The 288358-nt window shown below is 43.3% G+C and overlaps 4 protein-coding genes, 2 long non-coding RNA genes, 2 pseudogenes and 2 gene segments (V, D, J or C); 2 read left to right on the top strand and 8 right to left on the bottom strand.

Moving 5' to 3' along the window:
- Window positions 1–9280: 9280 nt before the first annotated feature.
- On the bottom strand, window positions 9281–10759 carry LOC124015698 (immediate early response gene 2 protein-like). Its single transcript, XM_046331102.1, has one exon. The coding sequence runs from the start codon at window positions 10596–10598 to the stop codon at window positions 10029–10031; it is 570 nt and encodes a 189-aa protein (XP_046187058.1). The 5' UTR covers window positions 10599–10759; the 3' UTR covers window positions 9281–10028.
- A 3394-nt stretch (window positions 10760–14153) lies between these two features.
- Window positions 14154–33502, bottom strand: LOC124015466 (nucleus accumbens-associated protein 1-like). Of its 2 annotated transcripts, none has more exons than XM_046330663.1 (8): window positions 33321–33502; window positions 25484–25636; window positions 24858–25115; window positions 21677–22298; window positions 21334–21504; window positions 19588–19693; window positions 17031–17128; window positions 14154–16847 (listed from the first exon to the last, which is right to left on the bottom strand). In XM_046330663.1, exons 2-8 carry the CDS (start codon window positions 25607–25609, stop codon window positions 16555–16557), a joined length of 1674 nt encoding a protein of 557 aa, XP_046186619.1. In that variant the 5' UTR covers window positions 25610–25636; window positions 33321–33502; the 3' UTR covers window positions 14154–16554. The 2 variants fall into 2 exon arrangements, with proteins under 2 accessions (XP_046186619.1, XP_046186620.1); XM_046330664.1 differs by lacking the exon at window positions 33321–33502 and adding an exon at window positions 32145–32786.
- Window positions 33503–58918: 25416 nt separating this feature from the next.
- On the bottom strand, window positions 58919–172065 carry LOC124016020. 5 transcript variants are annotated; one of them, XM_046331539.1, is made up of 14 exons: window positions 171972–172065; window positions 171576–171881; window positions 170775–170782; window positions 85513–85558; window positions 84040–84336; window positions 77085–77423; window positions 76660–76959; window positions 74042–74356; window positions 73586–73882; window positions 73162–73461; window positions 67456–67770; window positions 67000–67296; window positions 66576–66875; window positions 58919–59524 (listed from the first exon to the last, which is right to left on the bottom strand). In XM_046331539.1, exons 1-14 carry the CDS (start codon window positions 172015–172017, stop codon window positions 59061–59063), a joined length of 3630 nt encoding a protein of 1209 aa, XP_046187495.1. In that variant the 5' UTR covers window positions 172018–172065; the 3' UTR covers window positions 58919–59060. The 5 variants fall into 5 exon arrangements, with proteins under 5 accessions (XP_046187495.1, XP_046187494.1, XP_046187496.1 ...); XM_046331538.1 differs by lacking the exon at window positions 170775–170782 and adding an exon at window positions 150171–150179 and having other exon boundaries at window positions 85513–85563; XM_046331540.1 differs by lacking the exon at window positions 170775–170782 and having other exon boundaries at window positions 85513–85564; window positions 171577–171881.
- LOC124016023 lies at window positions 141734–142280 on the top strand. The segment is given in 2 exon segments: window positions 141734–141849; window positions 141946–142280. Coding segments are annotated over 2 exon segments (366 nt in total).
- A 33166-nt stretch (window positions 172066–205231) lies between the features above and the next one.
- LOC124016021 lies at window positions 205232–209713 on the bottom strand. The segment is given in 6 exon segments: window positions 205232–205999; window positions 206847–207161; window positions 207675–207992; window positions 208117–208401; window positions 208591–208890; window positions 209139–209713. Coding segments are annotated over 6 exon segments (1497 nt in total).
- Window positions 209714–244994: 35281 nt separating this feature from the next.
- On the bottom strand, window positions 244995–249575 carry LOC124015396 (annotated as a pseudogene).
- Window positions 249576–251545: 1970 nt separating this feature from the next.
- On the bottom strand, window positions 251546–255777 carry LOC124016025. 2 transcript variants are annotated; one of them, XR_006835292.1, is made up of 3 exons: window positions 255092–255777; window positions 251800–251900; window positions 251546–251686 (listed from the first exon to the last, which is right to left on the bottom strand). It is a non-coding gene; the product is annotated as an uncharacterized LOC124016025 (long non-coding RNA). The 2 variants fall into 2 exon arrangements; XR_006835291.1 differs by having other exon boundaries at window positions 255181–255776.
- Window positions 255778–257884: 2107 nt separating this feature from the next.
- On the bottom strand, window positions 257885–264043 carry LOC124015395 (annotated as a pseudogene).
- Window positions 264044–265539: 1496 nt separating this feature from the next.
- On the bottom strand, window positions 265540–266266 carry LOC124016024. Its single transcript, XR_006835290.1, has 2 exons — window positions 266148–266266; window positions 265540–265831 (listed from the first exon to the last, which is right to left on the bottom strand). It is a non-coding gene; the product is annotated as an uncharacterized LOC124016024 (long non-coding RNA).
- A 9323-nt stretch (window positions 266267–275589) lies between these two features.
- LOC124016019 (aldehyde dehydrogenase family 3 member B1-like) lies at window positions 275590–281237 on the top strand. Its single transcript, XM_046331537.1, has 10 exons — window positions 275590–275896; window positions 276806–276969; window positions 278595–278708; window positions 278857–278977; window positions 279201–279286; window positions 279445–279526; window positions 279727–280119; window positions 280327–280493; window positions 280678–280777; window positions 280879–281237. The coding sequence occupies exons 2-10, from the start codon at window positions 276808–276810 to the stop codon at window positions 281076–281078; spliced, it is 1425 nt and encodes a 474-aa protein (XP_046187493.1). The 5' UTR covers window positions 275590–275896; window positions 276806–276807; the 3' UTR covers window positions 281079–281237.
- Window positions 281238–288358: the final 7121 nt, after the last annotated feature.

Genomic DNA, 288358 nt, shown 5'->3' with positions numbered 1-288358 from the left:
TATATACAGCAAATTCCGGTACAGAGTCCATATGCAGGCTATATGCAGCAGATTCCGGTACAGAGTCAATATGGAGGCTATATACAGCAGGTTCCGGTACAGAATCTATTTGGAGGCTATATGCAGCAGCAGATTCCGGTACAGAGTCAATATGGAGGCTATATACAGCAGGTTCCGGTACAGAGTCAATATGGAGGCTATATACAACAGGTTCCGGTACGGAATAAATATGGAGGCTATATACAGCAGGTTCCGGTATAGAGTCTATATGGAGGCTATATACAGCAGACTCCGGTATAGAGTCAATATGGAAGCTATATACAACAGGTTCCGGTACAGAGTCTATATGGAGGCTATAGAACGCAGGTTCCGGTACAGAGTCAATATGGAGGCTGTATGCAGCAAATTTCGGTACAGAGTCAATATGGAGGCTATATACAGCAGGTTCCGGTACAGAGTCAATATGGAGGCTATATGCAGCAGATTCCGGTACAGAGTAAATATGCAGGCTATATACAGCAGGTTCTGGTACAGAGTCAATATGCGGGGGCACCGGTTAGTCGAGGTAATTGAGGTAATATGTACATGTAGGTGGAGGTAAAGTGACAATGCATGGATAGTAAACAGAGAGTAGCAGCAGCGTGAAAATGGGGCGTGGGGTGGGGACAATGCAAATAGTCCGGGTAGCCATTTGATTAACTGTTCAAGGGTCTTATGGCTTGGGGGTAGAAGCTGTTGAGAAGCCTTTTTGACCTAGACTTGGCGCTTCGGTACTGCTTGCCATGCAGTAGCAGAAAGACAGTTTATTACTAGGGTGGCTGGAGTCTTTGGCAATTGTTGGGCCTTCCTCTGACACCGCCTGGTGTAGAGGTCCTGGATGGCAGGAAGCTTGGCCCGAGTGATGTTGACGGAGGCCGAGCTGTTGGCATACCAGGAGGTGATGCAACCAGTTAGGATGCTCTCGATGGTGCAGCTTTTGAGGATCTGAGGACCCATGTCAAATCTTTTCAGTCTCCTGAGGGGGAATAGGCATTGTCCTGCCCTCTTCACGACTGTCTTGGTGTGTTTGGACCATGATAGTTTGTTGATGTGGACACTAAGGAACTTGAAGCTCTCAACCTGCTCCACTACAGCCCCGTCGATGAAAATGGGGGCGTGTTCGGTCCTCTTTTTTCTGTGGTCCACAATCATCTACTTTGTCTTGATCACATTGAGGGAGAGGTTGTTATCCTGGCAGCATATTGCCAGGTCTCTGACCTCCCTATTGGCTGTCTCGTCGTTGTCAGTGATCAGGCCTACCCCTGTTGTGTCATCAGCAAACTTAATGATGGTGTTGGAGACATGCTTGGCCATGCAGTCATGGGTAAACAGTAAGAAACAGGAAGGGACTGAGCACGCACCCCTGAGGGGCCCCTGTGCTGAGGATCAGCATTGCAGATGTGTTGCTACCTACTTTACCACCTGAGGGAGGCCTGTCAAGAAGTCCAGGATGCAGTTACAGAGGGAGGTGTAGTCCAAGGGTCCTTAGCTTAGTGATGAGCTTAGAGGGTACTATGGTGTTGAACGCTGAGCTGTAGTCAATGAATAGCATCCTCACGTAGGTCTTCCTTTGTCCAGGTGGGAAAGGGCAATGTACAGTTCAATAGAGATTGCATCATCTGTGGATCTGGTGGGGCAGTATCCATATTGGAGTGGGTCTAGGGTTTCTGTGATAATGGTGTTGATGTGAGCCATGACCAGCCTTTCAAAGCACTTCATAGCTACAGGCGTGAGTGCTACGGGTCGGTAGTCATTTAGGCAGGTTATCTTGATGTTCTTGGGCACAGGGACTATGGTGGACTGCTTGAAACATGTTGGTATTACAGACTCGGTCAGGGACAGGTTGAAAATGTTGATGAAGACACTTGCCAGATGGTCAGCACATGCTCAGAGTACATGTCCTAGAAATCCATCTGGCTATGTGGCCTTGTGAATATTGACCTGTTTAAAGGTCTTACTCACATCGGCGGCTACGGAGAGCGTGATCACACAGTCGTCCAAAACAGCTGATGCTCTCATGCATGTTTCAGTGTTGCTTGCCTCGAGTGGGCACAGAAGTTATTTCGCTCACCTGGTAGGCTTGTGTCACTGGGCAGCTTGCGGCTGTGCTTCCCTTTGTAGTCCCTAATAGTTTGCAAGCACTGCCACATCCGATGAGCATCAGAGTCGGTGTAGTATGATTCAATCTTAGTCCTGTATTGACGCTTTGCCTGTTTGATGTTTCGTCGGGCTGCATAGACGGATTTCTTATTAACGTCCGTGTTTGAAAGTGGCATCTCTATCGTTTTGCTCATTGCGAATTTTGCCTGTAACCCATGGTATGTACGTATGGTCACTGTGGGGACGACGTCATCGATGTACTTATTGATGAAGCCAATGACTGATGTGGTGTACTCCTCAATGCCATTAGAAGAATCCCGGAACATATTCCAGTCTGTACTAGCAAAACAGTCCTGTAGCTTAGCATCTGCGTCCTCTGACCACTTCCTTATTGAGCGAGTCACTGGTATTTCCTGCTTTACTTTTTGCTTGTAAGCAGGAATCAGGAGGATAGAGTTATTGTCAGATTTGCTAAATGGAGGGCGTGTGTGTAGTAAAGGTGGTACAGAGTCGTCGTCGTCGTCGTCGTCGTCGTCGTCCCCCCCCCCCCCTGGTTGCAACATGCTGTTGGCAAAGAGGTAAAACGCATTCAAATGCATTAAAGTCCCCGGCCACAAGGATTGCCACCTCTGGATGAGAATTTTTCTGTAATCTTACGGCCCTATACAGCTCGTTGAGTGCCATCTTAGTGCCAGCATTAGTTTGGGGTGGTAAATAGACAGCTACGGAAAATATAGATGAAAACCCCCTTGGTAAATAGTGTGGTCTACAGCTTATCATGAGATATTCTATCTCAGGTGAGCAAAACCTTGAGACTTCCTTAACATTAGATTTTGTACACCAGCTGTAATTTACAAATAGACACAAACCGCCACCCCCTGTCTTACCGGAGACAGCTTTTCTATCTTGCTGATGGACCAAAAACCCCACCAGCTGTATGTTATCCATGTCGTCGTTTAGCCACGACTCGGTGAAAAACATAGGATATTACAGTTTTTAATGTCCCGTTGGTCGGATATCCTTGATCGGAGCTCATCCATTTACCTATCCAATGATTGCACATTGGCTAATAGGACAGATGGTAGAGGGGGTTAACTCACTCGCCTACGAATTTTCAGAAGGCTTTTTTCCTCACGCAAATGATGGGGATTTGGTCCGTTCCAGACAAAGCAGTATATCGTTCCGTCGGACTGGTTAAAGAAAAAAATGTTTTCCAGTTCGAGGTGAGTAATCGCTGTTCTGATTTTCAGAAGTTATTTTTGGTCATAAGTGATGGTAGCAGCAACATTATGTACAAAAAGATAAAAAATAAGTTACAAACAAACAAAATAGCACAGTTGGTTAGGAGCACGTAAAATGGCACCCATCCCCTCTGGCGCCATTCTCTAAGGTGCAGGGTTGAGTAACCGGGTCTCCCATACGGACTTGGGAGAGGTGAAGGTTGAGAGCCATGCTTCCCCTGAAACAAGACCCCTCCAAGCCGCACTGCTTCTTGACACACTGCTCGCTTAACCCAGAAGCCATCCGCACCAATGTGTAGAAAGAAACACCTTACAGTTGGCGACCGAAGTCAACGTGCATGCACCCGGCCGCCACAAGGAGTCGCTAGAGCGTGATGGGACAAGGACATCCCAGCTGGCCAAACCCTTCCCTAACCCAGATGACGCTTGGCCAATTGTGCACTGCCACATTGGTCTCCCGGTCCCGGCTGTCTGAGACAGAGCCCGGGATTGAACCCGGATCTGGAGTGATGCATCTAGACCGTTGTGCTACTCGGGAGGTGGGGTCGTTTATATCCTTGATTATTTTTTTGGCCTTCCTGTGATATTGGGTGCTGCAGGTAAGGTAATGTGCCCCCGGTGATGTGTTGGGCAGACAGCACCACCCTCTGGAGAGCACTGCGGTTGCGGGCGGTGCAGTTGACGTACCAAGCGGTGACACAGCCCGACAGGATGCTTTCAATTGTGCATCTGTAAAGGTTTGTGAGGGTCTTAGGGGCCAAAGCAAATTTCTTCAGCCTCCTGAGGTTGAAGAGGCGCTGTTGCGCCTACTTCACCACACTGTCTATGTGTGTGAACCATTTCAGATTGTCAGTGATGTGTACACCGAGGAACTTGAAGCTTTCCATCTTCTCCACTGCGGTCTAGTCAATGTGGATAGGGGCGTGCTCCCTCTGCTGTTTCCTGAACTCCATGATCAGCTCCTTCGTTTTCTTGACATTGAGGGAGAGGTTATTTTCCTGGCACCACTCCGCCAGGGCCCTCACCTCCTCCCTGTAGGCTGTCTCGTCATTGTTGGTAATCAGGCCTAATACTGTTGTGTCGTCTGCACACTTGATGATTGAGTTGGAGGCGTGCATGGCCATGCAGTAATGGGTTGACAGAGAGTACAGGAGGGGGCTGAGCATGCACCCTTATGGGGCCCCTGTGTTGAGGATCAGCGAAGTGGAGGTGCTATTTCCTATCTTCAACACCTGGGGGGGGGTTCGTCAGGAAGTCCAGGACCCAGTTGCACAGGGCGGCATTTTGACCCAGGGGCCTGAGCTTAATGATGAGCTTGGAGGATACTATGGTGTTTGAGGCTGAACTATAGTCAATGAACAGTATTCTTACATAGGTATTCCTCTTGTCCAGATGGGATAGGGCAGTGTGCAGAGTGATGGCAATTGCATCGTCTGTGGATCTATTGGGGCGGTAAGAAAATTTAAGTTGGTCTAGGGTGTCAGGTAAGGTTGAGGTGATATGATCCTTGATAAGCCTCGGGGCGGCAGCGTAGCCTAGTGGTTAGAGCGTTGGACTAGGAACCGGAAGGGTTCAAACCCCCGAGCTGACAAGGTACAAATCTGTCGTTCTGCCCCTGAACAGGCAATTAACCCACTGTTCCCAGGCCGTCATTGAAAATAAGAATGTGTTCTTAACTGACTTGCCTGGTTAAATAAAGGTTAAAAAAAAAAAAAAAAAAAGCAGTTCATGATGGCAGAGGTGAGTGGTGCGGGGCGATAGTCATTTAGTTCAGTTACCTTTCCTATTAAATTCTCAGTAGTTGGTATTCAGACTGTGTAACGGACTTTGCAGGTGTGGTTCCCTTGACTACATTTAATTCAACCTCTGAAAACCCTCCCACTTACTTGCAAACAGATTTTCTTGTGGAGGTTTCATTCAATAGTGTTTTCAGTACATTTATCTTAAGCCATCCCTTTAAATACGGTGCACCTTTAATTTGAATTTTGTCAACTGACTCAACTAGAATACATTGAGAATAGAATACAATGGGTTCAGAATATAGGGATCAATGAAATAAACCCTCCAAATACTCTATATGCATATTTGACTCTGTTTCAGCAACTGGTAGATTTCAAAATACTCTAATCTTGTAGATTATTTAGGACATTTTTGGGATTAGGAGAGCCTTTACACATAAAATATATTGATTAATCAAAATAGATTGGTTTGATTCATCCTGAAAGTTGTCATATCCAGGTTCAAACCATGAGATATTGGAAGGTGGAAACAAGTGTACAATAAGGGTTGAACAATAGTCCTGTAATCCTCACGAATCATGGAACTGTATATGGAATGATGTGAAATGTAAACTACAAATTGAAGAAAACAAACACTAAAGTGACAGTTATACATTTATGTGGGTATTACTGAAAGTGACTCCCGACCGTGGCTAATATCTAACATGATTCGAATTGTCAAATAAAACAGAGAAAAGCCTAGGCATATAATTAAAACATTCTATAGCACATACATCTACTCGGTTGGTCCAGCCCTACAGAAGCCTATAGTTTGTGTCTCCAAATTTCGTCAATGCAAATTATGTGGGCACAAAATTAAAACATATATTTTTTCATAATGTCACAGGGGCAACAATGCATGTAGTGTTGATATGATTTTCAGTTTGCTTCCATATTACTGGTTTCACATTTGCCTCCAGGGATCATAAAGAAAAATAATCCAAAACAGTTGCTTTTTTTAATTGCAATCCCTTCTCTAAACGGATGACTCCTTTAACTAGCTCTTATCAACAGCTAAGACACTGCATTTGTAATGTATTTAGAACCATCCCTTCTCCAAACGGATGACTCCTTTAACTAGCTCTTATCAACAGCTAAGACACTGCATTTGTAATGTATTTAGAACCATCCCTTCTCTAAACGGATGACTCCTTTAACTAGCTCTTATCAACAGCTAAGACACTGCATTTGTAATGTATTTAGAACCATCCCTTCTCCAAACGGATGACTCCTTTAACTAGCTCTTATCAACAGCTAAGACACTGCATTTGTAATGTATTTAGAACCATCCCTTCTCCAAACGGATGACTCCTTTAACTAGCTCTTATCAACAGCTAAGACACTGCATTTGTAATGTATTTAGAACCATCCCTTCTCCAAACGGATGACTCCTTTAACTAGCTCTTATCAACAGCTAAGACACTGCATTTGTAATGTATTTAGAACCATCCCTTCTCCAAACGGATGACTCCTTTAACTAGCTCTTATCAACAGCTAAGACACTGCATTTGTAATGTATTTAGAACCATCCCTTCTCCAAACGGATGACTCCTGTAACTAGCTCTTATCAACAGCTAAGACACTGCATTTGTAATGTATTTAGAACCATCCCTTCTCCAAACGGATGACTCCTTTAACTAGCTCTTATCAACAGCTAAGACACTGCATTTGTAATGTATTTAGAACCATCCCTTCTCCAAACGGATGACTCCTTTAACTAGCTCTTATCAACAGCTATGACACTGCATTTGTAATGTATTCAGACCCACCCCTTTTCCCACGTTTTCCCCCTCATCAATTTACACACAATACCCCATAATGACAAAGCAAAAACAGGTTTTTAGAAAGGTGTGCAAATTATTATTACAAATAAGAAACATAAATAACTTATTTACATACAGTACCATTCAAACGTTTGGACACACCTATTTATTTGAAGGTTTTTCTTAATTTTTACTAATTACTACATTGTAAAATAATAGTAAAGACAATCAACACTATGAAATAACACATGGAAACATGTAGTAAGCAAAAAAGTGTAAAATCTAAATATATTTCAAATTTTAGATTCTTCAAAGTAGCCACCCTTTTCCTTGATGACAGCTTTGTACACTCTAGGCATTCTCTCAACCAACTTCATGAGAAATGTTTTCCCGACAGTCTTGAAGGAGTTCTCACATACAGTTGAAGTGGGAAGTTTACATACACCTTAACCAAATACATTTAAACTCATTTTTTCACAATTCCTGACATTTAATCCTATAGAAATTCCCTGTCTTAGGTCAGTTAGGATCACCACTTTATTTTAAGAATGTGAAATGTAAGAAGAATAGTAGAGAGAGTGATTTATTTCAGCTTTGATTTATTTATTCACATTCCCAGTGGGTCAGAATTTTACATGCATTCAATTAGTATTTGGTAGCATTGCCTTTTAAATTATTTAACTTGGGTCAAAAGTTTTGGGTAGCCTTCCACAAGCTTCGCACAATAAGTTGGGTGAATTTTGGCCCAATCCTCCTGACAGAGCTGGTGTAACTGAGTCAGGTTTGTAGGCCTCCTTGCTCGCACATGCTTTTTCAGTTCTGCCCACAAATTTCCTATAGATTTGAGGTCAGGGCTTTGTGCTGGCCACTCCAATACCGTGACTTTGTTGTCCTTAAGCCATTTTGCCACAACTTTGGAAGTATGTTTGGGGTCATTGTCCAACTGGAAGACCCATTTGCAACCAAGCTTTAACTTTCCGACTGATGTCTTGAGATGTTGCTTCAACATATCCACATAATTTTCCTCCCTCAGTCCCTCCTGCAGCAAAGCACCTCCACAACATGATGCTGCCACACCTGTGCTTCACGTTGGGGATGGTGTTCTTCGGCTTGCAAGCCTCCCCTTTTCCTCCAAACATTACAATGGTCATTATGGCCAAACAGTTCTATTTTTGTTTCATCAGACCAGAGGACATTTCTCCAAAAATTACAATATTTGTCCCCATGTGCAGTTGCAAACCGTAGTCTGGCTTTTTTATGGCAGTTTTGGAGCAGTGGCTTCTTTCTTGCTGGGCGGCCTTTCAGGTTATGTTGATATTGGACTTGTTTTACTGTGGTTATATATACTTTTGTATCTATTTCCTCCAGCATCTTCACAAGGTCATTTCCTGTTGTTCTGGGATTGAGGGGATCTCTAGGAGACGCGTCTCCTTCCTGAGCGTCATGACGGCTGCTTGGTCCCATGGTGTTTATACTTTCTTACTATTGACAGACTGGAATTGTGATACAGTGAATAAGTTAAATAATCTGTCTGTAAACAATTGTTGGAAAAATGACCTGTGTCATGCACAAAGTAGATGTCCTAACCGACTTGCCAAAACTATAGTTAACAAGAAAATTGTGGAGTGGTCAAAAAATGAGTTTTAATGACCCCAACCTAAGTGTATGTAAACTTCTGACTTCAACTGTATGCTGAGCACTTGTTGGCTGCTTTTCCTTCACAAAGAAGGTAGAGGTTTTTACACTTGGAACCGGCAGGTTTGCTCGACCTTATTTATGGTTTCCTCGCACATACATGTGGTGGAAATTAGGGATTAGTGAAGGTCATTATACAGCATATCTGCAAACACACCTCCACCAGACCTTAATTTCTTACATCTCCATCCAGAACGAATTGCAGGTGCTATTCTCATTCAATTCAAGGTCAGAATAAGGAGAGAGAGAGAGAGAATAGCTATGACACAGCGTGCTTCCGACTCATCACACCCATTGCTGTTTCCTCCCCACACGCTCCATGGGGCAATATTCTTACTTCCCTTGTTTCTTTAGTCACGCGGACACCACACCCATATCCGCCCAACCACTGGGTACAGATGTCAGCTTAACGTTCATTTTTTATTTACGTTTGGTTGAGTTGTCAACTAACGTGAATTCAACAAAAATGTGACCATGTCATCAGGATTTAAGTTAAACGTTGTGTATAAAAAAATCCAATCAGTCTTCCACGTTAAAACAGATTTTTGGGGGGTTGAAATGGAGTGGAAACAACGTTGATTCAACCAGTGTGTGCCCAGTGAGCACCCATATCATGATGAAGTTTCCACAAGACTACAACAAGTTAAAAGGAAACAAGAAAAGGTTGAAGCTCATTATAAAACGTTTTAATAAATAAAACTGAGGTAGTGTCATTGGAATGGTTTGTTTCACAGTTTTGGTTACCAGTGTCGATACAATTCATTTTGGTTCCTATGGAAGAAAAGTTCCACAAAAGTTCCAATTAACGTACAATTTCAAATTAACAAAATATACATGTGAATGTATCATACGGTAGAACATTCAGAACATTTAATGGATCAATTTATGTAATAGGTCAAATGTTTGGATTACTCGGACCCACAGCAGTGATTAATAGCAATAGGTTGGTCTAGTATTTCCAGGATCATGGCGCACGTGTAGGCTATAAAAGTCCTTGTAACCAGCACTATTCAGTCGGTTTAGGCTTGTGCTGTGTATAGTATTCAGTCCTTTTCGACCAGGCCCAGCCCTAGAAAGTATTAGACCAAACAATGTTCTTCCATCTCCCTCTTTTGGCGCACAGCCAGCAGGGAAAGTCACAGCGGGAGAGCATGAACTCTTTTACCGTAACAAATCAGCCACCTCTTTCACAAAACAAGCTCCAATTTTCGGAGAAATCTCCACTGAGTTCCCGTGACAGCCCCGTTTCCAACATTAGAGACAACAGCGTTCTATAGTGTCTGAACGCATATGCGGCCTCCTGTCTCTCTACCCGGCTCATACCCGGATAGTTTGCCCATAACGCATTCCTCCTGCTCCGTCACAAAATTGTATTTATGAACCCAAATCAAAGCAAACTCTTCATTGTCCCTTCAAAACGCTGCAATTGCTCTTAACATGGGCACCAGTGTAGCCAAGGAGTCCCCACCGACACGGTGGCAGTTCACAGAGCTCGGTATGACGGTATTTCTCCCTTGCTCCATTTTCGCTTTCTTGCAGGGGAGGAAGTCGGGCTCCGTGGCCGCCTTGCCCAGTCTCTTCCTGGCGTTACGGTCAGGCCTCGACGGGCCCCGGTTCTCCTTGTCTTCTCTACCTGCTGTTACACTGCAGTGCAGCGGGTGTGAGATCGTTTCGTCCTCGGAGGATACTGCAATCTCCTGGGGCTGGGGGGTCGCGGGTAGTCCAGACAGAGACGAGGAAACCTCCCTCTCCAAACGATCTCCAGTTGTTTCCGCCATCGGCGACTCTTGCTGGATCGGCTCTGCTGCTTTCGTGGTTTCACAACTGGCCTGCGATGCGTGGTAGATATCCCGGGCGGACTGCATTAAGAGCGTGAGCAGCAGGCTCCGGTGGAGACGGTGGCCCCCGCGCTGGGCGCGCGAGCTGTATAGCTTGCCTAGAGCGTGGACCATAATCCTCTTGGCCTCAGCGCTGACCTCCATGTTGTCGCTTATTATTGATTTTAAGACGTTTAGAGACTCTTTAATTTGATTGCCTCAACTTTGGACCTTCCTTTACCGCTAGGGCCTAGATTCTCCAAACTTCACAGACACGAACGTGCCTGTACAGCCGCTTTATTATATCCTCGCTGACGTCAGTGGCTCGCTGTCATCCGAGAGGTGTAAATTCTTCCCTGAGCTCCTCCTATGCCAAAAGCCCCACAAGAGCTGCGGATAACATGTAGTAGCCTCCTACACTATATTTAGACTACTATTTATGATCAGACACATGTGTAGGTTGTGTTGAGGCTGTGTTTATTTGTATGAGGCTGTGTTTATTTGTACCACATTTGTTTGCATAATTGTGTAATTTGAACAACCGAATATGAATGCAAATCTGACTACTGTCAACAGGTCACTGTACACTAGGCTAATGAAAAAACAGAAACTGAGAAACCCATGAAATTCATAAAATATCAGTGCCATTTAGTTGTTGCATTGTCTTACCATCACTAGGCTGTGTGTGGCATCTATTATTAAGTGGAAGGGCATTGCATTTCGTTTTCTTGTGTAAGTGGACTGCTGCTTTCTTGAACATGTCTCTCTTGCAAAATAGATTAGCCTCTAGGCTAATTAAAGGTTAAAAAATGTTTAAATGCATTTGAGACTGTTCCAACTTTTTAAATGAATCCTTTGAACAAAAAATGATATGGCTAAAAGAATAACAGCCATGCCTCAATGGCCTTATATTTAGCTACTGGTATCAGGTCAAGACCACCAATCAAAGACAATCAAAGACATTATATAATGATTTTCTTCTTGGAAAGGCTATGTTGATAAATTACACTTGAATCTTCATGTTTTTCTTGCTTCACATTACTAGAACATTACTCCCACGGAGGCTGTTTTTCAGAGGGGTTATCAACAGATGCCCAAAAAAGTACATCCGACGGGTAACCGAGGCGAGCGCACTGCCGTGGAAAACCCATGACGCCTAGGAGACCCTCGCTTCCATTGGCCATATAAAGTGCGAACCATTAGGGATTGCGTCAGAACACATCTCCTTATTTGGTGTTGTCAAGACTGTACGCTCTGCTTCCCTGAGCCCAAATATGGGCATCGGGAGCGCGCTTAATCCAGTGGTGGCGCGTTTTGGGGTCAATTGAACTCATCTATTTTGGGATGCACATCTGGCAGCAATGATGCTGCTGGAAATCTGACATTGATGAAAGGAACAAGCAAGCCATGCACGTGCTCAGTGCTAATCAAACTATCAGTCAACTGTCTCTGGATTGGCAAAGAAAACTTTCTCCCCCAGCAAGCTTTCATTCATTTCACAACTTGTTCTCAACCTGGTTAAATAAAAGGTGAAATATATATTTTTTTGCGTGACTTTTACATGGTTTCTTCAAGATCTAATACTTTATATTACATGAAAGGTAAACCAAACACTGAAATATAATGGTGCAGTTTCATATTTGTTCATCCATGACAATGACAGACCTATGCCTTGTTCTATTAATACAGAAAGACTTGTTCTATTAATACAGAAAGACTTGTTCTATTAATACAGAAAGACTCATTCAGACTGTGTTATTGTAATTTAGAGACTCTTTTGTATTCCATCAATCCAAAATCACACCTCTAGTATTTCCTGTCCTATCCTCCATCTGGACTCTTTGGTTCAATATGTCCCTGGCCAATATAAGTTGTATGCATCATTTCTAAGTCAAGGTCCAAATGGAACCAAGAAGCATTCATTTGATGAGCTGTGATTTGATTCACTTACTATGCACTCCCTTGCCCACATTCCATTTGGTGCTCTCACTTTAAAATTGTCCATATTCATTATTGCCAAAATCACCACAATAGAGTGAACAGACCTTTGATCATGTCTAATTACAGCAGGGAGCAAACCTATAATTTACAAGTCAATCTTGTCAGTGGTACAAATATTTGGGGAAAAAGGAGCAAGGTCACAAATCATTTGTTACAAACCTTTTATTAAGATAGTTTTTTTTAAATCCATGTTGACATTTATCTTCGTGATTTTTCTTTACAGTAGTTAATGTGCAATTACCTTGAATAATATTGGGTCACAGTTAAGGGGTTTCACAAAGTCATTGGCACTTGGAAAACAATGAGAACAGAATGAGCACTGGCGCTACAGGGTCACAGAGGGCAAGGAGCAGGGGCAGAAACATTGGGGATGCTACTGCACTGGTTTCAATAAGCCGTTTGTGGGTATATACCTCATGCCGAGAGTGCACGACTAACAATTAAACTTTAGTGCCTCTATGTATAATATACAGTATATATCTATACATATATTCATATTTATATATGTATATGTGAAAAAAGGTCCTTCTCCAAGCCTATATACACCACACTGGATACTGTCTTTGTTTGTCCATCCTCTTGAGATGTGTGTGTTGGGGGAGGAGGGACATCTACCTGTAGGGATGGAGGATGGATCAGCTTGAACTGTCCTGTCCCACACAAACAAACATTCCTTTCTGTTCCTTTAGTCTTGTGCTTCAAAGCTGAGAGAAGTAACCCTCTCCAAAACACACAAAACTGAACTTTGATCACTTAGTAACCAACTCAGTCATTGACTATGGTCTGTGGGGGAAATACTGTCATCTGGTGGTAGCTCCAGTACCACATGTGAACAGCAGGATGGTGAATAAGACTGGATCTGACCTTGTCCATAATATCATGGGATCTGTTCAGCAGGGTGAAATCAGACCCTGGTGTATAGGTTCAATAACAGGTGCAAAGTTTGTAATTCAGACCTCTATAGCACCACACACCCACTACTACCCACCCATCTCCCCAAAAAGCATTCCCCCCAATAGACAAGAGACAGTACAGTGCCCTAGTCTTCCCATCACCCCTCCTGGAAGAACCTCTCATGGAACCCTCATCACAAACAAACAATGAAAAAAATATACAGTTCTCTGTCTAGCTATCGGTGCTCTGTCTAGCTATCGGTGCTCTGTCTAGCTATCGGTGCTCTGTCTAGCTATCGGTGCTCTGTCTAGCTATCGGTGCTCTGTCTAGCTATCGGTGCTCTGTCTAGCTATCGGTGCTCTGTCTAGCTATCGGTGCTCTGTCTAGCTATCGTACAGTTATCTTTCTTTCCTTTTCAATTCTAGCTATCGTACAGTTATCTTTCTTTCCTTTTCAATTTTTTCTTCAGCAAGAAGTAGGTAAATCATTCACCACCTTCAATTAGTAGCATTTCTTTAAGGTCTTTACAGTACACGTTTCTTTAAAGAAAAAAAGAAAACATTAGCAATACAAGAAAAAAAAAAAAAAAAAACATACTAAAAATTAACATTCTGATGGACAGTCTACAGCCATGACACCTCTCTCCCTCCCTTCAGTCACACCAACTCAGTAGCACATTAGGCCAGTACTTTAAGACCAAAGCAACCATCATCCTCCTCCTCTGACCAGTAGGCCAAATGCATGCTGGGAGCTCACACACACACCAGTCTCCATGACGTCTCGACAACACGCAAGACCAAGTAAAAAATAAAAAATATATTTAAAAAAAAGTCCTCTTTCATCGCTTCCACACTGTTACACAATCACCCGGTTACAATCACCCTACATAGGAAATCGCTAGACGAACGTAGAAAGAAAGTCAACTCAATGGTCCCAATATTTACAACTGGAGTCATCCCAGTGCATCCCACATCCACAGATCTGAGACGCAGGCTATGTTCCAATACTCTCTAAATGCACCCTTCCTTTAGTCCCGTCCCTGAAGTGCTTACATCAAGGAAAGGGAGGAAGGATGCCACTTAAAAGTATTTGAACAAGGCCATGCCTTTGCATGACCCTTGGATTGATTCTCCACAACACACATCAAAACCTTTTATCAAAGGTGCAGGAAACATGGGTTCATCCCATTTAAAAAGGTGCTTCACCTCCCCTTTAACATATCCACCATTGTCCATCTTGGATTTACCAAGCGTGAGAGAAACAACAGCAATCAGGACAGAAATGTCATGCATAGAGTGGACCTGCTTCTCTGCCGTATGGAGAAAAGTGAATTGTGTCCGCTCTATACATCACTTTTCTATCTGAAGGTGTCTCACATCTTTAGGATTGCAAAGGTGTATGGAAGATGGTGTAGGTCATCGTTCACAAAGACAAGTGTCCCAGCAGAGGGAGTCTTAAACCAATCCAAAAGACTACCAGGTGGAGGACACTCACACACACCCACCTAAAGCGCACTCACACATACGCACATCCACGTAAAGCGCACTCACACACATCAATCGCACAGGAACAAAATATACTTTTCAGTCACATTCAAGAAATGAACAAATGCTTGCTCTCGCACATATATGAGACTGTTTAAAACACACCAACCTACTCCACAGGAATGCCAATCCCCCTGACCTCACCCCATCTCTCTTTGGAACACGTGTGTGTGTGTGTTACAACTCTGTCTCAAGCTGAACGACCTGCCCCCTTTTAAACCCCATTCTACTCCCTCCTTCCCAACATCAACATAAGCAGGACCCACCCCTGCATATCCATGTTGATTAAAAAAGGCACATTCCATTATTCCAAATGTTTTCCGGTCATTGAATCACCACCTCATGAGGTGTAATGATGTCAGTAGTCTGCTTCGGAGCCAGTCACTAACCAACAGAGGAGGGGTTAGCTAGCTAGCACGATAGTTGCAGCAGTCCACCAGTTGATTCAAGCTGTGCATTTTTACATTTAGCCGTGATTTCCGAGTAAGCAGTTTAGCTAGCATAGTAACGTTGCTAGCAAGCATAACATAGTCAGTCATCGTTGTGAACAGCCAATTAGGTAGGCTTCCTTGACAATTTCCATAGAGAAAAAGGACAAGAATAAGATAATAAGCTATATTGGATTGCCACAGGTAGAAAGTGCCCAGTTCTGTCTTAAAAACAGATTTTTCAGTTCAATAGTTTGTCAAAACAAAAAACTCAAAAGGCCCTACGTTAAGATTTTTCTGGCCACTTGATCAATACCATATTTTTTATGCAAAAATAGCACTTTTATTTATTTGCTTTTAAATCTTATTTTTCGGAGCAGGACTTTCTTTGCAAAAACAGCTGTTCAAAATACAATAAAACAACAGATTTAAAACCAATCCCTCTCTTTCTCTCTGTACACAACAGCAGTTGTATAAATACGTATTCAAAAAAATATGACCGTCTTTTTCTGTTCCCCTTGGATTTCTTTACAATTACAGGTTGTACACCTGTAGTCATCATCTCTGGATCCATGTTACAAACAGAGAAACGAGCTGTGATCAGAAAAGCTACAAGAAGAGAGATAGTACATTAAAACTGAGGGCATAATCATTTTGTTCTGGTCACAGAAGGGTGTGGGGTTGGTGGGTTAGGGGTCTTTCTATCGCTCCCTCTCTCCCCTTTTCTCTTTCTCTCATTCTAGAGGGAAACTACAGTCTCTCTCATATCCATAGAGTAGTTATCTTTCTGTCGGTTTCTTTTTCCTCAAGAGGTTGGGATACAATCCTTCAGACTGACATTGTGCAATGCTGCTGACATCTACATTCAAAACCAGGGGAATGTGTTTTGATATGGAGAGGCAGGAATTTGGTTAATAAAACAAAACAATTAAATTTAAAAAAATACTGCATCCCCACAAACCCATCACCCTTTCTCTACCCCATACTATTATACAGCAGAAACCATATTGGAAGTTACGATTGCTTGGACTCTTGCTTTCAAAATTAAAGCATTACTTCCTGGTTAACATCCTGGTAACAACCCCTGTTTCCCCTAGCAACGTTTCAGAGTCACATGTCGGAGGTGGAGGATGAAAAGGCCAAAGGGTCAGGGGGATGGGCCACACCACCAGAGGAGAAGAAAGGAGTACAGGGAAATATAGGTATTCATCATCATCATCGTCTTCTAAACACTTCTGTACTCCACCTCCCCATCTAAAACAAAGTGCCTCCGTCGCTTCCCACCCCCTGCAGCGACTCGCCAGACGAGCCACCCGTCTCGGCACCCTCCAGGGTGTTGGGTTCAAAGGTTGGCTCCGCCCCTAGGGCGTCGGCCTCCATCTTGGCGTCGGGGAGGAAGGCGGAGTATGCGTCGCCCTCGGCCATGAGCAGCTTCAGCTTGGGGATCCAGCTCTTGCGGACGACGCGGCGGGCGTTGGTGCACATGTCCGCCGCGATGGCGTTCATCTCGCTCTCCTTGAAGCTCGTGGCGAAGTTCTGGCTGTAGACTGATGGAGGGAGGAGAGAGAACGAGAGGGGAGGAAGGAATGAGGGAGGGAAGGAGGGGGATAGAGAGAGAATAAGAGAGAAAAGAGGAAAAGACCAGAGAGTTAGGATTGATGAGCCCAATCATAAATCAGCCGTTCATTTGTACTAACAAAAAGGCACTTGTGTTTAAGTGAAACACTCACATTTGACTGCGTGCAACACTCTGTTGTCCAGGGGCTTGCGGCTGGGGTCGTTAGTGGAGGAGCGGATTCCTGTTCCACAGCTGTTAGCCAGAGTATTCCTGACAGAGAGAGAGTATAATGATACCTTTATAAACATACAGACATCCATCAACTGTTAACACAAACACACACACACACACACACACACACACACACACACACACACACACACACACACACACACACACACACACACACACACACACACACACACACACACACACACACACACACACACACACACACACACACACACACGTCAGACGTATAAACACCCACACACACACTCGTCAGACGTATAAACACACACACACACACTCGTCAGACGTATAAACACACACACACACACTCGTCAGACGTATAAACACACACACACACACACACACACACACACACACACACAGACGTATAAACACACACACACACACACGTCAGACGTATAAACACACACACACACACGTCAGACGTATAAACACACACACACACGTCAGACGTATAAACACACACACACACACGTCAGACGTATAAACACACACACACACACACGTCAGACGTATAAACACACACACACACACACACACTCGTCAGACGTATAAACACACACACACACACACTCGTCAGACGTATAAACACACACACACACACACACACTCGTCAGACGTATAAACACACACACACACACACACACTCGTCAGACGTATAAACACACACACACACACACACTCGTCAGACGTATAAACACACACACACACACACTCGTCAGACGTATAAACACACACACACACACACACTCGTCAGACGTATAAACACACACACACACACACACTCGTCATAAACACACACACACACACACTCGTCCAGACGTAAACACACACACACACACTCGTCAGACGTATAAACACCCACACACTCGTCAGACGTATAAACACCCACACACTCGTCAGACGTATAAACACCCACACACACGTCAGACGTATAAACACCCACCCACACGTCAGACGTATAAACACCCACCCACACGTATCAGACGTATAAACACACAACACCCACCCACACGTCAGACGTATAAACACCCACCCACACGTCAGACGTATAAACACCCACCCACACGTCAGACGTATAAACACCCACCCACACGTCAGACGTATAAACACCCACCCACACGTCAGACGTATAAACACCCACCCACACGTCAGACGTATAAACACCCACCCACACGTCAGACGTATAAACACCCACCCACACGTCAGACGTATAAACACCCACCCACACGTCAGACGTATAAACACCCACCCACACGTCAGACGTATAAACACACCCACCCACACGTCAGACGTATAAACACACCCACCCACACGTCAGACGTATAAACACACCCACCCACACGTCAGACGTATAAACACACCCACCCACACGTCAGACGTATAAACACACCCACCCACACGTCAGACGTATAAACACACCCACCCACACGTCAGACGTATAAACACCCACCCACACGTCAGACGTATAAACACCCACCCACACGTCAGACGTATAAACACCCACCCACACGTCAGACGTATAAACACCCACCCACACGTCAGACGTATAAACACACCCACCCACACGTCAGACGTATAAACACACCCACCCACACGTCAGACGTATAAACACACACACCCACACGTCAGACGTATAAACACCCACCCACACGTCAGACGTATAAACACCCACCCACACGTCAGACGTATAAACACCCACACACTCGTCAGACGTATAAACACCCACACACTCGTCAGACGTATAAACACACACACTTGTCAGACGTATAGACACACACACACACACTTGTCAGACGTATAGACACACACACACACTTGTCAGACGTATAGACACACACACACACTTGTCAGACGTATAAACACCCACCCACACGTCAGACGTATAAACACCCACCCACACGTCAGACGTATAAACACCCACACACGTCAGACGTATAAACACCCACACACACGTCAGACGTATAAACACCCACCCACACGTCAGACGTATAAACACCCACCCACACGTCAGACGTATAGACACCCACACACACGTCAGACGTATAAACACCCACACACACGTCAGACGTATAAACACCCACCCACACTTGTCAGACGTATAGACACCCACCCACACTTGTCAGACGTATAAACACCCACACACACGTCAGACGTATAAACACCCACACACACGTCAGACGTATAAACACCCACACACTTGTCAGACGTATAAACACCCACACACTTGTCAGACGTATAGACACCCACCCACACGTCAGACGTATAAACACCCACACACTTGTCAGACGTATAAACACCCACACACTTGTCAGACGTATAAACACCCACACACTTGTCAGACGTATAGACACCCACCCACACGTCAGACGTATAAACACCCACCCACACGTCAGACGTATAAACACCCACACACGTCAGACGTATAAACACCCACACACACGTCAGACGTCTGAGAGAGAGAAAGACACACTAACCTGTCGAAGAAGGCAGCCAGCAGCCTCCTGAGCAACACCTTGTGCCTGGTCCCTGCACTCACATGACAGTTCATCAGCTGGGCTCGAGATATGAACACACACGTACCTGCAGACACACACATTAGTGAGAATCATCAACAAAAACAAAACACACAGAACAGTGTCACCATGGACTACTCCAGACACTAACCCTATTGAAATTCTACACACACAAACTTGGATATACCCCTCATACACCATCTGTAAAACACACACAGACACGTCCTGTTTACACACACAATATCAAAGAACACACACACTGAAACATAGACCCAAACACCCATCCTGGGTCTGACTCGGCATAATAAACAAACAAGCAGCAGGCCAAACAGATGGGAATACTTGACTGTAGTCCACATGTAGACCGACAGTGTACTCTCGTGGACTCTAACCACGTGTATGTGACAAATACAATTTGATTTGAGGACAAGGTGGCAGTGGAACGTAACATAGGCTCCTAGAGAGGCCTCGACGTGGCTGATATTAACCACACTGACACATGCCTCATCTCTTACATACAGTCACCTCACAGTAAGGACCACTCTCAGTGTAGTGCAGAACCAGGCCACATCCCATTTCACTAGTCATGTAAGGACCACTCTCAGTGTAGTGCAGAACCAGGCCACATCCCATTTCACTAGTAATGTAAGGACCACTCTCAGTGTAGTGCAGAACCAGGCCACGTCCCATTTCACTAGTCATGTAAGGACCACTCTCAGTGTAGTGCAGAACCAGGCCACGTCCCATTTCACTAGTCATGTAAGGACCACTCTCAGTGTAGTGCAGAACCAGGCCACGTCCCATTTCACTAGTCATGTAAGGACCACTCTGTGTACTGCAGAACCAGGCCACGTCCCATTTCACTAGTCATGTAAGGACAACTACTACAGTAGACTATAGTATACACTAAGAGTACCAAACATTATGAACACCTTCCCGAATATGGAGTTGCAACCCCCTTTTGCTCAATTTGTCGGGACAAGGGGTCAAACGTGTTCCACAGGGATGCTATCCCATGTTGACTCCAATGCTTCTCAGTTGAGTCACGTTGGGTGGTGGACCATTCTCGATAGGAAACTGTTGAGCGTGAAAAACCAAGCGGCGTTGCAGTTCTTGACCCAAACTGGTGCCCCTGGCACCTACTACCATACCCTGTTCAAAGGCACTTAAATATTTTGTCTTGCCCATTCATGCTCTGAATGGCTCACATACACAATCTATGTCTCAAGGCTTAAAAATACTTGTTCAACCCGTCTCCACCCCTTCATCTACACTGATTGAAGTGGATTTAACAAGGGACATCAATAAGGGATCATAGCTGGTCAGTCTGTCATTGAAAGAGCAGGTGTTCTTAACGTTTTCTACACTCAGGGTATAAGCGGTGTACTATCTTCATTTGATCACTCTGTTTTTGCAGAGAAGATGCAAACTAGTGTATTCAAGGTTTAAAAAGGCTTCCATTTTAACATTTCAGACTTGATTCACCCTAACCAAAAATCTATCAACCCCTACAACATGTCCATTCATTATAATCCTCATAATAATTCACATTTCCTGTTGCTGCAGGATTAGTTTCCTGCTGTTCAAATTAAAAGATAGCACATCTTTAACAAGGCCACATTCCACTTCGGTCCCTAGACCCTTCTCTGACCCTTCTCCAGTTCTGAAATGACAGAATGGATCCACACACACATAACACACACTGACCTGAGACAAGCTCTAGTTTCTCTGCGGGGTCCCCCTCCTCGTATAGTTTGGGGTGGCAGCGGTTGCCTATCTGTGTGATGAGCTCAGCGGGGAGAGACGACAGGTCCTGGCGACCCCGCATACGACCCCGGGTCTCTGAGTGGTCCGGCAGGGCCTCCACACGCTCACCAGCTACCAGAGGGAGAAAGACGTGTTAGATCTGCCTGGTCTGACCTTTATATACACACACACACAGGTACCTGCGGCGCCCACGTTGAGCATGCTGTACATGTTACAGATCTGTCTGGTCTGACCTTTACACACACACACACACACGCACACACACACACACACACGTCGGTACCTGCGGCGCCCACGTTGAGCATGCTGTACATGGTGTACATGTTACAGATCTGCCTGTACTGCTCCTCTGTCTGCTCCTCTGTCACCTCCTCCTCTTCCTCCTCGTCATGGTAACTGATAGGTGAGTCACTGGTGTAGGCGCTCATCGTGCCCGGGCTGGCGCCCTCCGATGCCACGTTGCCCATGGAGACCACACTCCCGTTGGACCCGCTGCCGTGACCCCCGACCCCTGATCCTATCCCCGCCCCGCTGGCCCCCATCCCCATGGCCAGTGCCAGCGCCCCCGAGCTCTGGATGGCACTCCCTCGCACGGACTCCTGGGAAAAGCGGGCGGCCTTCCTGGATCCGCCTCCACCTGAGCCCCCTCCACCCCCGTCTCGGCTGCTGCCGCCCTCCCACAAGCGCTTGGCCACAGGGGTGCACACCACCGAGTAGGGCGAGGCTTCTGATTGGTTGCCCTGCTGCTCTGTCTTCACCCGCGCTACGAGGGGGAGGGGGGTAAGGCAGGAGGCGGGGCGACTGCCAGTCCCCGCGGCAACAGTTTGAGTGACGGGGCTCTGGGGTTCGGAGGGCGGGGCCTCCTCGGCTTGCAGGCCCTGGGAGTCACAGCTGGGCGAGGAAACCTGGAGGAGGAATATGGAGAGAATAGATTTATCAATAGTTTATTATGGAAATATAAATATACTGTATATGCAAATACTTGCAATGATTGTGATAAGTGGTTGTTCACTCTCAGTTGAGTGTACTGTCGCTCTGGAAACACCTGGTACAGTTCTGCTAAACACATTCAAAATCTATCAAGGTTTCTGAACATGTGGCGCTGGACACTTGATCAGCAACATTTTAATTTATCGGACATTTGAGAAAATTTACCGGACACATTTGCATTTGGTGCATAGCGTGATTAGGGCGTCCACCCACGGGGCTCAGAACGACAGCAATCACATTTAGAATACGGTCATTCATATTCACAGAACATGCAAGTCGAGGATGCAACGATGTGCGGTCCTTCTGATGTGCACTTCAAACACATTTACTTTTCCTCCGCCAACAAGATGAGTAACCAACAGCAAAATCACTAGCCGGTGTCAATCTACTTTAGTAGAAATGTTTAGGCTACCTATTCTATTGGTCAGCTTGTTGAGAATAAATAGCCTATTTCAAAACAGACTCTGGGCCAGTTGTGGGCCGATAGAGCCCAAATTCATCAGTAGGCCTAAGCTACATAAAACGCAATGAGTCTGAGGCAACAGATCACAACGTTTAGCTTAAAATGTCGATAAACTATTATTTTGTCACATTATAAGCGCAGTACTATGCACAAGGCAGTAGGCTATGCACGAATGTTCGTTCCATAACGCAATTAGCAGGAAAACACCATTATCAAAAGGGCACTACACATGCGAGCGGTTTCATGTAACAGATGAAAATATCCATTATAAATTTGGAACGAGAGGAGATCTAATAGGCTACTTTGAAGCAACGTAAAAGACATGCCGTAATGTGTATTAAAACATTCAGGTTTCAAAAAATTAAGTATATGTTTTCAAAATGCATACTGCCTCCAGCTCATTGCAAAGTGGTGTGTGACGCGCTGATGAAGCCTGCCTTCTGTTGCCGTTTGACACAGCGTTCAAATCAACTGAGAAATCTCTGACTTCAGTGCGTTCAAGACAACTGGGAACTGGGAAAAAAACAAGCTCTGACTGGGAAAAAAACAAGCTCTGACTGGGAGAAAAAACAAGCTCTGACTGGGGAAAAAACAAGCTCTGACTGAGGGAAAAAACAAGCTCTGACTGAGGGAAAAAACAAGCTCTGACTGAGGGAAAAAACAAGCTCTGACTGAGGGAAAAAACAAGCTCTGACTGAGGGAAAAAACAAGCTCTGACTGGGGGAAAAAACAAGCTCTGACTGAGGGAAAAAACAAGCTCTGACTGGGGGAAAAAACAAGCTCTGACTGGGGGAAAAAACAAGCTCTGGCTGAGGAAAAAACAAGCTCTGGCTGAGGAAAAAACAAGCTCTGGCTGAGGAAAAAACAAGCTCTGGCTGAGGAAAAAACAAGCTCTGGCTGAGGAAAAAACAAGCTCTGGCTGAGGAAAAAACAAGCTCTGACTGAGGAAAAAACAAGCTCTGACTGAGGAAAAAACAAGCTCTGACTGAGGAAAAAACAAGCTCTGACTGAGGAAAAAACAAGCTCTGACTGAGGAAAAAACAAGCTCTGACTGAGGAAAAAACAAGCTCTGACTGAGGAAAAAACAAGCTCTGACTGAGGAAAAACAAGCTCTGACTGAGGAAAAACAAGCTCTGACTGAGGAAAAACAAGCTCTGACTGAGGAAAAACAAGCTCTGACTGAGGAAAAACAAGCTCTGACTGAGGAAAAACAAGCTCTGACTGAGGAAAAACAAGCTCTGACTGAGAAAAAACAAGCTCTGACTGGGAAAAAAGTTTTAAACAGTCACCCAACTCGGAATTCCAACTCAGGAAATCAGGCCTCTTTCCAGAGCTCCGACGTAATAATTTGACCTCGTATTTTAAGATACTGTACATACAAATATACTGTACACACGTACCAATTTACTTCCACTAAATTATGCAGATTACCTAAATTATGCAGATTACCGATAAGCATGACCAGTCAAATGTATTTCCATCAATAAATAGCCTAAAAAGCATTATTTCGCAATTGGATTTTCTCTTCTCCCTAGCAGTTGGCCGACGCAAATGTTATTTATCTGCATTATTTTTTTTATACGGACAAAAGCAATCTATTATAGGCTAACAGAAACCCTGGTATGTATGTGTGTATTATTCTAAGACCTCTGAATAAAGAGCACAGCATAACGGCACAACCTGTGGTCACGGTGTGTGATTGTGATGCAGGACAAGGCTCCCCTTTGAAGGAGGCCTCCTATCCTTAAAGGAAAACTCCACCCAAAAACAATATTTTGGTCAAATGTTTTGCAGCCGGTATCACATGATGCAAAATGCATCATAAAGTCTGTATTTCTGTATTTTTAAAGTTATATATCTTGAAAAGTTGATTGCTGACATGCAAAACATTTTGGGACTATATCAACAATGGACTAATGAAACAAATACCAAAATATTGTTTTTGGGTGGAGTTTTCCTTTAAACATGCTTGGGTTGTTAAAAAGGCTATATAAAACCCATGTATTATTACCTTGAGGAAGAACTCTGTGCCCTTCTCCATGATCTGCTGGATCTGCAGGAAGCCTGCGGTGTACATGAGGAGGAACTGGTCTCCCACTGTCATGCTGAGGCGGCCTGTGTAGCAGAAGGCCAGGATCTGCTGGAAGCTCTGGGGCTGGACGGCCGGGGGGAGCTCCACCACTGTGGGGGTCTTGGAGCCGCTGCCTCCCCCAGTGCTGAACAGGTCCCGGAAGTAAGAGCTGCTGGCCGCAAGCACGGCACGGTGAGCCTGGAGGAGAAGGAGGGAGGAGTAAGAAGATTCTATAGAGCTATATAAGGAATGTTTCCTTTGTTTGAACGATGCATTTATTTTAAAACTGTGTGGATGATCTTTTGGGAGGTGCAAAATGTCATGATTCTGATCATTCAGATTCTGATTCAGTGATTCGATTTTCTCTGTTATTTTTCTAACATCAATAAATGTTGACCAATAATGGCAAGTCATGAAGGGCAACGGGATAATAAAGTCATAAAAATCAATCCGTTACCGCCGGGATAGACCGATAGATAAATAATGGGTCTTGCACATCAGAACACTAAAAAACTAAATGTACATTATAGTACACAATCTACGTAATTCACACAGTAATATCCCACCTTGAAGGCGTGTCCCTTGACGACCACGGAGACATCGCAGTAGAGCCCCTGGAGACGCTGCTCGTTCAGACACTCCAGGACGTTGTTGCCAAAGTTAGGAATCGCCATCTGAAGGGTCTGGGCCATGGTGCGCTACGCACACCACCACAGGGTCTGGAGGGAGAGAGAGATATCAGAAACATATTTTAAAAGAGCCAATTAAATCAGTTCCCTTTTGCATGAGGCTGACCCGTTTGTCCCCAACCTAATGAAGCAACAAACAGTAATGCCCTGTACTTAACCTATATCATGGATTCCGGCACCATTGGTACAATGAACAACAATATAAATGTAACATGTAAAGTGTTGGTCCCATGTTTCATGAGCTGAAATAAAAGATCCCAGGAATGTTCCATACTTACAAAGAGCTTATTTCTCTCAAATGTTGTGCATAATTTTTGTATGTCTCTTAGTGGGAATTTCTCCTTTGCCAAGATAATCCATTCACCTGACAGGTGTGGCATATCAAGAAGCTGATTAAACAGCATGACCATTACACAATTGCACCTTGTGCTGGGGACAATAAAAGGCCATTTAAAATGTGCAGTTTTGTCACACAACACAATGCCACAGATGTCTCAAGTTTGGAGGGAGTGGGAAATTGGCATGTTGAATACAGGAATGTCGACCAGAGCTGTTGCCAGATAATTGAATGTTAATTTCTCTACCATAAGCGGTCTCCAACGTCCTTTCAGAGAATTTAGCAGTACGTCCAACCAGCCTTACAACCGCAGACCACATGTAACCATGCCAGCCCAGGACCTCCACATCTGGCTTCTTTACCTGCGGGATTGTCTGAGACCAGCCACCTGGACAGCTGATGAAACTGAGGAGTCTTTCTGTGTGTAATAAAGCCATTTTGTGGGGAAAAACTGATTGGCTGGGCCTGGCTCCCCAGTGGGTGGGCCAATGCCCTCCAAGGCGCACCCATGGTTGCACCTCTGCCCAGTCATGTGAAATCCATAGATTAGGACCTAATGAATTTATTTCAATTGACTGATTTCCTTATATAAACTGTAACTCTGTAAAATCTTTGAAATTGTTGAGCTCATATTTTTGTTCACTATAACAAGTAACATGGTACTAGTGGTGCATGTTACAATCAATGAGAAACCACTAAGAAGGAGGGCCTAATTATCAAGTAATTTAACTACTATTACCATATCATTTCTAAGGACACCAGGTAAATAGAGGGCTGTAAAATAAAGCCCAACCATAGCACCCATCATACGGAGAGGAAATCCTATCAGCTCATCAGTGGCCTTAACACTAACAGACAGCACCCTCCAATGGACAAAACATGTTTAGTGATGATACCCATTTGGAAGCAACTGAAGTGAACCTAACACATTCATTCAGACAAAGTAAACCATTTTACAGTGTGTTTTGAGCAGAAAGGAGACCCTTAAAATAATATTTCAAAAGCCTACTTTTCCATATGTAGCAAATGTCAATGCCCATACACACATACACACGTCTTATTCTGAAAAGTGAAAGCATATCACTTCTATCTGCTATTTATATAGGCCTAAAACTGTCTAAAACCAATTCAGAGATGTTATTTGATTGTAAAATGTGGGTTTACATCTGTGTAAATATCCTACTCCTACAGTACTACAATGTGTGTTTACATCTGTGTAAATATCCTACTCCTACAGTACTACAATGTGTGTTTACATCTGTGTAAATATCCTACTCCTACAGTACTACAATGTGTGTTTACATCTGTGTAAATATCCTACTCCTACAGTACTACAATGTGTGTTTACATCTGTGTAAATATCCTACTCCTACAGTACTACAATGTGTGTTTACATCTGTGTAAATATCCTACTCCTACAGTACTACAATGTGTGTTTACATCTGTGTAAATATCCTACTCCTACAGTACTACAATGTGTGTTTACATCTGTGTAAATATCCTACTCCTACAGTACTACAATGTGTGTTTACATCTGTGTAAATATCCTACTCCTACAGTACTACAATGTGTGTTTACATCTGTGTAAATATCCTACTCCTACAGTACTACAATGTGGGTTTGTTTGAATTGCACATAACCTATTCTCTCAAGCATACAACAACCTGCAGCCCTCTAATATTTCATAGGCCTATGCTCTAAAGTCAATAGAAATGAAAGGTCTGTCATTCCTCTCGACAACATCATATAGAATGGTGTGTGTGTGGATGAAGAGGAGGAGACAGACAGTGAGCAACTCTGAACTATTAAGATGCACCCTTAAAAGGTTCAGTGTAAGCGCCTCCTCTCCCCTCCCACTATCTCTGAAGCTCAGCACAGACATCCACCTCAGCTTACCCCATAACAACCATAAACAGCACAGACATCCACCTCAGCTTACCCCATAACAACCATAAACAGCACAGACATCCACCTCAGCTTACCCCATAACAACCATAAACAGCACAGACAGCTTACCCCATAACAACCATAAACAGCACAGACATCCACCTCAGCTTACCCCATAACAACCATAAACAGCACAACAACCATAAACAGCACAGACATCCACCTCAGCTAACCCCATAACAACCATAAACAGCACAGACATCCACCTCAGCTTACCCCATAACAACCATAAACAGCACAGACATCCACCTCAGCTTACCCCATAACAACCATAAACAGCACAGACAGCTTACCCCATAACAACCATAAACAGCACAGACATCCACCTCAGCTAACCCCAAAACAACCATAAACAGCACAGACATCCACCTCAGCTAACCCCATAACAACCATAAACAGCACAGACAGCTAACCCCATAACAACCATAAACAGCACAGACAGCTTACCCCATAACAACCATAAACAGCACAGACATCCACCTCAGCTAACCCCATAACAACCATAAACAGCACCGACAGCTTACCCCATAACAACCATAAACAGCACAGACATCCACCTCAGCTTACCCCATAACAACCATAAACAGCACAGACATCCACCTCAGCTAACCCCATAACAACCATAAACAGCACAGACATCCACCTCAGCTAACCCCATAACAACCATAAACAGACATCCACAGCTAACCCCATAACAACCATAAACAGCTAACCCCATAACAACCATAAACAGCACAGACAGCTTACCCCATAACAACCATAAACAGCACAGACATCCACCTCAGCTAACCCCATAACAACCATAAACAGCACATAACAACCATAAACAGCACAGCTTACCCCATAACAACCATAAACAGCACAGACATCCACCTCAGCTTACCCCATAACAACCATAAACAGCACAGACATCCACCTCAGCTAACCCCATAACAACCATAAACAGCACAGACATCCACCTCAGCTTACCCCATAACAACCATAAACAGCACAGACATCCACCTCAGCTAACCCCATAACAACCATAAACAGCACAGACATCCACCTCAGCTAACCCCAAAACAACCATAAACAGCACAGACATCCACCTCAGCTAACCCCATAACAACCATAAACAGCACAGACATCCACCTCAGCTAACCCCATAACAACCATAAACAGCACAGACATCCACCTCAGCTAACCCCAAAAAAACCATACCCCATAACAACCATAAACAGCACAGACATCCACCTCAGCTAACCCCAAAACAACCATAAACAGCACAGACATCCACCTCAGCTTACCCCATAACAACCATAAACAGCACAGACATCCACCTCAGCTAACCCCATAACAACCATAAACAGCACAGACAGCTTACCCCATAACAACCATAAACAGCACAGACAGCTTACCCCATAACAACCATAAACAGCACAGACATCCACCTCAGCTAACCCCAAAACAACCATAAACAGCACAGACATCCACCTCAGCTAACCCCATAACAACCATAAACAGCCCAGACATCCACCTCAGCTTACCCCATAACAACCATAAACAGCACAGACAGCTTACCCCATAACAACCATAAACAGCCCAGACATCCACCTCAGCTTACCCCATAACAACCATAAACAGCCCAGACATCCACCTCAGCTAACCCCAAAACAACCATAAACAGCACAGACATCCACCTCAGCTAACCCCATAACAACCATAAACAGCACAGACAGCTTACCCCATAACAACCATAAACAGCACAGACAGCTTACCCCATAACAACCATAAACAGCACAGACAGCTTACCCCATAACAACCATAAACAGCACAGACATCCACCTCAGCTAACACCAAAACAACCATAAACAGCACAGACATCCACCTCAGCTAACCCCATAACAACCATAAACAGCCCAGACATCCACCTCAGCTTACCCCATAACAACCATAAACAGCACAGACATCCACCTCAGCTAACCCCAAAACAACCATAAACAGCACAGACATCCACCTCAGCTAACCCCATAACAACCATAAACAGCACAGACAGCTAACCCCATAACAACCATAAACAGCACAGACATCCACCTCAGCTTACCCCATAACAACCATAAACAGCACAGACATCCACCTCAGCTTACCCCATAACAACCATAAACAGCACAGACATCCACCTCAGCTAACCCCAAAACAACCATAAACAGCCCAGACATCCACCTCAGCTAACCCCACCTCAACTCCAACCCCATAACAACCATAAACAGCACAGACATCAAAACACCATAAACAGCACAGACATCCACCTTACCCCATAACAACCATAAACAGCACAGACATCCACCATAAACAGCACAGACAGCTTACCCCATAACAACCATAAACAGCACAGACATCCACCTCAGCTAACCCCATAACAACCATAAACAGCACAGACATCCACCTCAGCTAACCCCAAAACAACCATAAACAGCACAGACATCCACCTCAGCTAACCCCATAACAACCATAAACAGCACAGACATCCACCTCAGCTAACCCCATAACAACCATAAACAGCACAGACAGCTTACCCCATAACAACCATAAACAGCACAGACATCCACCTCAGCTAACCCCATAACAACCATAAACAGCCCAGACATCCACCTCAGCTTACCCCATAACAACCATAAACAGCACAGACATCCACCCCAGCTAACAACCATAAACAGCCCAGACATCCACCTCAGCTTACCCCATAACAACCATAAACAGCCCAGACATCCACCTCAGCTTACCCCATAACAACCATAAACAGCCCAGACATCCACCTCAGCTAACCCCATAACAACCATAAACAGCCCAGACATCCACCTCAGCTTACCCCATAACACGGGCAGGGGGCCACCCATACTAAATGTGTCACTGTCACTAGTCACTTTTCATAAAAGCATCCGATTCGCTAACTGATGCTATAGGCTATTATTGCATCCATTACACATGCATGTTCTAGCATGCATCTATGCACCCACACGCAGTCACACGCAGTCACCTGCTTATAGACTACACACACACACACACACACACACACACACACACACACACACACACACACACACACACACACACACACACACACCATTGACGGGGTGGATACTATGTGGCAGCATTAACAGACCGTTAGAATCTTCTCACCTAGTGAAACACAAGATTCACAAGAAGTCTGACTAACATATTAAAGGTGAAGTAAGTAGCCCAACATATAAGCCTGGCTTTGGGATCCAGCCAGCCACACTGGTAAAAGAAACACCGTCTTTGTCTCTATCCCTCTCTCTTAGGCCCTCTCGCAAAAACACAGATGTGCACTCACACACACCAACGCAAACAAACACACACACATTCACACACACACACTAAACAATACTGCTTGTTCACAGTTTGGCAGGACACACACACAGAATAGAATAAAGCCTGGGTGTGTTTGTGGAGTTTGCACTGAGAGAGCGACCAAGGAGGGTAGGAGAGGGGCCTGAACAAGGGCTGTGCCCAGCAAAGGGCTCATGTCAGGCACAGCAGCCAGGTTAGAGGGCAGAGGAGGAGAAGTCCAGTTCACCCTCACACTCATACCAGGCAGTGGAGTCAGTCACAGAACTAGGTCACACAGTGTCAACATAAGTGCCAGTCTTTTCACAGGAGCCTCAAGAATGTTTTGCAAGCATTTAAAATGCAGCCACAGCTTATGTGATGTTGTGATGGACCAAGGGCCGACGTATTTGTGATCTTATAGAAAGTAAAAAATATTTTCCAGTTTATCCACACTCCTAGACGATAGTCTGAAAACACCAACTGCTAAATTAATTTAGATTGCCTTACTTGTAAACAAGTTCTCATTTACAATTGCGAACTGGCCAAGATAAAGCAAAGCAATTCGACAGATACTCCATGTGTAACTCTGTGTCGTTGTAAAACAAACATACAGTCAATAATACAGTATAAACAAGTATATATACAATGTGAGCAAATGAGGTGAGAAAGGAGGTAAAGGCAAAAAAAAAGGCCATGGTGGCAAAGTAAATACAATATAGCAAGTAAAACACTGGAATGTTGCCAACACACAATGCAACTATCAATTCAATGTTTACTTTTCTTATTGAAGGGCTACTGACCATCATTGAAATGCATTTTTCGTCGTTTCAATGAATTCGAGTAGCATGCAAATTGATCACATCGAAAACTGTTCCCGAACCACATTCATTAAATACCAATTAAATTAAACAGTTCAAAGCAAACCTCTTAAGTGATAGCTAGCTGTTACTAGCTATAAATTGTATCTCCAGCGAGTTGCGTTTTGACCAGGATACAAGATCAAACCGCGGCGATAGCTGTCTGTGTACGGAGGTGACCGCCGCGCCGTGTGCCAGTCCGCCCGCTCGGAGTGCTCCACTGGCACGGGCCGGGGGGCGACAGAGAATGGCAGTGACTGCAGCAACACGCGATCCAGGAGCGCCACGGCGTTTGCCAGCTGTCAAAAAAAGTATACGGATATAATAACGAACTTTAATCAGTTTGAAAAGGTCCACATCTTTCGCTTTTAGTCCCGTCTTTCATTGCAATATACGCATCCCATCCGCAGGCCTGTGAATCGGGTGCCTGTCAGGACTAGCTAAGCTAGCTAAACTAGCAAGCTAACATAGCACTGCTAAAATATTTTGGGTTCGCCCCAGCGCACCATCCACCTCATGCACTCAGACAACCGCACAGTATCCGCTGCTTCCGCGATTACCCACGAATTAAAAACAACAGATTGTCACAAACTCTATCGATGAGGTTGACAGTTGTCCCACGGTGTCAGCTATCGATTCCAAATCCTATTTATTTAAATATTTTGGGGATGGGGAAATAACTCCCACTGCTATACTCCATTTTACCGACATCAACAGGTCATCTCAGGACACGCAGCAGCTGAGGGCGAGCCAGACGGAACCAGGGCGGCACAGAACAGGGGTGTTTCAAGTCGGTAGACAAGACATATATTTAACCACTTCTCACCAATGTAATAGATGATCAAAATATTTGTCTCTGAAACTTACAATTATTTTAATCGTTTAGCTCACGTAAATTCTTACAATTGACGGTACATAAAAATATGTAATCGTGCACTGTAAAAAGTTTTCAATCATATGCCGAGGAGAAAGTAGCCACAAAGGCATGTGGGGCTCGGAAGTCACAAACCGGTGAGGTGTTTAAAGTTTGTGATGGAGCCATCTTCTTACCAACCCATCCCCCATCGCACACCTTTCCCAAAACAATAGTTTTACCCCCACGAAACATTCCGAACCCATCTGATATCTGCCCCAAACCGCGGTGCCAACTAGGGACACAGGTCTAGCCCCGGTGTCGTAGCCCACCGCCCCAGCATCCTCGTACGACCCCAACAGACATCCTCATTCTCCAGCAGATACTCACCCCTTAGCTGGGAAACTGATCCAAAGCGTTTCAATGGAGGATTCGATAGCCCTCTCCCCGCAATATCTTGCTACAGGCAGCCATTCGTTGTGAGCAATGGCGAGACGCCGATCGCAGAACTATCGAGGGCGGAACAGTGTCCCAGGGGATTGCGGAGCTCCGAGTCACGGATCGCGCAGAACAGAAAGACAAGCATGACGCGCTCATCATTCAATCGCATGATCGTCTCAAGCACAGCCTCAATTTGGAGAGACCTATCCCACGGCGTGATGTGTTTGCGCATTGGCACAGCAGCGTGCAGAAACCGCCTCTCTCCCTTCTCCCTGTGCTGTGTGTGAGATAGAAATGGGAAAGTAAGTTGTGTGTGTGCGTGCGCTTGTGTCTAGACTACATTAATTTAGGTGAACCCAGTGCGTGCAAATAATAAATAATCATGCCTGCAAATAACGGGTACGGGGAATCAAATAAAAACACATTTTGCTTAGAGAGAGATGGAGCCTTGAGTTCTACAATTGCATGGCTGAGTTGGACCTGCTCTATAGCCTATGTGGGCTATTTCATGGGGAATATATGTGTTTTTTTTTGTAATAGTTGTATATTCAGGCCACCTACACTTTAAAAAGTCACTGGCTAACTCATTAATGAAAATGAGTAGTGGCTACTCAAACATCTCCAACCCTCAGTAGAGCTCAAATCATAAAAGTGGTACTAAATCGTGTGTCAATAAGATTTCATATAATTTCATGTTTTTGAGTACTGTTAACAAATATTAACTTAGTAAATAACTGTATTTATTTGTGTTCAGCTAATGTAAAGTTAATGATTGTTTAATATTTTAAAGTCAATTGAACATTTCTTAAATAAGTTAATCTTACTTGATTCTATTATGTTTTGCTTCTTTACTTAAATGATAAGAGGCTGCCAGCCCTCTTTTAAGGTCCTAACTACAGAATAGTGTCTATTCCAGATGCGTAGTCAAAATAAGAATACTGTCGAAAAAATAAATAAATGTCTTCAAATATCAAAGTAGTAGTCAGACACGTAGATATTTTAGTAAAAAACACTTGATTTATCTGTGTTTTGCTGATATAGAATTATTACGTTTTTGCAAGTTATGTTTTTTGTTGTTGAATTTCGGATACTTTTACACAATGTTGTATGCATGTTTGAAGAAAGAAAAGTATAGTAATGAAGGTAAATAATTAAGTAGAAGCAACCCTGCATGTTTATGTTCAGTACATCAAATAATGTTCAGGTAACTTCAATCGTTGTATTTCAGAATACATAACACAATTTAGTGTTAAAAAGTAAATAGAACACAAAACAGTTAAGTATTTAGAACTTAAAAAGAACCATATGGTTGGTGATGTCACTTTATTACTTTAAGTCTTGAACACTGTAATACTTTGGGTTACTCGAATGGTTCTAGGCAATGGGTTTCCTCCAAAAAATGTAGTTAGCTGAACTAATGACTTTTTACAGTGTGGGACATATGCTTCAGCCTATACCAGCATTTCCCAAACTCGGTCTTCGGGACCCCAAGGGGTGCATGTTTTGGTTTTTGCTCTAACACTACACAGCTGATGCAAATGATCAAAGCTTGATGATTTGTTGATTATTGGAATCAGATGTGTAGTGCTAGGGCAAAAACCAAAACGTGCACCCCTCGGGGTCCCCAGGACCAAGTTTGGGAAACCATGGCCTATACTGTTACCTGTCATCTCCCCCATCCTGATCAATAGAGCACTACAGACCTTATACAATGTAAATGTTTTTACTAATATGGAAGCCATCAGTATGAAGGGTGTAATGTGAAAAATGATTCACAGCACCAGATATATCTCAGAGTGAGTTTGCTTCCATTTTCACATGTAGTCCTATGTATTTTCAGGTCTGTATTAACATACAGCTCCAAAACGCATTTATATATGCATTCATACATGTTTGTACGTCTGCACACACATATATATTCATCATTATGTTCATGCATACATATTTTCATACACATATACGAGCATGGAAGCACACCCTGCAGATAGGCCTACAGTCATCATACATAAACTCAGCAAAAAAAGAAACGTCCTCTCACAGTCAACTGTGTTTATTTTCAGCAAACTTAACATGTGTAAATATTTGTATGAACATAACAAGATTCAACAACTGAGACATAAACTGAACAAGTTTCACAGACATGTGACTAACAGAAATGGAATAAGGGGGGGTCAAAATCAAATGTAACAGTCAGTATCTGGTGTGGCCACCATCTGCAATATGTACTGCAGTGCATCTCCTCCTCATGGACTGCACCAGATTTGCCAGTTCTTGCTGTGAGATGTTACTCCACTTTTCCACCAAGGCACCTGCAAGTTCCCAAACATTTCTGGGGGGAATGGTCCTAGCCCTCACCCTCCGATCCAACAGGTCCCAGATGTGCTCAATGGGATTGAGATCCGGGCTCTTCGCTGGCCATGGCAGAACACTGACATTCCTGTCTTGTAGGAAATCACGCACCGAACGAGCAGTATGGCTGGTGGCATTGTCATGCTGGAGTGTTATCTCAGGAGGAGCCTGCAGGAAGGGTACCACATGAGAAAGGAGGATGTTTTCATTGTAATGCACAGCGTTGAGATTGCCTGCAATGACAACAAGCTCAAGTCCGATGATGCTGTGACACACAGCCCCAGACCATGACGGACCCTCCACCTCCAAATCGATCCCGCTCCAGAGTACAGGCTTCGGTGTAACGCTTATTCCTTCGGCGATAAATGCAAATCCGACCAACACCCCTGGTGAGACAAAACCGCGATTCAACAGTGAAGCACTTTCTGACAGTCCGGTCTGGTCCAGCGACAGTGGGTTTGTGCCCGTAGGCGACGTTGTTGCCGGTGATGTCTGGTGAGGACCTGCCTTACAACAGGCCTAGAAGCCCTCAGTCCAGCCTCTCTCAGCCTATTGCGGACAGTATGAGCACTGATGTAGGGATTGTGTAGGGATTGTGTTCCTGGTGTAACTTGGGCAGTTGTTGTTGCCATCCTGTACCTGTCCCACAGGTGTGATGTTCGGATGTACCGATCCTGTGCAGGTGTTATTACACGTGGACTGCCACTGCGAGGACGATCAGCTGTCCGCCCTGTCTCCCTGTAGCGCTGTCTTAGTACGGACATTGCAATTTATTGCCCTGGCCACATCTGCAGTCCTCACGCCTCCTTACAGCATGCCTAAGGCACGTTCACACAGATGAGCAGGGACCCTGGGCATCTTTCTTTTGGTGTTTTTCAGAGTCAGTAGAAAGGCCTCTTTAGTGTCTTAAGTTTTCATAACTGTGACCTTATTTGCCTACCGTCTGTAAGCTGTTAGTGTCTTAACGACCGTTCCACAAGTGCATGTTCATTAATTGTTTATGGTTCATTGAACCAGCATTGGAAAGTGTTTAAACCCTTTACAATGGCGATCTGTGGAGATAGTTTGATATTTACAAATTATCTTTGAAAGACAGGGTCCTTTTTTTTGGTGAGTTTATTTCATGTGCGAATACACAACACATGAATAACATGGAAGTCTGCATTTAATGCATTTATTAATAGATTACTGAGATGAGTGACTCCATGCGGGAATTTAAGGACGAGACAATACAAGTATAATGCATGACAGTGAATGGACATGGCCAAATACTATATGCCATCAATCTGGATATAGCCTACTGTAAACATTGTCATGGAAATTCTACAGAGGCACACTGGAAGTCAATCTTTAATGAATCATTCTTTACTATCAGCGTGCTGGAGAGGTTCCAACCAACTCAATGCACCAAGTACACATGTCAATCAGGTGCTCTACTAGGGCAGTCCAGTTAGTTCTCTTATATACAGACAAGTTATATTTGAATGATTTAGCTTATTCATCATTCATAATTAATTAATCATTAACATTTGCTTCATTTATGTGACCGTCATATACTGGGTCATGCACGTGACAGACCAATACCTCACGAGGCTTCTTCTCTCTAAGCTGAGACCTTGAAACTGAGATATCTTTTGTTCTCAAAACAAGAGTCTGGGCGTACTAACAAATTGCAGATACTGAGAGTGAGGATTCGTTCAATCAATCACTTGCATGAACACAGAAATTGATTATTAGAAAAGCACAAACATAGAACACGGAAATGGGTTAACCTCTTTCAGCTAGGGGGCACTATTTTTATGTTTGGAAAAATAACGTTGCCAAGGTAAACAGACTATTTCTCAGGCCCAGATGCTAGAATATGCATATAATTGACGGATTAGGATAGAAAACACTCTAAAGTTTCCAAAACTGTCAAAATATTGTCTGTGAGTATAACAGAACTGATTTTGCAGGCAAAAACCTGAGGAAATCCAACCCGGAAGTGCCTTTTATTTGGAAAAATCCCTGTTCCATTGCTTCCCCATCCTCCATTTAAAGGGGTAATAACCAGATTCCTTTTCCAATGGCTTCCTCAGGCTGTGACCAGGCTTTAGACATAGTTTCAAGCTTTTATTTTGAAAAATGAGCGAGATTTATCAAAACGCGTCAGGTGTCCTTTGATTAGTTTATGCGCCCGAGAGGTATAGCTCGACATTTTCTTTCTCTGTAGTATTGAATAGTTTACTGTCCGGTTGAAATATTATTGATTATGTAAACAACCTGAGGATTGATTATAAAAAATGTTTGACATGTTTCTACGAACATTACGGATACTTTTTGGAATTTTCATCTACCCTCGTCTGCCCTTCAGGACCGGCACGAACCTGTGGTTTCTGAACATAATGCGCAAACCAAATGGAGGTTTTTGGTTATAAAAATAATCTTTATCGAACAAAAAATAACATTTATTGTGTAACTGGGAGTCTTGTGAGTGCAAACATCTGAAGATCATCAAAGGTAAGAGATTCATTTTATTGCTTTTCTGACTTTCGTGACCAGGCTAATTTGCGGCTAGCTGTTCTTACTGTTTTGACTAGTGATTGATAAACTCAAACGCTTGGATTGCTTTCGCTGTAAAGCATATTCTCAAAATCTGACACGATAGGTGGATTATCAACAAGCTAAGCTGTGTTTTGGTATATTTCACTTGTGATTTCATGATTATAAATATATATTTTATTTTTATTTTTTATTTGGTGCTCTGCAATTCAGCGGTTGTTAACGAAAATGATCCCACTAAAGGAATCCGTGCGTCAAGAAGTTAATAGAAAAGCACAAACATACATTTTTTTCAAATCACGTTCCCTCCTTGAATCACTCAATATGTGATAATTATCATTACAAATGAAGCATTATATTATAGCTTCTATCAAAAGGTCTATTAAAGTAAGGGAAATCAACACATAAAACCAGACATTTCATAATTTCAAACCCTTCATTCTGGGTTGTACAATCCTTTTTGTAAAACCAGGATTTATTAAACTCTACGGGATCAGTGTCCCCCCATGGGACGGTTGAGCTAACATAGGCTAATGTGATTAGCATGAAGTTGTAAGTAAAAAAATAAATCCCTGGACATAGACATATCTGATATTGGCAGAAAGCTTAAAGTATTGTTAATCTAACTGCACTCTCCAATTTACAGTAGCTATTACAGTAAAATAATATCACGCTATTGTTTGAGGAGAGTACACAATTTTGATCATATAAATATATTAATAAACTATTTAGGCACATTTGGGCAGTCTTGATACAACATTTTGAACAGAAATGCAGTGGTTCATTTGATCAGTCTCAAACTTTGCACATACACTGATGCCATCTAGTGAACATAATTTAAATTGCACCTGGGCTGGAGTAATACATCATGGCCTTTCTTTTGCTTTTCAAAGATGGTACAAAAAAATACAAAAGAACGGTTGGTTTTTCTCTTACCAGATCTATTGTGTTATATTCTACTACATTCCTTCCACATTTCCATAAACTTCATAGAGTTTCCTTTCAAATTGTACCAATAATATGCATATACTTTATTCAGGGCCTGAGCTACAGGCAGTTAGATGTGGGTATGTCATTTTAGGCAAAAATTGAGGTTAAACAACAGGACTACCTACACCTGTTGTTTTCGGCGCACGTGACAAATAAACTTTGATTTCATTTGAATACATTTCATATTTTGAATAGTTTATGTCCCAGGGACAGTTAGTACAGACCTGTGTGTCAATGCAACAGGCCAAAAAGATTAAGATTACAGAGAGGAGCTTTGAGATGGTTTACTTCAGAAGGTGTCTTTCCAGCTTTACGGGACATCGTATCATCTGATGTGTCTGAAGTATAGTTCTGTATACGGATGGGTTTATCAAAACTTCCTGCCCAAAATGCAGTCATCTTGATTAAGATTAAGAATTTTTATGACTGGTTAAGATCTGCAAACTAAGAACAGGTTTATTTTCTTTCTTCTAGGACTTCCAGTTTTTTTTAAACATGTTTATCAATGACTCTGTATCTCTCCTTTTGAAATGCTTTCTGAGGCAGCTTGTCATGCCCTGACCTTAGAGAGCCGTTTTATTTTTTCTATTTGGTTTGTTCAGGGTGTGATTTGGGGTGGGCATTCTATGTTGTTTGTTTCTATGTTTTGGCCGGGTATGGTTCTCAAATCAGGGACAGCTGTCTATCGTTGTCTCTGATTGGGAATCATACTTAGGCAGCCTTTTTTCCTTTTGGTGGTTGTGGGAAGTTGTCTTCGTTTATGCATGTATAGCCTTACGGAGCTTCACGTTGTCACGAATACCACCGAAGGTGGCTCCCCTTCCTGCTCGGGTGGCGCTCGGCGGTCGTCGTCGTCGCAGGTCTATTAGCTGCCACCGATCCCTTTTTCATTTGTTTTTGTCTTATTGTTTTCACCTGTTCCTTGTTGGGGTTTTGAGATGGGTGTTATTTAAGTTAGTTTTGCCCGCTGGTGTTTGTGCGGGCTTGTTGGTTTGTTACGTTTGGTGATGTATCGTGTTTGTTTTGGGTTTTCGCTGTCCAGTGTTTGTAAATAGGTTTTGGGTTTGTTTAGCGCCAGTGTTTTAGGGCATTCACCCATGTTTGGACCTGTTACGTTTTGAAGGACATTAAAGTGTTTTCCCCGTTCACTTCGCTCTCTGCATTTGACTCCTCACTCATTACTCACCCGACGTTACACACGTTCGTTTTGTTGGCGACATTTTTCAAAAATATACGCTCACCACGCTGCACCTTGGTCCATTCCATACGACGAGTGTGACACAGGTGCCTTGGGAGTTAGTATAAAGGTTCGTGAAGTTGGCTGTTGAAGGAGGCCCAAATTAAGTAAGGCTTGGCTATTTTATTTGTTTGTACCTGTTATGAATGTTTTTTAATAGTGTAAAATACTGATTTATTGTTTGGGTCTTTCGATTTTGGTTTGAGTGGGTTTTTCACAGGTTAGAAATTATGCACCTTAAAGGGCACACAAATGAAATGTTCTGAAAAGTTTTGGTTGCACACATGTAAATTCTCTTGATAAGAAATGTCATTTAAAACCCAATGTAAACCTGATACACAAAATGTTTGACATTTTGTCACGCCTTGGTCATTGTATTTTGTGTTTTTGTTATATGTTTGGGTAGGCCAGGGTGTGACATAGGTTTATATGTTGTGTTTCGTATTGGGGTTTGTATTATTTGGGATCGCGGCTGATTAGGGGTGTGGTATAGGCTTGGCTGCCTGAGGCGATTCTCAATTAGAGTCAGGTGCTTTTCGTTGTCTCTGATTGGGAACCGTATTTAGGCAGCCTGAGTTTCGCTTTGTTTTTCGTGGGTGTTTGTTCCTGTCTCTGTGTTGTAGTCACCAGATAGGCTGTAATTAGTTTCACGTTCCGTTCTGTTGTTTTTGTAGTTAGTATCAGTTATTTCATGTACCGCGTTTTCTTTCATTAAAGTCATGAGTAACCAACACACTGCATTTCGGTCCGACTCTCTTTCTTCAACAGACGAACGTTGTTACACATTTTTAAATATCTTTAAATCATTTTGGACTTTCTGGTGAGGCCTGATCATCCTCACTAAAAAGACTAGAGACATTGGTTGAGATTTAAATGGGCTATGTAAACACTAATAATTAGAAGAAGTTTATAATTTATCAATAGTCCTATGTGTGATTTGAACCGCGAGAAGGACAGAGAGGGAGAGTGCTGGCCCTGACTGAGGGACACCTGTCTCTAGTCTATTTGACTATTTATTGAATTACCTTATGGGATACAGTGAAGTTAAGATGGGAGTCATCAAGGGTTGTAATTCTAATTGTATTTGTTATTTTGATTATTTGTTATTTTTTTATTTTTTTCATCCACTTTGAACATCCTTTCATCTGCACAGATGTGAAATACCTATTGCTTCCACATATCTTGTGTGCTCAGATCTGTTCAGGTTATTAATGACAAATCAGTATTTCAATGCATTTCTAGTCTAAAGTGATATTCATTTCGCAGTGTGCAGACCTCCACAATCAACCTGAGAGAGAATAAAGTAGACGGCACACGTCAAACGTATGATTTATGATCCTATGTCAGGATGACGTGTGCACGCCCATATTTGGGCATCCGGTCAGGACATCCGGTTCCTGTTCTCACGCCTTAGAGGGAGTGTGAAATTATGTATGTGATCACGTGCTCTAGGGAGTGCCGATATTTGGGCATCCGGTCAGGGTGTGCTAATTTATGCATATATTGTATTTATTCCTTTGAAGTAGTCATGATGATTGATGTGTAGGGACCTGGTTGAACTGGGGGGGTCTGTGTTTGAACATTTGAAAGAGAAGGGCCCCACACCCCCTATTTTATTGCCCTTATGGTTGTTATCTATGAAGCAGGAATGTCTGGGAGGGTGATTGTGTGTGTATGTCTCTGCCTGGGGTGTTAGAAACAAGGTCTCTTCGCATTGTGTACATTTCAAGCTTTCAACAACAATAAAACAGCCATCTAAATAATGTTTCTTGGCCTAACACACTGTTGAGTTTCCTATTTAGTTGTCTCTATATGTACATGCGCCGAGCTCCAGGTGGCTCCAGCCTATGGATGTTCGGTGCATGTACACCGGCGGGGATCAAAAGTGTATAATCTACGCACATGTTTATTGACTTTTAAAAGACCACAGTAACATGACAGATATAGTGGAGATGCAACAACAATCTGCTAGTGGATATTCAATGTACAACAGTAGTCTTTGGTAACAAGCAATACGTGTTAAATATGTGTCACAGTCAATCATGACAGCCTCTTTATGAAAGGCCTTTACTTATGACTTAAACAGATTCATTTTCTACCCATTTTATTAATGAGGACCTACATGCCAGACGGATTACCTACCAGGAAGTCATCAAATGAACTTTGTCGGACATTCGGTTTCCATTTTACAAAAATAATAAGATTTAGGACATTTTTCCGCTGTCCCGGAAATTCCCACAAGAGGGCATAAGCAATCATATTGCTATTGGACAAAACATCACGATTCACGACGGGGCCTTATCTCGAAAACTGAAAATATTTAGAAGCCGAAACTCGGTGAGCGTAGGGGCGGCATAATGGGCAGTTGGCCCCAAACAAGATGGCGTCTAGGCCTCAACGTTTTTTTGAGTTATGGCCATTTATCTGGGATTAAAGGTCCAAAATGAAAATAGAGAAATTATTTTTCCACTTCACGTCAAAGTCAAGGAGCCTCCGGTGTCAATAAAAAAAGAACCAGCCATTTATCTATCGTCATTTAAGAGAAATTGTACAAGGACACCTTGGTGATGTTCACGGATAGGTTTTTTTTTTCAACGGTTACAGATCCAGTTGCAGGGTGTTCTTACGAATCTTTTTAAAGTGTGCTGCGGAGCTCTGCGAGATTTCTGTGATTTTCTATGATTTTCTGAAATAACACACACTCACTAAACCCTCCGTAAATAACTCAGTTCTTAACGTAAAGACTTAAAACTCAGGATTCTGTAAAGGCATACCCCAATCATGATATGAGTTTATTTATAGCTTCCTGTGCCAACCGGAAGTGCCTTAAATGGTGTCACAGTGGCAGTTTCCAAAGGTTAAAAAAGGTCAGATCTTTTCAAAACTTCATATGTGTGATTAGGCAACCCCCATAAACTGTAAGTCAGTCATTTCTCCCAACAGATGTCAAAGAAAAGCTCTCTCTCACACACACACACACAAAAACACACACACAACAAGGATGGAGTGACAAAGTGCGGTGCTTAAAGACACACAAAGCCTAAAAAGTGGGTTTGGTGTCAATTGGTATCAGTTTGGTGTCAGAATGACATCTAATTGACTGATGGACACTGACTTGCTAGTTGACTTTTGTACATTAGCAATATGTTTAAACGGAGAGGGACCATCACCAAAATGGCATTCTGAAATCAACACAAAAAATGGCATCACCATAGTCTCCAGACTGTGCCGAGTTCAACGAGATGCCCCGCTTGACCGTAGCTCGCTCTGAGTGCAGTGACCTTGAAAAAAAGCAGAACCAAAATGAAGCCTGGCCCTCAATGTCATTTGCTTTTGGGTGACAGTGAGAGAACCGTTAGGGTGAGAAGCACAATTCAACCTCAGGTACGTTCCTAAGGTCTTCCCGATCCGTGCAAGCCTAACCTTGACCGTGTAGCATTAATTCTTAATAGTTAAAAGAAGGTGTTTACTTCAAAGAGTTTGCATTGACTTCTCTCCCCATAGGAATACATTGCCTGCACCTCTAAATTCAACCTGAAGCCTATGTGGGTTATGAATGCCTTATGAACCTGTCTTCAATGACAGTCCATCAGACCACTATGAGGTCTACCTGTGCCAATTCTAAGCTTCCTGAAGCAACCGGAAGTGGTTGAAATCACCTTATCAGTGTTGATCCATACACAGCCTGCAGTTTGATAGACATAGTGCATTCAACCCTGTGTAGATCAGTCAATTCTTAACTTAAAGACTTAAAACTCAGGATTCTGTAAGTGGCTATGTCAATCAAGACATGTGTTTACTTATAGCCTCCTGTGCCAACCGGAAGTGCCTTTAATTGTGTCACACTGTCTGTTTTGAACGGTTAAAAAAGTCACATCTTTCCAAAACGTCATATGTGTGACTAGGTAAACCTCATGAACTGTAAATCAGTCATTTCTCCCAACAGATGTCAAAGAAAAGCTGTAACACACACACACAGCAAGGATAGAGTTAAAAAGTGCGGTGCTCAAAAACACAGAGAGCAGGCAATGGCATAAACATAATCTCTAGGCCGTGCCGAGTTCAACGAGATATCCCGCTTGACCGTAGCTCGCTCGGTCTGAGCGCAGCGACCATGAGAAAAGTAGGCCCAAAATTAAGCCTGCCCCACCACGTCATTTGCTTTTGGGTGACAGTGAGAGAACCTTTAGGGTGAGAAGCACAATTCGACCTCAGGTATGTTCCTAAGGTCCTTCCGATCCGTGCAAGCCTAACGTTGACCGTGTGGCATTAACCCTTAATAGTTAAAAGAAGGTGTTTACTTCAAAGAGTTTGCATTGACTTCTCTCCCCATAGGAATACATTGCCTGCACCCCTAAATTCAACCTGAAGTCTATATGGGTTATGAATGCCGTATGAACCTGTCTTTGGTAACAGTCCATCAGGCCAGTATGAGGTCTACCTGTGTTGATTCTAAGCTTCCTGGACCAACCGGAAGTGGTTAAAATCACCCTAAAAGTGTTTTTCCATTACCTGCCTGCAGTTTGATAGACATAGTGCATTCAACCCTGTGTAAATCAGTAAATTCTTAACGTAAGGACTTAAAACTCAGGATTCTGTAAAAGCATACCCCAGTGAGGATATGTGTTGACTTATAGCTTCCTGTGCCAACCGGAAGTGCCTTAATTGGTGTCTCAGGGGCTGTTTCGAGGGGTTAAAAAAGTCAGATCTGTCCAAAACTTCATATGTGTGATTAGGCAACCCCCATGAACTGTAAATCAGTCATTTTTCTCATAAAATTTCAAAGGAAAACTAAATCACACATACACACAGCTTGGAAGTAGGGACCCATTTGGGGTGCGTAGAGACATACACTGCCTGCATTAGTTAACCTTGTTGGAACTTTTAAAGAACCGTCAGACCTAGAGTTCCGAAACTTTAGAATCCTGTTCTAGACCTCAGGTCGATAGTGCGTGGTGAGTTACGTGGCTCTAGACGGTTCTCGGACCGAGAAACAGCTTTGTACATTTGCAATGACTTCAATTCATTTTGACCATTACGAAAATGGCGACATTTAGAAATGTCTCAGAGACACAAGACTAGGTGCATTGCGACCGTCTCGGCCCATATAGACAGACCCCAACGTTTCTGTCCGATAGCTCATTCAAGGACCCCGTAGCAAGTCATGGAAAAAAAGTGGATTTTCAGCACCAATTAGGATTTTGCTCGGACACCAAATGACCGATCGAGCCGAAACTTGGGATTCGGGGTCGTCTCAGCTAGGCCTACACATAACATAAGAAATGGACCCGCAGCTAGAACGCAACTACGTGTTTTATGTTTTTTTATTATGGTTTGAACCAAAGGCGTTGTGAATTTTGGGCCAGCTCTGAAGTATGTGATAGTTGTCTACTAAACGAGTTGGAAAAAGTGGGTTTGTATCAGTTTGGTGACATTCTGAAATCAATTCTGAAATCAACCAGTCAATCAACCAGTCAGTTTGGTGACATTCTGAAATCAATTCTGAAATCAACCAGTCAATTTTGCATTTTTGAGCATGTCAAATTTCATATGGTAAATGCCCATTGAACCATATTGCAAATGCACGTGCACTTGCAATATGATTCAACAGTGAAAAAACATCACAAAATGGACATGATGAAGTCAACACAACGAGCGATGGAAAGGAGCAACTATCACTGCTCGGCCATCCTGTGTTCATCAGACCAGTCAATTTAGCATTTTTGAGCATGTCAAATTTCATATGGTAAATGCACATTGAAACATATTGCAAATGCACGTGCAGCGATGGAAAGGAGCAACTATCACTGTCAGGCCATCCCGAGTTCATCTGGCCAGTCAATTTAGCATTTCTGCAGGATTTTTGAGCATGTCAAATTTCATATGGTAAATGCCAATTGAACCATATTGCAAATGCACGTGCATTTGCAATATGATTCAACAGTGAAAAAACATCACAAAATGGACATGATGAAGTCAACACAACGAGTGATGGAAAGGAACAACTATCACTGCCCGGCCATCCTGTGTTCCCATAGCGAGCATTAATATCAGAATGACCGGTAAATGCATTTACAAGCATATTTTTTGGGGGGGTTACCAGGTGCCTATTTTCAATCACCAGTTGCACAACATGCGTATCCATCAGAATATTTTAAACAGTCCATAAAGCACTCAAGACTGCCCCCATAGATAGAGGGCCGTAGTAGGGTACTCCCATAGCGGGCATGGATAATAGGAGTCCCGGTAAATGCATTTACAATCATATTTTTATTTTTGGGTTACCAGTTGCACAACAATGCACGTGCATTTGCAATATGATTCTATAGTGTAAAAACATCACCAAATGGACATGATGAAATCAACACAACGAGTGATGGAAAGGTACAACTATCACTGCTCGGCCATTCTGTGTTCATCAGACCAGTCAATTTTGCATTTTTGAGCATGTGAAATTTCATATGGTAAATGCACATTGAAACATATTGCAAATGCACGTGCATTTGCAATATGATTCTATAGTGTAAAAACATCACCAAATGGACATGATGAAATCAACACAACGAGTGATGGAAAGGTACAACTATCACTGCTCGGCCATCCTGTGTTCATCAGACCAGTCAATTTTGCATTTTTGAGCATGTCAAATTTCATATGGTAAATGCACATTGATTCTATAGTGAAAAAACATCACCAAATGGACATGATGAAATCAACAAAACGAGTGATGGAAAGGTACAACTATCACTGCCCGGCCATCCCGAGTTCATCAGGCCAGTCAATTTTGCATTTCTGCAGGATTTTTGAGCATGTCAAATTTCTTATGGCATTTGGCCCCCCAAAAAATTCCTTATGCACAAGTTAAAAAAAAATAAAAAAAATAATGCTAATAAAATACGACTAAAGTATGTTGATACAGTTCTTATACCTGTGTAATTGACACAAAATTCGAAAGAATTTCGAAAAACGGTCCAGAAAGCACTTTTTTAAGGGTGTGTGAAGTTTTTTCCAAAATTTTGACATTTTTTACTTTTGACTTTTGACTTCGTATGAAATCATATTGAAAATGGACAAAACATATTCCATATTCCTTACAATTAGAATTACAACCCTTGATGACTCCATCTTAACTTTATTGAATCACATAAGGTAATTCAATAAATAGTAAATTAGACTAGAGACAGATGCCCTCAGTCAGGGCCAGCACTCGCTCTCTGTCCTTCTCGTGGTTCAAATCACATAGGACTATTGCTAAATTATAAACTTCTAATTATTAGTGTTTACATAGTCTATTTAAATCTCTACCAATGTCTCTAGTCTTTTCAGTGAGGGTGATCAGTCCTCTCCAGAAAGTCAAAAATGATTTAACGATATTTCAAAAATGTCAAACATTTTGTCTTTCAAGTTTACATTGGGTTTTAAATGACATTTCTTATCAAGAGAATTTGCATGTGTGCAACCAAAACTCAGACAATAGATACTTCAGAACATTTCATTTGTGTGCCCTTTAAGGTGCATCATTTCTAACCTGTGAAAAACCCACTCAAACCAAAATAAAAGACCCCAAACAATAAATCAGTATTTTACACCATTAAAAAACATTCATAACAGGTAGAAACGAACAAAATGGCCAAACCTTACTTAATTTGGGTCTCCTTCAACAGCCAACTTCAAGAACCTTTATACTAACTCCCAAGGCACCTGTGTCACGATCGTCGCATGGAATGGACCAAGGTTCAGCATGGTGAGCATACATTTTTCTATATTTTTGCAAAATGTTGCCAACAAACCACAACACAACAAAACTAACGTGACGCTCCGTAAGGCTAAACATGCACAAACGAAGATTACTCCTCACAACCACCAAAATGAAAAAAGGCTGCCTAAGTATGATTCCCAATCAGAGACAGCGCTAGACGGCTGTCCCTGATTGAGAACCATACCCTGCCAAAACATTGAAACAAACAACATAGAATTCCCACCCCAAATCACACACTGACCTAACCAAATAGAGAAATAAAAAGGCTCTCTAAGGTCAGGGCGTGACCGTACCCCCCCCCCCCCCAAATGGTGGGGTAATAACCTGAACAGTTAGCACACAATATATGTGGAAGCAATAGGTATTTCACATCTGTGCAGATGAAAGGAAGGAGAAAAGGAGAGGAGGCCACTTTAGTCTATTGGGACGCATCCTGGCAGGGATTACATCTCCCTCTACTGATCCATACAGAGATAAAGATCCAGTACACAAACCACTAACCAGAGCACTGAAATAAACAATACACTGTGGCAGAGTAGCGCAGCATCTGGGTAGAGGATAGTTATGATGATGGTGGAGCTGACAACAAAGTTGATGTTGATTTAGTTACTATACACTTTGAAAAAATAGTTTCAAAAGGGTTCATTGCGAAGGGATAGGGTTCTACCAAGAACCATTTTGATCAGAATAACTGTTTTTTGGAAGACAATTGTTTGTAAAGCAAATAGTTCTACCTAGAATTTAACATCTAAGAACTGTTTTTGTAACAAATGGTTCTTTGATGATTATTTGGAAGACATGAAGGGTTCTACATAGAAACATATAATATTTCCCAGCTCGCGCTATTGCAGGGAGATGACAGAATTAGTTGTTTTAATGTGATATCTGTGTTTTTGCATGTACACTGAACAAAAATATAAAAGCAACATGCAACAATTTCAAAGATTTACTGAGTTACAGTACATATAAGGACATCACTCAAATAAAATAAATGCATTATACCTTAATCTATGCATTTCACATGTCTGGGAATACAGATATGCATCTGTTGGTCACAAATACCTTTAAAAAAGGTAGGGGATTGGATCAGAAAAGCAGTCAATATCTGGTGCAAAGACCATTTAACTCATGCAACGCGACACATGTCCATCGTATAAAGTTGATCAGGCTGTTGATTGTGGCCTGTGGAATGTTGTCCCACTCCTCTTCAATGTGCCGAAGTTTCTGGATATTGGCGGGAACTGGAACATACTTTAGTTCAAGTTGATCTCGAGCCTCCAAAACATGCTCAATGGTTGACATGTCTGAGTATGCAGGCCATGAAAGAAAGCGTACAGATCCTTGGGCGTTATCACTCTGAAACATGAGATGATGGCACCGGATGAATGGCGCTGAAACATGAGATGATGGCACCGGATGAATGGCGCTGAAACATGAGATGATGGCACCGGATGAATGGTGCTGAAACATGAGATGATGGCACCGGATGAATGGCGCTGAAACATGAGATGATGGCACCGGATGAATGGCGCTGAAACATGAGATGATGGCACCGGATGAATGGTGCTGAAACATGAGATGATGGCACCGGATGAATGGCACTGAAACATGAGATGATGGCACCGGATGAATGGTGCTGAAGCATGAGATGATGGCACCGGATGAATGGCGCTGAAACATAAGATGATGGCACCGGATGAATGGTGCTGAAACATGAGAAGATGGCACCGGATGAATGGTGCTGAAACATGAGAAGATGGCACCGGATGAAGGGTGCTGAAACATGAGATGATGGCACCGGATGAATGGTGCTGAAACATGAGATGATGGCACCGGATGAATGGTGCTGAAACATGAGAAGATGGCACCGGATGAATGGTGCTGAAACATGAGATGATGGCACCGGATGAATGGTGCTGAAACATGAGATGATGGCCCCGGAATGAATGGTGCTGAAACATGAGATGATGGCACCGGATGAATGGTGCTGAAACATGAGATGATGGCACCGGATGAATGGTGCTGAAACATGAGATGATGGCACCGGATGAATGGTGCTGAAACATGAGATGATGGCACCGGATGAATGGTGCTGAAACATGAGATGATGGCACTGGATGAATGGTGCTGAAACATGAGAAGATGGCACCGGATGAATGGCACTACAATGGGCCTCAGAATCTCATCACAGTATCTCTGTGCATTCAAATTGCCATTGATAAAATGCAATTGTGTTCGTCGTCTGTAGCTTATGCCTGCCCATACCATAACCTCACCGCCTCCACGAGGCACTCCGTTCACAACGTTGACATCAGCAAACCACTCGCCCACATGACACCATACTTACTGTCTGCCATCTGCCCAGTATAGCTGAAACTGGGATTCATCCGTGAAGAGCACACTTCTCCAGCATGCCAGTGGCCATCGAAGGTGAGCATTTGTCCATTGAAGTCAGTTACGATGCCGAACTGCAGTCAGGTCATGACCCTGGTGAGGATGACGAGCACGCAAATGAGCTTCCCTGAGACGGTTTGAGACAATTCTTCTATTGTGTAAAACCACAGTTTCATCAGCTGTCTAAATGGCTGGTCACAGACAATCCCGCAGGTGAAGAAGCCGGATGTGTACTGTAGTGTCACAACAGCCTTTGCTTTGGCTGTCATTGTAAATGTTACTTGTTTTCCTGAGAGGAATCTCTTCTACCATTTCCTGAGTACTTTATATTTTGCACTTTGGGTTCGCCCTGTGCCTTTTTGATATATGATGCTTAAATAAATTAATAAGTTCTAAACTTTTGACTGCTTCCTGCCTACTCCTATCTACACCAGTGACATGTAGGTCCTGGGATGGCATGATTACACATGAGGCCGGTTGGATGTACTGCCAAATTCTCTAAAATTACGTTGGAGGCTGTTTATGGTAGATAAAGCAACATTCAATTTTCTGGCAACAGCTCTGGTGGACATGCATGTAGTCAGCAGGTCAATTGCACACTCCCTCAAAACTTGAGACATCTGTGGCCTTGTATTGTGTGACAAAACTGCACGTTTTAGAATGACCTTTTGTTGTCCGCAGCACAAGGTGCACCTGTGTAATGATCATGCTATTTAATATGTTTATTGGTATGCCACACCTGTCAGGTGGATGGAATATCTTGGCAGGGGAGAAATGTTCACTAAGAGGGATGTAAACAGATTTGTGCTCAGAATTTGAGAGAAAATATGCTTTTTTTGTGTGTATGGAATATTTCGGAGATCTTATATTTCAGTTTATGAAACATGGGACCAACACTTTAAATGTTGCGTTTATTTTTTTCAGTATACATTGATTGGGAAGATAAATTTTTATGTTACACAATAATAAATAACCCTACCCTAGCAATCATTCTAAATGCAGGCTGCAGGTGATTAACAATTCCACTTGTTGGACATCCTAACTTTGGCTGGATTCCAATAGGAATTACACATCAATTTTCAAGCCAGTATAATGTGATTTGCAGGCCAGATGTGGCCTGTAAACCAGGTGATTCCTAACACCACTGTGTTTGGGTATGGCGCTTAAACAAAGGCCTTCTGATATATGTTTTAAATTTTTTTATTTTTTATTTCACCTTTGTTTAACCAGGTAGGCAAGTTGAGAACAAGTTCTCATTTACAATTGCTAACTGGCCAAGATAAAGCAAAGCAGTTCGACACATACAACAACACAAAGTTACACATGGAGTAAAACAAACATACAGTCAATACTACAGTAGAAAAAATAAGTCTATATACAATGGGAGCAAATTAGGTGAGACAAGGGGGGGTAAAGGGAAAAAAAGGCCATAGTGGCGAAGTAAATACAATACAGCAAGAAAAACACTGGAATAGTAGATTTGCAGTGGAAGAATGTGCAAGGTAGAGATAGAAATAATGGGGTGCAAAGGAGCAAAATAAATAAATAAATAAATATAGTAGGGGGGAGAGGTAGTTGGCTAAATTATAGATGGGCTATGTACAGGTGCAGTATTCTGTGAGCTGCTCTGACAGCTGGTGCGTGAAGCTAGTGAGGGAGATAAGTGTTTAAACGGATGGCATGGTGATAGACTGCATCCAATTTATTGAGTAGGGTATTGGAGGCTATTTTGTAAATGACATTGCCAACGTCGAGGATCGGAAGGACGATCAGTTTTACAAGGGTATGTTTGGCAGCATGAGTGAAGGATGCTTTGTTGCGAAATAGGAAGCCAATTCTTGATTTAACTTTGGATTGGAGATGTTTTATGTGAGTCTGGAAGGAGAGTTTACAGTCTAACCAGACACCTAGGTATGTGTAGTTGTCCACATATTCTAAGTCAGAACCGTCCAGAGTAGTGATGTTGGACAGGCAGGCAGGTGCAGGCAGCGATCAGTTGAAGAGCATGCATTTAGTTTTACTTGTATTTAAGCAATTGGAGGCCACGGAAGGAGAGTTGTATGGCATTGAAGCTCGCCTGGAGGGTTGTTAATACAGTGTCCAAAGAAGGGCCAGAAGTATACAGAATGGTGTCGTCTGCATAGAGGTGGATCAGAGACTCACCAGCAGCAATAGCGACATCATTGATGTATACAGAGAAGAGAGTCGGTCCAACAATTGAACCCTGTGGCACCCCTATAGAGACTGCCAGAGGCCCGGACAACAGGCCCTCCGATTTGACACACTGAACTCTATCAGAGAAGTAGTTGATCAACCATGCGAGGCAGTCATTTTAGAAACCAAGGCTATCGAGTCTGCAGATGTGCTGATTGACAGAGTCGAAAGCCTTGGCCAGGTCAATGAATACGGCTGCACAGTATTGTTTCTTATCGATGGCGGTTAAGATATCATTTAGGACCTTGACCGTGGCTGAGGTACACCCATGACCAGCTCTGAAACCAGATTGCATAGCGGAGAAGGTATGGTGGGATTCAAAATGGTCTGCAATATGTTTGTTGACTTCGCTTTCGAAGACCTTAGAAAGGCAGGGAAGGATTGATATAGGTCTGTAGCAGTTTGGGTCAAGAGTTCCCCCCTTTGAATAGGGAGATGACTGCAGCTGCTTTCCAATCTTTGGGAATCTCATGACACGAAAGAGAGGTTGTACAGGCTAGTAATAGCAGAGGCAACAATTTCGGCAGATAATTTTAGAAAGAAAGGGTCTAGATTGTCTAGCCCGTCTGATTTGTAGGGGTCTAGATTTTGCAGCTCTTTCAGAACATCAGCTAACTGGATTTGGGGGAAGGAGAAATGGGGAAGGCTTGGGCGAGTTGCTGTGGGGGGTGCAGTGCTGTTGCCCGGGGTAGGGGTAGCCAGGTGGAAAGCATGGCCAGCCGTAGAAAAATGCTTATTGAAATTCTCAATTATAGTGGATTTATCGATGGTGACAGTGTTTCCTATCTTCAGTGCAGTGGGCAGCTGGGAGGAGGGGTTCTTATTCTCCATGGACTTTACAGTGTCCCAGAACATTTTTGAGTTTGTGTCGCAGGAAGCAAATTTCTGCTTGAAAAAGGTAGCCTTGGCTTTTCTAACTGCCTGTGTATATTGGTTTCTAGCTTCACTGAAAAGTTGCATATCACAGGGGCTGCTAATTCAGAACACCATAGGATGTTTTTGTGTTGGTTAAGGGCAGTCAGGTCTGGAGAGAACCAAGGGTTATATCTGTTCCTGGTTCTAAATTTCTTGAATGGGGCATGTCTATTTAAGATGGTGAGGAAGGCATTTAAAAAAAAATAACCAGGCATCCTCTACTGACGGAATGAGATCAATATCCTTCCAGGATACCCTGGCCAGGTCGATTAGAAAGGCCTGTTCGCTGAAGTGTTTCAGGGAGCGTTTGACAGTGATGAGTGGATGTTGTCTGACCGCTGACCAATTACGGATGCAGGCAATGAGGCAGTGATCACTTAGATCTTGGTTGAAAACAGCAGAGGTGTATTTAAAGGACAAGTTGGTTAGGAGGATATCTATGAGGGTGCTCGTGTTTACGGCTTTTGGGTGGTACCTGGTAGGTTCATTGATCATTTGTGTGAGATTGAGGGCATCAAGCTTAGATTGTAGGATGGCTGGGGTGTTAAGCATGTTCCAGTTTAGGTCACCTAGCAGCACGAGCACTGAAGATAGATGAGGTGCAATCAGTTCACATATGGTGTCCAGAGCACAGGTGGGGGCAGAGAGAGGTCTAAAGCAAGCGGCAACGGCGAGAGACTTGTTTTTAGAGAGGTGGATTTTTAAAAGTAGAAGTTCAAATTGTTTGGTTTCAGACCTGAATAGTAGGACAGAACTTTGCAGGCTATCTTTGCAGTAGATTGCAACACAGCCCCCTTTGGCCGTTCTATCTTGTCTGAATATGTTGTAGTTAGGGATGAAGATTTCAGAATTTTTGGTGGTCTTCCTAAGCCAGGATTCAGACACGGCTAAAACATCCGGGTTGGCAGAGTGTGCTAAAGCAGTGATTAAAACAAACTTAGGGAGGAGGCTTCTAATGTTAATATGCATGAAACCAAGGCTATTACGGTTACAGAAGTCATCAAAAGAGAGTGCGTGGGGAATAGGAGTGGAGCTAGGAACTGCAGGGCCTGGATTCACCTCTACATCACCAGAGGAACAGAGGAGGAGTAGGATAAGGGTACGGCTAAAAGCTATGAGAATTGGTCGTCTAGAACATCTGGAACAGAGAGTAAAAGGAGATTTCTGGGTGCAATAAAATAGCTTCAAGGTATAATGTACAGACAAAGGTATGGTAGGATGTGAATACAGTGGAGGTAAACCTAGGTATTGAGTGATGATGAGAGAGATATTGTCTCTATTAACATCATTGAAACCAGGTGATGTCATCCCATGTGTGGGTGGTGGAACTGAAGGGTTGGATAAGGTACAGTGAGCAGGGCTAGAGGCTCTACAGTGAAATAAGCCAATAAACACTAACCAGAACAGCAATGGACAAGGCATATTGACATTAAGGAGAGGCATGCTTAGTCGAGTGATCATAAGGGTCCAGTGAGTAGTGATTCAGACAGCTAGCCAGGCCATCGGTAGCAAGCTAGCATACGATGGAGGTCTGTTTTTAGCCACCTTGTGCATTTCCGTTGGTAGCATAGTGGGGTTCCGCATGGTAGAGGGGATCAATCCAATTGGCAAAATAGATATAGTTATAGTGACACAAGAAAATTGTCCAATAGACCTATTCATATAGCAGCCGATAAGACAGCTAACGATTAGCGGGCCGCAGATGGGCGTTCAGGTAACGTCGCGACGGTGGGGCCAGTTGGATAACTCCCTCGGGCAGATAACGTTGGTAGTACAGTCGTGAAGGTCTGGTGGGGCTCCGCATCGGCAGTAAAACGGGTCCAGATAGGTGATTGTAGCCCAGGAGTGGTTGATGGAACTCTTCAGCTGGCTAGCTCTGGAATAATTGATGTTTGCTCCGGGACCGACATAAGCCAATAGTCACACGGATAGGAGCTAGCTAGCTGCGAGATCCAGGTGTAAATGTCCAGAGCTTGCGGTTGAAATCCGAGGATATGGAGAGAAAAATAGGTCTGGTATGTTCTGGTCTGAGTCACGTTGTACAAAACTGACGATAGCTTTTCGAGCTAAAGGATAGCTGATGACCACAAACCGTGGTTAGCTGAATACTAACGTTAGCCAGTAAACTGGCTAGCTTCTGGATAGCTTCTGGCTAGCTAGGCGGGTTGCAGGAGAGTTTTTTGAAGTTTGAAAAGAGAATATATAAAAGATATGCGAAGAAAGCTGTAAATATATATATACATGGGACACGACAAGACGAGGACAAAGGACGTCTGACTGCTATGCCATCCTGGGTAATAAATATGTTTGTAATATATTGTCATAAATAATTATAATTTAAAGGCTAATAAGGCTTGTGGAACTGTTCATAGAGTGTTCTAGGAAGAACCCTCCCAAAGATAAGTGTTCTCGGGTAGAATCCTTCATAGACAGTTCTAGAAAGAACCTTTAGATGATAGAATTGCTCTTGTTAGAACCCGTCAAAGAGTTCTAGGCAGATGCATTCATAGAGGGTTCTAGGTAGAACCATATTCAGGGGGTTCTTTGAAGAAACCTACATAAAGGGTTCTATATTGAACCCTCTACAAAGGGTTCTATCCATCACCGAAAAAGGGGTACCCTTTGGCAGGGGTGTCAAACTCTGTATGGTTCTACTTTTCCAAGAGGGTAGGTGGTAATTATTACGGTCATCACTGTGCTTACCAATGAGATGCTGATGTGGTTGATTATAACGAGCCTTATTATACAGCTAAATGGCTGTCATTTGTCTGTGCCCTATTGAGTGAGGATGTTCACTGGTTATTTCTCCATGGTTGGTGATGGAGACTGAGGAGAGGGTCAGATGGAGAAAGAGGTGGTCAGACAGGGAGATGCTGCTAGATGGACAGCCTGCTGGGCATTGTGCCCTCCTCTCCCCTGTCGCCAGCCCCTTGGCACGTCAGTTGGCAACATGCTGTGACTCCGTCCCGGCAACAGTGTCACAGCATTGGTCTTCAGCCACGGCGGTCTGAGCCAATCAGAGCACTTACGATGCCAGATTACACGAGAGCCAGCCAATTGGGAGACTGGGTGAACTCAGTCTCTTCCCTCCCAGATGTGAATTCCTTCAAACCCTCCAGACATACACACACACACACACTCACAGATATTCTTGCTGACATATGCAGACATTTTGAGAATAACTGTTTCTTCCTCTGTATTCGTGGGGACCTTCCCTGAATGCAGCCAGCTAATATTTTCAGTTGTTTTCCGAACTGTGAACATCTGCATACAGACCAGTGACCACTGCCACACATGACTGGCCTTTCACATGGGAAATGTACCAGCCCACAGTCAGATGCAGCCCAGTCTTGTGGCGTCCTCTAGTGGACAACAATGGTGTTACAGTGATGAAACAAGGTGCATGACAGCAAACGGGGGAAATAAGATATTGTATTTAATTAACACAAGCTGTCTCTGATCTGGTTTTGCATGTGTGTGTGTGTGTGTGTGTGTGTGTGTGTGTGTGTGTGTGTGTGTGTGTGTGTGTGTGTGTGTGTGTGTGTGTGTGTGTGTGTGTGTGTGTGTGTGTGCGTGTGCGTGTGTGTGTTGGGGGGCTCACCTAAGCCAGGGGAGGCTGATCTACAAATAATATTCCCTGCCAAATAATAGGCTTTGTGTGATTAAGATTCACAGAGATATGCCTCCCCTGGCTAAGGTGACTCCCCCCACCAAATACACACCGCACAACAAGACTGTGATTGATTGATTGGAGAAATCTTGTATCAATTAAATAACTTTTCCTAGGGTTTTCTACCAGCAGCAAACCCAGTGTATCATGCTGGAAATTCTAGTAAAAAGTACCAGAAAAACAACAACCAAAAAGCATGGTCCTACTTATGTGGTCTTTTAATGTTGTTCTCTAAATGTATCTATATCAAAGCACATATGAAACATGATTTTAATTCTTATTAATGGTATATACGTTTTAATATCATTTAAAAATGATAAACTACAAATAACACACAAGATGGAGGAGGACAAAGTAGGTGGTTTGAAATAATGTTTTATTATCAGCAGATAATTCAGCAATAACTGGTGTCTAAATACTTCATTATAGAGAGTAATGGTCGGCCTTATTTAATAGAGGTTAAACATCCATTTAAAAAAAATCTCTGCTCAAAAATTCTATAACTCATTAACAAGAGATGAGAGCAAGTAAGCACCACCACATTGTCTGTTTTTGTGGGGAATAAAAACAAGAACACTTCCCTGTCAAACACTTCCCTGTCATCAAACACTTCCCTGTCACTTCCCTGTCACTTCCCTGTCAAACACTTCCCTGTCATCAAACACTTCCCTGTCACTTCCCTGTCACTTCCCTGTCACTTCCCTGTCAAACACTTCCCTGTCAAACACTTCCCTGTCAAACACTTCCCTGTCAAACACTTCCCTGTCAAACACTTCCCTGTCACTTCCCTGTCACTTCCCTGTCAAACACTTCCCTGTCACTTCCCTGTCACTTCCCTGTCAAACACTTCCCTGTCATCAAACACTTCCCTGTCACTTCCCTGTCACTTCCCTGTCACTTCCCTGTCACCAGCTACAGGAAACCCTAAGTAATTAAATCTATGCAATTTTCTAAAGAAACGTGTTGTGATTTTATAAAAAAAGGTTGGAATAAATGGTTTCATTTCCAGTTGAACTCCTAGAGATCCATCATATAGTGTCCTGAAGTCATCAGGAAGTGTCCTGAAGTCATCATTTTGTCTGGAAAAAAAAGAAAAGAAAAATATAGGTAAGTATAAATTGTGAAAACCTTGTAATGCTTTTTATATTCAAATGGTAACTGTGGCTTAACCAGCAATAAAATGTGAGTAAGTGTGATAATGAGGTTGCAGTGACATAGAAAACAACAACATATAGCCTCGGGGTAGACCCATTAGATTTATATGGAACATGAAGATAACCTGAATCCCCTCTGTGTGGGATGACATTCCATGTCTGAAACTCAACAGGTGCTTCAATAGGTCATCAATGCAGTAAAGACACACTGGGACATAAGAATGCATTCTTATATTTATTGTTTTACGCTAATCACATAAACATATATTGCACTTCAAAGCTAAGCAGTGAAAACCTGTGAGGTGGTTATATCCTCCCTCTCACCTTGACCAGAGTGACTGTGAAGCTGTAGAGGAGGGAGATGAGGAAGAGGACCAGGAAGATGCAGGCCATGTTCCAGTTCTCCTCTGCAGTGTCCGCCAGAATGGGATCAGACCTGTTCTCGTCAAAGAAGACCCCCTCCACCTCAAGGAGCTCTACTCAAAATGAAAGAGGAGATTTTCAGTGAGAAAAAGTTGCAGAAACAGGCTAGCCTGGAATCCAAACTGTAATGCTCTACTACAATGATGAAAGAGGCTAGAAAGAGGCTAGCATCAGGAACATGTTCTTGTATCAGAATTGAGTGAACAGACAGAGAGACACCTGGTTTGGATATGTTCAGGGCCAGAGTCTGGGTGGTGTGGGTCACCCTGCAGGTGTAAACAGCCCCCGGTGCCCAGTCCTGGTGTGCCAGGCTAAGGTGGCTCCTGATGCCGAACATTCCTCCTGGTGCCCTGTAGGGGGTGCTAGTGTTGTTGTTCCACAGCTCTGTGACGTTGTCCAGCAGCCAGGTGATGTTGATGTCTGAAGGGCTGAAGCCAAGCACCAGGCAGACGAGCTCACTGGGACCCTGGAGCAGGGTTGCTGTTGGTGCGGTGGGGGTCACTGAGCCTGGAGAGAGAGAGATAGCGAGAGTCATGGAAGGAGAGACTGGAGTGGATGAGACTAGGGAGAGAGGGGGCTGTATGACTGATAGTCTGGAAGAGAAACTGGGTGGAAAGAGGGGGGGGGGTGCTGCATGACTGATAGTCTGGGAGGGGAGAGAGGGGGCTGCATGACATAGTCTGAGAGAGAAACTGAGTAGAGCATGGATGCTGGATTAGGACAGGGGTAATGGTATTTGATCATGGGAAAACTAGGTTGGAGTCATTCAAACTCGTTTTTCAAAAACTCCACACATTTCTTGTTAACAAACTATAGTTTTGGCAAGCCGGTTCGGACATCTACTCCGTGCATTACACAAGTTATATTTCCAAAAATTGTTTACAGATTATTTCACTTATAATTCACTGTATCACAATCCCAGAACAATAGCAAATAACCCTGTGAAGCTGCTGGAGGAAACAGATACAAAAGTATCTATATCCACAGTAAAACGAGTCCTATATCAACATAACCTGAAAGGCCTCCCAGCAAGGAAGAAGCCACTGCTCCAAAACCGCCATAAAAAAGCCAGACTACGATTTGCAACTGCACATGGGGAGAAAGATCATACTTTTTTGGAGAAATGTCCTCTGGTCTGGTGTAAAAAAAATAGAACAGTTTGGCCATAATTACCGTCGTAATAGTTGGAGGAAAGGGAGTGGGAAAGCTTCCGGGGGGGGGGGGGGGCTGTGCATATTTGTAAACAAAAGCTGGTGCACGGAATCTATCGAAGTCTCTAGATCAGGGGTGTCAAAGTCAAATGGACGGAGGGCCAAATAAAAAAATGTAGCTACAAGCCGAGGGCCGGACTGTTCGAATGTTCATTGAACATTTTTTAAATGACGCATATAGTCTAGTGAACCTAATTGAACCTACTGAAAACCTAACAAATATATTCCAATATGATCAGATAAATAAAGCAATATTTTCTTATGGCTCTGTCAGTAATCTTTAATTTTCAACAGACACAAAAGACAAATTTCCTTTATATAAAAATCCCCATAACATGAACATTAAATGAAAGAAACCGGTATTCAAGGCACCATCAGTAGCCTATATTTTCTATTTTAGCAAAAGTGGGCTAAATTTACTTCAAAGAAAAAAACAATAATAGCAATTTTCTATCATCCACTCAACTGAAATATTTTAAAAATATAATTGGATTGAAATACAATAAAATAAAGTGCAAAAATCTATTAATCAAAAACAACACTTTGTTTAAGGAGAAGTAACATGCAGTGAAAACAAATATTAAACTTTAACTTTTAAACTTGAACTGAGTAAAAACTCTAAATATGTGATTGCACAGTAATGTTCACTTGTTTGAGGTTGAGGGTGATACTTGGTGGTGTCCCATCTTTTCCACAAGTTCATCAATGTTCGGGGTAAGGCTCTGAGCTGAGGAAATCCTCAGAATTGAGTGGAGGTGTTCAGCAGTAAGTCGACTTCTGTGTGATGTTTTGTTCAAGTTCATCAAAGAAAACAGTTGTTCACACAGGTATGTGCTGCCAAACATAGACAACGTTTGAGCAGCCTGGATGCGCAGCTGGGGCATTGTGTCGGGAGGAAACGGGCGAACTCCGCAGCACCCACTGCCGCATATTTTGCCCTCAGTGCATCATTGCATTGGAGGTCAATCAACTCCATTTGGAGGTTTGGTGGTGAGCTTTCCACGTCAACAGCAAATGGGTTACCGAGCAGTTCCAACCTGCTTTTTTGTGCTTCAAAGTCAGCAAATCGGCATCGAAAGTCAGCGGCAAGCATACCTATTTTATCAGCCAACTGTGCGCTCGGGAACGCACTGGTAGAGAGCTTCTCTTTCATGGTCTGGCAGCTGGGAAAGTGGCTCAAATTTTCTTTCCGCATCTGCGTCTCCCACAGAGTCAGTTTGGTTTTAAATGCCTTCACTGTACTGTACATATCAGAGATGACACGATCCCGACCCTGCAGCTGCAAGTTCATTGCATTCAGATGACTCGTAATGTCACACAGAAAAGCCATTTCACACAGAAACATTTCGTCTCGGAGTTGTGTTGTGTCTTTCCCTTTGCTGTCCAAGAACAGACAAATCTCCTCACGAAGCTCGAAACATCTTTGAAGCACCTTTCCCTGGCTTAGCCATCGCACCTCTGTGTGATAAGGCAAATCACCATGCTCCGTTTCTAACTCCGTCAGAAATGCCTTGAACTGGCGGTGATTCAAACCTTTGGCTCTGATAAAGTTAACTGTGCGCGTGATGATGCTCATTACATGCTCCATTTTCAAGGCTTTACCGCACAACGCTTCCTGGTGTATGATACAATGATAAGCTGTCAGCTCACCTGTCGCGTTTTCCTCTTGCATCTTTTCCCGTATCTTCCCCACCAGTCCGCTCCTGTGTCCACACATCGCAGGTGCTCCGTCGGTTGTCAAACCCACGAGTTTTTCCCAAGGCAGCTCCATCTCATTTACACATCTTGACACCTCTTCATACAAATCATGCCCCGTAGTTGTGCCATGCATAGGACGTAAAGCCAAAAACTCCTCTGTCACGCTTAGGCTGGAGTCCACTCCGCGGATGAAAATTGACAACTGGGCAATGTCAGAAATGTCGGTGCTCTCATCCACAGCCAAGGAATATGCAATGAAATCTTTTCCCTTTTTCACAAGCTGCTCTTTTAGATTGATGGACAACTGGTCTACTCTCTCGGCAATGGTGTTTCTGCTCAGACTCACATTTAAAAAGAGTTGCCTTTTTTCTGGGCAAACTTCGTCACAAACTTTAATCATGCAGTTTTTGATGAAATCCCCTCCGTAAATGGCCGGGCTGATTTAGCGATCTCTTCTGCCAAAATAAAACTGGCCTTGACAGCAGCCTGGCCTTGTGATTTGGCTTTTTGAACAGAGCCTGTCGAGATTTGAGGCCTCGTTTTAATTCCTCTGCCTTTTGTAGCCTTTGTTCCATGTCCATATTCTTGTTTTTGTCCGCGTGTTTCGTTTCATAATGTCGTCTCAGATTATACTCTTTCAGTACCGCCACACTTTCTCCACACAGAAGACACACAGGTTTTCCAGCTACCTCCGTGAACAAATACTCCGACTCCCACCTTGTTTGAAACCCCCGGTTCTCAGTGTCCACCTTCCGTTTTGCCATTTTTGATGGGTATCTGAAAGTTAATTTTACTGTGATGCTGACAACTGCTGTGCCAATAAATATTGAAATGAAGCAGCCTACTGCTCGGTGCGTCACCGTTGCATTGTGGGAAATGTAGTATTGGTGCGTGTAAAAGATCTGCGGGCTGCCGGCTTGCTGCGGTCTGCGGGCCGGTTCTAATAACAAATCAAGATCATCCCAGGGGCCGTAAAAAACCTTCTCGCGGGCCGGATGTGGCCCGCGGGCCTTGACTCTGACATATGTGCTCTAGATGTATCTTGTGATAAATTGCAGACCACACTATCTGCATAGAAAGTTTTCAGCTATACTTTTGGTGGCTGTTTAGTTACCACCACAAACGGATGCTGAAACTAAGATTGCACTCAGTCAGCTGTATAAGGAAATAGGCAAACAAGAAACCGCTCACCCAGAGGTGGCGCTTGTCTTATGTGGCAGGACATACAAACAATTTAGACTACAAAAGGCGCAAGCTGCCCAGTGACACGAGCCTACCAGACGAGCTTAATCACTTCTATGCTCGCTTCGAGGCTAGCAAAACTGAGGCATGCATGAGAGCATCAGCTGTTCCAGACGACTGTGTGATCACACTCTCTGTAGCCGACGTGAGTAAGACCTTTAAACAGGTCAACATTCACAAGGCTGCGGAGTCAGAAGGATTACCAGGACGTGTGCTCCGGGCATATGCTGATCAACTGGCAGGTGTCTTCACTGACATTTTCAACATGTCCCTGATTGAGTCTGTAATACCAACATGTTTCAAGCAGACCACCATAGTCCCTGTGCCCAAGAACACAAAGGCAACCTTCCTAAATGACTACAGAACTGTAGCACTCATGTCCGTAGCCATGAAGTTTGTTGAAAGGTTGGTAATGGCTCACATCAACACCGTTATCCCAGAAACCTTAGACCCACTCCAATTTGCATACTTCCCAAACAGATCTATGGATGATGCAATCTCTATTGCACTCCACACTGCCCTTTCCTACTTGGACAAAAGGAACACCTATGTGAGAATGCTATTCATTGACTACAGCTCAGGGTTCCACACCATAGTTCCCTCAAAGCTCATCACTAAGCTAAGGATCCTGGGACTAAACACCTTCTTTTAAGCTGAATCCTGGACTTCCTGACGGGCTGTCCCCAGGTGGTGAGGGTAGGTAGCAACACATCTGCCACACTGATCCTCAACACTGGAGTCTCCCAGGGGTGCGTGCTCAGTCCCTTCCTGTACTCCCTGTTCACTCATGACTGTACGGCCAGGCACAACTCCAACACCATCATTAAGTTTGCAGACGACACGACAGTGTTAGGCCTGATCATGGACAGCGACGAGACAGCCTATAGGGAGGAGGTCAGAGACCTGCCTGGTGGTGCCAGAATAATAACCCATCCGTCAATGTAACCAAGACTAAGGAGATAATTGTGGACTACAGGAAAAGGAGGACCGAGCACACCCCCATTCTCATCGACGGGGCTGTTGTGGAGCAGGTTGAGAGCTTCAAGTTCCTTGGTGTCCACATCACCAACAAACTTGAATGGTCCAAAGACACCAAGACAGTCGTGAAGAGGGCACGATAAAGCCAATTTCACCCCAGGAAACTAAAAAGATTTGGCATGGGTCCTCAGATCCTCAAAAGGTTCTACAGCTGCAACATCAAGAGCATTCTGACTGGTGGCATCACTGCCTGGTACAGCAATTGCTCGGCCTCTGACCGCAAGGCACTACAGAGGTTAGTGCCTATGGCCCAGTACATCACTGGGGCTAAGCTGCCTGCCATCCAGGACCTCTACACCAGGCGGTGTCAGAGAGAAGGCCCTAAAAATTGTCAAAGACCCTAGTCACCTCAGTCTTAGCCTGTTCTCTCTACTATAGCATGGTAAGCTGTACCGGAGTGCCAAGTCTCGGACAAAAAAGGCTTCTCAACAGTTTTTACCCCCAAGCCAATAGACTCCTGAGCAGGTAATCAAATGGCTACTCTGACTATTTGCATTGTGTTCCCCCCCCAACCCCTCTTTTACGCTGTTGCTACTCTCTGTTTATCATATGTGAATAGTCACTTTAACAATACTTTCATGTACATACTACCTCAATTGGCCCAACCATCAGTGCCCCCGCACATTGGCAAACTGGGCTATCTGCATTGTGTCCTGCCACCTGCCACCCGCCAACCCATCTGTTACGCTACTGCTACTCTCTGTTTATCATATATGCATAGTCACTTTAACCATATCTACACGTACATACTACCTCAATGAGTCTGACTAACCGGTGTCTGTATGTAACCTCGCTACTGTTATAGCCTCGCTACTGTTATAGCCTCACTAATGTTATAGCCTCGCTACTGTTATAGACTCGCTACAGTTATAGCCTCGCTACTGTTATAACCTCGCTACTGTTATAGCCTCGCTACTGTTATAGACTCGCTACTGTTATAGCCTCGCCACTGTTATAGCCTCGCCACTGTTATAGCCTCGCCGCAGTTATAGCCTCGCCACTGTTATAGCCTCGCCACTATTATAGCCTCGCCACTGTTATAGCCTCGCCACTGTTATAGCCTCGCCACTGTTACAGCCTCGCCACTGTTATAGCCTCGCCACTGTTATAGCCTCGCCACTGTTATAGCCTCGCCACTGTTATAGCCTCGCCACAGTTATAGCCTCGCCACTGTTATAGCCTCGCCACTGTTATAGCCTCGCCACTGTTATAGCCTCGCCACTGTTATAGCCTCGCCACAGTTATAGCCTCGCCACTGTTATAGCCTCGCCACTGTTATAGCCTCGCCACTGTTATAGCCTCGCCACAGTTATAGCTTCGCCACAGTTATAGCCTCGCTACTGTTATAGCCTCGCTACTGTTACAGCCTCGCTACTGTTATAGACTCGCTACTGTTATAGCCTTGCCACTGTTATAGCCTCACCGCAGTTATAGCCTCGCTAGTGTTATAGACTCGCTACAGTTATAGCCTCGCTACTGTTATAGACTCGCTACTGTTATAGCCTCGCCGCAGTTATAGCCTCGCCGCAGTTATAGCCTCGCTACTGTTATAGCCTCGCCACTGTTATAGACTCGCTACAGTTATAGCCTCGCTACAGTTATAGCCTCGCCACTGTTATAGACTCGCTACAGTTATAGCCTCGCTGCAGTTATAGCCTCGCTACTGTTATAGCCTCGCTACTGTTATAGCCTCGCCACTGTTATAGACTCGCTACAGTTATAGCCTCGCTGCAGTTATAGCCTCGCTACTGTTATAGCCTCGCTACTGTATATAGCCTCGCTACTGTTATAGCCTCGCTGCAGTTATAGCCTCGCTACTGTTATAGCCTCGCTACTGTTATAGCCTCGCTACTGTTATAGCCTCGCTGCAGTTATAGCCTCGCTACTGTTATAGCCTCGCTACTGTTATAGCCTCGCTACTGTTATAGCCTCGCTCTGTACATAGTCTCGCTACTGCTATTTTTCACTGTATTTTTAATGTTGTTTTTCTTTCTTTACTTAGCTATTGTTCACTGAATCCCTTTTTTTGCACTGTTTGTTAGAGCCTATAAGTCAGCATTTCACTGGAAGGTCGACATCTGTTGTATTTGACGCACGTGACAAAAAAACTCTGTTTTGATTTGATTTGCTGTGTTGTCATGTGTTGCTGCCTTGCTATGTTGTTGTCTTAGGTCTCTCTTTATGTAGTGTTGTGTTACCTCTCTTGTTGTGATGTGTGTTTTGTCCTATATTTATATTTTATTTTTTATTCATTTGTAATCCCAGACCCCATCCCCACAGGAGGCCTTTTGCCTTTTTGGTAGGTCGTCGTTAAATAAAGGTTCAATAAAATAAAATAAAAATATATGATCACGAAGTTCCATTCTAACCTTTAAGATTACTGGTCTTCTCTGTGGAGTTGAAGCAGCGATGTTCAGCTCTGCATGTTATTGTGTTCAGGGTTTTCCATTGGCTTGAGGAAAGAGTCAGGTTACTGCTGATGCTCTGAGTTGTCCTGCTGGCCTGGTTCACTGGGGTCCTACTGGTTGGGTCTTTTCCATCCAGAAGCCAGGACACTTTGGCGTCATACGCAGAGTGGACCACACATGTAGCTGTTACCTCAGTCTGTGTCATCACTGTCCTGAATCTGGGAGTCTCCAGGTGGATGGATGGAGTAGACGAGGGAAAAGCTGAGAGCAAAACAGATGAGTGTGGAAATAAAATCGTTTTTTATACTCCAAGGTAATTAGGTTATGATTTATGACTTTTGAAGTAAACTTTAAACAGGTAAGGCGCTTCTGTAAGTTTACAAACTACCTGTGCATAAACTGGTGCTCTTCCTGACAGTTTTCTGAAGATCTTTGTCATCTACCTCACAGATGAAGACCTTCCCCTCATTCCACTCCTGCTGTGTTACTGTGATATGACTGGTTAGTGCCACATGTCCGTCTTCCCCCATCCTTATCTCATTGTCTGCTGCAGACCTCTGTTCAGACCCAGAGAGCCACTTGATTTTAGGGTTGAAGCCCCACCCAGAACACATGAGTTTCTGGGTCCCTGAGCCAGACGACTCCTCACTGGGGACAAGAAGGATTTCCATGGACAGTTCACCTGGAAAGAACACCATTTCCTTTTTCAATTTTAGCCCTGGAGTGCTGAATGAATATCATGCAACAAACAATGGAAACATAATTTCATGTAGGTAGGTCTTTCTACATTTTCAAGCATTTGAGAAGGTATAATTGGGTCAGATGAGAGAAGTTCACTCACCAAAAAGCTTGACTTTGGAGCTAGACACCAAGCTGTTGGAGAAACCTTGGTTAACTTTACAGGTGAAAGTGTTGTCTGTCTTCCAGTGTGATTTGGGGATAGAGAACCGTCTGGTGAGTGAATGGGGGCCTTTGGAGGCAGGCAGATCCACATACTGTTTCTCAGGGAAATCAACCCCATTGGCCTGAAAGGTGACATAGAGGTCACTGGAGGAGAGTTGTGTGATGGCACACTCCAGCACAGCACTGTCTCCCTTCAGTAACTCTGGGAGAGACCTCCTGATCAGAACTGTGGGAGTGCTGCTCACTGCAGGTCCTGGAGAACACACACACAGAGGAGAGGGGTAAACAGGAGAAAGGAACACTGATCTGGCTTCAGTGTCAATAATCTCTACTTTTTATGGGGGAGGACAGAAGAATACTGCATGTTTTGCTGTACTTCTCTCTGTATATATCTTCATTCAAAGACTCAATAATGGACACTCTTACTGACAGTTGTGGCTGCTTTATGTGATGTATTGTTGTCTCTACCTTCTTGCCCTTTGTGCTGTTGTCTGTACCCAATAATGTTTGTACCATGTTTTGTGCTGCTACCATGTTGTGTTGCCACCATGTTGTTGTTATGTTGTGTTGCTACCAATGGCGCAGGAAGAAATGGCAGCTGTTTTACAGGCGCCCAACCAATTGTGCTATTATGTGGGGATTTTTTGCTTATTAAACTTTAACTTATTTTGTATATAATGATTCTGCAACCGTATCTTACGGCAAGAAAGAGCTTCTGGATATCAGGACAGCGATCACTCACCTCGGATTAGACAAAGAATTTTTCTTCAACAAGCAGGACGCACAGGACATTCTCAGAACACCCGACAAGGCCAACATCCCAGTTATTTGCAAGTGAAAGAGACGCAGGTACAGAGGACACAGAGCGGGGTGCCTCGTAAGGATCCGTAGAAAGCGAGTGGGAAAGCTGCCATTACCGTCCATATTACTCGCCAACGTGCCATCATTGGACAATAAATTAGACGAGGTACTATCACAAATATCATAAGATGTAATATCTTATGTTTCACGGAATCGTGGCTGAATGATGACATGGATATTCAGCTAGCGGGAAATACGCTGCACCAGCAAAATAGAACTGCACACTCCGGTATGATGAGGGGGGGGGTCTGTGCATATTTGTAAACAAAAGCTGGTGCACGAAATCTTAGGAAGTCTCTAGATTTTGCTTGCCTGAAGTAGGGGATATTGTGATAAATTGCAGACTGCACTATCTGCCTAGAATGTTTTCAGCTATACTTTTCATGGCTGTTTATTTACCACCACAAACGGATGCTTTCACTAAGACCGCACTCAGTCAACTGTATAAGGTAATAAGCAAACAAGAAACCGCTCACCCAGAGGTGAACTTAAATCAGTTCTTCCTAATTTCTATCAACATGTCAAATGAGCAACCAGAGGGAAAACAATCCTAGATCATCTGTACTCCACACACAGAGACGTGTACAAAGCTCTCCCTTGCCCTACATTTGGTAAATCTGACCACAATTCTATCCTCCTGATTCCTGCTTACAAGTAAAAATTAAAGCAGGAAGCACCAATGACTCGGTCTATACAAAAGTGGTCAGATGAAGCAGATGCTAAACTACAGGACTGTTTTGCTATCACAGTCTTGAACATGTTCCGGGATTCTTCTGATGGCATTGAGGAGTTCACCACATCAGTCCCTAGCTTTATCAATAAGTGCATTGAGGATATTGTCCCCACAGTAACTGTACGTACATACCCCAACCAACCAGAAGTCATGGATTACAGGCAACATTCGCACTGAGCTAAAGGGTAGAGCTGCCGCTGTCAAGGTGCGGGACTCTAACCCGGAAGCTGATAAGAAATTCCTCTATGTCCTCTGATGAACCAACAAACAGGCAAAGCGTCAATACAGGGCCAAGATTGAATCATACTACACCGGCTCTGATGCTTGTCTTATGTGGCAGGGCTTGCAAACTATTATAGACTACAAAGGGAAGCACAGCCGTGAGCTGCCCAGTGACACAAGCCTACCAGACGAGCTAAATCACTTCTATGCTCGCTTCGAGGCAAGCAACACTGAGGCATGCATGAGAGCATAAGCTGTTCCGGACGACTGTGTGATCACACTCTCCGTAGCCGACGTGAGTAAGACCATTAAACAGGTCAACATACACAAGGATGCGGGGCCAGACGGATTACCAGGACGTGTGCTCCGGCATGTGCTGACCAACTGGCAGGTGTCTTCACTGACATTTTCAACATGTCCCTGATTGAGTCTGTAATACCAACATGTTTCAAGCAGACCACCGTAGTCCCTGTGCCCAAGAACACGAAGGCAACCTGCCTAAATGACTACAGAACCGTAGCACTCACGTCCGTAGCCATGAAGTGCTTTGAAAGGCTGGTCATGGCTCACATCACCTCCATTATTCCAGAAACCCTAGACCCACACCAATTTGCATACTGCCCAAACAGATCTATGGATGATGCAATCTCTATTGCACTCCACACTGCCCTTTCCCACCTGGACAAAAGGAACACCTATGTTAGAATGCTATTCATTGACTACAGCTCAGAGTTCCACACCATAGTACCCTCAAAGCTCATCACTATGCTAAGGATCCTGAGACTGAACACCTCCTTCTACAACAGGATCCTGAACTTCCTGACGGGCTGCCCACAGGTGGTGAGGGTAGGTAGCAACACATCTGCTACGCTGATCCCCAACACTGGAGCACCCCAGTGGTGCGTGCTCAGTCCCCTCCTGTACTCCCTGTTCACCCACGACTGCATGGCCATGAACAACTCCAACACCATCATTAAGTTGGCCGACAACACGACAGTGGTAGGACTGATCATGGACAACGACGAGACAGCCTATAGGGAGTATGACGACCCTCCCACTCTGTCTGCCGAATTCTTTCTCTTTGCCCTTGTTTTCCTTAATAGGATGTCGGTGGGCGGAGCCGGGAGGGTCGTCAGAGAAATGGGACAAACCTGGGCTCAGGTGTGTCCCAGAATAAATACACCACTGCTCCATTCATGGAGGAGACTCTCTCCATGCAGACACAGACAGATTTGGTTGTTGCGTTTTTGTAGCTATTTGGTTTACATGAATTGGCACCTTTCAACACCCCTCATCATCACATGTATGCACGCGACAACTCACTTACACTACTGACTACTGACTAAACACACCATTGTTAATTGTATTTACTTTACTTCAGTTAATACATATATTTTGCTAATTCTTTATCTCCACATTGTCTCCCTTTTTGTTACGGGCTTAGAGCCAGTTCGTGACAGGAGGAGGTCAGAGACCTGGCCGGGTGGTGCCAGAATAACAAGCTATCCCTCAACTTAACCAAGACTAAGGAGATGATTTTGGACTACAGGAAAAGGAAGACCGAGCACACCCCCATTCTCATCGATGGAGCTCTAGTGGAGCAGGTTGAGAGCATCAAGTTCCTTGGTGTCCACATCACCAACAAACTTGAATGGTCCAAACACCCGAAGACAGTCGTGAAGAGGGCACGACAAAGCCTATTCCCCCTCAGGAAACAAAAGATATTTGGCATGGGTCCTAAGATCCTCAAAAGGTTCTACAGCTGCAAAATCGAGAGCATCTGACTGGTTGCATCACTTCCTGGTACGGAAATTGCTCGGCCTCTGACCGCAAGGCACTACAGAGGTTAGTGCGTATGGACCAGTACATCACTGGGGCTACGCTGCCTGCCATCCAGGACCTCTACACCAGGCAGTATCAGAGGAAGGCCCTAAAAATTGACAAAGACCCCAGTCACCCCAGTCATAGACTGTTCTCTCTCCTACTATAGCATGGCAAGCGATACCGGATTGCCAAGTCAGGACAAAAAGGCTTCTCAACAGTTGGTACCCCCAAGCCAATAGACTCCTGAAAAGGTAATCAAATGGCTATTCAGACTATTTGCATTGTGTGCCACCTACCACCCGCCAAACCCCTCTTTTACATTTCTTCTACTTGCTGTTCATCATTTATGCATAGTCACTTTAATTATACATTCATGTACATATTACCTCAATTGGCCGAACCATCAGTGCCCCGCACATTGGCAAACTGGGCTATCTGCATTGTGTCCTGCCACCTGCCACCCCTGCCAACCCATCTGTTACGCTACTGCTACTCTCTGTTTATCATATATGCATAGTCACTTTAACCATATCTACACGTACATACTACCTCAATGAGTCTGACTAACCTGTGTCTGTATGTAACCTCGCTACTGTTATAGCCTCGCAACTGTTATAGCCTCGCTACTGTTATAGCCTCGCTACTGTTATAGTCTCGCTACTGTTATAGCCTTGCTACTGTTATAGCCTCGCAACTGTTATAGCCTCGCTACTGTTATAGCCTCGCAACTGTTATAGCCTCGCTACTGTTATAGCCTCGCTATTGTTATAGCCTCGCTACTGTTATAGCCTCGCTACTGTTATAGCCTCGCTACTGTTATAGCCTCGCTCTGTACATAGCCTCGCTACTGTTATAGCCTCGCTACTGATATAGCCTCGCTACTGTTATAGCCTCGCTACTGTACATAGCCTCGCTACTGTACATAGCCTCGCTACTGTTATAGCCTCGCTACTGATATAGCCTCGCTACTGTTATAGCCTCGCTACTGTTATAGCCTCGCTACTGTTATAGCCTCGCTCTGTACATAGCCTCGCTACTGTTATAGCCTCGCTACTGATATAGCCTCGCTACTGTTATAGCCTCGCTACTGTACATAGCCTCGCTACTGTACATAGCCTCGCTACTGTTATAGCCTCGCTACTGATATAGCCTCGCTACTGTTATAGCCTCGCTACTGTTATAGACTCGCTACTGATATAGCCTCGCTACTGTTATAGCCTCGCTACTGTTATAGCCTCGCTACTGATATAGCCTCGCTACTGTTATAGCCTCGCTACTGTTATAGCCTCGCTACTGTACATAGCCTCACTACTGTGGTCCTTCTGTAGCTCAGTTGGTAGAGCATGGCGCTTGTAACGCCAGGGTAGTGGGTTCGATCCCCGGGACCACCCATACGTAGAATGTATGCACACATGACTGTAAGTCGCTTTGGATAAAAGCGTCTGCTAAATGGCATATATTACTATTATTATTACTGTTATAGCCTCGCTACTGTTATAGCCTCGCTACTGTTATAGCCTCGCTCTGTACATAGCCTCGCTACTGCTATTTTTCAATGTCTTTTTACAGTTGTTTTTCTTTCTTTACTTACCTATTGTTCACTGAATCCCTTTTTTGCACTGTTTGTTAGAGCCTGTAAGTCAGCATTTCACTGTAAGGTCGACATTTGTTGTTTTTGACACGTGACAAAAAAACTCTGTTTTGATTTGATTTGCTGTGTTGTCATGTGTTGCTGCCTTGCTATGTTGTTGTCTTAGGTCTCTCTTTATGTAGTGTTGTGTTACCTCTCTTGTTGTGATGTGTGTTTTGTCCTATATTTATATTTTATTTTTTATTCATTTGTAATCCCAGACCCCATCCCCACAGGAGGCCTTTTGCCTTTTTGGTAGGTCGTCGTTAAATCGTTAAATAAGAATTTGTTCTTAACTGACTTGCCAAGTTAAATAAAGGTTCAATAAAATGTAAAAAAAATACAAATATATGATCACGAAGTTCCATTCTAACCTTTAAGATTACTGGTCTTCTCTGTGGAGTTGAAGCAGCGATGTTCAGCTCTGCATGTTATTGTGTTCAGGGTTTTCCATTGGCTTGATGAAAGAGTCAGGTTACTGCTGATGCTCTGAGTTGTCCTGCTGGCCTGGTTCACTGGGGTCCTACTGGTTGGGTCTTTTCCATCCAGAAGCCAGGACACTTTGGCGTCATACGCAGAGTGGACCACACATGTAGCTGTTACCTCAGTCTGTGTCATCACTGTCCTGAATCTGGGAGTCTCCAGGTGGATGGATGGAGTAGACGAGGGAAAAGCTGAGAGCAAAACAGATGAGTGTGGAAATAAAATTGTTTTTTATACTCCAAGGTAATTAGGTTATGATTTATGACTTTTGAAGTAAACTTTAAACAGGTAAGGCGCTTCTGTAAGTTTACAAACTACCTGTGCATAAACTGGTGCTCTTCCTGACAGTTTTCTGAAGATCTTTGTCATCTACCTCACAGATGAAGACCTTCCCCTCATTCCACTCCTGCTGTGTTACTGTGATATGACTGGTTAGTGCCACATGTCCGTCTTCCCCCATCCTTATCTCATTGTCTGCTGCATACCTCTGTTCAGACCCAGAGAGCCACTTGATCTTAGGGTTGAAGCCCCACCCAGAACACATGAGTTTCTGGGTCCCTGAGCCAGACGACTCCTCACTGGGGACAAGAAGGATTTCCATGGACAGTTCACCTGGAAAGAACACCATTTCCTTTTTCAATTTTAGCCCTGGAGTGCTGAATGAATATCATGCAACAAACAATGGAAACATAATTTCATGTAGGTAGGTCTTTCTACATTTTCAAGCATTTGAGAAGGTATAATTGGGTCAGATGAGAGAAGTTCACTCACCAAAAAGCTTGACTTTGGAGCTAGACACCCAGCTGTTGGAGTAGCCTTGGTTCACTTTACAGGTGAAAGTGTTGTCTGTCTTCCAGTGTGATTTGGGGATAGAGAACCGTCTGGTGAGTGAATGGGGGCCTTTGGAGGCAGGCAGATCCACATACTGTTTCTCAGGGAAATCAACCCCATTGGCCTGAAAGGTGACATAGAGGTCACTGGAGGAGAGTTGTGTGATGGCACACTCCAGCACAGCACTGTCTCCCTTCAGTAACTCTGGGAGAGACCTCCTGATCAGAACTGTGGGAGTGCTGCTCACTGCAGGTCCTGGAGAACACACACACACAGAGGAGAGGGGTAAACAGGAGAAAGGAACACTGATCTGGCTTCAGTGTCAATAATCTCTCCTTTTTATGGGGGAGGACAGAAGAATACTGCATGTTTTGCTGTACTTCTCTCTGTATATATCTTCATTCAAAGATTCAATCTTGGACACTCTTACTGACAGTTGTGGCTGCTTTGTGTGATGTATTGTTGTTTCTAACTTCTTGCCCTTTGTGCTGTTGTCTGTACCCAATAATGTTTGTACCATGTTTTGTGCTGCTACCATGTTGTGTTGCCACCATGTTGTTGTTATGTTGTGTTGCTACCAATGGCGCAGGAAGAAATGGCAGCTGTTTTACAGGCGCCCAACCAATTGTGCTATTATGTGGGGATTTTTCGTGTTATTTGTAAGTTATTTTGTACATAATGTTTCTGCCACCGTATCTTACAGCAAAAAAGAGCTTCTGGATATCAGGACAGCGATCACTCACCTCGGATTAGACAAATAATTTTTCTTCAACACGCAGGACGCACAGGACAATCTCAGAACACCCGACAAGGCCAACATCCCAGTTATTTGCAAGTGAAAGAGACGCAGGTACAGAGGACACAGAGCGGGGTGCCTCGTAAGGATCCGTAGAAAGCGAGTGGGAAAGCTGCCGTTACCGTCCATATTACTCGCCAACGTGCCATCATTGGACAATAAATTAGACGAGGTATGATCACAGACGCGTACAAAGCTCTCCCTTGCCCTACATTTGGTAAATCTGACCATAATTCTATCCTCCTGATTCCTGCTTACAAGCAGAAATTAAAGCAGGAAGCACCAGTGATTCGGTCTTCAAAAAGGTGGTCAGATGAAGCAGATGCTAAACTACAGGACTGTTTTGCTATCACAGACTGGAACATATTCCGGGAATCATCTGATGGCATTGAGGAGTTCACCACACAGTGACAGTACGTACGTATCCCAGCCAGAAGCCATGGATTACAGGCAACATTTGCACTGAGCTAAAGGGTAGAGCTGCCGCTGTCAAGGTGCGGGACTCTAACCCGGAAGCTTATAAGTAATCCTGCTATTCCCTCTGATGAACCATCAAACAGGCAAAGCCCAATACAGACAGGGTTAAGATTGAATTGTACTACACTGGCTCCGACGCTCGTCTTATGTGGCAGGGCTTGCAAACTATTATAGACTACAAAGGGAAGCACAGCAGTGAGCTGCCCAGTGACACGAGCCTACCAGACGAGCTAAATCACTTCTATGCTCGCTTCGAGTCAAGCAACACTGAGGCATGCATGAGAGCATCAGCTGTTCCGGATGACTGTGTGATCACACTCTCCGTAGCCGACGTGAGTAAGACCTTTAGACAGGTCAACATTCACAAGGATGCGGGGCCAGAAGGATTACCAGGACGTGTGCTCCGGGCATGTGCTGACCAACTGGCAGGTGTCTTCACTGACATTTTAAACATGTCCCTGATTGAGTCTGTAATACCAACATGTTTCAAGCAGACCACCATAGTCCCTGTGCCCAAGAACATGAATGCAACCTGCCTAAATGACTACAGAACCGTAGCACTCACATCCGTCGCCTTGAAGTGCTTTGAAAGTCTGGTCATGGCTCACATCACCTCCATTATCCCAGAAACACTAGACCCAGTCCAATTTGCACACCGCCCAAAGAGATCTACAGATGATGCCATCTCTATTGCACTCCACACTGCCCTTTCCCACCTGGACAAAAGGAACACCTATGTGAGAATGCTAGAATGTTAGGAGAATTCAACACCATAGTACCTTCACAGCTCATTACAAAGCTAAGGATCCTGGGACTCAATACCTCCCTCTATTACTGGATCCTGAACTTCCTACGGTCTGTCCCCAGATGGTGAGGGTAGGTAGCATCACATCTGCCATGCTGATCCTCAACACTGGAGCCCCACAGGGGTCCGTGCTCAGTCCCCTCCTGTACTCCCTGTTCACCCACGACTGCATGGCTAGGCACAACTCAACACCATCATTAAGTTTGTAGACGACAGAACAGTGGTAGGCCTGATCACGGACAACGACAGCCTATAGGGAGGAGTCAATTTAACCATATCTACATGTACATACTTCCTCAATCAGCCAGACTAACCGGTGTCTGTATGTAGCTACTGTTACAGCCTCGCCACATTTTTTTTCACTGTCTTTTTACTGTTATTTTTCTTCCTTTACTTACCTATTGTTCACTGAATACATTTTGTTGCACTGTTTGTTAGAGCCTGTAAAATACAAATATCATCACAAAGTTCCATTCTAACCTTTAACATTACTGGTCTTCTCTGTGGAGTTGAAGCAGCGATGTTCAGCTCTGCATGTTATTGTGTTCAGGGTTTTCCATTGGCTTGAGGGAAGAGTCAGGCTACTGCTGATGCTCTGAGTTGTCCTGCTGGCTTGGTTCACTGGGGTCCTGCTGGTTGGGTCTTTTCCATCCAGAAGCCAGGACACTTTGGCGTCATACTCAGAGTGGACCACACATGTAGCTGTTACCTCAGTCTGTGTCATCACTGTCCTGAATCTGGGGCTCTCCAGGTGGATGGATGGAGTAGACGAGGGAAACGCTGAAAGGAAAACAGATGGAGAAGTCACAAGACTTGTAGATTTGGATTGTTACTATGTTTTTCAATTGTACACTTTTCTATACCCATCCTCTGGCCCAATACACAGTTCTGTCACTGAAACCCACCTGAGCAAATACTGGTGGTCCTGGAGACTGGCGTTCCTGTAGGTGGTCCTTGTGCTGCATTGTGGGTGGCCTTGCATGTGACCTCTGACCCTTGAGTCCATTGGCTCCGGTCCAGCTCCAGCTGGCTGTTCAGGCTGAATGTTTTCTCCTCACCTTCTACACTCTGCAGCTTCCGCTGGACTGGAGATGTGGTCACAGTCTTTTCATCTAGCAGCCACTCCACAATCAGTTTGTCAGGGTAGAACCCACTCAGGATGCAGAGGATTACCACCTTCGATCCTACCTCCAGTTCCTCCCAGAGAGGATACAGTGTGATATTTGGAGGAATGACCCGCTGCACTAATACAAAGTGGAAGGAGGAGTAAAATTCAGGGCCACTTTTTGACTTTGACAATTTTTTCCGATTTGGTGATTAACAAGATGTAAACCAAAGTCAGATTGTAAACTTTTAATCAAATTCTTCATACCTTTTTATATGCAATTTAAAGTAACCCAGTCTATGAAAACCAGGCCTGGGCTGAGTGTAATGACTTTTAACATAACCTAGATGGAGCTATGGACCTATTAGGTAGCTGGCTGGCTGGCCACTGAGAACTGGTAATGGTAGTGGTCAGATGTGGAGTTGGAGGGTTGTGAAACACAGGTGTTAGAGCAGGACAGGCCTCAGCGAACAGGGAATGCAGCAAGCGGAAGCGTGGGGTAACACCCTGGTCCCCAAAAAGCATCCCAAAAAACAGAAGTGAAACATGTTGAGCAACCGTGTGTATTAGAAGCCAGGTGTGTGTCTACTTCTGCTTAAGGAAATCAGTTGCAATTTGCATGTTTCTGAGCTATCTGCATGAAGAGTTCTCTTCTATAATTCTATTATGTAACTTCTTACCACTCGGTGTTACACTTTCGTTGTTTTGACAACCCATCAAGCTATTTCTGAATAGTTTGCATACCAAGTTTAGCAAGGCCCACTGATTCCAGATGTGTTCATGCAGAACCCAGTGCGCAAACAGCATCCAGCAAAAATAAGATGTAGATTACTTACTGTAGATTCATCCACACATCACAACAGCCACGCAGTTCTAAAATCACTTTTAAAACACTTATACTAATGTAACCGTAATTAATAAATGTGTTTCTTCAATGTTTATAATATATTTTAACGCATCACTTTAGCTGCATTTTCTTTCTAATGAATGAAGAAACGCTAAGGGAAGAACAATACACTGTTGTTCACTTCAGTTACACTTTTATTATCTTAATAGTTTAAAAAGGCACAATGAAATATTTACAAATCTAACCTCTACAGTTGAACTATTCAAACAAATCAACAATAAAGACAAGCAGGAGAACAGTTACATGTATTGTATCCATTCATATACTGTATTGTAAGTATGAAAAGTAATATCTTCTTCAAGTACTTCAAACTCAGTTTCTTCATTTCACCTGAAATAAGAAGCAAACATTTGTTCACTTCAATTACTTACAATAATTGTAACATCTATATAGATGCAATTATTATTTTTGTTTAGCTGACACTTCAAAAAAATGACTTGTGTAATTAACTATACTTATATATAATATAACTATTAGGCCTATATAATAATATAGTTATAATGTAAGTTATATATAATATATTTAGGTTATTACTGTATTCCCTCTCACTAGTATTCCTCTTGTAGAGAATTGCAACACACAAAACAGGCCTATGTGTACATTCATGTCTTGCTAGAATCTGTTCATGTTGCTACTGAAAGTTCTACCACGCATACATGGATTGTTTGTTTGAATGTGGATCCATACAGACTATGGAACTTTCAAAACCAAAATGTCTTCCTTTCCCACTACTCTTCCCACACTACGGTCATGGCTAGAAGGGATACAGCTTTTGTCAAGTTAACTTTATTTTTGCATTTTAGCTAACCCTAACCTCTTTCCTAACCTTATCCTAATTATCCTAACCTGCTACATTAATTATCCTAACCAGCTGCGGCAGGTAGCCTAGCGGTTAGAGCATTGGGTCAGTAACCGAAAGGTTGCTGGTTTGAGTCCCTGAGCTGACAAGGTAAACATCTGTTGTTCTGCCCCTGAGCAAGGAAGGCAACTAACCCACATTTCCCTCAGCTCTGAAATTGTGGATGTTGATTATGGCAGCTCCCTGCACCTCTATGATTCAGAGGGGTTGGGTTAAATGTGCAAGACAACTGACTAGGTATCCCCCTTTCCCCTAACCTGCTACAAAAAAGTCAAATCTGACAAAAGCTTATCCCATTTAGTAAAAACCCCAGATTCCCAACAAGGCATTACCTTGATGGCAGTTGCTCCAACACCATACAGCAGAGTTATGAGGAAGAGTATGATGAAGGTGAAGGCTGTTTTTCCCATGCTGTCCCTGTCGGTTTCCATGGTGTTGCTGCATGGACAGTCAGTCAACACGAGACAATCTGCATGTGGATATGAGAACAGTGTCAGTAGGCAGTCAAAACAGTTACTCATCACTCTGGTGCCCAGTCTGAAACCCAATCACAAACCCCAACTTCTGGATACTTGTTGATGGCTCCTAAGAAATCTGAAAGATCTTAGTTCCGCCATCGCTCCAGCCATATTGTTAACAAGGGGTAATTTTGCATGTAGCCTACCCTTACTGTTCATTGCAGATCTAAAGGGGCTATCAATAAGTGTCAAACGGTTGGAATGGGTATACTTTCAACTGTTTTATGGGAAACCATGCATAGTACAGCTGTCCCAGGTATCAGTCATAGTACAGCTGTCCCCGGTATCAGTCATAGATAATACTGTCTCCGGTATCAGTCATACATAATACTGTCTCCGGTATCAGTCATTGATAATACTGTCTCCGGTATCAGTCATAGATAATACTGTCTCCGGTATCAGTCATAGATAATACTGTCTCCGGTATCAGTCATAGATAATACTGTCTCCGGTATCAGTCATAGATAATACTGTCTCCGGTATCAGTCATAGATAATACTGTCTCCGGTATCAGTCATAGATAATACTGTCTCCGGTATCAGTCATAGATAATACTGTCTCCGGTATCAGTCATAGATAATACTGTCTCCGGTATCAGTCATAGATAATACTGTGATATTCGGTAGGACGTGAGAATAAAATCTAAAACATACTTTGTCTATTGGACTTGAGCATGTTTTTTCTGCCTCACCCCCTATGACCTTTCATCAATTACTGAGTTATTACTTAACGAATACAACACATTGAAAATCTAAAACATGAGGATATCAAACCAGCAGTGAAGGTGACCCTGACTTGCTTTGGCCAAACGGCACACTTGCCGATCAATGGGGACTTCCAACTTCTACTTGGCTTGGCTTGCTTCTTGTGAACGAACCTTAGTCATATCTCATCCATTTCCAAACCGATGGTGGTAGACTTGAATCAATAGAACAGGCATATAGCATTTCTATAGGTGAGACCCAGTAGCGGGAACAGAAGCACACAAAGCCAAACAACAAGAAGACAGGACAGCCTGATTAAGTTCAATGAACTACATCTGATTACACCAAAGACATGAGGAGAATATCTGAAACAGCAGATAACTGGGTTGCTAATGCTAGAGCTACACTTCCATAGTTCATTCCTATCATCAGGGGAACATTTTAACAATGTGAGTGTATATCACTTCTCTATTGTGTACAAGACTATAGCTCAGTGTGCAAAATAAGCTTTATACAAATACATTATTCAGTGTCCACCATTACTGTATTACAGATATATTGCATGGTAATTTGGCCTGATTGCAAATTTGAAGCATCAATACTTTGCTTGACTTGTATTGTCACTTTATCATTAGTTTTAGTAGTCTGAGAGTTGACATTTTCCCCAAACAGAGATACTGAAGCTATGCACAAAAGTGGGGAGACGGGACAGACATGAGTAGGAACTGCATGACATACAGTACATCAACAGGATTAATGATTTCAAGTTTTTATTTGGATTTTGATTCTGCACTTAAAAGACACACAACATGTTATGTCACTGACACAAACAGCAGAGTAACACGCAGCAACACACATCAACAAAACACAACACAACCTCTACTGGGCCTTGCAGCTCTGAGGCACATTCAAGCTGAGGTTAACTAGGTTGGGTTGGTTTGAGGTTCTGTCAATGGTTCTCATAAGAATTTTTGTGGACTTGATCATGCTTTCGTGGTAAACTACACAGCTATACACCACTTCTTCGTTCTTCCACAAGTCATTGCTAAATGTGAGCTGACTGTAGACAGAGTAGGTCCTTCCTGATTGAATCTGGCTAGTGGTGTTGAATTGGTACGATGCTGAACTGCTCGTTCTCTCCACCAGCTCATCGTCAACAAGCCAAGCCACTAAAACGTCCTTGGGGTAGAAGTCTTTGACGTAGCAAGTCAGGGTCACCGTATTATCACTAGTTTGTTCTGCTGGAGCCAGCAGAAAGACAGATGGACGCTGTGGATCTCCTCCTGGAAGCATGAGAGAACAGTCAGGGCTTCTCCCCATGAAAGTACTTGGCAAACAATTTACATTTAGCTGAATGCTGCCTATATTAAGCCAATCAAACAATGTCTTCCCTCACAAGAGTTTCGTCTTGAGAGGCCAAAGGGACCCTTCATAGACAAGCATTTTGTCATTTTGCAGTCAGTCATCATCTGATTTAATCAGATCAAATTGCTATCAGCTCCATTTGGTTCCTTGCAACTCTGACAATTAAAGTCACTTTTCACTAGTCTACACAATCTCCTATCATAATTTTTAATTCCCACATGATGGACAATTGGATATCTGTTTAATAGGTTTTGAAACATTGTAAATATGAAATCCCAATTAAGTAAAAAGAAAAGTGAGGGGGAAACCAAAGCAGTGTGTCTTACCGGTCTCCCTCTTGTAGGCTTTCTTTACCAAGGTCCCCAGGTTTTCCATGTGATCTACAGCGCAGTAGAATACTGTCCCATTGCTCCAGTCCTCATAAGTGATGTCAAGTATGGCAATTTTGTCAGTGGCACCCTTTCGGCTGGTTAAGGTCTTTCCCTTGTCATTTTCCCATTTGACGCACACGAAGCCAGGAACTAGTTCATTGACATCGCACACAAGCTCAGCTTTTTTGTTCATAAGCATATCCTCAAGAGACGGCTCGATGATCGTAATGACTACTGAATGTCCATGGACTGGACCTGCTGAGAAAGGATGTAAGGAATGTTCACCAAGCTGTTTGTGAGAGCAGCAATTAAAATGTAAACAGTTTGTATGTCTTGGATCAATGTAGGTTATTCTGTTTTCCCTCCAGCTGGCTGGTCACAATCAATCCTTTTTCATGCATGGGCTATTTTTATGCAATTTAAGAAAAACATTTAAGTGCTAATTAGAAAAATCTGCTAACTTTTCAATATGGCCTAGAGCTCTGTCACAAAAGCCCTGCTTCTTGATGCTCCCTTAATGAGGTACCAAGAGAAGATAATCTGACGAATTTTACTCACCATCTGATGAAGTGTAGCCCACAGTTCTGCTCACATTTCCAGCTTTGTTCTCAAACACGCAAGTGAATGTTACTTCTTCACTCTTCCACTCACTCTCATTGACTCTGAGATAGCTGGTTGTGCTGTACAGAGTTTTCTCACTCTTCTTCTCACTCTCACAAGAACTCGTGAAATCAGATAAAACTTCGTTTTCTGTTCCTTTTTCCATCCTCATCCATTTGATTGTGTGTGTACGGGGTGAAAAGTCATTGGCAAAGCAGGCGAAGGAAGCCGTCTTATTTTCTGCCATCTCCTCTTTAGAGGGGGTCATTACGTAAAGAGACGGCTGCTGCAGATATTCCGCTAAAAAACAAACATACACACACATATATATATATATATATGCAGAAGCAGAGAGAAAACAACATACATTTGCAGAAGCTGGCATAGGCTACACATGCGCAGTAAAGATGAACAGAACAGCTAAACAGCTTATGGGAAATTTCATGGTAACAGAGTGACAGTGAGACTCCGATATTTCACTTCTAAAAAAAAATCAAACTAAAACAAACCATGCAACTCTATCCACAAGGACTCATTTTTACAATTTCCACAGAAAATTTGACAAAAACACATTTACTTGAAGAACAGTGAAGACAAAATTTGGTAACAGAATGACGGTTTGTGCTGTCATTCTGTTACCAAACGTTGAATCGGTACTATTCAAGTAAATATTCTTTCATTTTTTAAAAGTGTATATCAAAGTATATACCGTCTTAGACTGTGGACATAGAATAATTATGCGGGCAGACGAAAGCAAAAAGAGCTGAACTCTGTTTGATGCATGTCTTCTCAGGGGAGATGGCTTAAATAGTCAGCAACTAAAGGGGCAAGCTACAGCCACTCCAACCAACTCTCATCCTAGTGCCATAGCACATTCACCACAACTAGACTGACACCTATCAATGTTTATACAATTGGCCTAAATGGTTTATTCTACAGTGGGTGACAGTGACACAAATGTTGATTGTTACAGTGAACGGCAATTAGCAATGACTACGTTTTAATGCATGTATTGTTAATTTTGCCGGAAGGTGTCAGGTAATTTAGGTGTTACTAAATGATTTAGGTGTTACTAAATTACTGCATGCGCGTTGATAACAATTGTAATATGTAGGCATCAAAGTTATTGTACCCTAGGCTGTATAGTCCATTATTTCAGCAGTGGAATTTTCCAGCAAAAACATGTGCAATTTTTAGGTCTTATTCAGATTTCATAAACTTATTGTCTTCAATATTTTGATTTCTAAAAATGTGTCTTTCAACAAAACTAAACATAAAATTACCAGCAAATTATGATTATCACAGAGGCTGTTTTTTACGAAATTAGTAGATGAATAGGCTACATGGATATAAATACATTAAACTCAATAATATATTATTATTATTTTTTAGTGACATATGTTATTAAATAGATAAACAAATACATCTTACGTTGTTTTTTCACTGGTACTTTCTTTGATCCAGCAGAATGTTCCACGGCGCATTCAAATGTTTTACTGTCCCAGTCTGCTCTCTTTACACGGAGTTGACTGACTCCCATGTAGCTTCCACCGGTTTGGACCGCAGGGTACTGAACGAAATCAGTCAGGGAATTCCCGCCTTCGTCATTCCATTTGAAGGTGAGGGAGGCAGGCGTGAAGCCAGTGGCAATGCAACCCAGAGTCATCATATCTCCGGTCCCGGAGCCACATTGCGCAAGAGGGAACAAAGTCGGAGCAGTTGATGAGGCTGTAAGATAAATAATGTGTTACTCCATAAAGCCCAACCGTTTTATAGAATACACCATTAAAAAATAAATACATAAATCAACCAACACTGACCAAATAAAATAGTTAACAATTCTAAGGACCTATTCTACTTTACATTGACGGGTTATTTACCATTCATTAAGTAGGCTAGGTTTAATACAGGATGATTTATTACCAGGGTAGGATATGGTTCACTCCAAATACATGCACATCGGTTACACCGAGTTGAATGTGTTATCAAAAACGTAAAATACAATATCCACTGATAAAAGACAGGTAGTTAAGACTGTAGGCTATATACGTGTTGATTGATTAAACATAAATATTTTTATTGATTAAACATTTGTCCTTAAATTTAAGCGATACTTTTCCACTATGAACTATACCTTGCATCAACCAAAATTAGATTCTTACCTGAAACGGTTACTATTGTACCCTGACCCCAGTAGTCAAAAGCAGCATATCACTGTGTTCAATTACCTTAACAAGTGGTATAAAAAGCATTCTCCCCAGGTGCTATACCCTCTTATTCCCATTCTTAACCAAAATGCGCAAAAGGAACACAATTATTTTGTATACTTTCTGATATTTACGTTTACTGTAATGTTAGGTTATGATGTTTTACTTGAAGTTTGTTTGGCACACTTTACTTCAAATCGGCTTCATTATAGAAATGTATCTTAATTCCATTGCAGATTAAAAGTGACAAACCTTTAATATAATAACCTAAAGCAGAAGAATATAAATGGCTGCGAAATGTATTTGTAAGATTACAGCATTTTCAATTGAAAGTCTCACCTGATGAAACAGTAACCATTGTCCCTTCCCCCCAGTAGTCAAAACGGTAGTCACAGTGCAAATAACCAATAACCAATACAGGCTATGCACAAAAACCTGTGCCAATGTAGTTCGATATTTAATATCATCCATCATACTTTTTAAAGGTTCGTTTTAAAATCACATCAATGAATTTCAGTTGTTTTTGTCCAGATTATGAATATGCCTTTGTTATAGAGTAGGCTGTTTTTGATCCTCAATTCAATTTAGCAAATTGACTAAATGAAGCCTAGAATCGAGTTGTATAAAAACCACATGTATTTGACTTTTCAAATGATCACTGACACATTTGATGAAATCATAATGCTTTTTTTCTTACCTGATGAAACGGTAACCATTGTGCCTTTCCCCCAGTAGTCAAAAGCATTGTCACAGTGCAATTTTCAATACGTGCAACGCACAAAAACTACCGCAAGTGAAGACCAAAACTAAATATTTCAAGCATTTAGGAGAGAGGGACTTTTAACTCAAACTCCAACCACAATAATAATGCAAAAATAAACAGAATATGTTTTTGTTTTACCTGTGGACACGGTCACCATGGTCCCTTTCCCCCAGTAGTCAAAGTAGTTGTCACAGCGAATTGTCTGACCAATACTTCGTACAAAATCAGTCAAAATAACCTGAATAGTCACTAGTTATGTGTCAATAATTAAATAACTTCTTTAGGTCTGAATGTTAAGGCTACTTACCAGAAGTTACCGTGACTTGGGTTCCTTTCCCCCAGTAGTCAAAATAGTCATCACAGTGATAATTGTTTATCTGCCCCTAAACTAAAAACCCAATTCATTTCAAACTATTGCTTCATGAACTTTATTTTGTGGCATATTGATGGTTGGCTCCTTCCCTGGGGAGATGCACTTCCCATCAAAACGGAAGTGTTGCATGAAGTTAACTTTGGATGAAAGTGTGAGCACATTTTTAGTCCTGTCCTTTTAGAGAAAGCAGGGGCTCACTCTCAATCTGTTGTGAATGTTGATGTATGGGAAGCATCTTGAGCATCATCCTGATAGTTATTAATCCTGATAGGGTGTTACAGGAATTCAATTCCTACATGTTTTAATACCCAATTAAAATGAAACACTGTCAATTCCTAAGATTTTGTAAGGCTCTTATTTGCATAAAATGGACCAGTCTCAAAATCAATCAGCAGCGTTTATTCTCGAGAGTACTGAACTTGATACAGTTTACCACAGGTTATAAACTGAAAATTACGTCATTAGTTTTCGAACTGTCCCGTCTCTTCTTCAGCCTGGTACAAAGGCTGTATAGTTCTCAAACCTTCCTACATCGTCTCCTAATTTAGATAATTTATGACCCGAGCCAAGGTGTAGATAAGCATTCTAGCCAGTCTGCCGATAAGATCATTAATTTCTACCAAGGAACAGACAGTCATTGTTCTACTTCTTGATTATAATTACACACATTATATTCAGTACTAGGATAAAAAGAAAATTCATACATATACAGTAACATAATAGTATTCTGATTAGTACATATACAGTAACATAATAGTATTCTGATTAGTACATATACAGTAACATAATAGTATTCTGATTAGTACATATACAGTAACATAATAGTATTCTGATTAGTACATATACAGTAACATAATAGTATTCTGATTAGTCAGTCCTGATTGAAATGTATACATAATTAGTCATTATTGATAAAAAAAAATCCCTTAACATAGGGCTATTTCATTCCAGATACTTTGGGTCTGATACCTTGGTGACACACAGGATTGACAATCATTGGTCAAAATCTCTGTTCCTTGTTTCCATACATTTGCTGGTAGTTGGTCGTGAGTGGTGGCCATCATTCCCGAATTTGATATGTATAATCTAGGTCAACGCTTAACACAGACATTAGGCCAAAAAACATTCATGGCCGACCATCACTTAATTGGTCGACTCTATAGAAACAATTAGAAGACTACAAGCATTCCAGTGCCCAAGAAAACCAAGCTGACATGCCTAAATGACTCACCCCGTTGCACTCATCCCTGTCATCATAAAGTCCTTTGAAAGGCTGGCACACATCAAGGCCAGCATGCCAGACACACTAGACCCACTCCAATTTGCTTAACACTCCAACAGATCCACTCAAGATGCCATCTCCATTGCAATCCACACAGCTCTATCACACCTGGACAAAGAGGAACACCTATGTGAGAATGCTGTTCATTAACTAGAGTTCAGCATTCAATACCATTGTTCCCTCCAAGCTCGGGCCCTGGGTCTAGACTCCGTCCTTTGCAACTGGATACTGGACTTCCTGACAGGCAGACCACAGGCTACAACAGCTGAGGATTGGCAACACCTCCTCCACTACACTGACTCTCAAAAATACCTCCACTACACTGACTCTTAACACGGGGCCAGACACGACACCAACTCCATCACCAAGTTTTCAGATGACACCACGGTTGTAGGCCTGATCAACAACAGTGATGAGACAAGGGAAGAGGTAAGAGACCTAGCAGTGCGTTTCCAGGACAACAACCTATCCTTCAAAATCAGCAAAAAGAAAGAGGTGATTGTCAACTTCAGGAAGCAGGGAGAAAGATATGCCTAATCCACATGGATGGGAGTGCTGTGGCGAGAGTCAGTGACTTCAAGTTCCTCTACTTCCAAATCACAGAGAACCTGACATGGACACACAACAACATCACTCTGGTCAAGGAGGAGCAACAGTTCCTCTGCATCCAAATCACAGAGAACCTGACATGGACACACAACAACATCACTCTGGTCAAGGAGGAGCAACAGCTCCTCTACTTCCAAATCACAGAGAACCTGACATGGACACACAACAACATCACTCTGGTCAAGGAGGAGCAACAGTTCCTCTGCATCCAAATCACAGAGAACCTGACATGGACACACAACAACATCACTCTGGTCAAGGAGGAGCAACAGTTCCTCTACATCCAAATCACAGAGAACCTGACATGGACACACAACAACATCACTCTGGTCAAGGAGGAGCAACAGTTCCTCTGCATCCAAATCACAGAGAACCTGACATGGACACACAACAACATCACTCTGGTCAAGGAGGAGCAACAGCTCCTCTACTTCCAAATCACAGAGAACCTGACATGGACACACAACAACATCACTCTGGTCAAGGAGGAGCAACAGCTCCTCTGCATCCAAATCACAGAGAACCTGACATGGACACACAACAACATCACTCTGGTCAAGGAGGAGCAACAGCTCCTCTGCATCCAAATCACAGAGAACCTGACATGGACACACAACAACATCACTCTGGTCAAGGAGGAGCAACAGCTCCTCTACTTCCAAATCACAGAGAACCTGACATGGACACACAACAACATCACTCTGGTCAAGGAGGAGCAACAGTTCCTCTGCATCCAAATCACAGAGAACCTGACATGGACACACAACAACATCACTCTGGTCAAGGAGGAGCAACAGTTCCTCTACTTCCAAATCACAGAGAACCTGACATGGACACACAACAACATCACTCTGGTCAAGGAGGAGCAACAGTTCCTCTGCATCCAAATCACAGAGAACCTGACATGGACACACAACAACATCACTCTGGTCAAGGAGGAGCAACAGCTCCTCTACTTCCAAATCACAGAGAACCTGACATGGACACACAACAACATCACTCTGGTCAAGGAGGAGCAACAGTTCCTCTGCATCCAAATCACAGAGAACCTGAAATGGACACACAACAACATCACTCTGGTCAAGGAGGAGCAACAGCTCCTCTACTTCCAAATAACAGAGAACCTGACATGGACACACAACAACATCACTCTGGTCAAGGAGGAGCAACAGTTCCTCTGCATCCAAATCACAGAGAACCTGACATGGACACACAACAACATCACTCTGGTCAAGGAGGAGCAACAGCTCCTCTACTTCCAAATCACAGAGAACCTGACATGGACACACAACAACATCACTCTGGTCAAGGAGGAGCAACAGCTCCTCTACTTCCAAATCACAGAGAACCTGACATGGACACACAACAACATCACTCTGGTCAAGGAGGAGCAACAGCTCCTCTGCATCCAAATCACAGAGAACCTGACATGGACACACAACAACATCACTCTGGTCAAGGAGGAGCAACAGCTCCTCTGCATCCAAATCACAGAGAACCTGACATGGACACACAACAACATCACTCTGGTCAAGGAGGAGCAACAGCTCCTCTACTTCCAAATCACAGAGAACCTGACATGGACACACAACAACATCACTCTGGTCAAGGAGGAGCAACAGTTCCTCTGCATCCAAATCACAGAGAACCTGACATGGACACACAACAACATCACTCTGGTCAAGGAGGAGCAACAGCTCCTCTACTTCCAAATCACAGAGAACCTGGCATGGACACACAACAACATCACTCTGGTCAAGGAGGAGCAACAGCTCCTCTACTTCCAAATCACAGAGAACCTGACATGGACACACAACAACATCACTCTGGTCAAGGAGGAGCAACAGTTCCTCTGCATCCAAATCACAGAGAACCTGACATGGACACACAACAACATCACTCTGGTCAAGGAGGAGCAACAGTTCCTCTACTTCCAAATCACAGAGAACCTGACATGGACACACAACAACATCACTCTGGTCAAGGAGGAGCAACAGCTCCTCTACTTCCAAATCACAGAGAACCTGACATGGACACACAACAACATCACTCTGGTCAAGGAGGAGCAACAGTTCCTCTACATCCAAATCACAGAGAACCTGACATGGACACACAACAACATCACTCTGGTCAAGGAGGAGCAACAGTTCCTCTGCATCCAAATCACAGAGAACCTGACATGGACACACAACAACATCACTCTGGTCAAGGAGGAGCAACAGCTCCTCTACTTCCAAAGGCAGATGCAGAAACTTGGCATGTCCCCCCCTTATACTCTCCAACTTCTACTGCTGCACCATTGAGAGCATCTTGACCGGCTGCATCACAACCTGGTATGGAAATTGCTCCACTCTCGATCACAAGGACCTTCAACAGGTGGGGAAGACGTCCCTGTCCATCCCTGGTGCCGTGCTCCCACCCGTAAAGTACATTAACGTCAAGCAGTACCTGAGGAAGGCACATAACATCATCAAGGACCCCACATACCCAGCCACAGACTGTTCAGGCCTTTACTGTTTGGCAGACGGCATCGGAGCATTGAGTCTCGGGGCTCAGAGACAGCTTTTACCCACACACTATCAGACTGCTGAACACCTGAACCAGGACGACCACCTCTACACCAACAGTTTATTTGCATGGACTTTTCACAACCTTTGAAGACATGCACTCGCTCACTCATCCACTCACATGCCCACAGTCTGTTTTTTCCTGCTACCGAACGGCAAGCGTACCAGTGCCAAGTCTGGGACCAAAAGGCTCCTGAACAGCTCTACCACAAAGCTATGAGACTGCTGAACAGTTCATTAAACAGCTTCCCGGACTTTCTGCTTTTCACCACCTACCTACATGTACATATTACCCTTAATCAATCACCCCAACTATCTTGTTCCCCAGTACACTGACTCGGTACTTGTACTCGTTGTATATAGCCTGTTATTGATATTTTATTGTGATATTATTTTGTGTTACTATTGTCTTTTGATCTATTTTTTAATTTTCATACTTTTTAACTGCTTTGTTGTGAACCCGCTTGTAAGTACGCATTTCATGGTAAAGTCTACACTTGTTGTATTCAGCACATGTGACAAATTTGATTTGATTAGATTTGACATGCACAAACCCACAAACCATGACTACTGCTTTTGGACTTATAAAATTATTGCACAAACTTACTGCATAATTCAACACTTTTCTCTCCGTACTCACCCTCCCCAGCACATGTAAATATCCTACTGTAAATTGTTTGTGCCTTTCTTGAATTTATATTTCTGCTAATTGTATTATATTTATATTCCATTGAGCTTTTATTTTTTGCTTACTTACTCCTATTCTTATTACTGTCATATTGTTGATAGGTGAACCTGCAAGTAAGCATTTCATTATACTGTGTACCATTTGTATCCTGTGCATACGACAAATCAACTAGGGTCTATTTTTCTGAATTTCCACCTGACTGAAGTGGCCAAAGTTAACTACTACTCAGGCCCAGAAGCCAGGATATGCATATAATCGGTAGCATTGGATAGACAACACTTCAAAGTTTGTATAAAGGTTTAACTAATGTATGAGACTATAACACAATTTATATGGTAGGAGAAAATCCAAAGAAAAACCAACCAGAATCTTTTCTTTTTAGGTACCAGGCTCTTATAATGTAAAGCTATGGGTCCTATGCATTTCCAACTGCCAGATTGCAATTCCTATGGCTTCCACCAGATGACAACAGTCTTTGTTCAAGGTATCAGGATTTTTTCTTCCAAAACTAGTAAGAATTTGGAGTTTTGGTACAAAGAGTCACAGTGGAAAATCAGTCTGTGGACACGCACTTCCTAATTTTACTTTTCTATTGAACATACTTCTTTCCGTATGAAATATTATAGTGTATTTACATTTTAGGGTACCTGAGCATTAAATAGAAACATAGTTTGACTTATTTGAACAAAGTTTAGTGGTAGCTTTTTGCCATTCCTTTGTCTGCATGTTGAACAAGTGGATTACTGAAATCGATTGCGCCAACTAAACAGGCTTTTTAGGATATAAGAACGGATTTAATCTAACAAAATTACCATTCATGTGTTAGCTGGGACACTTGGGATTGCAAACAGAGGAAGATTTTTAAAAAGTAAGTGATTATTTAATCGCTATTTTTGATTTTATGAAGCCTGTGCTGGTTGAAAAATATGTTGTGGGGCGCCGTCCTCAAACAATCACATGGTATACTTTTGCTGTAAAGCCTATTGTACATCGGACAATGCAGTTAGATTAACAATTTAAGCTTTTCATCGATATAAGACACTTGTATGTTCATAAATGTTTAACATTACTATTTTTTATTTGAATTGTGCGCGCCCTCCAATTTCACCGGATGTTGTTAACAGAGGTGTCCACGGGATACCTAGCCTTAAGAAGTTAAAACCTCTCTGGGATATGTGATGCTAGTGTCCCACCTTTCCAAAATCCAGTGAAAATGCAGAGCGTCAAATTCAAATAAATGACTATAAAAATTTTACTTTCATGAAATAACACTTGCAAGATACCAAATTAAAGCTATACTTGCTGTGAATCCAGCCAACATGTCAGATTTCAAAAAGGCTTTTCGGCGAAAGCAAACGCTGCTATTATCTGAGGATAGCACCCCAGTAAACAAAGACAGAAAAGCATATTTCAATCCTGCAAGCGCGACACAAAACGCAGAAATAAAGATATATTTCATGCCTTACCTTTGACGAGCTTCTTCTGTTGGCTCTCCAAAATGTCCCATAAACGTCACAAATGGTCCTTTTGTTCAATTAATTCCGTCGATATATATTCAAAATGTCCATTTATTTGGCGCGTTTGATCCAGAAAAACCCTGGTTCCAATTTGCGCAACATGACTACAAAATGTCTCATAAGTTAACTGTAAGCTTTGTCCAAACATCTCAAACTACTTTCCTAATACAACTTTAGTTATTTTTAACGTAAATAATCGATACAATTGAAGACGGGATGATCTGTGTTCAATACCAGAGGAAAACAAAGTGGAGCGAGCTTTTCAGGTCACTCGCCTCTATCAGAGTACACTTCTCTCTACCCTCATTCTGAACAGTGTTACTTCTTCATTTCCAAAGGAAAAACCTCAACCAATTTCTAAAGATTGTTGACATCCAGTGGAAGCGATAGGAACTGCAGGAAAGTTGATTAGAAATCTGGATTCCCAATGAAAACCCATTGAAAAGAGAGTGACCTAAAAAAAAGAGATCTGGACGGTTTGTCCTCTGGGTTTTGCCTGCCAAATAATTTATGTTATACTCACAGACATGATTAAAACAGTTTTAGAAACTTCAGTGTTTTCTATCCAAATCAACTAATAATATGCATATCTTAGCTTCTGGGTCTGAGTAGCAGGCCGTTTACTTTGGACACACATTTCATCCGGACGTGAAAATACCACCCCCTGTCCCAAATTGAGACTGCATTGTTGGTTATGGGCTTGTAAGTAATCATTTTTCTTTACCTGTTGTTTTGTGACCACTATGTGACAAATACAATTTTCTTTCTTTTGAGATCAGCAAGGATGGAAGTGATGGGGGCAGACTATTTTGTTTGTGTCAGAATCCTTACGGCACTGTTTTGGATGAGCTGTAGTTCATGAACTGAATTTGCAGGCAGCCCCCCAGTAAATGCATGTATTAGCTTTTCTGCATCAGATGTGGTGAGAGTCTTAATTGGGAAATGTTCTTCAGTTGAAAGAATGACATTTTACATAAGTGACTTAGGTGGGCATAGAAGGAAAGAGACGGGTCGAATTTCACACCAAAATTAGGGATGACTGATGTGAGTGTGATGATGTGGCCATCTATGGCAGGGTGGATGCTGCAGGAGTTGGTGATCTGCTGGAGTGTGCTTATCAGCATTGCTTCTGTCTTGCTGCTGTTGAGATGGAGGAAGTTGTTCTGCATCCGAGATTTGACCACCTTCCAGACAGTTGGACAATGTTGACAAAGCAGATGATGTGTCAGGATTTGTTTTAATGTTCACCTTTGTGATGTCTGCATTGCAGTGGAAATGGACACTGTGTTGTCTGAAAATCTGGTCAAGTGGGAGCATGTAGAGCAGGAAGAGGATAGGTCCTAACACCTACCCATCTGGGACACCGCAGAAAATGGTGGAGTCCCCTGATCTTGCCCCACAAAGTGTGACGTACTGCTTGCGGTTAGTGAGGTAGGAGGTGAACCAATGGTACCTTGTTGTCCGAAAGACTCTCCACTTTGCTTAATTCAACATAGTTACAATAGCTACTGAATTACTGTAGCAAGCTATCCCGAATAATGTGCAATACTTTAAGATGGTTAGCGTTCTGCTTCATGTAATGTAGGTTCAAAGATTGTTGAAATGCAGCTTTTAGCACTACCAAAGGACTCATGACTCAAGCTGTCATGTATTGTATTGTCATGTCTTGTCCCTGTGCTTTCTCTTCTCTTCGTTTCCCCCTGCTGGTCTTATTAGGTTTCTTTCTCTCTCTCTATCCCTCTCTCTCTATTGTTCCGTTCCTGCTCCCAGCTGTTCCTCATTCTCCTAACGACCTTGTTTACTCTTTCACACCTGTCCCCTATTTTGCCCTCTGATTAAGTCTCTATTTCTCTCTCTGTTTCTGCTTCTGTCCTTGTCGGATTCTTGTTTGCGTTGCCTTTGTTCCGTCCTATTGTATTCTGCCTCGTCATCAGATACTGCGTGTGAGCAGGTGTCTCTATCCGCTACGGCCCGCGCCTACCCGAAGGGACCTGCAGTCTGTTGCCGCTAGCCCTGCAACTCTCCTCAACAACTAGAAGGGGGACTCTCCTGTTAAACTAGAGGATTTGTGTTTTCCCTGTTTGGACTTCCCCTGTATGATTGAGGATTTATGTTTTCCCTGTTTGGACATTAAAAGAATCTGTTTCTGTTATATCACTTTTGGGTCCTCACTCACCTGCATAACAGAAGAATCCGACCAAGAATGGACCCAGCAATTTCGGATTCTCTCTACTCAGCCGTCGAGTTCCAGGGAGCGATGCTAGGCAGACACGAACAGGAATTGTCTGCTGCTCGACATGCCGTTGAGACCCTGGCCGCCCAAGTCTCCGGCCTCTCGGAGGATATTCACAATCTCCGCCTCGATCCACCGGTTACCTCCTGGGCCTCCGGGTCTCCGGAGCCCAGAATTAATAACCCACCGTGTTACTCTGAGGAGCCCACTGAATGTCGCTCGTTCCTTACCCAGTGTGATATTGTGTTCTCTCTCCAGCCCAACACGTACTCCAGGGGTACTGCTCGTATTGCCTACGTCATATCTCTCCTTACTGGACGGGCTCGTGAGTGGGGCACGGCAATCTGGGAGGCAAGGGCTGAGTGTACTAACCAGTATCAGAACTTTAAGGAGGAGATGATACGGGTTTTTGATCGTTCTGTTTTTGGGAAAGAAGCTTCCTGGGCCCTGTCTTCCCTATGTCAAGGTAATCGATCCATAATGGATTACTCTATAGAGTTTCGCACTCTTGCTGCCTCCAGTGACTGGAACGAGCCGGCGTTGCTCGCTCGTTTTCTGGAGGGTCTCCACGCTGAGGTAAAGGATGAGATTCTCTCCCGGGAGGTTCCTTCCAGCGTGGATTCTTTGATTGAACTCGCTATTCGCATAGAACGACGGGTAGATCATCGTCACCGAGCTCATGGAAGAGAGCTCGCGTTAACAGTGTCCCCCCTCCCCGCATCTCTACCATCTCCCCCCACTGGCTCAGGTGTTGAGCCCATGCAGCTGGGGGGGTATTCGCATCTCGACTAAGGAGAGGGAACGGAGAATCACCAACCGCCTCTGTCTCTATTGCGGTTCCGCTGGTCATTTTGTCATTTCATGTCCAGTAAAAGGCCAGAGCTCATCAGTAAGCGGAGGGCTACTGGTGAGCGCTACTACTCTGGTCTCTCCGTCAAGTTCCTGTACTACCTTGTCGGTCCATCTACGCTGGACCGGTTCGGCAGCTTCCTGCAGTGCATTAATAGACTCTGGGGCGGAGGGCTGTTTTATGGACGAAGCCTGGGCTCGGGAACATGACATTCCTCTCAGGCAGTTAGGGGGAGCCCACGGCTATGTTCGCCTTGGATGGTAGTCCTCTCCCAGGATTCAGCGTGAAACGCTACCTTTAACCCTCACTGTCTCTGGTAATCATAGTGAAACCATTTCTTTTTTGATTTTTTGTTCACCTTTTACACCTGTTGTTTTGGGCCATCCCTGGCTAGTGTGTCATAATCCTTCTATTAATTGGTCTAGTAATTCTATCCTCTCCTGGAACGTCTCTTGTCATGTTAAGTGTTTAGTGTCTGCTATCCCTCCTGTTTCTTCTGCCCCCTCTTCACAGGAGGAGCCTGGTGATTTGACAGGGGTGCCGGAGGAATATCATGATCTGCGCACGGTCTTCAGTCGGTCCAGGGCCACCTCCCTTCCTCCTCACCGGTCGTATGATTGTTGTATTGATCTCCTTCCGGGTACCACTCCCCCACGGGGTAGACTAGACTCTCTGTCGGCTACCGAACGTAAGGCTCTCAAAGATTATTTGTCTGTAGCTCTCGACGCCAGTACCGTGGTCCCTTCCTCCTCTCCCGCCGAAGCGGGGTTCTTTTTTGTTAAGGAAGAGGACGGGACCCTGCGCCCCTGCGTGGATTATCGAGGGCTGAATGACATAACGGTTAAGAATCGTTATCCGCTTCCCCTTATGTCTTCAGTTTTCGAGATTCTGCAGGGAGCCAGGTTCTTTACTAAGTTGGACCTTCGTAACGCTTACCATCTCGTGCGCATCAGGGAGGGGGACGAGTGGAAAATGGCGTTTAACACTCCGTTAGGGCATTTTGAATACCGGGTTCTGCCGTTCGGTCTCGCTAATGCTCCAGCTGTCTTTCAGGCATTAGTGAATGATGTACTGAGTGACATGCTGAACATCTTTGTTTTCGTTTACCTTGACGATATCCTGATTTTTTCACCGTCACTCCAGATTCATGTTCAGCACGTTCGACGTGTCCTCCAGCGCCTTTTAGAGAATTGTCTTTATGTGAAGGCTGAGAAGTGCGCTTTTCATGTCTCCTCCGTCACATTTCTCGGTTCTGTTATTTCCGCTGAAGGCATTCAGATGGATCCCGCTAGGGTTCATGCTGTCAGCGATTGGCCCGTCCCTAAGTCACGTGTCGAACTGCAGCGCTTTCTCGGTTTCGCGAATTTCTATCGGCGTTTCATTCGTAATTTCGGTCAAGTGGCAGCTCCTCTCACAGCCCTTACTTCTGTCAAGACGTGCTTTAAGTGGTCCGTTTCCGCCCAGGGAGCTTTTGATCTCCTCAAGAAGCGTTTTACATCCGCTCCTATCCTTGTTACACCTGACGTCACTAAACAGTTCATTGTCGAGGTTGACGCGTCAGAGGTGGGCGTGGGAGCCATTCTGTCCCAGCGCTGCCATTCTGACGATAAGGTCCACCCTTGCGCGTATTTTTCTCATCGCCTGTCGCCGTCGGAACGTAACTATGATGTGGCAAACCGCGAACTGCTCGCCATCCGCTTAGCCCTAGGCGAATGGCGACAGTGGTTGGAGGGGGCGACCGTTCCTTTTGTCATTTGGACTGACCATAAGAACCTTGAGTACATCCGTTCTGCCAAACGACTTAATGCGCGTCAGGCTTGTTGGGCGCTGTATTTAGCTCGTTTCGAGTTCGTTATTTCTTATCGTCCGGGCTCAAGGAACACCAAGCCTGATGCTTTATCCCGTCTCTTCAGTTCTTCAGTAGCCTCCACCAACCCCGAGGGGAGATTTTCTGAGGGGCGTGTTGTCGGGTTGACTGTCTGGGGAATTGAGAGGCAGGTAAAGCAAGCACTCACTCACACTCCGTCTCCGCGCGCTTGTCCTAGGTACCTTCTTTTCGTTCCCGTTCCTACTCGTCTGGCCGATCTTCAGTGGGCTCACTCTGCCAAGTTAGCCGGCCACCTCGGCGTTCGGGGTACGCTTGCTTCTATTCGCCAGCGTTTTTGGTGGCCCACTCAGGAGCGTGACACGCGTCGTTTTGTGGCTGCTTGTTCGGACTGCGCGCAGACTAAGTCTGGCGCCTGGCCTTGCTGTGTCTCAGTCTTCCTGCTTCTGCGCCTGGCCTTGCTGTGTCTCAGTCTGTCCCCAGCCACCGCATCTCTCCTGCCCTTGCTGTGTCTCAGTCTGTCCCCTGCCACCACATCTTTCCTGCCCTTGCTGGGTCTCAGTCTGTCCCCAGCCACCGCATCTCTCCTGGTCCTGCTCCTGGCCTTGCTGTGTCTCAGTCTGTCCCCTGCCACCGCATCTCTCCTGCACTTGCTGTGTCTCAGTCTGTCCTCAGCCACCGCCTCTCTCCTGTTCCTGGTCTTAGCCTTGCTGTGTCTCAGTCTGTCCCAAGTTGTTACTCTCCTGGCCTGTTTGGTCCTGATTGCTCAAACTCTTACAGTTCTCTACCCGTGTCTCATTTTTCTAATAATAATTGCACTAAGATTCCCTCTTCATCGTTTCCCGGTACGGTCCTGAGGAGAGGAGTTGGGTTCCATCTCGGGACGTGCTGGACCGTTCGTTGATCGATGATTTCCTCCGTTGCCGCCAAGTTTCCTCCTCGAGTGCGCCAGGAGGCGCTCGGTGAGTGGGGGGGTACTGTCATGTATTGTATTGTCATGTCTTGTCCCTGTGCTTTCTCTTCTCTTCGTTTCTCCCTGCTGGTCTTATTAGGTTTCTTTCTCTCTCTCTATCCCTCTCTCTCTCTATCGTTCCGTTCCTGCTCCCAGCTGTTCCTCATTCTCCTAACGACCTCGTTTACTCTTTCACACCTGTCCCCTATTTTGCCCTCTGATTAAGTTTCTATTTCTCTCCCTGTTTCTGCTTCTGTCCTTGTCGGATTCTTGTTTGCGTTGCCTTTGTTCCGTCCTGTTGTATTCTGCCTCGTCATCAGATACTGCGTGTGAGCAGGTGTCTCTATCCGCTACGGCCCGCGCCTACCCGAAGGGACCTGCAGTCTGTTGCCGCTAGCCCTGCAACTCTCCTCAACAACTAGAAGGGGGACTCTCCTGTTAAACTAGAGGATTTGTGTTTTCCCTGTTTGGACTTCCCCTGTATGATTGAGGATTTATGTTTTCCCTGTTTGGACATTAAAAGACTCTGTTTCTGTTATATCGCTTTTGGGTCCTCACTCACCTGCATAACACAAGCTTGGACTCGAGGACTCTGACTCGATCACTAGGGACTTTACTCGGACTCAAGGTTTAGTGACTAGACTACATCGCTGCTGCAGGGAAGAGGGCTGGTTTGCTTATACCTAGCCCTTCTTAATGTCAGTCAAACATGAAATTCATGGAACATATTGTGTATTGTGTTGACTAATTATGTGGACTGAGGGAGGGGAGGACATGTTGCCACTTTGTGACAGATGTTTACACAACATTGTGGTGCCATGTAACTTTTCTAGTTCCAGAGCTGTATGGCATGTAGTAAAAGGTTATCCAAGTCCTCAGGCTGCAGTATCTGCCAGTTATCATCCTTGCCTTCAGGGACTGAGTTCATTGGTGGGCCAGGAATTTACATTCTCTACCTAAATAATGAGTCAATTGATCAATTAACTCAGAAGCAAGAATTTGGTTGGTATTTGTTGTAGGACTAATGTTGAAAAAAACATTTTATATTAACTTTTCCTGTACTTTTCCTGAAAAACAGGCTAAAGACTGAATGCTTGTTGATTTAGAAAGTGACATTTGCACCCACTGTTTCATAACATAGTGGTGGTTTCTGAGGGCTCTATGCACCCTCAGTCCAGAGGAGGTTTCAGTTAGTGTGCCTGTGTTATGGGGAAGCACCTGTTCCCTCAGTGTGGTGAATGACATGGCTGGTTTCCTGTCTGTTACCTCTCATTACGTAAATCATATCCAGTGTGGATACGCTCTACCTCAAGACCAAAATGTTCCCACTATGTCTGTTATTTTAGTTTAATCATCATTCATTTGTACGATTATCTACAGTATGTGTCTGTCCATCCATACATCAACATCAGTTTTATGACGAGCGATATGACACTGTAAATGATAATGGCAAATGTAGGTACCAGTGTTCAACACATGATTAAAGACCTCAACCTTTCATTGCTACCTCTTATCATCAAGATAACTTAGCAAATTTTAGGCAAATATTTTCAGACTACATATGTATAGCTCTCAGCTAACAAAAGTGCCAACCTTTGATATTTTGATATTATCTTTGTAGGTGTCTTGTCACATGATTTAACTAAAGAAAACAAAACATTTGTTTTATGTATGACTATGTCATTAGGTCTGTGTAATGCAAAGTTGGGTATCACTGCACTAAATATGCACTAAATCTATTTGGATTGGGTCAGGTATTGTGGTATAAGCAGCCACTTGGCACATCAGTCTGCTGAGGTTTCAGTAAGTACAGTGGGGCAAAAAAGTATTTAGTCAGCCACCAATTGTGCAAGTTCTCCAACGTACAAAAATGAGAGAGGACTGTAATTTTCATCATAGGTACACTTAAACTATGACAGACAAAATGAGAAAAAAAATCCAGAAAATCACATTGTAGGATTTTTAATGAATTTATTTGCGAATGATGGTGGAAAATCAGTATTTTCTAAAAGCATCTCTGAAAAGTATCTTAACATGATACATATCCCCTTTCACATCACCAACCAAAAGAAGAGTTTGTGGCATTACTTAGGTCCATTCTCAGTTTGTTCCACATAAGATGATTGGAAGTAGTTTAGGGGTCCGTATCAGTAAATGTGCTTCCCGACAGGGCAATTTGGTTTGTTTTCAATATAGTCAGGATTAATAGTCGCTGATGTAGAGAGGAGTAGGCAGTCACAGGTTTAGAACTACTGAATTTGTTTAATCACCATAGATCAAAGTCGGACAAAACCCAAATGCTGTTGTGCTCAAAATATATATTCATTAACAAAAAGTCACAGGGTGATCCCAAAGTGCAAAATATAAAGTACTCAGGAAATGGTAGGAGAGATTCCTCTCAGGAACACAAGTAGCATTTACAATGACAGACAGAGACAAATGACAGAGGGAGTAGATATACAGTGATAGAGTGGGGATTGGAACCGGTTGTGTAATTGTAACCGATGTGAAATGGCTAGCTAGTTAGTGGTGGTGTGCGCTAATAGAGTTTCAATCGATGACGTCACTTGCTCTGAGACATTGAAGTAGTGGTTCACCTTGCTCTGCAAGGGCTGTGGCTTTTGTGGAGTGATGGGTAATGATGCTTCGTGGGTGTCAGATGTTGATGTGTGCAGAGGTTCCCTGGTTCGAGCCCGGTGAGCGGATGGACTAAAGTTATACTGTTACATAATGATGATGAGACAAGTCCGGGGTTGATGAGTGAACTGCGCTTGCCTGGTAGCAGCTAGAAGGCCGGTGACGCAGAACGCCTGTGCTGGACAGGAAAAGACTACTCTGGACGGTTCTGACCTAGAATATGTGGACAACTACAAATACCTAGGTGTCTGGTTAGACTGTAAACTCTACTTCCAGACTCACATTAAGCATCTCCAATCCAAAATTAAATCTAGAATTGGCTTCCTATTTTGTAACAAAGGATCCTTCACTCATGCTGCCAAACATACCCTCATAAAACTGACTTTGGCGATGTCATTTACAAAATAGCCCCCAACACTCTACTCAGCAAACTGGATGTAGTCTATCACAGTGCCATCCGTTTTGTCACCAAGCCCATATACTACCCACCACTGCGACCTGTGTGCTCTCGTTGGCTGGCCCTCACTACATACTCGTCGACAAACCCACTGGCTCCAGGTCATCTAAAAGTCTTTGCTAGGTAAAGCCCTGCCTTATCTCAGCTCATTGGTCACCATAGCAACACCCACCAGTAGCAAGCGCTCCAGCAGGTATATTTCACTGGTCATCCCCAAAGCCAACACTTCCTGTGGCCGCCTTTCCTTCCAGTTCTCTGCTGCCAATGACTGGAACGAATAGCAACAATCACTGACGCTGGAGTTTTATATCTCCCTCTCTAACTTTAAGCATCAGCTGTCAGAGCAGCTTACTGATCACTGCACCTGTACATAGCCAATCCCCAGTATCTCTACTTGCACATCATCATCTGCACATCTATCACTCCAGTATTAATGCTAAATTGTAATTATTTCACCTCTAGGGCCTATGTATTGCTTACCTCCCTACATTTACACACACTGTACATAGATTTTTCTATTTTTTTTCTATTGTGTTATTGACTGTACATTTGTCTATGTGTAACTCTGTGTTGTTGTTTTTGCTGCACTGCGTTGCTTTATCTTGGCCAGGTCGCAGTTGTAAATGAGAACTTGTTCTCAACTGGCCTACCTGGTTAAATAAAGGTGAAAAAAATGAAAAAAAGGCTGTTGTGACACTAAGGTTAATTTGGTATTGACTGAATACTGTAATCACCTTACATGGTCAGTTTGTTTAGCTGTTTAAATAAAGATGCAGTCATTTGTCACAGAGGTAAAAGACCCATTGAAATATACATGATATTCTAGAACAGTGTTCAGGAGGAATGCGTGTGAGATATGGTGTTTGGTATAGATGCATTTGAGTTCAATGTTGAGATTTGACCCATTTTCCCAGCTATGTAAACCCCCATTGCCTTTTCACTTGAGTCATTCCTATAGCTTCCTTTTGTTTTTAGTTGCATGATAACTGTGATACCACCTCACCTCCAATAAAAATTTTTTTAAATACAATTTTACCTTGTTACTGTGAAAAAACACTACCTACGTCCAGATAGCTAGAAAAAGCCAAAAGACCGTAAGTATCTAAAACGACTTTTCATCTATTGGTATATTATTAGAATCTCCATTAACTGTTGTGAATGCAGCAGCTACTCTTCCTGGGGTCCACATTAAACATGACATGATACAAAACATTTAACAAGAACAGCTCAAGGCCTGAACTACACATCTGTGGTGAAGTGTCAGTCATTACAATCATTACTTATGTAAATGTATTAAAAAATGTCTTACAATACTGAGACACGGGCTTTCAAGAACACATCAATTTAGTGCAGTTGAGGGGATTTACTTCTAACATTCCATCAAAGTAACATCTCACCACTAATCTTCAGAGAAAAGGTACATTAAATTGAATACAAACATAAAAACACAGAATTTGAATTTTAGATGGATTAAAATCATCAGTCACTATCATCTCTGTTAGTGCATACTTTACATTCTGTATATCTGGAGTGTTTCTGGTTCACACAAACGTACATGACCGTAGTCACAGAAACTAGCTCCCACTTTTCAAATGGACCACAGATTTTAAACTTAAAAGACTGACCTGTTATTAATCCTATGTGGATCAAAACGAGAGGAACACATTTAATAAAATCTTTGGCAAATGTACAATATGGATTATAGCATACTGCACACATTGGTTCCAAAAAAAAAAAAAAAAATATATATATATATATATATATATTTTTTTTTTTATTATATATTTTTTATTTATTTGAAATATACATTCTTGAATACAATGTAGCAGTAACAGGTATTTTATTTGCAGTTCTACCTGGTCATTTGTCATGTTTTAAATGGGCTTTGTTTAACAACAAATAATTTCTACCATTACAGGTGCTTAATCCCTTCTCCATTGCAAATGATAAGGACAAATAAAAGCCACAGTACATTCATTGCATATAACATCTGACATACAGACTAGCAACTGATAGCAGATTGTAATTCAACTGTGTCAATCATATATAAAATAACATCTTTGCCTGCTTTAAAAGGTCCAACAGTCTGAACAACCCTGAAGTTATCTGGAAGGGAGTTCCATAGGTATAGTATGAGAGAGGAAAATGCACAGTCCCCCATTGTGAGGAGCCTGGTCCTGGGGACATGAAGGAGTATAAGCATGGCTTGAATGTAAGGTGCATGGAGGTTCATAGGGGGAGAGCAGGTCTGACAGGTAGGCTGGTCCCCGATGCCATTTTGGGGTTTGTAGAGGAGCAGGAGGAACAGGTAGCCAATGGAGATCAACAAGGATGGGAGTGATGTGGGCAGATTTTTTTAGTTTGTGCCAGTATCCTTGCGGCACTGTTTTGGATGAATTAAATTTGCAGGCAGGCCCCCCAGTAAATGCATGTGTTAGCTTTTCTGCGTCAGATATGGTGAGTGAGGGTCGTAGTCGGGAGATGTTCTTCAGGTGAAAGAATGACGTATGACATAAGTGACTGCAGGAGTTGGTGATCTGCAGGGGTGTGCTTATTTACATTTACATTTACATTTAAGTCATTTAGCAGACGCTCTTATCCAGAGCGACTTACAAATTGGTGCATTCACCTTATGACATCCAGTGGAACAACCACTTTACAATAGTGCATCTAAATATTTTAAGGGGGGGGTGAGAAGGATTACTTTATCCTATCCTAGGTATTCCTTAAAGAGGTGGGGTTTCAGGTGTCTCCGGAAGGTGGTGATTGACTCCGCTGTCATGGCGTCGTGAGGGAGTTTGTTCCACCATTGGGGGGCCAGAGCAGCGAACAGTTTTGACTGGGCTGAGCGGGAACTGTACTTCCTCAGTGGTAGGGAGGCGAGCAGGCCAGAGGTGGATGAACGCAGTGCCCTTGTTTGGGTGTAGGGCCTGATCAGAGCCTGGAGGTACTGAGGTGCCGTTCCCCTCACAACTCCGTAGGCAAGCACCATGGTCTTGTAGCGGATGCGAGCTTCAACTGGAAGCCAGTGGAGAGAGCGGGGGAGTGGGGTGACGTGAGAGAACTTGGGAAGGTTGAACACCAGACTGGCTGCGGCGTTCTGGATGAGTTGTAGGGGTTTAATGGCACAGGCAGGGAGCCCAGCCAACAGCGAGTTGCAGTAATCCAGACGGGAGATGACAAGTGCCTGGATTAGGACCTGCGCCGCTTCCTGTGTGAGGCAGGGTCGTACTCTGCGGATGTTGTAGAGCATGAACCTACAGGAACGGGCCACCGCCTTGATGTTAGTTGAGAACGACAGGGTGTTGTCCAGGATCACGCCAAGGTTCTTAGCGCTCTGGGAGGAGGACACAATGGAGTTGTCAACCATGATGGCGAGATCATGGAACGGGCAGTCCTTCCCCGGGAGGAAGAGCAGCTCCGTCTTGCCGAGGTTCAGCTTGAGGTGGTGATCCGTCATCCACACTGATATGTCTGCCAGACATGCAGAGATGCGATTCGCCACCTGGTCATCAGAAGGGGAAAGGAGAAGATTAATTGTGTGTCGTCTGCATAGCAATGATAGGAGAGACCATGTGAGGTTATGACAGAGCCAAGTGACTTGGTGTATAGCGAGAATAGGAGAGGGCCTAGAACAGAGCCCTGGGGGACACCAGTGGTGAGAGCGCGTGGTGAGGAGACAGATTCTCGCCACGCCACCTGGTAGGAGCGACCTGTCAGGTAGGACGCAATCCAAGCGTGGGCCGCGCCGGAGATGCCCAACTCGGAGAGGGTGGAGAGGAGGATCTGATGGTTCACAGTATCGAAGGCAGCCGATAGGTCTAGAAGGATGAGAGCAGAGGAGAGAGAGTTAGCTTTAGCAGTGCGGAGCACCTCCGTGATACAGAGAAGAGCAGTCTCAGTTGAATGACTAGTCTTGAAACCTGACTGATTTGGGTCAAGAAGGTCATTCTGAGAGAACGTTCAAGAGTTTTGGAGAGAAAAGAAAGAAAGGATACTGGTCTGTAGTTGTTGACATCGGAGGGATCGAGTGTAGGTTTTTTCAGAAGGGGTGCAACTCTCGCTCTCTTGAAGACGGAAGGGACGTAGCCAGCGGTCAGGAATGAGTTGATGAGCGAGGTGAGGTAAGGGAGAAGGTCTCCGGAAATGGTCTGGAGAAGAGAGGAGGGGATAGGGTCAAGCGGGCAGGTTGTTGGGCGGCCGTCACAAGACGCGAGATTTCATCTGGAGAGAGAGGGGAGAAAGAGGTCAGAGCACAGGGTAGGGCAGTGTGAGCAGAACCAGCGGTGTCGTTTGACTTAGCAAACGAGGATCGGATGTCGTCGACCTTCTTTTCAAAATGGTTGACGAAGTCATCTGCAGAGAGGGAGGAGGGGGGGGGAGGAGGATTCAGGAGGGAGGCGAAGGTGGCAAAGAGCTTCCTAGGGTTAGAGGCAGATGCTTGGAATTTAGAGTGGTAGAAAGTGGCTTTAGCAGCAGAGACAGAGGAGGAAAATGTAGAGAGGAGGGAGTGAAAGGATGCCAGGTCCGCAGGGAGGCGAGTTTTCCTCCATTTCCGCTCGGCTGCCCGGAGCCCTGTTCTTGGCACAGAGTTTGTTGAGGTCTCAGTAAGTATGTGCTGCCAGCACTTGGGCTGAGGTTTTTGTAGTGGTGTGTATCACTGTGGCTGCCCCCATACACTGTGACACACACCATTACAAAAACCCACGTCAAATGCTCTCACAGTAAGGGTAATGTATTTATGCAATTTTTTTTCTTCATTTGCAGTGAAAATTTGACATTTGTCGAAACATCTATGTGACAAATAATTTTACTTTAAAATGTCAATATGTTACTTTCTTAAGTCCAGACAATTCATTGTTTTTCCAAATATGATGATTAAAGTCATGAACATAATATAAAAAAAAATGCGAGATGCGATGTGAGAATGTTTACAAGTGCAGACAGAATTCAATGGTTGTTCCAAATATGACATAAAAAGGAAAAACATGAGACCTGCTAGTTTAAGATTATGGATTGTTTCATTTTAAGATTAAACAGTTGTATTCAACATAGCCCATATGTTGGGGTGGCAGGGTAACCTAGTGGTTAGAGAGTTGAACTGGTAACCACAAGGCTGCAAGTTCAAATCCCTGAGCTGACAAGGTTCAAATCTGACATTCTGCCCCTGAACAGGCAGTTAACCCACTGTTCCTAGGCTGTCATTGAAAAAAGAATTTGTTTTTAGCTGACTTGCCTAGTTAAATAAAGGTAAAATATAAGGTGTATTTAGAACATTCCAGTATGATCTGTCATGAGAGGTAACCACTTGTGCTGAGGTTTTTGTACTGGTGTATATCATTGTGGCCCCCAGTGTACACAGTGATACATGCCAGTACAAAAACTCATGCCACATAGCGACTCCCTCAATAAAACCATTTGTTATTTTATCTCCAACATTGACACCATAGTTTTTCCCCAATAAACTTTCATTAACAATCAACCTTAAAAAATCTATCATAATAGAATTGGAAATCATGTTTATGCATAAACTGGTTTTCCACTTCATACCAACTTTATGTCCAATTATCATCGATAAATGTTTCTCCATAATTAACAGATGATAAATATGTTGATAAAACAGTATAATTAAAGATACAGTAACTACCTATGAATATATCAACCATGATGAACCAAACGTATGAGAAACACACACTATGCTCTTCACCTAGTTTCTGCCCTAACACACACTCTAACCCCAGCATCTGCATCAATGGGGAAGAGTTTTTGTCATGGGCTATATCACTGTGGCTGTTATTCTGCACTGTGATACATCCCTGTACAAAAACCCCTCTCCTGTCTAGACTGGGAATTTACACTGTCATGAGGGCGGCTGTGTGAAACATCAGACATCGATGACTTTTCTCTCAATATCAAAAGGAAGCATCTGTTGAGTTCTGTACAACACTGTTTCCCAACAATTGATAATGAACAATGTGGTTTCAACGTCTTTATGGAGGAAACATAAAAGCATCTCATCAATCCTTGATGTAGCCTAGCAACTAAACTGAGATGGAGTGCATCGCTATACCTGTATATCAGTAGTTGGCAATATAGAATGTTTCTAAATGATGTTACAGTAGAAGGAATACTCTTTGGACGAAGGCAGTATTTGATATGACTATAATAGGAGACTTGGCATTTGATACCTCCTGTAAATAAAGCTATATGTCTGGACAACGTGATAACCATGACTGTTACATCTGAAATGTCAGGATAGACCACCTTTAAAGAGTGCTACTGTATATCGACATGGACAGGCATGTCAGAAAAACAAACATGATTGTCATACAACATCTTGGCTAAAAACAGCACAGTAGGAATCAGTATGAAATCAGAAACATTGGACACAATAGCATAATAGCAACCAATACTGGAACGGAGAAAATTAAGATTAGGATATGACCATTCAATTTCATAGCAGTGAAATGATCACCCGTATGGCTCCAGAGTGAAGTCAGTGTTTGCACAGTACAATGCTGTCAACCCTCCTGTCCATGGAGAGGTTTTTGTATTGATGTTTATCACTGTGGGTACTCCCATACACAGTGAATCACACCATTACAAAAACCCATGTCACATACGGCCACAGAATCCTCCGTTAAACTCACTGAAACCTCCAATGTCTCCATGTGGACAATGTTTTTTCCAATCCTGTCATTTACAACAACTATTGAAGCTCAATTCAAGCAAATGTTTTGAACACATGATTTACAGCATACAGCAAATAGTTGTTCCTCAGTGTATGTCTGTTTGAAAGTTGTTCATGTTGAGATGTCTTTGTCTGAAGTAGGCCTAAAGAGTATGGACATTTGTTTGAGTTGATAATGTGTATAAATGTACCAGCATGTTTAGGTTAGCTGCCTATAGACAATCAGAATGTCAATGTCTGTGTTCCTTAGGTGTCAGCACTCTCACACTCTGTGCTTGGTAGAGGTGGTAGCTTTTTGTCATGGACTGTATCATTGTGATCCGCTATATGGCACAGTGGTTTAACCCTATACAAACCCCCCACCACTCTGTGCAGGGCCAAAGCTGGAATAAACATGTGTAACATTTTCACAACAACCACAACATGACCTATTGATTTTAATCTGATGAACAGAATGTCAAATTCTGTTTTACTACTTATTAATAACTATTTTATTAGTTTGGGCTTTCAGATTTTGCTCTGTCAGGCATTTTGACCATAACAAGGATTAAAGAACCTTGCTGGGACACTTTTATAGACAGTGATTAAGTTCATTTTTAGTTCTTATTTAAATTAAAAAAAGCTGTATTTTTTTATTTACAAATACATTCTGTTGTCGGAATCCAACAGTTGGAGTAGATGTTTAAGTGTTTTCTCTTGTATTTGCGTATGAGATGAAGTGGGTAGCCATTTCCACTACAGTGGTTTTTGTTATGGCGTGTAACACTGTGCCCCCGTAGTTATCACGATGACACACACCCATACAAAAACCTTCCCACACACCAGAGACCAATACATCTATCAGGTACCTGTCATATTTCCCTGGAGTCATCACAAATCTCTCTGATTCAATAAATTATCTTATTTTTACCTTGGAAATTTGTCTTTAGCCAGTTCAATTGATCTTGTCAGATTTGATAAGAAATGAATGAAGAAATGAAGAAATGCCAATCCTTTCTCACTGTCCGTTGTGGATGAAGGACAGAGTGCACAGATGAGCATATATAATTATAAAACTTAAAGAGTGAGTTGTGCATCATCTCATTAGATTGTAAAATAAATGGTCTTTGCACTACAGGAATATGAATGAGAATTTGTAAGAATGTGGAGTGTTACATAAAATAGTACAGTATTGGGACATCATACTGTAGAACCGTGGTATTCTAAGAAGGGGCAGTGACCCCTAGGTGGGCCAAAGCGGTATTGCATGTGCATATGTGGCATAGTTTTGACTGGTTTGGTGCAACTGCCCTCTCGAGCACAATAATAAACAGCAGAGTGTTCTGAACTCAGACTCTTGGCCTCTAAGAACTAGGTGCTTGTGGAGGCGTCCTCAGTCAGGATGAACTGGGCCTTTCAGGGATTCTGAGTAGACTGGAGCATCTGTTGAACCCGAGTTAATTCTCCCAATCCACTCCAGAGCTTTGCCTGGTTTCTGCCTTATCCAGGTCATATAGTATTCTGTCATATCAAACCCAGAGATTTTACTGGACAATTTAACAGTTTCACCTGAGAAGGTGACTGATCCATCTAATCACAGCAAACTCCTGCAAACATTACGGCGGTCATTCAATAAATTGTTAATTCAACAAATGCAACTTTCCTGGTGAAAAGGTACTGGCTTCATACTCACCCAATATTCATGCTAGTGTAAAAAATAACAAACCCACAGGTATTCATAATCTGGTTTCTGAAATATCATATAACTAGTAACTATTGTATGAGTTGGCAACATGCTGCTTTATATACAGAGGAGGAAGGGAAGTAAGTTTGCATAGCTCGCCCTCTGGAGTTTGGCCACAGCTGGCACTGGGCTATTAATCTTATCTCCTGTAGGTTCACTTAAATATCACTTCAATTGTCTTACCATTTATTGCACAATGCTGCATAGGATCGACTTTTTCCATGTTATCCATCATTTCATTCCATATTCAAAAAAGAGTGATATTGAATAACAATAGAGATCAAATCAAAGTTGTATCACCTGTCTTTGTGATTGTCTCCACCCCCCCTCCACTTGTCACCCATCTTCCCCATTATCCCCTGTGTATTTATACCTGTGTTTTCTGTCTGTCTGTGCCAGTAAGTCTTGTTTGTTCAAGCCTCCCCAAACTACCCTCGGCCAAGGAGAAGGCTCAGCTTATGGTGCAGGACGTCCTCCGGATCCAACCCTTCGCTGCCTTGGCTTGAACAAACAAGATGAACTGGCACAGACAGACAGAAAACACAGGTATAAATACACAGGGGATAATGGGGAAGATGGGCGACACCTGGAGGGGGGTGGAGACAAGCACAAGGACCGGTGAAACAAATCAGGGTATGACATGAAAATTGTATATGCGACCAATAAACTTTGATTTGATCTCCAGCACTATTCAACATAATTTTCTCAAAATAATAATTGACTGTATTATATGTGGCAGAGATGAGGGCCAGTCTCTTATTACAGTAAAACAATACTTCCTTCACGGTGTGACTTGAGATTTCCACTAGATGAAAGTGTTTAGCTGGTTTACAGGAGCTGCTGTCCTCAAGCTCCCTGTAGTTAGCAGTAGTAGCATCATGCGCTGAATTCTGGTGTTGCTGTGACTAGTGGCTCTGATGCCTGGCAGCCTGTTAGTCTCCAGTAGCAATTACACACATAGAAAGTGACCTGTATTGAAGTCAGTGGTTCCCAATTTTTTATTTTACGTAGTACACCTTGATGGGATATAAAATTCTGCGGCACACCTAAAACTTCCCTATTGATTTATTTAGTGGTAATAACCTCTCTCATGATCCATACTGCAAATCATTTATTTTCTGTGGCAAATGTTTTCTATCGATGAAATAGCGTTTGTTTGAAATATTTTTCAGTTTCTTACTCATGATGGTGAATTTGTGTGTACCCCTTTAAAATCCTTAATCGATTCACCTGTGTGTCAATGTAATTAACATAATACAACAATCTAAATCTGTCAGTTTAAGAAAGGAGGGAATAACTACACTGTTTGTATTCTGCCATATTCCCAGTCACCTTGCCATGGTTAAATGCAATAGTTTGCGCTTTCAGTTTTGCGTGAATGTTACCATCTATCCACGGTTGTAGAATATAGTGAAGACATCAAAACTATGAAATAACACATGGAATCATGTAGTAACCAAAAATGTGTTAATCAAATCAAAAAATATTTTTATTATTATATTTTAAATTCTTTAAAGTAGCCACCCTTTGCCTTGATGGCAGCGTTGCACACTCTTGGCATTCAGTCAACCAGCTTCACGAGGAATGCTTTTCCAACACTCTTGAAGGAGTTCCTACATATGCTGAGCACTTGTTGGCTGCATTTGCTTCACTCAGCGTTCATCCCAAACCATCTCAATTGGGTTGAGGTCGGGTGATTGTGGAGGCCAGGTCATCTGATTTAGCACTCCATCACTCTGCTCCTTGGTCAAATAGCCCTTACACATCCTGGAGGTGTGTTTTGGGACATTGTCCTGTTGAAAAACTAATGATTGTCCCACCAAGCTTAAACCAGATGGGATGGAGTATCACTGCAGAATGCTGTGGTAGCCATGATGGTTAACCCTTGTGTGGTGTTCATGTTTTTGTTATTCATCCAATGTTCGCAGGTCTGATGGACCCACAACATTTTTCGGTTTTTAAAACAATATAGCCACAACAATTTACATAAAAATACTCAATTCTTAATACTTAGATGTTGATTTATATCAATTTCCAGCAATACCGACAGCATACATGGTTAATGTATGCTAGATCACATTTAGCAATAAAATAGCTATTCGTTCTACATTTTATTACATACAATGTTTTATGGAAATGATAAAATAGCTCCATTGAATACAAATTAAAATCGGTCTACACACCACATAAGGGACAGAGTTTGTGTGTGTTGCAAATGCATTTCTTGTACTTGATGCATGTTTACGGTGTCTTCCTGTCCTTCTTGGGTCAACACACATCACAGCGCTTCTTCTTGTTGCTACCAGCTGCAATCTAGACTGATGAAAACACTTAGTTCAGGAATTTGACTAACATTGCACTCACTCACATATACAGTTACAGCAGGCCAAGGTAGGAGAGTCAGACATACACACACGCAAAATCACTCACACTTACTTCCGGTATTGGAGTTGTTGGTTCTGTGGGTCGGGCAGATGGGGAACCAGCATCCTCCTCCTGAATCCTCCTCACGGGGGTCCTTGTGATATGTTGCCTCCTCTGGATTTGAGATCTTACCAATGCCTTGCCCAGCTCCTCAAGAAAGAGCTGTCTCTTCTGGAGATTCCCTTTGTTCCAATCTGGGTTCAACGCCATCCAGATGACAATTGCGTTGTATGCCGAGATGTCCAAGATGTTGAATATCTCAAGTTGCCAGTGTGGGGTTCTTCTTTTGCAGCTGCAGCCAGTCACCAGCTTATGTAAATTGTCCACTCGACCTTTTGTGGCATTGTAATCCAATATGATTTCTAGTTTTTGATGTTCCTGGCCACAGATTCCCCCATCCCTATGTAGCGTACTCATAAATACCACATTTTTGCCTTTCTTTGGCACGTAGAACACTATGGACATGTCGGCCTTTAACACAAACATAGAGGAATTTATAGGTCTGTTCCGTATATTCAACAGTTGAGGTAGTGTTCCTACCATTGTCAGCTTCCTCTTAAGGAGATCCTGTCCCAGCTTGTGCGAAATAAAAAAGTTATCACGTGTTGTTGTGGCCAGAGTCCCTGTGTCACGTCCAGGAAAACCCACATCCTTTGGTTCTTCTCAGGGGCTCCTCCATCTGACTTTCCCTTATACACTTACAAGTTCCACACATATGACGAAGCAGCATCACAGACAGCCCAGATAATGAATCCACATTTTGCGGGTTTAGACGATATGTACTGCCTGAAGAGGCAGCAGCCACTAAATGGCATACGCTGCTCATTAACAGTACCGTTGGGCCCAGGGTTGTAAAACAGAGGAAGGCGGTCCACCTAATTATTCCACACTGACCTGATTGCAGATAGCTTGTCTCTCTGCCGCCGAGCTGATCTGGTGTCTTGGTTTTTGAAGCGGGTAATTCTGGAAATAATGTGAAAGTTTTCCAGAGACATTGTTGCACAGAAAACTTCTCTGCCAGTGTCACGACTTCCGCCAAGGTCGGTCCCTCTCCTTGTTCGGGCGGAGTTCGGTGGACGACGTCACCGGTCTTCTAGCCATCGCCGGTCCACCTTTCATTTTCCATTTGTTTTGTCTTGTTTTCCCGCACACCTGGTTTGCATTCCCACGTTACTCGTCTTGCATATAACCCTCTGTTTCCCCCCATGTTTGTGTGTGGAATTGTTACGTGTAAATGTATGTGTACTCCTGCCTGTCTCCCGCTTTTCTTGTACTCTTTACCCTTTGTAGTGTGTGAAACTACACAATATCTTGTGGGAACCTGCACAATGTTATTTCAATACATTATTTCGATACATTGTAAACCATTCTGTATTTTCCCACACTCTACCCCAGCCAGGTGCAAATTGGGGGAGCGAAACAACAAATAAATAGCTTTGCATGTGTCGCTCCTTACCACAATCAATCAGTGTGGCAAAAGGGATAGAGAATCCAGTGTGGAGAGAAGTCTGTGTGGGAGGAGCATCTTCCACTTTCTGACTATGAGGGTCATGTACAGATCTTCCACTTTCTGACTATGAGGGTCACAGTGCCTTGCGAAAGTATTCGGTCCCCTTGAACTTTGCGACCTTTTGCCACATTTCAGGCTTCAAACATAAAGATATAAAACTGTATTTTTTTGTGAAGAATCAACAACAAGTGGGACACAATCATGAAGTGGAACAACATTTATTGGATATTTCAAACTTTTTTAACAAACCAAAAACTGAAAAATTGGTCGTGCAAAATTATTCAGCCCCTTTACTTTCAGTGCAGCAAACTCTCTCCAGAAGTTCAGTGAGGATCTCTGAATGATCCAATGTTGACCTAAATGACTAATGATGATAAATACAATCCACCTGTGTGTAATCAAGTCTCCGTATAAATGCACCTGCACTGTGATAGTCTCAGAGGTCTGTTAAAAGCGCAGAGAGCATCATGAAGAACAAGGAACACACCAGGCAGGTCTGAGATACTGTTGTGAAGAAGTTTAAAGCCGGATTTGGATACAAAAAGATTTCCCAAGCTTTAAACATCCCAAGGAGCACTGTGCAAGCGATAATATTGAAATGGAAGGAGTATCAGAACACTGCAAATCTACCAAGACCTGGCCGTCCCTCTAAACTTTCAGCTCATACAAGGAGAAGACTGATCAGAGATGCAGCCAAGAGGCCCATGATCACTCTGGATGAACTGCAGAGATCTACAGCTGAGGTGGGAGACTCTGTCCATAGGACAACAATCAGTCGTATATTGTACAAATCTGGCCTTTATGGAAGAGTGGCAAGAAGAAAGCCATTTCTTAAAGATATCCATAAAAAGTGTTGTTTAAAGTTTGCCACAAGCCACCTGGGAGACACACCAAACATGTGGAAGAAGGTGCTCTGGTCAGATGAAACCAAAATTGAACTTTTTGGCAACAATGCAAAACGTTATGTTTGGCGTAAAAGCAACACAGCTCATCACCCTGAACACACCATCCCCACTGTCAAACATGGTGGTGGCAGCATCATGGTTTGGGCCTGCTTTTCTTCAGCAGGGACAGGGAAGATGGTTAAAATTGATGGGAAGATGGATGGAGCCAAATACAGGACCATTCTGGAAGAAAACCTGATGGAGTCTGCAAAAGACCTGAGACTGGGACGGAGATTTGTCTTCCAACAAGACAATGATCCAAAACATAAAGCAAAATCTATAATGGAATAGTTCAAAAATAAACATATCCAGGTGTTAGAATGGCCAAGTCAAAGTCCAGACCTGAATCCAATCGAGAATCTGTGGAAAGAACTGAAAACTGCTGTTCACAAATGTTCTCCATACAACCTCACTGAGCTCGAGCTGTTTTGCAAGGAGGAATGGGGAAAAATGTCAGTCTCTCGATGTGCAAAACTGATAGAGACATACCCCAAGCGACTTACAGCTGTAATCGCAGCAAAAGGTGGCGCTACAAAGTATTAACTTAAGGGGGCTGAATAACTTTGCACGCCCAATTTTTCAGTTTTTGATTTGTTAAAAAAGTTTGAAATATCCAATAAATGTCGTTCCACTTCGTGATTGTGTCCCACTTGTTGTTGATTCTTCACAAAAAATACAGTTTTATATCTTTATGTTTGAAGCCTGAAATGTGGCAAAAGGTCGCAAAGTTCAAGGGGGCCGAATACTTTCGCAAGGCACTGTATATATATAAAAATTATGAGCTTTCTTATACACTATATATATAAAAGTATATGGACACCCTTCAAATGATTTGATTTGGCTATTTCAGCCACACCCGTTGCTGACAGGTGTCATGACGTGGCCCTTTGAGGTGTAAATCGTGCCCCCCACCTCTCACTCTCCTCACCATAAGTGTAATGACTTTACGACAGGTCATAAATACCTGACAGAAACTGCCATGCAGTTTTGAGGGAGATAGTCTACCAGCACAAAGAGCTTCTCTTTGTTCAAAACTCCTAATTCCCAAAATAGGAGAACTAAACAATATTTATATTTTGGAGAATATGGGAATGGTACGTGGACACTTAAGGGACGGTAATGTCGAGTGTGTTTCATTTGGTGACATCAGGAAGGACAGCAAACACACATCACTATGTCTCTTGAAGTGTACATTTCCCAGTTGTCAGGTTTACATATAAATACTGTGAAACTTATGTGATTATACATTAAATTATTTGTGAAAAGATTTATGTTAACTTAAGGAGAGTATAGATTTTCATATAAAGATGAACTAGTCATACCGACAACCGCCAAAGTATCTAACCTATGATTACATTTCCGAATGGTACTCTGAAGTATCCATTCTAACCTCATACAACCACGAAAGACATTGTGACTTTTGGGAAAGTTAACCAGAGACTATTCTGTCGACTCTCTCCAGCAGATGGACCGGTAACCACAGAGAGAGACAGCAAGACATACACTCGTAAATATGTCAATTGCAAGTCATTTTTGAATGAGCAGTCGTTCGTGTAAAGTATTAGCAATTCCTATGAGTGTAGTTATCCATTATGTATTTCCCGCTCTTTCTCAGTCCCCACCCCTTTCCTTTGACGACCAAGCTGTCATATTGGCTTCATCCGCAAGGGACTTTTTATTTAGTAACCAATATCTACTGTTTGTTTGTAATGTATATCTGTGATTATTTAGTTAGTTAGTAAATAAATAATTAAGCCAATTTGTATGTTGCTGATTCATTATGGAAACTAGGGTTTGTGCAGATAAACAATAATTTTACGACATTTGGAATGAGACTAAAGAAGGTAACAATTCATATTTATTAATAATGGAAGACTGTAATTGATAAAATATTAAAATATCCGAAGAGTTAGTTTCGGGAAATTATAACTCTAACTTCCTAGTTAATTAACGTTGTCACGACGTTGGCCTCTTTGAGTATAGCAACCCTATCCCCCTCTCCCTGCCTCCCCCCTTTCCTCCTTCAACTAGGCTGCTGTAGTCAGAGGTCATAAATTCCTCAGAAGACCTCATGGGACACAGTTATAGAAAGTCGTTTTTCATGGAGACAAAGGAAATCCTTCCACCTCACAGAACTTGAGGTACGAACAAATTTCATGTTCCGGAGAAAGTGTAAAAGATCGTTAAGAAACCAGCTACGAACTGGTCCGTTTGTCACAACTTGGGAAGCTCATGGGAGACGGTGTGGCCACATTACCATAACGCTGTTTATATAATAGCCCCAGATATAAGGTTTACATCTAATTGTTGTATAAGATGAATGAGTGAGTATGATACTGTTTACACAATTTTACAATGTGATTTTGGACTGTTTAATGAAGGAAAACTCAAAAAGGGAATTGGATTTTAACTAAATCAGAGGACCGCCCATGAGCCCAGTTAGGGTGAGACATCCTGGGACAGCCCTTTTCTGCCATTCCGAATAAAACCCAACTTTGAGAAATTATCTCAAGACCATGTTTTTCTCCATTAGGAGGGGGACAAAGGTTGTAGACCGAGCTTACCTAAATTACGAGATGGCTAAAGGTTGCAGACCATTGCTGAATCTCTTAACCATACCACGTGGTTAAACTCTTAGACTATCGATACCGACAGAATGAGAACAAGTATTTGATATGAATTACTAGTCTGCAGCTAAGAATTCGGTATTATTGAACGAGAAGAACGACAACCGCCGAAACATCCATTCTATAACAGCTCATTAACAGTACCGTTGGGCCCAGGGTTGTAAAACCCACTGTTCCTAGGCCGTCATTGAAAATAAGAATTTGTTCTTAACTGACTTGCCTAGTAAAATAAAGGTAAAATAAAAAAATAAAAATAAATTACACAATTTATGATACTTCACATGCCTTACTTTTATTTTCCTGCATAAGTAGAAGCAGAAAATGCATCACCTATGCCTTGACTGCCATTCATTCCAATTAGACTGGTTTTTCCATTACTGTCAAGACTTCAAACGAAGTCGGCCCCTTTCCGTGTTCGGGCGGCGTTCGGCTGTCGACGTCACCGGCTTGCTAGCCGTCGCCGCTTCATTTTTCATTTATTTTGTCTTGTTCCCTGCACACCTGGTTTTCAGCTGGTTTGCAGGGTAGCCTAGTGGTTAGAGCGTTGGACTAGTAACCGGAAGTTCTAACCCCCGAGCTGACAAGGTACAAAACTGTCGTTCTGCCCCTGAACAGGCAGTTTACCCACTGTTCCTAGGCCGTCATTGAAAATAAGAATTTTTTCATAACTGACTTGCCTGGTTAAATAAAGGTGAAATAAAAAAATAAAAAATACAATTCCCCAATCACACTACATGTGTTTATTCCTCTGTTCCCCCTCATGTCTTTGTGTGAGATTGTTTTGTGTTACGTGTCTATGTTGATGCACTTTACTGGTATGCGTTTATTCCGTGTTTTATTTCACGAGGTATATTATTGTGACTGTTTGCGTGTTTGCTCTTTGCATTGGCTGTTGGTTTCTCCTGCCTAAATAAAGTATGTGCCTGTTCACAACTCTCTGCTCTCCTGCACCTGACTCCGTTCCCAGTACACACACCATTGACAATTACTAAAATGGCTGCCTTTTTCTCCCCATTATGGAACTTTTAGGATTCATGACCCCTCTAGTAATTTAACAGGATCTGTATGTAGTGAACCTTCTCTTATAGGAGAAGGAACTCTTTAAAGCGGTTAGGAAAAACACCCTATTAGAAAAGCATGCTAAGGATATGTGCTTGCATTTTTCTATTCCTAATATCCAACAAGGGATTATGTAAAGTGTATATCCTGAGATAGCTTGTGATTAATGGGGAAGTGGTTTTCGCGGGACTCCCCTACCACTCTCTCTCACTGTGTGTACCGGGCACAGTAATACACTGCTGTGTCCTCACTCTTCAGGCTGTTCATCTGTAGGTACAGTTTACTGCTGGAGTCATCTCTGGAGAGGGTGAATCTACCCTGCATTGACTGGGAGTAGTAAGTAGTAGTACCATGTATATAACCAATCCATTCCAGTCCTTTCACAGGAGCCTGTCTTATCCAACCAATCCAATAGTCCTTGAATGTGAACCCAGAACCTGTACAGATCAGTGTGTGGGATTCTCCAGGCATTTTAATTACTGGTCCAGACTCAGTCAATGTCTGACCCTGAACAGCTGTTAAAAAGAAAGCACACATGTTGTCACAATGAAATCTTAAACCTAATGGGACAATTTATTTATCATAAACATTTTTAAAAATCCAGAGAGACTCACAGGAGGCAGCTGTCAGCAGCAGCAGCAGAGATGCAGGGAACATGGTTTGTGTTGAAGCTGAACTGATGGGAGTTTATCTTCGTTACTCTACAGGATTCAGAGAGAGATATATGATTCACACAGGGAGACTGTTTATATAAGGCAGAGGAAGAGAGATGAAAGAGAGGAGCTATGTGTAATTTGCATAAGAAGGCAGGTACAGCATGACAGGGATAATAATTTCAGAAAACTCTGTGAACCATATTGACTCTTGATGTTTCACTTATGGGATGGAACTCTATACTACAGTGTTCAGAAAAACAGCCGTAGGACTTTTTGCTTTGCAATCGTAATAATAAAACAATTCAGAAAACTCTGAACCAGATTGACTTTTGACACTTCAACTAAAGGGAGGGGACTCTATAGAATGTTTACAAAAACAGCCATAGGACTCATAATATTTTACCGTTTACAACAACAAAAATAATACTGCCGTATTTCATTCATCAGTGTTAACTTAACTCTGGGAGTGTTGCATTTATGACCATAGAGTGTTCAATTTAGAGTCAAATAATTTAGCAATCAACACTGCAACTTTCACACTGAAAAATTGACAAGACAATTTAGATCTTAAAGCTGACATCCCATCAAATCAAATGTATTTATATAGCCCTTCGTACATCAGCTGTTATCTCAAAGTGCTGTACAGAAACCCATCCTAAAACCCCAAACAGCAAGCAATGCAGGTGTAGAAGCACGGTGGCAAGGAAGAAACCTATAGAGGAACCAGGCTATGAGGGGTGGCCAGTTGTCTTCTGGCTGTGGTGGAGATTATAACAGAACATGGCCAAGATGTTCAAATGTTCAAATTGACCAGCATGGTCAAATAATAATCACAGGCAAAACAGTTGAAACTGGAGAAGCAGCACGGCCAGGTGGACTGGGGACAGCAAGGAGTCATCATGCCAGGTAGTCCTGAGGCATGGTCCTAGGACAACCATATTTGGTTATTCTTACAGTAGGCTTTATGTTAGCATGGTGTTTTGTACAGGTTTTCCATTGAGCTGTTGCACTGTGCCTCCAGTCTTTGCACAATAATACACAGCTGTGTCCTCAGCCTGCAGACTGGTGATGTCTAAGTACAGTACATTACTACTGTCTCTGGAGATGGTGAATAACACAATGGGAACACAACTGACTAACACAATAGTAAAACAATTGACAAACACAATGGAAAAACAACTGATAAACACAATAGTAAAACAGCTGTCTAACACAATAGTAAAACAACTGACTAACACAATGGGAAAACAACTGACAAACACAATAGTAAAACACCTGACTAACACAATAGTAAAACAACTGACTAATACAATAGTAAAACACCTGACTAACACAATAGTAAAACAACTGACTAACACAATAGTAAAACAACGTACTAACACAATAGTAAAACAACTGACTGATAAAATAGTAAAACAACTGACAAACACAATGGGAAAACAACTGACAAACACAATGGGAAAACAACTGACTAACACAATGGGAAAACAACTGACTAACACAATAGTAAAACAACTGACAAACACAATGGGAAAACAACTGACAAACACAATGGGAAAACAACTGACAAACACAATGGGAAAACAACTGACAAACACAATGGGAAAACAACTGACTAACACAATGGGAAAACAACTGACAAACACAATGGGAAAACAACTGACTAAGACAATGGGAAAACAACTGACAAACACAATGGGAAAACAACTGACTAACACACAATGGGAAAACAACTGACAAACACAATGGGAAAACAACTGACTAACACAATGGGAAAACAACTGACAAACACACAATGGGAAAACAACTGACTAACACAATGGGAAAACAACTGACTAAGATGTTGTAACACAATAGTAAAACAATTGACTAATATAAAGGCAAAACAACTGACTAACACAGTGACAAAACAACTGACTAACACAGTGACAAAACAACTGAATAACACAAAGGTAAAACTGCTGCATTGACTAGATTCAGAAGTATATGATGTCTCTCTCCACTCTCTCCAATGTTTGTTGTCCTTTATTCAAAGATACTTAAATCCCCTCTACTTACAAGGCTGGAAGGCCAGGTGTAGGAGAGATGTAAGAAACATGTTTCTATGTTGAATGGCAGACAGTGTCTGTCTGGATATTGACAGACAGGGTCGTTGCAGTGATGAAAGTTGTGTCAGATCAAGTTATTGATATAGCAGAGGGAGGCGTACTGTCTGTCCTACAAAGACATGCATCTGATACATCACTGGATGCATTATGTCTGCATAATGTACTCATAATATGAAAATACAGTACCATTTTGGACACACCTACTCCAAAAGTGTGGACACACCTACTCATTCAAGGTTTTTCTTTATGTTTACTACATTGTAGAATAATAGTAAAGACATCAAAACTATGAAATAACAGACATGAAATCATGTAGTAACCAAATATATTTTTTAGAAGCATGTAACTTTCACACATTAACAAGTGCACACGGTACAACAAATGAAAGATAAACTTCTTGTTAGTCTACCCATCGTGTCCGATTTCAAAAAGGCTTTACATCAAAAGCACAACATTTGATTATGTTAGGTCAGAGCCAAGTCACAAAAACACACACAGCTATTTTTCCAGCCAAAGATAGGATTCACAAAAAGGAGAAATATAGATCAAATTAATCACTAACCTTTGATGAGCTTCACCAGATGCCACTCATAGGATGATGATGTATGTTACACAATACATGTATGTTTTGTTCGATAAAGAGCATATTTATATCCATTGGCGCCTTACGTTCAGTAATGTTTTGCTTCCAAAACACCTGGTGATTTTGCAGAGAGCCACATCAATTTCCAGAAATACTCATAATAAACATTGATAAAAGATAAAAGTGTTATTCACAGAATTAAAGATAGACTTCTCAGTAATGCAAATGCTGTGTCAGATTTCTCAAAAAAACTTTACGGGAAAAGAACACCATGCAATAATCTGAGTACGGCACTCAGAGACCTAAACAACCAAACAAATATCCGCCTTGTTAGAGTCAACATTAGTCAGAAATAGCATTATAAATATTCACTTACCTTTGCTGATCTTCATCAGAATGCACTCCCAGGAATCACAGATCCACAATAAATGTTTGATTTGTTCGATAAAGATCATCATTTATGTCCAAATTCCTCCTTGCTGTTAGTGCGTTCAGCCCAGTAATCCATCTTCATGAGGCGCGAGCACTAGATCCAGACAAAGTCCAAACGTTCCATTACAGTCCGTAGAAACATGTCAAACGAAGTATTAGAATCAATCTTTAGGATGTTTTTAACCTCTTGAATCTAGGGGACACTATTTTCATTTTTGGAAAAATAACGGGCTATTTTGTCAGGACAAGATTGTCATGTTTGTCATTTATTATCATGTCTTGTCCCTGTGCTCCCCATGCTATTCGTTTCCCTCTGCTGGTCTTATTTGGTTCTTTCCCTCCTATCCCTCTCTCTCCCCCTCCCTCTCTCACTCTCTCGCTCTCTCTTCTCTCTATCGTTCCGTTCCTGCTCCCAGCTGTTCCTATTCCCCTAATCATCATTTAGTCTTCCCACACCTGTTCCCGATCCTTTCCCCTGATTAGAGTCCCTATTTATTCCTTTGTGATCCGTTCCTGTGCCGTCGGTTCCTTGTATTGATTTCACCATGCTGTGATTGCGTTTCGCCCTGTCCTGTCGTGTTTTTGCCGTGATTGTGTATCACCCTGTCCTGTCGTGTTTTGTGCCTTCATCAGACGCTGCGTGTGAGCAGGTGTCTCAGTCGACTACGGCCTGCGCCTACCCGAAGCGACCTGCAGTCTGTGGCCGCTTCTCCAGTTGTTTTCCCCTCTACAAATCGAGAGGATTTCTGTTATTCCGTTTTGGACTTTAATAAACTCTGTTTCTGTTAAGTCGCGTTTGGGTCCTCTTTCACCTGCATGACAGAAGTAGCCGACCAAGGAATGGACCCAGCGACTTCAGACGCTCGTTACACTGCCGTCAAGATCCAAGGAGCCATGCTCGGCAGACACGAGCAGGAATTGTCCGCTGCTCGCCATGCCGTGGAGAACCTGGCCGCTCAGGTTTCCGACCTCTCTGGACAGTTCCAGAGTCTACGTCTCGTGCCACCTGTTACTTCCTGGCCTGCCGAGCCTCCAGAACCTAGGGTTAATAACCCACCTTGCTACTCCGGGCAGCCCACTGAGTGCCGCTCCTTTCTCACGCAGTGTGAGATTGTGTTCTCTCTCCAACCCAACACATACTCTAGAGAGAGAGCTCGGGTTGCTTACGTCATTTCACTCCTTACTGGCCGGGCTCGAGAATGGGGCACAGCTATCTGGGAGGCAAGGGCTGATTGCTCTATCAAATTCCAGAACTTTAAAGAGGAGATGATTCGGGTTTTTGACCGTTCAGTTTTTGGTGGGGAGGCTTCAGGGCCCTGGCTTCCTTATGCCAAGGTGAACGGTCCATAACGGATTATTCCATTGAGTTTCGCACTCTTGCTGCCTCTAGTGAGTGGAACAGCCGGCGCTGCTCGCTCGTTTTCTGGAGGGACTCCACGCAGTGGTTAAGGATGAGATTCTCTCCCGGGAGGTTCCTTCAGATGTGGACTCTTTGATTGCTCTCGCCATCCGCATAGAACGACGGGTAGATCTTCGTCACCGGGCTCGTGGAAGAGAGCTCGCATCAACGGTGTTTCCCTGCTCCGCATCGCAACCATCTCCCTCCTCTGGCTTTGAGACTGAGCCCATGCAGCTGGGAGGGATTCGCATCTCGAATAAGGAGAGGGAACGGAGGATCACCAACCGCCTGTGCCTCTATTGCGGAGTTGCTGGACATTTTGTTAATTCATGTCCAGTAAGAGGCCAGAGCCCATCAGTAAGCGGAGGGCTACTGGTGAGCGCTACTACTCAGTCCTCTTCATCTAGATCTTGTACTACTATGTCGGTCCATCTACGCTGGACCGGTTCGGGTGCTACATGCAGTGCCTTGATTGACTCTGGGGCTGAGGGTTGTTTCATGGACGAAGCATGGGTTCGGAAACATAACATTCCTTTCAGACCGTTAGACAAGCCTACGCCCATGTTTGCCTTAGATGGTAGTCATCTTCCCAGTATCAAATTTGAGACACTACCTTTAACTCTCACAGTATCTGGTAACCACAGTGAGACTATTTCTTTTTTGATTTTCCGTTCACCGTTTACACCTGTTGTTTTGGGTCATCCCTGGCTAGTATGTCATAATCCTTCTATTAATTGGTCTAGTAATTCTATCCTATCCTGGAACGTTTCTTGTCATGTGAAGTGTTTAATGTCTGCCATCCCTCCCGTTTCTTCTCTCCCTACTTCTCAGGAGGAACCTGGCGATTTGACAGGAGTGCCGGAGGAATATCATGATCTGCGCACGGTCTTCAGTCGGTCCCGAGCCAACTCCCTTCCTCCTCACCGGTCGTATGATTGTAGTATTGATCTCCTTCCAGGGACCACGCCTCCTCGAGGTAGACTATACTCTCTGTCGGCTCCCGAACGTAAGGCTCTCGAGGATTATTTGTCTGTGTCTCTTGACGCCGGTACCATAGTGCCTTCTTCTTCTCCGGCCGGGGGCGGGGTTTCTTTTTTGTTTAGAAGAAGGACGGTACTCTGCGCCCCTGCGTGGATTATCGAGGGCTGAATGACATAACGGTTAAGAATCGTTATCCGCTTCCCCTTATGTCATCAGCCTTCGAGATTCTGCAGGGAGCCAGGTGCTTTACTAAGTTGGACCTCGTAACGCTTACCATCTCGTGCGCATCAGAGAATGGAAAACGGCGTTTAACACTCCGTTAGGGCATTTTGAGTACCGGGTTCTGCCGTTTCGCCAATGCGCCAGCTGTTTTTCAGGCATTAGTTAATGATGTTCTGAGAGACATGCTGAACATTTTTGTTTTTGTCTATCTTGACGATATCCTGATTTTTTCTCCGTCACTCGAGATTCATGTTCAGCACGTTCGACGTGTTCTACAGCGCCTTTTAGAGAATTGTCTCTACGTAAAGGCTGAGAAGTGCTCTTTTCATGTCTCCTCCGTTACTTTTCTCGGTTCCGTTATTTCCGCTGAAGGCATTCAGATGGATTCCGCTAAGGTCCAAGCTGTCAGTGATTGGCCCGTTCCAAGGTCACGTGTCGAGTTGCAGCGCTTTTAGGTTTCGCTAAATCGGCGTTTCATTCGTAATTTCGGTCAAGTTGCTGCCCCTCTCACAGCTCTTACTTCTGTCAAGACGTGTTTTAAGCCCAGGGAGCTTTTGATCTTCTAAAAGAACGTTTTACGTCCGCTCCTATCCTCGTTACTCCTGACGTCACTAGACAATTTATTGTCGAGGTTGACCTTCAGAGGTAGGCGTGGGAGCCATTCTATGCTTCCAGTCTGACGATAAGGTTCATCCTTGCGCTTATTTGTCTCATCGCCTGTCGCCATCTGAGCGCAACTATGATGTGGGTAACCGTGAACTGCTCGCCATCCGCTTAGCCCTAGGCGAATGGCGACAGTGGTTGGAGGGCGACCGTTCCTTTTGTCGTTTGGACAGACCATAAGAACCTTGAGTACATCCGTTCTGCCAAACGACTTAATGCCCGTCAAGCTCGTTGGGCGTTGTTTTTCGCTCGTTTCGAGTTTGTGATTTCTTACCGTCCGGGTAGCAAGAACACCAAGCCTGATGCCTTATCCCGTCTGTTTAGTTCTTCTGTGGCTTCTACTGATCTCGAGGGGATTCTTCCTTATGGGCGTGTTGTCGGGTTGACAGTCTGGGGAATTGAAAGACAGGTTAAGCAAGCACTCACGCACACTTGAAATGCCGCGCTTGTCCTAGTAACCTCCTTTTCGTTCCTGTTTCCACTCGTCTGGCTGTTCTTCAGTGGGCTCACTCTGCCAAGTTAGCTGGTCATCCCGGTGTTCGAGGCACTCTTGCGTCTATTCGCCAGCGCTTTTGGTGGCCGACTCAGGAGCGTGACACGCGCCGTTTCGTGGCTGCGTGTTCAGACTGCGCGCAGAAGAAGTCTGGTAATTTTTTTCTGCTTCTGCTCCTGGTCTTGCTGGGTCTCAGTCTGTTCCCTGCCATCGCATCTCTCCTGTTCTTGTCCCTGCCCTTGCTGTGTCTCAGTCTGTCCCTAGTTCTCATTTTTTTTTTAGAGTAGTACCCTAGTTTCCCTTTTTATCGTTTTTCGTTACGGTCCTGAGGAGAGGAGTTGGGTTCTTTCTCGGGACGTGCTGGACCGTTTGATCTATGATTTCCTCCGTTGCTGCCAGTGTTCCTCCTCAGCGCCAGGAGGCGCTCGGTGAGTGGGGGGTACTGTCATGTTTGTCATTTATTATCATGTCTTGTCCCTGTGCTCCCCATGCTATTCGTTTCCCTCTGCTGGTCTTATTTGGATCCCTCTCTCTCCCCTCCCTCTCTCACTCTCTGCTCTCTCTTCTCTCATCGTTCCGTTCCTGCTCCCAGCTGTTCCTATTCCCTAATCATCATTTAGTCTTCCCACACTGTTCCCGATCCTTTCCCCTGATTAGAGTCCCTATTTATTCCTTTGTGATCCGTTCCTGTGCCGTCGGTTCCTTGTATTGATTTCACCATGCTGTGACGTGATTGTGTATCACCCTGTCCTGTCGTGTTTTGTGCCTTCATCAGACGCTGCGTGTGAGCAGGTGTCTCAGTCGACTACGGCCTGCGCCTACCCGAAGCGACCTGCAGTCTGTGGCCGCTTCTCCAGTTGTTTTCCCCTCTACAAATCGAGAGGATTTCTGTTATTCCGTTTTGGACTTTAATAAACTCTGTTTCTGTTAAGTCGCGTTTGGGTCCTCTTTCACCTGCATGACAAAGATGCTATAATATGCATATTTCTGAAGGCTAGCTGTGAGATGGGGGAGCTTTCCACAGCTCTTAGCCATTTCCTTGTGTAGGATGAATGCATTCACCACAGCTCAGCCCACACCTCCCATGCTCTTGTTGTAGACCTTTATTGCAGTTGGAATGGGATTTTTTTTTCTCGGTCCATGCCCCAGTAGCGCTGAGACAACAGGTGTCCGGCTGGATGAACCAGCTTCAGTGGGGGATGGACACCTTGGCACTGGGGGCTCCCATTCGGAGTCAGTGTAACTGTGAAAGAAAATGTTCAGTTAGAATAGTTTCACATATGAGCCCTGTATCAACAGGTATAATAAACATACAGTGCCTTGCGGAAGTATTCGCCCCCCTTGAACTTTGCGACCTTTTGCCACATTTCAGGCTTCAAACATAAAGATATAAAACTGTATTTTTTTGTGAAGAATCAACAACAAGTGGGACACAATCATGAAGTGGAACAACATTTATTGGATATTTCAAACTTTTTTAACAAGCAAAAACTGAAAAATTGGGCGTGCAAAATTATTCAGCCCCTTTACTTTCAGTGCAGCAAACTCTCTCCAGAAGTTCAGTGAGGATCTCTGAATGATCCAATGTTGACCTAAATGACTAATGATGATAAATACAATCCACCTGTGTGTAATCAAGTCTCTGTATAAATGCACCTGCACTGTGATAGTCTCAGAGGTCCGTTAAAAGCGCAGATAGCATCATGAAGAACAAGGAACACACCAGGCAGGTCCGAGATACTGTTGTGAAGAAGTTTAAAGCCGGATTTGGATACAAAAAGATTTCCCAAGCTTTAAACATCCCAAGGAGCACTGTGCAAGCAATAATATTGAAATGGAAGGAGTATCAGACCACTGCAAATCTACCAAGACCTGGCCGTCCCTCTAAACTTTCAGCTCATACAAGGAGAAGACTGATCAGAGATGCAGCCAAGAGGCCCATGATCACTCTGGATGAACTGCAGATATCTACAGCTGAGGTGGGAGACTCTGTCCATAGGACAACAAGCAGTCGTATATTGCACAAATCTGGCCTTTATGGAAGAGTGGCAAGAAGAAAGACATTTCTTAAAGATATCCATAAAAAGTGTAATTTAAAGTTTGCCACAAGCCAACAGGGAGACACACCAAACATGTGGAAGAAGGTATTCTGGTCAGATGAAACCAAAATTGAACTTTTTGGCAACAATGCAAAACGTTATGTTTGGCGTAAAAGCAACACAGCTCATCACCCTGAACACACTATCCCCACTGTCAAACATGGTGGTGGCAGCATAATGGTTTGGGCCTGCTTTTCTTCAGCAGGGACAGGGAAGATGGTTAAAATTGATGGGAGGATGGGTGGAGCCAAATACAGGACCATTCTGGAAGAAAACCTGATGGAGTCTGCAAAAGACCAGATGTCTCTACTGTCTCCATTTCACTTTGGCCATTGTTGTGGGCCTGCCCTCCCCTCAACAGCCTCAAATAGGCTATTTCATGTGGGGGTGGGGTGGAGCGGCAGACACACGGCATCTTGGCCATGCTCCCTCTAATCCACAATATGTACCTGTATATATACACACACACAAACATAGGCTATGGGTCATACACATACGTAGAAATATAGGCTATGGGTCATACACATACATACAAACATACCCCCACCCACAATGTTTAGCCAACGTGTACTTTACACATTTCATTACATTTTTATATATTGCTACAAAAAACACAAAAAACACAAATAATATGTTATATTATTAATTTCAAACAACGGCATTAGCATGAGAAGAACTTACCAGTCCAAAACAATGTCCTCTCCGTTCAAAAAATATTCCCCCATTTGGGAATCAAAGCTATGCTCGCTAAATGAATCATCCTCCAACAATCTCTCTGTCTCACTTACCCAATCAATTTCTTCTAAAATTGTGTGTACATCTGTATATCTAGACTTAGATTTAGCGATCCCTGATTTAGCGATCCCATACTGATTGATATATAAACAGCTGAAGATGCGCTTTACCAAAATAGTGCTGTGCGTAACACACGTGGCTCCTTCCAGTATGACTCTTCAATGGCGAATGACCCTCTTTACGGCGGAGTTTACTACATGTGTTGGTCTTCCAACACATAACCATTACATATTGCCGTTTACCTCAGCTCATTGGCTATCGACCAAGCTAGATTTCAAGACGATTAGTGGTCATTGGGTTAAAATACAGTCAATCAACGAAACAGCGGTCATATAATTGGTGCACAATGATGTCATTACTTGTTGTCTTCAAATCGGTTTCTTTCGGTCAATAAGTCCCGCAAAATGACCCATCAAGTTTGGTTGTGTTACAAATAACCAGTTGATTGCAATGAAACCAAACATGACTGTATTAAGTCACGTTTAGTGTGTGTATTTACATCGAACCTGTCGTTGAAAATTGAATGAGACGGAATTCACAACACAAGCGGTTCACAAAATGTTTCGTGTTAGGCTATACAAATTGAATTTATCAAACAAAAGACCATTCATTGTGTAACAATGAGCATTGGGACTGCAAACAGAGGAAGATCGTCAAAGGTAAACGATTTATTAAAAATTTGTGATTTTGTTACGCCTGTTTTGGTTGAAATAGTTTTTTTATGGGGCTCTGTCCTCAGATAATCGCATCGTATTCTTTCATTGTAAATCCTTTTTTACATCTGACAAAGCAGTTGGATTAGCAAGATTCTAGGCTTTCGAACCACTTGTATTTTCATGAATGTTTAATATGGCTATTTATGTAGCAATCACCGTATGTTGTCGAATTTAATCCCGCTAACGGGTTCTGTGTGCAGAGAGGTTAATGCATCATATGATAGAGGATAGCTGTTGGGGTAATTGTACTCTGAACAAATTGTTGAAGGCATTGATGTGAAAGCATATACAGTGCTGAGTTACCTCAAGAGGATGTAATGTTGATTAGGGATACGCACTTGCATATCAGGTGATGTGCCTATCAGGTGAAACGGAGGAGATGGGGAACAAAGTGAAAATGACATGACTTGCGAACACCTCTCGGGACCTGGGGTTGAAAGGGGAAGACTGGGTGAAAGCATGAGAAACATTTTTTGGAGCTTTCATTTTTGTGGAACCCAGCAGGAAAGTATCCTGGAGGCATAGAGACAGGTGAAGAGAGAGTAGGAATTGCCATGGTCTCAGACTTTGGTTTTAATGCGTATATAAATATGCACAGCTTATCACATTGTTAATACTGTTATGTTTTGTGTCTTTTTGTTGCTTTCCAAATCTTATAATATCACTCTCATAGGAAACAGAAGGAGAAAGTGGAGAAACAAAAAGCATTCCAAATGACATGGAACAAGACAGCAGATCCAGCTGGAATGGCATTTTGTTGTGTGATGAGAGATGGAAATAAAATGGTGTATGATGTGATTATGGAACAGAGGCCATGAGTCTCTGAGTTTTTAAACCTCACGGGGAATGTTTGTTATCATTGTTTGTTCCAATTGTTCATTTTTTAATTCATGTTTTGTTATCATTGTTTGTTCATTCATAATAATTTGTTAGTTTAAAAAAATTCATGTTTGATTGTCCTTTCATTAGTAATTTCAAAATGTATATAAATTGATGATTAGGACGCTATTGTTCAGGAGGAGGGACAGTTGGATTCTAAACTTTGAACATTGAGATATTAAAGACATGATAGATCAGATGCATAGTACTGTATATAAAGGAATTAGATCTGTAGAAAGACAGAGTGGCTGTGGAATGTGCTGGGTGGATGGGAGGAGATCACAGGATTGCTATAGGGGAGCGGATGGACATCTGTGGATTAGACAAAGGAGGGGTTGAGGTCAGGAGGTCAGGTCAGATCCCCTGAAGGGAGTAATAAGGGTTTATTACCCTATTACCCTCTTCCTGTGGAACTATAAGATGTAAGGATTAGAGAGAAGGAGGTGTGTCTAAAGTGGGATACAGCTGTGTCAACTTTTTGGGAAGAATTCAACTTGGTTAACCTCTCTGGGATATGTGGGATGGTATCGCCAATAGCCAATGAAAGTGCACGGCGCCAAATCCAAAACAACAAAAATATCATAATTAAAATTCCTCAAGCATACAAGTATTTTACACCATATTAAAGATAAAATTCTCGTTAATTCATCCACAGTGTCTGATTTCAAAAATGCTTTACAGCAAAAGCTCCACAAACGATTATGTTAGGTAACCACCAAGTCACAGAAAAACACAGCCATTTTTCCAGCCAAAGTCACAAAAAGCAGAAATATTGATCAAATTAATCACTAACCTTTGATGATCTTCATCAGATGACACTCATAGGACTTCATGTTACACAATACATGTATGTTTTGTTCGCTAAAGTGCATATTTATATAAAAAATAGATTTTCACATCGGCGCGTTATGTTCTCCCTGTAAAACAACTCTGTACTAGTATGTCCCTCTGAGTCCTGGAGAGTAAAGAACCACACCCACCAGTTCAGCTTCAACATTAACCATGTTCCCTCCATCTCTACTGCTGTATTGACTTTAATGTAATTGTGAAATGTTTTTAATCATGTTCATTCTACTCTCTTTCACAGGTTTACAGAGTTCTGAACTCAGCCAGCCTCTATAACTGTTCAGCCAGAGCAACCACTGTCCATCTCCTGTCTCATATTCAGGTCTCATATTCTGTTACTAGCTCTAGTGCAAATTGGATTCGACAGCCTGTAGGGAAAACACTGGAGTGGATTGGATATACTGTATCAATAATGGTGGAAGCATAGCTTATACATTTTTACTTAAAAACAAGTTCATTATCACTGGAGCCACTTCCAGCAACACATTGTTTTTAACAGGAGAGAGTCTGCAGACTGAGGACACAGCTGTGTATTATTGTGCTTGCCTCCACAGTGATACAAACCAGCACCAGACCTATAATAAAATTCACTAACCCCTTCAACAGTAGGAGTTTTATGTATCTACCAGGAGGGGGCGATATTAACCTTCTTAATAAAATAAAGCCAAATCCCCTCATGGAATGATGAATTTAGTTTATATAGTTACTACTAGTTTATTAAGCTAGTTTGATATGATGAGGGGATGATGAGAATAGACATAAATACATGTATGCACAATATACTCCAAATCATGTTTCATACCTTTGAGACAATGAGCTCCATGTTTACTGTCTCAGTGAGCAGCAGGTAGCCTAGCATTGGGCCAGTGACCGAAAGTTCGCTGATGTGAATTCCTGATTCAACTGGGTGAAAAATCTGTCGTTATGCTGTTGAGCAAGGCACTTAACCCAAATTGCTCCTGTAAGTCGCTCTGGATTTTTCACTCAGTCGACTCAGGATTTCAAATCAGCTAACTTTCGGTTACTGGCCCAACGCTCTTAACTGCTAGGCTACCTGCTGCTCACAGAGACAGTCAACATGGAGCTCATTGTCTCAAAGGTATAAATATTGTTTCTGTAAAAAATACATCCTTAATCAAAACATAGGTGCTTCACTATGCCCACTCCTACAGTATACCCCACCCCCATTTTTTTATATCAATGCAAACCCACCCTCTGGCCCTTTCCCTACTTAAAACCTCTTTGGGCTAGGGGGCGGTATTTTCACATCCGGATGAAAAGCGTGCCCAAAGTAAACTGGCTGCAACTCAGGCCCAGAAGCTAGGATAGGCATATAATTGGTAGATTTGGATAGAAAACACTCTAAACTTGTCTGTGAGTATAACAACTTATTTGGCAGGCGAAACCCGGAGGACAAACCATCAAGGAATAGTTTTTTTAGGTGTTTTCAATAGGTTTCTATGTGGGTTTCTATGTGGATCTAGATTTCTAAGACACTTGCTTGCAGTTCCTATCGCTTCCACTAGATGTCAACAGACTTTAGAAATTGGTTGATGTCTTTCCTTTGAGAAATGAAGAAGTAGCCATTTCCTATCTGGGTAGATAGGCAAGCGTACTGTTGTGGTTTGGGCGACCTGAACGCTCGCTCCACTTTGTTTTTATCCGCAGTTTATCCCGTCTTAAATTTTATCGATTATTTACGTAAAAAATACCTAAAGTTGTAATAGGAAAGTTGTTAGAAATGTTTGGACAGGTAACTTATTAGATATTTTGTAGTCATGTTGCGCGATTTGGAACCGGTGTTTTTATGAGTCAAACGTGCAAAATAAATTGACATTATGGAGATAGAATTTATCGAACAAAAGGACCATTTATGATGTTTATGGGACATATTGGAGTGCCAACAGAAGAAGATCTTCAAAGGTAAGGCATGAATTATATAGTTATTTTTGTGAGTTTTGTGTCACGCCTGGCAGGTTGAATTATGATTGTCATGTGATTGTTTGATGGGGTGCTGTCCTCAGATAACAGCATGGTTTGCTTTCACCGTAAAGCTTTTTTGAATCTGACACAATGGCTAGATGAACTTGTTGCGTCGAGCAAACCCGTATCCGGGAGCGTAATCATAGCCTCAAGCTCATTACCATAACGCAATGTTAACTATTCATGAAAATCGCAAATGGAATGAAATAAATATATTCACTCACAAGCTTAGCCTTTTGTTAACAACACTGTCATCTCAGATTTTCAAAATATGCTTTTCAACCATAGCTATACAAGCATTTGTGTAAGTATTGATAGCCTAGCAGAGCATTAAGCCTAGCATTCAGCAGGCAACATTTTAACAAAAACAAGAAAAGCATTCAAATAAAATAATTTACCTTTGAAGAACTTTGGATGTTTTCAATGAGGAGACTCTCAGTTAGATAGCAAATGTTCATTTTTTCCAAAAATATTATTTGTGTAGGAGAAATCGCTCCGTTTTGTTCATCACTTTTGGCTAAGAAAAAAATCTGAAAATGCAGTCTCTACAACGCCAAACTTTTTACCAAATTAACTCCATTATATCGACAGAAACATGGCAAAAGTTGTTTAGAATCAATCCTCAAGGTGTTTTTCACATATCTATTCGATGATAAATCATTTGTGGCAGTTGGGTTTCTCCTCGGAAGCAAACGGAAAAATACACGCAGCTGGAGATTACGCAATAATTGCGACGGAGGACACCAAGCGACCACCTGGTATATGTAGTGTAAAATGGTCAATCTTCCAATGATATGCCTACAAATACGTCACAATGCTGTCGACACTATCGGGAAACGACAGAAAGTCTAAGCTCATTCGTGACCCATTGACAGCCATATAAGGACTCATTGGAACACAGCTTCTTCAAAATCTGGGGCACTTCCTGTTTAAAATGTAATATTGGTTTTGCCTGTAGCATCAGTTCTGTGGCACTCACAGTTCATATCTTTACAGTTTTGGAAACGTCAGAGTGTGTTCTTTCCAAAGCTGTCAATTATGATTGTGACAAAATATCTTGTTTAAAACGGGAATGTTTTTTTATCCCAAAATTAAAAGAGCGCCCCCTATATCCAAGAAGTTAACAAGAAGTTAAGCTGTATTTTGGTGTATTGCACTTGTGATTGTATGAAAGTTAAATACATCTGTCACGCCCTGACCTTGGAGAGCTTTTTATGTCTCTATTTTGGTTTGTTCAAGGTGTGATTTGGGATGGGCATTCTATGTTCCTTTTTCTATGTTTTGTATTTCTTTGTTTTGGCCAGGTATGGTTCTCAATCAGGGACAGCTGACTATCGTTGTCTCTGATTGGGAACCATACTTAGGTAGCTTATTCCACCTATGTTTTGTGGGTAGTTGTTTTCTGTTTAGTGTTTAGTGTTACCTGACAGGACTGTTTCGGTTTCTTTTTGCACCTTGTTATTTTTGTTTCAGAATTCAGTTTAATAAAAGTCATGAACACATACCACGCTGCACTTTCGTCCGATTCTTTCTCATCAGACGACGACGACCGTTACAATTTATAATATTTTTTTTTGAATTTCACACTCTGCAATTTCACTGGATGTTGTCGAAACGTTCCGTTAGCAGAACCCCTAGATGTAAATTAACTTGCGTAAGTTTATTTAAAGCAGGGTGATAAATAAATAATAACTGAATACCATGGAATGTATGGGTGGTGTAAAATAATCGTCCTATGTGGAGCAACCACGAAATAGTAAAGGTTTCAAGATGATTTATAGCTGGTATAAACTTTGGTGGAACCTCCACAATCTTCTCCTTCCAAGGGAGAAAATATTACTTATTTAAAAAAAAACATGGGTCAGTAACACATGGGTTGGTCTATTTACTAATACAGCAAGGGTGTATGCATTAAGGTTTATACCCCCACAGGCAACTCTTCCAGCATCTCATCCGAATGTCCACTCAGTTAATTCAAATACACAGGCATTATATTGTTTATAACTAACTCTTGATTTTTATATATTTTTTTTATTTATTTTCCCCCTTTTTTCCCCCAATTTCATGGTATCCAATTGTATCCAATTGTTGTAGTATCTTGTCTCATCGCTACAACTCCCATACGGGCTCGGGAGAGATGAAGGTTGAAAGTCATGCGTCCTCCGATACACATCCCAACCAAGCTGCACTGCTTCTTAACACAGCGTGCATCCAACCCGGAAGCCAGCCGCACCAATACTCCGGAGGAAACACTGTGTACCCGGCCACCTTGGTTAGCGCACACTGCGCCCAGCCCGCCACAGGAGTCGCTGGTGCGCGATGAGACAAGGACTCCCCTACCGACCAAGCCCTCCCTAACCCGGGCGACGCTAGGCCAATTGTGCGTCGCCCCATGGACCTCCCGGTCACGGCCGGTTACGATAGAGCCTGGGCGCGAACCCAGGGACTCTGATGGCACAGCTGGCGCTGCAGTACAGCGCCCTTAACCACTGCGCCACCCGGGAGGAACTAACTCTTGATTTAATGTCCCTCCATCCAGTCATACCACACAGAAGACATGATACATAGAAAAATGACAAAATACATAGAACAATTCCAGAATACCTTATCAGACAAATATTCAAGTCCTATCACCAAGTGTCATCAGAATAATCATATCAATCGGCGTTTATACATGGAATGTTGCCCTAAATCCTATCACCAAATCTCACAATAATCATAACAATCTGCGTTTATACTTGGAATTTCGCCCTAAGTCCAATCACAATAAACGTTTAACCCAGGAATTTATAACCTATTTCCACCTAGGTGGACTGTGCTTCCTCCCACGGGTTCTGTGACAACAATTTCACACTTGCAATTATTCCACTATTACAGAAAAATTTAGGTTTGTATAAATGTAACAGTCAGGCACCACTTACTTGCCAGAATGACTCATTAACCACAACATGTCATAGCAAATTAGGGACTTTAGATGCATGCATCTGCTTATCTAATCATTTTGTAGCGCTTGCACGTGGATCAATGGTCAGTCCAGCGAAGTGGTCACTCGGTCCTGGCAAGCTCGCCAAAGTGTTGGTCAATTTCTTCAACAAATGTTCAGGTCTATATAATTATAAAACATACATTAGTAATGGAAAGGAAACACAGACTCTTTGTTTAAGTATTAAAATACTCCTTTAGTAATACAATTGTAGGCAGAAGTTGGTACAGAGTACAGTATATGATAGCTTTCCCCAGATTCTGCAAAATGTCTAAGACATCCTGTAACTCATATAGCCTCTCCCAGTCCACCTTGTGTGAATTTCCCTGGCAACAACATTTGAATAAATCTAACCTCCCCCTGACAGCAGCAACCATCTAATCAGCAATTAAAAGCTCAGAAGTGGGTTTGACCGAAACTTGACCTTTCATCACATTTATAGGGTCATAACAAGGTGAACAAGTCCAAGCATCTTCTGACAGGTGGCTGTTTTCATCAGGCCTGCAGTAGCCTTGTGTTCTCAGAAAACCAGATAACCACAGTGGGGCCCAGACAGGAGGAGTATGAATGTACTGTACTTTTCCTTCTTCTGATAGTGTCTGAAGGGCACAACACTCAAAAACAGATTTTAATACACCTCCTAGAGGAGGAGACCTAACAGTTTATCATAACATCAATTATTAACCCTTTAAAAGGTATGAGGCCTTGGCTTAACCCTCTTAATGGTACAGGTCAGTTTGTGTGATTCTCCAGGTTTATTAACTACTGGTTAAGACTCCGTCAGTGTCTGACCATGAACACCTGTTGAAGGAAATCACCGATGTTGTCAAAGTGGCAGCAGCACACATGGAAGGAACATGGTTTGTGTTGAAGCTGAACTGGTGGGAGATGCTCTTGTCTTGTTACACATTGTTTAAAAGTGCGCCTGTTCATTACACTCTGCTCAAATGCACCTGACTTCGCCTCCCGTACACACCTTTGACACTTATGGTATATCTGTGTCAGTGTTGTGTGAAAAAACAGCACATTTTAGCCTTTTACTGTCCCCAACACAATGTGCATCTGTGTAATGACCATGCTGTTTAATCAGCTTCTTGATATGCCACACCTGGATTATCTTGGCAAAGTAAAAATGCTCACTAACAGGAATGTAAACACATTTCTGCGTACAATTTGAGAGAAATAAGCTTTTTGTGCATATGGAACATTTCGGGGATCTTTTATTTCACCTCATGAAACATGGGACCAACACTTTACATGTTGCGTTAATATTTTGTTCAGTATACAGGATATATCCACACAAAAGCTATATAGTAAAAAAAAAAATGAATACACATCTCTGCCGTTTTAGTGTCTCCCTGTCAGGTCTCCCTAAATACCCCTCTCCCCCCATCTCTCTACGTCAATGCAAACCCTCCCCTGAATCCTTTCAGTACTTAAACAGGGTCTGCCTTTAGAGGAACTCTGAGTCCTGGAGAGTAAAGAAGAGCAACCACCAGCAGTTCAGCTTCAACACAAACCATGTTCCCTGCATCTTTACTGCTGCTTCTGGCAGCTGCCTCCTGTGAGTCTCTCTGGATTTGGGGGATAAACATGCACTTAACAATGGCTTTAGTCTTGTTAAAACTTGTTTATAATGCTATTTGGAATGACTAACATTCATGTTTTTCTGTTGTGGTTTTATTTTCTCAGGTGTTCACTGTGAAGAACTCACTCAGCCAGCCTCTATGACTGTCCAGCCAGGTCAACCACTGACCATCTCTTGTAAGGTTTCATATTCTGTAGGTAGCTATTACACAGCTTGGATCCGACAGCCTGCAGGGAAAACACTGGAGTGGATTGGAATGAAATATACTGGAGGAACACACCACAAAGACTCCCTGAAAAATAAGTTCAGCCTCACAGTAGACTCCTCCAGCAATACTGTGACTTTAACAGGGCAGAGTCTGCAGACTGAGGACACAGCTGTGTATTATTGTGCTCGCCTCCACAGTGATACAAACCACCACCAGACCTGTACTAAAACTCACTCAACCTTTATACAGTAGGAGTTTTATGTATCTCCCAGGAGGGGGCGATATTAACTTTAATAAAATAAAGCCAAATCACCTCATGGAGTCATGAATTTAGTTTATATAGTTTCTAGTTTATACTAGTTTGATATTTAAATGATGAGCGTAGACAAATATATGTACAATATAGTCTAAAGCTCCAAGCTGTTATTGCTACATAATATAACATGTAAAAACAAGTTCCAAACTCTGAAAGAGTACATGTTAGTCATTTAGCAGACGCTCTAATCCAGAGCGATTTACAGGAGCAATTAGGGTTAAGTGCCTTGCTCAAGGGCATACCGACAGATTTTTCACCCAGTAGGCTCAAGGATTCAATGCAGCAAACTTTCAGTTACTGGCCCAATGCTCTTAACTGCTAGGCTACCTGCTGCTCACTGAGACAGTCAACATCGAGCTCATTGTCTCAAAGGTATGAAAAATGGTTTTCCATAAAAAATACACATCCTTAATTGTTGACCCTCTTAATCAAAACATAAGTGCTTCACTATGCCCACTAATACAGTATACCCCCCCCCCCCTCTGGCACTTTCCCCACTTAAACAATGTTGAACAAGAGCATCTCCCACCAGTTCAGCTTCAGCACAAACCATGTTCCTTCCATGTCTGCTGCTGTACATTTTATTGGTCACATACACATGTGTAGAAGATCTCCTTGCAGATATAGAGAAATGTTTGGGTTTCTTGCTCCAACAGTGCAGTAATATCCAACAATTCAAACCAATACACAATATACACAAACCTAAACATAAAATAATGGAAGGAGTATGTAAATACTAGGACGAGCAATGTCGGAGTGGCATAGAATAGAATACAATATATAAACTGTTTTTCAGTCTCCTGGTCCCAGCTTTGATGCACCTGTATTGAGCTCGACCTTCAACAGGCAGTGGCTCGGGTGGTTGATGTCCTTGATGATATTTTTGGCCTTCCTGTGCTGTAGTTTGCCCCCAATGATGCATTAGGTGGACCGCACCACCCACTGGAGAATTCTGCGGTTGAGGGAGGTGCTGTTGCCATACCAGGCGGTGATACAGCCCAACAGGATGCTCGCAATTGTACATCTGTAGAAGGGTTCTGTGAGGGTTTTAGGAGCCCAACCAAATTTCTTCAGCCTCTTCCACTGTTGCACCTTATTCACCACACTGTCTGTGTGGGTGGACCATTTCAGATCGTCAGTGATGTGTACGCCGAGGAACTTGAAGCTTTCCACCTGCTCCACTGCGGCTTCCCTTACCGAAAAAACAGTCTTCTGGCTGTGATGAATATGAGGGGAGACAGACTGCTGGTTTCAAGGGCAGGCCACAGCACATGTTTCTTAGCAAAGGACCACAGGAGGAGGCAGGTAGCTGGGTCCAGGGACAGGCAAAGGTCATACACAGGGACTGCAAAAAGGTAACAGTACAGGCAGGGAAAAGGTTAACCTCTGCGCACAGGTCCCGTTAGCGGGATCAAATTCGACAACATACGGTGAGCGCTTCATAAATATTCATATTAAACATTCCTGAAAATATAAGTGTGCCTGCCTGGTCCCTCTCTCTCCACGGTAAGCACAGGGAGTTGGCGCAGGTCTCCTACCTGACTTCTCCACACTCCCCGTGTTCCTCCCCAATACATTTTTGGGGTTGCCTGTCGGGCTTCCAGCCACACTGCCGTGCTGCCTCCTCATCTCTGCTTTACAGAGAGGGACCAGGCAGACCACAAGTCTGGTTCATCCTTGGGAGCAATTTCCAAATGCCTGAAGTTACCACGTTTATCTGTACAAACAATATTACGCAAGTATAAACACACGCAAGTATAAACACCATGGGACCACGCAGCCGCCATACCGCTCAGGAAGGAGACGTGTTTTGTCTCCAAGAGATTAACTTACTTTGGTGCAAAAAGTGCAAATCAATCCCAGAACAACAGCAAAGGACCTTGTGAAGATTCTGGAGGAAACAGGTACAAAAGTATCTATATCCACAGTAAAAAGAGTGCTGCCGTGCTGCCTCCTCATACCGCCGCCTCTCTGCTTTCGCTGCCTCCAGCTCTGCCTTGGGGCGGCGATATTCCCCAGGATGTGCCCAAGGTCCCTTGCCGTCCAGAATCTCCTCCATTGTCCAGGAGTCCTGAGATTGCTGCTGCTCCCCGTCTTCCTCTTCTGAGGAGGAGTAGCAAGGATCGGACCAATACGCAGCGTGGTAAGTGTTCATCTTCGTTTTTAATAAGAACAGTGAACAAAACAATAAACGACAATGTGAAAAAACTAAACCGAAACAGTTCCATGTGGAAACAAACACTGACACGGAAAATAAGCACCCACAACTCAAAAGTGAAACCAGGCTACCCAACTATGGTTCTTAATCAGGGATAACGATTGACAGCTGCCTCTGATTGAGAGCCATACCAGGCCAAACACAGAAATACCAAATCATGGAAAAACGAACATAGACAACCCACCCAACTCACGCCCTGACCATACTAAAACAAAGCCATAACAAAATAACTAAGGTCAGAACGTGACAGGGGGTGGCATCATCATGTTGTGGGGTGCTTTGCTGCAGGAGGGACTGGTGCACTTCACAAAATAGTTGGTATCATGAGGTAGGAAAATTATGTGGCTAAATTGAAGCAACATCTTAAGACATCAGTCAGGAAGTTAAAGCTTGGTCGCAAATGGGTCTTCAAAATGGACAATGACCCCAAGAACACTTCCAAAGTTGTGGCATATGGCTTAAGGACAACAAAGTCAAGGTATTGGAGTGGCCATCACAAAGCCTTGACCTCAATCCTATATCAAATTTGTGGGCAGAACTGAAAAAGATTGTGTCGAGCAAGGAGGCCTACAAACCTGACTCAGTTACACCATGGGCCAAAACTTATCCAACTTATTGTGGAAAGCTTGTGGAAGGCAACCCAAAAGTTTGACCCAAGTTAAACTATTTAAAGGCAAAGCTATCAAATACTAATTGAGTGTATGTAAACTTCTGACCCACTGGGAATGTGATGAAAGAAATAAAAGCTGAAACCAATTTCTCTCTACTATTATTCTGACATTTCACATTCTTAAAATACAGTGGTGATCCTAACTGACCTAAGACAGGGAATTTTTATTAGGATGAAATGACAGGAATAGTGAAAAACTGAGTTTAAATGTATTTGGCTAAGGTGTATGGAAGCTTCCGACTTCAACTGTATATCCTCCACTTATGCAAATGTAACTTACTGTAGCCCCTCTGTTCCTTTCTCTCCCTCTACCTCCTCCTATATAAAAACCTCTCTGTATATGAGAGTCCTGTTACGTCCCTCTGAGTCCTGGAAAGTAGAGAAGAGCAGCTCACACCATTTCAGCTTCAACACAAACCATGTTCCCTACATCTCTGCTGCTGCTGCTGCTGGCAGCCGCCTCCTGTGAGTTGCTGACTATAGTCTGATCAGTATAACCTGTGTTGCTGTGATACTGATGTGACTACTTGATTGATCTGACCTGTTATTCCTCTCCCTCAGATGCCCACTGTCAGGTCGTACTCACACAGGCTGAACAGTCGTTCCAGGGGACTCCTGCAGGATCCCTGAAACTCACATGTGCCTGTAGTGGAATCACTCTCAGCCGCTCTTATATGCACTGGATCCACCAGGCACCTGGAAAAGGACTTGAATGGATAATTTACTATTATTCTGACACTGACAAGAGCAATGCCCAGGTAGTACAGGGTCGATTCACTGCATCGAAGGACAGCACTAATTTCTATCTGCACATGAGCCAGTTGAAGTCAGAGGACTCTGCAGTGTATTACTGTGCTAGAGACTCACTATGGTTACACTAATGAGAATAGCTGTACAAAAACCATCTGGTAGAGAAAGGAAGGACGCGCACAAACACACAGACATACGTATAGTATGACCAGTAGACCATGACAAGGGGATACATGAGGAACAAATGTAATAATGTGTCAGATAATTGTCATGTTTTGTCTTATATCATCTTGTCATTTTGCTTTTCCTTCTGTTCGTTTTCCCCCTGCTGGTCTTTTTAGGTTCGTTCCCCTTTTTCTCTCTCCCTTCCTCTCTCTCTTCTCTCTATTGTTCCGTTCCTACTCCCAGCTGTTCCTATTCCCCTAATCAATCATTTAGTCTTCCCACACCTGTTCCTTATCTTTTCCCCTGATTAGAGTCCCTATTTCTTCCCTTGTTTTCCGTTCCTGTCCTGTCGGATCCTTATCTATTGTTCACCGTGCTGTGTTTGTGTATCGCCCTGTCGTGTCGTGTTTCCCTCAGATGCTGCGTGGTGAGCAGGTGTCTGAGTCTGCTAGGTTCAAGTGCCTTCCCGAGGCAACCTGCTGTTCAAGATCGAGTCTCCAGTCGGTTCTCGTCATTACGAGTGGAAGTTGTGTTTTTTGATTGTATTTTACTTTACTGGATTAAAGACTCTGTTTTCGCCAAGTCGCTTTTGGGTCCTCATTCACCTGCATAACAATAATAACACAATGATACACCTGTTAAATACATGGTGTTAGTGTTGTTGATGCATCAACAGTGGGCACTCTCTCTCCATTTGAATAAAATAAAGACCAATAAAATAATGACCAGAGCCCCACTTGTTTTGAGCCCTCAAAAAAGAAAAATAATAATAATTGTAAAAAACATATACAGTTGAAGTCGGAAGTTTACATACACTCAATTAGTATTTGTTAGCATTGCCTTTAAATTGTTTAACTTTGGTCAAACGTTTCAGGTAGCCTTCCACAAGCTTTCCACAATAAGTTGGGTGAATTTTGGCCCATTCCTCCTGACAGAGCTGGTGTAACTGAGTCGGGTTTGCAGGCCTCCTTGCTAGTTCTGCCCACAATTTTTCTATAGGATTGAGGTCAGGGCTTTGTGATGGCCACTCCAATACCTTGACTTTGTTGTCCTTATGCCATTTTGCTACAACTTTGGAAGTATGCTTGGGGTCATTGTCCATTTGGAAGACCCATTTGTGACCAAGCTTTAAATTCCTGACTGATGTCTTGAGATGTTGCATCAATATATCCACATAATTCACGGTCCCATCTATTTTGTGAAGTGCACCAGTCCCTCCTGCTGCAAAGCACCCCCACAACATGATGCTGCCACCCCCGTGCTTCACGGTTGGGATGGTGTTCTTCGGCTTGCAAGCCTCCCCCTTTTCCCCCAAACATAACAATGGTCATTGTGGCCAAAAAAGTTATATTTTTTGCTATTTTTATATTTCCCCAAAAAGTACGATCTTTGTCCCCATGTGCAGTTGCAAACCGTAGTCTGGCTTTTTTCTGGTGTTTTTGGAGCAGTGGCTTCTTCCGTGCTGATCGCCCTTTCAGGTTATGTCAATATAGGACTTGTTTTACTGCGGATATCGATACTTTTGTACCTGTTTCCTCCACCATCTTCATAAGGTCCTTTGCTGTTGTTCTGGGTTTGATTTCCACTTTTCACACCAAAGTACGTTCATCTCTAGGAAACAGAACACGTCTCCTTCCTGATCGGTATGAAGGCTGCGTGGTCCTATGGTGTTTATACTTGCGTAATACTGTTTGTACAGATCAACGTGGTACTGTAAGGGTTTTCCTGTGGTTAAGGAGAAGCGGACCAAAATGCAGAGTGGTGGTTATTCATGTTCTTTAATAAAGGAACTAGACATGAAATAACTAACAAAACAATAAATGTGCGAAAACCTAAACAGTCCTATCTGGTGCAAACACAGAGACAGGAACAATCACCCACAAACACACAGTGAAACCCAGGCTACCTAAGTATGATTCTCAATCAGAGACAACTAATGACACCTGCCTCTGATTGAGAACCATGCTAGGCCGAAACATAGAAATACCCAAAACCTAGAAAAATAAACATAGACTGCCCACCCAACTCACGCCCTGACCATACTAAATAAATACAAAACAAAGGAAATAAAGGTCAGAACGTGACAGTCCCCCCCCCCCCCCCCAAGGGTCTGGGTGGGCGTCTGTCCGCGGTGGCGGCTCTGGCGCGGGACGCGGACCCCACTTCCCTATTGTCTTAGTCCGCCTCATTGTCGGCCTCCATGGCTCTCTAACCATGGAAACAACTCTCAATGACCCAACTGGACAGAGGGGCAGCTCAGGAGAGAGGGGCAGCTCGGGACAGAGGGGAAGCTGCTCGGGACAGAGGGGCAACTGCTCGGGACAGAGGGGCAGCTGCTCGGGACAGAGGGGCAGCTGCTCGGGACAGAGGGGGGGCAGCTCGGGACAGAGGTGCGGCAGCTTGGGACAGAGGTGTGGCAGCTCGGGACAGAGGGGCTCTGGCGCCTCTGGGCTGAGGGGCTCTGGCACCTCTGGGCTGAGGGGCTCTGGCAACCCCTGGCTGACTGGCGGCACTGGCGGCCCCTGGCTGACTGGTGGCACTGGCGGCCCCTGGCTGGCTGGCGGCACTGGCGGCCCCTGGCTGACTGGCGGCCCCTGGCTGACTGGCGGCACTGGTGGCCCCTGGCTGACTGGCGGCACTGGCGGCCCCTGGCTGGCGGCACTGGCGGCCCCTGGATGGCTGGCGGCACTGGCGGCCCCTGGCTGACTGGTGGCACTGGCAGCCCCCGGCTGACTGGCGGCACTGGCGGCCCCTGGATGACTGGCGGCACTGGCGGCCCCTGGCTGACTGGCGGCACTGGCGGCCCCTGGCAGACTGGCGGCACTGGCGGCTCCAGGCAGACTGGCGGCACTGGCGGCTCCTGGCAGACTGGCGGCACTGGCGGCTCCTGGCAGACTGGCGGCACTGGCGGCGCTGGGCAGACGGGTGGCTCAGGCGGCGCTGGGCAGACGGGTGGCTCAGGCGGCGCTTGGCAGACGTGTGGCTCAGGCGGCGCTGGGCAGATGGGTGGCTCAGAGGGCGCTGGGCAGACGGGAAGCTCCGGCAACGCTGGAGAGGAAGGCTCTGGCAGCACTGGACTGAACAGCTCTGGCGCCTCTGGAATGAGGTGCTCTAGCACCTCTGGACTGAGGGGCGGGAGCTCTGGCAGCGCCGAACAGGCGGGAGACTCCGGCTGCACTGGAGAGGAGGAAGGCTTTAGCAGCGCCGGAGAGGCGGGAGACTCTGGCTGCGCTGGAGAGGAGGAAGGCTCCGGCAGCGCTGGACAGGTGAGTCGCACTGTAGGCCTGATGTGTGGTGCTGGCACTGGTGGTACTGGGCCGAGGACACGCCCAGGAAGCCTGGTGTGGGGAGCTGCCACCGGAGGGCTGGTGCGTGGAGGTGATACCGGATAGACCAGACCGTGCAAGCGCACTGGAGCTCTTGAGCACCGAGCCTGCCCAACCTTACCCGGTTGAATGGTCCCGGTCGCCCTGCCAGTGCGGCGAGGTGGAATAGCCCGCACTGGGCTATGCAGACGAACCGGTGACACCGTGCGCAAGACTGGTGCCATGTAAGCCGGCTCAAGGAGACGCACTGGAGACCAGATGTGTAGAGCCGGCTTCACGGCACTTGGATCGATGCCCACTCTAGCCCGGCCGATACGCGGAGCTGGAATGTACCGGGGACACCGTGCGCTCCACCGCATAACAAGGTGCCTGCCCGGTCTCTCTCGCCCTCTGGTAAGCACAGGAAGTTGGCTCAGGTCTCCTACCTGGCTTCTCCACACCTCCTGTGTGCCCCCCTCCAAGAAATTTTTGGGGGTGCCTCTCGGGCTTCCTTGCCAGCCGTGTTCCCTCATATCGCCGGTTCCTCTCTCCGGCTGCCTCTGCTCTCCTAGCTGCCTCCACCTGTTCCCATGGAAGGCGATCTATTCCCGCCAGGATCTCCTCCCATGTGTAGCAACCCTTGACATTCAATACCTCGTCCCATGTCCATTCCTCTTTGCGCCGCTGTTGCTGTTGCCCGTTACCATGCTGCTTGGTCCTGTTGTGGTGGGTGATTCTGTAAGGGTTTTCCTGTCGTGAAGGAGAAGCGGACCAAAATGCAGCGTGGTGGTTGTTCTTGAAATACTACATTTACATTTACATTTAAGTCATTTAGCAGACGCTCTTATCCAGAGCGACTTACAAATTGGTGCATTCACCTTATGACATCCAGTGGAACAGTCACTTTACAATCGTGCATCTAAATCTTAAGGGGGGGGGGGGGTGAGAGGGATTACTTATCCTATCCTAGGTATTCCTTAAAGAGGTGGGGTTTCAGGTGTCTCCGGAAGGTGGTGATTGACTCCGCTGTCCTGGCGTCGTGAGGGAGTTTGTTCCACCATTGGGGGGCCAGAGCAGCGAACAAAACAATAAATGTGCGAAAACCTAAACAGTCCTATCTGGTGCAAACACAGAGACAGGAACAATCACCCACAAACACACAGTGAAACCTAGGCGACCTAAGTATGATTCTCAATCAGAGACAACTAATGACACCTGCCTCTGATTGAGAACCATACTAGGCCGAAACATAGAAATACCCAAAACCTAGAAAAATAAACATAGACTGCCTACCCAACTCACGCCCTGACCATACTAAATAAATACAAAACAAAGGAAATAAAGGTCAGAACGTGACAGGTACCTTCAGGCATTTGGGAATTGCTCCCAAGGATGAACCAGACTTGGGAGCAAGACTTTTCCAGACTTTTCTGATGTCTTGGCTGATTATGTCAAGCAAAGAGGCATTGAGTGTGAATGTAGGCCTTGGAATACATCCATAGGTACACCTCAAATGGACTCAAATGATGTAAATTACCCAATCAGAAGCTTCTAAAGCCATGACATAATTTTCTGGATTTTTCCAAGCTGTTTAAAGGCCAGTCAACTTAGTGTATGTAATCTTCTGACCCACTGGAATTGTGATACAGTGAATTATAAGTGAAATATTCTGTTTGTAAACAATTGTTTGTGTCATGCACAAAGTAGATGTCCTAACCGACTTTCTAAAACTATAGTTTGTTAAACAAGACATTTATGGAGTGGTTGAAAAATGAGTTTTAATGACTGCAACATACGTGTATGTAAACTTTCGACTTCAACTGTATGTAATTAATGGAATATCAGTAGGGAAAAAATATTTAGCGCAAGCTATAAATACTCTGGTTTGTTGTCCATGTAAAAGGCCGGACTTCTACTGGAGGATCATTTTAGGCAGGACTGATACAATGAGTATTACACTCTGCCAATTTTATTTGGTATCGTAACCCATTAGTGTCAATTGTCCCCAGTCTATCATTGCTATGCAGACGACACACAATTAATCTTCTCCTTTCCCCCTTCTGATGACCAGGTGGCGAATCGCATCTCTGCATGTCTGGCAGACATATCAGTGTGGATGACGGATCACCACCTCAAGCTGAACCTCGGCAAGACTGAGCTGCTCTTCCTCCCGGGGAAGGACTGCCCGTTCCATGATCTCGCCATCACGGTTGACAACTCCATTGTGTCCTCCTCCCAGAGTGCTAAGAACCTTGGCGTGATCCTGGACAACACCCTGTCGTTCTCAACTAACATCAAGGCGGTGGCCCGTTCCTGTAGGTTCATGCACTACAACATCCGCAGAGTACGACCCTGCCTCACAAAGGAAGCGGCGCAGGTCCTAATCCAGGCACTTGTCATCTCCCGTCTGGATTACTGCAACTCGCTGTTGGCTGGGCTCCCTGCCTGTGCCATTAAACCCCTACAACTCATCCAGAACGCCGCAGCCCGTCTGGTGTTCAACCTTCCCAAGTTCTCTCACGTCACCCCGCTCCTCCGCTCTCTCCACTGGCTTCCAGTTGAAGCTCGCATCCGCTACAAGACCATGGTGCTTGCCTACAGAGCTGTGAGGGGAACGGCACCTCAGTACCTCCAGGCTCTGATCAGGCCCTACACCCAAACAAGGGCACTGCGTTCATCCACCTCAGGCCTGCTCGCCTCCCTACCACTGAGGAAGTACAGTTCCCGCTCAGCCCAGTCAAAACTGTTCGCTGCTCTGGCCCCCCAATGGTGGAACAAACTCCCTCACGACGCCAGGACAGCGGAGTCAATCACCACCTTCCGGAGACACCTGAAACCCCACCTCTTTAAGGAATACCTAGGATAGGATCAAGTATCCTTCTCACCCCCCCCCCTTAAAAGATTTAGTTGCACTATTGTAAAGTGGCTGTTCCACTGGATGTCATAAGGTGATAATAAGTAAGTCGCTCTGGATAAGAGCGTCTGCTAAATGACTTAAATGTAAATGTAAATGTTTAAATTGTTGCATGCATTTGTATTGGTACCATAATACATTGTATATTTTTGATAGTACAGAGATTAGGCCTTCTTGTTCAGTATTGGTCACGTTTATCATTAGAATGGTAAAAACAGTAAAGGATCATGAATGAGTTCAATGAATGTTTAAAACTTATTATGGCTGCAGGGGCAGTATTGAGTAGCTTGGTTGAAAAGGTGCCCAGGGGTGCCCAGAGTAAACTGCCTGTTCCTCAGGCCCAGTTGCTAATATATGCATATCATTATTAGTATTGGATAGAAAACATTCTGAAGTTTCTAAAAATGTTTGAATGATGTATGTGAGTATAACATAACTCATATTGCAGGCAAAAATCTGAGAAGAAATCAAACAGGAAGTGGGAAATCTGAAGTTGGTTGATTTTCAACCCAGCCCCTATTGAATACACAGTGGGATATTGGTTATGGTGCACTTCCTAAGACTTCCACGAGATGTCAACCATCTTTAGAAACTTGTTTGAGGATTCTACTGTGAAGTGGGACCGAATGAGAGAGGAATGAGTCAGAGGTCTGCCAGCAGTCATGCGCTGATCATGCGCATTTCACATGAGGTAGCTGCGTTCCTTTGCTTTTCTGAAGAAAATGGAATTCTCCAGTTGGAATATTATTGAAGTTTTATGTTAAAAACATCCTAAACATTGATTCCATACATCGTTTGAGATGTTTCTACGGACTGTAACGGAACTTTTGACATTTCGTCTGCAACAAGGTAACGAGCTTCATGACTTTGGATGTGTTTACCAAACGTGCTAACAAAAGTAGCTCTTTGGACATCAATGATGGACATTATCGAACAAATCAAACATCTAATGTGGAACTGGGATTCCTGGGAGTGCATTCTGATGAAGATCATCAAAGGTAAGTGAATATTTTGTAATATTATTTCTGATTTCTTTTGACTCCAACATGGCTGATATCTCTTTGTCTTCTGAGTGCAATTCTCAGATTATTGCATGGTTTTATTTTTACATAAAGCATTTAAAAAAAATCTGATACAGTGTTTGCATTAACCTGTTGCGACTCTAGGGGCAGTATTTTCATTTTTGGGTAAAAAACGTCCCCGTTTTAAACAAGATATTTTGTCACGAAAAGATGCTCGACTATGCATATAATTGACAGCTTTGGATAGAAAAAACTGCAAAGATATTGTCTGTGAGTGCAACAGAACTGATGTTACAGGCGAAACCCAGATAAAAATCCAATCAGGAAGTGCCGCATTTTTTGAAACTGCTTCATGCCAATGACTCCTTATATGGCTGTGAATGGGGTACGAATGAGCTTACGCTTTCAACCTGTCCCGCAAGTGTGATGTTCGGATGTACCGATCCCTGAGTAGGTGTTGTTACACATGGTCTGCCACTGTGAGGATGATCAGCCGCCCGTCCCCAATTTGTAAGTCGCTCTGGATAAGAGCGTCTGCTAAATGACTTAAATGTAATGTAAATGTCTCCCTGTAGCTCTGTCTGTAGCTCTGTCTTAGACATTAGACATAGTTTTCATAACTGTGACCTTAATTGCCTACCGTTTGTAAGCTGCTAGGGTATTAACCTCTCTAGGATAAGGGATGCTTGCATGTAAGATACTAAATTAAAGCTACAACTCGTTGTGAATCCAGCCAACATGTCAGATTTTCAAAAGGCTTTTCGGCAAAAGCATAAGAAGCTATTATCTGATGATAGCACAACAGTAAACAAAGAGAGTAGCATATTTCAACCCTGCAGGCGCTACACAAAACGCAGAAATAAAATATAAAACATGCCTTACCTTTGACGAGCTTCTTTTGTTGGCACTCCAATATGTCCCATAAACATCACAATTGGTCCTTTTGTTCGATTAATTCCGTCCATATATATCCAAAATGTCAATTTATTTGGCGCGTTTGATCCAGAAAAAAACAGCTTCCAATTTGCGCAACATCACTACAAAATATCTCAAATGTTACCTGTAAACTTTGCTAAAACATTTCAAACTACTTTTGTAATACAACTTTAGGTATTTTTAAACATTAATAATCGATCAAATTGAAGACGGGTCTATCTGTGTTCAATATAGGAAGACAACAAACAACGCTACTTTTCAAGTCTCGCGCAACTCTCAACCGTGTTACCCATTTCCAAGATGGCCGTACTTCTTTGGGGCGGCAGCGTAGCCTAGTGGCTAGAGCGATGGACTAGTAACCGGAAGGTTGCGAGTTAAAACCCCCGAGCTGACAAGGTACAAATCTGTTGTTCTGCCCCTGAACAGGCAGTTAACCCACTGTTCCCAGGCCGCCATTGAAAATAAGAATGTGTTCTTAACTGACTTGCCTGGTTAAATAAAGGTAAAATAAAAAATTTAAATTCTTCATTTCTCAAAGGAATAACCTCAACCAAATTCCAAAGACTGGTGACATCTAGTTGAAGCGGTAGGAACTTAAAACTAACTCCTAATTCATCTAGTGTCCAAATGAGAACTCACTGAACAGACAGAGACCTAAAATAAATATTCTGAATGGTTAGTCCTCAGGGTTTTGCCTGCTACATAAGTTCTGTATTACTCACAGACATGATTCAAACAGTTTTAGAAACTTCAGAGTGTTTGCTATCCAAATCTACTAATACACAATGCATATCTTATATTCTTGGCATGAGTAGCAGGAAGTTGAAATTGGGCACGCTATTTATCCCAAAGTAAAAATGCTGCCCCCTATATCTTAACAAGTTAAGTGCTTTGAATGCTGGTAATGGCTCACATTAACACCGTTATTCCAGAAACCCTAGACCCACTCCAATTTGCATACCGCCCAATCAGATCCACAGATGATGCAATCTCTATTGCACTCCACACTGCCGCTTCCCACCTGGACAAAAGGAACACCTACTTGAGAATGCTATTCATTGACTACAGCTCAGCGTTCAACACCATAGTACCCTCAAAGCTCATCACTAAGCTAAGGATCCTGGGACTAAACACCTCCCTCTGCAACTGGATCCTGGACTTCCTGACGGGCCGCCCCTAGGTGGTGAGGGTAGGAGCAACACATCCGCCACGCTGATCCCCAACACTGGAACCCCTCAGGGGTGCGTGCTCAGTCCCTTCCTGTACTCCCTGTTCACGCAGGTTATCAAATGGCTACCCGTACTATTTGCACTGTTATTTTTCACTGTCTTTTTAATGTTGTTTTTATTTCTTTACTTATCTATTGTTCACCTAATTCCTATTTTTTACTTAAACATTTCACTGTTGGTTAGGGCCTGTAAGTAAGCATTTCACTGTAAGCACCTGTCGTATTCGGCGCGCGTGACATATACACTTTGATTTGATTTGATCATCCCATATAATATAATAGATCACAAATATGTTAACTCAATGGATATTATAATTATCTCTAAATGTAAAATACTTTGTTCCAATACAATTCTAGATTGTTAAGTACATACTACAGAGGCCCATCAAGACAAGGAGGTGTAGTTTCCCTGTCATCTTTGCAGGATGTCAGATGCATAAGGGTTTCAAGGCAATCAATTCTAAGACAAAGTCAGACATCATCAATCACTGTCAATCAACAAACATTGTCTGTGTTGTTTAAACAGTAAAGTATTTATTTAACTAGGCAAGTCAGTTAAGAACAAATTCTTCTTTACAATGACAGCCTAGGAACAGTGGGTTAACTGCCTTGTTCAGAGGCATAATGATCGATTTTTAACTTGTCAGCTCAGGGATTTGTTCTAGCAACCTTTCAGTTACTGGCCCAACACTCTAACCACTAGGCTACCTGCCTTCCCTCATATGAACATTATGTATCGTGTATTAAGAAGAGTCATGAAATAATGGTATATTATACATAATGTATGTTAAATCATATTACATTTGTATATTTCCCACAACAATATTACAAACACCTTAATATAAGTGGCCCCTGTAAGAAATGTAAGTATGTCATCTCATAAGTTTTTGGAAAACTTATCCAACATCAGCAGTACATCACTGTTGTGTGTTTAAAAAAAGATATATGTCACTGCACTTTTACAATGGTACTGTACATTGGTCATTTTTTAGGGTTAATCAAGATTATTATATCAGAGAAATGGCTTTATCAGAGTGCAGGTGTATCCTGGGTAGAAGTCATGCATTGGAAGCTTTGAACTAATATACCCAACAATCATTCTGATAAACATGCCTTTTAAAACACATTCTTAAGCTCGCTCTCCTATACACAATTACAATGAGGACATAGTAAAGTATTCGGGGTAGGTCCCCAGAACAGCTTTGAGAAACCACATAGAGCAATTTATTACTTAAGTTCAGGACTCATTGTTCAATGCAATTCTTGAAAATTCTGTTATATTTATTATGAACACAAACATGAATATGGTCTGTCAATAACATTGTGTGTGATGAGTAGAAGTGATTGACTGAAAATATTAAATAATATAATTAATAAAACTGTTAACAAGGTCTATCATATAAATGTAACTGTGATTAACATTTCTGATTCCTTGATCCATCTCACCATTTATTCAAACCAAATGCAAATTGTGTTCATGTGGTGGAAACATTTCTTGGTTACCAGCTGGCTTCTACAAAATACAGTTTCTCCTCAGCTGAAACAAGGTAATGTATAATTAGTGCAGTCCCTGGGCTACTTAACTACTTTAACTGTCTATCTGAATCATCAGAGATGTTAAACTGGGACCCTGAAACACCCAGGTGACAGACTGGAGTTCACCAAGCATGGTGCCACACAGCTGTGAGGGTCACAGGGGGAAGAGAGAGGGGTGGTTGTGTGAGAGAAACAGACTATATTGTGAAAAGGAGTGTGGGACCGGTGTGGAATGGAATGGATTATCAAACATAAACACTTAGATTATGGATTGGATGCATTAATAGTTACTTTACATCAGTTTGACCAACATGATGGAAAATATGCTGTTTCTGTATGACTTAAAGCATACAAATTATGACAAAAGTAACTACAAATGTGTTTATTCCATACTCTAAGTATGTACAATTGTAACGGTTTTCTTCCGTTGAGGGAGAGGAGGACCAAAATGCAAGTGGTTAGAGTTCAACATGTTTAATAAAGAACATACATGAGAACACTACAAAATACGAAACAACAAATGTGAAACCCGAAACAGTCCTATCTGGTGCATAGACACAAAGACAGAAGACAACCACCCACAAAATACCCAAAGAACATGGCTGCCTAAATATGGTTCCCAATCAGAGACAACGATAAACACCTGCCTCTAATTGAGAACCAATCTAGGCAACCATAGACTTACATAAACACCTAGACCAGTTACACCCCATAAACATACAAAACCCCTAGACCAGGGGAAACACATAAATCCCCAATGTCACACCCTGAACTAACCAATGACCTAACCAAATCCCCCCCCCCCCCAAAGGTGCGGACTTCCGGCCGCACACCTAAATCTGTAGGGGAGGGTCTGGGTGGGCGTCTGTCCACGGTGGCGGCTCTGGCGCGGGACGTGGACCCCACTCCACCATAGTCTTTGTCCGCTTTAGTCTCCTCCTAGGAACGGCGACCCTCGCCCCGGATTGGCAACCCTACTAAAGGGCCCTACTGGACTAAACGGGCAGCTCCGGACTGAGGGGCAGCTCAGGACCGAGGGGTAGCTCAGGACCGAGGGGTAGCTCAGGACCGAAGGGTAGCTCAGGACCGAGGGGTAGCTCAGGACCGAGAGGTAGCTCAGGACCGAGAGATAGCTCAGGCTGGTTGGCGGCTCTGGCGGCTCCTTGCAGACTGACGGCTCTGGCGGCTCAGGACAGGCGGGAGACTCTAGCAGCTCTGGACAGGCGGGAGACTCTAGCAGCTCTGGACAGGCAGGAGACTCTAGCAGCTCTGGACAGGCGGGAGACTCTAGCAGCTTTGGACAGGCTGACATTTTTGGGGCTATCTCTTCCCAAGTTGTATAGTCCGAGTTCTGCTCCCATGTCCAGAAATCCTGACATCGCTGCCTCTCCTGCTCGTTACCACGCTGCTTGGTCCTGTTGTGGTGGGTGATTCTGTAACTGTTTTCTTCTGTTGAAGGAGAGGAGGACCAAAATGCAGCGTGGTTAAAGTGCAACATGTTTAAAACCTCTTACAGCTCCCCCCCTACTTTGTGCAATTTCGGCCTGAAGACAAACCCAAATGTAACAGCATGTAGCTCAGGCACAGAACCAAGGATATGCATATTATTGGTAGCATTTGAAAGAAAACACTCTGAAGATTGTGTACATGTGAATTGAATGTAGGAGAATATACACAATAGATCTGGTATAGATAAAACAATGAAAAATAACATGTTTTTTATTTTTATATCATCATCTTAAAATGAGCAAGATGAAACAAACATTCAGATAGGATGATGGGGACAATTTCAGTGAAAAATATAAGAGGGCAACAGTACTTGTGCAAAGTTTCAAAATGATAACTTACAAAATGAGTGTCCTACATGACATTTATCATGAAGTCACCCAGGTGTCCCACACAAGTAGCCCAAATGTACCCAAGTGGCCAAATTGGTGAAAGTATACATTTTGAAACAAATAACTATATACAAAATACCAAAATGGTATTCTAACACACACCCCAAAAAAATTTTAGGAAAAAAAGGACCAAAAAAAGACAAAAATAATAATTATTGATAAAAAAAATATGAAGAAAAAAATATATATATACACAATTAAGGGAATAAACTGGAATGATCTCTTGTCCTATACAGACGTGGAAGCTGATAGTCAGGTTTTTCTATCCACAATCCAGACTACAATAAATGGCTTCCTAAAGAAAATCAAATCCAAACCTGGCCAAAAGAGCACTCTTCCTTGGCTAAATGGAGAAATCTGGAAATTGATGAAAGAACGAGATTATGCTCTAAAAATAGCCCTAAAATCTAAATTAGAGCATGACAGACGTAGGTTTACCATGTTGAGAAATAAGGTGATAAAAGAAATCAGACAGGCCAAGGCAAACTTTTTTATTAACATAATTGGTGAAGCAAAGGGAAATTCTAAATTGATATGGGAGAATCTAAAAAAGTTAACAGGGAAAGACCATAGTAACACTGCAGAAAGACTAGAAATCATGGTGAATAACAATCTAACACAGGATGCAGTTGAAATAGCAACAGCCTTCATTTCCTACTTTATTGACTCTGTCAGGTTACTGACACAGAACCCCTCCACTGATTTCTTGGGCTCAGTGCTAGTGAATGACACTCAACCTGTCTTCATCATAAGGGAGGTTTCTGAGTCAAAGGTGAACAAGGTGATTAGCTCACTAAAGAACTCTAATGCCAAAGATATGTTTGGGATGGACTCTACCTTTCTTAAAAACTACAAAGAGTTACAATAGATGTGTCACCAACACATCTATTGATCTCGGTGTGTTTCCAAGGGTATGGAAGTCAGACATAATAACGGCCATCTTTAAATCAGGCGACCCTGCTGACGTGAGTAACTACAGGCCCATTAGTATACTACCTGTGGTGTCAAAGGTTGTTGAAAAGTGTGTAGCAGAACAACTGATTGCCCACCTCAACAACAGCCCCTTCACATTACACTCCATGCAGTTTGGCTTCAGAGCGAAACACTCCACAGAAACGGCCAACTGCTTTCTTCTGGAAAATGTGAAGTCCAAGATGGACAAAGGGGGTGCTGTTGGGGCTGTGTTTCTGGACCTAAGGAAGGCTTTTGATACTGTTAACCATGAGATTCTCATCACAAAATTGTCCAAGTTCAACTTTTCCCCTGATGCCTTGAGATGGATGAAATCATACCTTGAAGGCAGAACTCAGTGTGTCAGAGTGAGCAATGAGCTGTCGCCCACTCGTAGCTATGATGTGGGCGTGCCCCAAGGGTCAATACTGGGGCCCCTCCTGTTCAGCCTGTACATTAATGATCTGCCTTCTGTCTGTACTGGGTCTGAAGTTCAAATGTATGCAGATGATACAGTGATATATGTGCATGCAAAGAGCAAACAACAAGCTGCACAAGAACTCACTACTGTAATGGTCCAGGTTACAAAGTGGCTCAGTGACTCGTGTTTGCATCTCAATGTGAAAAAAACTGTTTGCATGTTCTTCACAAAGAGGGCAACAGATGCTACTGAGCCAGATGTCTATGTGTCAGGGGAGAAGCTCCAGGTGGTATCCAATTTTAAGTACCTTGGCATCATACATCATACATTCCAACCTCTCTTTTAAAAAGCATGTGAAAAAGGTAATTCAAATAACTAAATTCAATCTAGCTAATTTCCGATTTATACGAAATTCTTTGACTACAGAGGTAGCAAAACTGTACTTCAAATCTATGATACTCCCCCACTTAACATACTGCTTGACTTGTTGGGCCCAAGCTTGCTGTACAACATTAAAACCTATTCAGTCTGTCTACAAACAGGCTCTCAAAGTGCTTGATAGGAAGCCCAATAGCCATCATCATTGTCACATCCTTAGAAAGCATGAGCTCTTGAGTTGGGAAAATCTTGTGCAATACACTGACGCATGTCTTGTATTCAAGATCCTTAATGGCCTGGCTCCCCCTCCACTCAATATTTTTGTTAAACAGAAAACCCAGACATATGGCAGCAGATCCACAAGGTCTGCCATGAGAGGTGACTATATAGTTCCCCTAAGGAAAAGCACCTTTAGTAAATCTGCATTCTCTGTGAGAGCTTCCCATGTCTGGAATACACTGCCATCAGACACACATAACTGCACCACATATCACACTTTCACAAAATGCTTGAAGACCTGGCTAAAGGTCAATCAGATTTGTGAACATGGTCCCTAGGTGTGTGTTGCCGCTTTCCATGTTGTCTGTTGTCTGTAGCTTGTGAGGTGTGGAAACACTTTGTTGCTTTTATGAATTTTGTCTTGCTGCTTTTTGTTCTATGTTGCTCTGTCTGTATGCTATGTCTTGCTTACATTTACATTTACATTTAAGTCATTTAGCAGACGCTCTTATCCAGAGCGACTTACAAATTGGTGCATTCACCTTATGACATCCAGTGGAACAGTCACTTTACAATAGTGCATCTAAATCTTAAAGGGGGGGTGAGAAGGATTACTTATCCTATCCTAGGTATTCCTTAAAGAGGTGGGGTTCCAGGTGTCTCCGGAAGGTGGTGATTGACTCCTCTGTCCTGGCGTCGTGAGGGAGTTTGTTCCACCATTGGGGGGCCAGAGCAGCGAACAGTTTTGACTGGGCTGAGCGGGAGCTGTACTTCCTCAGTGGTAGGGAGGCGAGCAGGCCTGAGGTGGATGAACGCAGTGCCCTTGTTTGGGTGTAGGGCCTGATCAGAGCCTGGAGGTACTGAGGTGCCGTTCCCCTCACAGCTCCGTAGGCAAGCACCATGGTCTTGTAGCGGATGCGAGCTTCAACTGGAAGCCAGTGGAGAGAACGGAGGAGCGGGGTGACGTGAGAGAACTTGGGAAGGTTGAACACCAGACGGGCTGCGGCGTTCTGGATGAGTTGTAGGGGTTTAATGGCACAGGCAGGGAGCCCAGCCAACAGCGAGTTGCAGTAATCCAGACGGGAGATGACAAGTGCCTGGATTAGGACCTGCGCCGCTTCCTGTGTGAGACAGGGTCGTACTCTGCGAATGTTGTAGAGCATGAACCTACAGGAACGGGCCACCGCCTTGATGTTAGTTGAGAACGACAGGGTGTTGTCCAGGATCACACCAAGGTTCTTAGCGCTCTGGAGGACACAATGGAGTTGTCAACCGTGATGGCGAGATCATGGAACGGGCAGTCCTTCCCCGGGAGGAAGAGCAGCTCAGTCTTGCCGAGGTTCAGCTTGAGGTGGTGATCCGTCATCCACACTGATATGTCTGCCAGACATGCAGAGATGCGATTCGCCACCTGGTCATCAGAAGGGGGAAAGGAGAAGATTAATTGTGTGTCGTCTGCATAGCAATGATAGGAGAGACCATGTGAGGTTATGACAGAGCCAAGTGACTTGGTGTATAGCGAGAATAGGAGAGGGCCTAGAACAGAGCCCTGGGGGACACCAGTGGTGAGGAGACACCACGCGCTGTCCTATGTTGCTATGTCTTGCTTGTTCTATGGTGCTATTGTCTATATTGTAATTGTTTTTAATAACCTGCCCAGGGACTGCGGTTGAAAATTAGCCGGCTGGCTAAAACCGGCACTTTTACTGAAACGTTGATTAATGTGCACTGTCCCTGTAAAAATAAAATAAACTAAACTAAACTAAAGTAAATTTACAAAATAACATGGTTAACTATTTACACACTTTCAATATTTGGAAGACACTCAGTCCTCTATCAAATCAAATCAATTTATATAGCCCCAGCCTAAAACCCCAAACAGCAAGCAATACAGGTGTTGAAGCACGGTGGCTAGGAAAAACTCCCTAGAGAGGCAAAAACCTAGGAAGAAACCTAGAGAGGAACCAGGCTATGAAGGGTGGCCAGTCCTCTTCTGGCTGTGCCGGGTGGAGATCACAGTGGTTGTAGAGGGTGCAACAGGACAGCACCTCAAGAGTAAAAATTAACAGTTTAGGGTTCCATAGCCACAGGCAGAACAGTTGAAACTGGACCAGCGGCAAGGCCAGGTGGACTGGGGACAGCAAGGAGTCATCATGCCAGGTAGTCCTGACGCATGGTCCTAGGGCCCAGGTCCTCCGAGAGAGAGAAAGAGCTAATTAGAGAGAGCATACTTAAATTCACACAGGACATCGGATAAGACTCCCATTCGGAGTCAGTGTCATTGTGAAAGAAAATGTTCAGTTAGAATAGTTTCACATATGAGCCCTGTATCAAACAGGTATAATAAACAGATATAGAGAGTTGAAGGTTGATTATTATATTATTATTACCTGCTAGATCTACTGTCTCTTTTATATTATGACATTTCAGCTAGATCTACTGTCTCTATTATATTATGACAGACCAGCTAGATCTACTGTCTTTATTATATTACAACTGTCACGACTTCCGCCGAGGTTGGCTCTCCTGCCCGTTCGGGCTGTGCTCGGCGGTCGTCGTCACCGTCCTATTAGCCACTACCGATCCCTTTTCGGTTATCTGTTGGTTTTGTCTGATTGTTTTCACCTGTGTGTTAGTTAATTAGTATCTGTATATAATGTAGGTTGTCGCGCCCTTGTTTTGTGCGGGATTGTTTGTTTTTTACATTTCGTTTCGGCTGTTGGTGTTTTGTGTTTTATTTCTCCGGTTTGTCTGGTTATTTCCTGTTTTGGTTATTTTTCACCCTGTTTGTATTTTTGGGTTGTCCGTGTTTATTATTGTTCACCGGAGAATTAACCTTTATTCATTATTTGCTCTCTGCGCCTGATTCCACCCACCTTGACTAGTCGTTACACAACAGACCAGCTGTATCTACTGTCTCCATTTCACTTTGGCTATTGATGTGGTCCTACCCTCTCCTCAACAGCCACAAATAGGCTATTTCATGTGGGTTGGGGTGGGGTGGCAGACACACGCATCTCACATTTCATGACATTAAATGTTTCTATATTGCTTCTAAAATAAATAAATCACAAATAATATTTTATGTTATTAATTTAAAACAAGGGCATTAGCATGATAAGAACTTACCAGTCCAAAACATGTCCTCTCCCGTTCAAAGAATATTCCTCCACAATCGCTAAATGAAGCATCCTACAACAATCAATGTCTCACCGTCCCAATCAATTTATTCTAAAATTGTGTGTACATCTGTATATCTAGACTTAGATTTAGCTTTCCCTGACTTAGTCGCCATAATGATTGATATTGACAGCTGAATCTGCGCATTCACCAAACAATACAGTGCGTAATATGCGTAGCTTCTTCCGGTATGAAAATTCAATAGCACATGACTCTCTTTAGGCTGGAGCTTACTACATGGGTTGGTCTTGCAACACATAAACATGGCATATTGCCATTTACCTCAGCTCATTGGCTATCTATCCAGCTAGATTTCAAGACGATCAGTGGTCATTGGGATAAAAGACAGTCAATCAACGAAACAGCGGGCAAATCATTGGTGCACAATGATGTCATGACTTGTCTTCAAATCGGTTTCTTTCAGTCAATACAGTCCCGCGAAATGGCCCATCACGTTTGATTGTGTTACAAACAAACCAGTTGATTGCAGTGAAACCAAACATGTCTGAGTATAACAGAACTGCTATGGCAGGCAAAAACCCGAGGAGAATCCTTCCAGAATGTGATTTGTTTATGTGTTTTTCCATTGAAAGGCTGTTGACTAGACAGGGATTTAGCTCAGATTGCAGTTCCTATGGCTTCCACCAGATGTCAGCAGTCTTTAGACACGGGTTCAGGCTTGTTCTTTGAAAAACGACCAAGAATTAAGAAAATGGGAAGTGTCTATAGAAATGTGCACTACTGTTTTGTGCGTGTGACTGTGTGCGCTCGTTGTTATTTTTAGTTTCTATTGAACACACTGTTCTACGGTTGAAATATTATCGTTTATATAGATATTTGACAACCTGAGGATTAATTAGAAACATCGTTTTACTTGTTTCAACAAACTTTACCGGTACAATTAGAATATATTTGTCTGCATGTTTGGACGCCTTCTGGCAGGTGGATTACTGAACAAATTGCCCCAAAGAAACCTAGTGTTTGGGATATAAAGAGGGACTTTATCAAACAAAACAACCATTTATTGTGTAGCTGGGACCCTTTGGATTGCCAACAGAGGAAGATCTTCAAAGGTAAGGGATTTATTTTATCGCTATTTTTGAGTTTTATGACACCTGTGCAAGTTATGAATTTATGCTAATGCAGGAAGTATGTGAGGCGCTGTCCTCAGGCAATCAAATGCTATGCTTTTTCTGTAAAGCCTTTTGTAAATCTGACAAGGCGGTTCGATTACCAAGATTCTAAGCTAAAGAACCATGTATTTTCAATAATGTTTAATATTACGACTTTTGTCATTTGAATTTGGCGCTCTGCAATTTCACCGGATGTTGTCAAATCGCTCACGGGATCCGAGCCTTAAGTTAAGCAACTTAATTTCCACCATAAGCAAACAAGAATATGCTCAAACAGAGGCGGTGTTCCTAGTAGCCAGGGAATTTAATGTAGGGAAACTTAAATCTATTTTTACCAAATTTCTATCAGCATGTTAGATGTGCAACCAGAGGAGAAAAAAACAGACATATACAAAGTTTTCCCTTGCCCTCCATTTGGCAAACCTGACCATAATTCTATCCTCCTGATTCCTGCTTACAAGCTAAAATTAAAGCAGGGAGCACCAGTGACTAGATCTACTAAAAAGTGCTCAGATGAAGCAGATGCTAAGCTGCAGGACTGTTTTGCTAGCACAGAGTGGAATATATTCCGGGATTCCTCTGATGGCATTGAGGCGTACACCACATCAGTCATTGAGGAGGACACCACATCAGTCATTGAGGAGTACACCACATCAGTCAATGGCTCCACCAATAAGTGCATCGATGACATCGTCCCAAACCAGAAGCAATGGATTACAGGAAACATCCACACTAAGTGTTACGGATACAAGTATCCTGTGTGTGTATTTGTCGAACACTGTTCTGTTCAAAGAGGTTGATCAAGAGGATTGATTGTGTGATACCTCTGAGAAGCTGATCACCTCTGACAAACAGCCCAGGAAAGAATCAAAGAACGTTGAACTTATTGCTGATGCAATACAGTTACCAGTCACTCGTGAGCAGCTGATTGCTAACCAAAAGGTTGACAACAAGCTTGCTAAATGTTTTTTCTAGTGTTGTCTCCTTGGAAGATGTAAAGAAGAAGAACGTGGCTTACTTCATTGAAGGTAATCTCCTCATGTGTAAATGGAAATCCCATGTTGACGTGGGTGGAGATTGGAATGCTGTTTACCAAATAGTAATTCCTACAGCCTTTCGACAAAATGTGTTATCCCTTGCTCATGATCACCAGTGGTCTTGTCATGTTTTGTCATTTATTATCATGTCTTGTCCCGGTGCTCCCCATTCTATTCGTTTCCCTCTGCTGGTCTTATTAGGTTCTTTCCCTCTTTCTATCCCTCTCTCTCCCCCTCCCTCTCTCACTCTCTCGCTCTCTCTTCTCTCTATCGTTCCGTTCCTGCTCCCAGCTGTTCCTATTCCCCTAATCATCATTTAGCCTTCCCACACCTGTTCCCGATCCTTTTCCCTGATTAGAGTCCCTATTTCTCTCCTTGTTATTCGTTTCTGCCCTGTCGGTTCCTTGTCTAGATTTCACCGTGCTGTGTTTGTGTATCGCCCTGTCGTGTCGTGTTTTCCTCAGATGCTGCGTGGTGAGCAGGTGTCTGAGTCTGTCTGGTTCAAGTGCCTTCCCGAGGCAACCTGCTGTTCACCTGCTGTTCAAGATCGAGTCTCCAGTTTGTCCTCGTCATTTCGAGTGAAAGTTGTGTTTTTTGATTGTATTCACTTTACTGGATTAAAGACTCTGTTTTCGCCAAGTCGCTTTTGGGTCCTCTTTCACCTGCATGACAGAAGGAACCGACCAAGGAATGGACCCAGCGACTTCAGACGCTCGTTACACTGCCGTCGAGATCCAAGGAGCCATGCTCGGCAGACACGAGCAGGAATTGTCTGCTGCTCGCCATGCCGTGGAGAACCTGGCCGCTCAGGTTTCCGACCTCTCTGGACAGTTCCAGAGTCTACGTCTCGTGCCACCTGTTACTTCCTGGCCTGCCGAGCCTCCAGAACCTAGGGTTAATAACCCACCTTGCTACTCCGGGCAGCCCACTGAGTGCCGCTCCTTTCTCACGCAGTGTGAGATTGTGTTCTCTCTCCAACCCAACACATACTCTAGTGAGAGAGCTCGGGTTGCTTACGTCATTTCACTCCTTACTGGCCGGGCTCGAGAATGGGGCACAGCTATCTGGGAGGCAAGGGCTGATTGCTCTAACAAGTTCCAGAACTTTAAAGAGGAGATGATTCGGGTTTTTGACCGTTCAGTTTTTGGTAGGGAGGCTTCTAGGGCCCTGGCTTCCTTATGCCAAGGTGAACGGTCCATAACGGATTATTCTATTGAGTTTCACACTCTTGCTGCCTCTAGTGAGTGGAACGAGCCGGCGCTGCTCGCTCGTTTTCTGGAGGGACTCCACGCAGTGGTTAAGGATGAGATTCTCTCCCGGGAGGTTCCTTCAGATGTGGACTCTTTGATTGCTCTCGCCATCCGCATAGAACGACGGGTAGATCTTCGTCACCGGGCTCGTGGAAGAGAGCTCGCATCAACGGTGTTTCCCTGCTCCGCATCGCAACCATCTCCCTCCTCTGGCTCAGAGACTGAGCCCATGCAGCTGGGAGGGATTCGCATCTCGACTAAGGAGAGGGAACGGAGGATCACCAACCGCCTGTGCCTCTATTGCGGAGTTGCTGGACATTTTGTTAATTCATGTCCAGTAAAAGCCAGAGCTCATCTGTAAGCGGAGGGCTACAGGTGAGCGCAACTACTCAAGTCTCTCCATCAAAGTCCTGTACTACTTTGTCGGTCCATCTACGCTGGACCGGTTCGGGTGCTACATGTAGTGCCTTGATAGACTCTGGGGCTGAGGGTTGTTTCATGGACGAAGCATGGGTTCGGAAACATGACATTCCTTTCAGAGAGTTAGAGAAGCCTACGCCCATGTTCGCCTTAGATGGTAGTCATCTTCCCAGTATCAGATTTGAGACACTACCTTTAACCCTCACAGTATCTGGTAACCACAGTGAGACTATTTCTTTTTTGATTTTTCGTTCACCGTTTACACCTGTTGTTTTGGGTCATCCCTGGCTAGTATGTCATAATCCTTCTATTAATTGGTCTAGTAATTCTATCCTATCCTGGAACGTTTCTTGTCATGTGAAGTGTTTAATGTCTGCCATCCCTCCCGTTTCTTCTGTCCCTACTTCTCAGGAGGAACCTGGCGATTTGACAGGAGTGCCGGAGGAATATCATGATCTGCGCACGGTCTTCAGTCGGTCCCGAGCCAACTCCCTTCCTCCTCACCGGTCGTATGATTGTAGTATTGATCTCCTTCCGGGGACCACTCCTCCTCGGGGTAGACTATACTCTCTGTCGGCTCCCGAACGTAAGGCTCTCGAGGATTATTTGTCTGTGTCTCTTGACGCCGGTACCATAGTGCCTTCTTCCTCTCCGGCCGGGGCGGGGTTCTTTTTGTTAAGAAGAAGGACGGTACTCTGCGCCCCTGCGTGGATTATCGAGGGCTGAATGACATAACGGTTAAGAATCGTTATCCGCTTCCCCTTATGTCATCAGCCTTCGAGATTCTGCAGGGAGCCAGGTGCTTTACTAAGTTGGACCTTCGTAACGCTTACCATCTCGTGCGCATCAGAGAGGGGGACGAGTGGAAAACGGCGTTTAACACTCCGTTAGGGCATTTTGAGTACCGGGTTCTGCCGTTTGGTCTCGCCAATGCGCCAGCTGTTTTTCAGGCATTAGTTAATGATGTTCTGAGAGACATGCTGAACATCTTTGTTTTTGTCTATCTTGACGATATCCTGATTTTTTCTCCGTCACTCGAGATTCATGTTCAGCACGTTCGACGTGTTCTACAGCGCCTTTAGAGAATTGTCTCTACGTAAAGGCTGAGAAGTGCTCTTTTCATGTCTCCTCCGTTACTTTTCTCGGTTCCGTTATTTCCGCTGAAGGCATTCAGATGGATTCCGCTAAGGTCCAAGCTGTCAGTGATTGGCCCGTTCCAAGGTCACGTGTCGAGTTGCAGCGCTTTTTAGGTTTCGCTAATTTCTATCGGCGTTTCATTCGTAATTTCGGTCAAGTTGCTGCCCCTCTCACAGCTCTTACTTCTGTCAAGACGTGTTTTAAGTGGTCCGGTTCCGCCCAGGAGCTTTTGATCTTCTAAAAGAACGTTTTACGTCCGCTCCTATCCTCGTTACTCCTGACGTCACTAGACAATTCATTGTCGAGGTTGACGCTTCAGAGGTAGGCGTGGGAGCCATTCTATCCCAGCGCTTCCAGTCTGACGATAAGGTTCATCCTTGCGCTTATTTTTCTCATCGCCTGTCGCCATCTGAGCGCAACTATGATGTGGGTAACCGTGAACTGCTCGCCATCCGCTTAGCCCTAGGCGAATGGCGACAGTGGTTGGAGGGGGCGACCGTTCCTTTTGTCGTTTGGACAGACCATAAGAACCTTGAGTACATCCGTTCTGCCAAACGACTTAATGCCCGTCAAGCTCGTTGGGCGTTGTTTTTCGCTCGTTTCGAGTTTGTGATTTCTTACCGTCCGGGTAGCAAGAACACCAAGCCTGATGCCTTATCCCGTCTGTTTAGTTCTTCTGTGGCTTCTACTGATCCCGAGGGGATTCTTCCTTATGGGCGTGTTGTCGGGTTAACAGTCTGGGGAATTGAAAGACAGGTTAAGCAAGCACTCACGCACACTGCGTCGCCGCGCGCTTGTCCTAGTAACCTCCTTTTCGTCCCTGTTTCCACTCGTCTGGCTGTTCTTCAGTGGGCTCACTCTGCCAAGTTAGCTGGTCATCCCGGTGTTCGAGGCACTCTTGCGTCTATTCGCCAGCGCTTTTGGTGGCCGACTCAGGAGCGTGACACGCGCCGTTTCGTGGCTGCTTGTTCGGACTGCGCGCAGACTAAGTCGGGTAACTCTCCTCCTGCCGGTCGTCTCAGACCGCTCCCCATTCCTTCTCGACCATGGTCTCACATCGCCCTAGACTTCATTACCGGTCTGCCTTTGTCTGCGGGGAAGACTGTGATTCTTACGGTTGTCGATAGGTTCTCTAAGGCGGCACATTTCATTCCCCTCGCTAAACTTCCTTCCGCTAAGGAGACGGCACAAATCATTATCGAGAATGTATTCAGAATTCATGGCCTCCCGTTAGACGCCGTTTCAGACAGAGGCCCGCAATTCACGTCACAGTTTTGGAGGGAGTTCTGTCGTTTGATTGGTGCGTCCGTCAGTCTCTCTTCCGGGTTTTATCCCCAGTCTAACGGTCAAGCAGAGAGGGCCAATCAGACGATTGGTCGCATACTACGCAGCCTTTCTTTCAGAAACCCTGCGTCTTGGGCAGAACAGCTCCCTGGGCAGAATACGCTCACAATTCGCTTCCTTCGTCTGCTACCGGGTTATCTCCGTTTCAGAGTAGTCTGGGTTACCAGCCTCCTCTGTTCTCATCCCAGCTTGCCGAGTCCAGCGTTCCCTCCGCTCAAGCGTTTGTCCAACGTTGTGAGCGCACCTGGAGGAGGGTGAGGTCTGCACTTTGCCGTTACAGGGCACAGACTGTGAGAGCCGCCAATAAACGCAGGATTAAGAGTCCAAGGTATTGTTGCGGCCAGAGAGTGTGGCTTTCCACTCGCAACCTTCCTCTTACGACAGCTTCTCGTAAGTTGACTCCGCGGTTCATTGGTCCGTTCCGTGTCTCCCAGGTCGTCAATCCTGTCGCTGTGCGACTGCTTCTTCCGCGACATCTTCGTCGCGTCCATCCTGTCTTCCATGTCTCCTGTGTCAAGCCCTTTCTTCGCACTCCCGTTCGTCTTCCCTCCCCCCTCCCGTCCTTGTCGAGAGCGCACCTATTTACAAGGTACATAAGATCATGGACATGCGTTCTCGGGACGGGGTCACCAATACTTAGTGGATTGGGAGGGTTACGGTCCTGAGGAGAGGAGTTGGGTTCCGTCTCGGGACGTGCTGGACCGTTCACTCATTGATGATTTCCTCCGTTGCCGCCAGGATTCCTCCTCGAGTGCGCCAGGAGGCGCTCGGTGAGTGGGGGGTACTGTCATGTTTTGTCATTTATTATCATGTCTTGTCCCGGTGCTCCCCATTCTATTCGTTTCCCTCTGCTGGTCTTATTAGGTTCTTTCCCTCTTTCTATCCCTCTCTCCCCCTCCCTCTCTCACTCTCTCGCTCTCTCTTCTCTCTATCGTTCCGTTCCTGCTCCCAGCTGTTCCTATTCCCCTAATCATCATTTAGCCTTCCCACACCTGTTCCCGATCCTTTTCCCTGATTAGAGTCCCTATTTCTCTCCTTGTTATTCGTTTCTGCCCTGTCGGTTCCTTGTCTAGATTTCACCGTGCTGTGTTTGTGTATCGCCCTGTCGTGTCGTGTTTTCCTCAGATGCTGCGTGGTGAGCAGGTGTCTGAGTCTGTCTGGTTCAAGTGCCTTCCCGAGGCAACCTGCTGTTCACCTGCTGTTCAAGATCGAGTCTCCAGTTTGTCCTCGTCATTTCGAGTGAAAGTTGTGTTTTTTTGATTGTATTCACTTTACTGGATTAAAGACTCTGTTTTCGCCAAGTCGCTTTTGGGTCCTCTTTCACCTGCATGACAGGTCTGGTCATTTAGGAATCACAAAGACTTATGATCGGATCCTTCAACATTTCTTTTGGCCGGGTTTAAAACAAGATGTGGCTCAGTTCTGTCGGACATGCCACACATGTCCGATAACAGGAAAACCAAATCAGGTTATTCCTCCCGCTCCTCTTTGTCCCACACCTGTCATAGGTGAACCATTCAAGCATGTGGTGGTTGATTGTGTCGGACCGTTACCAAAGACAAAATCGGGTGACCAGTTTTTGTTAACGATTATGGGTATGGCTACAAGATACCCGGTAGTGAGTAAAGCCTTAATAAAATTCTTCACGACATTCGGGTTACCTAAGGTGGTACAAAGCGATCAAGGTTTCCTATCCAAGCCATTCAAGCAGGTGTTAAAATCCTTTTCAATTTTGCACCGTGTGTCAAGGGCCTATCACCCAGAGTCTCAGGGTGCGCTTTAAAGATGGCATCAGACACTGAAGTCTATGCTACGTAAATATTGTTTGGAATCTGAGAAAGATTGGGATGAGGGAGTTCCTCTAGTTTTGTTTGCTGCTCGTGAAACTGTGCAGGAGTCCCTAGGTTTCAGCCCAGCTGAACTAGTGTTTGGTCACACAGTGAGAGGACCAATGAAAGTCCTTAAAGAACAGTTCTTGTCCCAAGAGTTGTGTACAGGAGACGAGAATGTGTTGGACTACGTTAGTCGCTTTCGTGAGCGCCTACACCAAGCTTGTGCTCTCGCAAAGGAAGCTCTGTCTTCCTCACAGGGGAGCATGAAAAGACACTATGATAAAGAGGCTGTTTCTCGTCCACTACAGCCAGGTGACCAAGTACTGGTGTTATTACCTGTTCCAGGATCTTCACTGTCAGCTCGTTTCTCTGGTCCTTATTTAATTGAAAAGAAAATAAGTGAATCTGACTATGTGCTTCAAACTCCTGATAGATAACACCAATCTCGTGTGTGTCACATTAACATGTTGAAAGCTTACCACACCCGACCCATCACACAGTTAGATCAAAAACAGAGGAAGGTACTGCTGTCTTCTCTGCTACTACTGCGATGATAGTGGACTGTCATATTGATGATGTTGATGGATTGGAGTTGCGCAATACTCAACAGCAGTGTGTTAGATTACCCAACTCAGAAATGCTGCTGTCTATCCAGTCAGGTCTGGTTCATTTAACGGATGGACAGGCCAATGATATTGTGAGGCTACTACACAGTTTTCTATGTCTCTTTAATGACGTTCCTACTCGTGTTGGAACATGACATTAATGTTGGAAATGCTACAACTAAAAAGCAACACCCATATTGTATCAACGCTTCCAGGAGGAAGATAATGAGGGATGAGGTGAAATATTTGTTGGAGAATGACCTGGCTACGCCAAGTTCAAGCCCTTGGAGTACTCCTTGCATTCTGGTTACTAAACCTGATGGTACGTCCAGGTTATGTACGGATTATCGAAAGGTAAATTCTGTCACAATGCTAGATTCGTTCCCGTTACCCAGACTGGACGACTGTATCGACACTATTGGTGCTGCTAAGTATGTAACTAAGTTGGACCTCTTAAAAGGTTACTGGCAGGTTCCGTTAACTTCACGTGCTTCTGAGATTTCTGCCTTTGTGACCCCAGACAACTTCCTACAGTACTCAGTCATGGCTTTTGGGATGCGAAATACACCAGCCACTTTCCAACGACTGGTTAACTCCCTTTTAGCTGGCGTTCCTAATTGTAGTGCAAAACACTCTGAGAGACTTCAGTTTACCACTGACGCAATGTTGACGTTCAGGCTCATTTTTCAAAATAAAAGCCTGAAACTATGTATTATGACACTAGACACATTAGGGAAGCCATAGAAAAAGGAATATGGTTGATATCTCATTCACTGCTTAATAGGGACGTATAGGAACGCAGAGCCTTCTAAATAAGAGTCCCTTCCTGTTTGGATTTTTCTCAGGCTTTCGCCTGCAACATCAGTTCTGTTATACTCACAGACAATAGTTTTACAGTTTTGGAAACTTTAGAGTGTTTTCTATCCTAAGCTGTCAATTATATGCATATTCTAGCATCTTGTCCTGACAAAATATCCTGTTTACTACGGGAAGGTTATTTTTCCAAAAATGAAAATACTGCCCCCTAGTCACAAAAGGTTATAATAGGTTCTAATCAATAGCCTAGAATGTGTTTTTGTGATTGTGTATCTTTTATCATCATTTTAGCTTTCTAGTAAATGAATACTCAACTAAGATTGGTGTGGTACGAACTCATTGAGACCCGGGTCCGTGCAGATTCCCGGATTATGCGACGTTCAGAACGAGACTGTGGAGGTAACTGATTAATTAGCGGCTGTTGTAAAATCGATATTCTGATATTCTTTCAGTTAATTTGGGAAATAGAAACTCAATAAAACTAATTTTCCCATGATTCCCCAGGTTAATGAGTTAATAATTAATCACGCAATTAGAAACCTTTAATTATTTGATGAGCAACAGTCATCACATTAACTAATACAATGTCACGACAGTACCTTGTGAGGTTGGAACTTGTGGTTAAATATTATATTATGTAGAAGATTGGAGCTATATATTGAGCAAACATATATATTATGTCGAAGCAAATATTTTTTTATAATTTCAAAGATACCAACGTAGTATAAACTAAATGAATCAATCCATCGTGGATTTGACTTGTTAAGGTTAATATCACCCCACCTGATTGATACATGTAACTCCAAATGTTTAAAGGATGAGTGATTTTTTGTACATGTCTGGCCCTGGTTTGTATCACTGTGAGTCTCAGGCACAATATTAAACAGCTGTGTCTTCAGTCTGCAGGTTCGGCCCTGTTATAGTCATTATCTTGTTAGAGGAGTCTAAAGTGAGGCTGACCTTTTTTTCAGTGAATCCTTGTAGACTGTGTTTCCGGTATATATTTGCCCAATCCACTCCAGTCCTTTCTTGCAGGTTGTCGGATCCAAGCTGTCCAATAGCTAGATAAAGAGTATGAGACTTTACAGGAGGTGGTCAGTGGTTGACCTGGCTGAACAGTCATAGAGGCTGGCTGAGTGAGTTATTCACAGTGAACACCTTTGGGAAGAGAAAGAAGGAAGAGATAATTACAAGCTACAAATAGTGTCAAATTACATCAGTCTAATTCAATTTTCATTAATGTGTTTTTTCCCCCAGATCCAAAGAGACTCACAGGACACAGCTGCCAGCAGCAGCAGTAGAGATGCACTGAACATGTTTTGTGTTGAAGCTGAACTGGTTCTCTGGAATTGCACTTTTTTCCTCTCCAGGACTCGGAGGGACGTACTATGGGACAAAAAAAATTAGAGAATGTTTGTATAATAGAGAGGTGGACAGAGTGAGAGGCGTCGAGCGACAAGTGATATTTGCAGGAATAAAATAACTCCCAAGTAGAACATGGTGGGGGTTAGAAAAGGCCTTGGTTGTGGGACATATGACATTGATAGTTTATTGCATTGTTAGTAATCCTAATATCTTGAACACAATTATTTCAATTATGGTTGTGCTTGAGAACATTGTCATTCTACAACATTAATCTGAGGGTATTGATGCTGCTTGTATTGAATGGGGAAGTGGTTTTTGTACAGCTCTCTCACCACTCTCTCTCACTGTGTGTAGCGGGCACAGTAATACAATGCTGTGTCCTCACTCTTCAGACTGTTCATCTGTAGGTACAGCTTACTGCTGGAGTCATCTCTGGAGATGGTGAATCTATCCTGTACTGTCTGAGAATAGAATGGACTCGATCCACCAGTGTGTATAAAGGCAACAAACTCAAGTCCTTTCCCAGGAGCCTGTTTCATCCAAGCCAAATGGTGGCTACTGAATGTGAACCCAGAGGTGGTACAACTCAGTGTGTTGGATTCTCCAGGCGTTTTAATCACTGGTCCAGACTCAGTCAGTGTCTGACCATGAACACCTTTGGAAATATAAAGCAGAGATCATGATGAAGTAAATAAATCCTGATGTGTTGACTTATTCATTTGATTAATATTGTCAATATCCTCACCTGTTAGATAGACTGTCAGTAAGAGTACTCCTGTGGTAGGAAACATGGTGATCTGTGTAGTTCTCTAAAGGTAGTTGAGACAGTTCTCAGCAGAAACAGCCTTTAAAAGAGACAATAATAAAGATGGAGGACAGGAGAGTTTTGCATGAGCTCCTCCTCACTGGGAGGACCAATCACAAGAAGCTTTGATAAATAGATCACATGGTATGAGGTCATCTTGAGATGCTGTTTTTATTTAAATGTATCTATTTAATAGTTGTTATTTAGTCAACAACATTATGAGTGATTTAACCTTTAATAGTTATTATTTACAGTGTTGTCCCATCGCTGCTAATCGCAAAACGGACTCGGGAGAGGCAAAGATCGAGAGCCATTTGTCCTCTGAAACACGTCCCTGCCAAGCCACACTGCTTCTTGACACAATGCTCGCTTAACCCGGAAGACAGCTGCACCAATGTGTCGAAGGAAACACTGTACAGCTGGCGACCGAAGTTAGGGTGCATGCATGCGCCCAGCCCAGCACAGGGAATCGCTAGAGCGCGATGGGGCAAGGACATCCTAGCCGGCCAAACCATCCCCTTACATGGACGCCGCGATCTCATGGCTCTCACGGTTAAAGGTTAAACCATTCATAATGATTATGAATGCCTCTGTTCTGCTCGTTGTTTTACAGTATGTTACCATAATTATTATCATTGATGCTTTGAAGAATTGCACAAAAGGCACAGATGGTGAGAATTGAACTATTGGTATCCCCAAAGATACAGCATATACTTGGACAATTAATATTTTGAGTTAAAAGTAAGTCTGTTATCAAAATTCTTCTTCTATATTTAATTATGCTCAATGAGGACATTCATTAATACCTACCAGGAATCCAAACTCTTATTTGGATTAGGCTGACATAAAGGTGAATGTAATTAAGATGATATTTACTGATCAAAGTGGCCAGAGGAGTGGATTAAGCTGCATTGACCTTTGTCTGTCTCACTTCCATTTGACTCTGCCAGAGAGAGAAGTACTTGATCAGTTGTTGTACAGCCATGCAGACTCCTATGTCACTGTGTCTCTGGCACAATATTAAACAGCAGAATCTTCAGACTGTTCATCTAGAGAAAGACCTGTTTCGTGCTATTGTATCTGGAGATTATAAACCGACCCTGACCAGACTGTGGGTAGTAGGTGCTACTGCTGTCATGGGTAGTGTGGAATATTTCAAACTTGAGAAAAGCTTACACACTGTTGAAAGTAACATCAAAGTGACAGTCGTATAATCAGTAGCAGATGATGTGGGACAACAAGAAAGCTTGACCAGACAGGGCAGGAGTTGGAATGTTAGATACTTGTTCATGTGACAACAAGTAAGATTGACCAGACTGGACAGGATATCATATTTTTGTGTAGTTTGAGCGTTAGAGGCTGGAGTCTTTTATTGTGTAGTGCTTTGTGATATTGTTGTATTATTTACAGTAATGAAACTCAGTATTATTCTAGTGTGACACAAAGAGAGGAAGTTGTACACCAGCTAACCTTTTTGTTAGTGTTGTTTTTGTACAGCTGCTTCACCAGCTTCAGTCAGTGTGCCTGTCGAGCACAATAATAAACAGCAGAGTCCTCTGAACTCAGACTCTTGGCCTCTAAGAACTGTGTGCTTGTAGAGACGTCCTCAGTCAGGGTGAACTGGCCTTTCAGGGAGTCTGCATAGATAACATCTGTTCCTGAACCAGTGTTCATTCTCCCAATCCATTCAAGTCCTTTCCCTGGTTTCTGCCTTATCCAGTGAATGTTATGGCTAGTCATTGCATAACCAGAGATTATACAGGACACTTTTAACCTTTTGCGACGAGCAATCCCGGATCCGGGATCGTAATCATAGCCTCAAACGAATTAGCATAACGCAGCGGACATAAATACCCCTAGAAACTTTTCCTATTCATGAAAATCGCAAATTAAATGAAATAAATATATTCAAACACAAGCTTAGCCTTTTGTTAACAACACTGTCATCTGTAGACACCTTGGGGAATGCGTGGAAAACGTAAACTCATTCGTAGCTCATTCATAGCCATATAAGGAGTCATTGGCATGAGGCGGTTTCAAAAAATGTGGCGCTTCCTGGTTGGATTTTTATCTGGGGTTCGCCTGTAACATCAGCTCTGTGGCACTCACAGACAAAATCTTTGCAGTTTTGGAAACGTCAGAGTGTTTTCTTTCCAAAGCTGTCAATTCTATGCATAGTCGAGCATCTTTTCGTGACAAAATATCTTGTTTAAACGGGAACGTTTTTCATCCAAAAATGTAAATATCACCCCCTAGTCGCAAGAAGTTAACAGAGTGTCTAGGTATTTTCACCTGAGAAGGTGACTGATCCAGTCTGATTCACAACAAACACCTGCAATATAAAAACATGTCAACACTCTTGAAGATGTGGTATTTACACACATTTTGAGTTTAACTATGATACTCAGACATCCTTCAGTCACGATGTAATGCTTTACTTACTGTGTATGGACATTACCATGACAACTAAACAACAGGAAGTTTCATTGTTCAGTGATAGTCAGGTTAGTGCAGGGCTTGCTGTAATGTCAGTCCACGTTGCCTATGATGAGAAGGCCAGAGCTGAGCGTCTGATTATAAAGGGGTGAAAGGATGGAAGACTTTGCATAGACCGCCCACTAGAGGTTTAAATAAAGACTGAGAGAGAGATGTTTTTTGACAGTTGATAATGTCAGCATTGTTTCTCAGAACAGCACAATATAACAGGATCTATTAGGATCCCAGAAGATCTATATTTGTTCCAATTCTGTTTAACATTAATGACCTTCATGGTACATATATTCAATATTGTATTAATTGTTTGATGAAATTTGACATCTGGTTTCATTTAAATAAGTTCACCAAATTGATAAACATTACCAAATAGGCCAAAATGGTTTTAGCTCCTAGAGATTGATAAATAATTTTACTAAGTGACTGCATTTATTATTGATAATGTTAGTCATTTCCTATTGTCAACTGAAATGGAATGGCTTTAAAGTTTTCAGTTAAAGTTTCAATAGGACATTCATACATTTATCTTACAAAGATGACAGGCATGTTTTACACTTTTCGAGTAATTATGGTTCAAATTTAGAGAATTATCTGTCTATTCTTTCCTATGGTGTTTATGGGGCCATAGGTTTGATGTCGACAGAGACTGGAGCACAGAATTGTCTCACAGACCCTCACAGTAAGGGAAGTGCGCATTCATGTGAGCATTCATGGGCAAAGGATTAGCATTTCAATTATTATAATTATCAACTGTGTCGTGACTCTTGTCCTTCCCGCCCTTCTCAGTCTATACCCACTTCCCTTTGTCCACCAAGCCGTCATATCATCTTAGCCCACTAGGGAACCTCCCCTATCATTTCCTTGTAACCATATCTACTGTTGTTTGTTTATGCATTTCTGTGAATATTTAGTTAGTTAGTCAATAAATGATTAAGACAATTGATGTATGGATGGTTCATAGTAAAGGCTGGGTTCGTGCAGATAACCAACAATGTATGATGTTTGGAATGAGACTAACGTGAGGTAAAGAATAATTAATTAATTAGAAGACTAATTGATCACATATTAAAATACCTGAAGAGTTATATTAGGAAAATTTTAACTTTGTAATCTGAAGATCCCCCAATTTACATGGCAAGAATGCCAGGAGGAGTAGGGATGTAAGAAACATGTCTGTCTGGTTACTAACTAACAAGGTGGTTGCTGTGGTGAAGGTTGTATCAGAACAGGGCATTGATATAGCAGAAGAAGGGTGTTTTTTGCATTCTGTCTGTCCTATAAAGACAGGTGTCTGATACATCACTGGATGCATTATGTATGCATAATGTAATCATAATATATGCACATACTGTACACACAGTGCATTCGGATAGTATTCTGTTATGCAGGTGAATGAGGACCCAAAAGCGACTTGGCGAAAACAGAGTCTTTATTCCAGTAAAGGAAATATGCAATACTCCTAGACAAATCGGAGCGGTAAACAAAGCATAAAAAACTAATTCCACTCGTGGTGACGAGGACAGACTGGAGACTCGACCATAAACCGTAGGTTGCCTCGGGAAGGCACCGACCGTAGCAGACTCAGACACCTGCTCACACGCAGCATCTGAGGGAAACACGACACGACAGGGCGAGACAAAGACACAGCACGGTGAACAATATACAAGGATCCGACAGGACAGAAACGGAAGACAAGGGGAGAAATAGGGACTCTAATCAGAGGGCAAGATAGGGAACAGGTGTGGAAAGACTAAATGAGTGAGTAGGAGAATGAGGAACAGCTGGGAGCAGGAACGGAACGATAGAGAGAGGAGAGAGAGGGAGGGAGAGAGAGAGGGATAGAAAAAGGGAACGAACCTAATAAGACCAGCAGGGGGAAACGAACAGAAGGGAAAGCATAATGACAAGACAATATAAGACAAAACATGACAGTACCCCCCCACTCACCGAGCGCCTCCTGGCGCTCTCGAGGAGGAACACTGGCGGCAACGGAGGAAATCATAGATCACAAACGGTCCAGCACGTCCCGAGAAAGAACCCAACTCCTCTCCTCAGGACCGTAACGGAAAACGATAAAAAGGGAAACTAGGGTACTACTCTAAAAAAAAAAAAATGAGACACGGGTAGAGAACTGAAAGCTTTAGAGCAAACAGGACCAAACAGGCCAGGAGAGTAACAACTAGGGACAGACTGAGACACAGCAAGGGCAGGAACAAGAACAGGAGAGATGCGGTGGCAGGGAACAGACTGAGACCCAGCAAGACCAGGAGCAGAAGCAGAAAAAAATTACCAGACTTATTCTGCGCGCAGTCCGAACACGCAGCCACGAAACGGCGCGTGTCACGCTCCTGAGTAGGCCACCAAAAGCGCTGGCGAATAGAAGCAAGAGTACCTCGAACGCCGGGATGGCCAGCTAACTTGGCAGAGTGAGCCCACTGAAGAACAGCCAGACGAGTAGAAACAGGAACGAAAAGAAGGTTACTAGGACAAGCGCGCGGCGACGCAGTGTGCGTGAGTGCTTGCTTAACCTGTCTCTCAATTCCCCAGACAGTCAACCCGACAACACGCCCAACAGGAAGGATCCCCTCGGGAACAGTAGAAGCCACAGAAGAACTAAAGAGACGGGATAAAGCATGAGGCTTGGTGTTCTTAGTACCCGGGCAATAAGAAATAACGAACTCGAAACGAGCGAAAAACAACGCCCAACGAGCATGACGCGCATTCAGTCGTTTGGCAGAACGGATGTACTCAAGGTTCCTTTGGTCAGTCCAAACGACAAAAGGAACGGTCGCCCCCTCCAACCACTGTCGCCATTTGCCTAGGGCTAAACGGATGGCGAGCAGTTCACGGTTAGCCACATCATAGTTACGTTCCGACGGTGACAGGCGATGAGAAAAATACGCGCAAGGGTGGACCCCATCGTCAGTATCGGAGCGCTGGGACAGAATGGCTCCCACGCCCACCCCCGACGCGTCAACCTCGACAATAAACTGTTTAGTGACGTCAGGTGCAACAAGGATAGGAGCGGATGCAAAACGCTTCTTGAGGAGATCAGAACAACAATCATACGACCGGTGAGGAGGAAGGGAGTTGGTTCTGGACCGACTGAAGACCGTGCGCAGACCATGATATTCCTCCGGCACTCCTGTCAAATCACCAGGTTCCTCCTGTGAAGAGGGAGCAGAACAAACAGGAGAAATAGCAGACATTAAACACTTCACATGACAAGAAACGTTCCAGGAAAGGATAGAATTACTAGACCAATCAAAAGAAGGATTATGACACACAAGCCAGGGATGACCCAAAACAACAGGTGTAAAAGGTGAACAAAAAAATCAAAAAAGAAATGGTCTCACTATGGTTACCAGATACAGTGAGGGTTAAAGGTAGTGTTTCACATAATATACTGGGGAGAGGACTACCATCCAAGGCAAACATGACCGTGGGCTCCCTAACTGTCTGAGAGGAATGTCATGTTCCCGAGCCCAGGCTTCGTCCATAAAACAGCCCTCCGCCCCAGAGTCTATTAATGCACTGCAGGAAGCTGCCGATCCGGTCCAGCGTAGATGGACCGGTAAGGTAGTACAGGTACTTGACGGAGAGGACCGTCTAGTAGCGCTTATCAGTCGCCCTCCGCTTACTGATGAGCTCTGGCCTTTAACTGGACATGAAATGACAAAATGACCAGCGGAACCGCAATAGAGACAGAGGCGGTTGGTGATTCTCCGTTCCCTCTCCTTAGTCGAAATGCGAATACCCCCAGCTGCATGGGCTCAACACCTGAGTCAGTGGGGAAAGATGGTAGTGTCGGAGAGAGGGGAGACACAGTTAACGCGAGCTCTCTTCTATGAGCTCGGTGACGAAGATCTACCCGTCGTTCAATGCGAATAGCGAGTTCAATCAAAGAATCCACGCTGGATGGAACCTCCCGAGAGAGAATCTCATCCTTAACCTTAGCGTGGAGTCCCTCCAGAAAACGAGCGAGCAACGCCTGCTCGTTCCAGTTACTGGAGGCAGCAAGAGTGCGAAACTCTATAGAGTAATCCGTTATGGATCGATTACCTTGACATAGGGAAGACAGGGACCAGGAAGCTTCTTTCCCAAAAACTGAACGATCAAAAACCCTTATCATCTCCTCTTTAAAGTTCAGATAATTGTTAGTACACTCAGCGCTTGCCTCCCAGATAGCTGTGCCCCACTGCCGAGCCCGACCAGTAAGGAGTGATATGACGTAGGCAATCTGAGCTCTCTCTCTTGAGTATGTGTTGGGTTGGAGAGAGAACACTATATCACACTGGGTGAGAAAGGAGCGGCACTCAGTGGGCTGCCCAGAATAACATGGTGGGTTATTAACCCTAGGTTCCGGAGGCTCGGAAGACCCGGAAGTAGCTGGTGGCACGAGACGAAGACTCTGATACTGTCCTGAGAGGTCGGAGACCTGAGCGGCCAGGGTCTCAACGGCATGCCGAGCAGCAGACAATTCCTACTCGTGTCTGCCGAGCATCGCTCCCTGGAACTCGAGAGTAGAGTAGAGAGAATCCATAGTCGCTGGGTCCATTCTTGGTCGGATCCTTCTGTTATGCAGGTGAATGAGGACCCAAAAGCGACCTGGCGAAAACAGAGTCTTTATTCCAGTAAAGGAAAATATGCAATACTCCTAGACAAATCGGAGCGGTAAACAAAGCATAAAAAACTAATTCCACTCGTGGTGACGAGGACAGACTGGAGACTCGACCATAAACCGTAGGTTGCCTCGGGAAGGCACCGACCGTAGCAGACTCAGACACCTGCTCACACGCAGCATCTGAGGGAAACACGACACGACAGGGCGAGACAAAGACACAGCACGGTGAACAATATACAAGGATCCGACAGGACAGAAACGGAAGACAAGGGGAGAAATAGGGACTCTAATCAGAGGGCAAGATAGGGAACAGGTGTGGAAAGACTAAATGAGTGAGTAGGAGAATGAGGAACAGCTGGGAGCAGGAACGGAACGATAGAGAGAGGAGAGAGAGGGATAGAAAAAGGGAACGAACCTAATAATGACAAGACAATATAAGACAAAACATGACAGTATTCAGACCCCTTGCCCTTTTCCACATTTTGATACAATACAGCCTTATTGTAAAATGGATTCAATAAATCACTCTACACACACAATGACAAAGCATGAACAACAGAAACACCTTATTTACATAACTATTCAGACCCTTTGCTATGAGACTCAAAATTGAGATCAGCTGCATTCTGTTTCAAATGTTCATCCTAGAGATGTTTCTACCACTATTACTGGACACAACGATTGAAATCTGAAAACTCATAGACCCTCTTTAGATGATTTTTTAAATGTAAAAGATAACTGAATGAAACACTATGTACAGCCTAAGTTCATACTTGTGGTGGATGAAACATATTTAAGACACTACTTTCACTTTGACAAACAAAAGTATTTTAAATCAACGTCCATATTATACTTTTTTTCTTGTAATACATTTAAATAGCAGAGTCTTCATCAGTACTGGTCTTGATTTTAATCATGTGGAGAGAGAGGGGCCCCTGTTGGTGCATCAACAACACTAGCACCATGTATGTAACAGGTGTATCATTGTGTTATTATTTGATACATCATTAGAATTGTTCCCCCTTGTCATGGTCTACTGGTCATACTATACGTGTGTCTGTGTGTTTGTACACATCTTTCCTTTCTCTACCAGATGGTTTTTGTCTGGCTATTCTCGTTAGTTTAACCATAGTGAGTCTCTAGCACAGTAATACACTGCAGAGTCCTCTGACTTCAAATGGCTCATGTGGAGATAGAAATTAGAGCAGTTAATCAACCCTTTACATCCGGGGCATTGCTCTTGTTGGTGTCAGAATAATAGTTAATGATCCATTCAAGTCCTTTTCCAGTTGCTTGGCAGATCCAATACATATTAGTGCTGCTTAGAGTGAATCCACTACAGGCACATGTGAGTTTGAGGGATCCCCTGGGGCTCCCCTGGACTGTTCAGCCTGTGTGAGTACGACCTTACAGTGGACACCTGAGGAGGGAGAAGAATGACAGGTCACGCCAATCAAGGAATCATATCAGTATCACAGCAACACAGGTTATACTGATCAGACTACAGTCAGGATCTCACAGGAGGCAGCTGCCAGCAGCAGCAGCAGAGATGCAGGAAACATGGTTTGTGTTGAAGCAAAATGGTGGGAGCTGCTAATTTGCTATTAAATCATTCATTTCTGCTGAATGGGGAAGTGCTTTTTGTACGGCTTCTCCCATTAGTTTACCACTGTGACCCTCTAGCACAGTAATACACTGCTGTGTCCTCACTCTTCAGACTGTTCATCTGTAGGTACAGTTTACTGCTGGAGTCATCTCTGGAGATGGTGAATCTACCCTGGACTGACAGAGTAAGAGATTGGACTACTATATGTGCCAATATAAGCAACCCACCCCAGTCCTTTCCCAGGAGCATCTCTGATCCAGCTCATCTCATATCTACTGAATGTGAACCCAGAGGCTGTACAGGTCAGTTTGTGGGATTCTCCAGGCGTATTAACTACTGGTCCAGACTCAGTCAGTGTCTGACCATTAACACCTGTTGAAAGAAATGACAGATGTTGTTAAAACAGAATCTGAAACTTAAATAAATATATTTTTAAATAGACTCACAGGATGCAGCTACCAGCAGCAGCAGCAGAGATGCAGGGAACATGGTTTGCGTTGAAGCTGTCACATTCTGACCTTAGTTCCTTTGTTTTGTCTTTGTTTTAGTATGGTCAGGGTATGAGGGGGTGGGCAGTCTGTTTGTTATGTCTTTGTTTTAGTATGGTCAGGGCATGAGGGGGTGGGCAGTCTGTTTGTTTTGTCTTTGTTTTAGTATGGTCAGGGCGTGAGGGGGTGGGCAGTCTGTTTGTTTTGTCTTTGTTTTAGTATGGTCAGGGCGTGAGTTGGGTGGGCAGTCTGTTTGTTTTGTCTTTGTTTTAGTATGGTCAGGGCATGAGGGGGTGGACAGTCTGTTTGTTTTGTCTTTGTTTTAGTATGGTCAGGGCGTGAGGGGGTGGGCAGTCTGTTTGTTATGTCTTTGTTTTAGTATGGTCAGGGCATGAGGGGGTGGGCAGTCTGTTTGTTTTGTCTTTGTTTTAGTATGGTCAGGGCATGAGGGGGTGGGCAGTCTGTTTGTTATGTCTTTGTTTTAGTATGGTCAGGGCATGAGTTGGGTGGGCAGTCTGTTTGTTATGTCTTTGTTTTAGTATGGTCAGGGCATGAGTTGGGTGGGCAGTCTGTTTGTTTTGTCTTTGTTTTAGTATGGTCAGGGCATGAGGGGGTGGGCAGTCTGTTTGTTTTGTCTTTGTTTTAGTATGGTCAGGGCATGAGGGGGTGGGCAGTCTGTTTGTTATGTCTTTGTTTTAGTATGGTCAGGGCATGAGTTGGGTGGGCAGTCTGTTTGTTTTGTCTTTGTTTTAGTATGGTCAGGGCATGAGGGGGTGGGCAGTCTGTTTGTTTTGTCTTTGTTGTAGTATGGTCACGGCGTGAGGGGGTGGGCAGTCTGTTTGTTTTGTCTTTGTTTTAGTATGGTCAGGGCATGAGGGGGTGGGCAGTCTGTTTGTTTTTGTCTTTGTTTAGTATGGTCAGGGCATGAGGGGGTGGGCAGTCTGTTTGTTTTTGTCTTTGTTTAGTATGGTCAGGGCATGAGGGGGTGGGCAGTCTGTTTGTTTTTGTCTTTGTTTAGTATGGTCAGGGCATGAGGGGGTGGGCAGTCTGTTTGTTTTTGTCTTTGTTTAGTATGGTCAGGGCATGAGGGGGTGGGCAGTCTGTTTGTTTTTGTCTTTGTTTAGTATGGTCAGGGCATGAGGGGGTGGGCAGTCTGTTTGTTTTTCTATGTTGGTTTCTGTGTTCGGCCTAGTATGGTTCTCCATCAGAGGCAGGTGTCGTTAGTTGTCTCTGATTGAGAATCATACTTAGGTAGCCTTTTTCCACCTGTGTTGCGTTTATTTTCTGTTCTGGGTTTTGTTGCACCGTTCAGGACTGTTTGTTTTTGCTTCAGTATTCATTCTTTATTAAATTACAATGAATACTTACTACGCTGCATCTTGGTCCTCTCTTTCTCCCGACGACAACCGTTACAGAAGCTGAACTGGTGGGAGCTGTTCTTCTCTACTCTCCAGGATTCAGAGGGATATGCTAGGACTCCGATACAGAAAGGTTTTTATAAAAGGAGGAGTTAGAGGTAGAGAAGGGAAGAGGGGCTAGGTGAAATTCGCATAAGGAGAGAAAATATACTGTATAATTAAATGGAATATCAGTGGGGGATCTTTTCTTATATAACTGTGCAAACTATAGATACTCTGTATTGTCCATGTAAAAAGCCAGACTTATACTGTGGGATGATGTTAGGCAACACTGTGATACAAAAAAATTATAACAGAGTGTAAATCTCATTGTATCATAATCCAGGAGCGTCAATGTTCCCCCGTCTTTAATATTACAATCAAATTGTATTAGTCACATGCACCGAATACAATAGGTGTAGTCCTTACAGTTAAATGCTTACTTACGAGCCACTAACCAACAATGCAGTTAAAAAAATGGATTAGAGTAAGAATTAAAAGTAACAAGTAATTAAAGAGCAGCAGTAAAATAACAATAGCGAGACTATATACAGGGGGGTACCGGTACAGAGTCAAAGTGCGTGGGCACCGGTTAGTTGAGGTAATATGCACATGTAGGTAGAGTTATTAAAGTGACAATGCATAGATGATAACAACCGAGAGTAGCAGCGGTGTAAAAGAGGGGGAGGGCAGGGTAGGCATTTTACTAGATGTTCGGGAGTCTTATGGCTTGGGGGTAGAAGCCTCTTGGACCGAGACTTGGCACTCTGGTACCGCTTGCTGTGCATTAGCAGAGAGAACAGTCTATGACTAGGGTGGCTGGAGTCTTTGACAATTTTTAGGGCCATCCTCTGACACCCCCTGGTATAGAGGTCTTGGATGGCAGGAAGCTTGGCCCCAGTGATGTATTGGGCCATTCGCACTACCCTCTGTAGTGCCTTGCGGTCGGAGGCTGAGCAGTTGCCATACAAGGCAGTGATGCTCTCGATGTTGCAGCTGTAGAAACTTTCAGGATCTGAGGACCCATGCCAAATCTTTTCAGCCTCCTGAGGGGGAATAGGTTTTGTTGTGCCCTCTTCACGAATGTCTTGATGTGCTTGGACCATGTTAGTTTGTTGGTGATGTGCACTGCAGTCCCCGTCGATGAGAATGGGAGCGTGCTTGGTCCTATTTTTCCTGTAGTCCACAATCATCTCCTTTGTCTTGATCACATTGAGGGAGAGGTTGTTGTCCTGGCACCACACTGCCAGGTCCCTGACCTCCTCCCTATAGGCTGTCTTGTCATTGTTGGCAATCAGGCCTACCACTGTCATCGGCAAACTTAATTATGGTGTTGAAGTCGTGCCTGGCTGTGCAGTCATGGGTGAACAGGGAGTACAGGAGGGAACTGAGCATGCACTCCCCCTGTGTTGAGGATCAGAGTGGTGGATGTGTTGTTACCTACCCTTACCACCTGGGGGGCGGCCCGTCAGGAAGTTCAGGATCCAGTTGCAGAGGAAGGTGTTTTGTCCTATGGTCTTTATAAGCTTTATTGATAAGCTTATAGAGGGCACTGTGGTGTTGAACGCTGAGCTGTAGTCAATGAATTGCATTCTCACATAGGTGTTCCTTTTGTCCAGGTGGGTAAGGACATTGTGGAGTGCAATAGAGATTGCATCATCTGTGGATCTGTTGGGGCGGTATGCAAATTGGAGTGGGTCTAGGGATTATGGGATAATGGTGTTGATGTGAGCTATGACCAGCCTTTCAAAGCACTTCATGGCTACAGACATAAGTGCTACGGGTTGGTAGTCATTTAGGCAGGTTGCCTTTGTGTTCTTGGGTACAGGCACTATGGTGGTCTGCTTTAAACATGTTGGTATTACAGACTCAGACAGGGAGAGGTTGAAAATGTCAGTGAAGACACTTGCCAGTTGGTCAGCACATGCTCGCAGCACGGGTCCTGGTAATCCATCTGGCCCTGCGGCCTTGTGAATGTTGACCTGTTTAAAGGTCTTTCTCACATTGGCTGTGGAGAGTGTGATCACACAGTCTTCCGGAACAGCTGGTGCTCTCATGCGTGTTCCAGTGTTATTTGCCTAGAAATGAGGATGGAAGCAGTTTAGCTCGTCTGGTAGGCTTGTGTTACTGGGCAATGCTTCTCGGCTGTGCTTCCCTTTATGGTCTGTAAAGCATCGAGCATCAGAGGGGAACTACTACTTCAAGGTCTCAGAGCAAGTGACGTCACCGATTGAAACGCCATTTAGTGCGCACCACCGCTAACTAAGCTAGCTGTTTCACATCCGTTACACCTATTTGATGGTTCGTTGGAGGGCATAGGAGGGTTTCTTATAAGCTTCCGGCTTAGAGTTCCGCTCCTTGAAAGTATCAGCTCTAGCCTTTAGCTTAGTGTTACGAATCCCTTTTGGCCCTACAGTCTAGGGGGGATGGTAATGAGACCCGTAACATAACTCATGCAATTTATAATAGTGGCAAAGTAAAAGTGTGAACGAAATAACCACGACAACTGAAATCTACCGTCAAACTCAGGGTTTATTAATAAACACACGGTAATGGGGGGAGCAGGAAAAGGGGCTGAGCTGGACCCAAGGAAAGAAATAATAATTATTCAAAAACACCCCTAAGCTAGACTAGCCTATTTCAACAACAGCTAACTAACTAACCAAAATACAGTGGGTGGTCCGCCCAGTTCTAACTAGTGTATTTAACAAAGTTTGCCTACGGGTAGTGTATGCCCATGGGCGACTTGTCTTGGTTCCCCCTTTTCCCACCAGCAAACAAACAAACACCATAACCAAAACAATACTCACAGGTGATGACAAAGTGCTATGGACGTGCTCAAACAAAAGATAGCTCAATACATAAAGAGAGTGAAACAGAGAGATCTACAGACATGGCATTTACAGAGAGATTGAGCTCTACAGCAAACAACTGACAGGGTTTTTAACCTCTTACGTCGACCCGACACGCATGCGTCCCATCCAGCCATCTGGAAATGCAAATGCGCTACGCTAAATGCTAATAGCACTCGTTAAAACTCAAACGTTCATTAAAACACACATGCAGGGTACTGAATTAAAGCTACACTCGTTGTGAATCCAGCCAACAAGTCAGATTTTTAAAATGCTTTTCGGCGAAAGCATGAGAAGCTATTATCTGATAGCATGCAACACCCCGAAATACCCGAAGGGGACGTAAACAGAATAATTAGCATAGCCGGCGCTACACAAAACGCAGAAATAAAATATAAAACATTCATTACCTTTGACGATCTTCTTTGTTGGCACTCCTAGATGTCCCATAAACATCACTATTGGGTCTTTTTTTCGATTAAATCGGTCCATATATACCCTAAATATTGATCTATGAAGAGTGTGTGATCAAGGAAAAAACACTGTTTTAAAACGCAACGTCATTTTTTTAAATTAAAAAAGTTGACGATAAACTTTCACAAAACACTTCGAAATACTTTTGTAATCCAACTTTAGGTATTAGTAAACGTTAATAATCTATCAAATTGATCACGGGGCGATGTGTATTCAATAGCTCCAAGTCTTGAAATCATGTTCAGAAATTTCTACTCCAAAACATCCTGTCGAAGACCGGAAGGAATGGGCTGTCTCTCACTCGTTTGACCAAGAAACAAAGCGCAGGCAATTGACAAGACTGGCGACATAGTGTGGAAGCTGTAGGACTTGCAATCTCAGCCCCATTTATTTGCTTTCCAATAGACAATACATGCAAGTGGCGCATTGATATATTTTTCAGATTTCGGTGAACAGTTTTTCTTCCGCTTTTCGATGAAACACACGTTATGTTATAGTCACAGCCGTGATTTAACCAGTTTTAGAAATGTCAGAGTGTTTTCTATCCACACATACTAATCATATGCATATACTATATTCCTGGCATGAGTAGCAAGATGCTGAAATGTTGCGCGATTTTTAACAGAATGTTCGAAAAAGTAGGGGGTAGACTTTTCTCACCCAGGGGTTCCACTAGCGGAACACCCACAACATTCCGCTGAAAATTCAGCGCGCGAAATTCAAAAATATATATTTTTAAATATGTAACTTTCACACATTAACAAGTCCAATACAGCAAATGAAAGATAAACGTCCTGTTAATCTACCCATTGTGTCAGATTTAAAAAAAATATTTAGGGCGAAAGCACAACATATGATTATGTTAGGTCAGAGCCAAGTCACAAACACACACAGCCATTTTTTTCAGCCAACGATAGGAGTTACAAAAAGCAGAAATATAGATAAAATTAAATCACTAACCTTTGATTATCTTCATCAGATGACACTCATAGGACATCATGTTATACATGTATTGTGTGTTTTGTTCGATAATGTGCATATATATAAAAAAATCTCAGTTTACATTGTGCGTTACGTGCAGTAATGTTTTGATTCCAAAACATCCAGATATTCACAGAATTAAAGATGATCTTATCCTCTATGCAACCGCTGTGTCAGATTTCAAAAAAACTTTACGGAAAAAGAATAATCCGAGAATGGCGCTCAGAACCCAAAATAGCCAAAGAAATAGCCGCCATTTTGGCATCAACGGAAGCTACAAAAAAACACTATAAATATTCCCTTACCTTTGCATATCTTCCTCAGAAGGCACTCCCAGGAATCCCAGTTTGACAATAAATGACTGATTTGTTCCATAAAGCTCCATAAAGCCCATCATTGAGCCACTTGTTAGCATGTTCAGCCCAGTAATCCATCTTCATGGGGCACGAGCAATTCCTCCAGACAAAAACTCAAAAGTTTATGTTACAGGTTGTAGAAACAAGTCAAATGATGTATGCAATCCATGTTTAGGATGTTTTAAACATCAATAAGGTTCCAACCGGAGGATTTCTTCTTAGGTTTTTGCCTGCCATATGAGTTCTGTTATACTCACAGACATAATTCAAACAGTTTTAGAAACTTCAGAGTGTTTTCTATACAGTAGTAATAATAATATGCATATATTACCATCTGGGACAGAGTAGGAGGCAGTTCAGTTTGGGCACGCAATTCATCCAAAGTGAAAATGCTGCCCCCTATCCCAAAGAGGTTTTAATGCATTCAATATATTATTATTACAGTCCTACTGTTCTCATTGTAGGACACGTTGTTTGCAATTTAGGCTACAATTACGCGAATCATTCCATTTACGAGTTGTCAATTAATTAATTGGCTTTTATTTCGATCAGTCCTGTTAATCTTGAGTAAGGACACGCATCTGTTTATGCATAAAAGTAGGCTTACGTTGCTAACCACTCAGCATGAAAGAGGAAAAAAATGTCACCCTCTGATTTGGTGGAAATGTCATAATATATGCCTACCTGATTTCTTCTTATCTCTCGCACGAATAGTTTACAGCTGTGTCTGTCCAGAGCTCACTGACACAGGAAATTCTGAGGCCCCAGAATATTTTATATAATGCTGCAAGTTTGCTAGCACCAGCTTCCTGCTGGACCAAGTTGATAGTTGATACAATGTTTCAAGGTCCTTGCAGACAGGCCATGCATAGCCAATTTGATTAATAGGATATTTATTTTTATCAGGATATTTTCTACCTGCAGCCTGCAATGTTTCTACGTGTTGGCTTTATGTAGGCTGTTTTTACATATTGGCAATGGCAATAAGAAGTTACTTTTAGAAATGTATTGTTATCATTTACGTAGAATGATTTACCACATGAAATTGATTTTGAGATATGAAGACATTATTATAAATTAAATTAAACTGTTTAACTAAAATGTGCATATGAAAATTATAACTGTCACGATAAATTGGCACTCCAAGGTTGCAGACCGCTAGTGTAGCCTATTATCTACAACTTCAAAAGCATAATGGCAGAGTCTGCAAAAGTCAGCAGCAGGGGGCAGCAAGAGGAGGGTCAGGTACAGGTTTTTGATATTGATCTCTGGCTCCCTTTTAAGTAATTTGTGTGTCAAATGTTTTAATCACAGTGCTTAATGCATCAGATAAGCTCAGTAGCCTAGGTATAGTCGATTTTATTTAATCATAGCGTGTGTCTATATGGAAAAAGACATGTTTTCAAATTTCTGAAAACTCGATTGGTTGTAAGAACAGATGACTCTCAATCGACCAAAGATTTTATTTAGTCAAGGACAGTCCTACTTGTTTTGTAGCTGGTGACAATGATACAAATGTTCCAGCGAACAATGATCAGCTCTGCAAAGCTCTTCAAGTGGTCGTCAGCTATTTTAAGATGTAATCATGCATTTGTTGTTAGCCACTTCTATTCCTTCTATAACACATTTGTTACTGTAAACATGCATCAGGTATCTAATCAGACAAGGTGTTTTATTGTAAAGCTAGGCCTATAAGGGACAAAGAGTTTTTCTGAAGTAGACTCTAAAGATAGATTAATTGGAGCAAGAAACTAACATCACAAACAAAGTAGTCATAAGTAGGTAAACCCTGTCTTGGTCAAAATGAATGAGACTTAAACTATTTATTTACAACACCTCACACTTCAACTATTTACAATATGCTTCACTGGGAAAACATTATAAAAAGAACAACACTAAAAACTGAAGGAATAAAAAGCAGCCTTAGGAAAAGCAACACTTAAAAATGTGTGTTTTAAGATGTCTTAAAAAAATGTCCACAGTTTTGGCCCCCTTCAGGTTTTCTGGCAGGCAATTCCACAGGTGGTGGGCATTGTAAATAAAGCCTGCCTCTCCATGTGTCACGTTGATCGTTGTCCCTGATTGAGAACCATATTTAGGTAGCCTGTTTTCTTGTGTTTTGTGGGTGATTGTCGTCCGTGTCAGTGTTTGTTCCACACCGTACTGTTTTGGTTTGTTATTTCACCTTGTCGTTTATTGTTTTGTTCAGTGTTCATTATTCATTCAAATCTATGAACACTTACCACGCTGTGCATTGGTCCTCCGATCCTTCCTACTATTCCTCCTCATCAGAGGAGGAAGACAACCATTACACCATGCCTCTTGGTCCTAGGCTTTGGAATAGTTAAAAGGCCAGTGCCAGAAGATCTGAGGGACCAACTGGGTACATAATTTAAAAGCATATTTGTAATGTTTTGGGGAGCACAATCATGGATTGATTTAAAAACCAATAGAAGAATCTTAAAATGCATGCTAAAACTCACAGACAGCCAGTGCAGAGACCTTAAAACCGAGGTTTGATTGATGTGTTTGACACCATTCCATTTAGATAGATTCCGTACATTATGATAGATTCCATACATTCCATACATCCATACATACATTACAGCCTGTCCTCCGATAGCTCATCCCTCCAGCCTCCTCTGGTGTACATTGTGTTAATGTAGTTGTGTTGACAATATACTGGTTGAGACTTTCATTGAATGTTACTCTGCTGTACTGATGCGCTCTGTTGACTCTGCTGCCAGTTAGATTCTCTGAGGGGTTTTTGTACAGAATCTTCACTCACTCACACATTTACATTTACATTTAAGTCATTTAGCAGACGCTCTTATCCAGAGCGACTTACAACACCACTGTGTCTCTTGCACAGTAATACACAGCAGAGTCCTCTGTTCTCAGACCAGACAGCATCAAAGTCAACATGCTGTTACTAGTATCTTTAGTGGTTTCCATACGTCCTTCAAACTTTTTAGCATGGTAACCTAGGCCTAATCCAGAATAACCCAACCACTCCAGGGATTTTCCTGCTGGTTGTCGTATCCAGTGTGTGTGGTGGCTGGAAACGGTATATCCAGATATCTTACAGGACAGACTGAGAGTTTCTCCGGGATTTTTCTGGACTGGACTAGAGGGAATGGACTCCAGACTCTGACCATTGCAACCTGATGGAGAGAGAGAAATAAATAGGAATAATGTGTGAGACAATAGGAAGGAAGCAGAATATTTAAGAAAAGCAGAAGAGTTTCCCAGAAACTTTTTCCACGTTCAGTCATTCCTCATTAAGAACAGTTGATGAGGAGTAAAACCAAGCAGAACTCACAGGGCAGACAGAGCGAGAGCAGCAGAAGGTAGAGTTTTCCCATCATCCTGAAGGTGGAAATATGAACTCAGCTGCTCCACACAAGACAAGACAACAAGTCAGCCGCAGAACATAAGTATATATGAACTCTGAGGGATCTGGATTTACATCATGATGTCATGGGGGAGGGGCTGATGAATGAGGTCAGAGGTCAATTTATGGCTCATCAGTAGTGCCAGGAGTTAACCTTTATCACATTTGTTTTTTTTACCTTTATTAAACTAGGCAAGTCAGTTAAAGAACAAATTCTTATTTTCAATGATGGCCTGGGAACAGTGGGTTAACTGCCTGTTCAGGGGCAGAATGACAGATTTGTATCTTGTCAGCTCTGGGATTTGAACTTGCAACCTTCCAGTTACTAGTCCAATGCTTTAACCACTAGGCTACCCTGCTGCCCAGAACAGAGTTGTCCCTGGTCAAGTCACTTAGTCAAAAAAACTCCAGGGCCTACTGACCACAAACATAACTGACTCAAGGACTGGAATAAATGTGGGAAATGTGATGATTTTCTAAATATTGACAATCTTCATTAAATTGAGGATTCATTTAAATGGCATATGCTGTATAGACATCCATTTGTTAAGAAAATAATGAATATGTATTGAAAAGTCAGTACATGAAGGGCATGGGTGACAAACACAGTACAATACTATTCACATAACCTTTTTTCCAACGGAGCAGTTAAGCAAAATCATTCATAGAAACAGAGGCCATTTTACATTTCTACTTGAATGAACACAGTTTAATGAGATTCAACACCTCACATAGCCTGTCCTTTGTTTTGTTTCTCCATACATGTGTATAGATGATGTAATTAAGTAGAACCAATGAATGTTGAACATGTTAAATAAACTTTAGGCCCAGTCTATCCTGTCTCAGGACTTATTATGGACAGAGCACTCCATCTCCAGTGGACTGTTACTTTTCAAACAGTTAATGTGCTTTAAGACATGCAAATATACAGAAAGGACAAAAATGTAGATGTTTTCAGCTACAATTGTGGTCTGTAGGACCATGCCGAACAAGGAGAACTTTACCTCGGAAGAATCTGACTTTCTGGGCCTGAGATATTGAAACTTTTAAGTTATTTTAAAGAGGTAAAATGTACAAGTAGTGAAATCGTCACAGATTCTGACCAAATTGACTGAAAATATCAATATAAACAAAATATTTAATTGTACATACTTAGAGTTTGGAATAAACATATTTATAGTTACTTTTGTCATAATTATTTTGCTTTAAGTCATACAGAAACAGCATATTTTCCATCATTTTGGTCACTGTATGAAAAGTAACTATTAATGCATGTGTTCCACAGTCTAAGGGCTTATGTTTGATAATCCACTCTGTTCCACACAGGCCCTGCTCTCCTTTTCACAATGTTGTCTGTTTCTCACACACCCCATCCATCTCTCTTCCCCTTTGTGACACTCACAGCTGTGTGGCACCATGCTTGGTGATTCCAGTCTGTCACCTGGGTGTTTCAGGGTCCCAGTTTAGCATCTCTGGTGAGTCAGATAGACAGTTCAAGTAGTTAAGTAGCCCAGGAACTGTTGGGACTGTTTCTCTACACATTCATGATCTAATTCTCACTAGCTTGTTTCAACTGAGGAGAAACTGTGTTTTGCATAAGCCAGCTAGCTGGTGGCTGGTAACCATACAATGTTTCAACCATGTGAACATGATTTGCATTTGGTTTTAATAAATGGGGAGATGGTTCAAATAATGAGACAATTGAATCACAACTTAATTTATATTATAAGCCGTTGTCATCAGCTGTATTCATTTTATTATTTAATATTTTCAGTCATTCACTGCTACTCATCACACACAATGTTATTGACACACCATATTCATGGTTTATGTTTGTAATACTAAAAACACACCTTTCTTGAATTGCGTTGAACAATAAGCCATTAACTAAAATAACAAATGTCCATATTTATTTAGTTGTTTTTTATTCACCTTTACTTAAACAGGTAGGCGAGTTGAGAACAAGTTCTCATTTACAACGGCGACCTGGCCAAGATAAAGCAAGCCAGTGTGACTAACAACATGTGGTTTCTCATTTCTGTCCAGGGCACCTCCCCCTAAATACTTTAGTATGCCTTAATTGTAATTATTTATAGTGGAGAAAGCTAAAAATGTGTTTTTATCAGGTGTGTCAATCAAAATGAGTGTTGGGCACAGCAGTTCAAAGCTACCCAAGCATGACTTCTACCCAGGATGCACCTGCACTCCGATAAAGCCATTTCCCTGATATAGCATCTTGATTAACCCTAAAATGGACCAATATATCACTGTGAAAGTGCAGTAACACATTTTAAAAAACAACACACAACAGTGATGTATTGCAGATGTGGGAGAAAATGTCAAATTATGACTTGAAAAAGTAATTGAGGGACGTTTAGCCATGTATTGGTTTAGTGACAGTTGCTGATCATTTAAACAACGAGAATACATTTCAGGGCAAAATATAAAAAAATGTGAGGGGTTAATTATTATTGTTATTTTGTTATTTTGTTTTATGTGTTGTTTAAAATATGTATTTTTAAATTGTAATTTTCTGACTTCATTGAACAGATAGAGAGATAGGATGACATGAAAGGTTGTGCCAAAGGGCAGTAGGTCGGATTCGAAACCTTTCCTAAAACGTACAAGACAACATACCGCAATATCTTACAGGGACCACTTGTATGGATGGGTTTGTGATATTGTTTTGGGAAGTATCAAATGTAATATGATTTAATATAAATCATTTCATGACTCTTCTTAGTACATGAAACATAATGTTCTTATGAGAGGCGTGAAAAAATGCTTAACTGTTAAACCAAAAAGCTTTGTTTGACAGTGATCGATGATGTCTGACTTGTCTTAGAATGAATTGTCTTGAAACCTCTTCTATAGGCATGTGACATGTTACACCCCAACCATGGTTGCCATGCAAGTTCTGTCTCCCAAGTCTGTGTACTTTTATGATGTTTCCTACCATGGGTTAATTGGATTCCATCCTGAAAAGATGACAGGCAAACTACACCTCCTGGTCTTATTGGGTCTCTGTAGTATGTACTTAACAATCTAGCAATTTATTGGAACAAGGTATTTTACGTATAGAGATAATTATAACATCCATTGAGTTAACATATTAGTGATCTATTGTCTTCATTCTCTTTTCTCTATTAGGGATATATGGTCAGAGTCTGGAGGACATTCCCTCCAGTCCAGTCCTGAAAAGCCTGGAGTACCTCTCAGCCTCTCCTGTAAGGGATCTGCCTTTATATGTAGTAGCTACCATATGGGCTGGATAAGACAACCAGCATGAAAAGTTTGAGAATGGATTGGCACTATATGAAGTGATGCTAGTGGAACTGTGTATGCAAAAAGTGTTGAAGGAACGGATAGAAGTCACAATAGATAATTCTAACAGCATGGTGTATCCGAAGCTGTCTGGTTTGAGAGCAGAGGACTCTGCTGTGTATTACTGGACAAGAGACACAGTGGTGTGAGTGGAGGATCTGTACAAAAAAACATTAGATAATCTAACTGGCAGCATAGTCAACAGAGGGCAGTAGAGCATCAGTACAACAGAGTCAACAGAGGGCAGTAGAGCATCAGTACAGCAGAGTCAACAGAGGGCAGTAGAGCATCAGTACAGCAGAGTCAACAGAGGGCAGTAGAGCATCAGTACAACAGAGTCAACAGAGGGCAGTAGAGCATCAGTACAGCAGAGTCAACAGAGGGCAGTAGAGCATCAGTACCGCAGAGTCAACAGAGGGCAGTAGAGCATCAGTACAGCAGAGTCAACAGAGGGCAGTAGAGCATCAGTACAGCAGAGTCAACAAAGGGCAGTAGAGCATCAGTACAGCAGAGTCAACAGAGGGCAGTAGAGCATCAGTACAGCAGAGTCAACAGAGGGCAGTAGAGCATCAGTACCGCAGAGTCAACAGAGGGCAGTAGAGCATCAGTACAGCAGAGTCAACAGAGGGCAGTAGAGCATCAGTACAGCAGAGTCAACAGAGAGCAGTAGAGCATCAGTACAGCAGAGTCAACAGAGGGCAGTAGATCATCAGTACAGCAGAGTCAACAGAGGGCAGTAGAGCATCAGTACAGCAGAGGCAACAGAGGGCAGTAGAGCATCAGTACCGCAGAGTCAACAGAGGGCAGTAGAGCATCAGTACCGCAGAGTCAACAGAGGGCAGTAGAGCATCAGTACAGCAGAGTCAACAGAGGGCAGTAGAGCATCAGTACAGCAGAGTCAACAGAGGGCAGTAGAGCATCAGTACAGCAGAGTCAACAGAGGGCAGTAGAGCATCAGTACCGCAGAGTCAACAGAGGGCAGTAGAGCATCAGTACAGCAGAGTCAACAGAGGGCAGTAGAGCATCAGTACAGCAGAGTCAACAGAGAGCAGTAGAGCATCAGTACAGCAGAGTCAACAGAGGGCAGTAGATCATCAGTACAGCAGAGTCAACAGAGGGCAGTAGAGCATCAGTACAACAGAGTCAACAGAGGGCAGTAGAGCATCAGTTCAGCAGAGTCAACAGAGGGCAGTAGAGCATCAGTACAGCAGAGTCAGAGGGCAGTAGAGCATCAGTACAGCAGAGTCAACAGAGGGCAGTAGAGCATCAGTACAGCAGAGTCAACAGAGGGCAGTAGAGCATCAGTACAGCAGAGTCAACAGAGGGCAGTAGAGCATCAGTACAGCAGAGTCAACAGAGGGCAGTAGAGCATCAGTACAGCAGAGTCAACAGAGGGCAGTAGAGCATCAGCACAGCAGAGTCAACAGAGGGCAGTAGAGCATCAGTACAACAGAGTCAACAGAGAGCAGTAGAGCATCAGTACAACAGAGTCAACAGAGAGCAGTAGAGCATCAGTACAACAGAGTCAACAGAGAGCAGTAGAGCATCAGTACAACAGAGTCAACAGAGGGCAGTAGAGCATCAGTACAACAGAGTCAACAGAGGGCAGTAGAGCATCAGTACAGCAGAGTCAACAGAGGGCAGTAGAGCATCAGTACAACAGAGTCAACAGAGGCAGTAGAGCATCAGTACAACAGAGTCAACAGAGGGCAGTAGAGCATCAGTACAGCAGAGTCAACAAAGGGCAGTAGAGCATCAGTACAGCAGAGTCAACAGAGGGCAGTAGAGCATCAGTACAACAGAGTCAACAGAGGGCAGTAGAGCATCAGTACCAGTACAACAGAGTCAACAGAGGGCAGTAGAGCATCAGTACAGCAGAGTCAACAGAGGGCAGTAGAGCATCAGTACAGCAGAGTCAACAGAGAGCAGTAGAGCATCAGTACAGCAGAGTCAACAGAGGGCAGTAGATCATCAGTACAGCAGAGTCAACAGAGGGCAGTAGAGCATCAGTACAGCAGAGGCAACAGAGGGCAGTAGAGCATCAGTACAACAGAGTCAACAGAGGGCAGTAGAGCATCAGTACAGCAGAGTCAACAGAGGGCAGTAGAGCATCAGTACAACAGAGTCAACAGAGGGCAGTAGAGCATCAGTACAACAGAGTCAACAGAGGGCAGTAGAGCATCAGTACAGCAGAGTCAACAGAGGGCAGTAGAGCATCAGTACAACAGAGTCAACAGAGGGCAGTAGAGCATCAGTACAGCAGAGTCAACAGAGGGCAGTAGAGCATCAGTACAGCAGAGTCAACAGAGAGCAGTAGAGCATCAGTACAGCAGAGTCAACAGAGGGCAGTAGATCATCAGTACAGCAGAGTCAACAGAGGGCAGTAGAGCATCAGTACAACAGAGTCAACAGAGGGCAGTAGAGCATCAGTTCAGCAGAGTCAACAGAGGGCAGTAGAGCATCAGTACAGCAGAGTCAGAGGGCAGTAGAGCATCAGTACAGCAGAGTCAGAGGGCAGTAGAGCATCAGTACAGCAGAGTCAACAGAGGGCAGTAGAGCATCAGTACAGCAGAGTCAACAGAGGGCAGTAGAGCATCAGTACAGCAGAGTCAACAGAGGGCAGTAGAGCATCAGTACAGCAGAGTCAACAGAGGGCAGTAGAGCATCAGCACAGCAGAGTCAACAGAGGGCAGTAGAGCATCAGTACAACAGAGTCAACAGAGAGCAGTAGAGCATCAGTACAACAGAGTCAACAGAGAGCAGTAGAGCATCAGTACAACAGAGTCAACAGAGAGCAGTAGAGCATCAGTACAACATAGTCAACAGAGAGCAGTAGAGCATCAGTACAACAGAGTCAACAGAGAGCAGTAGAGCATCAGTACAACAGTAGCAGCACAGCAGAGTCAACAGAGGTCAGTAAAGTATCAGTACAGCAGACTACAAATTGCACACATTCCCCTGAGAACCAAAGCAACCAGTAAACCATCAACTGAACTACTATTAACATGAGCATTGTCCTATAGTAAGAGATATCAGACCAATTTGCAGCATATTAAGTGTCCATTTTAATATGTAAAACTTAACACTACAAAATAACAAAGTGAAAGGACAAACGAAACAGTCCCGTATGGCACAAACATTGACACAGGAAACAATCACCCACAAAATACCCAAAGAATATGGCTGCCTAAATATGGTTCCCAATCAGGGACAATGATAAACAGCTGCCTCTAATTGAGAACCAATCTAGGCAACCATGCACATAAAAACACCTAGTCTAGTAAAATCCCATAAACATACAAAAAAGCCTAGACAATAAAAAACACATACATCACCCTTGTCACACCCTGACCTAACCAAAATAACCAAGAAAACAAAGAATACTAAGGTCAGGGCGTGACAGAACTCAAGTGCCTTTGTTCACCTGACCTAGAATTCCTTACAGTCAAATGCCGATCGCATTATCTTCCAAACTGGAAACCACATATCCTGAGGCGGCATTTATTGAAGCTGGGGATTTTAACATAACTATTTTAAAAACAAGGCTCCCTAAACTTAATCAACATATCGAATGCGCGACCCGGGCTGGCAAAATTCTGGATCATTGCTACTCTAACTTCCGCAACGCATACAAAGCCCTCCCTCAAACTCCTTTCGGCAAATCTGACCACGACTCCATTTTGATGCTCCCAGCCTATAGACAGAAACTAAACAGGAAACGCTCAGGTCTGTTCAACGTTGATCCAACCAATCTGATTCCATGCTTCAAGACTGCTTCGATCACATGGACTGGGATATGTTTCGGATAGCCTCACACAACAAAATTGATGTATACGCTGATTCGGTGAGTGAGTTTATTAGCATGTGCATCAGTGATGTTGTACCCATGGTGACTATTAAAACCTTCTCCAACCAAAAACCGTAGATTGATGGCAGCATTCGCGTAAAACTGAAAGGGCGAACCACTGCTTTTAATCATGACAAGGCAACCGGAAACATGACCGAATATAAACAGTGTAGATATTACCTCTGCAAGGCAATCAAGCAAGCTTAGAGTCAGTATAGAGACAAAGCAGAGTCAAAATTCAACGGCTCACACACAAGATGTATGTGGCAGGGTCTACAGTCAATCACAGATTACAAAATGAAAACCAGCCCCGTCGCTGACACCAATGTCTTGCTCCCAGACAAACTAAATAACTTCTTTGCTCCCTTTGAGGACAATACAGTGCCACTGACACGGCACGCTACTAAAACCTTCGGGCTCTCCTTTACCGCAGCCAACGCGAGTAAAACATTTAAACGTGTTAACCCTCGCAAGGCTGCCGGCCCAGACGGCATCCCTAGCCGCGTCCTCAGAGCATGTGCAGAGCAGCTGGCTGGTGTGTTTACGGACATATTCAATCAAACCCTGGGTCTCGACCTCGCCCTGTGCAACTGGGTCCTGGACTTTCTGACGGGCCACCCCCAGTTGGTGAGGGTAGGAAACAACATCTCCACCCTGCTGATCCTCAACACTGTGGCCCCACAAGAGCACGTTCTCAGCCCTCTCCTGTGCTCCCTGTTCACGCATGACTGTGTGGCCATGCACGCCTCCAACTCAATCATCAAGTATGCAGATGACACTACAGTGGTAAGCTTGATTACCAACAGCGACGAGACGGCTTTCAGGGAGGAGGTGAGGGCCCTCGGAGTATGGTGTCAGGTAAATAACCTCACACTCAAAGTCAACAAAACTAAGGAGATGTTTGTGGAATTCAGCAAACAGCAGAGAGAGCACCCCCCCTATACACTTCAACGGGACAGTAGTGGAGAAGGTGGAATGTTTTATGTTCCTCGGCGTACACATCACGGACAAACTGAAATGGTCCACCCACACAGACAGCGTGGTGAAGAAGGCGCAACAGCGAGAGCATCCTGTCGGGCTGTATCACCACCTGGTACGGCAACTGCTCCGCCCACAACCGTAAGGCTCTCCAGAGGGAAGTGAGGTCTGCACAACGCATCACCGGGGGCAAACTACCTGCCCTCCTGGACACCTACACCACCCGATGTCACATAAAGGCCAAAATGATCATCAAGGACAACAACCACCCGAGCCACTGCCTGTTCACCCCGCTATCATCCAGAAGGCGAGGTCAGTACAGGTGCATCAAAGCTGGGACCGAGAGACTGAAAACAGCTTCTATCTCCAGGCCATCAGACTGTTTAACAGCCATCACTAACATTGAGTGGCTGCTGCTAACATACTGACTCAGATCTCCAGCCACTTTAGTAATACAAAATTGGATGTAATAAACGTATCACTTGTCACTTTAAACAATGACACAACAATGTTAACAAACCGTACATTACTCATCGCATATGTAAATACTGTACTCTATACCATCTACTGCATGTTGCCTATGCCGTTCGGCCATCGCTCATCCATATATGTATATGTACATATTCTTATTCATTTCTTTACACTTGTGTGCATAAGGTAGTTATTGTGAAATTGTTAGATTACTTGTTAGATATTACTGCACGGTCGGAACGAGAAGCTCAAGCATTTTGCTACATCTGCTAACTATGTGTATGTGACCAATAACATTTGATTTGATTTGATTTATAAAACAGGATTTTTGGATCCTGGATGCTGATTGGACAAGCAACGTTCCAAGCCGTGGTGTATTGTCCGTCACAGACATGCATCAACCAATGCTTGCGTGCCACGTCATCGACTGACAGATTTCCATAGAGATCCTAGTAAATTACTAATTCCTATTTGTATGTAGATTGATATAACATACAATGTGGAAAGCTGATTTGGCAAGCGTCACCAACGAATGGGCTATCGCTTTCGGGCCGAAAAATGCCATTTACCTGCAAATGTACTCAGTACATAGAACAGCCTCTAGTGCCTTATTGTTTAACACTTCTTATGGCTGCAATCCCGTTAACGGGATCGATATGACAACAGCGGGTGAAAGTGCAGGGCGCCAAATTCAAAACATCAGAAATCTCATAATAAAAATTCCTGTAACATACATGTATCTTTTATCGCTTTAAAGGTAGTCTTGTTGTTAATCCCACCACAGTGTCCGATCTAGTGGAAGCCCTAGGAATCTTCATTCATATCTGACAGGGATTTCAAAAGGGAATGGTTTGAAAATATACCAACCTCAGATTTCTCACTTCCTGTTTGGATTCCTTCTCAGGTTTTTGCCTGCCATATGAGTTCTGTTATACTCACATACATCATTCAAACAGTTTCAGAAACTTCAGAGTGTTTTCTATCCAATACTAACAATAATATGCATATATTAGCAAATGAGACTGAGGAGCAGGCCTTTTACTCTGGTCACCTCTGGGCACCTTTCATCCAAGCTACTCAAGTGCCCCTGCAGCCATTAGAAGTTAATAAATGTGAAACAAGAAGGGAAAAAATTATAGACCACCTTTACTCTACACACAGAGACGCGTACAAATCTCTATCTCGCCCTCCATTTGGCAAATCTGACCATAACTCTGTCCTCCTGATTCCTGTTTGCAAGCAAAAATTTAGGGGGGAAGCACCAGTGACTCTATAAAAAAGTGGTCAGATGAAGCAGATTCTTCCGATGGCATTGAGGAGTACAGCACATTAGTCACTGGTTTTATCAATAAGTGCATCGAGGACGTGGTCACCACAGTGACTGTACGTACATACCCCAACCAGAAGTCATGGATTGCGGGCAACATTTGCACCAAGCTAAAGGGCAGAGCTGCTGCTTTCAAGGAGCGGGTCTCTAACCCAGAAGCTTATAAAAATTCCTGCTATGCCCTCCGACGAACCATCAAGCAGGCAAAGCGCCAATACAGGACTAAGGTCGAGTTGTAATACACTGTTGAGTTGTACTCACTTCTAGGCAAATAACTATTGCAGACTACAAAGGGTAGCACAACCGAGAGCTAAACAGTGACACAAGCCTACCAGATGAGCTAAATAACTTCTATGCTCGCTTCGAGGCAAGTAACACTGAAGCATGCATGAGAGCATCAGCTGGTCCGCATGACTGTGTGATCACGCTCTCCTCAGCCGTTGTGAGTAAGACCTTTAAACAGATGAACATTCACAAGGCCGCTGGGCCAGACGGATTACCACGACGTGTACTCTGAGAATGCGCCGACCAACTAGCAAGTGTCTTCACTGACATTTTCAACTTCTCCCTGTCTGAGTCTGTAATACCAACATGTTTCAAGCAGACCACCATAGTCCCTGTGCCCATGGACACTAAGGTCACCTGTCTAAATGTCACGCCCTGACCTTAGTGAGCCATTTTATTTCTCTATTTGGTTAGGTCAGGGTGTGATATGGTGTGGGCATTATTTGTTTTGTTTTCTATGTTTCTTTATTTCTATGTTTTGGCCGGGTATGGTTCTCAATCAGGGACAGCTGTCTATCGTTGTCTCTGATTGGGAATCATACTTAAGTAGCCCTTTTTCCCTCCTTTCAGTGTGGGTAGTTGTCTTTGTTAGTGACACTATGGCCCTGTAAGCTTCACGGTTGTTTTTCGTTTCTTATTTTGTTGGCGACATTTTAAATAAAAAGATAAATGTACACTCACAACGCTGCACTTTGGTCTACTTCTTTCGACGGCCGTGACACTAAATTACTTCCCGAGCCATTAAATACTTTGAAAGGCTGGTCATGGCCCACATCAACACCATTAACCCAGAATCCCTAGACCCACTAAAATTTGCGTATTGTACCAACAGATCCACAGATGAGGTAATCTCTATTGCACTCCACACTGCCCTTTCCAACCTGGACAAAAGGAATACCTACAGTGGCATGTGAAAGTAATCACTCCCCTTGGCATTTTTCCTATTTTGTTGCCTTTTTGAGGGGTTTGTATCATTACAATTACACTACATGCCTACCACTTTGAAGATGCAAAATGTATTTTATTGTAAAACAAGAAATAACACAAAAAAAACAGAACTTGAGCGTGCATAACTATTCACCCCCCCCTAGGAAAAACTGCTCCACCTACTTGAAGTTGGATGGGTTCTGCTGGTGTACAGTAATCTTTAAGTAATGCCACAGATTCTCAATTGGATTCAGGTATGGGCTTTGGCAAGGCCATTCCAAGACATTTAAATATTTCCCCTTAAACCACTCGAGTGTTGCTTTAGCAGTGTACTTAGGGTCATTGTCCTGCTGGAAGGTGAACCTCCCAAACAGGTTTCCCTCATGAATTTCCCTGTATTCAGCACCATCCATCATTCCTTCAATTCTGACTAGTTTCCCAGTCCCTACCGATACAAAATATCCCCACAGCATGATGGGGATGAAATTCTCGGGATGATGAGAGGTGTTAGGTTTGCTCCAGACATAGCGTTTTCCTTGATGGCCAAACAGCTCTAACTTTTAGTCTCATCTGACCAAAGTACCTTCTTCCATATGTTTGGGAAGTCTCTCACATGCCTTTTGGCGAACACCAAACATGTTTACTTATTTTCTTCCTTAAGCAATGGCTTTTTTTCTGGCCACCCTTCTGTAAAGCCAAACTCTGTGTAGTGTACGGCTTAAAGTGGTCCTATGGACAGACACTCCAACTAATTATGTGACTTCTGAAGGTAATTGGTTGCATCGGATCTTATTTAGGGCTTCATAGCAAAGGGGGTGATGCACTTTTATTTTTTAAATTTCACTTCACTAATTGACTGTTTTCTGTATGTCCATTACATGAAATCCAAAATAAAATATTTTTAAATTACAGGTTGTAATGCAACAAAATAGGAAAAATGGCAAGGTGGATGAATACTTTTGCAAGGCACTGTATGTGAGAATGTTATTCATTGACTACAGCTCAGCGTTGAACACCATAGTGCCCTCAAAGCTCATCACTAAGCTAAGGACCCTGGGACTAAACACCTCCCTCTGCAACAGGATCCTAGACTTCCTGAAGGGCCACCCCCAGGTGGTAAGGGTGGGTAACAACACATCCGCCACACTGATCCTCAAATCGGGGGCCCGTCAGGGGTGCGTGCTCAGTCCTGTACTCCCTGTTCACTCATGACTGTACGGCCAGGCACAACTCCAACACCATCATTAAGTTTGCTGATGACACAACAGTGGTAGGCTTGATCACGACAACAATGAGACAGCCTATAGGATGGAGGTCAGAGACCTGACTGTGTGGTGCCAGGACAACAACCTTTCCCTCACCGTGATCAAGACAAAGGAGATGATTGTGGACTACAGGAAAAAGAGGACCGAGCACGCCCCATTCTCATTGACAGGGCTGTAGTAGAGCAGGTTGAGAGCTTCATCTTCCTTGGTGTCCACCTCACCAACAAACTAACATGGTCCAAGCACATCAAGACAGTCGGGAAGAGGGCACAACAAAACATATTCCCCCTCAGGAGACTGAAAAGATTTGGCATCCTCAAAAGGCATCCTCAAAAGGTTTTACAGAGAGCATTCTGGTGGGTTGCATCGCTGCCTTGTATGGCAACTATGCAGCCTCTGACCGCAAGTCACTACAGACGGTAGTGAGTATGGCCCAGTACATCACCGGGGCCAAGCTTCCTGCCATCCAGGACCTCTATACCAGGAAGTGTCAGAGGAAGGCCCTAGAAATTGTCAAATTCCAGCCACCCTAGTCATAGACTGTTCTCTCTGCTACCGCACAGCAAGCGGTATAGGAGCGCCAAGTCTGGATCCAAGAGGCTTCTAAAACAGCTTCTAGCCCCAAGCCATAAGACTCCTGAACATCTAATCAAATACCTCAATTACCTCGACACCGGTGCCTCCACACATTGACACGTTGACTCTTAACTGGTACCCCCTGTATACAGCCTCGCTATTGTTATTTACTGCTGCTCCTTAATTATTTGTTTTTCTTATCTCTTTCTTTTTGGGGGGGTATTTTCTTAAAACTGCATTGTTGGTTAAGGGCTTGTAAATCAGCATTTTAGTGTAAGGTTGTATTCGTTGTATTCGGCGTATGTAACAAATATAATTTGATTTGATGTAGAGGGGGGCACTATTTGGAATGACAAATAGTGTCAAATAGTGTCACCTTAAAAGGCTTAGACTTTTAGGGTGAAAAAGGTCCCACAAATCTGCTCCAGAAATAAACATTTTTAGCTATGGTAAAACAGGTCTTTAGTTTTGAATGGTTTGAACGAGAGACGAGCGGTTTTCTGCATTGTAAAGGTGTACACAAAGCCATGCTCATATGTTTCTATGGCAGAGGCTGTGGTATAGCTACGCCCAGAGCCATATAGAAATGAATGACACTGGCTAAATCTAATAATACTTTCCTGAATTTAAATGGTTTTCAAAGACAAAGTAAAATGATGATACAAATATAACAACAGCCTGAGGGCGAAACAACGATACAGAGGTAACCATGTGCCATTTAATGTATCATCTGACCACCACTAGTGCTCCCAAGTCTAAATTACATGTGCATTCATTTTTTTGAGTGTTCCATTAAAAAAAATCAAGATTAGGAAAAGTTTTGAAGCATACCTGAGAGTTCCTCAACTCACACCAGTGTGTGGCGGCACATCGATTGGGAATCACTGATCTAAGTTACCAAATAATCAACAACTTAGATAAGAAACCTACGTTTGAACGAAAATGTATGACTTTTATGGCATGAGATAATTCCAATCTAATGGAAATTGTGGAAAAATATATTGTGTGTGTAGTAACCCTATTAAAGAATTACAAAGCGGCCCAACTTTACACAACCACATGACATACATAGGAAAATCAAATCACTGAAATACTTGTTTATATGTATATAATGTTTATATACAGTATATGTGTGTGTGCGTGCATGCGTTGCTTTCGTACATGCAGTCTTTCTCTTCTTTCAAGGAAGTGTATTTGTGGCCCTGGCAGTTGCTGGACAGTTTCAGTGCCACAGGTGTGGTATCAAGGGGATAGAGAGAGAGGAAGCTGCTTTTGCATGACACTATTATTAGACAAGTCAGAGAACCAAGAAACCACCTCAGATCAACTGATAACAGAATGTTGAAGTCTTAGTTAAATATGACAGATATAGCCTAACGTTGTTTTAATCTGTCCTGGGAGGGAATACAGCTGTACATTGGCTCCATAGAAAACTGCCAAGCAGAAACACTCCAATCAGTAACCTCTTTGGATATAGGATGTGTCCTTCTCCCAGTATTAGCATCCAGTGGATGTGTCAGTAAAATGACAATGACTTGCTAAGAGTTAGACTTTATTACAGTGAAAAAAGACACAGACTTCACAGGATACTCTTATATTTAAAGATACTGTACAATAGAAATGAACAAATGAAAAATAACATATCACCACAATGCGTGTATAATATTGAGAACAACAATACTAATCAATCAAAAATCAATAATGTATAGGATATATACATATTATTACTGAAGAACACTACTCCATAACCATCCCAGACCATTTTATTTCTAATCTAGACACATCTATCTCTGCAGTCCATCATGTGTTCTTCACTGCTTCATCTGAAAGGAGGCAGAGACAGATACAGGTTATTACAGTAAACAGACAGCAAAGTGGAACAACGTAGGTTACCTTTGGCCCACAAGGAGTTTCTCATCTCTCCTCTGTGTATGTAATCATATTTGGAAGGGAAAGGAGCAACTATAAAATAAAATAAAATTGTATTGGTCACACACATATTTAGCAGATGATATTGCAGGTGTAGCGAAATGCTTCTGTTCAATTAAACACTTGATACATCATTGTTTAATTTAAAATCGTGACGTTTCAGCTGCCAATGGCCTTCATCAGAAGTCTAAAATCACATGAAATAAGTGGTGTCAGTACCTTGACCAGGCTGAGTACTGTGCTGTAGGTGAGAGAGAGAAGGAAGAGGATGATGAAGGAGGAGGTGGTGGACCACAGGCTGCTGAACTCATCCTCAACGTTGTCCGTGCAGCTCAGAGCGAAGCCCGCCTCAGGCTCAGTCAGTAGGATGTTCTCTGAGTACAGGGAGAGAGACAGGTGGTGAGGAATGGACATACACTTGTGTCTGTGTGTGTGTGCGTGTTCATGTGTGTTTGCGTGTTTGTGCGTGTTCATGTGTGTTTGCGTGTTTGTGTGTGTTCATGTGTGTTTGTGTGTTTGTATGTGTATTCTACACCTGTATTAGTCTTTATCATATTCTAACAAACACAGCTACATCAGTTCAAATGATATGGACACACACAGACACACAGAGAACAAATGAAACTGAGCTGTGCATATCTTGTCTTAATATTAACATGCACACCCACTCACATAATGTCAAACTACACCTATACACTAAATAGTACATGCGACCACCTGACTGGAAGCAGAGAACTACTATGTAGGCTCTTCAGTACTGTTGTCTTTTCATGCCAAAATAATTGTCTTCATTTTGTTTTTATATTGTATGTACAATAGACCAGTATATTTTCTAAGACTTAAAGTAATTGACATACGAACTCGAAACGATGTGATGTTAAATGCAGTATTGTTTATTAGCCTGTCCCCACATTAGGAAGATACATTGAACAATGACAAAGGACAACAATGGAAACACAAGGATGTGCAGTAGGACTGATGTCTTACAACACAGTAGACTGGACAATATCACATTAGACAACATACATGTCTATAGTCAACACAACAATGACAACACTAACATGTTAAATTTAACTCAACAAGGACAACAATGATTGACATCAAAGAGGACAACGGGGGACACGCCTAGTAATTGGATATTCTGACCCACAGAGGAGTCAATAAGGAGAAACAACAACACAACACACACAGATTAAAATTCCGTATCTTGACATGAGTTACCCTTGGACTTCGACACACTGTCCACCTTAGCTGCGGTGTTGTTGTCCAAGCCAGCGTGCCTGACAGCGCATGTGAAAAGCACTTCTGTGTCCCACACATTCTTGGTGGTGGTGAAGACGCTGGTGACAAGGTAGCTGCCTTTCTGGGTTTTCTGAGGAGGGCTGGTGACCCCCTCCTGGTACTGGCTGCTGTTCACCTGCCACATGATGTAGACGTCACAGAGAGACGGAATGACCACCAGGCACACCAGAGTCACTTCCCCCGCCATGGGGTCTTCCTTTGGGACAAGGTGAACGGACACTGAAGGGGCTTGACCTGAAAGAGGATTCATTTTAAGGAGAAACGTTACTCTCTTGTTTGTGTAACCCACAGGAGGTTGGTGGCATGTTAATTGGGAATGATGGGCTCGTGGTAATAGCTGGAGATGAATAAGTGGAATGGTGACAAATACATTAAACATGGTTTCCATGTGTTTGATGCCATTCCATTTACTACGTTCCAGCCATTATTATGAGCCATCCTCCCACCAGCAACCTCTTGTGGTTTAGGCACATATGACAACCAGTATGTGAATATCAGTTTAAAATCAACCTAGTGTTCCTTAACCCTGGTTCTGGAGCGCCACAGGGGTGTGCAGGTTTCTGTTCTAGTCCAGCACTAACACACCTGATTCAACTAAGCAAAGGCGATAATTAGTTAATGATTAGTTGACTCATGTGTGTCAGCGCTGGGCTGCAGAAACAGTCTGCACATCCTGTGCCTCCCTCTCCAGAACCTGGAGTAGGTGACCACTAATCACAACCACATTGAGATGTTTCAGTGACCTACTTCCTTTGGTGAAGCTGATGTCCTGAATGACCGGTGTGTCTTCACCTCTCTTCATGGCAGAACACTGGACATTGTTCACATTGGTCCACTCCGTCTGGTCTATGGTCAGAGTACTGACCCTGCTGTTCAGGTTGTCCTTTGATTCAATAGGTTTCATAATGATGCCTCTCGTCTTGGCCTGTCCGTTGACCTGCCAGGTGATGTTGGTACCAGACACCGTGTCCTGGTCTGTACCAGTGATGACACAGTCCAGTACTGCTTGGTTGTCCAAGAACACCTCTTTCACACTCGGTGGGTTCAGAGTCACCGTCAGTGGTTCTGAAAGGGGAGAGAAGCAGTGTGAAAGCAGGACATGTTATTGATGAGGAACTACACTACATATTAGATATACTGTATGTGAGCATGACATCTATCGTAGTACAGTCTACTCCTATGTACAGACCTGTTTTGGAGATTGTCTTGATGGTGGGTTGTCCCTGGTGCTGCACCACACAGCTGTACTTGACCTTGTTGTTCCAGTCAGTGTTGGTGACCTTCAGCAGACTGCTGGCTGAGTAGAGGCCTGATGGCTGTTTGCCTACAGTAGGGGTCTGGCCCTCCACCTCCATGTCATTCTTCTTCCAGGTGACAGTGACTTTGTTGGGGGTGAAATCTTCAATCATACACATCAGGTACTGAGTGGTGCCAATGGGTGCAGACAGCAAAGACACCGATGGAAGCTTTGAGACTGAGTAGCGATAAAAAAATGTCTGCATGTTAGTTTAACCGCTTATTGAAATAAGACTGGGTAAACACCAAGTATCATTTTATAATCAGGTTTTCTAAACAGAAATAGTTTACATCACAAACATTCAAATGCAATCTTTAGAAAAATAGAACCAACTTCATAAAAAAATTTAATATAATGACCTCTTACCTGGTTTATTGATGACTGCTGTCTTTTCAATTCCAAGATGTTCCACAGAACAAATGAAAGACTTTGAGTTTTCCCAGTTATTCTTAGACAAGCGGACCTGGCTGACTCCTGTGTAGGCTCCCCCACTCTGAACCGACGGGTACTGGACGAAGTCCGTCAGCACACTCCCACTGGCGTCTGTCCATTTGAAGGTGAGTGAGGAAGGTGAAAAGCCGGTAGCTAGACAACCGATGCTGTAGATGTCGTTAGAAGGGGTTCCACAGTTCATAAGAGTGAGTAGAGTAGGGGGGGCTGTGGCTGCTGTAAGAAAGAAAGAAAAAAAGGTAACACTTGATTTGAATGTACAGAAATGACCAGATAACTATTTGGAATTACCCTGGTAAAAAGGTCATTACACAGTTGTAACCTAATAACTACTTTTTCTTTTAATCTGGCACTATATGGCACCATTTAATTCCTTGTAGTTGGTTGTCTTGTATTCTTTGTTGCATAAGTACCACTACATTTCTAGTTTTATTAGTTGTATGTAGTATATTACAAATACTTACGTTCAGGTTCCTTCTCAACAATGCAACAACAATAAGAAATACGAAAAGAGAAGAAGACGAACATAAAGTAACTGCCTCAGTAGAATAGAATAAACATTTTAGAAAAGGTATAATACAGGAAGGTACATTTAAATACACATTAACACATTCAATTGCAGTCAGATTTACCAGTGAAAACAGAACTGTAAAATAAAACATAATGTTCCTCTAATAAAACATTTTAATGTAATTATTTATATTGATTAAGGTGATGCAAATTAACAGTCAATTCAATATAGGCTGAGATGGAGTCTTATTCTTATACCCTATAATCAGTTTATGTGTTTGACTCCCATATGAATAGCCTACATTTTTGTTTTCACATGGTAATTTTTGACCTAAAGCAAAGCCTACATAATCATCTAATAAATATCAATCGCAAAAAGTGAAAGACGTATGTGGTGAGATGAATAAACAATATACTGCTTTTTCTAGGTGTGCTACACTAACAACATTATCCAAGTAGTGATGTCTACTTTTCTAAATAAAACAATGATTATCTACAAACTACAACAATTTGATTGCATTAAAAAAACACTCAAAAACAATGGCTTACCTGATGAGACTGTGACCATTGTCCCTTTCCCCCAATAGTCAAAGTATCCATACACAGTGTGAGAAGGGCATATGCCAGGCAATACAAAAAACACCCTCTTTACAGCAATCAGTTTTAACTAATCTTGATAACTCCATCACTAAACCAAAGTAAATTGGTTTGTAAAAAAAATCTGAATAGATGCCACATTCTAACAGTCGCACTTCTTCAACAACATGTTTCCACAATATGGATCGTTTTCTGGTATTTTTTTCTGAGAAACAAATGGGTTTCTATTTATAAGACGAAACAAACGTTTGCATTATTCTACAACAGCAGAACCTAGAAAATGAGGAACTATTTGACTTTCAAGGAAATAAGCAAATTGGCAAATTGAGGTAAACCATTTCTTTAGTGGAACAGGTCGATTTAAGGACATTTTGCATCTGAAAAATGCAAAAGATTCTTTCTACACTCTACATAGAATGGGAAAATTAAACATTTGATGTATACTACATTTTAGTTTGCTTACCTGTTGAGACGGTGACTTGTGTCCCTTTACCCCAGTAGTCAAAAGCATCACAGTGCTCTGTCTCCATTCACTGCCTGTACTAAAACCCTGCACCTAAATAGGTCGCTTTAAAGTCATGATACTGAATCCAATAAACATTCAAATAAATGCAATTTATTGTTGTGAATTCAGTTTTGAATACCTTTTAAAAACTCATGCTCAGGTCCATGTCATGACATGGGGTTATATCAACATCAGATGGTCATTTGAAGAATATTGTATCTCCCCATTGTCCCAATCCTCATGCAGATATAATGCAGGTTCTGTCTCTGAGGTTTTTGTACAGCCTCATTTCACAGTGCCACCCACCCCATATCACAGTGATATACCCCAGCACAAAAACACCTCGTTCACATCTCCATAGGGATTCCATATGACTCTGCTCTGAGGTATAATAAGCTAAAGAATCTTACAGAATTATATTCTCTATGAGTTGGTGGATTAATCTTCAGTTAAATTTCATTAGGTTTACATTGGTTCCATTGTCCTGGGGGGTGATTATTTCACCTGTTCAGTGTTGAAATGTCCATACAGGAGCAAAGGGTTTTTGTACGGCGTAATATCACTGTGACCCCCATATATAGTCACAGTGATACACACCATAACAAAAACCTCCCACCAGAACCACACACCTGCTCTATGAGGACAGCAACACATTCAGATGGTTGTGGATAGGTGATAATACACACATCTATTATTTATTTTAATATATTTTAATATTTTAACCATCAGTTAATTAGAACATGTTACCTAAATCCTGTAGGTACAATGCTTTTTAACTGTAACAGACATGTATGAGCCTTCCTTATAATAAGGTTTATAATATTATCATTTTCAACTCATTCAAAGTAATTTATTCAGCATCTTATGAATGGTTTAACATGTAATAGTTGTTATTTAGTCAGCATCATTACGAATGGTTTAAAATGTAATAGTTGTTATTTCGTCAGCATCATTATGAATGGTTTAATCTTTAATAGTTGTTATTTAGTCAGCATCATTATGAATGGTTTAACATGTAATAGTTGTTATTTAGTCAGCATCATTATGAATGGTTTAACATGTAATAGTTGTTATTTAGTCAGCATCATTATGAATGGTTTAACATGTAATAGTTGTTATTTAGTCAGCATCATTATGAATGGTTTAACATGTAATAGTTGTTATTTAGTCAGCATCATTATGAATGGTTTAACATGTAATAGTTGTTATTTAGTCAGCATCATTATGAATGGTTTAACATGTAATAGTTGTTATTTAGTCAGCATCATTATGAATGGTTTAACATGTAATAGTTGTTATTTAGTCAGCATCATGATGAATGGTTTAACATGTAATAGTTGTTATTTAGTCAGCATCATTATGAATGGTTTAACATGTAATAGTTGTTATTTCGTCAGCATCATTATGAATGGTTTAATCTTTAATAGCTGTTATTTAGTCAGCATCATTATGAATGGTTTAACCTTTAATAGCTGTTATTTAGTCAGCATCATTATGAATGGTTTAATCTTTAATAGCTGTTATTTAGTCAGCATCATTATGAATGGTTTAATCTTTAATAGCTGTTATTTAGTCAGCATCATTATGAATGGTTTAATCTTTAATAGCTGTTATTTAGTCAGCATCATTATGAATGGTTTAATCTTTAATAGCTGTTATTTAGTCAGCATCATTATGAATGGTTTAATCTTTAATAGCTGTTATTTAGTCAGCATCATTATGAATGGTTTAATCTTTAATAGCTGTTATTTAGTCAGCATTATTATGAATGGTTTAACCTTTAATAGTTGTTATTTAGTCAGCATCATTATGAATGGTTTAATCTTTAATAGCTGTTATTTAGTCAGCATCATTATGAATGGTTTAACATGTAATAGTTGTTATTTAGTCAGCATCATTACGAATGGTTTAACATGTAATAGTTGTTATTTAGTCAGCATCATTATGAATGGTTTAACATGTAATAGTTGTTATTTAGTCAGCATCATTACGAATGGTTTAACATGTAATAGTTTTTATTTAGTCACCATCATTATGAATGGTTTATCCTTTAATAGTTGTTATTTCGTCAGCATCATTATGAATGGTTTAATCTTTAATAGCTGTTATTTAGTCAGCATCATTATGAATGGTTTAACCTTTAATAGCTGTTATTTAGTCAGCATCATTATGAATGGTTTAATCTTTAATAGCTGTTATTTAGTCAGCATCATTATGAATGGTTTAATCTTTAATAGCTGTTATTTAGTCAGCATCATTATGAATGGTTTAATCTTTAATAGCTGTTATTTAGTCAGCATCATTATGAATGGTTTAATCTTTAATAGCTGTTATTTAGTCAGCATCATTATGAATGGTTTAATCTTTAATAGCTGTTATTTAGTCAGCATCATTATGAATGGTTTAATCTTTAATAGCTGTTATTTAGTCAGCATCATTATGAATGGTTTAATCTTTAATAGCTGTTATTTAGTCAGCATCATTATGAATGGTTTAACCTTTAATAGTTGTTATTTAGTCAGCATCATGATGAATGGTTTAACATGTAATAGTTGTTATTTAGTCAGCATCATTATGAATGGTTTAACATGTAATAGTTGTTATTTCGTCAGCATCATTATGAATGGTTTAATCTTTAATAGCTGTTATTTAGTCAGCATCATTATGAATGGTTTAACCTTTAATAGCTGTTATTTAGTCAGCATCATTATGAATGGTTTAATCTTTAATAGCTGTTATTTAGTCAGCATCATTATGAATGGTTTAATCTTTAATAGCTGTTATTTAGTCAGCATCATTATGAATGGTTTAATCTTTAATAGCTGTTATTTAGTCAGCATCATTATGAATGGTTTAATCTTTAATAGCTGTTATTTAGTCAGCATCATTATGAATGGTTTAACCTTTAATAGCTGTTATTTAGTCAGCATCATTATGAATGGTTAAATCTTTAATAGCTGTTATTTAGTCAGCATCATTATGAATGGTTTAATCTTTAATAGCTGTTATTTAGTCAGCATCATTATGAATGGTTTAATCTGTAATAGCTGTTATTTAGTCAGCATCATTATGAATGGTTTAATCTTTAATAGCTGTTATTTAGTCAGCATCATTATGAATGGTTTAATCTTTAATAGCTGTTATTTAGTCAGCATCATTATGAATGGTTTAATCTTTAATAGCTGTTATTTAGTCAGCATCATTATGAATGGTTTAACCTTTAATAGCTGTTATTTAGTCAGCATCATTATGAATGGTTTAATCTTTAATACCTGTTATTTAGTCAGTATCATTATGAATGGTTTAACCTTTAATAGCTGTTATTTAGTCAGCATCATTATGAATGGTTTAATCTTTAATAGCTGTTATTTAGTCAGCATCATTATGAATGGTTTAACCTTTAATAGCTGTTATTTAGTCAGCATCATTATGAATGGTTTAATCTTTAATAGCTGTTATTTAGTCAGCATCATTATCAATGGTTAAACCTTTAATAGTTGTTATTTAGTCAGCATCATTATGAATGGTTAAACCTTCAATAGTTGTTATTTAGTCAGCATCATTATGAATGGTTTGGATGTTCACAATATTTATCACTAATTTAACAAAGAACAAACTTTGTATCGATTAATTAAAAAAGGTGATGCTCCAAGACTCTCTGGGCTTTACAACCATTGAGCTGGGCTGCTGAGTTCTCAGTCAACAATACCGTACACACCTGTGGGGGGATTGAGATGTTTGAAAATGGTCTAACATCAGGTACATGATAAGCTGATGAAGCTTGATTGTGTTATAGTAATATTTATTTAAACATATACAGGAGGCAGCCGCCGGCAGCAGAATCAGAGATGCAGGGAACATGGTTTGTGTGGAAGTTGAACTGATGGGAACAATACTTATTTACTCCAACTAGGTGAAGGAGAGACAGAGCCTTCTACATATACTGTCCAAAGAGGGGAATTTATATGCATCAAAGTCTGAGATTTAGGATTAATGCAGAAGCACAGTTAGTAAATTTCTAGTACCACGGTGACATGTGGAGTAGAACATAATTTTTAACGTAATAATACAATTATCTGTTATGGAATGCATTGTGCAGCATTATGAATGGTTCTGTTCTGCTTGTGGTGTACAGTATGTTATTCTAATCATTATCATTGATGCACAGATGGACATAATCTAACTATCGGTGTCCACCAAAGATACAGTATATACAGTCCATGGCCTATTACTATTTTCATATAACAGTAAAAAATCTGCTATCAAAATTCCTCGGTTATATTTCATTATGCTCAATGAGGACATTAATTCCTACAAGTAATTCAAACTCCTAATTGGATTAGACTGATATACAAGTGAATGTAAATAAGCTGTCATCAAGATGATATTTACTGACTAACATGGCCAGAGTGGTTTCAGCTTCATTGAGCTTGATGAGGAATGGTATGCTGTGAATACACTTATTCTGGATCCTCTTACATACCATTAAGACTACTCCAGTGAGAGAAGTGCTTGATTAGTTTATGTACAGCCCTGCAGACTCCTGTGTCACTGTGTGTCTCTGGCACAATAATAAACAGCAGAGTCTTCAGTCTTCATGCTGTTCATCTGGAGATACACCTGCTGCTTACTGTTGTCTCTGGAGATGGTGAACCGACCCTGAACAGACTGGGGGTAGAAAGTGCTTCTGCTGTTATGGTTAATAGTTGCAACCCACTCCAGTCCTTTCCCAGGAGCCTGTCTGATCCAAGCCATCCAGTAGTTATTCATGTCTAAATCAGAGGCTGTGCAGGTCAGTTTGATTGGTTCCTCTGGCTTTTTAACCACTGGTCCAGACTGAATCAGCCTCTGACCCTGAACACCTGTTGATAAAAAGAGAGTATTTCAAACTTGAAGAGCTTTAAGTAGACACAACCATCTGTGGAAAGTAAAAACAAAGTGTTTACCTGACAGTCCTATAACCATTAGCAGTAGCCCTAATATGTAATCTTTGTTAAACATGTTTGACTATTGTCAGTGTCTATCACTCAGTCTATTATTCAGAGCTTCAGCCCCTCTCCTCCACTCTGCAGTGAGATAAGTAGTGATGGAAGAGGTCAGAGTTTTGCATTGACTCCTCCTCACAGGGTGGAAAGATCACAAGGAGATTAAATAGAGAATTCAGAGATGGGGAAAATGTTCTGGATACTTTGATAATTACTTGTTTGTGTGACAAGACTGGGCAAGCGATAGTTTGATTGTGTAGTTTGAACGTTAGATGCTGGAGTCTTTTATAGTGTAGTGTTTTGTGATATTGTTGTTGTATTATTTACAGTAATGATACTCAGTATTCTAGTGTGACACAAAGAAAGTAATACACCACATATCCACATTTTCTATACAGCAGCTTTACTAGCTTCAATCAGTGTGTCTGTCAACCACAACAATAAACAGAGTTCTCTGATCCCAGACTCTTGGCCTCTAAGAGCTGTGTGCTTGTGGAGAAGTCCTCATTCACAGGGTGAACTATCCTTAGTATGAGTAGTCTGGAACATCTGTTTAACCAGAGTCAACGCTCCCAATCCCCTTCAGAGTTGCCTGATTTCTGCCTTATGCAGTGCATGAAGAACCTTAACATTGTAAACTCAGAGATCCTGGCCGACTGGCAGATCCTTGGCCGACTGGCATATCCTTGGCCGACTGGCAGATCCTTGGCCGACTGGCAGATCCTTGGCCGACTGGCAGATCTGGCGGATCCTGGCAGACTGGCGGATCCTGGCAGACTGGCAGATCCTGGCAGACTGGCGGATCCTGGCTGACTGGCGGATCCTGGCCAACTGGCAGTTCGGGCAGATCCTGGCTGACTGGCACTTCTGGCAGATCCTGGCTGAATGGCGGATCTAACTGATCCTGGCTGACTGGCAGATCCTGGCCGACTGGCAGATCCTTGGCCGACTGGCAGATCCTTGGCCGACTGGCGGATCTGGCGGATCCTGGCTGACTGGCAGTTCTGGTGGATCCTGGCAGACTGGCGGATCCTGGCAGACTGGCGGATCCTGGCAGACTGGCGGATCTAACTGATCCTGGCTGACGGGCAGATCCTGGCTGACTGACAGATCCTGGCAGACTGGCAGTTCTGGCGGATCCTGGCAGACTGGCGGATCCTGGCGGCGCTGGGCAGACTGGCTGCGCTGGGCAGACTGGTAGCTCAGACGGAGCTGGGCAGACTGGCGGCACTGGCGGCGCTGGGCAGACTGGCGGCACTGGCGGCGCTGGGCAGACTGGTAGCTCAGACGGCGCTGGGCAGACTGGTAGCTCAGACAGCGCTGGGCAGACTGGTAGCTCAGACAGCGCTGGGCAGACTGGCGGCACTGGCGGCGCTGGACAGACTGGTAGCTCAGACGGCGCAGGGCAGACTGGCGTTACTGGCGGCGCTGGGCAGACTGGCGGAACTGGCGGCGCTGGGCAGACTGGCGGAACTGGCGGTGCTGGGCAGACTGGCGAAAAAGGCTCTGGCAGCACTGGACAGAGGAGCACTGGTGCCTCTGGAATGAGGGCCTCTGGCGCCTCTGGAATGAGGGGCGGTAGCTCTGACAGTGCCGGACAGGCGGGAGACTCTGGCTGCGCTGGAGAGTAGGAAGGCTCCGGCAGTGCTGGACAGGCGGGACGCACTGTAGGCCTGATGCGTGGTGCTGGCACTGGTATGCCGTGCATACTATGCCAAACCAACAGCTTTCTTTCTACTCTGTCCAATACATCCTCCACACTCTCAGACTCAGCACTCTGCTTCGCCGACAGCTCCAATTCCATCCATGGCTCTGCCCAGGGTCCTTTTCCGTCAAGGCTCTCCCTCCAAGTCCATTTATCCAAATAGTGCAGCATCTCCCACTGCTGCTGCTGCTGCTCCTGTTGCTGCTGCTTGTTCCTTCTCCTGCTGCTGCTTTTGCCTTCTCCTGCTGCTGCTTTTGCCGTTGCCCGTTACCACGCCGCTTGGTACTTGGTTGGTGGGTGATTCTGTCAGGGTTTTCCTGTGGTGAAGTAGAGGAGGACCAAAACGCAGCGTGGTTATATTGACTCATGTTTAATAAAAACAGATAAACATGAACACTACAAAACAATAAACGTGGAAAACCAAAAACAGCCCTATCTGGTGCAAAACACAGAGACAGGAACAATCACCCACAAAACCCAACACAAAACAGGCTACCTAAATATGGTTCCCAATCAGAGACAATGACTAACACCTGCCTCTGAGTGAGAACCATATCAGGCCAAACATAGAAATAGACAAACCAGACACACAACATAGAATGCCCACCCAGCTCACGTCCTGACCAACACTAAAACAAGGAAAACACATACGAACGATGGACAGAACGTGACAGATGGTCAGTGGTTGACCTGGCTGGACAGTCATAAAGGGTGGCTGAGTGAGTTCATAACTCTGTAGACCTGTTGAAAGAAAATAATGAACTAAATATAATATGGATATTCAATGTACAACAGTAGTCTTCTGTAACAAGCAATACGTGTTAAATATGTGCCACATTCAATCATGACAGCCTCTTTTTGAAAGGCCTTTACTTATGACTTAAACACATTCATTTTCTACCCATCTTATTCATTAATGCTGTGGGATAAATCAGGTGTTTCTTGGTGGGCTTAAACACATCTACTGTGAAACAAACGTGTACAATCTACACACAAAAGACCACAGTACCATGACAGATATAGTGGAGATGCGACAAAGTATGTCAGTTCTCATATATCGGCAGGGTAGCCTAGTGGTTAGAGTGTTGGCCTAGCAACCGGGAGGTTGCAAGTTCAAACCCCTGAGCTGACAAGGTACAAATCTGTCGTTCTGCCCCTGAACAGGCAGTTAACCCACTGTTCCTAGGTCATCATTGAAAATAAGAATTTGTTTTTTACTGACTTGCCTAGTTAAATAAAGGTTCAAAAAAATCTTCCAAGGCATGCATGGATGTCAACTTTTTTATGCCAGTGTTTAGCTTTAAATGGTGTGATTATCCCATATTTAGAACACATATGAATAAGCTGGACAGTCTTTTCCAAAATCGTGAACAATTACGGCGCTGGCCGTGGCTATCCTTGAGACATACCCAGGACCTACATGCCCGACCCATGGAGTGAAAACTTACAGAGCTTTGATGGAGCGTGCATGAGAGCCTGGCCAATGGTCAATGCTAACCGGGCCCTTTATCTGTAAGAAAGAAATAGTAAAAAGGTGTAATTAATTATGAAAGGCTTTAAACTGTATGTACTTAATATTTTGAATTAATTAAAATTGTATCTCACTCCTTAATGAACGGGAAGCTCTCGTTTTCTCTCACACCCCGGTCTGTTGGGGTGAGAGAACGAACGACACCTGCTTCTGATTGAGAACCATACCAGGCCAAACACAAAACCACAACATAGAAAAAAGAACATAGACTACCCACCCCAACTCACACCCTTACCAAACTAAAACAAAGACATAACAAAGGAACTAAGGTCAGAACGTGACAGTCGCGAAGAAAAAGGCTTTACGGAAAAGCCATGTGCGTGCGTGTGTGTGTGTGTGCTGGCGTGTATGTGTGTGTGTTTCAAAAATAAAAAGGGTAGGGGGAGTGTGTTCAACAATGCCCGGGCATCTGCACTCAAGGCCCTCTCTCTCTCTCTCTGCAGGCGTCGTTTGAAACCAAGGTTTGCACTATCATGCAAACGGTATTTTCAGATATCTGCCTACCCCCCTCCAAGAAGTGTGTCGGCGTCTCTTTCGATTCATTAGCACATATGCCCTTTCAAATCCAAATTTATCTCACCCCCCAGAGGATGTGGGGGATAAAAAGCCAAACACCCCAGAGGATGTGGGGACTAAAAAGTCAAACACTCAAGAAAGAATACAATATGGCGAGACAGCCCCCTAGGGTTAAACAATGTTATTTATAATCAGCGCATATGCTAAAGGTCCCGCCACATCAATCATCAATCATCATGACAACTTCAAAGGAATAGATGCAATATATGCATAAATTAGCACACCCTCTAACGCGTGAGAATAGGAACAGGATGCCCATATATTGGCATAAGCACGTGATCAGTTCCCGCCAGGATGTCCTGACCGGATGCCCAAATATGCACATCCACACGTCATCCTGACATAGGGTCATAAATCATACGTTTGATGCGTGCCGTCTACTTTATTCTCTCTGGTGCCCCCTGTTGGTGCATCAACAACACTAGCACCATGTTTTTAACTGGTGTATCATTGTGTTATTATTTCATACATCATTAGAATGGTTCCTCATGTATCCCCTTGTCATGGTCTACTGGTCATACTATACCTGTGTCTGTGTGTCTGTCCTTCCTTTCTCTACCAGATGGTTTGTGTACAGCTATTCTCATTAGTTTAACCGTAGTGAGTCTCTAGCACAGTAATACACTGCAGAGTCCTCTGGCTTCAACTGGCTACTGTGCAGATAGAAATGTGTGCTTTCCTTCGATACAGTGAATCGGCCCCTTACTACTGGGGCATTCCTCTTGTAAGTGTCAGAATAATAGTAAATTATCCATTCAAGTACTTTTCCAGGTGCCTGGTGGATCCAGTACATATTAGTGCTGCTTAGAGTAAATCCACTGCAGGCACTTGTGAGTTTGAGGAACCCTCGGGGGTCCCCTGGACTGACTTTTCAGCCTGTGTGAGTACGACAAAATGCAATTATATTTGTTGTCTGTAGTTTATGCCTGCCCATACCATGACCCCACCACCACCATGGGGCACTCTGTTTACAATGTTGACATCAGCAAACCCCTTGCCGACACGACACCATACATGTTGTCTGCGGTTGTGAGGTCGGTTGGGCATACAGCCAAATCCTCTAAAATGACATTAGAGGCAGCTTATAGTAGAGAAAGGAACATTCAATTATCTCGCCACAGCTCTGGTAGATATTCCTGCAGTCAGTGAGGCCAATCGCATGCTCCCTCGCCATCTGTGGCATTGTGTTGTGTGATAAAACTGCAGATTTTAGAGAGGCCTTTTATTGTCCCCAGCACAAGGTGCACCTGTGTAATGATTGTGCTTTCTAATCAGCTTCTTGATATGCCACGCCTGTCAGGTGGATGGATTATCTTGGCAAATGAGAAATGCTCCCTAACTGGAATGTAACCAAATTTGTGCTCTAAAAGTGTGAGAATTAAGCTTGTTGTGTTTCTGGAACATTTTTGGGATCTTTTATTTCACCTCATGAAACATGGGACCAGCACTTTACATGCTGTGTTTATATATTTAAGGTATTTGATAACTGTGCATGCTGTGTCATGTTTTGTCATTTATTATCATGTCTTGTCCCTGTGCTTCCCATTCTATTCGTTTCCCTCTGCTGGTCTTATTAGGTTCTTTCCCTCTTTCTATCCCTCTCTCTCCCCCTCCCTCTCTCACTCTCTCGCTCTCTCTTCTCTCTATCGTTCCGTTCCTGCTCCCAGCTGTTCCTATTCCCCTAATCATCATTTAGTCTTCCCACACCTGTTCCCGATCCTTTTCCCTGATTAGAGTCCCTATTTTCTCTCCTTGTTATTCGTTTCTGCCCTGTCGGTTCCTTGTCTAGAATTCACCGTGCTGTGTTTGTGTATCGCCCTGTCGTGTCGTGTTTCCCTCAGATGCTGCGTGGTGAGCAGGTGTCTGAGTCTGTTTGGTTCAAGTGCCTTCCCGAGGCAACCTGCTGTTCACCTGCTGTTCAAGATCGAGTCTCCAGTTTGTCCTCGTCATCTCGAGTGAAAGTTGTGTTTTTTTGATTGTATTTACTTTACTGGATTAAAGACTCTGTTTTCGCCAAGTCGCTTTTGGGTCCTCTTTCACCTGCATGACAGAAGGAACCGACCAAGGAATGGACCCAGCGACTTCAGACGCTCGTTACACTGCCGTCGAGATCCAAGGAGCCATGCTCGGCAGACACGAGCAGGAATTGTCTGCTGCTCGCCATGCCGTGGAGAACCTGGCCGCTCAGGTTTCCGACCTCTCTGGACAGTTCCAGAGTCTTCGTCTCGTGCCACCTGTTACTTCCTGGCCTGCCGAGCCTCCAGAACCTAGGGTTAATAACCCACCTTGCTACTCCGGGCAGCCCACTGAGTGCCGCTCCTTTCTCACGCAGTGTGAGATTGTGTTCTCTCTCCAACCCAACACATACTCTAGAGAGAGAGCTCGAGTTGCTTACGTCATTTCACTCCTTACTGGCCGGGCTCGAGAATGGGGCACAGCTATCTGGGAGGCAAGGGCTGATTGCTCTAACAAGTACCAGAACTTTAAAGAGGAGATGATTCGGGTTTTTGACCGTTCAGTGTTTGGTAGGGAGGCTTCTAGGGCCCTGGCTTCCCTATGCCAAGGTGAACGGTCCATAACGGATTATTCTATTGAGTTTCGCACTCTTGCTGCCTCTAGTGAGTGGAACGAGCCGGTGCTGCTCGCTCGTTTTCTGGAGGGACTCCACGCAGTGGTTAAGGATGAGATTCTCTCCCGGGAGGTTCCTTCAGATGTGGACTCTTTGATTGCTCTCGCCATCCGCATAGAACGACGAGTAGATCTTCGTCACCGGGCTCGTGGAAGAGAGCTCGCATCAACGGTGTTTCCCTGCTCCGCATCGCAACCATCTCCCTCCTCTGGCTCTGAGACTGAGCCCATGCAGCTGGGAGGGATTCGCATCTCGACTAAGGAGAGGGAACGGAGGATCACCAACCGCCTGTGCCTCTATTGCGGATTTGATGGACATTTTGTTAATTCATGTCCAGTAAGAGGCCAGAGCCCATCAGTAAGCGGAGGGCTACTGGTGAGCGCTACTACTCAGGTCTCTTCATCTAGATCTTGTACTACTATGTCGGTCCATCTACGCTGGACCGGTTCGGGTGCTACATGCAGTGCCTTGATTGACTCTGGGGCTGAGGGTTGTTTCATGGACGAAGCATGGGTTCGGAAACATAACATTCCTTTCAGACAGTTAGACAAGCCTACGCCCATGTTTGCCTTAGATGGTAGTCATCTTCCCAGTATCAGATTTGAGACACTACCTTTAACTCTCACAGTATCTGGTAACCACAGTGAGACTATTTCTTTTTTGATTTTTCGTTCACCTTTCACACCTGTTGTTTTGGGTCATCCCTGGCTAGTATGTCATAATCCTTCTATTAATTGGTCTTGTAATTCTATCCTATCCTGGAACGTATCTTGTCATGTGAAGTGCTTAATGTCTGCCATCCCTCCCATTTCTTCTGTCCCCACTTCTCAGGAGGAACCTGGCGATTTGACAGGAGTGCCGGAGGAATATCATGATCTGCGCACGGTCTTCAGTCGGTCCCGAGCCAACTCCCTTCCTCCTCACCGGTCGTATGATTGTAGTATTGATCTCCTTCCGGGGACCACTCCTCCTCGGGGTAGACTATACTCTCTGTCGGCTCCCGAACGTAAGGCTCTCGAGGATTATTTATCTGTGTCTCTTGACGCCGGTACCATAGTGCCTTCTTCCTCTCCGGCCGGGGCGGGGTTCTTTTTGTTAAGAAGAAGGACGGTACTCTGCGCCCCTGCGTGGATTATCGAGGGCTGAATGACATAACGGTTAAGAATCGTTATCCGCTTCCCCTTATGTCATCAGCCTTCGAGATTCTGCAGGGAGCCAGGTGCTTTACTAAGTTGGACCTTCGTAACGCTTACCATCTCGTGCGCATCAGAGAGGGGGACGAGTGGAAAACGGCGTTTAACACTCCGTTAGGGCATTTTGAGTACCGGGTTCTGCCGTTTGGTCTCGCCAATGCGCCAGCTGTTTTTCAGGCATTAGTTAATGATGTTCTGAGAGACATGCTGAACATCTTTGTTTTTGTCTATCTTGACGATATCCTGATTTTTTCACCGTCACTCGAGATTCATGTTCAGCACGTTCGACGTGTTCTACAGCGCCTTTTAGAGAATTGTCTCTACGTAAAGGCTGAGAAGTGCTCTTTTCATGTCTCCTCCGTTACTTTTCTCGGTTCCGTTATTTCCGCTGAAGGCATTCAGATGGATTCCGCTAAGGTCCAAGCTGTCAGTGATTGGCCCGTTCCAAGGTCACGTGTCGAGTTGCAGCGCTTTTTAGGTTTCGCTAATTTCTATCGGCGTTTCATTCGTAATTTCGGTCAAGTTGCTGCCCCTCTCACAGCTCTTACTTCTGTCAAGACGTGTTTTAAGTGGTCCGGTTCCGCCCAGGGAGCTTTTGATCTTCTAAAAGAACGTTTTACGTCCGCTCCTATCCTCGTTACTCCTGACGTCACTAGACAATTCATTGTCGAGGTTGACGCTTCAGAGGTAGGCGTGGGAGCCATTCTATCCCAGCGCTTCCAGTCTGACGATAAGGTTCATCCTTGCGCTTATTTTTCTCATCGCCTGTCGCCATCTGAGCGCAACTATGATGTGGGTAACCGTGAACTGCTCGCCATCCGCTTAGCCCTAGGCGAATGGCGACAGTGGTTGGAGGGGCGACCGTTCCTTTTGTCGTTTGGACAGACCATAAGAACCTTGAGTACATCCGTTCTGCCAAACGACTTAATGCCCGTCAAGCTCGTTGGGCGTTGTTTTTCGCTCGTTTCGAGTTTGTGATTTCTTACCGTCCGGGTAGCAAGAACACCAAGCCTGATGCCTTATCCCGTCTGTTTAGTTCTTCTGTGGCTTCTACTGATCCCGAGGGGATTCTTCCTTATGGGCGTGTTGTCGGGTTAACAGTCTGGGGAATTGAAAGACAGGTTAAGCAAGCACTCACGCACACTGCGTCGCCGCGCGCTTGTCCTAGTAACCTCCTTTTCGTTCCTGTTTCCACTCGTCTGGCTGTTCTTCAGTGGGCTCACTCTGCCAAGTTAGCTGGTCATCCCGGTGTTCGAGGCACTCTTGCGTCTATTCGCCAGCGCTTTTGGTGGCCGACTCAGGAGCGTGACACGCGCCGTTTCGTGGCTGCTTGTTCGGACTGCGCGCAGACTAAGTCGGGTAACTCTCCTCCTGCCGGTCGTCTCAGACCGCTCCCCATTCCTTCTCGACCATGGTCTCACATCGCCCTAGACTTCATTACCGGTCTGCCTTTGTCTGTGGGGAAGACTGTGATTCTTACGGTTGTCGATAGGTTCTCTAAGGCGGCACATTTCATTCCCTCGCTAAACTTCCTTCCGCTAAGGAGACGGCACAAATCATTATCGAGAATGTGTTCAGAATTCATGGCCTCCCGTTAGACGCCGTTTCAGACAGAGGCCCGCAATTCACGTCACAGTTTTGGAGGGAGTTCTGTCGTTTGATTGGTGCGTCCGTCAGTCTCTCTTCCGGGTTTCATCCCCAGTCTAACGGTCAAGCAGAGAGGGCCAATCAGACGATTGGTCGCATACTACGCAGCCTTTCTTTCAGAAACCCTGCGTCTTGGGCAGAACAGCTCCCCTGGGCAGAATACGCTCACAATTCGCTTCCTTCGTCTGCTACCGGGTTATCTCCGTTTCAGAGTAGTCTGGGTTACCAGCCTCCTCTGTTCTCATCCCAGCTTGCCGAGTCCAGCGTTCCCTCCGCTCAAGCGTTTGTCCAACGTTGTGAGCGCACCTGGAGGAGGGTGAGGTCTGCACTTTGCCGTTACAGGGCACAGACTGTGAGAGCCGCCAATAAACGCAGGATTAAGAGTCCAAGGTATTGTTGCGGCCAGAGAGTGTGGCTTTCCACTCGCAACCTTCCTCTTACGACAGCTTCTCGTAAGTTGACTCCGCGGTTCATTGGTCCGTTCCGTGTCTCCCAGGTCGTCAATCCTGTCGCTGTGCGACTGCTTCTTCCGCGACATCTTCGTCGCGTCCATCCTGTCTTCCATGTCTCCTGTGTCAAGCCCTTTCTTCGCACCCCGTTCGTCTTCCCTCCCCCCTCCCGTCCTTGTCGAGAGCGCACCTATTTACAAGGTACATAAGATCATGGACATGCGTTCTCGGGGACGGGGTCACCAATACTTAGTGGATTGGGAGGGTTACGGTCCTGAGGAGAGGAGTTGGGTTCCGTCTCGGGACGTGCTGGACCGTTCACTCATTGATGATTTCCTCCGTTGCCGCCAGGATTCCTCCTCGAGTGCGCCAGGAGGCGCTCGGTGAGTGGGGGGGTACTGTCATGTTTTGTCATTTATTATCATGTCTTGTCCCTGTGCTTCCCATTCTATTCGTTTCCCTCTGCTGGTCTTATTAGGTTCTTTCCCTCTTTCTATCCCTCTCTCTCCCCCTCCCTCTCTCACTCTCTCGCTCTCTCTTCTCTCTATCGTTCCGTTCCTGCTCCCAGCTGTTCCTATTCCCCTAATCATCATTTAGTCTTCCCACACCTGTTCCCGATCCTTTTCCCTGATTAGAGTCCCTATTTTCTCTCCTTGTTATTCGTTTCTGCCCTGTCGGTTCCTTGTCTAGAATTCACCGTGCTGTGTTTGTGTATCGCCCTGTCGTGTCGTGTTTTCCTCAGATGCTGCGTGGTGAGCAGGTGTCTGAGTCTGTTTGGTTCAAGTGCCTTCCCGAGGCAACCTGCTGTTCACCTGCTGTTCAAGATCGAGTCTCCAGTTTGTCCTCGTCATCTCGAGTGAAAGTTGTGTTTTTTTGATTGTATTTACTTTACTGGATTAAAGACTCTGTTTTCGCCAAGTCGCTTTTGGGTCCTCTTTCACCTGCATGACATGCTGGGAATAATCTGTGTTGTCCACGTCAAAACCAGACTTATACAGGAAGACAATTTTATGCAGGACTGTGGTAAGATGACAGTGTTACACTCTGCCAATATTTTTTTGTATCATAACCCAGGAGTGTTATTGGTTATGGTTAGGAAAAGGGTAAGTTTTCACTAAAATGCTCTCCTAACCTGCTATGAAAAGTCAATTCTGTTCACAGCTGTACTCCATCAACTCCACAACTGTGTTAATGGTCTCAAGTTTTTGGATATTTCATTTATAACATAGTATTTGTTATTTGTATATTTTTGATAATACAGAGCTTAGACCTTCTTCTGTATTGGTGAGGCCATCTTCATCATATGAATGATTAAAACATGCAATGGATCATGGATGAGTTCATTGAATGTTTAGTAGACATCAATTAGAATACCATCAAGGTTGGCAAACAATTCAAACATTTAGTTCCAGCTTAAATTAATTTACACATTGGATATTGAGGAGCATCTATGTTCTATTCAATTTAAGGAGTCCTATTATACAATGAATTCCTGGTGGAAGGGTTTTTGTACAGCTCTGGTCATGGTTTGTATCACTGTGTCCACCGAGCACAATAACACACAGCTGTGTCTTCAGTCAGAATTTATATTTTATTTTACCTGTATTTAACTAGGCAAGTCAGTTAAGAACAAATTCTTATTTTCAATGATGGCCTAGGAACAGTGGGTTAACTGCCTGTTCAGGGGCAGAACGACCGATTTGTAAACTGTCAGCTCAGGGATTTGAACATGGAACCTTTCGGTTACTAGTCCAACACTCAAAATACATTTCCAAGTAATAACTAGAACTGATCTTGCTATTTAGTGCATCTACAGTGGTACTACTAGTACTACTACTGCATGTATAACCAACATGCTCCAAAGCTTTGCCTTCAGCTTGTCATATGCAGTGAGGACAGTAAGAAGATATAGAAAACCCAGAGAATTTCAGGAGATGCTGAAAGTCACTCCTGGTTTTATAACCACTAGACCAGAATGGATGAGTTCAAATATCACAGCAGACACCTTGAAGGAGAAACACACATCAATACACATACTGTAATTGACCATTTTCATCTGAAATTAGAAATGATCATTCCAGAGTTGTAAGAAATGTCTATTTTTTTTAACAGAGAGCCTCACAGGAAGCAGCGGCCAGCAGCAGCAGAGATGTAGGTAACATGGTTTGTGTTGAAGCTGAAATGGTGGGAGTTGTTCTTCTTTACTCATCAAGACTCAGAGGGCCTCTAAGGACAGATAGACAGGCACTGTTTAAGTAAGGAAAAAACAAGAGGATGGGTTTGCATTGACGTAGAGTGATGGATGGAAGGAGTGGTTATACAGTAGAGGTGGGCATCAGTGGAGTCTGCTGAGGGGAGGACCGCTCATAATAGTGTCTGGAATGGAGTGAATGGAATCATTTCAAACACGTTTGTCATACCATTCCTATCACTTCGTTCCAGCCATTACGATCAAATCCAGACATTATTATGAGCCATCCTCCCCTCAGCAGCCTCCACTGTTGGACATAGTTAAGCTCTTATCATATTGACTTAAAAAAGAAGGTCCACAGTTTGGAACTTATATTTTATATTATGGAGAAGGTTGGAGCTAAACATTGAGAAAACCATATCTATTCTGTCTAAGCCAATTATTTGTTATCCTGTCAATGAGATCAATGTAGTACAAACATAATTAGTAATTACATTTGGGGATTAGACTTGATTTTATTACAGCAAGAAGATTAATATCACCATTTACTGATTGAAACGTATTGCTCCAACTGTTTAAGGGATGAGTGAGTTTTTGTACATGTCTGGCCCTGGTTTGTATCACTGAGTCTCTGGCACAATAAAACACAGCTGTGTCTTCAGTCTGCAGGTTCTGTCCTGTTAAAGTCACAGTATTGCTGGAGGATTCTAACATGAGGGTGTATTTGTTTTTCAAGGAATCCTTAAAGGATGTGTATCCAGTACAGTATGTATGCTTCCAATCCACTCCAATGCTTTTCCTGCAGGCTGTCCAATAGCTAGATAAAGAGTATGAGACCTTACAGGAGATGGTCAATGGTTGACCTGGCTGAGTGAGTTCTTCATAGTGCACACATGTGGACAAAGCATTTGAAATGGAACTCACTACAAAATATAATCATATCATATCATATCATAACATTTTAACAAAGCAAAACATTTGCATAAGGAAGACAGTCAGGTATAAAAGGACTGGGAATATCAGTGCAAAAATATGGGTAAAATATGTGATAATGTGTCTGTTTTTGGCACTACACTTATAGGCAATATGGGAGATATGTAGTAACTCCTTAGAATGGTTAAACATTCTCTATGGGACACAAATTACATAGGTGCTTGCTTATTATTGGTAATCGTGGCCTTGACCCAGCTCTCTGAGGGTGTCTCAGGGGGAGTGGGATATGCATGAAAATACATTTCCAATTCACACGTGTCTAATCTTGGTGAAATAGAACAAATATAGGCACCTACCTAATTATTATATATATATACATATTTATTGTATTTTTTATTTTATTTTTTCTCCCCAATTTCTTCATATCCAATTGATAGTTACAGTCTTGTCCCATCATTGCAACTCCTGTACAGACGAGAGAGAGAGAGAGAGAGAGAGAGAGAGAGAGAGAGAGAGAGAGAGAGAGAGAGAGAGAGAGAGAGAGAGAGAGAGAGAGAGAGAGAGAGAGAGAGAGAGAGAGAGAGAGAGAGAGAGAGAGAGAGAGAGAGAGAGAGAGAGAGAGAGAGAGGCGAAGGTCGAGAGCCGTGCGTCCTCCGAAACACAACCAGGCAAATGACGCAATGCACACTTAACCCAGAAGCCAGCCGCACCAATGTGTCAGAGGAAATACAGTGCCTTTGACCGCTGCCCCACCCTGGAGGCGCACCCACCTAATTAGTATGATTATTCATTCCTTACTCTATGTACACTACATGACCAAAAGTATGTGAACACCTGCTGGTCGAACATATCATTCCATAATCATGGGCATTAATATGGAGTTGGCTCACCCTTTGCTGCGATAACAGCCTCTACTCTTCTGGGAAGGATTTACATTAAATGTTGGAACATTGCTGCGGGAGCATTATTGAGGTCGGCACTGATGTTGGGCGATTAGGCCTGGCTCGCAATCAGTGTTACAATTCATCCCAAACGTGTCCAATGGGGTTGACGTCAGGGCTCTGTTTAGGCCAGTCAAGTTCTTCCACACCCATCTTGACAAACCATTTCTGTATGGACCTCGCTTTGTCCACCGGGACATTGTCATGCTGAAACAGGAAAGGGCCTTCCCCAAACTGTTGCCACAAAGTTGGAAGAACAGAATTGTCCAGAATGTCATTGTATGCTTCAGCTTTAAGATTTCCCTTCACTGGAACTAAGGGGCCTAGCCCGAACCATGAAAAACATTCCCCAGACCCTTATTCCTCCTCCACCAAATTACAGTTGGCACTATGCATTTGGGAAGGTAGGGCTCTCCTGGCAACCACCAAACCCATATATGTCAGTCGGACTGCCAGATGGTGAAGCGTGATTCATCATTCCTGAGAACGCATTTCCACTGCTCCAGAGTCTAACGTGGTCAGGTTTACACCACTCCAGTCAATGATTGGCTGTGCGCATTGTGATCTTAGGCATGTGTGTGCGGCTGCTTGGCCTTGGAATCCCATGTTTTGAAGCTCCCGATGAACAGTTCATGTGCTCACGTTGATTCAAGAGCCGGTTTGGAACCGGGGAGTGAGTGTTGCAACTGAGGACAGATTATTTTTACTCGCTACACGGTTTAGCACTCTGCGGTAGGGTTCTGTAAGCTTGTGTGGCCTATCACTTCGCTGCTGAGCTGTTATTGGTAGTTGAGACTGTCCTCAGCAGAAACAGCCTTCAAGAGATACATTAATTAATAAACATGGAGGACTGGAGAGTTTTGCATGAGCTCCTCCTCACTGAGAGGACCTATCACAAGAAGCTTTGATATATACCCACAGATGTAATGGTCTTCTATGATACAATCCTGCTGTTTGTGATTATATTTATTTTATCAATTTTATCAGGTAAATTGATGGATGATACATTTCCCATTTACAACACAAACCCTGATGAAAAGTTGTAAAAACAGTGTGAGAATTACTCACTATTCCACACGACAGTAGGTTACTATTGCTAGAAGCTGTTATCATGTTATTATAATATGTGCCCAGTGGTATAGTTCTGACAAAACAATGAATCAATCCCACGATATATATTTGTGAATAACATTTGAATACATTTCAGTAGTGACGGTATTCCATTATACCTACCCAAGCGAGAACTTTTGAAATATTATAATATATTACAAGTATACTAAAGTATTCTTAAATATACTATATATTCTGATAATATACTTCAAATACGAGACATACTTTTATTGTACAGTACCAGTCAAAAGTGTGGGGCCCACCTTCTCATTCAAGGGTTCCCCTTTATTTGTACTATTTTAAGCGCAAACTAGATGGGATGGCATATCGCTGCGTAATATTGTGGTAGCCATGCTGGTTAAGAGTGAATTCTAAATAAATCACTGATAGTGTCACCCCCCCCCCCGCACCATCACACCTCCTCCCCGATGCTTCAAAATGGAAACCAAACATGCAGAGATCATCCGTTCACCTACTCTGCGTCTCGCAGTTGGAACAAAAATCTCAAATTTGAAGGCATCAGACCAAAGAATAGATTTCCCCTGGTATAATTTCCATTGTTCAGGTTTCTTGGCCCAAGCAAGTCTCTTATTGGTGTCCTTTACGAGTGGTTTCTTTTCAGAAATTTGACCGTGAAAGCCTGATTCGCGCAGTGTCCTGTGAACAGTTGATGTTGATTTGTCTGTTACTTCGTGAAACATTTATTTGGGCTGAAATCTGAGGTGCAGTGAAATCTAATGAACTTATCCTCTGCAGCAGAGGTAACTCTGGGTCTTCCTTTCCTGTGGCGGTCCTCATGAGAGCCAGTTTCATCATAGTGCTTGATGGTTTTTGCGACGGCACTTGAATAAACTTTACAATAATGATGGACTGTCGTTTCTCTTTGCTTATTTGAGATGTTCTTGCCATAATATTTACTTGGTCTTTCACCAAATAGGGCAGTCTTCTGTATACCACCCCTACCTTGACACAACACAACTGATTGGCTCAAACGCATTAAGAAGGAAAGAAACACTTGTTCATTGAAATGCATTCCAGGTGACTACCTCATTAAGCTGGTTGAGAGAATGCCAATAGTGTGCAAAGCTGTCATCAAGGCAAAGAGTGGCTACTTTGAATAATCTAAAATCTTAAATATATTTTGATTTGTCTAACACATTTTTGGCTACTACTTGATTCCGTATGTGTTATTTCATAGTTTTGATGTCTTCACTATTATTCTACAATGTGGAAAATAGTATAAAAAAAGAAATACTTTTGAATGAGTAGGTGTGTCCAAACTTTTGACTGGTACTGTTTATCTTAATTGTGCTATAAAAATATAATCATTACACTTTAACACACTTATTAAAAGTGTACTTTAAATTCATAGGTTTTTCATTCACTATCACTACACTCAAACACACTCACTGTAATTTAGTATATTCATTCAAACACACTTGGAAATGCATTTTTGTTGAAGCATTGTTTTAGTTTTTTTCTTGAAACTCTGTTTGTTAGTGATCAAGTACACAGTAAGTATAGTTTCAGTACGAATAATAAGTATGGAAGTACTTCCGGAATTCCTATTCAGAAGAGTGCAGAGAAAGTTGACAATGATAAGGGAACGTGCACAGCCATGGAACATGTTTCCCAAGGGTGTAATTTTTTACATGTCAAGATTATATACTTAAATGTACTTTTTTGAAAGTATACTTAGCATGTCCGCAAAATATATTCCAAGTGTACTTTTGCATATTACCCAGCATCCTTTTTCTGCATCTGAAGTTTTTATTTATGATATGATATTGTTCCTAATATTCAAATCAAATCAAAATCGAATCTAATTTGAATAGTAACACATCCCGAATACGTAGACCTTACAGTGAAATGCTTACTTGCAAGCCCCTAACCAACAATGCAATTTTAAAAAAACATATGAATAACAATAAGAAATAAAAGTAACAAGTAATTAAAGAGCAGCAGTAAAATAACAATAGCGAAACTACTCTGTACCAGTACAGAGTCAATGTGCGGGCTCACCGGTTAGTTGAGATAATATGTACATGTAGGTAGAGTTATTAAAGTGACTATGTATAGATGATAACAACAGAGAGTAGCAGCGATATAAAAGAGGGGGGAGGGGCAATGCAAATATTCTGGGTAGCAATTTGAATAGATGTTCCAGAGTCTTATGGCTTGGGGGTAGAAGCTGTTGAGAAGCCTCTTGGACCTAGACTTGGCGCTCCTGTACCGCTTGCCGTGCGGTAGCAGAGAGAACAGTCTATGACAAGAGTGGCTGGAGTCTGATAATTTTTAGGGCCTTCCTCTGACACTGCCTGGTAAAGAGGTCCTGGAAGACAGTAAGCTTATCCCCAGTGATTTACTGTCGTGTATTTGGCATCATTAAATTGAAGACTGTTATTTTACCAAATCAATTCTCTGTAATTATTATTACGTGATTAAACTAATCATGTAAATGTAATTATCTAGGAAGTAGGGGCACCAAGGAAAATCTTCAGATAACAAAGTTATAATTTTCCTAATATAACTCTTCAGATATTTTAGTATCGGATCAATTAGTCTTCTAATTTATGAATTATTCTTTACCTCACGTTAGTCTCATTCCAAATGTCGTAAATTCTTGGTTATCTGCACGAACCCAGCCTTTACTATGAACCATCCACACACCAATTGTCTTAATAATTTCTTTACTAACTAACTAAATATTCACAGAAATGCATAAACAAACAACAGTAGATATGGTTACAAGGAAATGATAGGGGAGGTTCCCTAGTGGGCTAAGAAGATATGACGGCTTGGTAGACAAAGGGAAGTGGGTGTGGACTGAGAAGGGCGGGAAAGACAAAAAGGAGTCACTACACAGTTAATTATATTGATTGAAATGCTAATCCTTTGCACATGAACGCTCACTCATTCGGGAATTATTGCAATCAATATATATTTACACCCAGTGTGTCGTTGTGATCCCTGTTGGAATCATCAGTCCTTCTGTTGGAAAGTTCATCCGATCGCCTCTCTGCTTCCCTGAAGACTTTCGTGGTTAGAACCGATACTTCAGAGTTCCATTCAGAAATGTTCTTATGGAATAGATGTTTTGGCGGGTGTCGGTCTTCGCATTCCAGGTTGACATCATTTCTAGCTGCAGACTAGTAATTAGTATCTAAGATTTGCTCTTATTCTGTCAGGATCGATAGCCTCGGCGTTTAACCATTTCCACCCGTGTAGCCAATGCACCACGTGGTATGGTTAGGAATTCAACAACCATTACAACCTTAGCTTATACTGAGGTTTTTGTGATCTAAACTCAACCTTTGCCCCCTCGGTGTCCATCGAGGTACGTGTGGTCTGGTGAAGATTTCTTCAGGTGGGATGTTACGGATACAGGTATCCTGTGTGTGTATTTCTTTTCTCTCCTCCTCACAGGTGGCAAACATCATTCCCCAATCAGTCATCAATCAGTCGGTAATCAGAAGACACACCTCCTCCTGTTTCCATTACCCTATCACATTCCCTTTCCCTTGGTTTAAAAACCCTGTCTGTTGTTTGCTCTAGAGTTCAATATCTCTGTCAATGCCATCTGTCTGTAGATCTCTTGTTTGGTTTTTGCATCTACATGTCACTTTGTCCCCACCTGTGAGTATTGGTTTTGTTATGGTGTTTGTTTGACGGTGGGAAAAGGGGGAACCAAGATAAGTCGCCCATGGGCATACATTACCCGTAGGAATACTTTGTATAAAAATACTAGTTAGAACTGGGCGGACCACCCACTGTATTTTTGGTTAGTTAGTTAGCTGTATTGAAGTAGGCTAGTCTAGCTTAGGGGTATTTTTGGATATTTGTTTCTTTCCTTGGGTCCAGCTCAGCTACACTTTGCATGAGTCATGTTACGGTTCTTGTTACCATCCCCCTAGACTGTCGGGCCAAAAGGGATTCATAACATGGGGGGGGTGGGGGTTTGTTTGTAACAGTAGAAAAGGGCTGTCCCATGAGCCAGATCATGGAGGTGCTCATGGGTCGGGCCAATGACTTAGTTCAACTTTAAAGGGAATACAATTCTCTCACATTAAAGGTTCCTTTTGTCCAGGTGGGAAAAGGCAGTGTGGAGTGCAATAGAGATTGCATCATCTGTGGATCTGTTAGGGCGGTATGGAAATTGGGGTGTCTAGTGTTTCTGGGATAATGGTGTTGATGTGAGCCATGACCAGCCTTTCAAAGCACTTCATGGCTACAGACATGGGTGCTATGGGTCGGTAGTCAATTAGGCAGGTTTAACTTAGTATTCTTGGACACAGGGACTATGGTGGTCTGCTTAAAACATGTTGGTATTACACAATCAGACACACGAGAGGTTGAAACTGTCAGTGAAGACACTTGCCAGTTGGTCAGCGAACACTTCCCAGGGCATAGACATCACATAGTAGGATTTTTTTATGAATTTATTTGCAAATTATGGTGGAAAATAAGTATTTGGTCACCTACAAACAAGCAAGATTTCTGGCTCTCACAGACCTGTAACTTCTTCTTTAAGAGGCTCCTCTGTCCCAAAGAGCTGTCAAAGGACACCAGAAACAAAATTGTAGACCTGCACCAGGCTGGGAAGGCTGAATGTGCAATAGGTAAGCAGCTTGGTTTGAATAAATCAACTGTGGGAGCAATTATTAGGTAATGGAAGACATACAAGACCACTGATAATCTTCCTCGATCTGGGGCTCCACGCAAGAACTCACCCCGTGGTGTCAAAATGATCACAAGAACTGTGAGCAAAAATCCCAGAACCACACGGGGGGACCTAGTGAATGACCTGCAGAGAGCTGGGACCCCAAGTAACAAAGCCTACCATCAGTAACACACTACGCCACCAGAGACTAAAATCCTGCAGTGCCAGACGTGTCCCCCTGCTTAAGCCAGTACATGTCCAGGCCCGTCTGAAGTTTGCTAGAGAGCATTTGGATGATCCAGAAGAAGATTGGGAGAATGTCATATGGTCAGATGAAACCAAAATAACTTTTTGGTAAAAACTCAACTTGTCGTGTTTGGAGGACAAAGAATGCTGAGTTGCATCCATAGAACACCATACCTACTGTGAAGCATGGGGGTGGAAACATCATGCTTTGGGGCTGTTTTTCTGCAAAGGGACCAGGACGACTGATCCGTGTCAAGGAAAGAATGAATGGGGCCATGTATCGTGAGATTTTGAGTGAAAACCTCCTTCCATCAGCAAGGGCATTGAAGATGAAACGTGGCTGGGTTTTTCAGCATGACAATGATCCCAAACACACCACCCGGGCAACGAAGGAGTGGCTTCGTAAGAAGCATTTCAAGGTCCTGGAGTGGCCTAGCCAATCTCCAGATCTCAACCCCATAAAAAATCTTTGGAGGGAGTTGAAAGTCCGTGTTTCCCAGCAACAGCCCCAAAACATCACTGCTCTAGAGGAGATCTGCATGGAGGAATGGGCCAAAATACCAGCAACATTGTGTGAAAACCTTGTGAAGACTTACAGAAAACGTTTGACCTCTGTCATTGCCAACAAATGTTAATCCACCTGGTGTGTCAGACTTCAAAAAAGCCTTACAGTGAATGCAAACTAAGCATTTGAGGACATCTCTCTCAGCCGAAAAAAACATTACAAACAGCTAACAGCAAAGTAGGTTGGTCACGAAAGTCAGAAAATAAATAAAATTAATCGCTTACCTTTGATTTTTGGATGTTTGCACTCCTGAGACTCCCAGTTGCACAATAAATGTTTGATTTGTTCGATAAAGATTATTTTTATATCCAAAAACTTCCATTTGGTTGGCCCGTTTTGTTGAGTAATCCACAGACTTGTGCAGGTCACGACGGGCAAATGTAAATTCCAAATAGTATCTGTAAAGATCGTAAAAACATTTCAAACTTTTTTAATAATCAAACCTCAGGTTGTTTTTACAATAAATCATTGATAATATTTCAACCGGACGGTAACGTTTTCAATAGAAGAGAGATAAAAGATCTCGCTCCAGTGGCTCGCGCATGCACAAGTCTGGGGACACTCAGCTATCCACTAACGCGGTGTGATCATTCTCGCTCATTTTTCAGAATAAAATCCTGAAACTGTCTAAAGACTGTTCACACCTTGTGGAAGCCTTAGGGAAAGGAATCTGGTCGATATCCCTTTAAATGGAGGGTAAGCATACAATGGAACAGAGAGGTTTCAAAATAACAGCGCTTCCTGGTTGGATATTCCTCAGGTTTTCGCCTGCAATATCAGTTCTGTTATACTCAGACAATATTTTGACAGTTTTGGAAACTTTAGTGTGTTCTATCCTAATCTAATTATATTCATATTCTAGCTTCTGGGCCTGAGAAATAGCCCCCTAGTCTCAATAAGTTTTAATTGATCAGCAACTGTCACAAAACCAATACATGGCTAAACGATAATCAATTACTTTTCAAATCATAATTTGACATTTTCTCCCACATCTGCAATACATCACTGTTGTGTGTTTTTTAAATGTGTTACTGCACTTTCACAATGATACATCGGCCCTTTTTAGGGTTAATCAAGATGCTATATCAGGGAAATGTCTATCAGAGTGCAGGTGCATCCTGGGTAGAAGTCAAGCTTGGGTAGCTTTGAATTACTCCACCCAACACTCATTTTCATACACACCTGATAAAAACACATTTTTAGCTTTCTCCACTATAAATAATTACAATCAAGACATATTAATGCATTTAGGTGGAGGTGCCCAGGACAGATACGAGAAACCACATGTTGTTGTTTTTGTCGCACTGCTTTGCTTTATCTTGGCCAGGTCACAGTTGCAAAAGAGAAATGGATTACAACTCACCTACCTGGTTAAATAAAGGTGAAATAAAAATAACTAAATAAATATGGACATTTGTTATTTTAGCTAAGGACTCATTGTTCACTGCAATTCTTGAAAAGTGAGTTGTATCTATTACAAACACAAACCATGAATATGGTGTGTCAATAACATTGTGTGTGATGAGTAGCAGTGAATGACTGAAAATAAATAATAAAATGAATACAGCTGTTGACAACGGCTTCTAATATAAATGAAGTTGTGATTCAATTGTCTCATTATTTGAACCATCTCCCCAAACCAAATGCAAATTGTGTTCACATGGTTGAAACATTGTATGGTTACCAGACACCAGGTGATTTATGTAAAAGGCCGTTTCTCCTCAGTTGAAACAAGGTAGTGAGAATTAGATCATGAAAGTGTATAGGAACAGTCCCAACAGTTCCTGAGCTACTTAATTACTTTAACTGTCTATATGAATCATCAGAGATGCTAAACTGGGACCCTGAAACACCCAGGTGACAGACTGGAGTTCACCAAGCATGGTGCCACACAGCTGTGAGTGTCACAAAGGGGAAGAGAGCTGGATGGGGTGTGTGAGAAACAGACAACATTGTGAAAAGGAGAGCAGGGCCTGTGTGGAACAGAGAAGATTATCAAACACAAGCCCTTAGGCTGTGGAACGGATGCATTAGTAGTTACTTTTCATACAGTTTGACCAAAATGGAGACTCTTGTTTCCCTCACTAACTTCAAGCACCAGCTGTCAGTGTAGCTCACAGATCATTGCACCTGTACATAGCCCATCTGTAAATATCCCATCCAACTACCTCATCCCCATACTGTATTTATGTATTTATTTTTCTCCTTTGCACCCAGTATCTCTACTTGCGCATTCATCTTCTGCACATGTATCACTCCAGTGTTTAATTGCTCTATCGTAATTACCTCGCCACTATGGCCCATTTTATTGCCTTACCTCCCTTATCTTACCTCATTTGCACACACACACACATATATATATTATACATATATGTATTATTGACTGTATGTTTGTTTATTCCATGTGTAACTGTTGTATGTGTCGAACTGCTTTGCTTTATCTTGGCCAGGTCGCAGTTGTAAATGAGAACTTGTTCTCAACTAGCCTACCTGGTTAAATAAAGGTGAAATAGAAAATAAAATGGGTTTTTTAAATTATGGAAAATATGGAGTTTCTCTGACTTAAGGCATAATAATTAAGACACAAGTAATTATAAACGTGTTTATTCCATACTCTAAGTATGTACAGTTAAATAGTTAGTTTAAATTGATATGTTAATTAAATTTGGTCAGAATCTGTGACACTTTGGCTACTTCTACATTTTACCTCTTTAAAATGACTAAAGTTTCAATATCTCAGGCCCAGAAGATCAGATTCTTACGAGGTAAAGTTCTCATGGTTCAGCATAATCCTTGGTGGTGCGACAGACCACAATTGTAGCTGAAAACATCTGCATTTTTGTCTTTCTGTATATTTGCATGTCTTAAAGCATAATAACTGTTTGAAAGGTAACTATTAGTACATCCATTCCAGAGTCTAAGCGTTGGTTTGAGAATTTAAAAAAAATCATTTGTAGCTCCCAGTGTTGGTGTACGTGCAGGAGTCTGCTGTTTCTATGGTGTTTCTAGCTCACACAGTGTTGGTGGACGTGCAGGAGTCTGCTGTTTCTATGGTGTTTCTAGCTCACACAGTGTTGGTGTACGTGCAGGAGTCTGCTGTTTCTATGGTGTTTCTAGCTCACACAGTGTTGGTGGACGTACAGGAGTCTGCTGTTTCTATGGTGTTTCTATGGTGTTTCTCACACAGTGTTCACACAGTGTTGGACGTGCAGGAGTCTGCTGTTTCTATGGTGTTTCTAGCTCACACAGTGTTGGTGTACGTGCAGGAGTCTGCTGTTTCTATGGTGTTTCTAGCTCACACAGTGTTGGTGGACGTGCAGGAGTCTGCTGTTTCTATGGTGTTTCTAGCTCACACAGTGTTGGTGTACGTGCAGGAGTCTGCTGTTTCTATGGTGTTTCTAGCTCACACAGTGTTGGTGTACGTGCAGGAGTCTGCTGTTTCTATGGTGTTTCTAGCTCACACAGTGTTGGTGTACGTGCAGGAGTCTGCTGTTTCTATGGTGTTTCTAGCTCACACAGTGTTGGTGGACGTACAGGAGTCTGCTGTTTCTATGGTGTTTCTAGCTCACACAGTGTTGGTGGACGTGCAGGAGTCTGCTGTTTCTATGGTGTTTCTAGCTCACACAGTGTTGGTGGACGTGCAGGAGTCTGCTGTTTCTATGGTGTTTCTATGGTGTTTCTAGCTCACACAGTGTTGGTGTACGTGCAGGAGTCTGCTGTTTCTATGGTGTTTCTAGCTCACACAGTGTTGGTGTACGTGCAGGAGTCTGCTGTTTCTATGGTGTTTCTATGGTGTTTCTAGCTCACACAGTGTTGGTGGACGTGCAGGAGTCTGCTGTTTCTATGGTGTTTCTAGCTCACACAGTGTTGGTGTACGTGCAGGAGTCTGCTGTTTCTATGGTGTTTCTAGCTCACACAGTGTTGGTGTACGTGCAGGAGTCTGCTGTTTCTATGGTGTTTCTATGGTGTTTCTAGCTCACACAGTGTTGGTGTACGTGCAGGAGTCTGCTGTTTCTATGGTGTTTCTAGCTCACACAGTGTTGGTGTACGTGCAGGAGTCTGGTGTTTCTATGGTGTTTCTAGCTCACACAGTGTTGGTGTACGTGCAGGAGTCTGCTGTTTCTATGGTGTTTCTAGCTCACACAGTGTTGGTGTACGTGCAGGAGTCTGCTGTTTCTATGGTGTTTCTAGCTCACACAGTGTTGGTGGACGTGCAGGAGGCTGGTGTTTCTAGCTCACACAGTGTTGGTGTACGTGCAGGAGTCTGGTGTTTCTAGCTCACACAGTGTTGGTGTACGTGCAGGAGTCTGGTGTTTCTAGCTCACACAGTGTTGGTGGACGTGCAGGAGTCTGGTGTTTCTAGCTCACACAGTGTTGGTGTACGTGCAGGAGTCTGCTGTTTCTATGGTGTTTCTAGCTCACACAGTGTTGGTGGACGTACAGGAGTCTGCTGTTTCTATGGTGTTTCTATGGTGTTTCTAGCTCACACAGTGTTGGTGTACGTGCAGGAGTCTGCTGTTTCTATGGTGTTTCTAGCTCACACAGTGTTGGTGTACGTGCAGGAGTCTGCTGTTTCTATGGTGTTTCTAGCTCACACAGTGTTGGTGGACGTGCAGGAGTCTGCTGTTTCTATGGTGTTTCTAGCTCACACAGTGTTGGTGTACGTGCAGGAGTCTGCTGTTTCTATGGTGTTTCTGTGCCCTGATTCGGAACGCATGATTCTGGTAGCTAGCTCACACAGTGTTGGTGTACGTGCAGGAGTCTGCTGTTTCTATGGTGTTTCTAGCTCACACAGTGTTGGTGTACGTGCAGGAGTCTGCTGTTTCTATGGTGTTTCTAGCTCACACAGTGTTGGTGGACGTACAGGAGTCTGCTGTTTCTATGGTGTTTCTAGCTCACACAGTGTTGGTGGACGTGCAGGAGTCTGCTGTTTCTATGGTGTTTCTAGCTCACACAGTGTTGGTGGACGTGCAGGAGTCTGCTGTTTCTATGGTGTTTCTATGGTGTTTCTAGCTCACACAGTGTTGGTGTACGTGCAGGAGTCTGCTGTTTCTATGGTGTTTCTAGCTCACACAGTGTTGGTGTACGTGCAGGAGTCTGCTGTTTCTATGGTGTTTCTATGGTGTTTCTAGCTCACACAGTGTTGGTGTACGTGCAGGAGTCTGCTGTTTCTATGGTGTTTCTAGCTCACACAGTGTTGGTGTACGTGCAGGAGTCTCAGCCTTTACGAGAGACATTCTCTAAAAGGCGCTGTAGAACACGTCGAACGTGCTGAACATGAATCTCGAGTGACGGAGAAAAATCAGGATAAATCAAGATAGACAAAAACAAAATGTTCAGCATGTCTCTCAGAACATCATTAACTAATGCCTGAAAAACAGCTGGCGCATTGGCGAGACCGAACGGCAGCGGGGTGTTTCTACGGTCAGTTGGTCGGGACCGACTGAAGACAAAGTGCAGGCACTCCCAGACGTTGGATCGCCAGGTTCCTCCTGAGAAGTAGGGACAGAAGAAACGGAGGATGAGAACAGACATTAAACACTTCACAGACAGGATAGGAAGAAACGACCAATTAATGGTGTTTCTAGCTCACACAGTGTTGGTGTACGTGCAGGAGTCTGCTGTTTCTATGGTGTTTCTATGGTGTTTCTAGCTCACACAGTGTTGGTGTACGTGCAGGAGTCTGCTGTTTCTATGGTGTTTCTAGCTCACACAGTGTTGGTGTACGTGCAGGAGTCTGGTGTTTCTATGGTGTTTCTAGCTCACACAGTGTTGGTGTATGTGCAGGAGTCTGCTGTTTCTATGGTGTTTCTAGCTCACACAGTGTTGGTGTACGTGCAGGTGTCTGCTGTTTCTATGGTGTTTCTAGCTCACACAGTGTTGGTGGACGTGCAGGAGTCTGGTGTTTCTAGCTCACACAGTGTTGGTGTACGTGCAGGAGTCTGGTGTTTCTAGCTCACACAGTGTTGGTGTACGTGCAGGAGTCTGGTGTTTCTAGCTCACACAGTGTTGGTGGACGTGCAGGAGTCTGGTGTTTCTAGCTCACACAGTGTTGGTGTACGTGCAGGAGTCTGGCAAAAAACACGACAGGACAGGGCGAAACGCAATCACAGCATGGAATACAAAACAAGGAACCGATGGAACAGGAACGGATCACAAAGGAATAAATAGGGAGTCTAATCAGGGGAAAAGATCGGGAACAGGTGTGGGAAGACTAAATGATGATTAGGGAATAGGAACAGCTGGGAGCAGGAACGGAACGACAGAGAGAAGAGAGAGCGAGCGAGAGAGTGAGAGAGGGAGGGACGAGAGAGGGATCAAGACCAGCAGAGAAACGAATAGCTCCCTGTGGCGGAACAGGGACAAGACATGACAATAAATGACAAACATGACAGCAGGAGTCTGGTGTTTCTAGCTCACACAGTGTTGGTGGACGTGCAGGAGTCTGATGTTCTAATCCGGGAGGAGATTTTTGGTCCCATCCTGCCCCTCCTAACCATAGTCTCTGGAGGAGGGCAAAGAATATCAATCAGCACGAAAACCCACCAAAACAGGTTGAAATTTCAAGAAACCTTTTCAAACAGCTCTTACACTAAAAGTGCATTATCAACATGTTCACAATCTCACAGTATTCCTCTAACCTCGTAGTCTGGATATATATATAAAACACAGAAATCATGCTTTTGACTGCACTGGGTCTTCAAATACTTTTTAAATGCTTATTAGCCTCTTATTGACAGTTCTTCATTAACAAATCATTTCTTCAAAATAACAACCATGTGAATTCATATGACTTGATATCTGAATTTAGCAGTAACATATAAAGTAATAACAGGTTTTTACAGTTTTCTTACCTGGTCATTGCAGTCTTATTTACCTGTAGTTTCCTATTAACATTACCCCGTTATTTCAGCACTGTAAACTGAAGTGCTACCAGCCTTTAATCCAGGGAATCGCCACCCATCAACAAGGCATGTTGAGACGGGGGTGCAGCCCAATATCCTAGATTGGATTCCTCTCCTTATCCTGTACAAATCTGAGCACACGGGATATGTGGAAACGATATGGTGGAAACTTATTTCTGAAGGTTAATCTCTGTGCATTTCACATCTGTGGAGAGGAAGGAAGGAGAAAAGGAGCGGAAGCCACTTCAGTCTATTGGGACGCATCCTGGCAGGGATTACATCTCCCTCTGATCCATACAGAGATAAAGACATCCAATACACAAACCACTAACCAGAGCACTGAAATAAACAATACACTATTGCAGAGTAGCGCAGCATCTGGGTAGAGGATAGTTATGATGATGATGGTGGAGCTGACAACAGTGTTGATGTTGATTTAGTCATGTTGGTGATGATAAAATGGTGACTATCCGGCTAAACAGCTGTCATTTGTCTGTGCCCTATTGAGTGAGGATGTTCACTGGTTATTTCTCCATGGTTGGTGATGGAGACTGAGGAGAGGGTCAGATGGAGAAAGGTGGTCAGACAGGGAAACGCTGCTAGATGGACAGCCTGCTGGGCATTGTGCCCTCTCCCCTGTCGTCAGCCCCTCAACACGTTGGTTGTCAAAATGCTATGACTCCGTCCCGGCAGTGTCACAGCGTTGGTCTTCAGCCTCGGCGGTCTGAGCCAATCAGAGCACTGACGATGCCAGATTAAACAGCAGCCAGCCAATTGGGAAGCTGGGTGAACACAGTCTCTTCCCTCTCACGTGAATTCCTTCGAACCCTCCAGATATACACACACACACACACACACACACACACACACACACACACACACACACACACACACACACGCTCACAGTCTTTCATTTTTTCTTGCAGACATATGCACACATTGTGAGAATGCAACAGTCTCTTCCTCTGTATTCATGGGGACCTTCCATAAATGCAGCCAGCTAATATTTTCAGTTTTCTGAACTGTGAGCATCTGCATACAGACCAGTGACCACTGCCACACATGATTGGCCTTTCACATGAGAAACGTACCAGCCCACAGTCAGATGCACCCCAGTCTTGTGGCGTCCACTAGTGGACAACAATGGTGTTGCAGTGATGAAACGAGGTGCATGGGTGGGTTTGCTGTGGGTAGAAAATCCTAATAAATGATATTTAATTGACACAAGCTGTCTCCAATCAATTAATGTCTGGTTGTGCGTGTGGTTTGGTGGCAGTATCGCCTAAGCCAGTGGAGGCTGATCTACAAATAGTATTCCCTGCCAAATAGACTTTGTGTGATTAAGATTCAAAGATCTACGCCTCCCCTGTCTTCAACAAATCCCCCCCATCAAACAAACACGCAAAACAAGACTTTCATTGATTGGAGAAAGCTTGTGTCAATTTAATTTAATTTCCTAGGTTCTAGCAGCAGCAAACGTAGCTTATCATGCTGGAAATATCAGTAGAAAGTGCCAGAAAAACAACAACCAAAAAGCATGGTCCTACTTAGAGAGAATATATGTTGTTCTCAAATGATATATGCAACCATATTTATATTCTTACTAAAGGTATATGTTAACGATTTAAAAACGATTAACTACAAATAACACACGAGGGAGAAGGACAAAGTAGGTAGTTTGAAATTATTTTTTATCAGAAGATAATTCAGCAATAACTGCTATGGTATGCTTTATTTAGTAGTGGTTAAATAAATAAAAATATTGTCTCTGCTCAAATTCTATAACGCATTAACAAGAGATGAGAGCAAGTAAGCACCACCACATTGTCTGTTTTTGTGGGGAATAAAAACAAGAACACTTCCCTGTCACTTCCCTGTCATCAAACACTTCCCTGTCAAACACTTCCCTGTCACTTCCCTGTCAAACACTTCCCTGTCACTTCCCTGTCATCAAACACTTCCCTATCATCAAACCAGCTACAGTAAACCGTAAGACATTAAAACTATGTAATGTTCTAAAGAAACGTGTTGTGATTTTATAAGAAAAGGTTTCATTTCCAGTTGAACTCCTAGAGATCCATCATATGGAAGTGTCCTGAAGTCATAATTTTGTCTGAAAAAATAAATAAAAAGGAAGTTTAAGTTGATGTGAAAACCTTGGAATGTTTGTTTTACATTCAAAATGCTGAACAGGATGTGAGAACACTGAGTGTAGCTGTGGCTTAGCCAGCAATACAATGAGTGTAAGTGTCATAATGAGATTTCAGTGACAGATACATAATGCAAAGAAACAAACATATAGCCTTTTGGGAGACCAATTTTAATAATATTGAACATGAAGATAATCTGAATCCCTTCTGTGTGGGATGACATTCGATGTCTGAAACTCAACAGGTGCTTCAACGGGGAAATAAAGTAGTAAAGACACACTGGGATAAAATAATGCATTCTTCTTCTTCAGAAAAAGGCAAACCGCACAAATATATATTTGCACTTCAAAGCCAGGCAGTGAAAACCTGTGAGGTGGTTATATCCTCCCTCTCACCTTGACCAGAGTGACTGAAGCTGTAGAGGAGGGAGATGAGGAAGAGGACCAGGAAGATGCAGGCCATGTTCCAGTTCTCCTCTGCAGTGTCCGCCAGAATGGGATCAGACCTGTTCTCGTCAAAGAAGACCCCCTCCACTTCAAGGAGCTCTACTCAAAATGAAAGAGGAGATTTTCAGTGAGAAAAAGTTGCAGAAACAGGCTAGCCTGGAATCCATACTGAAATGCTCTGTTACAATGGTGAAACAGAGCATATGAGACTAGAAACAGGCTAGCACCAGGAAAATGTTCTTGTATCAGAATTGAGTGAACAGACAGAGAGACACCTGGTTTGGATATGTTCAGGGCCAGAGTCTGGGTGGTGTGGGTCACTCTGCAGGTGTAAACAGCCCCCGGTGTCAAATCCTGGTGTGCCAAGCTCAAGTGACTCCTGATGCCGAACTTTCCTCCTGGTGCCCTGTAGGGGGTGCTAGTGTTGTTCCACAGCTCTGTGACGTTGTCCAGCAGCCAGGTGATGTTGATGTCTCAAGGGCTGAAGCCAAGCACCAGGCAGACGAGCTCACTGGGACCCTGGAACAGGGTGGCTGTTGGTGCGGAGGGAGTCACTGAGCCTGGAGAGAGAGAGAAAGTGAGAGTCAGGGAAGATAGACTGGAGTGGATGAGACTGGGCAGAGAGGGGGTGCATGACACTCTGGGAGAGAAAATGGGTGGATGGAAAGGGGGTAATCACGTGCGATAACAACAAAACTGTGTATGTGAACAATAAACTTTTATTTGTTTCTATATGTATGAGTGATGACTGAATAAAGGATGTACATACTTTGAGGCCTGGTGCTGAAACTCCATGTACCCTAAAATGCAATACATTCTTGGGGCATTGTTTGCATCTTACTGAATTGTATAATTCAGAGTCTCACAGCAGTCTGCAGCCATAAACTGATGTTGTAGCTACAGTATATCTACTTTTTCAAAACCCTTGTCGACTGCAAATCCAGAATCGGCTCCTTGACAGCTAGCAACACAGATTATTATTGGTGGTGTTGTATCATTGGCACTAGGGTTTGCATTTGCAACGGTTCTGTCCTGTCTAGATGGTACGTTCTGACTCACGCGGCACTTGACCGCAAGTGACTTTGGCACCAAAACTTCAGAACCTTGGAGTTGAGAAATTGCTAAGAAAGGATATCAGTATGTCCTTTTAACTATTCAAATGGCTTCATTTTTACATGTTTTCACTTATGAGTTATAATGAATTGGCTAAATGTGGAAATATCTACTTGTATTGTTTTGCTTCTTAGAAAGATGTGCAACTGAATGCACTAGATAGCATAACAATAGCTTAGCTGAGTTAGCCAGCTAGATAAACATAAACAGCAAGCCAATTAAATTTTAGTTAGCAAATCCAACAGAACTGATAATTTGACTAATTTAGCAATATATTGAGTAAATGTTATGCGGTGTTTATAAAAATTGTACTAATGAAAATGATCTGAGGTCAATTCTAAATTCAACTCAGAGTGGTCTGCTGACCTAGCCTACATTTCTGTCATGATGACATTTATTTTACACAATGAGGGGTTTGGAGGATTGAATAGCCTATTCGTAGACCTACTATAGGACATGAAAGACAGAGTTGGGATGGGCATTGTGCACTACAAATCATTTTTATTGGGAGACACACTAACCACATATCTCTGGTATTGTTCTCATCTAATCTCTTCAAGTCATTAGACAACATTATCAACCAACAGTTTTACTATTAATCAGTACATGTTATTACAATCTAATCCATGGCACTGTTCAAATCAACAGTCCACTCACCAAATACATTCTCTATTGTGCTGGGGATAGGTCTCTCGGGACGACTCATGTCTGACAGCACAGGAGTAATTGGAGTTCTGATTCCATTCGGACCTGGGCACGATGAGTCTACTCCATAGTCATCTACCATAGTCTACCTATGGAGTAGGTGCTGCTCCCTGCATAAAGAACTGAAGGGCTACTGGAGTAGCGAGATAAGGTAGGCGACTGCCAGCCTTCTCCCAATTCACTATTACATCAGAGGGGAAGAACCCAGACACCAAGCAAAGCAGTGTGGCATCATTTGACCCCCATAGATCCACATCTGGTGGTCTCACTATCTTTTTAGAGGGTGGCTTGGGATCTGGAGGGACAAAGCAAATGAACAGGACATGGATTAATTATTGGATTTTGGGCCTATTCAGTCAAATGTAACATTAACATATTGTTTATTAATATCTCAGATTGGCACCGACATAATAGCATGCACAAAGATGTATGTATCAAAAACCTGCATTCTGGGTTGTGTACCACATGAGTATTGAATTTGCCCACCTCTGCATTTGGTGATATGCTCCTCCTGGGCTTGGCTGGTGCGGTGGTGCTTCACCTCACAAGACACACGTTTGTGTGCATGCCAGTCCCTCGCAGACACGTTAAACATGATCTGCTCAGTCTGTGTCCCATTTGAATGATACTTGGGGGTCGGTGTGACCCCACCTTGAGAAGCCACAACCCCATCCACCTTCCAGCTGACAGAGAAGTCCCCAAGGCTGAGACCCACCAGCAGACAGGTACCGTTCCATCTGTCCTCAGCTCTTGAAGAGTGGGTCCCTGTAGGTAAACCCCCACTTTCTGAGATGGTATTGGAGTCACTGAGAGGAAGGGGAATTGATTGTTTTAAGCCACTTTCAGACAAAGAATGCTTACATTACTAAAGGATGGTTAGGCCTATATCACTGCTCCAGGATAGTATATGTCATAATAGCAAAAACTACCTGCACATATATTGATGCTCTTCCTGACTTTCTGAAGATACTTGTCAATGACCTCACAGGTGAATACCATACCCTGGTTCCACTCCTGCTGTGTTACTGTGATATGACTGGGTACTGCCACATGTCCGTCTTCCCCCATCATTCTCTTATAGGCTGCTGCAGACCTCTGTTCAGACCCAGAGAGCCACTTGATCTGAGGGTTGAAGCCCCACCCAGAACACATGAGTTTCTGGGTCCCTGAGCCTAACGGCTCCTCACTGGGGACTGGAAGGCGCTCCAAGGAAGGCGCTGGAGAATGCGGTAACTCAGACGGTGAGGTTTGGAACAATTCCAGATTCCGACCAATGGGATGAATGCTACTTGCCTCCGATCATTTGATCCTGAAGACCTACAATTAGATAAACTTTTCTTAGTTCTGAAGTGAGAACGTTGTAGTGAAAATCATAAAAAGTGAAGAGCTATAACTGGAAGTAGGGATAGAACTGTAAACGGTTCTCTTGTGGTGAAGGAGAGTCGGACCAAAATGCAGCGTGTAGATTGCGATCCATGTTAAATAAACAAATGTAAACCACGACTCAATACAAATACTACAAAACAAAGAACGGAACGAAACCCGAAACAGCCTATACTTGTGTAAACTGAGACAGGAACAAGGACACTAAGGACAATCACCCACAAAACACACAAAAAAATATGGCTGCCTAAATATGGTTCCCAATCAGAGACAACGATAAACACCTGCCTCTGATTGAGAACCACTTCAGACAGCCATAGACTAACCTAGAACACCCCACTAAGCTACAATCCCAATACCAACACACCACATACAAAAACCCCATGCCACACCCTGGCCTGACCAAATAAATGAAGATAAACACAAAATACCTCAACCAGGGCGTGACAAAAAATAACCCCTTAAGTTGACGAATTAGTGGTGTAAATACTTTTATCTTGTGTGTGTAATATTTAGTCAATGATAGATTGATAGAATAATTTGTATGTTTAAAGTAATGACAGATATTTCACCCTGAAACTGTATCACTTTGTGTGAAATCCATTAGACACATAAGACTATAAGTTGATAATGTGTGCAGTTTAGGCAGGATAGAATTAGGACATTGTGTTTATTTTTAGCTATGTAAGCAGGGTGTAGTTGTGACAACAAAGGATAAGATGAGCTATCGACAGACAACCTGTGCAACTGTGAAACCAATAAGAGAAGATTCTGATCTCACCCAGGGTAGTGGAAAAGTTCAGCCTGTCCGACTAGGGAGTAGCCCATGATAAGAACTTGTGTGTGTGTGTATAAAAAGACTAGCTCTGCACTAGAAGGGCAGAGCTCTCTGAATAAAGAACTGATCATTTGTATGCTGGGACTGTCTGTTTATTTAAACTTAGAGTCTTACAACCTCTAGGATACAGATGGAGTTATAAAATAGTTCAGTTAGAACATTGAGATTGTAAGATTTTTGAAACAAAGGTGTAGACTGAAAATGACAGTTGTGAATGAGGGAGATGGTCTCTGGGGTTCAGTTATTATAGCAGACTTTTGTAATGGGTGGAGACATTGGCTCTTGGTAAACAGAATATATTTGCATCTCCATGGGGTTAGCCTGTTATGGCTGCAATCCCGATACCGGGATCGATATGACAACTACCAGTGAAAATAGAGGGCGCCATGTGTCTTATATAATTTTAAAGCTATTCTCGTTGCTAATCCCACCAAAATGTCCGATTTCAAATAGGCTTTTCAGCAAAAGCACTACAAACGATTCTGTTAGGTCTCCACCAAACCACAATAAGCACAGCCATTTTCCAGCAAAATATAGCATTCACAAAAACCAGAAATAAAGATAAAATGAATCACTGACCTTGAATTGTCTTCATCAGATGACACTCATAGGACTTCATGTTACACAATACATGCATGTTTTGTTTGATAAAGTTCATATTTATATAAAAAAAATCTGAGTTTACATTGGCGCGTTAGATTCTCTAGTTCCAAAAACATCAAGTGATTTTGCATAGCCACATCATTCAACAGAAATACTCATCATAAATGTAGATGATAAGACAAGTTATACACATGGAATTATAGATATACATCTCTTGATGCAACTGCTGTGTCAGATTTCAAAAAACTTTACGGAAAAAGAAATGCATGCAATAATCTGAGACTGCGCTCAAAAGTAAAAACACCACAGCCGCAAAGATGGCGTCACAATAAACAAGGAATGACATGATAAATATTCCCTTACCTTTGATGATCTACATCAGAAAGCATTCCAGGAATCCCAGGTCCACAATAAATGTTTGTTTTGCTCGAAAATGTCCGTTATTTATGTCCAAATACCTTCTTTTGTTAGCGCGTTTGGTATACATTTCCAAACGCTAATTCTGGTCAGCGTTATATCGGACAAACTTTAAAAAGTGATATTACCGGTTGAAGAAACATTTCAAACTAAGTACAGAATCAATCATTGGGATGTTTTTAACATATAGCTTCAATAAAGTTCCAACCGTAGTATTCCTTCTTGTCTTCGTGAGCAATGAAACTCAAGTAACTACCATGAGGAAAAAGCGCGATCACAAAATGGCTGCTTGATGGACATCTGATACATTCTGCTCTCATTCACTCCCACAACAACATAGAAGCGTCATTATAATTTCTATTGATGTTTGACATCTAGTGGAACCCCTAGGCAGTGCAACATCATTCATACCTCAGGGGGATTTCATTGGGGACTCTGGTGAATACATACAAGCTCAGATTTCTGACTTCCTAATTTGACTCAAGATTTTGCCTGACAATATGAGTACTGTTATACTCACAGACATCATTCAAACAGTTTTATAAACGTCAGAGTGTTTTCTATCTAATACTAATAATAGTATGCAAATATTAGCAACAATGACTGAGGAGCAGGCCGTTTGATATGGGCACCTTTCATCCAAGCTACTCAATACTGCCCCTGCAGCCATAAAAAGTTGAACTTGTTTCATCTTAACTTGTTCCATCTATACTTGTTCCATCTAAACTTGTTTCATCTAAACTTGTTTCATCTAAACTTGTTTCATCTAAACTTGTTTCATCTATACTTGTTTCATCTATACTTTAACGTTATTGACCTTCATGGTTCTGTATTACATATTGTACTAATCCTGTTTGCTGAAATTTGACATTTGGTTTCATTCAAATAGACATTACGAGGTAAATGGTTTTAGCTGCTAGAGATTATAATTGAATGGCTGTAAAGATATTTATGTTTTTATCTTACAAAAATGACAGGTATGTTTTATGCTTTTCAAATAATAATGGTTATAATTTAGAGTAGTATGTGTCTACTCTCTCCTAGTGTTGGTCGGGCCATGGGATTTATGTTGACAGAGACTGGAGTTCAGAAATATTTCACAGACTCTCACAGTAAGAGAAGTGCTTGCTTAATCAGTTTTTGTACAGCGCAGCAGCCTCCTGTGTCACTGTGTCTATCTGGCACAATAATAAACAGCAGAGTCTTCAGTCTTCAAACTGTTCATCTGGAGATACACCTGCTGCTTGCTGTTGTCTCTGGAGATGGTGAACCGACCCTGAATAGACTGGGAGTAGTAAGTGCTGCCACCATCACTGCTGGTAATAGCTGAAACCCACTCCAGTCCTTTCCCAGGAGCCTGTCTGATCCAAGCATTCCAATTGTTGCCACCAAACCCAGAATATGTACAGGTCAGTTTGTGGGGATCTCCAGGCTTTTTAACCACTGATTCAGACTCCGTCAGTGTCTGACCCTGAACACCTTTGGAAATTAAATTACAAATAATCGGTCAATCTTTCTAGCAGTTCATAAAAATAAAAACACACATGAAAATGATGGTACATCCATTTTAGACACATAATATTGTCACTTACTTTTTACAGACAACACCATGAGTACTAAAGTCCAGGCAGTCCTCATTGTCCAGTATTAGTTAGTACAGGACTTGTAATGTTATAATGTCAGTCCAAGCTGCCTATAATGAGAAGACCAGAGTTGAGTCTCTGATTATAAATGGATGAATGGTAGAGATACTTTGCATAGACCACACTCTAGAGGCTTAAATAGAGACTGAGAGGGAGAGATCTTCTGCTCTATTCCTTGATTCTCTCTCCTCCCTGTGCTTTATTCTGCTCTCTGTAGTTCATATTTTCCATATGGGATGTTCACTCTAGATATGTTTTGTATTTTATGCAATGCTGAACAGCACAAAAACAAGAATATTTCCTTATGTGGGACAATACCATTAGTATTGAATTGGATTTATCTCTTAGTCCCCAATTCCAGAACAAATTCAAGAATGATTACAGTATTGTATAGACCCATTATTGCATGGAACTCCCTTCCATCTTATATTGCTCAAATGAAAAGCAAACCTGGTTTGAAAAAAGCAACACCTGCCGGCACAACGCCTCTCCCCTATTTGACCTAGATATTTTGTGTGTATGTACTGATAGGTTGGCTATATGTGCCTTTATGTGCCTTTTTTAAATGTGTGTAGTTCTGTCCTTGAGCTGTTCTGGTTTATTCATGTTCTGTATTATGTCATGTTTCATGTTTTGTGTGGTCTCAAGGGAGAGTAGTTGTTGCCTTCGCAACAGACCTGTGCAGACAATAGTTGTATGTTGTAGTTTATTTGATAATACCAACATTTAAAATACTGCAGAAAGTCAAATATAGTTTGTATAGAGTTATATTTCGGATGTTTCAACGAAAGGCAACTATTTCCTAAGGGTTCTAAGATGACATGGAATTGTTTTAAGATGTTTATACCATGGAACATTTAGCTATTTGTTTTAGAATTTTAGGACTCCTTTGGGAATCTACTGTAGCCCATAGAAATGCATTGAATAACACATCCATTAATGGCAAAAAAGACAGTAAAAAATAAATCATAAGGTTTTGAAGTGTCTGTCCTTTATCTTGGAGATATAAGAAACCTCAGGAAATAAATATATATATATATATAATATAATAATAATAATAATAAATAATATATGCCATTTAGCAGACGCTTTTATCCAAAGCGACTTACAGTCATGTGTGCATACATTCTACGTATGGGTGGTCCCGGGGATCGAACCCACTACCCTGGCGTTACAAGCGCCATGCTCTACCAACTGAGCTACAGAAGGACCATATATATATATATTGGACACATATTTTGGTCAAATTGATCATATTAGTTAGCCAAACCGTTTGGACGCTACAGACGTTTTCACGAAAATAACGATCCTAGGGATGTCTCATGTTCTGACAACATCACTTTGGCTCGGCCACCTTCTACCGCAGATGCAGAAGGCCGCCATAGTGTGGTGGATTGAGACGCAGCCCATACAAAAAGACAGGTCTAGCTTAAACTGACGGATTTCAATGGGGATTTTTTTATTATGTTACTTAGATTGACGCACCTGTGAGGGACATGAAATCACCTCAACATTAGAGTAGACCACTTTTGCAGCTTCTAGATGACTATCAAATATATTTTCATAAGGAATGAGACATAAGGTGATACGGGAACACTTGGCATTAAGTTATTATACATGTGTGGTGTTTTTGTGATTATTACAATAGCAACATGGTTGTTACCTACGACTTTGCATACTTTTTTTAGATAAAGATGCTCAAAACATAATAGCCTTTGAAGTGCATAAAATTGACATTTCATTCATGTACGGTATTCAGACCCCTTGACTTTTCCACATTTTGATACGTTACAGCAAAGAAAATCACTCATCAGTCTACAGACATTACCCCACAATGAATAAGCAAAAACAGGTTTGTAGAAATGTTTGCTAATTTATGAAAAATAAAACATTTAGTCAGTACTTTGTTGAAGCACCTTTGGCAGCAATTACAGCCTGCAGTCTTCTTGGGTATGACACTACAAGCTTGACAACCTGTATTTGGAGAGTTTCTCTGATTCTTCTCTGCAGAACTTCCCAAGCTCTGTCAGGTTGGATGGGGAGCATTGCTGCAGAGCTATTTCCAGGTCTCTCCAGAGACGTTAGATTGGGTTCAAGTCCGGAATCTGGCTGGGCCACTCAAGGACATTCAGAGACTTGTCCCGAAGCCACTCCTACATTGTCTTGGCTGTGCTTAGGGTCGTTGTCCCTTTGGAAGGTGAGCTTTCGCCCTAGTCTGAGGTCCTGAGTGCTCTTGAGTAGGTTTTCATCAAGGATCTCTCTGTACTTTGCTCCGTTCATCTTTGCCTCCATCCTGACTAGTCTGCTGCTGAAAAACATCCCCACATCATGATGCTGCCACCACCATGTTTCACCGTAGGGTTAGTGCCAGGTTTCCTCCAGATATCACGCTTATCATTCAGGACAAATATTTCAATCTTGGTTTCATCAGACCAATGAATCTTGTTTCTCATGTTCTGAGAGTCTTTAGGTGCCTTTTGGCAAACTCCAAGTGGGCTGTCGTGTGCCTTTTACTGAGAAGTCTGGCCACTTTACCCTAAAGCCCTGATAGGTGGAGTGCTGCATAGATGGTTGTCTTTCTATAAGGTTCTCCCATCTCCACAGAGGAACAAGAGCTCTGTCAGAGTAACCATCGGGTTCTTGGTCACCTCCCTGTCCAAGGCCGTTCTCCCTCGATTGCTCGATTTGGCCGGATGGCCAGCTCAACGAAGAGTCTTGGTGGTTCCAAACTTCTTTCATTTAAGAATGATGGAGTCCACTGTGTTCTTAGAGATCTTCAATGCTGCAGAAATATTTTTGTACCTTTCCTCAGATCTATGCCTCAACGCAATCCTGTTAGGAGCTCTACAGACAATTTCTTTGACCTCATGGCTTGGTTTTTGCTCTGACATGCACTGTCAACTGTAGGACCTTATATGGACAGGTGTGTGTCTTTCCAAATCATATCCAATCAATTTAATTTACCACAGTTGGACTCCAATAAAGATGTAGAAACATCTCAAGGATGATGAATGGAAACAGGGTGCACCTGAGCTCAATTTCGAGTCTCATAGAAAAGGGTCTGAATACTTGTGTTTTTTATTTTGAATAAATGTGCAATATTTTCTATAAACCTGTTTTCGCTTTGTCACTATGGGGTATTGTGTGTAGATTGATGAGGAAAACATGAATTTAATCAATTTTAGAATAAGGCTGTATCTTAACAAAATTGGAATACTTTCTTAATGCACTGTACACCTACTGCTTGCTGTTGTCTCTGGAGATGGTGAACCGACCATGAACTGACTGGGGGTAGCAGAACAACTACCACTGCTATTATAAGAAACTCACTCCAGTCCTTTTCCAGGAGCCTGTCTGATCCAAGCTGCATCAATATTTCATCCAAACCCATCATATGTACATGTCAGTTGGTTTTTCTCCAGGCGTTTTGACCACTGTTCCAGACTCAGTCAGTGTCTGACCATGAACCCCTGTGGAAATAAAATACCAAAAACTTTAGAGTGGAAACATTCATACACATGAACAGTGACATCTTTAAACAAGTTGATAGACACCGTTGTAGCAGATGATTTTGAAAGAATTCATGAAAATGATGAGACATTCATTTTAGTGGACAGAATATTGTCACTTACTTATTACAGACATCACCATGAGAACTAAACTTCAGACAGTCCACATTGTTAATGACCAGGTGTAAGTGTCTGATTATTAAGGGATGGAGGGGAAGGAGGCTTTGCATAAACAGCCGTCTAGAGGCTTAAATAGGAACTGAAAGGGGAGAAATCTGCTCTTTACCCTGATTCCCTTCCTCCCTGTCCTTCATTCGGCTCTCTGTTTTCATACTGTAATTAGAGCAGTAAAAATAAATGTATAGTCATACATGGTGTACGTGTCAGCATTCAGGGCTCAAACCACCCAGGTTATTTATTTTACCTTTATTTAACCAGGCAAGTCAGTTAGGGACAAATTCTTATTTTCAATGAAGGCCTAGGAACAGTGGGTTAACTGCCTCTTGTTGGGGAATAATCAGAATTGGTTGGTAACATAGGTAAGATGTTTTATATTCATCATATGCTTATGAGTTATTTCTCATTAGAATGTATTTTGTTGTACTATAGTGGTGGCCATTGGCAGTTATCTGTTCTATGTCAAGACTAAGTTGCATGGGCCGCAGAGAGGGGAGAGGTCAAGGTATCATCATGTGTAAACATATCTTTTGCTCCACTGTGTCTGTGTGCCAGTCACTCCCTACTTTTCCCATCGGGGAGAGGAGGATGGCAGTGTCTGGAATTATTCTATGCTCTCCGTGAGTTTGTCCAGGATTGGTTGTATTTAGAATTGGTTGTATCTAAATGACAATTTGATATATGCCTGTTGATATAGAGGGTTGGATTATGGTTCTAGGGTTTGAGTAAGGAGACAAAGCTGAACGATTTATTATGTCTATGCTGTCTGACTATGTGTGTTCTTTGCTATTAAATGATCTCAGTTGCAGTGTAGTGGGGCTCTCAGAGAATTCATTGATAGACACTGAATTTATCTGAGAGTCACAGGGTTATAATAGAGCTCATATAATTAAAGATGGACTTTTATAACTAACTCTGACTTGTGTTGAGGTTTGCGCTCATGATTTGGTAAATGGAGGAAAATTTCCACGACACTGTTCAGGGGCAGAACGACAGATTTGTACCTTGTCGGTTACTAATCCAACACTCTAACCTCTAGGCTACCCTGCCGCCCCAGGGACAAGTAAAGACAAGTATATGGTAAAGAAAGTGTTCTCTTTCCAGTCTTTTCGGTCCTCTGAAGCAGCGGGTGGTCAGCAGGTTGTCACTGTCAAAAACACTGTCCTTGGAGAGCAATTCTGAGGTAACCATTTTGTGCAGACTGAGCAAGCGTATATACGGTGAAAGAGAACTAGAACTGCCCGGTATCCTCCCTCCTTCACGGCCGCTACGAGGTAAAATAGAGCCCAGCAACCAGCATAGCAACGGACGCTTTGGTTCATTACATAATCCGGTGAGAATGTTGCAAGTTCTAGCAAGTGTCAACCAGTTTTTGTACAGTGCAGCCAGCCTCCTGTTACACTGAGTCTCTGGCACAATAATAAACAGCAGAGTCTTCAGTCTTCAGACTATTCATCTGGAGATACACCTGATGCTTGCTATTGTCTCTGGAGATGGTGAACCGACCCTGAACTGACTGCCACCATCACTGCTGGTAAAAGCTGCAACTCATTCTAGTTCTTTCTCAGGAGCCTTTCTGATCCAACAATTCCAAATGTGGCCACTTAATTCAGTATACATGCAGGTCAGTTTGTGTGATTCTCCAGGTTTTATAACTACAGATTCAGACTGAGTCAGACTGAGTCAGTGTCTCACCATGAACACCTGTGGAGATAAACCAACATAGAGATAATACCTGGACTAAAAACCTCACGTAACAATATGTTTACATAAAACTAGTCTTAAAGTGTTCACCTGTCAAACCCTACAATCATCAGTAGTAAATCAATATAATATTTCATCATGAATTGTCAGAAGTTATGGTGTGTCCCTGTTCTTCAGACTAGTCCGTTTCAGTTCCTCTCCTCCGCTCTGCAGTGAGATAAGTAGTAATGGATGAGGTCAGAATTTTGCAATGACCTCCTCCCAGGGTGGGAAGATCACACAGAGATCATATGGAGATTTAGAGATGGGGAACAGGTACATTTGACCTGAAAACTTAACTTATAGAGACAATGAGTTAATTTACATTTTAATAAAGGGGAATGGATTACAGTAAAATGATACCTTACTATAAAAAAACATTTAGTTCACCTAACCTAGCTCGGATACATAAAAACGAAGAGGGGAGCGTGATAATAATTCTTTGAGCAGATTTGATGGATGGAATGTCACTGCTAAGGAACTGTAGTAATACAGTAATTGTGATGAAAGTATACGTGTTTTAATTGATATACAACTTTGTATTGTAGTGTTTATACTCATTTGCATGTCATGGAGTATTTCTTCAGGTTCTGTGTCTGTTTGTATCACTGTGGGTAGCGAGCACAATAACACACAGCTGTGTCTTCAGTCTGCAGACTCTGTCCTGTTAAAGTCACTTTGCTGCTGGAAGTGTCTCTGGGGATTACTGAACTTGTTTTTCAGCTTATCACTATAAAATACAGTTGAAGATTGAGGTTACATACACCTTAGCCAAATACATTTAAACTAACAATTTCACAAATTCTGACATTTAATCCTAGTAAGAATTCTCTGTTTTAGGTCAGTTAAGATCACCACTTTATTTTAAGAATGTGAAAAATCATAATAGTAGTAGAGATAATTATTTATTTCAGCTCTTATTTCTTTCATCACATTCATCAGAAGTTTATGTAGCATTGCCTTTAAATTGTTTTACTTGAGTCAAATGTTTCGAGTAGCCTTCCACAAGCTTCCAACAATAAGTTGGGTGAATTTTGGCCCATTCCTCCTGACAGAGCTGGTGTAACTGAAACAGGTTTGTAAGGCCTCCTTGCTCGCACACGCTTTTTCAGTTCTGACCACACATTTTCTATGGGATTGAAGTGATGGCCACTCCAATACCTTGACTTTGTTGTCCTTAAGCCATTTTGCCACAACTTTGGAAGTATGCATTGTCCATTTGGAAGACCCATTTGCGACCAAGCTTTAACTTCCTGACTGATATCTTGAGATGTTGCTTCAATATATCCACATAATTTTCCCACCTCATGATGCCATCTATTTTGTGAAGTGCACCAGTCCCTCCTTCAGCAAAGCACCCCCACAACATGATACTGCCACCCCCGTGGTTTACATTTACATTACATTTAAGTCATTTAGCAGACGCTCTTATCCAGAGCGACTTACAAATTGGTGCATTCACCTTATGACATCCAGTGGAACAACCACTTTACAATAATGCATCTAAATATTTTAAGGGGGAGGGGGTGAGAAGGATCCTAGGTATTCCTTAAAGAGGTGGGGTTTCAGGTGTCTCTCTGGTTCACGGTTGGGATGGTGTTCTTCGTCTTGCAAGCCTCCCCCGATTTCCTCCAAACATAACAATGGTCACTTTGGCCAAACTTCTATTTTTGTTTAACTAGCCCAGAGGACATTTCTCCAAAAGTACGATCTTTGTCCCCATGTGCAGTTGCAAGCAGTAGTCTGGCTTTTTTATGGAGTTTTTGGAGCAGTGGCTTCTTCCTTGCTGAGCAGCCTTTCAGGTTATGTCGATATGGGACTCGTTTTACTATGGGGCTTGCAAACTATTACAGACTACAAAGGGAAGCACAGCTGCGAGCTGCCCAGTGACACGAGCCTACCAGACGAGCTAAATCACTTCTATGCTCGCTTCGAGGCAAGCAACACTGAGGCATGCATGAGAGCATCAGCTGTTCCGGACGGCTGTGTGATCACGCTCTCCGTATCCGACGTGAGTAAGACCTTTAAACAGGTCAACATACATAAGGCTGCGGGGCCAGAAGGATTACCAGGATGTCTGCTCCGGGCATGTGCTGACCAACTGGCAGGTGTCTTCACTGACATTTTAAACATGTCCCTGATTGAGTCTGTAATACCAACATGTTTAAAGCAGACCACCATAGTCCCTGTCCCCAAGAACACAAAGGCAACCTGCCTAAATGACTACAGACCTGTGGCACTCAAGTCCGTAGCCATGAAGTGCTTTGAAAGGTTGGTAATGGCTCACATCAATAACATTATCCCAGAAACCCTGTATCCACTCCAATTTGCATACCGCCCAAACAGATCCACAGATGATGCAATCTGTATTGCATTCCATACTTCCCTTTCACACCTGGACAAATGGAACACTAATGTGAGAATTTTATTAATTGACTACAGCTCAGCGTTCAGCACCATAGTACCCTCAAAGCTCATCACTAAGCTAAGGATCCTGGGACTAAACACCTCCCTCTGCAACTGGATCCTTACGGGCCGCCCCCAGGTGTTGAGAGTAGGTAGCAACACATCTGCCACGCTGATCCTCAACACTGGAGCTCCACAGGGGTGCGTGCTCAGTCTTCTCCTGTACTCCCTGTTCACCCATGACTGCATGGCCAGGCACAACTCCAACACCATCATTAAGTTTGCAGACGACACAACAGTGGTAGGCCTGATCACAGACAACGACGAGACAGCCTATAGGGAGGAGGTCAGAGACCTGGCCTTGTGGTGCCAGAATAACAACCTATCCCTCAACGTAGCCAAGACAAAGGAGATGATTGTGGACTACAGGAAAAGGAGGACCGAGCACGTCCCCATTCTCATCGACGGGGCTGTAGTGGACCAGGTTGACCGGTGTCCACATCAACAACAAAGTAGAATGATCCAAACACACCAAGACAGTCGAGAAGAGGGCACGTGTCCTGAGTTCCTCAAAAGGCTCTACAGCCGCGACATCGAGAGCATCCTCAATGGGGCGGCAGGGTAGCCTAGTGGTTAGAGCGTTGGACTAGTAACCGGAAGGTTGCAAGTTCAAACCCCCGAGCTGACAAGGTACAAATCTGTCATTCTGCTCCTGAACAGGAAGTTAACCCACTGTTCCTAGGCTGTCATTGACAATAAGAACTTGTTCTTAACTGACTTGCCTAGTTAAATAAAGGTATGGCAATTGCTTGACATCACTGGTGCTAAGCTGCCAGGACCTCTGCACCAGGCGGTGTCAGAGGAAGGCCCTAAAAATTGTCAAAGACCCCAGCCACCCCAGTCATAGACTGTTCTCTCTACATGGCAAGTGGTACCAGAGTGCCAAGTCTAACAGTTTGTACCCCCAAGCCATAAGACTCCTGAACAGGTAATCAAATGGCTACCCGGACTAATTGCATTGTGTGCCACCCCAAACACTATTTTTCACTGCTGCTCTCTGTTTTTATATATCCATAGTCACATTAATGTACATACTACCTCAATTGGGCCGACCAACCAGTGCTCCCGCACATTAGCTAACCGGGCTATCTGCATTGTGTCCCACCACCTACCACCCGCCAACCCCTCTTTTACGCTACTGCTACTCTCTGTTCATCATATATGCATAGTCACTTTAACCATATCTACATGTACATACTACCTCAATCAGCCTGACTAACCCGGTGTCTGTATTTCGCCTCGCTACTTTTATAGCCTCGCTTTTTACTGTTGTTTTATTTCTTTACTTACCTAACACCTTTTTTGCATTATTGGTTAGAGCCTGTAAGTAAGCATTTCACTGTAAGGTCTACACCTGTTGTATTCGGAGTACGTGACAAATAAACTTTGATTTGATTTGATAAAGATACTTTTGTGCCTGTTTCCTCCTGCATCTTCACAAGGTCCTTTGCTGTTGTTCTGGGATTGATATGCACTTTTTGCACCAATGTACGTTCATCTCTAGGAGACAGAATGAGTCTACTTCCTGATCGGTATGAACACTGCGTACTATTGTTTGTACAGATGAATGGAACGTGGTACCTTCAGGCTTTTGGAAATTGCTCCCAGGGATGAACCAGACATGTGGGTCTACAGTTTTTTGGGGGCTGATTTCTTTTGAATTTCCCATGATGTCAAGCAAAGAGGCACTGAGCTTGAAGGTAGGCCTTGAAATACATCCACGGGTACACCTCTATTTGACTCAAATGATGTCAATTAGCCCATCAGACACTTCCAAAACCATGTCTGGAATTTTCCAAGCTGTTTAAAGGCACAGTCAACTTAGTGTATGTAAACTTCTGACCCACTGGAATTGTGATACAGTGAATTATAGGTGAAATAATCGGTCTGCAAACAATTGTTGGAAAAATTACTTGTGTCATGCACAAAGTAGATGTCCTAAGAATTGCGTGGAGTGGTTGAAAAAAAGGTTTTAATGACTCCAACCTAAGTGTATGTAAACTTCCGACTTCAGATGTATGGTACTTCTGCCACATATATATCAACCCACTCCAATGCTTTTCCTGCAGGCTGTCGTACCCAACCTGTACAGTAGCTGGTGCAGGTTACTGAATACCCAGAGACCTGTCAGGAGAGGGTCAGAGGCTGTCCAGGCTGCAAGGTCATAGAGCCTGACTGTGTGAGTTCAGTCTGACAGAACACACCTATAAAACAACACAAACAAAACAAAAAATGTTGTTAATTACATCTCCAAAACTCTATTACTCCCTAGTACACCAAGGTTGATGTATCAGTCCCCCAAAACTCACAGGATACAGCAGCACCAACAGCAGAGACACAGCGAACATGGTTTGTAATGAAGCTGAACTGAAGGTAACTGCACTTCTGAACTCAGTGAAAGAGAGTGAGATATTCCTCTTTATACACAAGAGTGGGGAGTTGCTTCACATACAGTGAAAGAATTATAAAAAGGTGGAGGTGACTTGTATCATTGTGACATGTTATACACAGAAACAGTGTCAGAATGTAAGGACTGGTGTCCTCCAAGGATAAACTAGCTAGTATGAACTGTGAAGCTAGTATGCTAGTATGAACTGTGAATTACCTTGACCATTGACACCTCTTATAGAGCAAATAAGATATAGCACACCATGTTGTGTGAAATGTACAGAGGAATGATTTGAGCATTACTTTTGTGTTTTCACACTTGATTTATTATGTAGAAATATATTAATGGTACACCAGCATTTCTGGTTAGGGAAATACAATATGATTAAACTTGTTTCATTCTCATGGATATTATTCTACAGGTTTGGGGCTTGTTTGTATCACTGTGGTTTCAAGAACAGTAATAGGCAGCTATATCTTCAGTCTGCAGACTCTGTCCTATTAAAGTCATTGTGCCTCTCGAAATGTCTCTGGTCAAGCTGAACTTGTGTTTCAGTGAACCTTTGTAAGCTGTGCCTGCATCATGAAAGAAGTTCACAACCAGTGGTAAAGTACTACTTTAACACAATAGCAAAACAATTGACTAACAGAATGCCAAAACAACTGGTTAACACAATAGCAAAACAACTGGTTAACACAATAGCAAAACAATTGACTAACACAATAGCAAAACAATTGACTAACAGAATGCCAAAACAACTGGTTAACACAATAGCAAAACAACTGGTTAACACAATAGCAAAACAATTGACTAACACAATAGCAAAACAACTGACTACCATAAAGGCAAAACAACTGGTTACCATAAAGGCAAAACAACTGACTACCATAAAGGCAAAACAACTGGTTACCATAAAGGCAAAACAACTGGTTACCATAAAGGCAAAACAACTGGTTACCATAAAGGCAAAACAACTGACTAACACAATAGCAAAACAACTGACTACCATAAAGGCAAAACAACTGGTTAATAACACAATAGCAAAACAACTGGCTACCATTAAGGCAAAACAACTGGTTACCATAAAGGCAAAACAACTGACTACCATAAAGGCAAAACAACTGGTTACCATAAAGGCAAAACAACTGGTTACCATAAAGGCAAAACAACTGGTTACCATAAAGGCAAAACAACTGACTAACACAATAGCAAAACAACTGACTACCATAAAGGCAAAACAACTGGTTACCATAAAGGCAAAACAACTGGTTACCATAAAGGCAAAACAACTGGTTACCATAAAGGCAAAACAACTGACTAACACAATAGCAAAACAACTGACTACCATAAAGGCAAAACAACTGGTTAATAACACAATAGCAAAACAACTGGCTACCATTAAGGCAAAACAACTGGTTACCATAAAGGCAAAACAACTGACTACCATAAAGGCAAAACAACTGGTTACCATAAAGGCAAAACAACTGACTACCATTAAGGCAAAACAACTGGTTACCATAAAGGCAAAACAACTGGTTACCATAAAGGCAAAACAACTGGCTACCATTAAGGCAAAACAACGGGTTACCATAAAGGCAAAACAACTGACTACCATAAAGGCAAAACAACTGACTACCATAAAGGCAAAACAACTGGCTAACACAATAGCAAAACAACTGGCTACCATTAAGGCAAAACAACTGGTTACCATAAAGGCAAAACAACTGACTACCATAAAGGCAAAACAACTGGCTAACACAATAGCAAAACAACTGGCTACCACAATGGTAAAACTACTGCATTGACTCGATTCACAAATATACAATGTTTCTTCCCAATCTCTCCAGTGTTTAGTGTCCTGTATTTAAATAGACTTAAATCCCCCCCACTTACATGGCAGGAAGGCCATCCTTTGTTTGTTTGTTTGCAGGCCGTGTCTGTCTGGTTACTAACATGCCAGGACTGTGCAAAGCTGTCATCAAGGCAAAGGGTGGCTACTTTGAAGAATCTCAAATATAAAATATATTTTGATTTGTTTAACATTTTTCTGGTTACTACATGATTCCATGTGTCATTTCATAGCTTTGGTGTCTTCACTATTATGTAGAAAATAGTAAAAATAAAGAAAAATCCTTGAATGAGTAGGTGTTCTAAAAACGTTTAACCGGTAGTGTATGTTACACAGGTTGGTGGCACCTTAATTGGGGAGGAAAGGCTCATGGTAACGGCTGGAGCGGAATGAGTGGAATGGTATGAAACACATCAAACACATGTGTTTGATGCCGTTCCACTGATCCACTGGTATGTTGTCGTCATTAGATCATGGGATGTTTAGTATCTAGATTTAGATTCAGACTCAGATCGCTCCCTCCTGGTAGATACTTCTAACTTTAACTGTACACGGGAGGAGTGAGTTTTACTACAGGTCTGGTGCTGGTTTGTATCACTGTGGAGGCGAGCACAATAATACACAGCTGTCTCTTCAGTCTGCAGACTCTGTCCTGTTAAAAACAATATGTTGCTCGAAGTGATGCTGAACTTGCTTTTGAGTGAGTCTTTATAAGCTGTGCTTCCAAAATGGAACAATAGTAAAACTCCAGGAAGGAGAGGAATGACAGGTCAGATCAATCAAGGAGTCATATCATTATCACAGCAACACAGGTTGTACTGATCAGATTGCAATCAGGAAGTCACAGGAGGCAGCTGACAGCAGCAGGGTTGCAGGGAACATGGTTTGTGTTGAAGCTGAACTGGTGGGAGCAGCTCTTCTCTACGCTTAGAAAAAAAGGGTCTATCTAGAACCTAAAGGTGTTTGTTGGCTGTCTCCATGGGAGAATCCTTGGAAGAACCCTTTTTTGGTTCCATGTAGGACTATTTTCACAGAGGGTTCTAAAATGGAACCCAAAAGAGTTCTAATATGAGGACAGCTGAAGAATTATTTTGGAACTTTTTTTCTAAGAATGTAGGACAGACAGACAGAGCATTATATAACGGAGAGTGAGAGGAAGTGAGGGGTGAGATTATATTTGCATAATGAAGATAATCAGTATAAAAGCACTGGGAATATCAGTGCAAATGGTGGTCAAATATTTATAATGTGTCAGTTTCTAACACTACACTCTAGAATGGTTAAACATTGTTTTCTTATTATTGGTAATCCTATACTATATGTATAAAGTTATTATTGTAAAAACAAATATATGTTCTTATCCTACTGTAGTCCTATGTTATGACTAGTGACTGATACTACGTCTAATTCATACAGTCATCAGATCATATTAGGATTTATTTCATGTAAAGGCTAAGATCGTTCACTCCTGGTGGGTACATATAACTCCAACCGTTTATGGAGTAGGTGAGTTTTTGTACAGGTCTGGTGCTGGTTTGTATCACCGTGACCTCCGAGCACAATAATACACAGCTGTGTCCTCAGCCTGCAGACTGTTGATGTCTAAGTACAGTACATTACTACTGTCTCTGGAGATGGTGAATCTGCTCTTAAAAGAGGCTCCAGAGTCAATTGATCCACCACCCCAGATGATCCCAATCCACTCCAGTGTTTTCCCTGGCTGCTGTCGTATCCAACCTGTACCATAGTCTGTCAGGACATAGCCAGAGACTTGGCAAGATAGTTTCACTGACTTTCCAGGAGGTTTGAGTTGAGCAGGGGAGGAGGTCAAACTAATGCTGTGTAGATCTGAATGAGAGCAGAGTGAAGAGAGAGAGAGAGAGAGAGAGAGAGAGAGAGAGAGAGAGAGAGAGAGAGAGAGAGAGAGAGAGAGAGAGAGAGAGAGAGAGAGAGAGAGAGAGAGAGAGAGAGAGAGAGAGAGAGAGAGAGAGAGGAAACTTAACCTGACGAAAGAGAATACATGACTTTTTCCATATATCTATGTCTTATGTTTTTTTATTTAAACTCTACAAACCTATGGGCAAAAACAACCTTATTTACCAGATTTACTCTACAATCTTGTTTTGTACTCTGTATTTGACGATATTAAAATGACCCCACTTACCTGGTAGGAAGGACAGGAGGAGGAGAGATGTAAGAAACATGTTTCTCTGTTGAATGGCAGACAGTGTCTGTCTGGGTACTGGCAGACAGGGTGGTTAAAGTGATGAAAGTTGTGTCTGTGTGTGGCTGCCCCTCAGAGCTGGGTATATAGCAGAGGAGATTATTTGCATATTAGACAAAAGTCAAAATTGAGGATCTAGGAAATATGCTGTACAGCTTTCCATGCACACATACACGACTACCTCTACCATGCTAGAGGTAGGAAACTACTGGAAGTGATCAACATCAGATACTACCTACGCTACAGTGATCATGGAGGATTTAGGCTTTTTTCCCCACAGGGACCAGACTGAGAGAGTATTAATGAAGTACCTATCTAGTTTGTCAAAAGATAGCAGATCAAACCACCACCTACCCACAGCAGCACTACTTTAGATTGCATGGTCAGATGTTCTCGGTCAGATAGTTAGTTAGCTCAATGTATCATTCACCACAGAGATTTAGAGCAGATTTTGTGCCTGCGGAGAGAGTCTCATTTCATACAAGCACATTTCCGTCCATGTTCCTTCTCCTCGCCGCATCTCCTCGATTCCCTTTGGCCTTAGAAAAAATGCCAGAACGACCCACTTTGTGTACGTTGTCAAATGTTGCTTTGTTATTAAATGAAATGCATTATTACAATTCAGAGGTTGTTGTTTAAGCGTTGTGAACATGTTCTATATGTAATGTAATATGTTGGGTGTGCAGGCTTTTACACAAACACATCTGATATTGACAGTCTAGGCCCTTATGCAGTGTCGCCTCTAGCCTTCTTGGGACCCTAAGCCAAATATGGTGGTCACCCCCCCTTGCCATGACTTTTGACATGTTTATATGATATCTGTATGATAGTGACTTAAAAAATCAACGGGGTCACCTTGGGGATCAGGGACCCTTTGCTCTTGCCCTGTGCCCAGTCAGTCATTTGGTTCTGATAGCTGGTTAGATTACCTTACCTAGCAATCAAAATAATGGTAGCTGACATGGGCTTATTGAGTTACTGACATAACAATTGGAAAACTGCTGATGCCCTACCAAATGTCTTTTTAAATTGGTTGGGCACCCCCTAGCGGTCGCAGTCTGCGTATAGGAAACGCCGATAAGGTGTCCTTATCATTAGCTTATTTAATTTAGATGTGTTAGATCAGGTGAAAATCCTGGTCATTGTGAAAGATGACTCCTACACATGATGACCTGTGCATGTTTATTGTCTTATTTTTCTAACCTTCCTCAAAAGAATATCAAGAAAAACTCAAGGCCCTATTCATGAAGCATAGGCAGTGTTTCTAAGGTAAAGACATCTCATATTAAAGCATACGGTTGTTTACCCCAGCTGTTTACAGAGGAGGGTTAGTGAAGTGTGTCAGGGGAGAACAACAGTGTGTACATGTTCCACATCCTGTCTGAGGGGTTTTTGTACAGATCCACCACACATTCACATCACTGTGCCCAGCGTGCACAGTAATACACAGCAGAGTCCTCTGCCTTCAGACCAGACAGTTTCAGATGTGTCATGCTCACTGAGCTGTCTTTCGTCAGTTCAATCCGTCCCTCCAGGGTTTTGGCATAGCCTGCTGCTCCAGTATTGGTGTTGATCGAGCCCATCCATTCCAATGGTTTCCCTGTAGGTTGGCGAATCCAGTGCATACCATAGCTTGTAAAGGTGTACCCAGTTCCTCTGCAAGAGAGGTTGAGAGTTTCTCCTGGCTTTTTCTGGAGCGGACTGGAGGGAATCGATTCCATAGTTTGACCATTTAAACCTGAAGGAGAGAAGGATAGAGGGGAAACGGGGAGAGGAGAAAGGAGAGAGGGTGGAATATTGAGTGAAAACAATGGAAAATTGTCTTCAGTCTTTGCTCAGATGAAGAACAGATGATAAGGAGTAAAACCAAGCAGAACTCACAGGTCAGACAGAGAGAGAGCAGCAGAAGGTAGAGTTGTCCGGTCATACTGAGGGTGGAGATAAGAACTCAGCTGCTCCACACAAGACAACAAGTCAGCAGCAGAACATAAGTATATATGAACTCTGAAGGATCTGGATTTACATCATGATGTCATGGGGGAGGGACTGATAACTCTGAGGTCAGGGGTCAAGCTATGACTCGTTGGTAGGGCCAGGAGTTTTCGTTGATAACATGACATGTCAAATGACACGGATAAACTCTGTCCCCATGTCATAATCAGGGCCTAGAGTTTTTCCTGATCTGGTCAAGGTGTTTGGTAAAACTGCAGGGAATCTTGGAGTATGGTTTTCTGAGTATTTATAGAAATAATTCCCCATTGTGGTTAATTTACTATAAATTTCAGATTAGGGATCAATCTATCAAGGACAGTCACCTTGTTTAACAGGAATAAACACAACTACAGTATGTAGGCCTGTATGTGATTCATCTTTATGTTCTATCTCTCTCCTCAGGGAAATATGTACCTTATGTTGATGTACAAGTAGTTCTGTTGTTTTGGCTCTTAGGGGAATATTATGCTTCAGTAGATGTTACTCTGTTGTTCTGATGCTCTACTGCCCTCTGTTGACTCTGTTGTACTGATGCTCTACTGCCCTCTGTTGACTGTGCTCTACTGCCCTCTGTTGACTCTGTTGTACTGATGCTCTACTGCCCTCTGTTGACTCTGTTGTACTGATGCTCTACTGCCCTCTGTTGACTCTGTTGTACTGATGCTCTACTGCCCTCTGTTGACTCTGTTGTACTGATGCTCTACTGCCCTCTGTTGACTCTGTTGTACTGATGCTCTACTGCCCTCTGTTGACTCTGTTGTACTGATGCTCTACTGCCCTCTGTTGACTCTTCTGTACTGATGCTCTACTGCCCTCTGTTGACTCTGTTGTACTGATGCTCTACTGCTCTCTGTTGACTCTGTTGTACTGATGCTCTACTGCCCTCTGTTGACTCTGTTGTACTGATGCTCTACTGCCCTCTGTTGACTCTGTTGTACTGATGCTCTACTGCCCTCTGTTGACTCTGTTGTACTGATGCTCTACTGCCCTCTGTTGACTCTGTTGTACTGATGCTCTACTGCTCTCTGTTGACTCTGTTGTACTGATGCTCTACTGCCCTCTGTTGACTCTGTTGTACTGATGCTCTACTGCCCTCTGTTGACTCTGTTGTACTGATGCTCTACTGCCCTCTGTTGACTCTGTTGTACTGATGCTCTACTGCCCTCTGTTGACTCTGTTGTACTGATGCTCTACTGCCCTCTGTTGACTCTGTTGTACTGATGCTCTACTGCCCTCTGTTGACTCTTCTGTACTGATGCTCTACTGCCCTCTGTTGACTCTGTTGTACTGATGCTCTACTGCTCTCTGTTGACTCTGTTGTACTGATGCTCTACTGCCCTCTGTTGACTCTGTTGTACTGATGCTCTACTGCCCTCTGTTGACTCTGTTGTACTGATGCTCTACTGCCCTCTGTTGACTCTGTTGTACTGATGCTCTACTGCCCTCTGTTGACTCTGTTGTACTGATGCTCTACTGCTCTCTGTTGACTCTGTTGTACTGATGCTCTACTGCCCTCTGTTGACTCTGTTGTACTGATGCTCTACTGCCCTCTGTTGACTCTGTTGTACTGTTGTACTGATGCTCTACTGCCCTCTGTTGACTCTGTTGTACTGATGCTCTACTGCCCTCTGTTGACTCTGTTGTACTGATGCTCTACTGCCCTCTGTTGACTCTGTTGTACTGATGCTCTACTGCCCTCTGTTGACTCTGTTGTACTGATGCTCTACTGCCCTCTGTTGACTGTGTTGTACTGATGATGACTGCCCTCTGTTGACTGTGTTGTACTGATGCTCTACTGCCCTCTGTTGACTCTGTTGTACTGATGCTCTACTGCCCTCTGTTGACTCTGTTGTACTGATGCTCTACTGCCCTCTGTTGACTCTGTTGTACTGATGCTCTACTGCCGTCTGTTGTACTGATGCTCTACTGCCCTCTGTTGACTCTGTTGTACTGATGCTCTACTGCCCTCTGTTGACTCTGTTGTACTGATGCTCTACTGCCCTCTGTTGACTCTGTTGTACTGATGCTCTACTGCCCTCTGTTGACTCTGTTGTACTGATGCTCTACTGCCCTCTGTTGACTCTGTTGTACTGATGCTCTACTGCCCTCTGTTGACTCTGTTGTACTGATGCTCTACTGCCCTCTGTTGACTCTGCTGCCAGTTAGATTGTCTGAGACATTCTGTACAGATACTCCACACACTCACACCACTGTCTCTCTTACACAGTAATACACAGCAGTCCTCTGTTCTCAGAACAGAAAGCTTCAGAGTCATAATGCTGTTGGAATTATCGTTAGGCATTTCCAGGCCTAGGTAACAATGCTAAACGTTCATGGTTACCTAGGCCTAATCCAGAGTAACCTATCCATTCCAATGCTTTCCTTGCAGTTTGTCTTATCCAACCTGGGTTGTAGCTACTAAAGGTTTACCCAGATCCCTTACAGGAGAGACTGAGTTTCTCCAGGAGGGAATGGACTCCCGACTCCGGCCATTGAAACCAGATGGAGAGAGAACAAAAATGAAGTGCTAGAGAAAAAAAGGAAAACAGAAAGTTGAAGGAAGGCAAGATAAGAGTGTTTTTAAAAGTCCATTGTCCATGTTCACGAATTTCACTAAGAGCAGCTGATTAAGTACAGTAGAACTGACAGGGCAGACAGAGAGAGAGCACTAGGAGGGAGAGTTTTCCTGTCATACTGAGGGTGGAGATATGAACTCAGCTGCTCCACACAAGACAACAGGTCAGCAGTAGAACATAAGTATATATGAACTCTGAGGGATCTGGATTTACATCATGATGTCATGGGGGAGGGGCTGATGAATGAGGTCAGTGGTCAATTTAGGGCTCATAGGTAGGGCCAGGAGTTGTCCTTTATCACATGACCTCACCAGGAACAGAGTTTTTCCTCATCAGGTCATTTAGTCAGAAGAACCTCCAGGGCCTACTCACCACACGCATAGCTGACTGATGGACTGGAGGAACTGTGGGAACATGAGGATTTTCTAAATATTGATCATCTTCATGAATTCATTTAATTGTGGGTTCATTTAAATGGTTTATACTGTAGAGACAACCATTTCCCAAGGAAAGAATGCATTGAAAAGTGTTTCCATTAAGGTCATGGGTGACAAAAACAGTATAGTAGTTTTCAAAGGACATGTTTCCAATGAGGCAGTTAAGAAAAATCAATAATAAACAAAAAAGGCCCTTTTACATGCCCTCTGTTGACTGTGCTCTACTGCCCTCTGTTGACTGTGCTCTACTGCCCTCTGTTGACTGTGCTCTACTGCCCTCTGTTGACTGTGCTCTACTGCCCTCTGTTGACTGTGCTCTACTGCCCTCTGTTGACTGTGCTCTACTGCCCTCTGTTGACTGTGCTCTACTGCCCTCTGTTGACTGTGCTCTACTGCCCTCTGTTGACTGTGCTCTACTGCCCTCTGTTGACTGTGCTCTACTGCCCTCTGTTGACCGTGCTCTACTGCCCTCTGTTGACCGTGCTCTACTGCCCTCTGTTGACTGTGCTCTACTGCCCTCTGTTGACTGTGCTCTACTGCCCTCTGTTGACTGTGCTCTACTGCCCTCTGTTGACTGTGCTCTACTGCCCTCTGTTGACTGTGCTCTACTGCCCTCTGTTGACTGTGCTCTACTGCCCTCTGCTCTTGACTGTGCTCTACTGCCCTCTGTTGACTGTGCTCTACTGCCCTCTGTTGACTGTGCTCTACTGCCCTCTGTTGACCGTGCTCTACTGCCCTCTGTTGACCGTGCTCTACTGCCCTCTGTTGACCGTGCTCTACTGCCCTCTGTTGACCGTGCTCTACTGCCCTCTGTTGACCGTGCTCTACTGCCCTCTGTTGACCGTGCTCTACTGCCCTCTGTTGACCGTGCTCTACTGCCCTCTGTTGACCGTGCTCTACTGCCCTCTGTTGACCGTGCTCTACTGCCCTCTGTTGACCGTGCTCTACTGCCCTCTGTTGACTGTGCTCTACTGCCCTCTGTTGACCGTGCTCTACTGCCCTCTGTTGACCGTGCTCTACTGCCCTCTGTTGACCGTGCTCTACTGCCCTCTGTTGACCGTGCTCTACTGCCCTCTGTTGACCGTGCTCTACTGCCCTCTGTTGACTGATGCTCTACTGCTCTCTGTTGACTGTGTTGTACTGATACTTTTCTACCCTCTGTTGACTATGCTGTACTGATGCTCTACTGCCCTCTGTTGACTGTGTTGTACTGATACTCTTCTACCCTCTGTTGACTATGCTGCCAGTTAGATTCTCTGATAGGTTTTTGTACAGATCCTCCACTCACACCACTGTGTCTCTTTTGCACAGTAATACACAGCAGAGTCCTCTGCTCTCAGACCAGACAGCTTCAGATACACCATGCTGTTAGAATTCTCTCTGGTGACTTCTATCCATCCTTCAACACCTTTTGCATATACAGTTCCACTAGCATCATTCCATATAATGCCTGTCCATTCAAGTGCTCTTCCTTCAGGTTGACATATCCAGGCCATGTTGTAGCTACTAAATGTAAAGCCAGATCCCTTACAGGAGAGACTGAGAGGTTCTGCAGGCCTTTTCAGGACTGGACTGGAGGGAATGTCCTCCAGACTCTGACCATATATCCCTAATAGAGAAAAGCGAAGGAAGACAATAGATCACTAATATGTTAAATCAATGGATGTTATAATTCTCTATATGTAAAATACCTTGTTCCAATGAATTGCTAGATTATTGAGTACATACTACAGAGGCCCAGCAAGACCAGGAGGTGTAGTTTGCCTGTCATCTTTTCAGGATGGAAGACAATTCACACATGGTAGGAAACATCACAGAAGGACCCGAGAGACAGAACTTACATGACAATCATGGTTGGGTGACAACCCTTTTTTTGCATGTGACAGGCTTTCAAGGCAATCAATTCTAAGACCAAGCCAGACATCAACGATCACTGTCAACCAGCAAACATGTTCTGTAATGTTTATACAGTAAAGTAAGTTGCTGCTCCAGCCACAACTGTTTTTTCACGTCTCTCATTCAAACCTTTCTTCATGTATTAAGAAGAGCAATTAAATATAATTGATATTAAATCATATTACATTTTGATATTTCTCACAACAATAAGAAATTGTGGTATGTTGTCTTATACGTTCTAGGCATAGTTTTGAATCTGGCCTGCTGCCCTTTGGCACAACCTCTATCTTTCAGAACTGTCATCCTCTCTCTCTATCTGTTCAATAAAGTCAGAAAAAAACCTTACAAAATGTATTTTTTTAAATAACACACAACACAAGTTCATTTTAAAAATTGAACCATTCACATCCTGAAGGACTGTACCCTGAAATGTGTTCCCGTTGTTTCAATGTCCAATGATCAGCAACTGTCACCAAACCAATACATGGCTAAACTTCACTCAATGATTATTTCAAATCATAATTTGACATTTTCTCCCACATCTGCAGTACATCACTGTTGTGTGTTGTTTTTAAAACGTGTTACTGCACTTTCACAATGATACATTGGCCCTTTTTAGGGTTAATCAAGATGCTATTTCAGGGAAATGCCTTTACCAGAGTGCAGGGGCATCCTGGGTAGAAGTCATGCTTGGGTAGCTTTGAACTACTGTGCCCAATGCTCATTTTAATAGATACGCCTGATAAAAACACATTCTTAAACTCTCTCCCCTATAAACAAGTTCAGTAAGCAAGATACACTAAAGTATTTAGGGGGAGGTGCCTGGAACAGCTATAAGAAACCACAAAGAGCAATTTGTTATTGTAGTTAATACTCATTGTTTTATGCAATTCTTGAAAAGTTTGTTATATATATTACCAACACAAACAATGATAATGTGTGATGAGTGGCAGTGAATGACTGACAATATTAAATAATTGAAGTACTACTGCTGTGAACAAGGTCTATAATATAAATTCAATTCTGATTAAATTCTCATCATTTGATCATTCTCACCATTTAGTCAAATCAAATTAAATTTGTGTTCATGTGGTTGAAACATTGTATGGTTACCAGCCACCAGCTGGCTTATGCAAAAAGGCAGTTTCTCCTCAACTGAAACAAGGTTGTGAGAATTAGATCATGAAAGTGTATAGGAACAGTCCCTACAGTCCCTGGGCTACTTAACTACTTTAACTGTCTATCTGAATCATCAGAGATGCTAAACTGGGACCCTGAAACACCCAGGTGACAGACTGGAGTTCACCAAGCGTGGTGCCACACAGCTGTGAGGGCCACAGAGGGGACGAGAGGGGGGTGGGGTGTGAGAGAAACAGACACCTGAGAAAAGGAGAGTAGGACCGGTGTGTGTGTGTGTTTACTTCAAGATATCTACTACTGAATAAAAATATAAACATGTAAAGTATTGGTCCCGTGTTTCATGAGCTGAAAGAAAAGATCTCAAAAATGTTTGATACACACAACAAGCTTATTTCTCAAAAATGTTTGTTTCCATCCCTGTTAGTGAGCATTTCTCCTTGCCAAGATAATCCATCCACCTGACAGGTGTGGCATATCAAGAATCTGATTGAACAGCATCATCGTTACACAGGTGGACCTTCTGCTGGGGACAATAAAAGACCACTCTAAAATGTATAGTTTTGTCACACAACACAATGTCACAGATCTCAAGTTGAGGGAGTGTGCAATTGGCATGCAGTGCAGGAATGTCCAACATAACTATTGCCAGAGAATTGGATGTTAATTTCTCTACCATAGGACGCCTCAAACGTCATTTTTGAGAACTTATCAGAACATCCAACCGGCCTGACAACCGCAGACTTTGTGTAACCACGCCAGCCCATGAGCTCCACATCCGGCTTCTTCGCCAGCCGGATCATCTGAGGGGTAGAGGGGGGCTGACAGTATAACTGTCTGTAATAAAGCCCTTTTGTGGAGAAAAACTCATTCTTGATTGGCTGGGCCTGGCACCCCAGTGGGTGGATTTATGCCCTCCCAGGCCCATCCATAGCTGCACCCCTGCCCAGTCACGTGAAATCCATAGATTAGGGTCTAATGAATTCATTTAGATTAAATTATTTCCATCTATGAACTGTAACTCAGTAAAAAGTTTGAAATTGATGCATGTTACATTTATATATTTTCTATGAATCTCCTATTCATACAATTAAATAATGCTGCTTGCAAGATAATGGTCTAAACATAAATATATGCAATGCATTATTATTCAGTAGGCTAGTCTATGGCAACTAAAACAGTCTGCCCACTTGAACCTGAATTTGATTCCAGGGATTTGATTTGATACCAGGGATATTCAAATATACCCAATGAGGTCTGGATTAGCCTACTGCTGTTTTTTGTTGTACCTGATAATTAATTTATCCTACCTGGTGTCCCAGATCTTAATCATTCCCTGATTAGATGGGATATAATGAGAAACAAAGCAGCGGAACTGGCTTTAGGTCCAGGGTTTAATTTGAAGGGCCTTTAGTCTATGGATACCCATGTTTCTCTTCAGCCCCAGACAGGTTTACAGGCTTGTTTTTCAAGTTCTTCCAAAAATCTATTCTGCTTTCCAGATTAACTAGCCGCGTTGGTAGGAAAACCACTAGCACCAGGAAATGCGCCACTTTCTTCGGGTTCCCATAACAAGTCAAAGCCATCCGGTCTAAAGAGTGGCTCGAAAGGGCAACATACGACCATTTAGGCTACCTTTGGGCAGAATCAGGTGCGTTTTAACTTTTTAATTTCCTCAAATTCCGACTAACATTTTGTTGGGCTTCAGTTTATTTTTATTCATCTATTTACGGGAAAATTCAGGTAGGACTTCACATCTTCATCCATCCTGAAAAGAGCGCAGCTTGTACAGTATCCTAACAAAGAGGGTTTCCGACGTAAACTGTTTTAATGTGTAACAATTTGGTACTCTAGTTTAAATCGTTAAAGTTGCATCATCCATGCCTGTCACTATCGACATCCCTCCTCGCGTTCACATAATTATTGAAGGTTTTGCCGCGTTCATTCAAATGACCCGTAACACAGCTGTGAGCAACAAACCGTGAATAACTTGCATCAGGGTCTGATTTTCACCTTTTTATAGCTCATATAACGGGCCGCATATTTTGTCATCTTACCTTCTTAGCCTGCCTTTTTGCATTTTCTACACTTGACCTGAGCCAGGTGGTTCTAACGATGAAGCCGTGCCCTGGGTGTAGGCCTATTCATTATACCTATTTTGCAACGAAAACGAGAATTTCTATTGGACACTTTTCTAGGTCCGTTCCGTTCTTAAATGGTAAAAGGTTTCTGTTAAAATATAATGAATACACCCCTGGATTCATCATGTGTTCTCAATGCGCAACAAATGTATCTTGACTGAAAATATAAAACAGTGTTCAAGGCTACTTCATGTGGGCGTTTTTAAAAGACCACTGAAGTTTAGTCAGACAATGGCCAAGACCAGCAGCCATTGATGTCTGGAATTTACAACTCTATATAGCTATTGGCAAAGTGAATGTTCAATAGCCAGGCTCTTCTCTCATCACTGGTTGTTTTGGTTGTGTGGTGTCTCAATCCTGTTTTACCAGGTGACATTATCTGCTAACTCACTTTGTGTGTCTGTCTGTTGGGTGGACAGAGATGGCCAGCCAAAGCGAGGTGATTGACAGGTTGAGGGCTACGTTCAGGTCAGGCGTGACCTTTCCAGAGCAGTTCCGTATGACCCAGCTCCAGAACCTTCTCTCCCTGGTCGAAGAAAACGAGCAGCTGATACAAGATGCTCTCCACAAGGACCTCCATAAGGTACTAGCATACACTCAGACACACGCAGACTGCTATACACTCAGACACACGCAGACTGCTATACACTCAGACACTGGCAGACTGCTATACACTCAGACACTGGCAGACTGCTATACACTCAGACACTGGCAGACTGCTATACACTCAGACACTGGCAGACTGCTATACACTCAGACACTGGCAGACTGCTATACACTCAGACACTGGCAGACTGCTATACACTCAGACACTGGCAGACTGCTATACACTCAGACACACGCAGACTGCTATACACTCAGACACACGCAGACTGCTATACACTCAGACACACGCAGACTGCTATACACTCAGACACACGCAGACTGCTATACACTCAGACACACGCAGACTGCTATACACTCAGACACACGCAGACTGCTATACACTCAGACACACGCAGACTGCTATACACTCAGACACAGGCAGACTGCTATACACTCAGACACTGGCAGACTGCTATACACTCAGACACTGGCAGACTGCTATACACTCAGACACTGGCAGACTGCGGTACACTCAGACACTGGCAGACTGCGGTACACTCAGACACTGGCAGACTGCGGTACACTCAGACACTGGCAGACTGCGGTACACTCAGACACTGGCAGACTGCGGTACACTCAGACACTGGCAGACTGCGGTACACTCAGACACTGGCAGACTGCGGTACACTCAGACACTGGCAGACTGCGGTACACTCAGACACTGGCAGACTGCGGTACACTCAGACACTGGCAGACTGCGGTACACTCAGACACTGGCAGACTGCGGTACACTCAGACACTGGCAGACTGCGGTACACTCAGACACGCGCGCAGACTGCGGTACACTCAGACACGCGCGCAGACTGCGGTACACTCAGACACGCGCGCAGACTGCGGTACACTCAGACACGCGCGCAGACTGCGGTACACTCAGACACGCGCGCAGACTGCGGTACACTCAGACACGCGCGCAGACTGCGGTACACTCAGACACGCGCGCAGACTGCGGTACACTCAGACACGCGCGCAGACTGCGGTACACTCAGACACGCGCGCAGACTGCGGTACACTCAGACACCTGCGCGCGCAGACTGCGGTACACTCAGACACCTGCGCGCGCAGACTGCGGTACACTCAGACACCTGCGCGCGCAGACTGCGGTACACTCAGACACCTGCGCGCGCAGACTGCGGTACACTCAGACACCTGCGCGCGCAGACTGCGGTACACTCAGACACCTGCGCGCGCAGACTGCGGTACACTCAGACACCTGCGCGCGCAGACTGCGGTACACTCAGACACCTGCGCGCGCAGACTGCGGTACACTCAGACACCTGCGCGCGCAGACTGCGGTACACTCAGACACCTGCGCACGCAGACTGCGGTACACTCAGACACCTGCGCACGCAGACTGCGGTACACTCAGACACGTGCACGCAGACTGCAGTACACTCAGACACGTCCTCTGCCTCCCTCTCTCCACCTCTCATTATTTCCTCTGTCACTGCTCTCTTTCACCTCATCCTCTTTCCCTGTCCCTTTTTCTTCACCTTGGATCTTTCGTTGTCCTGTTCCCTCTCTCCCTCGCTCATTTCACCTTCTCCCCTCTCTCTCCCCCTTCAGCCCAAGTTTGAGTCGGTCCTGTCAGAGATTCAGATAACCCTGAATGACCTGTACTTCGCCATGGAAAACCTCAGGACCTGGATGCAGCCGGAATACAACATTGGCAAGAATCTGGTAAAGATTCCATCAACATTCACTGTCCACTGTTTGACTCTACCACCTTTTACTATGGCTCAACATGTAAACACACACAATTGGAATATTTTTTTACTGACTTAATAATTGTCCAACCATCTACTTTCCTCTCTCCATCTTGTTCTAGGCCACTAGGATGGATGACTGTTTCATACGCAGGGAACCCTTGGGGGTAGTTTTAATCATCGGGGCGTGGAACTACCCTCTACATCTTATTCTCTTACCTTTGGTTGCTGCAATTGCTGCAGGTACACATCTATTATGCTTTTGTATACCTAGAGGCTTTGTTAATAGTAAGGGATTGGATTTATAGTATTTTAACAGTAGCTCAAAGCATTTTACATCCACCACCAATGTTGCCTTATCAGTAATGTATGTGTAAAGTGAATGCTGACTCTGTTAGCATTTCATTATTGATTAGGTTTGATTTTGTGACGATGACAATATTTATTCCATGATGTCGTGAACCAGGAAACTGTGCCATTCTGAAGCCGTCAGAGATCTGTCAGGCCACCGAGCAACTCCTGGCAGTACTCATCCCTAAATACCTGTCTCAGGTAGTACACACACACCTATGTGCTTTAATTTCCCCCTGCTTCTGTTACCTGTTGTGGATCATCAATGGAATGAAGGCCAACAGGGCCATATTTGCTCTATACCTGCCCACTTATTGTTTGTGTTTAATGTTTTGAGTTTTGCCATCTGACTATTGTAGGACTGCTATGCAGTACTATGTGGTGGAGCAGAGGACACCAAGTCATTGCTGAAGAATAAATTTGACCACATTTTCTACACAGGTAAAGCCTAACAGAGAGGACTCCTTTCGACCAATAATATGTATTAGCTCAATCCCTCTTTTTAGTATGTTTTGTGTTTTAAAATTTCGGCCTTATGCCCCTTTTATCTCACCTCTGCCATATCACCTCTATTGCACACTCTTGCATACCCTTTCCTTCTCCTCTTCCTTTCCCTTCACCCTTCCCCATCTCCTCCCCAGGTTCCCAGGGGGTGGCCCGTTCCATCCTGCTAGCAGCAGCGCCTCACCTGACCCCCGTCACCCTGGAGCTGGGTGGCAAGAGCCCCTGCTTCATCTACGGCCATATCGACATCCAGAAGGCCGCCAAGCGCCTGTGCTGGTCCAAGTTCTTCAACACTGGCCAGAGCTGTGTGGCACCAGACTACGTCCTCTGTACAGCCCAGACCCAGGACGCCCTACTGCCCGCTCTCCGGGAGACCCTGCGGACCTTCTACGGGCCGGACCCCGGAGCGAGCCTGGACATGGGGCGCATAGTTACCCCACGCCACTGGAGACGCCTGGTGGACATGCTGGAGAAGTCCAAGGGGAAGGTGGTGATCGGAGGGGAGAGCCGCGAGGAGGACAGGTATATTGGTGAGTTTGGGGGGTACAGGAAAGGACAATGAGATGCAGGCAGTGGTGTTGAGTTTGGTTTGTATACTGCTGCCACCTTGTGGGTGTCAATGCAAGTTGAAATAGGTTGAGGTGGTAGCCTTGCTGTTAAAGTGGCTTTAATTTCAAATATGAGTAACTAATCAGGCATATAGAAGCAAATTCTTGCTGATCAAGTGGTGTTTCTAGCTCCCACAGTGTTGGTGGACGTGCAGGAATCTGATGCTCTAATGCAGGAGGAGATCTTTGGCCCCATCCTGCCCATCCTAACCATAGAGTCTCTGGAGGAGGGCATAGACTACATCAACCGGCAAGAGAAACCCCTGGCCCTCTACGTCTTCTCTGACGAGACCTCGGTAAGACCATGACCTACATTACAGCACAGATGTTTCTTCTCATATCTATTATCTTATGTTATAGTCATGGTGGTGTCCTCCACAGAGCTATAGTTTAAAGTTATCTAGTTCTATGGCTGCCTCTGCCTTCACTGTAGCTCCATTCTTATGGAATAAATGCACATTCCTCCCCTCTTGCTGTCAGGTAGTGACCACAGTGTTGAACAACACCAGTAGTGGTGGTTTCTGCGGCAATGATGGTATAGTACACATGGCCTTGCCAGGCCTGCCCTTTGGAGGAGTAGGTAAGTTTGTCTGACAACGTAAATAAAGTAGTCATTATCAGAAGCAAAGCACTAGACATGGATCTGATCATGGTGCCCTGTCATCTTCCTCTACCCTCCAGGTGCCAGTGGGATGGGTAGCTACCACGGCCGTTGGGGCTTTGAGACATTCAGCCACAGGCGGGGCTGTATGAACCGGAGCTGGTTGCTGGAGAGGGTCAACGTCCTGCGCTACCCGCCCTACAGCGACTACAACCTGGGCTGGTTGCGCTGGGCCACCACCTTCAAGAAGAACAGCTGGGGAGGCTGCTCAGTCATGTGAGAGTGGCACCCGGTGCGTGCCTGACTGTACTTCCAAAGCCGATGGGCTTTTCTTAAAGGTCCAATGCAGCCGTTTTTATCTCAATGTCAAATCATTTTTGGGGTAACAATTAAGTACCTTACTGTGATTGTTTTCAATTAAAATGGCCAACAAGTAACATCTTCTTAGCAAAGAGCAATTTGTCAAGAAATAATTTAGCTAGGACTGCCAGGGAGTTGTCTGGGTGGGGAGGGGAAAACTAGCTATTGGCAGAGGTTTGGATCTCTTATTGGTCTATTAACTAATTTACCACCTGCAGTTGTCACCAGGCATTCCAAGAGTCCCTTCCCACCTAAATGGGCTGAAATTTCAGGCAGTCTTTATAAACTGCTCTTACACTAAAAGGGTATTATCACTTTTCACAGTATTATTCCAACATCATAGTGTGGAATGTATAAAACAGTTTTCTTTCTTTTTTTTTATTGCACTGGGCCTTTAAAGTATCTGTCCAGTGTTCCAGATTTCTATTAAATAATTGACCTAAAATGTAAAAAAAAATATATATATAAATAAGGATGTTAAAAAACAGCTTATCTCTGTGGCCTGATTGGAAATAGTGGTTGGGTGTACTCTGGTTAAAAAATAAAGAAAAAAGCGCTGACATGCCAGCTCAGCCAATGAGATGCACAAACACTGTATGTGCTGTATGCACTGCCTAGCAGGCTTGCTTTCTTTTTTGGGTGGGCTTGGCTGTGTATAGGTTGCCTGCCCTGTCCACTAAGAATCCAGATCACGTTCTGCACATGTTATTTTAAGCACACTACATAACTGCTGCTCACACTCCCCTTCCTTTACGTTTCTCTCTTTACTCACCCTCTTCTGAACTATGATGATGGTGCCTATCTCTGCCTTATGTTTTTGAACAGCTGAAATAAAATAAAAACTGCTGCAATTTGATCGAACATTCGCCAAAATATTTGTTTGAAGGGTAAACAACCTTCTCGGTTGTAACAGATATTTTAGTTGCACAAGCAGGACTCATTAAACTATCAGCGTTTTGTGTGATGTAGGCCCACCCATACTCAACTAGTGGACCAGATCGGTCGGGCTTCGATCCCTGGTATCATATAAACACACAGGACAAGAAAGAATGCATAGAATTGCAGAACATTTGCTTTAAAACGGCAAAAAATAATATTTGCCACATGCAAAATGTGTAGAATTGCAGGAAATTAGCTATAAAACTGCACCATTTTCAAGATGGGTGTGAACAGATTGAGGTCGCATGGGTTGTGAGGTGGGGGTTTGTTACTACATCGATAAATTACATAATCCATCCGGACCACCTCGGAAATGTATGTGACTGGACCTTCTCAAATAGTACTTGAGTACCCCTGATGAGGCTAATCTTCATAGTTACTGTCATATTGTAGTAGTACTGTAGGAGAATACAGGAGAAGTACAGTAGTAAAGTTCCTGGAAAAATAATGCAACTCCCCTCTTAGAGTTTTGCATAGGAACTCTGTGTTTTCCCACACAGGCCCTACTAACTGCTATTTTGCTTTTCAATGATCATGCAAGTACAGCATGAGTAGCGGTTCCACCTCTAGGCAGCCGGAGCGTGTGAATCCGGACCGGTAACCTCAGTCTGACAATGGGCGAGTTAATTCTGTGGTGCACGTGCGCTATTATCTCTTACATCGTTTGTCAACTACTGCCTACTATAACTGAACAAAAATATACACATACATTTTTTTACAATTTTACTGATTTACAGTTCATATAAGGAAATCAGTCAAATGAAATCAATTCCTTAAACCTTAATCTATGGATTTCACATGACTGGAGGGCATATTCCCACCTACTTGGGAGCCAGGCCCAGCCCATCAGAATGAGGTTTTCCCCACAAAGGGCTTTATTATGACAAATACTCTGCAGTTAATCGGCTGTCCAGTCCTGGGCTGGTTGCACGTGCGGTTGTGAGGCCGGTTGGATGTACTGACAAATTCTCTAAAATTAAGTTGGTGGCGGCTTATGGTAAATAAATTAACATTACATTTTCTGGCAACTGCTCTGGTGGACATTCCTGCAGTCAGCATGTCAATTGCACACTCACTTAACTTGACACATCTGTGGCAATGTGTTGTGATTACAACTGCACATTTAGTGGCCTTTTATTGTCCCCAGCACAAGGTGCACCTGTGTAATTAGCATGCTGTTTAATCAGCTTCTTTATATGCCACACCTGTCAGATTGATTATCTTGGCAAAGGATAAATGTTCACTAACAGGGATATAAACAAATTTGTGCACAATTTGAGAGCAATAAACTTTTTGTGCGAATGGAAATATTTCGGAATCATTTATTTAATCTCGTGAAGCATGGGAACAACACTACATGTTGAGTTTTATATTTTTAATTCTATTTGATTATAATTGTCATAGTTATGCTGCCATATCGTAGCAAGAGTTGCTGAAAAAAGAACTAGCCAATGTTTGCAATGAGAAAATAATTGCTATTTTGACTGCCTGTATATCGTACGTGTGTTTACATTTACATTTAAGTCATTTAGCAGACACTCTTATCCAGAGCGACTTACAAATTGGTGCATTCACCTTATGACATCCAGTGGAACAGTCACTTTACAATAGGGCATCTAAATCTTAAAGGGGGGGGGGTGAGAAGGATTACTTTATCCTATCCTAGGTATTCCTTAAAGAGGTGGGGTTTCAGGTGTCTCCGGAAGGTGGTGATTGACTCCGCTGTCCTGGCGTCGTGAGGGAGTTTGTTCCACCATTGGGGGGCCAGAGCAGCGAACAGTTTTGACTGGGCTGAGCGGGAACTGTACTTCCTCAGTGGTAGGGAGGCGAGCAGGCCAGAGGTGGATGAACGCAGTGCCCTTGTTTGGGTGTAGGGCCTGATCAGAGCCTGGAGGTACTGAGGTGCCGTTCCCCTCACAGCTCCGTAGGCAAGCACCATGGTCTTGTAGCGGATGCGAGCTTCAACTGGAAGCCAGTGGAGAGAGCGGAGGAGCGGGGTGACGTGAGAGAACTTGGGAAGGTTGAACACCAGACGGGCTGCGGCGTTCTGGATGAGTTGTAGGGGTTTAATGGCACAGGCAGGGAGCCCAGCCAACAGCGAGTTGCAGTAATCCAGACGGGAGATGACAAGTGCCTGGATTAGGACCTGCGCTGCTTCCTTTGTGAGGCAGGGTCGTACTCTGCGGATGTTGTAGAGCATGAACCTACAGGAACGGGCCACCGCCTTGATGTTAGTTGAGAACGACAGGGTGTTGTCCAGGATCACGCCAAGGTTCTTAGCGCTCTGGGAGGAGGACACAATGGAGTTGTCAACCGTGATGGCGAGATCATGGAACGGGCAGTCCTTCCCCGGGAGGAAGAGCAGCTCCGTCTTGCCGAGGTTCAGCTTGAGGTGGTGATCCGTCATCCACACTGATATGTCTGCCAGACATGCAGAGATGCGATTCACCACCTGGTCATCAGAAGGGGGAAAGGAGAAGATTAATTGTGTGTCGTCTGCATAGCAATGATAGGAGAGACCATGTGAGGTTATGACAGAGCCAAGTGACTTGGTGTATAGCGAGAATAGGAGAGGGCCTAGAACAGAGCCCTGGGGGACACCAGTGGTGAGAGCGCATGGTGAGGAGACAGATTCTCGCCACACCACCTGGTAGGAGCGACCTGTCAGGTAGGACGCAATCCAAGCGTGGGCCGCGCCGGAGATGCCCAACTCGGAGAGGGTGGAGAGGAGGATCTGATGGGTCACAGTATCGAAGGCAGCCGATAGGTCTAGAAGGATGAGAGCAGAGGAGAGAGAGTTAGCTTTAGCGGTGCGGAGCGCCTCCGTGATACAGAGAAGAGCAGTCTCAGTTGAATGACTAGTCTTGAAACCTGACTGATTTGGATCAAGAAGGTCATTCTGAGAGAGATAGCGGGAGAGCTGGCCAAGGACGGCACGTTCAAGAGTTTTGGAGAGAAAAGAAAGAAGGGATACTGGTCTGTAGTTGTTGACATCGGAGGGATCGAGTGTACGTTTTTTCAGAAGGGGTGCAACTCTCGCTCTCTTGAAGACGGAAGGGACGTGGTCAGGGATGAGTTGATGAGCGAGGTGAGCTAAGGGAGACGGTCTCCGGAAATGGTCTGGAGAAGAGGAGGGGATAGGGTCAAGCGGGCAGGTTGTTGGGTGGCCGGCCTTCACAAGACGCAAGATTTCATCTAGAGAGAGAGGGGAGAAAGAGGTCAGAGCACAGGGTAGGGCAGTGTGAGCAGAACCAGCGGTGTCGTTTGACTTAGCAAACGAGGATCGGATGTCATCGACCTTCTTTTCAAAATGGTTGACGAAGTCATCTGCAGAGAGGGAGGAGGGGGGTGATTCAGGAGGGAGGAGAAGGTGGCAAAGAGCTTCCTAGGGTTAGAGGCAGAAGCTTGGAATTTAGAGTGGTAAAAAGTGGCTTTAGCAGCAGAGACAGAAGAGGAAAATGTAGAGAGGAGGGAGCGAAAGGATGCCAGGTCCGCAGGGAGGCGAGTTTTCCTCCATTTCCGCTCGGCTGCCCGGAGCCCTGTTCTGTGAGCTCGCAATGAGTCGTCGAGCCACGGAGCGGGAGGGGAGGACCGAGCCGGCCTGGAGGATAGGGGGCATAGAGAGTCAAAGGATGCAGAAAGGGAGGAGAGGAGGGTTGAGGAGGCAGAATCAGGAGATAGGTTTGAGCAGAGGGAAGAGATGATAGGATGGAAGAGGAGAGAGTAGCGGGGGAGAGAGAGCGAAGGTTGGGACGGCGCGATACCATCCGAGTAGGGGCAGTGTGGGAAGTGTTGGATGAGAGCGAGAGGGATAAGGATACAAGGTAGTGGTCGGAGACTTGGAGGGGAGTTGCAATGAGGTTAGTGGAAGAACAGCATCTAGTAAAGATGAGGTCGAGCGTATTGCCTGCCTTGTGAGTAGGGGGAAGGTGAGAGGGTGAGGTCAAAGAGGAGAGGAGTGGAAAGAAGGAGGCAGAGAGGAATGAGTCAAAGGTAGACGTGGGGAGGTTAAAGTCGCCCAGAACTGTGAGAGGTGAGCCGTCCTCAGGAAAGGAGCTTATCAAGGCATCAAGCTCATTGATGAACTCTCCGAAGGAACCTGGAGGGCGATAAATGATAAGGATGTTAAGCTTGAAAGGGCTGGTAACTGTGACAGCATGGAATTCAAAGGAGGCGATAGACAGATGGGTAAGGGGAGAAAGAGAGAATGACCACTTGGGAGAGATGAGGATCCCGGTGCCACCACCCCGCTGACCAGAAGCTCTCGGGGTGTGCGAGAACACGTGGGCGGACGAAGAGAGAGCAGTAGTAGTGGCAGTGTTATCTGTGGTGATCCATGTTTCCGTCAGTGCCAAGAAGTCGAGGGACTGGAGGGAGGCATAGGCTGAGATGAACTCTGCCTTGTTGGCCGCAGATCGGCAGTTCCAGAGGCTACCGGAGACCTGGAACTCCACGTGGGTCGTGCGCACTGGGACCACCAGATTAGGGTGGCCGCGGCCACGCGGTGTGAAGCGTTTGTATGGTCTGTGCAGAGAGGAGAGAACAGGGATAGACAGACACATAGTTGACAGGCTACAGAAGAGGCTACGCTAATGCAAAGGAGATTGGAATGACAAGTGGACTACACGTCTCGAATGTTCAGAAAATTAAGCTTACGTAGCAAGAATCTTATTGACTAAAATGATTAAAATGATACAGTACTGCTGAAGTAGGCTAGCTGGCAGTGGCTGCGTTGTTGACTTTGTAGGCTAGCTGGCAGTGGCTACGTTGTTGACACTACACTAATCAAGTCGTTCCGTTGAGTGTAATAGTTTCTACAGTGCTGCTATTCGGGGGCTAGCTGGCTAGCTAGCAGTGTTGTTTACGTTACGTTGCGTTAAAAGAACGACAATAGCTGGCTAGCTAACCTAGAAAGTCGCTCTAGACTACACAATTATCTTTGATACAAAGACGGCTATGTAGCTAGCTATGTAGCTAGCTACGATCAAACAAATCAAACCGTTGTACTGTAATGAAATGAGGTGAAAATGTGATACTACCTGTGGAGCGAAGCGGAATGCGACCGGGTTGTTCTATTCGGTAGACGTTGGCTAGCTGTTGGCTAGCTAGCAGTGTCTCCTACGTTAAGGACGACAAATAGCTGGCTAGCTAACCTCGGTAAATTAAGATAATCACTCTAGGACTACACAATTATCTTGGATACGAAGACAGCAAAGACAGCTATGTAGCTAGCTAACACTACACTAATCAAGTCGTTCAGTAGATTGTAATAGTTTCTACAGCTGCTATTCGGTGGACGTTTGCTAGCTGGCTAGCTGCTGGGCAAATAGCGGTGAAGACTACGTTAGGACGACGAAATACGATAATTACGCAATTATCTTTGATACAAAGTCGGCTATGTAGCTAGCTAAGAAGAAATTGCTAAGATTAGACAAATCAAACCGTTGTACTATAATGAAATGTAATGAAAAAGTTATACTACCTGCGGAGCGAAGTGCGGATGCAACCGCTCGCTCCAACCCGGAAGTTTGATGTACTGTTACTACAGACAAAGTTTGTAGGAACATGTCGATCATGTTTTCTGTGTACAACATGATAGCTGCATGTTAGCCTAACACCCCTCCTGAAAAAAGAACATGAAATTGCACTTGAGGCATAGAATGCATAGTTTGAACATGCCCACCATATCTTTAGTGTACAACACAATGTTTCCCCCTCCATGTCAAGGAGGAAGGAGCGGTAGCAGAGCATGTTAACTTACTGCTTCTAAACAGCCAGCAGGCCAACTTACAAACCCCAGATTTTGAAATGGAAGTGACTGAGATTGTTGTTGTATAGGCTTACTCCTTTTTGCTAACACAACCTGTGGATTGCTTGGCTTGTGTGCTGCAGTGTGCCCTCTCCATTAACTGTCACAAGTCAGTTTCAGTGGGCCTGTTTGGTTTGAGTACTTGAATAGAAGGCTGTACTTGTATAGGGCCATTGAGTCAGCAGAAAAGGGGAAAGAGGTGCTACCTGTGGTTCTGGTTTAACCAGGTTATTCAAGGGAGGGACACCGGCTGCATCTCAAGTCTTGATTGGCTTCCTTCCCTTGTCTTCTCTCCTTTACCATGAAATGGAAAACTGAAGAAAGGTTAAAGTAATGTGGTAGATGCCAATGGCTTTCACCTGTCCTGTTCTTTCAAATCTTTGCAGCTGAAGGGAAGGAGAGCCGCTATTGCAATCCACCCAGGGTGTGGTTTCAGTTATGTGTGTTCATTG

This window comes from Oncorhynchus gorbuscha, linkage group LG26 (genome assembly GCF_021184085.1).
Source record: "Oncorhynchus gorbuscha isolate QuinsamMale2020 ecotype Even-year linkage group LG26, OgorEven_v1.0, whole genome shotgun sequence".
In the NCBI taxonomy this organism is placed as follows: Eukaryota; Metazoa; Chordata; class Actinopteri; order Salmoniformes; family Salmonidae; genus Oncorhynchus; species Oncorhynchus gorbuscha.
This window is presented reverse-complemented; position numbering and strand designations above follow the sequence as displayed.

What these genes read in the sequence shown, in the direction of transcription:
- LOC124015466 (XM_046330663.1), bottom strand. Translation starts at nt 25,609, where the DNA reads ATGGCCCAGACCCTTCAGATGGCGATTCCTAACTTTGGCAACAACGTC. An exon ending in TCAAGGGACACGCCTTCAAG is followed by an intron (nt 25,116 to 25,483) that starts GTGGGATATTAC and finishes CTTCTCCTCCAG; the next exon opens with GCTCACCGTGCCGTGCTTGC. An exon ending in AGTGTTGCACGCAGTCAAAT is followed by an intron (nt 16,848 to 17,030) that starts GTGAGTGTTTCA and finishes TCCCTCCATCAG; the next exon opens with TCTACAGCCAGAACTTCGCC.
- LOC124015698 (XM_046331102.1), bottom strand. Translation starts at nt 10,598, where the DNA reads ATGGAGGTCAGCGCTGAGGCCAAGAGGATTATGGTCCACGCTCTAGGC.
- LOC124016020 (XM_046331538.1), bottom strand. Translation starts at nt 172,017, where the DNA reads ATGTTTCCTACCACAGGAGTACTCTTACTGACAGTCTATCTAACAG. An exon ending in AATGGTTACCGTTTCATCAG is followed by an intron (nt 84,337 to 85,512) that starts GTAAGAAAAAAA and finishes TTTATCTTACAG; the next exon opens with CCTCATCAACTGCTCCGACT. An exon ending in CTCCAAAGTCAAGCTTTTTG is followed by an intron (nt 73,883 to 74,041) that starts GTGAGTGAACTT and finishes TGTTCTTTCCAG; the next exon opens with GTGAACTGTCCATGGAAATC.
- LOC124016019 (XM_046331537.1), top strand. Translation starts at nt 276,808, where the DNA reads ATGGCCAGCCAAAGCGAGGTGATTGACAGGTTGAGGGCTACGTTCAGG. An exon ending in GGTTGCTGCAATTGCTGCAG is followed by an intron (nt 278,978 to 279,200) that starts GTACACATCTAT and finishes GTCGTGAACCAG; the next exon opens with GAAACTGTGCCATTCTGAAG. An exon ending in TCCCTAAATACCTGTCTCAG is followed by an intron (nt 279,287 to 279,444) that starts GTAGTACACACA and finishes TGACTATTGTAG; the next exon opens with GACTGCTATGCAGTACTATG.